Source organism: Drosophila hydei, unplaced genomic scaffold (genome assembly GCF_003285905.1).
Source record: "Drosophila hydei strain 15085-1641.00,03,60 unplaced genomic scaffold, DhydRS2 tig00000063-arrow-pilon, whole genome shotgun sequence".
NCBI classification, from domain to species: Eukaryota; Metazoa; Arthropoda; class Insecta; order Diptera; family Drosophilidae; genus Drosophila; species Drosophila hydei.
This window is the reverse complement of record NW_022045657.1, coordinates 163-285,561: the sequence shown is the minus strand read 5'-3', so window position 1 is coordinate 285,561 and position 285,399 is coordinate 163. Positions and strand designations below refer to the sequence as shown.

Here is a 285,399-nt window from a genome sequence, read left to right as displayed (position 1 = left end):
TTTTCCCCGGCTGGCACATGGCCAGCCCATATGTGTGTGTGTTCGTGTGTGCATGCTGGGCTGACAATAATCCAAAAGTTTTACAAGCAAAACGAGCGACCATTACATGGGCGGACGGGCAGAAACAGAAACCACTTGCAAGTAATTTTCATCAGCGACTTTTCCTCATTTTCATTTTGCCTCTTTTTTTGCATTTTACCAGGCCCTGCCACAGCTGCTGCTGACAGGCAGGACGAGCATTTTGCTTAGTGCCTGACCGCAGCTCACTGCAAATCCTGCACATACAAAGTCTGCAGAGAAATCTCTGGGTAAACGTATTTTGCATTTGGCAGCACTGCGCCCCATGTCCAGTGCCGCATCCGGGGGCGAAAACTTCATTGTCTCTGCCACGCAAAAGGTAAACGATTCGAGACCAGCCCGATAAGAAACCAATGCCAGTGCAACCACAGCCGGCATGCATAGCTCTCTACCTAGCTAAGTCCATTTGCCAGTACTTACCATAAAGCTTAACCAGCTCGAGGGATTGAGCACTACATGAACCGAGACTGGACTGGCTGCAAGCACAGTGGGTCAGGCGTAGGATATAACTGCTTACACATTTACCCAATGCCGACTGAAAAAATAAAACAAACAAATAAACATTCTTATTATTAGCTGAAGTCGACCTGGAGATACCCAGGTCATGAGATAACGTCACACATAACTATTTCAACTGCTGGCAACATTCAATTCAGATATAGAATCAACTTAAGTCTAAGGTGAAACAAACTCCATTTAACATTTCAACCATTGTGGTCTTTAGTATACAAATGATATTCAAAGTCTTGTGTGTCTTATATAGACAGGGACATCGAGACACTATAAAATCCCATATACCCGATTTCCATTTATTAAAAAATAAACACAGAAGAAAGTCAAGAAAAAATATGGTAAGAAGTGAAAAATAGTAGTTTACACTTTACACTTGCCACAATGCAGATGTAAATGGCCACGCCCACATATCACGCCCGCTGGTCAGACGCTTCGGTTACTTTCTCCGGCTGTTAATAAATTCAAAGTTTTGCTGGCAAAAACCAAACTCGGAGCAGAAAAATAAAAATTGAGTAGACAACTGTGGCAGCAGACAATTCACACACACAACCACATGCTGAGGCGTGTGTATATGTATGTGTATAAGTGAGAAAGTTTAAACTTTCTTTAAGCGTTGCATGAATTGTTTCTCTTGTGTTTTTCTTCGAATCGTGCTTGTTGTTGTTGAAGCTGCTGTTGTCCAGCTTTCAGTGTGCTACGTTAAAAAAACGTTTTACACTCTGTGCACAACATATGTGCTCGTATAGCTGTGTGTGTGTGTGTGTGTGTGTGTTTGTCAGTTTGACGGGACATTTATTTGCTTAGTTTTGAAGTTTTTTTGCTTATGATTTTGTAAAGATAATCATATAGATGCATTTATTTGCATGTCGATCGATTGAGCGTGTATCCAGATTCAGCATGTCGCCTATTCAGTAAGGGACCATATTATAGAAATGAGTTAGATTACGGCCTGGGAACTTCTAGGAGAGTATTTGAAAATAAACGAAGTTTATTCATTTTTCAATTTTATTTTTCATTTTATTAAGTACTTTTACAATAGAAGCTCAACATGCCATATATCATAGTTTTCTACATAATATTAACTTGGGTAGAACAATCGTGTATTTTGAAAGGGAATTTACGTCAAACAGGTGCCATATACAACATTTGCCATAGAAGTGCGAGAGTTAAGAGAGTAATACTTAAGCTGTCAATAGACGAAAACTTTTCGGCAACTATTGATGTTAGAGTTTATTGAGTACGCTGTTAAAAAAATGTTAAAAACGTTACCAAATTCTACAAATTCTTGCAATGTTTAGCAAAAGCTAGCTGAACTACGTCCTCTCATTATAAGTGTTCAAAGAGTTTTGTTTTTAACTAAAACACACTAAAGCTTAACTAACTATGTAAACTAGATGTCATTTTTCAAAATTTGGACCAGCTATTCCTGTTCCTGTTGTGATTGCTCAGCTTGTGATTTGTGATGTCTTGAATTTGTCGGTAAGATCTTTAGAAGCTGGGTCTGAAGCCATTGCGTTGCGATAACACTGAGTCGGGGCTCTTGAGCTCCATGGCCAGCTTGTAGCCCAGCTCGGGGCGACGATCGCGACCCTCGGCCATAGCCTTGACCTGTTCAAGTGCAAAAGTTTATCCAGTATATTCAGCTCGGTAACTGTCCAATTCTTTCACTCACCTCATTGGTGTGCACAATGACTCCATCGCTGGTAACCACCTTCTCCTTGGTGTGCTCAATGTCATGGAAATCGGTGCCGCGGCAGCAGTCGTCTATCAAGACGGTGCGATAGCCGGCGGACAGAGCGTCCACAGCCGTTGCTCCAACACAGACATCGTAGGCCAGGCCGCACACATAGATGTCCGTGGCGCCTTTCATCTTGAGCTGGGCATTTAGCGTGGTGTCCGACAACTTTTTGTTGTCCCAGAATACGGAATAGGAGTCCACCTCCGGATTGGTGCCCTTGTAGACCTTGATGCCATGATCGACCACCTTCAGATCCTTGTGCAGCTCAGCACCCCAAGAATCCTGAACACAATGACGCGGCCACAGACGCTGCTTCATAGGCGGCGGCCCGGCAAAGATGACCGTGTCAAAAACCTTGGCCGAATCGGCATCCAGCTGTGAGCATATATAAGTATATATAGGAGAAGGTATTATTAAACGTAATTGACAGTTTGTCTCGTTCACTCAACCTCGCCTGAGTAAAACACTTGGTGACTGAATCAATAAGTCGTCACTTACCGCAGACGACTCGTCCATTGCTCGCATTTTGACATTATCAATAAATGAAACATGATCGCTGGGATGCCAGTCGAGCGAATAGAAGACAGCATCAAAGTCCACCGTGTCCAGCAGCTTGTTAATGGGCTCCAGTATCTGCAAGAAAAGCAGTCATTGGATAAGTTCCCAAGCGATAGGAGATGGCAGGGGGCGAGTCAGGTCTGACAGTTGAGTCCATAAAGCGACAACGGAAGTGTGTGTTATTAATTTTGACAAATTTTCATGTTCGAGCGAGGGCAGTAAGTGCACCACTGAGCCGGGCACATTGTGGCGGGTGGGTGGCTCCGTTCAGGCAATTGCGGCAGATGGCAGCCAAGAGCTGATGTCGATGCTGCCGTCGATGCGGCTCTTGGTTGGCTTTGCCGCTGACGATGGCATCCGGCGTATGTCGCAGCGCGGATGCGACTTAAGTAAAGCATATCCGCTTCCGCCTATGCACACGCACACAGCTACAGCTACAGCTACAGCTATATTTAGAGCAACAGTATCCTTCGACGCGGGCTGACATGCAGAGCGAGCCTCAGCTTCGTCCTTGTCGTCCTTCGCGTTGGCGGCAATGACTTTGGCTCATCCTGCGCTTCGCTTCGCTGCCTCCATTTTCATTTCTTGTTACGTTTTATGTCTTTCCGTCGCCGCATACCTGCCAGCCTGCCCCGCCTCTTCACGCCATTCCAATGCCCAACCAGCCTGGGCTTTATCAGCTGAGCTGCTGCCCTATCTGTGGCCACAGCCCACGACTCGCAACTGCCAGCTTCAATATTATCTTCTTCTTGACTTCGTTTTTTTCTTTCTTTTCGCCAACTCCGGGGCTCACCTCATGTCCTTGCTGCTGTGCAGTGCAATTACTTATATCCAAGGAACCACTTATAAAATCATTTTGTACATCAACAATGAGAAACGCGTTCACCGGTCGCACAATCTGCCAAGAAAGCGAAAAAGAGAACGAGATAAAGTTATATGGAATTAGAGAGAGAACAAAATACACGAATTTCTCAACAAACATAACTTGCTGACTTCGAAATACCTTTACTTAGCTTATAATTATTTGCAGCTTACTTTATTGCTAGAGCGAACTAAAACTAATTTATATAAATTAATTTAATTTCTTGAAAAATATTTAAACATAAAAAAAAATAATTTTTTATTCAGTGAAAACAAAAGTATTCAGGAATCTGTCAGCTATGTGATATAATATCTAATGACTAAAGTAGTCAGCAACAGTTTTGAGTCTTATAGGTACAACGAAATCACAGTTCGCACAGGTAAGCACAGACAGAGAGGATGCCTAATCTTTGACAGCCGTGCGCTAATACCCTATCATGATAGGGTATTAAGAAGGTAACATGAACAGCCACGAAAAATTGTAAGAAAATTGTATGAGCAAAGTAAGTGAAGCAGACGCCACAAAAGACGTCGGGCCAAAGTACATAAGCACAAACATGAAAAGCTACAAAGAAATTTGTATACACGTGCATTAGTGGGAGTGCCGCATACGTGTGTGTGTGTGTTAGTGTGTGCGCTGATGAGTTTCTTCATTTATTCATTTTTTTCTGCTGCTCCTCCTTTTTGTCGCCGCCCATTATAAATGCGTTTTAAATGAAGTAAAAGCCAGTCAAAAAAAATGAAAAAAGAAGCTCTCGAAAAAACTGCTCACATGAGAGCAAAGAGCTCGTTAGGTTTGCTCCATTGCTATCTTGACTGGCAGCCCAGCAGCTGTATAGAGTATAGAATATCATCAGCATCATTGCCAGTAGCAGGAGCTGCTGCAGGGGCACGAGCAGCAGCAGGAGCAGCATACTCGACAGCGTTCGTCGTCTAAGCTGATTATGTTCGAGCATATTTAAAATTAGTGAAGCGCTTTTAATTTGTTATTTATGTGCACGCTGATTATGAATGATTATGATCTATGCGCAAACACACACACACACACACACACGCACACGCAGAGCAATCGAAGCGAGGACTGAATAAAGAAGAGAAATAGACTGAGAGGACAGTTGGGAGTAGCAGCAGCAGCAGTAGCAGTAGCGCAGCACGTTGCAAGCGTCATGCAAATTTAGAGAGGATTACGTGACACGTGAGTCACGAATTAAGCTGAAGTTTGACAATGTAAATTTTATAACTATCTTGATTCTATTAGTTTAAAACGAAATACGAAACTGATTTTTTTATAAATTTTAAATATACATGCAAATTCCAGCTTAACTAGTTTTAAATTGAAATAAATTTGCCATTGACAAATGCTGAAAGTGACTTCAGATGTGCCATCTCTAGATATCTATTATTTACCGCTTGTTGTTGCCAGCTTTGATTTGTGTTGCTGTTGCAACTGTTGGCAGAGCGTTTAAAATATGTCATGCAGCTAAATGCTTTAAAGCGGCCAACGTGAGTTGCAGCCGTAGCCGTTGCCGTAGCCGTAGCCGCAGCCGCAACAGCAGGAGCAGCAGGTGGTACGCAAATGAAGCTGTGCGAAGCGATGAGCGAGCGGGGGAGGTGGGAGGGAGGTGGTCTACGCTGAAAGGTTAGCTTGTTGTTGCTGCTGGTGCGGGCTAGACAGCGCTTAAGCAGTTGATGATTTATCGCCTGTTGCCAGTGGCTGTGGCACTGCCAGTGGTTGGCATTAGTGCCTCTGCAAACATGGCGGTGGTGCAGCGATGCAGCGGTGCAGCGGTGCACTGGAGCCGCATAGTTGCGGAAGTGATTTACATTTCGCATGTTGAGCATGCGACGCATTTTGAGCATAGTTTTCGGTTAGCATACTTAGAGATAATGGCCGGATAAAGGTAGTTAATGTATCAATTTGGTGCTACGTCTCTGTCTCTGTCTCTCCGTCGGTGTCTGCATGAGTTGCTCCTGGACCGAACATATATCATGCTCGGAATTAGATGTGCTCTAAATGGCTTAGCAGCCCATAAGCGGATCAGAGTTGAGCTGCTCTGCAAGGTATTAAGTGGTTTCAACTAGAACTGTCAACGTAATATGCTTCCGTCATATTGATTTCAATTGAAAATCTGTGAAGCTTGATAACAAATGATTTCCTATTTCATATTGCTATTTAATTGAAGCAATAGAAATTTCATAAATGGAAAATAAGATTATGGAAAGCAAATTAAATCTAAATTGAGTATTTTTAAGAACTCTTTAAAATATTTGTTTTCTAATTCTCTGCTGCAAATTAAGGCTCCTTCTATTTAACTCTAACAGCTTTCAATCAATTTTATCAATTAATTTTGCTTCGGTTAGTTGATCAGCTCGCCAAGCTTTCGACAACAGACCTCAAAAGTCTACGTCCATCAATTTTGGTTCACAATTTGGACATGAATTTCGTTCGGTTACCTCAACTGAGGCAGCGCCACAAGAAATCACAGGAGCAGCATCCAATTATGAACCATTTGACGCAGCTGTTGCTGTTGCTATTGCTGATGAGCCTCAATCCGCCTGCCCCACCTCAAAAGCCAAAGTAAAGTTAGCAAATTAACACGCACCTCATCCTGTCCCGTTGCCGAGCTGTGCTCCTTGGCGCTGGCTAATGCAAACAACTGACCCTTGGCTCAAGCACTTATTGTTATAGCAATTCACTCCGCCTTGCACCGCTCTGCGGCCCCTTTTCTCCTGTTGCTACAGTTTAATTTAAAGTTGAAACTATGAATGTTTGATTAAAGTGCCAAAAATTGTTCAGAGCTTGCCGCAGGAGTGAAACGAGGAGCAGGGCAGGCGGCACAAATCCTGTTCATTCATTTGGCTGGCAAATATGTTACGGCTAAATTAATTATTGAGCATTGGAGTGCGGTGCCCACAGACATGTTGTGGATGTGACACCCCACCTATCGAATGCCTTTGCTGTGTGGGAGGGTATTGCGGTATGTGTGTGTGTGTGCGGCCAAGACAAGACAAGGCAAGCCACCTTTTGGTAACCACAGCAAATCTTAAATTCAAATTACACTTCAACCCGATTCTGTCAGAGCTGGCAACAAAAGGAACAAGTTATAGAAATAACTTTGCTACACCTACAACAACCTCTCTCTCTCTCTCTATCCCTCTCTTTCTCTCTCCCTCTCTCTCTCTCTCTCTCTCTCTGGCTGGCATGTGTGGCTGGCGAAAGTTTCAGTCTTTTGGCTGCTGCCATGCAACATTTCGAGTCAATTTCAGTGCTGAATAAATTTCAAAATCCGTAAAACCCAAAGAGCCGAGCTCTTTTTGCCTTTAGTTGAGAGCTGCTGCTGCTGCTGCTCTTCCCGAGCCGCAGACAAAACTGTCAAAGTGTGCATGTGTATCTGTGTGCGGGTGTGTGTGTGTGCCAAAAAAAGTTGCCAAGCTAAACGAATAAGTACGGCAAATGGTGACGGCGACAGACATCCAGGACGAGACGAAGGCGCACGAATCGAATGAAATTCAACGTGATATTGAAGTATGTGCCAAAAGGGAAACGTGCCCACCGTCACCCACACACAGACACACCCTTACTCACACATATGTACAGGTTTGAGGCAGGTGCTAAAGCAATTTCCGTTTTGAAATTGTTGCATAAGTTGGCGGTTCTGGCAGTTCGGGGCTGGGCCTGCCATTTGGCACATACTTCACTCGCGAGCTCTCGCCCTTTCTATATAAAATATATAACTTTTTTTCTATATTTTTTGGCATACTCCTCAACATAGGCTAGACAGCACCCGAAACATTGTCGCTGACAGTTTGTGGGTTTTCGCTTCGTGCATGTGTCTGTGCGTGTTGCAGGCAACAAAATTACATTACACAATTTATGCGGCTGACTGGGACCAGAAATTGTTTGGCCAACTCCCTGACGAGCGTCTAGCGAAAACTAACTAAAAATAAGCTAGACTCTTCTACGAGCAAAACGTCTACGAAACTTTGACACATTTGCTGGCACCCAAAACACAAAAATAAAAAAAAGACCAAATGTTCTCGAGTTTATGTGCCAATAAGCGGCTTACGAGAGTGAAACTTTTGCACAATTTGTTCCAATAATCTGCGCAGCTTTCTTGCTAGTATTGTAATCTGAGATATAGGAATTTTGAAAAGTCATATTCGAAAATCGAAAAAATATTATTGTTTATAGAACAAGAAAAACATATTCAATAATACTTTATGTGCTATATGTAGAGCATAATCTTTGGCTCATTTCATATAGAAATCATCAAAGCTAATTACAGCTGGAATTCCTAGTTCTCTCAGATATCATATTAAATATCTCATAAGAAATCATTAGCAAAAATTATTGAGAGACATATTTATTTATTTTTAAATATCTGAAGAACATAAAAAACATTCCACATCAACACTTTATAGTTTCATCTCTCAGCTCCTTTTACACAAATTATATATAATTTACGGCTTTCTCTTTCCTTTTCTCTCTCTCACTCTCTCCTGCTGTATTATTCTCATTCCCTTTGATTTAATGATGCCCAATACCGTAAAGCTTTTTCTATTGGAAAAGCATTTTTCATGTCAGACAACTGCCCAATCCAATTAAACAAAAACTGCCCAACTGCCAACAGTTTTCTCACTCTCGCGCCTCTAAATCAACTGTCTTACTTCCTCTCGCAGCAGCTATCTCTCTCTCTCTCTCTCTCTCTTTACGACTCTCTTCCTCTCCCGCAGCTGGTGCTTTTTGTATGTTATAAGTCATTAACTTTCTAAATAATCGCCGCAGCGTGTCAACTTTGGTCGTTAAACTTTCATCAGCCGAGGACGCGACGGTAAGCGCTGGGATTCAGGATTGAGGATTGGGAATGCCAAAAAATAAAAAGAGCGAGACCGAGAAGAGAGTAATGAGAGAGAGAGAGAGCGGGAAAGATGAGAAAAAATTAAGCTCTCTGGACACGCGACAACGTCGCAAAAACCGGAGCAAAATTTATAGCAAGATATTATTTTCCGCTCGATGAGCAGACAAGTCGTAGGGCGACTTTTGGCACTCACTGTGCGGCGGTGTTCCTTATGACTGCAAACCCCCGCCTCAAGCCCTCTTCCTTCCATCTAGAACCTCTGGCCGTGTTTTTCGGTGTCGGTGCGTAACTGAGCACAAAAAAACTGCGGCACATTGTGCCATAAATGAAGACATTATAAACGATGCTGCAGCACGACCCACCTCAACCACCCGAGTCCACGCTCAATCTGACTGTGTGTGTGGGTGGTTATATGTGTGGGTATGCGTGTAAGTAAGTGAGCCCAAGATTAACGGTAGACATTGTAAGACACTTAAAGCTGTTGAAGATTTTTGAGTCGCTTTGTGGTTGGGGGTTCAATGAACTATATGATGACGCGCCTTATATGATATATTACGGCTTCCCAAATGTGCCAGCAAGCGCACATAACCTGCAAATATATATATATATATATATGTACATATATATATTTCCGTTGGCAATTTACGATGCTTTTGGCTAAGAGCAGGTGGCTGCCAGGCAATAAATGTATTATATGAAGATAAAACTGTTTGAGGAAATGGCACACCCACATAAAATGAAACTGCCAGCAGCTGCCTTTCTAGGCGATTCTCAGTATTATCAGCTGTGTGTTTTGTTACTCCTATAAACATTTATAGCGCGCAAATGAGTAAACAAAGACTTTAAGGTCTGTTAAATGTTGTTTTCGCATAAAAAGTACGTATACAAAAATATTAACTATAATTTATGCTTAGCTCTAAGAATTTATGATGTTATGTTAGTATTTATAGAATTACTTATATATGATTCTCTTTCTTATACATTATACTAATTATTAAGCTCTTATTTAGACAAACTCTGTTCGATAATTAAGGCTAGAAAGTTGCTTAAATGGTCTTTAAATTTACGCTGCACATTTTAAAGACTTCTTTGCCTTCATGATTGAGTTTTCAAATTTTAAATGGAAGGCAAATTTACAGCAAATTTACAGCCAATTTTGACTTGTCAATTAATAAACCTGTATACCACACTATATATGAAGCAATGCATAAGCCGCCCACTGCTTTCCCTGAGAAACCGCAACCCCTTAGTCCCATGCTGTTGCGTTCAAGTCCAGCACTTAAACTTTCAGTGAAAAAGGTCATTTTCGTGCACTTTGTCCCTCATCAAAAGCGCTGCTTGGTTGCTTCTTGTGGCGAGTGCTTGTCAGAGACCGCAGCATTAAACGCTTCACAGCACAGCCGGACGCATACACTGACAAACAACCGCTCCCACACACACATGCACACTGACTAGGTAGGAATACCTTTTGTGCAGTTGTCTAAAAAACATTTTCTGCGCATTTAAGCACATAAATTACGCACTTCACAATGAAATAATCAAAATGTAAACGCAGTTGCATTGAATTATGCCCATAAAATTTGGTGTACTGCCTGCAGCCTCTGTCCTCTCGTAGCCCTTATCCTGGTTGATTGTTTTTGGTTTGGCGGACATGAATGCCAGTCACATTATTTCCATAAATTTGCGCTCGTTTCCGTTTCCGTCGCACTTCAAACGTTTACAAACTTTATAACCAGCTGGACGCACTCACACATACACACTCAAGCCCACGCACACACAGACAAATACTCTTAAATTTACCTCAAAGCCGCGAAAAATATTTGCGAGTGATTTACGGACGTTAAATGTTCTATTTATAGGTTTTGCCATTAAAATGGGCCGCAGATTTTGGTTCTTCTAAGTTTTCGACGCTCTCGTCCAACATTTGATTTGTTTATTATGCAAATTTAGCGCCTGCCAATTGTTGGTTTTATTTATATTTTGCATTATTTTTATTTTATTATTCTCTGTCTTTTCGCCTGGGCGCAAACATTAAACTGCAAAATTACCATTTATGCAATTCATGCGGAAATACAAACAAAAGTCAATTTTATGGGACGCAATTCTTGTTGCTGTTGCTGTTGCTGCTGCTGTTGTTGTTATTATTATATATTTTTGGCAAGCCAACAATATATTCTTGCCGAAGGAAGGAGGGTGGAGGCTTCCACTTTTTAAATGTTCCCTTTATTATGATATCAGCTGCCGGAACATTTTTTTTATATGCGTTAATAAATTTTTATGCAATATTACACAATTTGGCAGGCGCGAGAGGGTGGTGAAATCATCATCGTTTAAATGGCATATCAAAAATGAAATTATTTTTGTGAAAAAATTTGTCGCGTGACAAACGAGGGCAGCGCTCAACAGGCAGACACGCGGCTAGGCGAGGTAGGCCAACCAGACAATGCGTGCCACCTACCATGCGTATACGTAATATTCTTAGTGCAAGCGGAGCACATAGGTAGGAGAGAGTTTGCTAAGAGAGAACTTTACCTAAAGATGTTGACTTCTCAAATTTGTGAAAAAGTTTGCTGCATAAATTAAAGCAATTTCCAGAAAACTTTCCAAATGTTCTTTATAAAATTAAGCGAAAATTCAACCCAAAATAATCACGGAGAAATTTTATCATTTTATGGCTGATTTCCTTATAGATCACTACAAACTTTGCTTCTTTGTAGAAAGGAAATCGTATACAAAAACTTGACAGATTTGCAAACTTGTGAAATAAGAGAGTGTTTCTGTTGATCTATGGGTATTAATAAATAATGTAAGAATATCTCTTGGCTGCATATATAAAAAATTTTATTTGGCTTAAAGATTGTAGCTATAAGTTGTTTAATAATTTATCATTTACGAAGAGTTGATAAAATTAATTGAATCTAATTAATTTTCTATTTTGTCTTTAAACTAAGCTCGAAGCTTGTCCAAGAAATTAAATACAATATGTTAATTTATAAAGTGCTGCGACACATGACAAAAACCATATTTTATCTGAGTCCAAATCTCAAAGTAGGGAATTCCTTTCAAGCGCCAACCGAACCAAAGCCGCTTCAGTCAGTGTTTCCGCTCTGCACAGAAAAACCGCGAGGCAACTATATATGTACTTAACTTTTTTACGCAACTTAATATATATAAATATAATTTACATACCAGTACATAAAAACTTTGCTTCTCTTTGCATTTCGGTTTAAATTCAAATTAAATTGTCATTTATATTAAAAGTACATTAACCCGGAAAAATCGCCGCCGAAAAGAAAAACTTTTGTTTTCTGAATATTCTAATATACAAAAAAAAGATGTGTATATATTTGTATACAGTCGGTGGCAATTGTTTGTGCCCCAGATTTTTGACTTTATTTCAAGGCTTTGATTTACTTTCATGTTGCGTGAAGTACAGAGCTATGGCAGACTTTTGAGAAGCTTTAAAGAGTGAAACATTTTCACATCACGTACGCAGTTTTATGACAGCCACTGTGGGCAACAATGTAAAAAGCAAATGCTGGAAGAAATATAGAAGAACGCGGGCCGTAAATGAAGTCGCCAAGCCGTAGACAACAATAAAATGATTCCAAATATATTTTTTTTATATTTTAATATGCGGGCAATGCGACTCGAGGAGCCAGAGGCTAACCAAATGAATGCAGCTCCGCTTTACATTTGCTGCGGCATTTTATTTGTCACGCGTTTTTATCACTTTTCGTAAAGAGAGTAAAGGGAGCCAATGTGAGAGAGAGTGTGTGTGTGTGTAACAGTCCCAGCATCAGATTATCACATTTGCATACGCCGCTGTTGCTTCGTGACAGGGCAGTGCCATGATGATGACGATGATGACGGCAAGGGATGTGATATAGGAGTTACAGCTGTAGTGAGGGTGTGGTTGTGTGTCTGTGTGAGTGTGCGCTGAAAGGCATATAACCTCATATGCAGACAGACCCGGACCCGTCCCGGTCTGACGTGTGACATTTGCTGTAAGCGACATTTTACCGTCCAACAAGGTCTGATCAGGATTGAATTACACCCACAATCCGGGACTCGGTCACTTTGATTGCAAACGCTGCGAATGAATGCGAATTTCGGCTGTGTTTGTGCATTTGTGTGCGTGTGTGTGTGTGTTTGAGTTTTTATGACGCAACTTCCGCGCAGCAAAACGTTGACAAATATTTTATTATCACATTTTATGATTTTATGAGTCCCCGGATATGAATCACTGAGTGGTGAGAAGCTTGCCAAACCGACCCCACACACACCCAAACCCACACACACGTAGACGCATAATAGTGGATGATGGGCTTAAGTACACAAACACACACATATAATCAGAGCTTTGCTTACCGTTTTTATCCATTGATTCCAGCAAAATTTAAACTCCTCCCTATCGATGAAGCCATCTCCGTTCTTATCAAAGACAGCGAATATTTGCTCGAGGCGTTCGTGTGGCACATCGTAGATGTGGCCCTTGTCATTGCGGAACAGAGCACGGCAGATTAGCGTAAACTCAGCCAGATTCAGGCGGTCATCGCTGAGTGGGAGTCGCGTCCCAGCCAAGGTGAATCAGGCATGAAAATAAACGAGAGCGCAAGATAGAGACAGGTGGCAGATAGAAAATAAAGTTAGTTTCTAATATCAAAATCAAAATCAAATGAGAGCACCGGAGCAGCAGCTACATTGAGTCGGGCCATGGGAGACTACTGGGCGAATGGGCGTGGAAGAGGGCGTCTGATGTTTCCATAAGCTCGGCTGTAGCTGCCAGTTGGGGTTGTTTGTCATCTTGACTGACTAACAGTTGGTAGTTAAGCTTAAAGTTCCATTGAGATTTCACTTATTTATATCATACTTTTTGGGGCCCGCCCTGAGCAACAGCAGCTGCTTTCAATTTGTTTTGCGTTTAATTAAGGTAAAATTAATGCGATTACGTTTATTGATTTGCGCTTAAAATGAATGGCACCATAAAACTGTTGAAAATGTCAATTAGAATTAATTTATGCAACATTTACATTAATTTTTAATTCAACTTGTGCGTACATAAATTAACTTAGATTTCGCCCACAAACGCGTCGAACGCTTTTATTTATTTACTTTTATTTTTTTAATAATTAATACCGGCCGCAACCTTTGTTGACGCTGGTAATTCACTTAATTTTATTTATTTATTTTAATGATTCATAACTTTTTTCAGCTTAAGCATTTAATACGCAATTTTAACTGGAAATCGAATTAAATGCGAACTCAATACCAATTTGCTGCATCATTTCATAGGGCTCGAGTAGATGGGAGATAAATCAAGAGTTGTCTAGGCTGAGTTATACTTAATAGCTCTTATACTCAATATGCTTTTCAGTTATCTCACCTACCATCATAAATATTAAAATAAAAATTCAAGTTTCTCAAAACTTTTGATATATTTATAACTTATTTTTTTATTTTATTAATTTTAAGAAGTTATAAATAGTTGATTGATTAAAGAATTTTGCTGAAACTTTTGATATACATATATATTTATATATTTTTTTATTTTTGATTTTTTTTTAACTTTAAGAAATTATATATTGTTGATTAATTAAGGAGTTTTGCTGAGCTTAATAAAATATTCCTCTACTGTATGCATTCCACAGGGTATGCAAAAAGAATTATAGTTAAGGAACTTTACGCAACATGATGCAAAAAATGTATTAATTTTTTAAGACAATTAAAAAGCATTCACCAGGCAAAACGTAATGTTTATTAAATCAGTTAAAATAATTATAGACTTAGGCTGTATAACATAGCTCATATTATTAGCGTTATTTTCAATTTTCATTTATATTTTAAGTTAATTATTAATTATTTTATGTATTTTTATTTAGAATATTTTGATTGTTTTTCATATTTATTTTTATTCAATCACTTAATTATTTTATCACATTTAATATTTTTTTTTTAATTTTTTCTTTGTTTTTTTTGTAAATTTTTCGCCTGTTGTCTGTCTGTTTGATACGCACCCATCCTTGTCAAATGCCGTAAAGCAGGCGTCCATTGCTGAACCGTTCGAATCCTCGATGACAATTGGCGGTGTTGGTGAATCCATAACTGTGACAACGTTGCTAACGTGTCCAAGCAACAAACAACTGGAGCGCTCGGTGTGCGGGTTCTCTGAACTTGCCACTTAATGAAGCACGGAGACGAAGCCAACTGCAAGTTAAAGTGAAACCATCAATAATAACGCTAGCACAGACACACATATGCGCGCGCGCGCCACGCCCACTGCCCACTTCCCTTTGCCGGAATTCGTTGAGACTAATGTTTGGTGGATGGGTTAGTCTGGTGGTTTCCCGGCTTACCCGCTCAGTTTGAATGCCCGCTAGTTACTGAGCCACCGGCTGAGGCCCGCTCCGATGCTCGCCTTGCAATAGATTTATCGAATAAACAACGCTCCGCCCGCACCACCTGCACCACTCGCATTGTCATGACGACGACGTCATCTTGTGGTTTATTTTATTTATTTGATTTCACGCCCCACCCATTGCCAGAATCAGCCAAGCGAGAGCGGCTTTTGTGGCTGCGCCCGCAGCTATTACCTGGCGGCCTTTTTCCTAATCAAAAATTGCGCATTGTGTAAGCCTTTTGTGGTTGTTGTTTTCGTTATTGTTGTTCTTGCTGTTGCTTTTGTTGTGGAAACGTGAAAATGTGAAAACGCCTTTGCAGCAGTTGCCACAACAAAATGCCAAAAGCTGCAGCAAAGTTTTCAACTCGTAACCATAAAAAAAAACAGGAGAAAAAAACAAAATCAAGAAATGCGGGCGAATCCGGTGCAATTGCCAACGAACTGTGCGAAACGCGATATATGCGAATGGAGGCGATTTTAAACGCGTCGAAAGTACAGTTGCGCACACACACGTCATGGTTTTGGCCTGGTTTTTGATTGGCATAGGTTTCTTCTGCTTGCTGAAAGGAGCGCTCCACTCGTCGAGTTGAAATCAAGCTCTGACTAACAAGGCCAATTGTTGACATGTTGAGTGGGTTTCAGCTACTTCTTCGTCGACGAATGACAATGAGAATTTTGCCACTGAACAACTTGGTAATGATTAACTGCTTGCATACCTAACTATATGTGGCTACGTATTTACCTTCTCGAAGATTATAGCTAGCATAAGAGAGCTCTACTTGTAATGATTTGAATACCTATGATCATAACATAGTGACAATGATAATGATATGGACATCACTAATAATATTTGCTCTAGCAACTCGCGGCTTTCTTCTCCTTATGTAGGGATTCATAAATATCATAACGAAAGCGAGATATCCGCTCCAAGTTCAAGTGCTGCTCTTGCAAAAATGATTACCTCTTACTACAAAATTCAAATGACAACAATAATATTAATATGAATTTAAAATATAATTTAAAGTGAAAATCTGAGTACAATAAATAGTATAACTTGAAACTACCCACAGCATGCCACATTCAGTTAGCCGCCTTCGCTTCAGCTTCAGCCTAAGCTGTAGGCTGCGTAATCCTTCACTTTGCCGCCCCCGTTAACAATTGCCACTCTTGGGCTGCAGTCGCCAGCAGGTCGGCAACCAGAACAAAAGTATATAAGCCATAAAGCCATAGATTTCCATTTAACTTAAAGTCGTAGCAAAGCAAGCAGGCAGGCAGGCAGGCAGTCAAGCTCTAAGCCGGGCACTGTACATGTTGTGTCGACATATACGAACTAATGCGCAGCGAGCAATAAATTTAAATTTATATGGATGTTTACTTAATATTAAAGATTTATGCACAATATGTGGGCAAAGCAACTGCAGCAGCCCATTCATGCATATATATATAAATATAGGTGGAAAAGGTCTAATAAAATAAAAATATGGCACAGCAAATGTGACCGGCAATGGGGCCTGGTCATGATTTATGCCTGGGCATACAAACCAATTCCTGACCTATGATCCCTTAGCTCCGCCCCCTTCCGTTTTCTAGTCGCATGAATCAGCAGTAAAAATCTGTAAAAGGCCAGCCGCCACATAAAACCCATAAATGATTACTCAGTTAAGAGTCTTCTCTCCATTTTCTGGTTTTTGTACTTTAATATACTGGAAACTTGGCCGCAGATAAGTAAATAACAAATAACAAACAATTTTAAGGACGGCTTGAGTGTGGTCTTTATGCTGTTCGCGTTGTGCTACAATAAAAATGCGCATAATTTGCGCTGAGCTAAACAAAAGTTTCGCCCAAATAAACTTAAGTACAACTCCCCAAGGTGAAGGATGGATGGGATGGAGCGAGATGGCCTGTGGATTGGGTTTCCAGGCGCCACAACACTAATTGAAAACTATTTTTAGGCAACGGCCCCCTTTGCCCAGGCGGGGGGTTAATATGTAAATGGAGGATAACGCGAAATGCGCAAAACTTTTGCTGCCAAAACAATTTACGCGGCATTAAGCAAAACGCAAACGCAAACGCTCACCTTACCAGGCCCTCAACAACGAAGCTGCCTTTGCCAGCATATTTTTTTTTCGTGCGGGGCTTCCAATTGTTTTCGATTAAAGTTGTCGACGTCAAAGTCATTGACTAAATAAAAAGCATCATAAAAGTGAAAGCAGTTAGCCCCGACCCCAATCCCCTCGCCAATTCCCCCCAACCCTAGCCTCACCCGCATCAAACGGCAAAAAACTTTGACAATTTTAGCAAATAATGAAGCCCGCACGTGTCGAAATTGTTTGCTTCAGGTGAGACAGTCGAAAGGTGAGACCCGAGTTGGCACCCAAGAAGAACTTAATCCTGACTGCTTGACTGTGACTGAAGCTCCAAACTTTGACGGAATAAGAAACCTGAAAGACACTTTAAGCTCAACTTTCCACCAATCATTGGGGGCATTCGCATTATGAAAATTAAAAAAAAAAAACAAGAAAATGCGTGAGATTTGAGATAAGCCAAAGGCAAAGAGAATGTTTCTTGTCTTAAATCGAGCTTACAAAAAGTTGAAATTATCTTCTGAATACTGGAACATGAATGTTTTTGTGAAGAGGCTTATTGAAGCTACTGTCAAAGGCTTGAAATATTAGTACCGATGAGTTCTATGTTCTTTCTATAAAAGTATGTATTCAAAGAGTATTAAATATCGAAATCTTAGATGCTTATAAAATCTGCAATACATCACAATTCAAATAGCTTGGGATACAAAAGAAAGCAAGCGCAAACTATTTACATGCCAAAATGAAATGAGCCCAAACGGCCCAACCGTAGTTTCCTTTATATAATCACTGGAGCCAGCGTGTCGTCGAATCAGCCATAAACAAAAATCAGGGCTCCAAATCTTTGAAGAAATTTAGTGCCTACTCATCAAGCCTGTCGCAAAAACTGTTACTCAACGAAGACGAGGCGGAACGTGAACAGCTAAGCGCTGATGGTTGAACGCTGAACGCTGAACGCAGAACGCTGAAAGTCTTGCATAATTTGCCAGTTGGGGCACTGAAAAGTAAATTACCGCCTAAGACTTCCTGCTTTGCTGGATGGGGCCGCGTCAAAAGTGGCTTGTCAAGCCGGTGGGATCAGCTAATAAACCACGCAATGCACGCGGCCTGACTGACGGACTGGGGCACGAGCACGGGCACGGGTACGAACAGGAGCAAGAGCAGGAAACATCCGCTAAGTGGCACGGCGCATTTAAAAGCAAACGCCCCGAGGTCGTGCCACAGTTTTGTTAGGGTGCTTGGCTGTGTGGGCGTTGGGCCCGGTAGCGAAGCCAGCCATCAATTGAATTGCCAAAAAATTTAGCAGCTTCTGCTGAAGCAGAGCCCCAACCCAACGCCTATAAAAGCCTTTCAATTTTTTCGCTTTTTATACCCTCCTTGTGAGCATGCAGAAATGTTCATGAGGCTTGATCTATATAGCTATATATGTATATATATATATATATATATATATATTACTTTTTAATTAGAATAGATCAGTTGGTTCTTAAGGGGGATAGGGAATCGAACAGAAAATCTGCCGACATCTTAGCCGCAATTACAGCCAGCTCCTCTACTATGTTACTCAACCACTCGGAGGGATCGACGTACATTACTCAATCTGGGATAGCGTAATCATATGCAACCTCTTTATGCCACAGAACACTTTAAAGTCTGATGATAGGAAACTGTAGTCTGTAGTCTATGAAGACAACTTTTTGCCATATAATTGCAAGCGTATTCAGTTTTTGGCATACGGAATGTGTGGGCAAACCTTTTCTTCATTTTCGCATACATATTCTTTTTTTTTTTGGGGAGCCGTGTTCTTTGGGGCTTGCTTAATGCAGACACGTCAGCGGCAGGCAGGAGAGCAGCCGCTCAGGACGACATGGGCCAGACATTGATGGATACGCAGCGTGGAATGCCACGTCAGCAGCTCTGCCCGTGCCATAGCATTTGGCTTTTGGCTACATTCCACACACTTGCCATGTGGTCTGGCCATTAACAGTGCATCCCTGCTCCGCCCACACCCTTCACTTGCCCCGCCTGGCAGTAGGTGTCAGAGCTGTACCTTAGTTTGTCAGCCACTCAAGTGTGTGCTGGTGTGTGTGTGTATGTGTGTTTGTTGGCAGCTGCGTGCTGGCCTTTTATCACTTGTTAGTATCTAAAAATACGTGGCGCACATGCCGCCTTTCATTTCATTTCATTTTATTTTATTTGGTTTCATTTCGTTTCGTTTCATTTCTTTACCTGCCGCGCGCTTAAGCACAAAATGATAAATTGCCATTTTGACTGTAGTGCCGCCCAGCCTTTTCCCAAGCCTTTGAGCCAGGACCCTACCCCACCTTCAATCAACTGCGATGCCCCGCCTGCTTGACACGCGCCCTATCCTTTACCAGGCCGCGTGACCTCGGCGTGCTCAGCGCAGCGCTAAAAATGTGCGAAAAATCGAAAACTTCATGAAAATGAACTCGAATGCTGCACGCGCTATGGGCGCGGCTTGGACCAAAGCGGCTGCAAGCGACTAGAGATGGCCCCGTGCCAATCAGAAATCAGATCATAACGTATATGCGTCGTGTCGAAATTTGCTGTTTCGATCATATTAAGTCACGATAATGAGTATTTATGGCGCGCTCAGCAAGCCAATTGGCAATAGTCTCAACTCACGATTAAGTGGTGCTAAGTCAAGTTAATTTAGAATCGTGGTAAAATATGCTGATAAAATATCCTGATTAGTTACAATTTTATAATGTTAAGTCGTCAAGTCATGTCGACATCGTGCTGAAGCTGAAAGTTTTCTTTGTTCTCTCAATATGCATATACCTACGTTCTCACAATGTCATGTCGCATCGTGACACGCACGACACGGACTCAACTCAACTCAAGTGGAGTGCCATAGAAGCTATCGTCCGTGTCCTTTATCTGTATCTGGGCCCTGAGATATTGTTGGTTATTGCTGCGTAGCTTTGAAAAATGTCCGCGTTACGCGCCGCTGATGCTGACGCGCAGATAACACTAAAACAAACACACGCAGACACACACGCGCGCGCTCCCAAAGGCACACACACACATGCACCTAAACAAAATAAACACAGGCATGCACATGCAGCACAAGCTTTGTTTGTTATTTGTTGTTCTTGTTGGTTTATGCTGATCTTTTTTTGCTATTGCTGCTGCGTTGCCGTTTGTTGGGATACCGTGGTACTGACGATGTTGGAGAAATTGCCATAGATAAAGATAAAGGTAAGGCTACGTCAACTGACTGGGGTCAGCTGCTCAAAATAAGAGACGCCTCAGAGTGTCGCCTGCTGTGAAAGGCTTCTTTTTGCCACGAAAAGGTAAATTGAATATCGCCCATTCAGGAGCGACCTTTTTATTTGGCAGTCCATTGGGAGTTGTGCCCGGGCACACGTCAATGTGACATTAAAATGGTGTCACATAAAACCTGTTCTAAAAGGACGAACAACAGAAAGACCTAATGAAATGGTTAACATGCTGGGGTTTTAGAGCCCCATTAAACGTTACGATGTGTTGCATTTCAGATACTTCCCGTTATATGACATGATTGTCTAATAATTCATTAATTTTAAATATTCGCATAAAAAGTGGAAAGCAAATTAACTTTTAGATAGAATCAACACTTTTCATATTATATGTTTATTTTTTATATAGCTTTAATGGATTCTACCAAAAAATACGCAATGAAAATTCAGGCAAAATTGAGCTAAAACTACAGTTTAACTGAGATGTGAAGCAGTGAAAATATTATTACAAATTTAGTTTATTTTTATAAAACTACGTGAATATAAAGAAAACAATTGTAATAATGATTTAAATTATTTCTAAAGAAATTTTCGTTTTTATTTTTTAAAAAGTTAAGAAAAAAATTAATTAAAAATAAATTATAAATAAAATATATATATATATATGGATTATTTAAAATTTCTCAAAAACTAAAATATTTAAAAATAAATTAAAAATTTATTTCTGTCTCTCTCTCTCACACTATCACTCTCTCTCTCTCTCTCTCTCTCTCTCTCTCTCTCTCTCTCTCTCTCTCTCTCTCGGTCACTCTCTCCCTCTTTCTCTCTCTCTTATCTTTTCTTCTTCTAGAGCTCTACAACATTTTATCATTTCACACCAGCTGTCCGGCTATTAAAGACATTTACTTAACAGTCCGACATGTCCTGGCTTTATTCCAGATATGCCCGACGAGCAGCGTCAAAGTGCCAATTCTCATGGAATTACGCCATAAAAATCTTTTAGCATTACAACAGTCAGAAGCAAGATGCTTGCTACTAATCTGCCATTGCAGATTATACCCTCAAGTCAATTTGGGCCGCAACTCGAATGAGTGTGAGTGTGTTTGTTGTGGCCATCAGTGCAAACGGTGCAAAAGAGTCCAAAATAATAATAAAAAGGAAAACTTCAAATGGCAAATGGCAAATGGCGCACAACTTCATTTAAAAGGCATTACGGCAACACATTTGCCCCAATATCAACAACAGCAACAACAACAAGAGCCAACAACAGTTTGCACCTTTTTTTTGGCTTTAGCCAAAAGCAACGCCATAAACGTTGGCTCCATTAGCATTTTTTATGCATTAATGACAAGCCACAAAAATGGACACATCGTCATGCATATGAATGAAGCGACCATGTGTGTGTCTGTGTGTGAGAGTGAGTGTGTAAGTGTGTGTGACAATAGACACTAAGCCTTAACACACTGTGCAGTAAAAGGGGACTCTCACACACACACACACGACAAAAAGAAAATGAGGAGGAGAAACCGAAACTCGAAATGATTTTGACAAACTGCGCCTGACTGTCGCTAGATGGCGCTATTGTTGATAAGCGCTCCCAATTGCGGATGTTTTGAATAATCGATGCTTCCTGTGTGTGGAGGTGTGCATATGAGTGTATGTGTCTGTGTGTGCGAGCAAGTCTATTTACCTTCTCTCTATGAACAGCATACTTTTTGGCGCCGCGTTGATTTTCAATTTGCAGCGCGCTGGGATAATTCATATGCAAACATTTCTCGCTGGCTGCACATTTTTATTTGCCAATTAAAATTTGCCGCAGGCCATGCCATAAACCCCCTGCCTTCCAGCAGTTGCAGCAAATTGCAGCGCATTTAAATATAAATTGTATGCATTTGTTTGCATTTTTTGTTGTAATTTTTGCCATATTTGCTCCGCAATCGTTGCACCTGCCATGGGCCAATTGCACTGTGTTGCATTTAAATTGCACATTGAACTCTGACATTTTGATATCGCGCTCGCACACACACAAACACACATATCGATGCCGTTAGGATAAAGGTAGCTGGCTGCAATAGAGTAAGGCGAACAGGCAGTCGGCACAATTTATTGGCAAAATATGCAGCTGAAACGAATCGTAGCTAAATGTAAACGAAATGCTAGTCAGCATACGGTTAAGAATGGTAACTATACCCAGCTGCTAACTCAATCAGCCCTTAACTCCCTGCCATGCCATGCCTGCCCTGCCCTGCCCTGCGATGTTCTGTCCTGTCCTGTCCTGTTCTGTCGTCTGCTGGCTCGTTGCACGTGTTGTTAGTTTACGTTATTGATTGCATCATGAATTATTGAAAGATTGCAAGCAAATGGCAGCAAACGAGCCGCCACGCCGTTGCATAGATGCAGGTCATGCAATACCAAATGTTTCAGAAATCGTAAACTTCTGAATTTCAACAGCAACCCGCATGGGAGAATCAAATGGGAACGAAACCTGCTACAATAGTTTCAATAGACTATCGACTTTCCACTGGGCAGATATCCAATTAGCAAATCACTATCAAAACCTTTCACAAATATGTCAGATGAACATGGAATTTAATGCCAATTAGTCTTCATATTGTATCCAATGTATGGCTGCACAGATAGAGCGCTGTACTAGAGCATTCCAGGAGCTACTTTTTTCTTAGTTTTACATTTCAAATAAAAAAGTCTGGCTACAATCGATATAAGTGAAAAACATATAAGATAAAAAGATTTTCATTGCGAACAAAAGAAGTAACAAAACTGAACTGAACTGATGCAAGTCATGCAAATACCAGAGTGTTCCAAAAAAGGAAATCTCACAAACTGTATATATTCGCTGAAGGTAAGGTAGTGCGATACATATAAGATTTATTTTCACACATGACTGAGGTTCTTTGCTACATTGCATAACAATGATTTATATGCTGTCATATGTTGAAAATGCACTAAAAATTTAAAGCAGAAATAAATTTATAACAAGTGCACCGGATGCATACAGAATTGCTGAAGAGTTCACAGAAATTCAAGCTTAATGCAAGCACAAGCCAAAAAACTACGAAATGTGAATGGACAAATTCCAGAGAAAGATGGCTCTCAGAAGCTACACACGCACACTTAAAGCACACTTCTGCCAAAAATAGAACGAACAGTAAATGCAGGTCATGCTTTGTTCGGATTCACCTTTTTGGTTAAAAGCCTGCACGCAATTTGTTGGCAATTCAGGATGTGCTTTAAATTTTGCATAGCATAGACACATGAATAGGGTCAAATAAATTAAGTAGCTTAGCCGTAAGACAAAAGGATCCGAAATGCGTAAGCTCCAGCCCTAAACTAAACAGCAACAGCAACAGCAACAACTCTGGGTCAAGGCGTTCCAATCAATTCAAACTAAGCCAGTCCAAAGCAGCTGAATAAAAATGAAAGCTAGATAAGCCGCAGCCCGAAAATGAGAGCGAACCAAAAGTAAACAAAAAGGGAGATAAATACAAGCCTAAAACTAAACTAACAATAAGTTTGGGGATGGCATCAGCAGCAGCAGCAGATTGATTGATTGATTTAAATTAAAGACATTAGGCGGCTGGCCGTCTAATTGAATCGATCAAGAACTCCGGGAGCTGGGCACAATTGTAAATTGCTTTATAGCGATGCCTGCAGCCTGACTACACTTCATCGTAATGTCATTTCAAGCCGGGACACTTCATATAACATCCTGTCGTCGTATTTTATGACACAAACAGGCGGCGCCCTGTGCCCAGGGGAGTGCGGGTTATAGGTAGCTAAATAAACCAACAAATCAATTTGCCAGGTGCCTAGGCCCCAAAGCCCCCGCTTCCACAGTTACTCATCCCACGACTCAACTGAAGCCAGTAGCTCGTATCTGGACGGTACGTTTAGCTTTATTTCACTCTTGGTTGAGATTTATGAGCCAAGGGCGCGTTAGCCGGTAAAATAAAAAGAGGAAGAATAGCAGCAGCAGCAGCAGCAGCAGCAGAAAAAAATGCGGAGGAAAAACAACACAGCAAATTGTTTTTGCTCAGCCGGCGCCGAAAGTTGCGCCTTGGGCCTGGAACTGCGACTGAGCATGAGAACGTACATAAGGAGGAGAGGGGGAGAGTGGGTTAGGGCTACTCCACTCTTTAGACTAGCAGGCTCTCGTCGCTCGGCTCTGGCTTGACCAGTCAGCATTTATTATTTATAATAGTCGCCGGGCTTTGCTTTTTGCTTGCCATTTAGTTTGCTTTGGCAACCTTTTTTAATAGATGACAGGCACACCCATCCAAGCACCCAGCCGCCCACGCACAGCACACAGTGAGACATTGCCGGCCATCCGGCAAGCAGTTTGTGCCACATTCAATTGCTCGACCGGGCTTGCTCTTGTTGTAGTTGTTGCTATTGCTGTTGTTGCCTATCAGTAAACATTTTATTGTCACACACTTGGCACAAATGGGTCGCTGGACGAGCTGCTCGGGCAACAACAGCAGCTCATAGATCTAGACTCCTCTATACGGCAATCACAGCACAAAACAGTCAACAACAGCACGTGTTGTTGTTATGGCCATCGATACCCTTTCGACAGGTTTTATGGCATCTCAATAAAGCTAGTCAAGTATATAGAGTAGAAAGAGATAGCTGAGCATATATGCATATATATAGAGAGAGAGAGAGGGGAGCAACGAATAAAGCTGAAGTCTAGCTCTACTATTGAAGTTTATGTTAAAAGTGTTTAAAAACTAACTTCAAACATAGTTAACAGTCACATAGTTAACAGTCACAAAGATAGTCTATAGACTGTCTACTGTTTAAGCTTCAAAGAAAATCTTCAGAAAACGAAAGTATACAAAAAATATTAAGTATACGTAAATATAAATAGCAAGCTAAACTTGTTATTAGTAATAATAACATAATAATAATATTAAAATATCATAATACCATAACAAGTATGATCATGAACATGCTGGTTATCGTCATTATCATTATCTTCATTATCATATGTGCTCTTCACTTCATCTCTCGATTGGCCAAGTCTCAAACTTGACTCCTATTGAATATGAATTTATTTGTAAAGTGTATTAAAATGTCGACTTTGTGTAGTCCACATTTATGCCAATCTGGTTATTTCTTCGACGCTCTCGGATATTTTTTTCTTACTCTTTTTGCAACCGTTGTAATTTTGTGCTGAGTTTCTTTCGTGTTGCCTTTTGCTTTTTATAGTCCGTTAAGCCTTTTTGGTCTTTTGACTTATTGGTTTTGTGCTGCTGCTGCCATGGAGAGCGCAAAGAGAGAGAGAGAGAGCGAGAAAGAGAAAGGGAGAAAGTAATGGAACGAGTGTGATAGAGGAGGTCGGATTGGCAAAGTACCCCCATTCTGTGCTCATCGCTGGGTCTTGCCCATAACGCAACAACGAATGGCATGCGTTTAAGCGAGCTCAGTTGCAGTCGCCGTTGGTCGTCCTGTTTGTCCAGCTCGAAACACCCATGGGGCGGCGACTGTTTGGCATGTTCACTTGCCCTGGCCTTGTATCCTTCTGTATGCTGTTTGTTTACAAACGGGCTATGCACACACACACACACACACACAGGCAGACATGTACACATACTATGGTCAAAGATAAAGCAGAGTATACAACAGAGGGGCGTCCTATACATCCAAAGTTACACAGCGCCCACGCACAGATGCACGCATCCACGCGTAAAGGTCGCTGCGTAGGCGTTGTAGTCTGTTGCACAAAGCCAAGGCGCCGCCAATTGCAACAAGCTAAAATATCCGGTTACAGTTATATGGCATCAAGAGCAGCTCTTAAGTACCCGTTCGTTCAGCTGGTATCGCGTTTAAATTGATATAAATGCAGAAACATTTTAGTTGAGGGATCTGATTTCTTCAACTCAATTCGCATTGGCTTGAGCAATTGATTTAATGCTCACGCTTCAAGCAGAAACTTAAGCAGGCAAATAAATGAATACTTAAATTGTAAGTTAAATTAAAGCATAATAGAAAAGGGAAAATGGCAATAAAAGAAAAACAGTTTGAGCTTTGTTTTTATCTCATCGGCCCTTCTGGCTTGAAGCATAAGTTCCCAGTGTGGATAGCTCGATTAAATATTTCCTTCTACATTTCTGCTGCGTATTCAGAACTGGTTGCTAAGGCGACTACATTTTCTTCACTTAGTATCAATCGTCCCTTGGATGTTAGCTTAAGATAAAAAGCATTCAACTCTTGCTCAAAGGCACAGTGCCAGCGCCTGTTGGACGAGCGCTTGTAAAATTGTTTTTAATTATTTATACACGCTTGTTAGACTTAATTCATAATCAAATGGCAAATCTTATTGAAAATGTTAATGGCTAAATTTTGCAAAAATCTTTTGCTTTTGAAATACATTTATTGTAAATAGTATCACTTCTGTTTAGTCTCAATGTACATAACACACAAAATGCGAGATTTCCTGACTTCTCTTTCTCTGTCTCACTCATTTTTGCTTTAAAGCATTTCTGCTTTTGCAAATCTAATGTTAGCTCATCTGTATTTTATGCCCGGAACTCAATATAAATGAGCATTTAGGACGTACGAGGCGCAGAGTTCAAAAACTTCTCATGAAGTATACATATTATTAATCAGAACAACTAGCTAAGTCTCCCAGTCTCTGTCTGTCTGCCCATAAACCAGTAACTTTAAGCTTAAAAACTTTTAATTCAATTCATTTATGCCTTCACCCCTTTAGTGAGCCCGATGCACAGGTGGATACTGCATGTATCAAATAACTAATTTAAATGTACACATAACTTTTCCTTAGTAATATTATACGAAGCAATAAAAAATTTAAAAAAGACTTTTCGACCCGTTCTCAAGTTTCTCTTTGTTTTAATGTGCTGTTAATTAAGGGAATTGCTCAATAATTTTGATACGAAGCTCTATAAAGAATTCATTAGCTGCACACTTGAGTTTCGGGTTGAACTTGTGCTGCTGCTGCTGTTGTTGCTGTTGCTTGGGGACGCCCCGCATTTGCGAATTTCAACTTTGCAGCTGGGCAGCCCCAAGTCGATTAAAGCGCCTTCCAAGCAATTATTGTAAGTTTTTCGTTTCCATCTGTTTTCGGTTTCACTTTAAGTGCCGCCGCGTTGTTTTCAATTAAATGAACACCCCGAGTCGACTCGAGTCGGGTGGAGAGAGAGCGAGAGCGAGAGCGAGCTGACCTCTCAGCCACCCCGTGAACCGTAACCCACAATCCGCAATCCGCAAAACCCATGCACAAAGGGCGAGCTGGGAGCAAGAGTGAGCGCGTGGCTGTTACACGCCCCAATCGTTGCTTTCATTATTACACAGCTCGCAAATACAAACAACGATGAAAATTGTTGCCGCAATATTGAAAATGCGGCGGTATTTGGTTTGGATTGGATCCCTTCGGCCGCTCCACCCCTCTGGCCAAGCGCACGCTGCTACCAAAAGTAGCTGCTGCCATGCACGGCCCACAAATTGAGCAACAAACCCTTGGCAACAACAGCAACAGCAGCAACACCAACAGTAACAACAACGACAATCGGCAGCAGATTAAGTTCATGCCATGTTGCAGTTACAGTTACAGATTTTCGCCATTTGCCTGACTTTATTTTTGTTTTCTTTTTTTTTTTCTCATATTCATTTTTGCACATTTGCTGTGCTGTAGCCCAAAACAAATGTTGCCCGCAACCGATTTTCACTATATACACACACACACTCACACACGCACCCCTAGAGCCCCTTGACTTCAAAGCTGCCCCCTAGCTACAAACTACGCCCCATTTGAAACACCCTTTGCGAGTCGCTTTTCCGTTCATTCCTTTTCAGGATCATTGGCAGCGGCTAACGGGGTATTTGCTGTGTGTGTGTCGTTTGGCGAAAATATGTCACAGCATTTGTTACACATTTTCGGGTCAATTTTTTATTGCATCCTACATAAGCCAGGCCAGGCCAGGCCACGCCATGCCAACTCCCACTCGTGATTCTTGCTCCCAGCTGTTGACTACAGCCCCTTGCCACGCTATTCCCCGCTTCTAGCGCTTCACATATGTCGTTGACACTAGCTTGTCTTTTTTTTCAATTAAAACGCGCTCGACTGTAAAATCGTAAACAGTTTTGGCTTGACCCTCTCCCTGACCCTCGCTGTGATTACAACAAACAAAGAAACGTGCAAATTAACTGCAAATTAATTATGCACAACAAACGACGCGCTCGGCCATCCCCTACCCCCTCGCTCACACAAAGCTATGCCAGCTGCCCCTTAATTGTTGCTATAATTGTTCTGACCCCAGCATGAGCCCCCTAGTAGCCGCGCCCAGTCACGATTGTGTGCTTCATCAGCATAGACTCGAGTCGACTGCGACTGGCGCTGCTCAAGGGCGGGGGCAGGGGCAGGAGCCAGGGCTGCTTATAGGCGTTGTCCAAAAGCCGTGCCAAACAATGTGCGGCTGCGGCAACGGCGGCGACGGCGGTGGTCTCGGTCCGCTTTGCAAATGTCGACCGCAAATTAATTTACAACGTAAACTGCAAAATTGAAAATTATGTTGTAATTACTCAATTCTGACATTTTTCCCATTGACCCAAATTTATGGGGCCATGCCAGAGCAGCAGCAACAACAACAACAACAAGTAATCTCTGGATTGCCGAAGATTAAATACCTTTGCATGTTTGCTGTAAGATTCCATTGCTAATCTCCATGCACGAAAATAATTTTTGATTTCAAAATATAATGTTGACAGAATAATCGCATTTTGCAATCTCAACTTAAGATTTATAATTCGATATCGCAATAAGTCACTGATAAAGACTTCATCAACATTTATATTTTTTGATTAAAAAAGTCTTCATATTTATTATACATACAGAATGCAATGTCTCCTGGTTACTGTATAAATCTATACTACTCTCGGTTATTAAGGTATACAGCGATTCAACAGCTAACTCAACATTCACATCCATTGCTAGCATATCCCTGGCCAGGACTCTGTCTCCGTGCTCGTCTCCAGCTCCTTCTCTTCGCTGAACCTTTGTGCCAATTTAAATGCGTAATTATAACGAGTGCGAGCAGTTAGAGAGCGTTCTTGGCCTGCATATTAATTGTGTGCCAGGGGCTGGCGAAAAGTTGGCGAGGGGAATAGCCAAATCTATGCAGGCCAGCACAGACAATAGGAATTTTAATTAAGGATCAGCATGGGCAAATTTATTTAAAGGTGTGCAGTAACGGGGCAGGTTTTGGGGGTGGTGTTGGTAGGGGGACCTTGTACTTGTTGTAACTTGACTTGGTAATCTGTGTGCATGTTTCAGGCATTTCTCAACTTTAGCGAATGCCTTGAATGCTTCATGTGCCCTCGGTGCCAATTGAGCAGCAATTGAATGTAGGGCTGCCTGGCAAGTTGCCAATTAGTTGTGGGAGTGCCAAGAGTTTGGCAAACTCCGCAGTGAGACACAATCTATAGATTGAGCTATGGCCACAGTGATACAGTTATTTGCTTGGCTGCCAAAGTGTCGGCAATACATGAAGTGCATTGAGCCAACGGATCACAAGTTGTTTCCGTAGTGTAGCGGTTATCACGTGTGCTTCACACGCACAAGGTCCCCGGTTCGAACCCGGGCGGGAACAGATCAATACCATTTTTTTTTCTCTCTAGTTTTAACACTAATATAAATATATATAACTTTTGCATATTTTGAATTGTATAGTACTTACATTTTTTTGGAAAGTATTTCTTTTACAAAATTGTGAGTTACTATTAATAATATCATACTACGTCTGTTGTAAAGCTTGAGCTACCCTAATTCGATCGTGTTCATCGGTTTCCGTAGTGTAGCGGTTATCACGTGTGCTTCACACGCACAAGGTCCCCGGTTCGAACCCGGGCGGGAACAAAACTACTTTTTACTTTATTAAGTAAAAAATTTAAAAATTTTTCTAAATAACTATCGGTATTCTATCTTATTATTTTCTTATTAGTAATAATTTAAAAAACTTTTTTGTATAACTTATACTTAGGTATAATCAAATGTCCGACCCGCTACATAAACGCGCACAACTCACTAGGAAATCGCCTCAAAAAGCTTGACTGAAACTTAACAGTAACAAAAAGCTTTAATGTGTGAGAGCTTTTATGTTAACATTAAGCACAAAAGTTTAAATGCTTCTGGCAAAGCAGCTGCAAGTCAAGTTTACATTTCATGATTTACGCTTACTATTGCAACATAGCTTAGAAAATGAATCAACAAAAATAGTTTGTTTTATCAATATTTATAATATGGAAAAGGCTTTTATTGCATTTGATAATTATTATTATTCATGACCTTTACTGACCCACACAAACCAAAATAATGATTGAGAAAAAGAGACCAATAGCTGTTATCTATCTCTCTCTCTCTCTCTCTCTCTCTCTCTCTGGCTCTCTGTATCAGTATCAGCTTTATTAGAGGGGGTTTTTTTAACTGAGAGTTCTTGACTTACCACGCGTTTTATGCACGGAAAGCTTTCTACAAACAAAACGTAAAAGCTTTTTCTTACACACTGCCGGCAATACCAAAAACAAAACACAGCCTGACTTATCAGCGTTATACACAAATTAATTTTGGTATCTGCTGCTTTCCGTTTATCTCATTTCAAGAGTCCAATATTCTTATCAATGGATTTTCGCAAAATTCATTGAGGAATTCACAAGAAAAGCGCGCGCATATTGCCGGCAAACGCACGAAACAAGTCGCTGACGCGTCCGTCAGCTGTGATAACTTTGGGAGAACTGAAAACAAAATCGGGGAGCGATTGAACTTGTTCCAAACATCCCTCCACTACCTACTGCTACCATTAGTCACAGCTGGTATTGTTTATTTACATTGCGAATGAGTTTGACGAAATAATAACAATGATCTTCGAGTCCCCTGATGCAAATAAACAACTTTGTGAAATACTTGAAATAAACTAAAATTTGATATTACATAGGCGATATAGGAATACTTTTCAGAAGTTCCCCTTCTGGTCTCTTCCCGCGATAACAGACTTTGCAAAGTTTTAAAAAATTCATTTTTTATTTTGTCGTTTAACATTAAATAATTTAAGTAACAAATGCTATACACAACAACGCGTAATGTGGTATAAGAATTGTGCCTGTTGAGGAAATTCATAAATATAGTATAAACAGCGACAGGGAGAGAGACTAGCGCGTACATAAACCTAGCTAGAGTTACAACTAAGGCGTCCGCCTAGTCCCGCGTATGATCGCGTATCCAGTCCAGATACTCTGTGACCCGTGTGTAGACACCTGGATAGCCAGGTTCGCCGCACTTGTTGCCAAAGGAGACTACGCCCAGTTGCACCCAGTGCGAGTCGTAACGCATCATCAGTGGACCGCCAGAGTCGCCCTGTGAAAAGATTAGACTTATTAGCTTGGGAAACTCCTCGAAACATTGGCGCAGCCTACTTGACACGCATCAACTCCGCCGTCGGAGTAGCCAGCACATAAAAAGTTCTCATTGATAGGTTGGAAGTAGCTGCGATCGCAGTCCTCGTTCCGCCAGATGGGCAGCTCTGCCTGCCGCTGGCTGGTGGACTCCTTGCCTCCATAGTAGGTGGTGCCCCAGCCCACGACGGTAGCCCGGCGGCCAGGCAAACGTTCCTTGGGCGGCATGCGACCGCCTCGCGGTAGACAAACGGGTATCACATACTTGGACTTACGCACGGGCTTGTCCAGCACAAGTATTGCTATGTCATTGTAGAAGCCAATGCGAGAGAAACTGAGAAGAATCAGGTAAGCAATAAGTGAGCTACCCCTTAAGAGACTTGACGGCACTTACCGTTCGTGTGTGCGCACTTCCTTAACGGCAAAGGTCACCGGATCGGAGGGCTCGGCATCTGTGGACAGATCGATGTCGCCTAAGCGTACGGTAAACTGACGTGCTGCAAATCTGAAAGATAAAAAGAAAGGTCAATCGATTTGGCATGAAAGGTTATCTTAATGCATTGGCAACTCAACTCATTGATGTCATCTTTTCTAATTTAAATTTGTTTTCGACTTGAGAATGCGCTTTCAAAGCTCAATGCGCTAGAACTAAAAAGCTTTTACAAGTGGAAATCCTGTATGTGCTTTTGAAGCCCTATCTCCCAGTAGTCAAAAGCTACATCATATAATACTAAAAGCGCAAAGCTTAATGATCCTTTAAATCAAGCCCCAAAGATCTTCTGAAACGATCACTTACGGCTTTTGTCTGGAGTCCCTGGTACAATGTGCCGCAGTCAAAATATATTTGGAGCCAATGAGCGAGCCTCCGCACCAGAACTCCGTGCGCTTGGGACCGTGCAAGAAGATGGCGGCCATCCAGGGCCACTGTCCATTGGGCGCTTCCACGCCACCTACAATGCGACCCGTCGAGTACTCCTGCTGGCCGCACTCATCCGGATCCACGATGTTGTTGGCTATCTCGTCCAGATCCTCTGGCTCCAGAGGCGGCTCTGTAGTGGTGCTGGTCGTGGTTGTCGGTGGTTTCTTTTGAGGAATGAGAACTAGACCTGAGGTGGGTCGTGCCGTGGGTCGCAGTGTGGTGCGCAGAGTGGTGCGCTTGGTGGGCGCCAATGTGGTGGTGCTTGCGGGCGCTCTGGTAGTCAGCTTCAGGGGACGCTGCGTCGTCAGCACTGTGGAGCTCGCTGCGGCAGTTGCAGATACGGGACAACAAACGCCCGGTACAAAGAGGCTCTTGAAACAGAGCGACTCCCGCAGGCTGCTCAAATTGAGGAGCAGAGCGGGACAGCTGCTCAGATCCTCGCAGCGGCCCGGCCTACCGCTGGGCGTCTTGCAATAGTTCTCCACATCCTTCGCAGTGCCCGCATCCTCACTGGCCAAAGCCAGTTGATCTAGAGGACGTAGCGTGCTGCTGCTGTAGCTGCTTGAGCTCGCGCTCGAGATAGTGGTGGTGGTGCGCGGCGTTGTGGGTATTTTGATCTTCTGTTGTGATTGTGGTGTAGCCTGGTTCGGCTCCTCGTTGGGCTTCTTCAGCTTCTGCTTGTTTTTGTTCTTCTTGCGCTTCTTCTTCTGCTGCTGCTTCGCCTCCTTGTTCTCCACAAACATGGGCTTCGCTGGAGGTTGCTCCGCCTGTCCAATGCGCTTCGTGGCGACTTGTATGGCGCTCAAATTGGCTGGCTTGCCCGCTGGCAGCAAACTGTTGGCGGAGAGCGTAGTGCTTGATGTGTCCAAAATCTTACCGGAGATGCCAGGCATGGACTCAGCTTTGCCTAGGGATAATGCAGTTGTGGAATCACTCAGTTCCGTAGAACTGGTGCTGGTGCTGATGCTGAGGCTAGTGGTGGTGGCAGTGGTGGTGGTGCTGCTGTCTTCATCATTGTTGTTGCTACTGCCGTTCTCCGCTTTGCTCTCCTGGCTACCGCGCGTCATATCCACGAGTATGTGGCCAACGTGATTGAGCGCGCCCAGCGTCTCGGAGATGCGGTGAAAGGTGGACGGGGAAAGCAAACGTGGCAGAGACTCATTGCTGCTGTCGCCGTTGCTGGCCGCACTTTGCTCCTCATCGCTGTCATAGTATTCACTCGAGCCCTCGATATCATCGTCGTCATTCTCACTGGCATTGCTGCTGCTACTGCCGCTGCTAGCTGAATAGGAACTGTACTCCAAGTCCTCGGCCAGCTGGCGGCCCAGCCGCTTGTCGTGCAGATGCGGCTGAAAGAAAGACGCTGCCTTAATGGTTAAAGTTATGAATGTCCGTGGTAACCAAATTGCACAGTAAATCACTTACCATCGTTTGTCAAGTGCTGCGGCTGCTCATCGTCCTCGGCGGGAACTTGTGCCTGCGCCCAGATGCCAGTTCCAAGCGCTGTAAGCATAGCATCAGAAAATATATTAATTAAGTTCACAATAGTCGAATTAGACTTGAACTCAGTCACTAAATATTTATACATATTAAAAATATTTTTTTCCTTTTAAGTTGTTCATTTCTACATTTTCAATTTGAGGGCGTCGTCAATCAATCAAACTATAAATGGTGATCTTTCATAATAAATAAAATACTCAGTTGTTATAAAGTAATATATAAATTCTTTCCGCTCATTCTGCCAGATTTCTGGTATTTATCTTTGATATTCAATCAATCAATCAACACAACAACTTTCAGACCTCAGATAAACTCACGATAAGACTCTGATCCGCAGATGTTCGATATGAAATGCTTTCAAACACTTTCTGACTAACTGACCTAAGGCACAATCCATACTGAAAACTTATGCAAAAGCTCTTTCAAGTTGGGTAATGTCTCAAATTGGCATTACGCATCTGAAGTGCTGCAAAAAATGAGAAAGTATGCCGCTTGTGTCTCTCGCTCGCTGTATAGTCGTATAACCGTTAACCATGCCTGTCCGGCCCTGCTCGCTGTGCTGGCCATGCATATCCGCATGTAGCTCTTCAACTGAAGCGTTTAATGTTTATTTAGTTGTCTGTGACATAATCGCAGTTCGCATTGGTTACGCGCCCGCCAAATGACTTGCAATTTGCTTATTTCTTTGGGCAGAGCTCCCAAGGGTTCCTCTTAAGTAGCTCATTTTGCATATGTGCTGAAGCCGCAGCTCAAGGTCGCTGAAAGATTTCTCCAACTCGAGGTTAATCTCTGGGATCTGGCGAAACACATTGGGCTGTTATAGTTTGGCTCAAAATTGTTTTTGTATTTTTTTTTTTTATTTATTTTTTGTTGTGCGCCTCTCATTAACATTTTTCGAGGTGTGCACTGCAACTTTGTCACTTTCACTTGGGAATAAAATTGCTCATACCAATGCCAAAATGTTTTTTGTAGTCGATTTTGTTTTATTTATTTTTTTAATTTTCTGGCTGAGTCAAAAAAAAAAAAAATTGGCCAATTATACGAAAAGGCTTTTTGGCCCGCATATAGAAATAATTTCTGCTGAAAAGTGAATGCCCCCAGACACAATCGAACTTTTGTTAATACAAAAAAATACTTAAAGTACTTGAGCACTTTGTGTGCTCCACTTGGGGTTTTTCTTACAATGAATATTCAGAGCATGTCAAGTTTTTTTATTCACTAGACTGAACATTGTTTAAGAATTTTTGATTTTTATTTTAATTTTATTTAAGCATGTTAATTAATAATTAAATATATAAATAAATATTTTTGCAAAAAATATATGTGAAAAATTAAATAATTAAAACAAATAAATATTTTTTTGAAGAATATGTGACAAAGTAAAAATTATATAAAATCAACAATAAGATATTTAAATTGCCTTAATATATAATATATATTGCATCTAATCAGACAAAGCTATAAACGGATTTTTTATGCCAAAAATAAATGAAGAAATAAATTTCAGTCATTTTTTAAGGTAAGAAATCAGCTGAATAAGAAATTTATATATTAAATTTCTTTATATATATAGGTGCATTCATATTCTTTTAAGCAAAATAAAAACCTCTGCTCAGCTTAACCAAATCAAATGGCAAAATGTAAGGAAAAATCCAAGCAACAATCAAGCAGCTGTTTCTATTATTATTTTTCTTCAATGCCAATGAAAGTGAAAATCCCGGCTAACCGGCTGGGGAAACTGAAAATAGTTAGCGTAGCGGGGAAAAATTTGCAATTGAGCAACGGCCACAGCGCGATGCGACAATAAAAAAGACACAACGAACACGAACACGAAAAAAAAATTAAAAAGCAGCTGCAATAACTTCCGAAGCGACAGATAAATATAACATTAAATTGTAGACAAGAAACCCGAATTGCTGGAGTTTGGCTTTGTGCAGCGAGCGATGACAGCAACTTTTTACTATTTTTTAGCTTCTTCTGCTTTTTGTCTTTATAAAAATGTAAGTAGTTGCATAATATGTTTGGGTAGGCCGAGCGGTTGTTGCGGTAATACCGAAAAGGCACTAACTGCCAGGCAATGCACAAATCGTTTCTCGCTATCTCTTTCTTTCTCTCCCTCTCCGACTATCTCTGTCACTCACTTTCTGTATCTGGCAAATGTTAATTTGTAACCACGACTTTTTTATGCAGTAGCTGAGTCAATTTGATTGGCCTTGGACACCTGTGTGTGTATGTGTGCAATTTGCATTTGGGCAACTCGTTTTTGTGACGTCACTTGGCGGAAGATTTTGCCAAAGAAAGTTACAGACTTAGTCACGTTTTGTTGTTGTTGTCGTGTCATGTCTTGCTGTAAAATGCGCATTATGTCGTTTTTCCTGGCTCATTAATTTGAAGACAACAAAAAATGAAATAACATAAAACGAGCGACAACAAAGCGATCGACTTGAACTTGAGTTTAGGGTTTCACTTTTACAATACACCCCATGAAGCTTTGCGAGAGATGCATAAAGCTAACTATCAATTTCGATCTCTTTTGGCTGTTGAAATAGGTCTGAGCCGCACTGCCGATTTTTTTAATGGATCTGAACTCAATTCAATTCGCTGGCCGCTTGGCATCCGTTCCACATTCAAGTTCGTTGCCTAAGTCTTTTGTTTTTGGGCTGCACAAATAAACATTTGTGTTATATTTTTGATTTGGGGCAACAAGCACATAAAATAACACTCACGCACGTTCATTAAATATTACAAAATATATATGTGTGAAGGAAAATAGTATTGCGCTGCGCTTTCGTATACCCACCTAGGCACAACAGATATGCACTCAAATGCATTTTGGTTTCGTGGAGTAAACAAGAGTTTCGACTTAGCTTTTATTTCATTTGCAATAATATTTGAGTTTATTTTGGAATTTCGTTGGATTTGTATCGTTATTTAACACGACTTAACGAAACCGCCACCGTTGACGCACTTAACGAAACTACGCTCGCTCCACTGAAAATGAAAGTGTTAAGCGCGGTGTTAAAATGACTTTTTCTATATATAAATATTTATATATATATTTTTTGTTAAGAAATTTGCGCGCTTTTATTATTATTATTAGCCGCTTGCTGCTTATGAGCTGTTAATTGTCTCGTGTTATTGCTTGAATTTTGTAATTTTTGTTGTTACTTATTTCGTTTGTTTATTTTGCGAATTGCATAAATGAATTTCACTTCGAAAAGCACACACAACTTTTCGCTGATTTTTTCACTTAAATTCAGTTGAATTTTTGGCTTTTTATTTATTACAATTGATTTGATTTAGCTAGAGTTGTTGCGCCTGCACCGCGGCTGCTTCCGTGTGCCGTTGCTGCCCGCGTTCGACTGAAACTGAAACTGAAACTGCAAAAGACAAAACGATACAACAGCCACAGCAGCAGCAACAACAGCAGCTTCTACGGCAGGCAACACAATAAAAGCGCCTCAAGTCGCGCTCGCAGACAGCTTTAGCTTTGGCTTTGTCGTTGGAGAGGCCGCGGGGCAGCGGGACAGCGAGACCCGGGTACTGGCCTCTCTCGCCTCTTTCGTTTTGCTTTTATGCATAGAGTGCGGAGTAAGACCACGAAGGTAATGCCGCAATGTACTGGGTTTTTACTTTCTTTCGGTGTCGGCGCGCATTGCATTGATGGATCGCTTCGGCGAGCATGCTGTGCTTTAAATTCTGTAATTAACTGAGGCTTAACAAAAAAAAAAGCCGAAAACAAAACGGAAAAAATAAACAAATACCTGCAGCTGCTGTCACCCCACCTCATTCTGTGCACCTTCAAAGCAAACCCCAATGAACCCGCCTCCAGCATTAGCGCACTTCAGGTAATACCCAACATATTTAGTCAAAAACAATTTTTTGCGCAACCTTCGCTGTTTTTTGTTTTTTTTTTCTTTCTGTTATATTTGTTGTAGTTGCTGGAAATTAGTGTCTGGCCATCGACTATTGAGAGTGCGCGTTCAATGTTGTTTCGGATGATTCACGCATTTTGCTAGTTGGTTTCCCCCGGCAACCGTTTTTGGCCTACTTAAAATGCGAATCGATTATGCAGCTACGTTTTTCTGTCAAACAAATTAAAAAAGGTCGAAATACTAGAGTTTTTTGTTTAGCTCTTGTTCAATACAGTTCGGTGGAGCAGTGAAAAACCCAAATGATTTGCTGTTTCGGTTTTTTTAAAGTGAAATCCTTGACATGTCTATCTTCAAAAGTTGTAAAAGAAGCACAATGATTGATAAGCACTTTTTATGCCCTAATTATGGAATTGGTATGAGTTACTAGCTTTCAATATTAATATTTAATATCAAGCCACACATACAAAACGAGACCCAGTATAGACCAAAGCAAGAGCTTATCTCTTAACGTACTCCAAAATATAACGTCTCATAAAAGTGTATAAGCAGCAATGTCTGAAAAGAAATGTAGATCAACCAACACAAAAGACTTAGGACACAAACGTCCTAATTGCATTCAATTCTTTGAAAGTTAGAGACTGACCAGACCGAAAGCTCTGACATAGTAACACTCGGCCTCCGGCTATATACATTTCTCAAGCCCATCTGTGTCATCTTGTGCGAAGGAGTATGTGTACTGCTGCCGCGTCATTAACGACCGTGAAAACCAAAAGTATGGAGCGTGTGACCAACATAATTAATTTGGTATTCATACTCATTCTGTGCCCCAAGCTGTGCGCCAACTGCAAAAGTTAGAAAACATTTTTTTTATTATTATTTTTACACTATTGTTCGCCAGCTGTTGACACCTTTCAGGGCAAAAGCAACAAAGGCCATAAAACTATAATGGCAGCATGTAACAAAAACGTTGTAGCAACTACATGAAAAGAAAACAGCTAATAAAAGCAAGCGTCTGGCTTAATGGCTGAGAAAATGTGACAATAACTTAATAAGTTTATGTGAGTCTATGGAAACAGAGGCAAGCAAATATAACTAGATTCAAGTAGTCCGAGTTGCCTCAATAGATTCTCCTTTGATTTGCGCGCGTTTGAGGTCGCTTTTAGCATAAAGCACGACAGCGCTTTTTAGGAGTGAATAAAACGTGTGTAAGCTTTTGCATGCGCCACACACATAAGCTTTCGGAAAGCTTACGCGGCGAGCTTTCTTTAAGATTCGTTTGATTCGCTTGATTCGCTTGAACTTTCACTCTGAGCTATTATTTAAACAATATATTTAAAATATGTTGTCGACATATCACATTATCTCTATCTATTTTACTCTGAATAATGCTGTCGATAATACTTCCCTTTCCATATTATTTGTATGATATATTTATTAACTAAATTCATTTTATTTACAATTAAAAGCAGTTTGTAAGATATTAAATTAGCATTAAGAATTAGGCTACAACTACAATGCCATTGAAATGTGTTAACCTTAAGCATTTAGGAATTGAATTCATATGCTTATCATATATATATATATTTATATACATATATATATAGATATATATGTATATAGAGATATTTTGTAGAGTATTAGCAACGATTTGCTACAATAATTCTTATGCTCTTTCAGTTTAAAATTCGTTGACTTAAAGCTTTTGTGTCTATGCTTAAGACTTTTCATACATATTTAAATATTTATATATTTTGTGAACAATTAACATTTAATAAAGTTGTACGACTCGCGCGGAGAGAGGGAGAGGAAGAGCTTTAGCTTGTGGGATCATATCATATTTACAGTAGATATAGTAGTTAGCATCTTAGAGATACTCGTAAAACACAATCCAATAGATGCAATTGAGACTGGCAAAGAGTGCCGGGAAGAGCACACGCGATGATCGATCGATGTAGATGGCGCGCTTTAGGCGCTCCTGCGCGGGCGTTAGCTTCGGCTTTGGCAACTCTGGTTCCGGTGCTGGCGGCGGCGGTGGCGGTGGCCGTATAGTCGGTGTCAATATTATATGCGACTCCTGACGCGGTATCCAAGGGCCATCGGCGTCTAAGGGAGGACGTACCACACGCCGTGTTGTGGTCACAATCTGCAAGAGCAACGTTCGAAGAGTATAGAATAAAACCCCCAATATGTTTCTCATATCCTACTTATGCTGACAGCTAACAGCTTAGCATATAAAATAGAGCGGCTCTAAACCAACTTTAACTTACGCGTTTATTTTTGGTCATCTCGTCGAAAATCTTCTCAATCTTTTCAATTTTCTCATCCGCCAGGGGCAGCATCGTGGACTTTTTATTCGAAGCGGCATTGCTGCCAGCTGCTGGTCCCCCTTCCGCCTCTTTTTTGCCCGGCTCGCCCGCCACGGGCTTGGGCGGATATGCCATCGGCTTAGGTATGGGCGTATCGCTGAGCACAATGTTTATCAGGCAATACTCCATGAGGGCCATAAACACGAATACTGTGCAGACGGACATGAAGGCGTCCACAGCCTTCAAATAGGAGACGGGTGGCAAAGATGACTGCGACTTCGCATGCTGCGTGGAGAGCGTGAGCAGAGAGGTCACGCCCAGCGTGACTCGAGCGGGCGCTGCCTCAGGCTTGATCCAGAAGGACACCCACGACATGATCACAATCATGCAGGTGGGTATATAGGTATTAAAGACATAATAGACCAAGCGACGCTTCAGCGTGAAGACCACCTCCAGGCAGGTGAAGTTTCCTGTCGAATAGACCTGAGTGCAGTCGGCAGTCTCGTTACGTATCAGCGCCACCTGCGGCAACTCGATGTTCTCGTCCACCACTAACGGCGTGGTGGGATCCCATTGGAAGATCAAATCATCTGTTGTGTGAGATACTAAAGAAACCACAATGGGTACTAAGCAATTGAGTTGAAAACTATTTACAATTATCTTTTGGCTTGGATCAGGCTCAAGTATATTCTTTGAAAAAGTGAAAGGGAAAGATAAAAAGTAAAGGTAAACTAAAAGGTAAAGGGTATTTGAAAACAATATTTAAAGAAAACTAAATTTGGGAGGGAAGGCTCCAACTTGATCACATTTACTTCTTGTCAAAAAGTTTTTAATTTTACGAAGAAATTAATTTCTTTACGAATTTCACTATATAGGAACATTTGTGTATCAAAAATTTATAAAAGATATAAGTTCTTTATTTAATCGTATTGAATTGTTGAATTTTACCAAGAACTAAATTTACCTACGAACTTCGCTATGAACGTACTTCAAGGAAAATCATTTTTAAACAAAATCATTCATCAAATCAAAGAAAACTAAATTTGGGAGGGAAGGCTCCAACTTGATCACATTTACTTCTTGTCAAAAAGTTTTTAATTTTACGAAGAAATTAATTTCTTTACGAATTTCACTATATAGGAACATTTGTGTATCAAAAATTTATAAAAGATATAAGTTCTTTATTTAATCGTATTGAATTGTTGAATTTTACCAAGAACTAAATTTACCTACGAACTTCGCTATGAACGTACTTCAAGAAAAGTCATTTTTAAACAAAATCATTCATCAAATCCAACTAATTATTTTAAGTATTTTCATAAAGAGCCAAAATTCATGTTTTTTAAAAATTGTAAACAGAGTCTTCTATTGACGATAAAGTCAAATTCTTCCATGAAAATGGAGTATAACCCAACTTATATTATGTATAAGTAATACGTAATATTACAACTCACAGCTCTCCATTTGCAGCTTGCACTCCTGTGTGTCATGAGGATAGATGGCAAAGTTCATGATGCAGGACAGCTTAAGCGTTAGCTTTACCATGTAGAGGATCGTCTTGTCCTTGTAGAGCCACATGTAGTGATTGGGTATGGTCATTGTTTGGAATGTAACCGATTTGGCATTCTTAAAGAAGGAGTCCGGTCGCCACATATTCTTCAGCCAATCCACCTCGAGCAGGCGATACTCTTGCGTCATGTTCTCGGGCAGCCGTAAGCGATGATCTTTCCAGGTTTGGGCGAAGAACACATCCGCCACATAGGTCATGGAGTTCTCGTCGATGGAGTCCAGTCCCATGACCGTTACATGAAAGTAAACTATGGTGGGCTGTCCCTCCTTCTTGGGCGGACGCATTTTATCGTAGCGCTTGATGTCCTCCGGCAAGATGTCGGTTATAGCCAGACTTTGTCTAGAGGGTTTTTAAAGTTAAGCTAGGGCTTCCAAGCAACGCTGTCATACTCACTGAAATTCACCCTTGGCAAAGTGTTTCAAGCATATGCAGCATATGACGAGCAGTATTATTTGAGCTACCATGTCTACAGATGGGTTCCTTCTGCAACGAGTGAAATATTGTCTTGAGTGCTTAAACAGCTAGCCTTAGATCGATTGATGGCCGTGACACAACCTTTGCTGGGGATCAAAGCAAAACTCTCGAACGGTGTCAATGTCATTGAAAAGACATCGAGTGGCTCAAAAATAGCGACAATTATGCTGCTTAGCGGTGTAAATAAAATATGAACTAAAGGACAATGGCGGGGACAGTTAGCGCACTTCCTGCACAATAGCCTCGGCATTGCCAGCCTAACTACCTGTGCATCTCGCTCGCTGTGTCTCTGTCTTGCTCTGTCTACACGTATAGACCACAATACCGACTTAATTCACAATTAAAGCCACTCGAGGCGGGCGCGTGGGTGTTTTCTGGGCCAGAGGACAGGACGGTGCTGAGGAGGGGCACTCCATAAGGGGCCCATGCGCCTTTTGTGCGCTGCCGATGCCGCACGGAATGTGCCCCATTGAACGCGACACGGCTACAGCTACGACTACGGCTATGGCTTGAAGGCAGCAAATGCAACGGACGCATTAGACAAGGACAATTCACGTGGTAAACGATAAATGTGGGGTAGCTAGTGCCCTAGACTACTAGATGTCATGGGCGACGGGCTGGGTAACTGAAAGTTCGTATTCCTCATGCGTAACTAGGCCAACATGCTTAATTAATTCCACGGCTTAATTAAATCAAGCATCGCGTTAACAAAGATCAGCAGTTTGAAGTTGTGGAATAGATGTGAGCATATTTTAATACAAAATTTACTAATAGCTTAATAATTTTCTATTGAGTTTCATCTTGGGAATTTTGTATGTTCAATTATCCACTTTGCATTCTTAAGCCCACCTTCCGTTCTGAAATTCTCAACTAGTTCGAATCTCAAATGACAAGAAAATACTATACAGCTAGAGCTATGCGAACAACCTTGACTCAAAAAATGTCGTGTTAAATTTTGTTGTATATACTTTGATATATATATATTTGTTTCTATATTTGTCCGATTAATAATTTAATAATTTAGTTAAAGCTTAAAAAGTTGATCATAAACAAATTAGTGGCTTTTAATGGCTTTAATTAATGCAATAAAAAGTATTTATTTTCCTTCTTAAATATTTTTTAGAAGAATTATTTATAAATAAATAAAACCAAGCAAAATTTGACTCGCAATCAAGAAATATTAAAAAAATCTTTACCAAATATATCTTGATTGATTTATTAAGATTTAGCTGACTCAGTTTATATATAAATATTTAAATATCTTAAATTTATTTAAGCCATATTCCTTTAATTTGATAAGGTTCCTTATGGTTTTAATGGAATTATATAACTTTAATTTCTCGAATATATTATTTATGTTAATTACTTTTTGGGTGGCTTAAAACTGAAGCAGTTATAGCAAATGGAGGCGTAGCACAGATTCTTTAATCTTCACAATGATTATATAACATCAGCTCGACGCAGTTGCAGACATTTTGCAGATCATTAAGGAGATTTTAAATTTTATTTATAGACTTTAAAAGTTACTTTATTTAATTGTAAATTTTATATATATATTTATTTTTGTAATTTTCAGCACAGTAATTTTTGATCATATATATTTATATATATTTATATTTAAATATATATATTGTATTTAAGTTTTATATTTATTCCGACTTGAACGTCTTCGCTGTTCGATGTGTCGCTGACAACTGACGTTTGGCAACGAGCGATTTGAATTTAAAACGTTGCCAGGCGAACAGAGCAAAGAAAAAAACCTTATTCACCAACGAACAGGCGCAGGATGCTGGATACAAGCTGTAGATGCAGATGTGTGTGTGCTATTGAGACTGTGGTTGAGTCGCTAAAAAAACCTTTGCACGCTAGCAAAAAAAAGTGAAAGCCCTGTGAGGACAAGGAAAACTCTTTAATACAGACTGTTCTTGAGCAAGTATGCGATATATATGTGCCTATGCATGTATTGTCTATATCTACACATATATATCTTTCAGTGTATGCGTGTGTGTGTGTGTTTGTCTTGTCATAGTCACTTAACATAATTTTGTCAAGTGCTTTGGCATTGCCTTTCCACATAATCTGCTCGTGCCTCTGTCGTCATCGTCATTGTCATTATGAGCCAGGGTCCCCTATCTTAGCCCCTTCGTCCACCATCTACGACTTTCCAAACAGCCACTCTTAGCCAGTATTCAGTACATTTAGCTGCACTGCTGCAGCCTATTGATTGCCTATGGACCCTCAATTGCATGCGATTCGCGTGAAAAACTGTCCCCAGTCTGCATTATGAGAAAATTGTTTCTTTAGTTGTTGCAATCAATTGGCTTGTTAGTTGCCACGAAACAAGCCAACAACTTCTCAAGTGGCTCCCAAGTGCAGTGTTTTTTCGGCCCATTTTTGTCGCAGCATCAGCTACAACAACAGCAGTGGAATAAAAGCAACTTAATTTATTTCTCTTGCAGCTGTCTGCAGTGCTTAAGCATTCCGAATGGCTGTTAATGGCAAGGCATCTTATGGTAATCCAATGAACCCGCTGACGTCAAACTGGGCATGCGAATATTCATGGAAAACATTAGTTGCTCTTGAAGACAATCCTGAAGGATACACAAAAGAGTTATGGGCTGAAAGAGATAAAAGAGATATCTTTAAAGGAAAGAGACTACAAGAAAATAAGTCAATATATGCATATCGAGATATTCAACAGTGCAATGCCCAAAGAGCATCATGAGAATTGCATAGAAAGACTGCGAGTAAGGCGTAAGGAGTTGCTGCAAACCAGAGAGAGAAAGATACGGAAACACAGGGGAAGAAGAAGAGATACAGAAAGAGATACAAAAAGACTGAGCAGGAGAAAGGAACAGTGACAGAGAGCAAAAAATTAAGAGAGAGAGAGAGAGAAAGAGAGAGTGTATTAGAGATTGACAGTACTCACAGTCAGAAAGAAAGACAGAAAAAGAGAAAGAGAGAGAGAGAGGGAGAAAACTGAAGGGATTAGTGAAAACAGCAGAGAGAGAGAAAAAGCGAGAGAAAAAATAAAGTGCCTGAAGCCATTCACAAGTAAAAAAGAAACAGTGAAATGAAGCTCGTGTGGGACTCATAGTATGTAAGAGCAAGGGCCCGAGATATCTTTGAAGAAAAGTCAAATGCAAGCAATAAATGGATAGAGAAAAGAATAAATAAGTAAGAAAAAGCAGAAGGAATGCCATGGTCGAGAATAAAGCAAAGATACATGTTAGGGTTATCCGAGGTACTGAAATCTTTGCCTCTATCACGAGCTGCAGTCAAAGCTGAATTATAGAAATCGTGCATAGAAATCACGTGAACAACAGCACAGCACAACACGCTTCATATGAAACTGAAAATGAATTAGTTCTTGATCAAAAAATCAGCAATTAAATTAAGTGGCCCAAACGCTACACGTAATCTGATGTCTTAGACAGGCTGTAATTAAAAGACAGGCCCGATGCCACCTGTGACAGGGGCAGCGAGTGTATCCAAGCTAACCTTGAAGCATATTACTTGCACACAACTACAGAAACATATCCATGAGAGGCCTAAGCCTAGGCGTGCGGCCTTTTGCCACGCTCATAGCGCCGCAGCACTCAACGCCTTTGCCGCAGACACTTTAGCAACACATCCTTTGGCCTTCCAACAACAAAAGCAGCAACAACTCGTCATCAGCGTCGTTATTAAATTATCTCTGATGCGATAATAACACACACTTAAGTAACTTGCCGTGGATCTAACTAAGGTCCCCTCAGCGCCCTGTGCTGTCCCCCTTCTCATTTCCCCCCTTAGTTATGCTATAAAAAGCTGCTGATTTTTCTATAGTTTATTCGAATGCAGTCGAGCTTGACGCTGCTTTTGGACCTGGACCTAAGTACTTGCCACAAGCTGTGGCTAGATGCAGCGCTTGCTTTTCAACTAAACCAAAAACTACGCCCGGCCCCGGCCCTCGCCCCACTCCTTGAGCCTCCGCCAAACGTTTTAAGTGGTGCTCTTAACTTTCTGCTGATGGCAGCAGGCAGTGCGACGCGCCAAAGATTTCTTCTCTATTTATTTTTATTTTTTGCACGCTTTTAGCTTGAATAGTTTTTATTAGACTTGTGGGGGACCTTTTTATTTTGACAGACTACGTCATTGAAAATTTGTAAAATACATTTTACATTCCATGACTTGCGAGTCTACGAGTGATGTCTTTGCGAAGGCTAGAAACGAAGGTCGTTAAAGGTGAGAACTGCCTCTCAGATTTGACTGGTTCACACTTTATTATTTATGTTAACGAATATATTATTAAGGTACGATTTTTCGCGGATTTTTCAGTTGAGTTTTGAACTGATTCAGTTCTTTGACAATTCTGGAAAATTGCTGAAAAATATTCTATGATTTTTCCAGTTCTCTTTTCTTGTAATCATCAAAGAGACTTGAAAAGAATTCTTTGTTCTTTTGACTTTAATTTGTGCCTCTTCCGAGTCTAAGCTGTTGTGGGTTGGGAATTTATTTTAAGACGTGATTTCCTCACTACATTTTCAGGTGAGTTTGGAAGTGGTTTAATGGTTTGATACTTCTACTAATTCGTTTGACAGCCATTAAAAATGCCTAAAATAATTCTATGAAATTCGATACTAAAGAATTAAAAAATTACTGAAAAGAAGATCCTAATTAATAACAGGAGAATGTTATATTCTCCACTCTATTTCATGTGAGCTGTGTGTTTCCTGTTTGCAACCAATTGCACAACTATTCAAAAATTAATAAGACCTGTCTGTGCGTGCTGAAAAGTGTGACCCACATTGGGCCACCACATGCGGAAGTCCATTGAATGGAATGCAGCCAGCTTAAGGCTCCAGCCACCCCAACTCCCAAAGACGAGCACCATTCATGAAAGCGCCCGAGACGAGGACATTGAACCGCCTTCGAAATGGTTAATAAGGGAGTTGTGTAAGGGGTTGGGCGGGAGGAGGCCGCCCTTAGGGGTTGAAAGCAACAGTTGCCCAGGTGGAGACCAGGCGAGTGCGTCATTGTCGCCATTGTTGATAAACAAACCTGTAGCCGACTTTACGGCAGCACGTGTGGCCTCTGCTCGGTGGTTAGTTAGTTGTTGCATGTTCGGCTAGTTCTCGCGGCGTCAGGGGGTTGTTCCGCGGCGCATGCGTCAGTCTCGAACAGCTGAGCACTGCGCCGTGACGTCGCTATTGATTTTTACACGGCCAGAAGACGCGCATCGCTGCGCACTGCAATTCGTGCTGCCCCTCACAAAAAAAGAAAACGCACACAAGCGCAAACACGCACAGAAAATGCATTAAATATTCAATTGTGAAAGTTAATAATTAAAAGAAAATTGCAAAATAATATAAACATTCGGCAGGCAGGAAAAGGAGCTGCGCGCTGGCAATTCGGAAACGTGGCCCAACATGATTAAATTGCGACCATATGTCCCCTCCAAGCGCATCGCCATACGGGACTCCTCGATTGATGAAGACATTAGCGACGATGTGGACGACGAGGTGTTCATCAAGGATGCCAGATCCGCCAAGGTGAGTCACCCAGCCGCCAAATGAGCTCATCTCGTTTGTTATGCCTATGTAATAAATCAGCAAAAAAAATTGGTGTTTGTGTTCTTAGATTCGCTTTCGCTTGCTTTTCACTTTCGTTGCTAGGGCGCCTTATAAATTTTTTTCTTAGGCATATGTGAAAGTAATTTGACACTTTTCACTGTTTGTTTTCTATATTAATTTTGGCATGTGCCCAAGCTATAATTTCTATTTTATAAACCTTAACAAGCCCTTTAGCCTGCTATATAATACTGCAGCTGGGATGCAAGTATTTTGAAAAACATTATCGATAAGAACAGATATCATTTTAGCCGTCTCCATAATATAGAAAATCGAGAATATGCTGCAAACAAAGCAGGCTTTATAAATAATTCCGAATAGCGCTCTGTCAGTGGTTTCAGTCGTCACAGAGGTGTCGTATCGAATAGATTTCAACTTTCAGTAATTCGCATTTCATATTTAACATATCAATAATAAAACAGTAGATATCTTTAATTTATGTACTACTCGTATGCCTCCATATATATTCAAAAAGCATTCGCGTCTAAATCGTATCAAGGTCTTAAATCCAATAAATTGGGGCGAGACAGTTTGCTGGAACAATAAATATATATAAAAATATATAAAAAAATATAAATGAATTAAGCTTGCAAGGCGAATTCAGAGCGAATGCGCTTACTAAAAGGTATGCAACACAAATTGTTTCCTTATGCTTTGCCCTGATTTACGAGCAAGCTGTTTACACGTCAATTCGCCTAACGACGACTTTCGCCTTACGCTTTAGACGAATTCGCTGTTTCCTACGCAGGCTGAATTCGCCCTTAGTTCGACTTTTGCGAGCAACCAGTGTTACTCTTTTCCTAATTCGCCTCAGTTCACTGTCGAATGTTCGCTTCAATTGCAGCGCAGCGAAGAGCAGGGGCTGAAGCGTCCGCTGATGGCGCCGCGCCGGAAGCACAGCTCTGGGTCGGTCAGCAGCTCGACGCCCATTATGAAGCAACATAAGAGGAGACGCTGCTGCCGCTGCTGTGAGCCCTTCTGCTATGCCTTAGCCGCGCTGACAGTGCTCTGTGCTCTGCTCAGCTTGGCGGCGCTGATGCTGACGTTGTTCCCACTGCCGATGCAGCGCATCCATCACTGGTGGAGCGAGGACGCACAGCTGGCGATGTTGTCTATCAAGGGTGGTGGCAGTAGCAGCAGTGACGGCAGCAGGAGCAGCTATGGCAGCAGTCTGGGCAGCGAATTTGTGCCCTGCACACAGATCAGCGTGCAGCGTCTGTGGACGCGCAGCTTGGCCCGGATGAACAGCGAGAGTCCGTTGCGTGCGGCCGATCTGAATGGTGATGGCATCAAGGACGTAATCTTCGGCTACGGCGTCGATGACAATATACATTACGAGGGCATACCCCTGCCACGCTGTAAGTCCGCCCAGCAGGGCGACGATGTGCCCTGCGAAGGCGGCGTCGTGGCGCTCAATGGACGCGACGGCTCCACGCTGTGGCAGACGTGGAGCGTGGCGAATGTTTTCTCGCTGCACTGCAATGTGGACATAGATCGGGATGGCGGCGTCGACTGCCTGGCGGCGGGCAGATTGGGCGTAAGTTGCACCAATACCGGAGTCTAGGTATCTCAACTTATCCTTTGATCTCCCTTTGCAGATGATCTTTGCCATCAGTGGACGCACTGGCCAAGTCATCTGGACCTTTCGTGAACTGGAAGTGGAGACCAACTCACCCATTGTGATGGATCTCTATACAATCAATGTGCTGCGCGACTTGGATGGCGATGAGGTGCCGGAGCTGATAGCTGCGCATCTCGAGGAGCGTGAGGAATCCAAGGCGGGCCACATCAAGCTCATCTCGGGCAAGACCGGCAAAGTGCTGCGCAGCATACCCACCCCACATCGCGAGGAGATGTTTGTGCCCATCCAGCTGCTGACCCATGCCGATGGCACCGAGCTACTGCTCATGCTCACCGGCGGTCAGAATACTCCGGGTGGCATCTATAGTCTCCGGCTTCTCACACTGATGGCGCACACGAGCGAGAAGCATTTCACTCCATTATACCAGCAGTCCGGGTCCGGCTTGATGGTGCCCGCCCTGCTGACCGATCTCAATGGAGATGGCGTCTCCGATGTGGTCGTCGCTGCCTTCAATAGCAGCGTCTTTGCGTTCGATGGTAAAAACTATAATCAGCTCTGGAACTATACGTTCCCGGCTAGCGAGTGCGTCAGTGCCATTGTGCCGGGCCACTTTGACCGGGATAATGTCACCGATTTTATGGTCAAGTATAATACGGGTCCGGGCTTTCCCGTCTACTACTACTCGCAGACGACGATTCTGGACGGACGTACTGGGCAGCCGCTACTCGACGCCATGATGACGGATGCGGGAGGCTCGAGCAGTCTGCTAGGTGGGGTCTCCATTTCGCAAAGCTTTGGCGGCGACTTCTTTCTGCACTGGCAGCTACAGTGTCGGAACAGGCCCAATGCCCGCGATGCCTACGAGTTCGTGCCGGATAGCGATATCATTTTGCAGGCTCGGGCGGACACCTGCCGGCTGCGCTACAACGAATCGACGGTGCTTAAGCTCTATGCGATTGCTCGGCATATTGAGCCGCCGGGCGCGGTGCTGTTTAGCACAGATGATCTGGAGGTGCAGCTGAATCGGACGCAGAGGCCAGCGCCGGCAGGCAAACAGTCACCGCTAAAGCATCCCAAGCTGCTCAAGAAGCTGCTGGCCAATCGGGAACAGCTGCTCAGACAGGCGGCAGCCACGGATGCGGCCGAGGAGCTGCAGTCGCAGGCACAGTCTGCTCCGGGTCCGGTCAAGTATACGAAGCATCGCAAGCATCCGCTGCCGGAGCTTTCGCCGGACAACGAGCTGCCCGGCTATGGTGGTGGCTATATAAAGGAGCCCTACAAGGAATTTGTGAGTTATTCAAATAAATTTGAGTCAGTAATTCTTATCAGCCGCTTCCCTTATAGAAGGACTACGAGCCGCTGCCACTGCCTGCAGAGAATCCCAATGCCATGCGAGTGCCGGAGGAGTACGAGCTGGTCTACAATGACGAGCTGCCCCCGGTGCCGGAGCAGAACGAGCGGCCCATCCACTTACGCAGCAAATATCCCAGTGGCAGCAATCGGGATGTGCGCAGCGGCAGACTGGATGCAATCACCAGCAGCGGCAGCACGAGCACTAGTACAACCAGCCTGCCGCTGTCGGCGCAGTCGCCGCTCAGTCTGTGGGATCTGGAGCTGGACAACGAGGCCCAGGAGCAAGCAGTAGATGCAGCAGCTGCAATGGCAGCAACAGCAGCAACAGCAGCAACCAGCCCAACCCCACAGTCGCAGTATCGCAGACGGCGACGCAATGACTCAGCTGCAGCCAGCAGCAGTCGAAGCAGCAGCAGCAGTGGTGGTGCTTCCTCCACAGCAGGCGAGGATGCGATAGCAACGGCTGAGACTGCACAGACAGAAGACTGGTATTTGTCATCCATCTCGTCAACTGGCGTGCTGCTCAAGGCGCTGGGCAATGAGAGCTCTGCGCTTGACTTTGCCTTTGTACTCAATATACGTGAGTCGGAGGCGTACCCACCGTTGTTCTCACCGCAGGATCTCAGCTGCGTCGAGGAGAAAATAAGCGCCTATAAAAGTGAGTTCTCTTCCTACTGTTGGCCCTTTTATTGAGTATTCATTTATTTCTTACCTCTTTAGGCTATACCGCCGATAACTTGCGCGTGCTGCGCAAGCAATTCCTTAAGCAGTGCCTGAGCGAACGCCTAGTGGACACGGAGCCCGGCTTGCCGAAATACGAGGCACAGCTAATAATTACACGAATTGGAATAACATGCACCTGCCGCACACTGCAGCCGGGTGAGGTGTGCTCCGAGCTGGATCCAATCGATGCACAACGCTGGACTGAGTTCATGGGCAATGATGGCAATGGTTATTATGCCAATTAAAAGTATAAGTCTATCCTACTAAACTCTCTCTCTCTCTACTCTACAACTATTGTAATTAATCGATTTGTGTCTGTGTGGCTGTTTCTTGTAATTGTAACAATATTTACGTGTGTTTTGTGTATATTTTATGATTTTTTAAACTACAATTACATATTTAAACTTACGATATTCCCGCCAATAAGTCTCAACTGGAAACTGCTTTGAAAGGGTGGCAACTCTACAACGTGCGAGTTAACGTGACAATTGTGGGAACATGTTACCGATTGTCACTAGCATATAATCTGGCTTAATAGTTAAATTAAACGAATATCTTTAGATAAGTAAATATCTGTAGTTAATTTAAATTTTTAAATAAGTAAATGGATTGTTTTAAACTGAAAATGAATGTTCGTAATAGATATCGATAGATTAACTTATCGATACTTATGGCCATGCCTGGTGGTTCAGCCCTAGAAAGTCCCAATTTAGACAACAACAAGAGCGCAGTAGCTGCCTAAATATTATTATTAACTTAATGCTGCCTCCAAGACACACGCAAACAACAGAATGGGCATTCTAGAGAAGATTGCGGAGATCGAGCGTGAAATCGCACGCACGCAAAAGAACAAAGGTATGTTTGCAAATGTGAAAACCGGCGCAGACAACGCGGCGTCGGAATTCGCATTGCTGGCAATGGCGTTGCCAGCTATCGGAATTTAGGGTTAGAATTTATTCTACAATTCTTAAATTTTACAGCAACCGAGTACCATTTGGGCTTGCTCAAGGCAAAGTTAGCCAAGTATCGCTCGCAACTGCTGGAGCCGGCAAAAAAGGGCGAGAAGGGTGAAGGATTCGATGTACTGAAAAGCGGCGATGCGCGTGTCGCGCTCATTGGATTCCCCAGTGTGGGAAAATCCACTATGCTCTCCACACTGACCAAAACCGAATCGGAGGCGGGTGAGTAGGGCGTGGCATACAGCAAGGATATGCCTTATAAATAATGAGTATTTTCTACTGCGCACAGCCAACTATGAATTCACGACGCTGACGTGCATTCCCGGCGTAATTGAGTACCAGGGTGCCAATATACAGCTGCTCGATCTGCCGGGTATCATTGAGGGTGCTGCACAGGGCAAAGGTCGTGGTCGTCAGGTTATTGCCGTGGCACGCACAGCAGACTTGGTGCTGATGATGTTGGATGCCACCAAGCCGAATGTGCATCGCGAACTACTAGAGCGCGAACTGGAGTCCGTGGGCATACGTCTGAACAAGCGCAAACCCAATATATATTTTAAACAAAAAAAAGGCGGCGGTCTGAGCTTTAATTCCACCTGTGCTCTGACCCGCTGCAGCGAAAAACTGGTTCAAATGATTCTGCACTCATTCAAGATCTTTAATGCAGAGGTGCTATTCCGCGAGGATTGTACAGAAGATGAGTTCATTGATGTCGTCACGGCCAATCGCGTATATCTGCCTTGCCTGTATGTGTATAATAAGATAGATCAGATCTCCATAGAGGAGGTGGATCGACTGGCACGACAGCCCAACTCCATTGTGGTCAGCTGTAACATGAAGCTCAATTTGGACTATATGCTGGAGGCGCTCTGGGAGTCACTGCAACTGATCCGGGTGTACACCAAGAAGCCCGGTGCCCCGCCAGACTTTGATGATGGTCTTATTCTGCGAAAGGCAAGTAATTTGAATTTTTGATAAAGGCATCCGTTTTTAATCTAACATTACTGACAGGGCGTCAGCGTGGAGCATGTGTGCCATGCCATTCATCGAACGTTGGCCGCACAATTCAAGTATGCATTGGTCTGGGGCACCTCCACCAAATACTCGCCACAGCGGGTGGGCATAGCCCATGTGATGGCCGACGAGGATGTCATACAGGTGGTCAAGAAGTAGGTCGCATTAATGGAGTTGAGATATATATTCTATTCTACCTATAACAACTTAATGATACAGATTATCAATCTGTTTAGCATTATCTTTCTTCAAAAATATAAAACTGTTTGTGCCGACTGACTGAGAAAGATACAGTTCAGTTCTTAAAAGAGACATGATTTTATTTTCAACGTGGCTGAATATTAATTGACCAATCTATTTGTGGATATTCCTGAGAGCTGAATTTGTTTGGAATGGGATGGATAGCTTCAAACGAAGCTATATTATTGGATAGAGCAGTCCTTGAATTCGATGATTATGTTTTAATAATTTTATTGACTGATCGATTAGAACATAACAACTAAAACCTAATCATCTGTGCATCATTTGGATGAGGTTGCATTGCTGGCCGTAGCCGCTGAGGCAGCTGCGTAGCTCTTGTTCAGCGTGCTCATCGCTGAGATGTTGGTGAAGGGCGTCGGACCGCTGCTGATGCGCTGTGGCTCTATTAGCTGCACGGATGAAGTTTCGATGGCGGCGAACACATTGGTGGCATCGCGCATACGATATCGGCGTAGATTCAAATAGTGCTCCTTTTGCTCCTCGACGCGTTGGTGGAGCTCGTGTAGGCGACCGGCCAGCGAGATAAAGGATTCGTTCAACTGGCGAAAGCCTCGCTTCAGATCGTCTGGCGATATGCTTTGTGGATTGGCTAGCGCCTGCATATGGTTTTCCGTTTGCAAGATTTGCTGTCGAAATGCAATTAGGTCCTCCTCGTACTTAGCAACTAGGCACTGAAAATATTGGAACGGCGCTGCATTCTCGAACTGCAGACCTGCCGGCGTGTCCTGCGTACGCTGAGCCATCTCCAGAGACTGTATGGCCTTTGCTGTTTCGCTACGCAGCTGCTTGATATGGCGATTGTTGGCATCCACCGAATTGGCCACGTTCTGAAGAACCCAGCGCAAATTCGTAATCTCGTGACTCACATTGCTCAGCTTGGAGGTCGAGGTACGTCCAATGTCCGATGATATTGTCTTTTGCTGTTTGATATAACCCTTAAGAGCATCCACGGTCTTGACTATTTCATCCGGCACTTGGGTCTCCTTGATCTGCAATTCAAGGACAGTTAATGCTGATCTCCCGCTGCTGCTTGGGTCTTGGTCGCACTTACCTTAATTCCGTCCTGTTTATTGTCGCCCAGCTTGGGCTGAGAGGCGCTTACGTCGATGCCGCCTAAGCCCACAAATGCAGGAGGCGCAGCTGATGTTGCCGGCTGTGGGCCCGTTGTTAACGGCTTACCAAAGATACCTCCCGTAGCTGCGGGAGCAAACGAACCGCCTAGTCGCATATTCGCATTGAATGGCTGCGCTGTGGCTGTGGTCGTGGTCGTATTGAAGTTTAAACTGGCTGCGGTTGTTGCCAGTGGCTTGTTGAATGAAAACGCGCCGCCACCTGCTCCCAATGTGGCAGGCATGGCTGTTGTTCCGAAGGCAGGCGGCGCTGTGGTAGGCGCGTTTGAAGGGGTGGAAAAATTGAAGGTTGGCGCCACGGACGCGGTTGCTGTGCCGAACGCAGGTGCAGCGGCAGAAGCTCCAAAACCAGTTGCTACGCCTCCAATGCTTCCAAAAGGAGGTGCTGAACCTACAGTGCTGCCAAAAGCAGGAGCTGCAGCAGCGGGCGCACCAAAAGTGGAGCCTGTGGTGCCCGTTCCAAAGGCGGGCGCAGAAGCGAGAGTGCCAAACGATGGCGTCGTAGTCACTGCTCCAAAAGCGGGCGCTGCTGCACTTGCTCCAAAAGCGGGTGCTGCTGCAGTTCCTCCAAATGCAGGCGCTGCGGTAGTCGCACCAAAGGTTGAAGCTGTGGTAGCTGCGCCAAATGCAGGTGCAGCTGCGGTACTGCCAAAGGCAGGCAGGGAGAGCCCGCCACTCATTGGAGCAACTGCAGCTGACGCTGGTGACCCGAAACTGAGCGTTGGCGCCGCACTTGCTGCTGTCGGCGTAAAATTAAAACTGGGTGCCGCTGCGCCCACCACAGCACCCGCTGCTCCGGCAAGACTCGAGGTGGCCGTAGCAGCGCCAAATGCTGGCGGCGGGGCGCTTGTTGCAGGTCGCCCGCCAAAATTGAAGGCGCCTGTTGCTGGTGCAGCAGTGCCGCCGCCCAAGCCAGTATTTGTTGTAGGTGTGCCGAACGAAAAGGACATTGTTTAATGCGGTATATATGTACTTTAGTCGTAACTTTATTGTATGCCGTGGAATTGTAGTAAATTATTGACTCAAACCGAAATTACACAGTAAATTAGAAGCGCACATTAAGAAATTTATCGATAACTGTTACGTTTCGTTAAAAAGAAATAACTAGTTCATTATCCAATTTAAATCAGCTCCGTATCGGCGCTCAAAAAAATACTATCGGCTAACTTTGTATGCTCGAGTTAAAATTTATAACTACTTGTTTATTTATTGATTGTATCCTTCATATTAATGTTCCATGGATACACATCGACAATATATTTCGATTGATATATACAATGCCTAATAATAAAACAGGAAATTTAAATTTTAGTATGCGCATTGGTTATGTTGCTTCGTCAAACAGAATTTAAATGAACTGCTGCTTGTTCAGCTGCTCTTAAGACACTCCACTAGCGAGTGCTGCCACCTCACTTCGATAGTACCAAGAATATACGCTAGTGGCGCTGCGCCGCATTTAGATTTTTACAGTTATTTTCACCTATCATGTGATCTTCAGTTCGCACGCGTGTTCTAAAGCAGTTTGGGAGAAATGTCCGCATTGGAAGAAAAATATACAAAATATCTAAGTGAGCATGGTATATTGCCGCGTCTGCTCGAAATACTAGAGCAATTAGTGAATATTGATCCACTTCCCTCGGATCCGCTAATGGAAATTCTGCACGCACTTGGCTGCCAGCTTATACCGCAGGCTCAAATGAAGGCCCTGGAGAGGAAGGTATCGCGCGCACAGGATGAGCTGCGTTATCTGCGACGTGTGCTAATAGATCTAGGCGGTCAGGACGAACTGTATGACAGCGACACAGACGAGAACGAATATGTGGGTCAAGTTAGCGAGATGCGCTCTACTCCCCTTTACACACCACACTCCGCCAGCGAGGAGGACTACCCGTCGCCTCAATACCTTTTGGAAGCATCGATTGCCATCAGCGAGGAGCATCAGTCACAGCAGCAATACGAGGAGGAGCAACAGCCCTGCTGCAGCCATGACTTGCAGGGAAATGTGAAGCAGTTCTAGAGAATTGCTTATGTATCGATTACATATATATAAATAGATATAGATATATATATACATATGTATATATATATATATATGTACTTTACACCACTGAGAGTAGCTCACAATTTACATTTTTCATATTTTGTTAAATTAATTTTACCATTTGAATAGATCAGACAGCGCCAGATCGTTGCATATTATGTAAACCTATATAAAAATATTACTATATAGGTATTGCCTTTTATAAAATAAGCAATAAGACCATGCTAGAACATGGCGTATTATAGGAGATCGGAGGATCTAAAGTAGCTCATATATTTTGTTTAATGTATTCATTTACATAACAAATATGTCAAGAGTAAAGTTGTGTCAACACCTAATCTTTGAATATCAAGTTATGATACTATATAATTATAACTGTAATATATAAGCTGTCGCTCGCAGAGCTTATGCTCTGTCCTTGATTCTATTCTATGAGAATGGAAAAATATATCTGAGCTATCAATCAAAACCAATCAAAACTAAAAAATAAATTTTAATTCATTTTAAACTTTAATCAAATGATTAAATAATTATTTTTAAATCTAAAAAATGCGTTAAAACATTTAAAAATGAAAACGAATGATTTGTTTATCAATATATCAAATAGCATATATATAAATGTCTACTGTAGACTGCGTATAAGTTTTAGAAATACTTATATTTTTTAACATATATAAATGATGTTTAGACTAGAAAAGCGCTGGTCACAGGTGTATTTTGATTTCGTGAAAGGATGGCAATTATTTTCAAATCAAATTGAGAACTTCGCTTCGTTGATTTGAGATAAGCCACAAGTGAGGCAGGAGAAGGCAAATTTGATGTTGCTACCACTGGGAAATCAATAAGTCAATAGCCCGCATCGCGTGCACAGTTTTAGCTGTTGCATTCGCAAACTGCGCTAAACAAAACAAAACAACAATTCAATTAACTCGAAACATGTCGTCCATGTTGACAACTGCAAACTTTATTTACTAAAGCCCTTCTCCAATTGCAAATAAGATGCGGAATGTGACCGGAATGTGAGCTCCATAACGTAAATGCCACATGACGAAACTGTGAATTTTGCAGCAGCAAAATTAGCTAAGCTCGAATAGACTGCTCTGTGGCTGTTCATCTGAGGAATAATTCAATTAAAAGAGTTTTTATTTTGCAAATTTTATGTTAAATTTAATTAGTTATACATTTCATAAAAATACATTTATGTAACATTTTCATGCTTGCTATGAGCTTAGAGCAAGTTTGCAATAAAATTTAAATTCTAATTGAATTATGATGTAGCTAAAGGTATAAATTAAGGTTCCCACTGAATCTTTACAGAGTATTTCATAGTTCTACTTAGCTCTTTACTTGTTGAAATATGAAATAAATAAAAAAGAGAGCTGAAACTATTAAAACACAATTTAGTTGGCTCTCCACTCACCCATACTTTGTATTATATCGAACACAAACGCTTCACACCTTTCAGCTGTTGCATTTTTTTATCAAATGTTTTTTAGGGTAAAGAGTTAAAAAATGCATTGCAAATATTGAAAAAGTTTAACAAAATATTTGCTATACTTGGCACTTAATAAATGTGGCTTAAAAAACATATATAAATAAAATGTAAAAAATAGTTTGCACAATTTATTTACCCGTTCGGCGATAAATCCATCTAAGCTACATTGAGTAACGTTCTGAGGGCGTTGGGCGTGGCAGCTGACAGCTGCCCGTCGTTTTGATAAATAAACCGCAGCTCCAGTTGACATACATAAATATTAGCAAAAAGAGCACTCCATTCTGAAGTGCTCGACTAGCAGTTACCCTGCAAAGTGTGCTAAGCGTTTGACTCAATAAATTTATAAGCACGAAGAGACCTGGATTATCGAATAGCCTGGTAGTGCACAGGGTATACGAGATTATATATATTAATAAATATAAAAATATAATAAAATAAAACTAATATGCCCAGAATTACCATTTTTAACGGGTATACATATAACAAATATTTCCGCTTTCTCTCTGTCTCTTTCTCTATGTTTGTATGTGAAGAGAACAAACTATATGCGCTGCAGGGGCGTGGCACTGGCTGTCAACTGTAGCGGCTGCTTTTAATTGGGTTCTCTTTTTTCTTATTTTTTTTTAAATTTTTTACAATTTATTTAGTTTTTGTGCTTGTTGTCTTTTTCCTATTTTGACTTTGAATAATTGCTGCGGAAATTGCCTTTTAGCAACAATTTTGTGGCTAAACAGAGAGAAAGAGGACAAAACAAGCGCCGCGCGATAATTGATTGAAACAAAATGCAGTCGCATTGGTTTACAAATTTCTCCATTTTGCTCTTTTTCTCTTTATTTTGTTCTCGTTCTGCCAACTAAGCTCCGCACAAGCTGCATACTTTTGGGCGCTTAATCTGTGCGTCCTGCGCAGCCCAAAATCTGCTTTGCCTTTCTGCCCGACTGCCCGACGCCTGTCCGTCTGTCCGTCTTTCTGTTCGTCTGACTGGCGTAAAACTTTAACCACGTAAAATACGAGCCCGCTGGGCAACAGCCGCAGAACACACGGCCACCGAACACACATGAAAGAAAAAGGCTAAAGAAATCCGCCCCGAAATGAACGAGCTGCAAACGTAGCGCGTTCGAATTGCATATAAAATCAACGGCTGCAATCCACTGGCCCAAAGCAGAGGCCAGCGTTGCCAGACTGGCCCGAATTCCGGATGAGCTATGCAAGCGCAACTGCGGTGCCTAATGATTTGTGCCACAGCATTTGCTCTGGCTTGTTCTACAAATAACTGTTAGTTAAATATAGAAGACAGAGGAATAAACTCATTATCTCATTTCTAACTGTAAACTGAGCCATAGAACTTAAATTTAACTACCGAAATGTTGTAAAATATGTCAAAATAATCGATTTAGCTTTTCGAAATTCCCATTGCGAGATATGAAAGTCTTCAAGTTACTTAACTATACCGTTTTTATCTATCTACTCTAGTATTTGCTAAATATCTGATATGCTCTATAGCACTGTATAGCAAACGAATATGCGCAATGCAGTTCGATATTTTGTGCAGCGCCAGACTCTAGTGCCACGCCTCCATTTAGTCCCCTCTGTTCAGCCGGCTATCTGCCGGAAAAGGCAAAGCAACTGCAACATAAAAAGTAACCAAAAATTGAAAAACAAAAAGAAAATGTGAAAAAGGAAAATGAATGAAAATGTAGCAGCGCCGAGCGGATCTCTGTGTGGGACGCCGCTTCAATTTCATGTCGAGTAAATTTTAATTTACAGCTCTTTTGTGACCGCAGGTTTTGCCGGCATGCGAGCCCCGAAAACTTTTTTACTTTTCATTTTTATTTTTATTTTTAGCTGGGTAATTTGTTTTTCTTTCTGTTTTCCTGTGCGGATATATATGACTTTTGGGCTATTTGGTCAGCTTGGCATGTTGGCCAAATAACATATATATATATATGTATATATATATATAGCCATTTTCTGCAGGGCCACATTTGGCATTAGTGCGAATAGCCGTAGGGGGTGTGGCATGGCGTGGGGCGTTCGGCTTTCACAAAAGGCGCCGCTGGACTAATTGCAGCTGGAAAAAGTCTAAACTATGCTTCATTAGCGCCCGCTGAAAACTCTATTAGCCAAATGAGGCAGCAGCGAGAAAAAAAGGAAAAAAGGCAAACGAGTCGAAAAGTTGTGCGCGTCGGAAAAACGTGCGGCGCCTAAATAATGTACAAAACTTTATTGGCAAAAGCTAAACAAAAACAATTAAAATGCAATTAAAAAACATAAATTACGGGCGGAGTTTTGTTAGCAGGGGGCGTGCTCGATGAAACTATATATGAAAATATAAAACTATTTATATATATATATGGAATCATTTATTTTTCGTGTTGTTTTTTGTCAGCTTGAGCAAATTGCAGCTCAATATGAACCGAAATACATCAATGTCTGGCACACATGCAAAAAGAAAAGAAAAACTTAGCGCGTTTTATCATCTATTGTCATTTTTCATGCTGCCAGCAGCAACAACAAGCAGTGGAACTGAAAGGGTTAACAATTTTTATGTGTCAACAAGAATAATTTGTGTCACGCAACGCAACAACTTGGCTAAGAGTTGACAAAATAGAAACAAAAACAGGCAAAAGTGTCGTAAACAAAAGCAGACAGCATATTAATAATGAAAACAGGACACACACACACACACACACGCACACACACACACGCACACACACACACACACATACACAAGGCAACCAAACAAACGTTCGAGACAACAGAAATGTGGCAAGAAATCAACAAGCAGCTAGAAATTAATACCCGCACATCCACATACACACACACAGCCACACACACACAATGTAGCCAGACACCCTTACAAACGGCCGCCAGCTACGTGCTGTATATATTTGACTCTGTATGTGTGTGTGTCTGTATGTGTATCTGTGTTACGTGCACGTGTCATAATCCTTTTGTTCTGCAACATTTTTCTCCTTTGTGCAATGTTTTTCGTATTTTTTTGCTCTTCCTGAGCTTTGCGCCTTCGGCACGAATTTTCTCCATTTCCCCAATTTTCTCAAATTTCACACAATTGCCAAGTTTTCCTCATAAAGCTATCTTTAGTAATGTGAATCTTTATTTGAAGAATTTCTTCTTGGTAGACGCAGGGAAAGCAATTAGGCTAATAATATCAACGTATTTACGAATAGGTATCGAGTGCGAGCACTCCTAAAATATATTCTATATTTTCTGAAATGGACAACTCCTCTCTCTCTCTTTCTCTCACCTTTAATATTTCCCAAGAAGTAAACCAAATTACAGATTTTGCCACCTATTTAATTTGGTTACTTTTCCATGGCCAGTTGCCTGGCAACAGATTTCTTTGTGCTCCTGCCCGTTGTTCCTTGTTCCCCATTAATCCAAATTAATGAAGCTTAGAGGCTATTTGGAACTTGTACAGCTTCTGATTGGGTGCGCTGTTATTTAGGCACACAGTTATTAATAATACGAATTGTTGGCAAGAAGTAGGAATAAATCCACGAAGTGCTTAGCTGAATAACTAGCTATTATATTTGTTGCCTCTGCAGGAATATACACTCGAAGTCTGTGTGGAGCTGGTAAATTGAGCTAGATACATGTTGAATAAATCTAAAATAAATCTAAAATTAATATGAATATATAAAAATACCTCTAAACATTCTTGGCTCTCTGAGTAATTCTTAAAATATATTGTAGTTATCTCTCACTTCTAAAAATCTCTCTCGCATTCTCTAAAGACACTTTCAGGCTTGTTGCTCCACTAGACTTCTGAAACACTTTCAATTTTGCTAGGTGTAACCCTTATTCAATACCTATAGATACCTGTCGGTAAAAATGTTGATTCATTGTGGGCATATTACGCATACGCCGGGTGTCGCATAACTGTCGAAATTGCTTAATGATGACAACGAGTATTTCCGTAGCAGAAACTTATTTTAATTGCAAAATGGCTACTGTTAATGCAAAGGGGAATACGCGGACAGCGAGTGGGGCATGCTCTTCCCGGGGGCATTATCACAGGCTCAGACACTGGCACAGGCCTCTAATTATTTTGTAAATGCGGCCGCCCGCAACGCTGCGCTTCATTAAAACGCACAAAAAGCAAAGCCAACAAGAAAACACAAAATGCTTGCGACATCTCCAACTCCGTCGCCTGTTTTAGCTCCTGCTCCGGCTGTCTCTGATGGATGACTTAATCACCCAGAAAAGCGCCACACAAATCAACAAGCAAACAACGCGCCGCCCAATGCGCTGCTCGCAGAAGTTTAACGAGCGGCCAAATGGCCGCAGCGGCAGTGACACCGCCCCAGCGGCCCAGCGGCTCGACCTCAAAATTAATGGAGCAAATCAAACGAGCAAAGGTTCCAGTTCCAGTTCCAGTTCCTGTAACAGTTCCAGCTGCAGTTCCACTTCCATTGCTGGGTTTTGGGTTAATAATGACAAGATTTGTGTGTGCCGCATACGAAATTAGCCGCGGCCCAGCGTCCGGCGTTGCCAGACTGTTTTCATTCTATCTTTTCGGGTTTTTTTTTCCTGTTTCCCCATTAATTTTGCAGTAGATGTGTCCCGTCGCGTTGTTATAGAGTTTGTTTTTAATTAAAGTCCAAGCGCGAATAGCAAAAATATTAACTTCCGGTACCGGGATGAAAAAAATGGAATATAAGCTAAGAGTGGGCGTGAGGTAGGTAGCCAGATATCCTGTAATTTACAAAAGTGAGTGATATTGAACTCTGCTCAACTAAGAGGTACTCTGTAGAGTCGCTGTCTGGTGTATATAAATATATAAACTAACCTCGAGTATCTAGTGTGGAATATTAAAAAAATACCGTTAGTACAGTCATTATTCTTATCAAGTTTTTATCTGCTGTCATAAGAATATCAGCTGTTTATTATGTTAATAAGTAAATTATTTATTCACAAAATGTTTATCCATATAAATAAATAATAGAAGTTGATTATCAAATAGAAAATACCCTGTATTTGCACCAAAAGTGCTCTCAATTTGTGTATTGAAATGTCGGGCATTAAATGCTAGCCAGAAAATACCCTGTATTATTTAAGTACTTATTTTATTTATATATTTGTATATTTTTCAGATTAAGTTAATGAATAAAACTTCCATTTGTTTTGTTTAAAATACTAATATAAATTACTAGATATATATAATACTTTAATAATTAAGACTTGCCTGTGTTTGCATTGCTTGATTAATAAATGAATAATATTTTATTTGAAATATTTTAATACAAAGCCTAAACAAGAACTGATTCACTGCATAACATACTTATGCAGTGGTTCAGTATATCCACTTGCCGCGCTTTCACATATGCAGGGTATAAGCAATTCGTTTTGTCTTAAGAGCGCTCACTTTAGTGTTTAAAATTTATTCGCGTTTTTGTGCTCGTTTGGCGGCTTTAATTAAGCAAACGGCACAGCGGAAATTACCTAACCAAGGAGTCGAGGCCAGAGGCGCAGACATGCCCAGCTCGCCTCGCCCACATGCGAGGCATCATGCAAATGTGCATATAGCCACCTACTCGCCCACTACTCCTGTTTTGGCGTCGAACACACACAAGTACACCCACACACACACACTCCCACGCACACACACACACAGAAAACGAGCGAAAACTCGTTGAATTCGCATAAAATGTAATAATAATTTCGCACAACGCGTTTTTAGTGGAGGTTTTTCGGTCAAAAGTTGCTGTAACGGAAACAGCTGTTTCCGCAGCTCGTACAGCCGCACCCCCACGCCACCGCCCACTCATGACCCCTGCAGCTGCAGCTCGGCCCACTCTCGTTCCACAACTTACTATTCATTTGAATTTTGGCTGCCGACTTTTGTGCTGTTTGCCACCGCACAGACCATAAAATGCAAAAGATTATGAAAAGTGCCGCTGCTGTGGCTATGCCGCAGTCACTTCCACTTCCTTAGCAAACACACACACACACACACACATATGTATAGCTGTGCCGCACAATAACAGTAATAATAATAATGCAGGCAGCCGCTGCATAGCATATGGAGCTCATTTTGGCAAGAGTTAAGACCGCTCGAATACAATTTGTGGTTGAAGAAAAACACTTTTCGGTAACTCGTAATATACCAAGAACTTTGAGCGTTAGCTAAGAGTAGAATTGAGGTTACTTCACGTTTACAGTTAGCTACATACAATATTCGTGCTATGTTGTTAAATCAATTTCAATGCATATAAATATTATATGACTTTTTGTGTGATTATTGAGTTTTAGTAATTTCAGGATAAATTGTGAATAAAAGCAGATTTTTACAATTTCAGAGCAATCTGGCAACTCTAAATTGAATTCTGCATTTTTAAGCCGTCTGGCTGCACATATTAGAAAAGTGATTTATATTTCAGCTATATCAAAATAAAATTAATTTATATTTTCTGTACAATTTGTATTTATTAGTAAATAATATTATTATTATTATTGTTATTTTTATTATTAGTTACATTAGCATTAAATTTGTTGATCCTGAGCCTATGAGCAATCTGGCAGCACAGATATTTGGACTTTTGTTGAACGTTCTCGCTCTGCTGCAGTGTCATAGCAGGCAGCTTTAAGTGCCGCTGCAGCTTCAATAGTTTTTGCTTTAAGCAAGCACATGATACTCGTAAAGGCGTCTACATTGTGTTCCTTCTGCTGGCACACAGCTGTGATAAAAGTTGTTGTAGTATATATGTATGCAAATATTTGGTAAGGGCATCCTTTTGGCTTTACTTGAGCATCCTGCAGAGTGAAGAGTGGTTCACTTGCTGCTCGCCTGTGATTGAAACGCATGCAGCAATTTAAGGGCTTATAAAAGTTGTGTGCATATTTTATAAATGCATCATTTGCCAAAGCTTTTTATTGCACATATTGATTTATTGCATATTGATTACAAATTGATGTTTATTGCATGTCAGATAAGTCAGCCAGCTAAATGAGCCTTTGGTTGGCCTAGGGGCTTGCCTCCATTTACATTTGTCACGCTCGTTAGAATTCTCCTAATTCCCATTAGTCGAACTGTAATGCGTAATTCGATATGTTATGGCATTCACGTGACTTCAAACTTCTTCCACTTTGCTTGTATGCCATCTGCAGAAATTTGTAGATGAGACTCAAGAGTAACCCGTGCCACTGCCTCCTTCTCCCCCTGCCTGCCGCCTAGTTGCAAGTTCGAGTTGAAACGGATGCTTACGAGCTTACAACGAGCAAACTTTGCCACTTGGAAAATTGTATATTCTTTAAGCTGAAGCACAGAGACACAAACACAAACACAGTCAAAGCCACAGCTCATAAATAGCACAGAGCTGGCATAGTAGAGGGAACTGTGCCAGCTTTTAGTTTTGCTTGGCAGCCATAAGTACTTTAAAGTGGAGCCTCCTAGATTAGCTACATAAGTAGTTCTGCTATTTAGAACGAGTCAAAATCAGGACTTGAGGGTCAACTAATGTGTGATATATCTGCTTTGGCTTAACCAATTCAATATTACATATATGGCTGCTAGAAAAAGGAAGCGAAGTAATTTGGTTTCTCTTTTCAATTACATATATATATTTAATTATTAAGCACATCATTGTATATACAAAAATGATATTAATTAGTTTGATGTATATAGAAATGATGTATTACTTTTATAAATTGGATCAGTCTTGTAATAGTGTTCTTCCAGTTAAGGAAAGCAGAAGTTTAAATATCTATGATTTGCCAACTAGAGACTGGTCTAATTACTAACTAAGTAGAGCTTGAAAATCTAAAGAAAATGGGCTAAATGGAAAATGGACACTAACCTATATCTATCAATGATTTATACTCACTCCCATTGTTGCACTTTATGTGCTACATGCATTTGTATACATATTTAATCAATTATTTTCCATTCAAATTTATATATAAACTAAAAGAATTTGTCAGAGCTTGAATACGAATGCTGTCTCTGATATCCTTCTGCTGCAGTTGCATATTTTTTGTGCTTTTGCCATTCGCTCATTTAAATTTAATTTTAGTATTTGGTGCAAACTTTGAGTTGACATTTTTTAATTTAGCTTTTGGGGTCGGTTTGCTTCCTGTTAGTTTTTACCTGCAGCCCTGCAGCTATTGAACTTTTGTGCCACAGGCCGCAAATTATTTTTGCAGCTAGGCAAACTCCCGAGGGGGTTTTCGCAATTTTCCACATGCCAATTTTTTGGGGCGCAGCTACAGCAGTTGCCTGAAGTGCCTGAAATTACATTTTCCACATTAATAAAAGGAAGTAAAATAAGGAAATATGTACATATATATATAGAAAAAAGCAAATGCTGAGCTGCCACTGCTGCTGTTGCACGAACTATGCAAATGCGTCGCGTGCAGCACAGCAGATAAAACAGTAGCTGGAGACACACACATGTGTATGTGTGTGTGTATTTTTGCTCTCGTCCCTTTTTTTGGCAGCCCCTCGAGAGCTGGCTGACTTTTGGGTTTGGTCTGAGGGAAATAGTTGTGAGTAGGGTCTACATAGTCGCACATAATGTGCAGCAGCTGTTGCCGCCAGTGCCAAAAGTTACAATAAATTTTTGCATTAGTTCGCAGCGCAGCTGCCTTTCGCAACCGTTTCAAAAATATCCTTAAAGAAAAAAAGTAATCATGAATAAATAAATAACGAGCCGTGCAAATAAAACAATGCCTGAGCGATTGAGGGCAACAAAACAAATTGAGTTGGACCCACAAGCTTGCGAAGGCAGCAAGCAGCCCCGGGTTATTTGCACTCTTTTAATAAGAAAATTAATTAGCTCGTAATTTGTGCTTCCTGCTAAACCACAAAAAAAGTGGCGAAGCTACTGCGAAAACATCAAACAACCGAGCAACTGACTCAATTATGTTAAAGCCTTAACGATTTTTTTCTTAAATTTGATTCAAACCGAACTTCTTATGAATTTTGTTGAGCTCAAAATAAATAGTTAAAGCAAAAGCGCGTTTGCTTTGTCATTAGGAAAATTACATTTGCGTTGAGGTTTGTTTGATGCTGGGTTTGAGACCGTAATAATAATTAAATTTAAATAATTAAATGCTGAAAATACAGTTTAATACAATTTAATTAAAAAAATTCCACTTTTGAAACAAATTTAATTTAATAAACATAATAATAATAAACAATTTTCATAAAATATTGAAAAAAAAATTTTGTAAATATATTTAATGATTTTTTAACGCTTATTCAACTTTCGAAAATTATGAAAAATGCAACCATAAATATGTTCAAAAATATTAGAAAATAGATTTTTTAATTCAGCAATAATAATAATAAAAATATATAATATATTTTAAGTAATATATAGATGATAAAATCAGCTTTATCTAACATTTTATGTACATATATATTTATATTATTATGGTTATGGTTCATACGATAGAAATCCCTATTATATTCGTGAATATTTAGCGTCCTAGTGTGGTTGCTATCCAAATGCGGGCACAGCATAGTTTGGCAGTCCAATGGCAATGACTTCCTATCCCGCAGGGTTTCAAGTTTTATGCCAGCTATGGGAACGGGCAAGTTTTGTTGTTGCTGCTGCTGCTTCTGTTGCCGCTGTAGTTACTCAAGCTTTTTATTGTTGTTTCAAGTGGTTGCCTTTGTTGTTGTTTCTGTTGTATAGATAACTACGTGCTAAGAAATGTGTAACAAACTACACACACTGCGATACAGGCACGAATAAAGATACAGCTACAAATACACATACATACATATGTATATATATATATATATATATATATACATTTATAAATATATATGTATATAGATTTAGCACAGTCTGTGCCCAGAGCCGAATCAGACAATGGCATTGCCGCTCGTCGTCTCTCCATGGACACATTCTAATAAAAGGGAAGCATTGCGAGCGCCATTTTGTGCTGCCTGCCAGTGATGCGAAACGTTTGTGAATTTGTGTGCTGTGTTAGTCACTGGCAAAAGAAACTCCCAGAGGCCGCTTCCAAGTAAGCAGCACTGCCATTTTTTATGGTCGCACGTGCAGCTATGTAAACGTATATATTTATGTAGCCAGCCAGGCTATGGCTAGTTGTGGTTGCAGTTTCTGGCATTGCTCAACACTGATTCTTGGCAAATCCTTTTGCCGTTTCACAGTTGAGCCTTAGCTCTTCCACTTTTTTTAGGCATTTGAGTTATAAATGCCGCACTACTTGAATGAATCTCATGGGCGTAATAGTTTTCAAATGGCTTTTATCTAGCTCCAATTCTCGCACACGAGTTGCTGTCCCAGTGCCTCTCTGGCAGCGCTGCCTCACACTATCTGTGCGTGTGTGTGAGTGTGAGAGGGAAGCAACAAATTGCCATTATATGCAATTTGTGGTACACACCAGAAAACACGCGCATCCCGCATTTAGAGGGAGAGACAGAGAAAAAGCTGAGTATTTGGTAGCTGCTGCAAACATTCATCGCATTGCTCGCATGTCTTCGGTTTCAGTAGCTAAAAGGCATCTCGACTGCAGTCATCCAACCAGGTAGCCAACCAGCTAACCAGCCAGTCAGCCAGTCAGTGTCAATTACACTCTTCAACAAAAACAGAAAATCAAATAAATTGAATACAATTGAAATTGATACATGGATTGATGCCCTGGCGAAAGTACAGTAGAGAAAGTATATATGCTCCCAAAGTATATAGCTATATCGGTATTATAAAAATGTATAGTTTTATAAAGTTTGATACAAATAATTATATTTATCAATAGCTACTTTTAAATGTTGACAAGCTTTATAAGCTATAAATAACAAAACTTTCTCTAAATAGAAAAACTCCCAGATGTTATATATGTATATATAAAAGATATTTGACTGATCAATTCCGCATGCAGCTCGTCCCCAATATCTTGTAGTATAGTGTAATGCTGGTTGTCTTGTTTGACGCACTTTTTAGCTTAGTTTCAGGTGCAGCCGTTTGGATAGTAATTTGTAAATGTTATAAAATGCTCGCAACTTAATTGCAGCAGAAGTAACTAAAGGTAAAATAATTCCCGCAGCCACTGAACAGGAATTCGTTTTTGCCAAGAAACAACCAGGCGGGTGAGAAACTTGTGCTAAATTCTTTTATACACGTGGCGTATACGCAACGTTAATTGCTCATGCGGCAACGTGACGTATGCGCAATCAGAAATTCCACACGAACTGTTCGACTCGCTTCCGCGGTGTACTTTAAGACGTCTGATTAAATTAAGCATATTTAATCTGAATTAATGTGCCACCAAATAGGTTTTGACCTTCGGTTAAATGCTAAGCCCCGAACAATTTTTTATGCCAAATGCCAATCAAGCCGCAAGCCATGGAAATAAATTTATTGCTGTGGCTGCTGAACTGTAGCCATGTCCTTGTATCCCGCCACTACAAATAGCCGGCGCAGCCTTCGACTGCAGAAACTAATCAATTTTATATTTTCACATTTTTTCTTCAATTTTCCCATTTTTGCATTTACGTTTCCGGTCAATTAATGTGATGAAAAATGCATGCGACTTAATCAGCGTAGCAAAGTGCAGGGAGGTGATGAAAAAAACAGTTGATATGTGAGCCAAATGAGCGAAGCCTGATTAAAGCAAACATGGAAACGGAAAATGAAATGAAAGGAAAAAACATGGCAATGGCTCTACAAAGACACGAAGCATTCATCTGAATATCGATTGATAGTAAATTAGATTCACCTTAATTTATAAGCAATTTAATAAAGGCAACAACCTGCATTTGCAACAGACATTCCTTTGTGATTAGCTCAAATGTATCAAAGCTCAATTAAACTAATGTCTGCCGTCCACTGAGTGAAAGTTCTTGTATGAGAAACAGATATGCTTGAATTTGCGTAGCATTAATAAAGTGTTTTAAATTTAATTATTTTGTCGCAACTCCCTTACCTTCTACACATTTCTGCTTAGTTGATATGTCTATATACTGCGGCTATAATATTTCAGTAACTTACTATGTTTACCAAGCTGTTTAATCTTGCTCTTGCAAATGGCTTTGTTCTTTTTCATTACATTAATGCGGCAACCACATTGCTGCCCCAGCCTCTTTCCGTTCCCGTGTCCCTGCCACAACCCCAATTTATTTGCCCGTCATCGCAATTTAATTTGTGTGCTAATGTTTTGCTTTATAAAATCCTATCGTATATATATATATACATATATATATATATATATATATATATATAGATATATATATATACACATATATATATATATATATTAAAAATAAAAAAACCTTGTGATGGCGTATTTTTATATATACATACATACATTTCCTGCGTTGCTATATAAATGAGTGTAACACCGGGCGTATTAGCAATTTTAATGCACTTGGCCTTATGGCACGCTCTCTCGTATTAAATGCTAATTTCGCATACGGCACACAGCACACGGCCAAAAGCTTAAAGCAGAAGCATGCCAAAGCAAAGCGAAGCAAAGAGGACACACACTCGCAAACACACGCATGCACACCCACTCACTCACTCGCACTACATGACATTTTACAAGTTATTATTATGCAAAGGACACGCGGCGACTCTTGTCGTTATCCTGTTGCAAAATCTGCGACGGTGTTGGAAAATTTGCATTTATTCATGGCATAAATAAAGCATAAAACGAAACACGAAACCTAAAAAAAATGTATACGAATATACTAAATATATATATGACTGAAGGCTCGACTACCCAGGGCAAAACCTGTGTCTGCTTAGGCAGCGCCACTGCCTTTCAATTCAGCTGCAATTTGGTGGGCTGCATCCGTTTGGCCCGCTCAACGCCTGCCACAAATGTTGTTTAAACAGAAATTCGAGCGTCAGCAATTACATGATATATTTAACATCTGGTTTGGGCCAATGCATTGACTATCAGCTGTATGCGGTTCTAATGACTCACCCCCACATCAATGACAAGCCTCAGTTGATTCGAATGTTGAGTGGCTTTCGCCAACATTTGCATGAATTGCCCAAACACAAAATTCGAATTGCAAAAATGTTGTAATCAGCGCAACGCATTTTTGATTGCCCCAACAAATAATTTATAATTAAGGTATGCATCGTGTGCAAAATAGACCGCAAATTAGATGGGCAATAGAGATTAAAAAACATTTTAAAGCGAACCCATCAAAGTTAAAAGAGGATGTGAATGCTACTCTACTACTAAAGCTAAACAAAAAAATATCTCAATTGATTTCTAAAATGTATTTAAAGAGAATGAAAATTTAAATTTGAAATAGAAAAGTTTTTCATTTTATTTTGCTGGGTAAAAGTTTTTTAACGAAAAATTTAATTAACATTTCATTTGATTAATTTTGAACATTTATGTAAATCTAATGAAAATGTACAAAACTGAACAAAATACAATTCTGGCATTATTTTTTAAATTGCAAATGCCTAATGATTTAACAAATTACAATGAAACTTCTAATCAGTTATTTCCCGTGACCACAAATAACAAATGAATTAAGTTTCAATGAAAACAAAATTGTGAACTTTTCATTGGGATAATTAATGCCGTGTTTAACCTCAAAAGATGATAAAAACCTAACCTCAAAGTGTTAGCAGGTTAACCTCATAATCACAAATGCCTGATAATTGACAATTTTGAGCTAGCCTCGACCGCAAAATGTTGAAAATCCAAAAAGCAACACTTGACAACCCAGAAGTACTCAAGTTTAAACATATTTCGAAGGGTCTAGGGCAACAGTAGAGCTAACCTAAAGGCAGAAGCCCATAAAGCCAATCCGACCGCAAGGCATAATGACGCATAATATTGAATTAGAAATGCGTAAAATTAGCCGCAAAATATTTGGTCGACGCACGTGTATGAGCTGCTTGCCTCGGGGCTCTGTCATAATTTTATGCACCACGGGGCAGTGTTAACCTTAGTGACAAATAATAAAATAAATTAAAATTAAACAGCGCAAAACAAATATGGAAAATTCCATAAAATTTCCCTCGAGTCGTGTGCCGCGATAAACTGCTCGCCAACTTTAAGCCAAGCGTGTGAGCCAACAAATATGGCCAAGAGCACAATTTTAGGTGTCTGTGCGGGAGCATTTGTGTGGGTGTGTGCGTAGTCGGGTGTGGCGCACACTCAGAGAGACACCTGGCCACACTAAGGTATGCATATGAAGCTCATATGGCATATGGATATGGCGCCATGTGTATGGCATAAGCCACGGCTAACGGTAAACAAGTGCCAAGTAGTTTTCCTTTTATTTTCGTTTTCTTTTCTTTTTTGGGCATTTGCATGCAGCATAAAAAGTAAACAAGCTACTGTTGTTGTTTTGCTAGCTTTTCATTTGACTGTAGTCTCGGCTCCCAGTTTCATATTCCATTTTCCTTTTTTCATTTTAGCAGCGTAAGCAAATTCGTTTGCCCACGTGGTTCTGGATTTCAGTTTCTCAGAATTTGTGCGAAATTTGATTGGCATTTTATTTTAAGAGTTACAGACTTAATATAAACATTTCTATACTGAAGGTTTCAATCTGCTGAAGAAGTGTTTTGAATATGAGCTCAGAATCAACATGAATAAACATTAATATCAGTTGAAAATTGAATCAACATGAAGATTCCAAAAGGAGCATATAATAATAGTGAACTCGTATTGGAACTTGAACTAGCAAATAAAACTGTGTGAATATTTGCTTAGAATCCATATGAATTAATATGAAATGGAACACTGAAATGTCAACTCAAAATCGAATATAAAGAACGAACTCGTATTGAAACTAAAATACTGGAACTGGAACAAGTAAAATATATAAAATTAAACCTGTTTAAAAGAAAAGTGTGTTAGGAGGAAAGATTGCAGCACAGGCCGCTTTTTCTGTTTCTCTCTCTTATCTCCTTCATTTTATCCTTCTCGCTCTCTCTCCATGTTTCTGCCTCTTTTGTATTTAAGCCATTCGTGCGGCACATACACTCAGGCCTTCTTCTCATAATGCAGCCCTGCTCTGTATAGTGTACAGCGAATTCCATTTCCATTAGCACTTTAATATTTAATGACTGCTGTTTATCGCACATAATTGAATTGAGCTTCTTCGCCTTTTTGCTCATTATATGATTATCTTTGTTTTGTAATATCAGCAATATGGTTAAGCTGCCGGTTGGCCTTGATAAATAATGCAGGCATTGGCTTTGGTTTCGTTTTCACGCGCGGCCTCTTTAATGGGAAGAAGCTCGCTTCTTCAGTTGTTCACGCTCCTCATACATAATTCTCAATCAAATGTTGGCCAAATACATACATAAATACACACACATATATATATATATATATATGTATATCTGTTTGTAATGTGCGGGCACGAAACATGATTTTCTTTATGTCGGCCTCATCGGACCTCTTCTTGGGTGCCGTAAATAAGAGTTACGAATTTTTGGTTTGCCTTTTGAAACCGAAATTTAATTAATGCGTTTCCTTCGTGTTTTCGCATATTCATGTTACTAGCACTTTGTTTCGTTCGCTCAGGGTGAGCCAAAAAATCTGAGCCAGCTTCACACGTGCGTGTGTGTGAGTGTGTGTGTGCATGTGTTTGTGTGGCACGTTTTGATCATTAGCCTGGGTGTGTAGGTGTTATAAATATGCGTTAAACTGCGCTAATATGCATGGCAATGACAACCTCACACACTATATGCCAGAAAGGGGATATTATGTAGATGTTGCACACAATTTATGGCGGGCATACGAGACAGCAGGACAATCAACCATGGTCAAATTTGAAGCCCAGCAGAGTTCAAGGATAAGGGCGCAGTAGCCTGTTGGAGTCGCAAATGTAAGCAGACCCGTCTTAAAGTTGGTTTATAGTTGTTATATGGCTGCTTTATTACTCTCTTCTTGCTGCACTTTCAATTACAGACATTCGCTTAACTTCTAGACAGAACCCTTAGCCACTTTTTTCTTTTCAACCTGCATAAATTATGGCACAGAAAGTGCCCACAATTATTTATTGTGTCACAAAACGAGTTTCGTGTTGAAAGCTTGCCAGCCGAAGAAAAAACAAAGGCTGCAAAAAGGTTTAAACACGCAGTCCCTGCTAATATTTCAAATAAATTTATACAAAAAGTCCGAGTGGAGAAGAAGTGAGAGTAAAAACCACAAACGACCCGTTTAACTTCGCCTTCAAGCATCATTTGTCAAGGCGCAAATTTCATGGCCCTTTAAACGAGAGCGTCAGTTGAATTTTGTTAGATCCAACCGCTATATGACAGCCATATGCGTATCAGTCTGAGGTTACTGCTGATTAGCTCACATCCAGCACATATGCAGCGAGCCCAAGCAACATCCATCAACCAGCAACTGAACTGACGACTGACACTGACTGACGGCGACTGACATTGATTGGACCGTGGCAAAGAGCAATCTAAGCCAATCCACGTTCAAGTGTTCGCGTTTTCCGCTTGGTAAATTATTTATATACAAAGGGCAGGGTATTCTTAATGGGTCATGGGCTTAGTCGGCTCATATACATACTTTTCAAGTACCTACTGTGTGCCAACAAGCTATCCATAGATAGAATCAGTCAATTATCATATCAATTGCTATTTTTAAGCCAATTAAAATAATCGGAAACAGAAACTTATCTATCATCTATGTGAACCGGGCATAAATCATTATCAGTCTGACACCCTCCCAAAGTTTGCAGAGAAGAGAACTTCAATAAATTGAATACTTAATAAATGGTTAAATATATTTTTCCTACTCTCAGCCTTTTTATATTTTTCCTATTGGAAATATTTCCATAATTACTTTACGAGGAGGGCATTTAAGTTTCGATTTGGGCTCTTTGTTCTTTCTATTTTATTCTTGCGGTTGACATTTGACCATTCTGTTGGTTTAGCTGTTCTACTTTAGTGCTTTCATTGTCCGAGTCGTTTTGATTTTCATTTGACAGTCGACGTGGCTCAGACGTCGTATACGTAATCTGGCCGCGCTCAAATGTATGCTATGGTTTTTGCTTTCCTTTTTCAAATAGGAGGCGTGTTGACTTAATCAAAATGCCAACTGCCACACGTGGCTGGGATTTTGCTTAGTTTTCCGTTGGCCATAAAGTGCACACGTGCATAGACTAAACGTCGCAGATAAAAATAAAGACAGCAGACCTAGATAGAGAGAGATATATAAAAGCTGAAGCGAGAAATTGAGAAGTTCAATTCAGCTTCAGTGTGTTTAGCATTTTCGAGCAATTTGCATAAATTTCTCGCAATTTTGCTCTCTCAAAAGTTCGTTGCTTGCTCTGGCTACTGGACTATTTGTGCTCTTAGCATGCAGTGCAATTAATGAAAGACCCCTTAAAGCATCTGCTCTAAATACACATGACTTTTAATGAATTTATGCAACTTGTATTTGCCAGCTGACGGCTCAATTTATGGGCTTCGACTGCACTTAAAGGCATTTTCCACAACCAACTTTCCTTTTAGCCCTCCTCTGCCCAGCCCCTTTGACCGCCCGCAGAGCTCACAGCTCACAGCTCGCAGCTCACAGCGCACATCTGACCTCATAAATAAGCAGAGACCATGCAATTATGCGCTTGAGCTGTCATTGCCCGCTGCCCATTGGTGTGAAAATTGCATATTGGCATAAATTAATCAGCTAGCTGCAGCAGCAGCTGGCCCTGATTGGACTCGATTGGCCCAACTATTCAATTGACTGACGGCCTGCAGGCGGTATGTACACACACATTTATATATATGTATATATATATATATATATATATATATATTTATATATGTATATATAAATATATATGAGTGAGCATGTGTGCGTATGGCAGCTCAATCAATTTACCTATGCATAAAAAAAATTGCAAGTCAGCTGCCATCTTGAATCACCTGGCTTTCGTTTGAAACTAATTTCAATAGTTAATTTTGATTGATCTAACAGTTGGTAGCTGAGAGTATTTAGTCGTATTTAATTAAGATTTGATAAAATTGAAAATGTCTTAGCATTCTTCACATATTCAAAAATTTCCCAATTCAATTCTCTACGAAATACTTAAAAGGAATTAACGATGTCAAAATACTTGAATTCCAGTCCAGCCCTATTTATTACTCTCTTTAAATTCTATTTGAAAGAGGCATAAGGGTCTACGCCTTGTTGAATTTTAAGCCTAAGACAAACACTTTGAGTAACACTTTATGCAGCAACTTAGCAAAAAGCCACAACTGAATGAGTTATTGTTGCTGTTGCTGCCCTTTGCTGGGCTGCATTTACTTGTGGGTTCAGTTTAATTGATTTGCCTTGAGGCTCAACTGAACTTGAAGCAAAGGCTAGGCAACAAAAAAACTGTGTAACCCAGCTGAAAAGGAAACTGCAGACAATTAAGCAAACGTAGCGAGCAGAACGCTATGGAAAGATGGCGAGGGATGGGGCAATCACTGTTGCGAGTGGCAAGTGGCAGTGAGAATTGCTCTAAGAACTGTAGCAATTACTTACTTGAAATCTGTTGGCCTGGCCCCGGTTTGGCCCCGGCCTGACTGTGTGGGAGACTTAGCAAAGTCTCGACTCTTGCGGCGTGAAAGTGAAATACTTTTTGCCAAGGACTTTTGTTCTTGCGGTTAGGATTGCAGCCCACTTTTGCAACATCGCTGTTTGCTTCAAAGATTGCAGCGCAAAGGGCGAAAGGAATTGTGTCAAGCGTTGTGTCTGCGCTTTGATTTGATTACAAATTGCCACTACTCCGGCAATATTTATCTTCAGCCCGCGTAAAGCACTTTTCTAATTAAATTATTAGATCAAATCGACCTGCATTTAAGTGGGCTGCAACATTGTGGCATTGCGCCATTCAGTCTGCCCTCGCGTGCAACAACAAAAGTCAGTTGACAATGTGTGAGAAATTAATTGCAATTGCAACCAAATGGGATAACCGCAAATAAATTTCGCGTAATGGTTGACATTTTATTGCTGTCTGAGGCATACAACAGCGGATAAAAGCGCGGGCGTGTGCGTCTCATAGGCGATTTTAAACGCGTCGATTACGTGACATGCACAACAAGTGAGAAGCATGAAGAGAAAGCCAGAGAATGAGTGATGCGAAGAGAAAGAGGAGAAATATAGACAGGCAGATAGAGCGGGAGAGAGAAAGAGTGAGGGTAGAAAGAGAGTAAGGAAGAAGTAGAAGTAAAAGTAAAAGGTGAAAATGAGAGTATTTAAAGCGCAAAGATTTGTGGATGAAAAAGCGAATAAATAAATGTAATAGAGAAGTTAAAGAAAAGCCAATTTAAGCTAAAGTTTTGCTTATAGAAATGAAAAAATGAAAAGTTTAAACTTGAATAAAGCCTTAAGGAATATTTAACTCAAGTGTTGGATAAAAAGAACTCGCATTTCTACATATTTACTTAGGAAAAAGTAGAATAAATTCACGCACAAAACATTTGTACAACAATTCTAGAGATTTAAAAATATCTTTATAAAATATATAAAACTGTCTAGGTACTTTAAAGAGAGCTAAGATAAAAACTCATATGAAAGTCTAAAGAAATTAACAAAATTATTTTAGTTAACAAAATAATTAAGTAGCTTAATCCGAATCATCATAGAAAGCGAGCATTATTTGAATGAATATACTTACAAAATATGTATGTATATATTTAGCTATAACTAAATAAGTGCTGTTGGCCATACTTTCATAAATATCCATTTCTTTTTATGACCATTTTTATTTGTTTGGGCTGCTGCTGCTAAGCGAATCCCTAAAGCGTTTATAAAATGTTTACGTTAACGATTTAGCATTCATTTTCTATCAGATTTCAAGACTGTTGCATGTCGCGCACAGGAGGCGGGCACTGCAGCCGGTGCCACTCAGGTTGGTTCTACAGCAACCATCTTCTGTTCGCTGGAAGCGCTGTCCGCTGTCAAGCAATCACTCAAAGTTGTCCGCATTTGCATAAACACTTCTAATCCTAATGCCCAGCAGATTGCTGCTACAGCTGCAGTAACAACGGCAGCATCAGCATCAGCCGCAGCAGCAGCAGTGTGCTCCAAGCTACTTACAGTCAATTGACCCGCAGCCCCACTCTATAGTATTGAAGTGACAACGCTACAAGACCCAGCAGCACTTGACAGGAGCAGCAGGAGGAGTGGCCGCCAACCAATTGATGTTGCTTGGGTGGGAGGCTTCGGCTTTGGCGGGTTTGCTTTTCCTTTTGCAGCACTCAGCTACGATTACATCAAACAAACTCTGGGCCATTGCCAACTCCTATGTCACTCAAAGCATCGCGCGTTATTGCCGTTTGTCTGGGCCAGAATATGGTCGTAACCACAGGAGTAGAGTTCCACGAGCTGGCAACGGCAGCGGTAGCAACAGTGTTTAGGCCGTCAGTCAATGTGTCAGCTGCGTGGCATCTGCGCTGACGCCTTCCAGCAACGATTTGTATAGCAAGTCGCTGTGAAAATTGCTTGAAAACATAGTAAACGGAGGGTGCGAAATACAAGTAGCATTTCAAAAATTAAGTCAGCAAACAAAATATAATATTTGCGCCGACTTAAAATAGGATTGCAAAAATATGTTTTAGAAAATCTGTCAAAAAGGCATAGAAAATCTTTGACATATTTTTTCCATTAAAAATCCTCAATTTTACCAAAATTTTTTTTTCTATTATTATTGGGTATCTTCAAGTGTATCAAAGCTAAAAACATTTTTAAATTTCATGTATTCGAATTTCATGTTTTATTTTGTCCTCACAAAAAATTGCAGTTTATTCATGAACTAAAAATTCGTTTAGTTGAAAGTTGTTATTATTCGTGTGGTGCATGCATCTCGCTGCTTGCAGTGTCCCTCTCGCAAAGCATCCCCCGGACTATTGTCCTTGTAAAAGTTTATCGCGCCAAAAAAAAAAAAGAAAAAGAAATTGCTTATTAACTTTTTCAAACTGCAAGCGATGTAAATTGCATAGAGAGTACCCTATAGAGAACGGGTCTGCTGCTCTTTCTGCTTTATGGAATAAACACTTATGTTAACTAATTTTTCTTTCTATATTATTTGGTATTACAGCTGAAGGCAGAACTTAAATAGAAATAAAAATAAATTAATTTTAAAAGATAATTTTATTAAAAAAACTTGCAAGTTTATTTAATAGTTCATCTGCAGTTCGTTTCGCATGTTTTCATTTTGGATGTATATACATATTTTTGTTTGTAGACACATACTTATTTTTTAATATTTTCTCTGCTTAAAGTTTCAATATGATTTCAGTTAGTTTTTGAGCGTTTGCGCAGCTCCATTGAAATTATAATTCACTTGGAGTGCTCGGTTAGCTGTTTGCCTCACTAGCTCCACTACCTCCGCCGCTCACACAGTTGTGCGCCGTCACTGGTTCCCCAACTCGTCAGCCGAACTGGCGCACTTCGCATAAATTTAAGCTTGAAGCATTGCACTTGCTTGACACATTTGCTTGGAGTTCAGCTCTCCCTACTTTTAACCCTTTCCCACTTTGTTGTTGTTCATTTGTAAAGCAAAAAAAATAAAAAAGAAAAGAAAGGAAGTAGAAGAAGATGAAGAAAACTTTTGTCTCTGGCGCAACAATTTACCGTTAAGAGCTCAACAGTGTTACACTGGTTTTTCACTTTTCACTAAGTACCAGGTTAGTGTAACACATAAAAAACACAGCCACAGCCGCAGCCCCAAAGGAAAGCAAGATAGCGATAAGGGTAGGGGTTAGGGTGGCTTAGGGGGACGCCGAGCAATCTGCGCAAGTTTTGTTGCCGTCTTCTGTGCAACGTGCGAAGTTTGTCACTCTGTCAAAGAAATGTTAACTCTCTGTCTGTATAATGCATTCGCCCTGTAATCCATAGTCAGCCAGGTGCACCAAGGGTAGTGGCTGGCGCCTAGCTGTCGTGTCAACACAAGTTTTGCATTTTGCAATGTGTTTCTCTTTTGTTATTCTGTGCTTCTCTCTGTCGCTTTTTGTTTACCCTGCACCTCGCACGCTCTTTAAGTACTTAAATTAGTTTTCATAGTTTGGCGCCATTTGGCGAACAAAAACTCTTGTTGCACTTCGCCCTTCCCTCTTCCTCTCGCTCTCCCTCTCCTCCCCATGCATCGCGTAAATTAATTCTTTTTTGCGTTCGCTGTTTATAAAATTGCCGCTGAGGTGCGCGAAAAGTTTTGCCATTTTATGTTGGCTGATTTTATTAAAATTTACAACCAGTCGCAGTTGCAATTTAGCGCATGAAGTTCATATTACTTGAGCCAAATGAGATCTAGAGTCAAGCTCGTTACAGCTTAGTTAAGGTCTAGACACCCAGCTGCGGGTTACTTTCTTGGAATCCCCAACTTGATTCCAAGAAGGCATTATAATTTGGCTACATATAAACAGAATGGCTTAACTTGACTTATCTTAATTTCAGCGAACTTATAAATCAGATAAATTACAATTTTGAAGTCTAATTTGAATTTTATTATTTCTTTTTTTTTATTTCGCACAGCTGGCTTTTTGATGTTTTTACTTTGAATTCATTTGATATCGAATATGCCTACTTGATTGTCCTAGGGGAATTGCGCTATCTAAACATATTTCTACTTAAGTTAATCAAATCTAGTTAGTTTTATTTAATCTTATGTACAGTAAATGTTTATTTTGCTTGAACTAGAATTCCGTATTTTAGGCTAGATTATTCAATTGACAAAATGAGTTTTAAAAATTTAAAATTTTTATTAAATTCCATTTTGTTATTCAATTTAATCCGCTTTAAATTTCTCAGCTTTTTACCTTTCCTTGTAGTTGTTTTTATTTTGATGAGTCCCGAAAATTTACATTGAAATGAAATCGGTTTGATTTCCTTTGCCCAAAAATAAAATAAAATTTGTTAGAAATGTGTCACAGCTTAGTAAGACTTTGGGCACAAAGTATATTTAGATATATGATGTAAATGGTCTTTTTTCGAAGTATTTTATTTATATTTTACATATTTTTGATTCGGTTCCAGTTGGGTTCGCTTTAATGCCAGTTGCGCTGAAATTTCAAACAATTGCTTGATGCAAAACAGTTATTCATATGCGATACACACACAGACAGAGCACACTACTACACACACATGCGCTTATTGTGTGAATGGCGTGCAGTTGCAATTGCATTTGCGCATTTCCGGTCAGCGCACGGATGTTCCGGTGATCAATTTTCAAATACGCTGTGTCAGTTCGCTGGTCGCTGGTCACTTGGTCTGTTGTTCATTTAGAAAACGCCAGCTCAAATCGGGAGTAGCTAAAAGTAGAGGGTGTGTTGTGGTGTGCTGCAGCTGTAATCGACCTGTCGTGCGCTTGGCAACCCATTGCAGAAATTGAATACAAATTCACAGTTTTTGCATATTTGCTTACAGCTTTCACACACACAAACACAGAGAAGGACAGTTGTGGTTTTTCATTTTTTGTTTGCCAATTTTAAGCACAATTTTCGTTTTTTACCTTTCCTTCTTTGCCTGCAATTTGTGTGGCTAACAATTTTTGGCTAGTGCAATTTGTAGTTGCAATTCGTATCCTGTTGCTTATCCCTTTTTCCGCTATAGAACAGCCATCTATATTCATCGAATTGAATTAGAGCAGTGTCAGCTATAAAAACTGCTTGCAGCAGCTAAAATAATTGCACACGGCTCGCAGTTAGTTGTAAACAATGGCAGGATATAGACAGGATGCGGCTGCCTGCTGCCTTTAAGCAGTCAATTCCGCACAATTTCTGACAATTTCCGCACACAGCTGTCGACAGTTTTCGCAAACTAAATTCGGAGCCGTCTCAATTAATGAGATTAATTAGCAGCTAATCAAATTTGCAACTACACAACTTGCCAGTTGCCATTGATGTGTGCCAGCCACACACTTCTTCCTACCTCCCAACAGACAGCTCACAAAAGTTGGCCACGTCGAGCCTGTCTGTCAGTCTTCGTCGATGTCTTGATGCCTGCAAATTGCTTGACGCAATCTAATTAGTTTCATTTGGTTAGCTACTTTTAGTTGCTTTTAGCATGTTTTCAGCCATTTTTTGGCTGGCCAAAATTAATTGAGATTCTTTAGAGCACCCTTTAGGCGATACGCTCACTGCACACGATAAAATTTCGAATACTTTAAACTAGTTATTTATAATTTATTATTATTTTGCAACGTATTCGAACTTTTAGAAAACTTTTTTCATTTACAATCACTTTGAAGTGTTATTCAAAATTGTTTTACAACAGATTGTAAATGTATATGCTTTATCTTAACTCTTTATTTATTGTTAAATGAAGAATCAACGCTGATGAATTTTTGATTGTTTTTTGTTTAGTTAGATTTAACTTTGCGCTGATATTGCAATACGTCGCGATGTCAGTACCGATGTATGCAATCTTTTGCAACAAGCCAGTGCAATTTTCATCCAAACAAACTTAATTGACACCACACACATATAGATAGCACTTAGGTATCTGTCTGGATACGCTCTCCAATTTTCAGCGTACAAATTGCAATTTACCAACGACGCGACGCGTCGCCTTTCGCTGCGGCTGATTAGTTGCGGCGCCTCGAGCTGTGGCCGGACTGCCAGTTGGCCAAGTTAGTCGCAGCTGTGGCTGGCCCTATGCTTGCTTTACTTTTACTTATTTATGGCCAAAGTCCTTGGCAAACAGACAGCTCTGCTCAAGCCCGTGCTGGACTTGGAGCCCACTGCTCAGTCTCTACACAGACACGCATGTGGCTTTATCTTTATAATGGAAAATGATGTCGTCAGCAGCGAGCGAATGCTGCGCTACTTTGGCTTATGTTGTCCTCCTCTTGAATTTATGGTAGCCCACACTCTATCTTCCTTTCATTTCTTTTTGGCTGTCTGATTTGTCAACGCTCTGTTTACTTTTCTATTTTATTTTTAATAGAAAAACGAGCGTTTTCCTTGTCGATTTGAGTTTATATCATTTGACAGCTGAACCCATCAGGGGTATTATCAAAATAGAAATAAGTTTCCATTTTATTTATTTGTTTTCCTTATTTTCTTTTTATAGTTTTTGCTGGGCAATTGCCTTGCAACTGACAGCTGACAGGCGAGAGTAACGCATTATGAAACTGATAATTAATTATTTCAGTTTAAGTGGCCGCATTCAATTGTCAGTCAGACAGCGCAATTAAGCTGTTATCTATTTTAAGGCATCAGTTAATAATGATAATATCCTTTCACATTCCGCATTACGGATGAGCTTCAATTATGCTTCATCAAATCACATTTGTGCACATAATGTGAATTTACATTTTATTTTAAAATGCAAACTTAGTAAAAGAATAAAAAAATTCATAATAAATTCATAAATCATTAATTTGTATTATATTTTAATAAAATTATATATTTTTTAATAATTATCGGAGATTATATACAAAACTATTATTTCAATTAGAAAACAAATTGAGAAAAAATAAAATTATTATAATTATATAATTAAATATATATAATTAAATGTTTATGTAATTTACTTAAATAGCATATTTATTATCCTGACACACTGTAAAAATGGAAATCAAACCATATTATATTTCTTAAGATAGATAGAAACCTCTTTCCTCCTTGTTGACTATAAACAAAGTGCATAAGACTCAGCTCACAGCACTGGAATACATCGGCATTATCACTGATATCCTAACAGGATTCCTGATTAAACTTTTTTTTTGCTGTGGAATTGCACTTTTACTGAATGCGTGACTTCTTAACGAGCCAACATTTTATGACACTTTTTTCGCTGCAAAACGCTGACAATTCAATTGAAATTCAGCAACGAGGCCCGGTAAAAAAATTGTGAGCTGCAATTTTGCTGCGATGTCATCGAAAACCCCATTGCCTGCCTCTTGATTTCAACCAACAAAAAACGCACAGAAAATGTAAAAAAATGAAATTAAAACAAGCTACGGGACTTGAATACGTTGTGGGACGAGGGCCGTTTCAGCAGTTGCCAAAATAAAAAACCGCAGAAAAAATGCAAATACTCGAGTGTATGCCAATGTAAAACAGAAGCTGAGCTACCGTTCAGCATTCAAACCCATCATCGTCCTGTTCCATCTGCCCCGCTGCAGGAAGACAATGAAATGGCAAACAACAAAAAATAAGTGGAATAAGTGCAGACAGAGGTAAAAAGCGCAGGAGGAATGCACTGCACAAACTAAAAAAATGGAATACAGCACAACAAATAGGTGGAGCGAGAGCTGAGCGAAGTGGAAATGCTCTGCAGAAATTTGGCATAAAAAACGATGACAAAAATTTGCCAGAAATGAAAATGGATTGGACAGGATAATATGGATGAGCTAAGAAAACATAACACAATCCTAGACAAAAAGAAGTAGTTGTTAAAAATATTTAAGTATTAAAGGACTATGTGTTAGGAGAGAAATATTAGTAATATTCATATTGCAGTTATTAAATATTGTTGTAGTCGGAGTATATTTATTATAATTTATACAGCTGCTGAATCTTTCTCTCAATAGACTCTTTCGACATATTTGTTTTCGCTGAGTGCTTCATCGAGTCACGTAATTTCCACCAAACAAGTGCGCCAATGTTGTACATATTTATTTACCCTTTAACCAACGCTATATTCAGAAATAAAAAAATATTTTTTTTCTGCTTAATTCAATTTTGTTGTCGAATATCTTTTGGTCTAGTAATGTTCCTGAAATAAGTATACTCCCTTTTTTTATAGGGTTGGCATAAATTAAATTTAAATTTCGTAGAATTTCACTTCTCTCCGTTTGAACCTGAAGGTATATGCATACATAGCGGTCTGCTCACAACATGACAAGCAAGTGAGGCGAATAAAATATTGACGGACAGCAACTGGCGCATGCTGTGCAAGCAAGGCCCAAGTGGCCGCAAACACGCTGCGTATGAGTGATATTTTGTGTGTCGGCCGAATGGAGGGTCAAGCGACTAGGTACTTACTCTGCACTCTGTAAAACAGTTAACGGTAGCTGCAACTGAAGACTCATTAGTAAAATAAATGCAACATGGTAAGGCTTGTGCATAAATGATAATTTCTGTTCGAATATTCTGTAGCATGAAGTCAGCTTTATGTAACGCTGTAGACGAGCATTATTCACGGCATCACAGTACTGACAGACAGCTTGAGCTTGGCAGTGGCGTGTTGTTGCATCAACATTTTCCTGCTAATTGACAACCCGACGGGCAGTTGAAATTTGATAAACCTGTTTTTAAATTAGTTTTGGTATGATGAAATGCAGCAAAGTTTCTGTTTAGTAAATTTAAGAAACAAATCAGGCGAAAAGTCCGAGTCGCACTTCTCTCTCACCAGAATGCCATTTTCTCTGATGCGGGCCGATAGCCTCACACCTGGGGCGCAATTTTCTACACTTTGGCGCATTTCTTTGTATTTTTTGTTGCGTTTTCTGCCGGCTTGGTCCAAGCCCCTTATCATTTATCAGAGCTCAGCAAAGATCAAAAGCAGTAAATGGCAAGTATGAGAAAACTGAATAGAAGAGGAGCAACCAGAGGTTGAAAAAAAGATAGCGAGACTGAGAGGGAGGTTGAGAGACAAAGTGAGGAGCAGGCAGTTGAGCTTTAAGCGCAGTTTGTTATGTGGGTTGACCGGGTGATTGCGATTGTGGCTTGACTGGTTTTTGGAAGGTCTCTTCTGCCATGCCATTTGTTGGAAATGAAACTAATTTCGTTGATTGTGACGGCAAAGCATTGCACAAGCATCGACAGTTGATATATGGGCTCAGCGGACAGCATTACATCCTGGACAATTGCCTCACTTGGATGACTTAAAAAGACTTGATAAATTACACTGAGAAAAATTACAACTACTGTTTGGAAATGCTGCATGCCATAAAATGACCGAGATGCAAGAACAATGTTAAAAAACTACTAAAAAAAATAAAAGTATAAATAAAGCTTGAAGGAATAGAAGAGCTATGGATGCAGGTCGAAGTACAGCGTGAGGAAAGTGATGAAAGCGGAACTGGTTGTAACATATCGGTCTGCTTATTGCAACTATGGCAAAAGCCCAACAGCTTGAAGCTACGGCTAAAGGTACAGTTTGAGGAGCAGCTTTAGATAAATCCGGATTTAAATAGAGAGGGAAAAGAGAGTTATTGACAGTCAAGTCTGTATACAAAGAAGTAAACAAAAGCTAGATTCACACATAGAACTAGTTGCTCAAGTTTCACATATTGCAATTATTCAAAAATATCACTTCTTTACTATCTCGAAAATGTTGCTGTAACTTAAATTAGTTCCAAAGTCAGTTCATCTATTATATGCCCTACTCATTGTCTTATTCAAAGAAATTTTATCAATTTTCCCTCACGTTTCTTAATACCATTTCTATACCTTTTCAGTGCAGCTCTGTCACAAGCCACGCGTTGATTCCAAGTGAACAATTTATCTATCGCCACCATACTTGAAGCTTTAAGTCCTTGCAAAACTTTTAGCCAGTCGCCTTGCCCCGAGCGCACCTGAAACCAATCGGCCAACACTTTCACCTGCCTTCTCCTGAAGCTGCCGCCTCAGCTACCGCTGTCACATTTCCCGCATAGCTTAACTGGCCAGATCCAATGCTCTTTCTCTTTATGACATTTTATTATACCAATTAGACTGAGCCGCCATCGCCTTGGGCTTGGCCATTGTTCTCATTCGCATTGTTCGCTTTGGGTTATTTCTTTTTCATTTTTGCTTCTAGTTTTTTTTTACATTTTGTTTTTTTATTTTCACACCTTTTTCACCTGCTGACTGCTCGGAATTTATGGCCCTCGATTGTGTTTTAACATTTATTCATGCGCAGAGGAAGCAGCTGCACCAGCAATAGCAACCTTTGTCCCGTTCCAGCGGGTTCTCTGTTCCTGTTTTTTGCTGCAAACACTTCACTTGCAGCACAGTTTTCAAATGTGCAACACTTGCCACCAGCAGCTGTTCTTGTAATTGTTGTACTTGTTGACACCTTGTTGCCACTGCTCGGCGCCCAAATGACATTTACATTTTGAGCACATAATGTTGTTGTTGTTGAGCGCTATGTGATAATTGCGAACACTTCAATTGCAACAGCATGTTGTTGCCAACTAACAACTTCCTGCACTTCTAGGCAACAAATTGCATTTCATGACTTTAATTGTCCAAAGCTGAAATTAAAGCCCAAGAACTTCAAGATATATACAAATATATGTATATATTCACTTGGCTAAACCATTTGTCAATGACCGCACGGAGAGGAAATAAATACAAAGCCAACAATACAAACTTGGTAGATCTGGGCGAAACCTACTTAGGTAAAGCCAGCAGCACAACTGCCCAGAAAGATTCAAGCAGAGCTAAAGCCCAAACGCAACAAAGCCAACGTTCAAAGTGAAACACAAAACCAAAATAAAATCGATAACTCTGATTAGTATGTTAGAATAGCTTTGATTAGCACTTAGCAATAAGTTAATAGCCACATTCAAAATAAAAATGATTTCAGAAAATGTGAAAATACAAATTTTATAGTTAACCAAACTATTCTACTAAAGCTTCCTTTTGTCGCCAATTCAGAAAGTTTATCTACATTGTCATTCGATCTTAAAAACTTTGGCAGCGTCTGGCTGCTCCCTTGCCATGACGTTTCGACATTTCTATTGCAGCTGCAATCTATAAAAGGATGGGATTTTAGAAATAACGTATACATTTTATTGAGCAGCGCTGGAATTACCTGCTGCCACCTGGTAATAGGCCCACAGCGCTAACAGTAGAAATGTAGGCAATAAAATGCGACGCATAACGTTTTGCTGTTCTAACTATTTGCTGATGTTTCAATACAATGTATTATATATTGGCAATTTGGCAACGCTGCTTTAGCTATGCTTCAATTCGGTTCCACTATAACTATTACTCGAGGCACTGCTGTAGTATTTCATTTCGAACAGTGCCTCAAAGCTGTATTGTTAATTGCTTTGTCTTGGCCAAGTATCATTGTGCTTGCTCGCAGGAAATCAAAGTTAACTACAGTTTGCTTTGTTGCTGTTGTAACTCATTGTTGTGTTGGCTTTTGTGTTGATTTTCCAGTCAGTCGCACTTTTTGCCTTTTGCAATTTAAGTTATGAAAAAGCGTTTCGTTTCGAACCATTCCCCGTTTTGCTTTGCTCAACACTGGATAAAGCGGGTAAAGCGGAACGAATGCTAACTTTACAACGGTTGGCATCACTGGCTAATAACGGAAGCTTGAAAGATTAAATAAAATCTCTAAAATAAATGTTTAAAATAAAATAAAAAATAAATTAAAAAATACAAATTTAATTATATTCAAAATTTACAAATAAAAATAAATACAAAATGTTTTTTAAGTAATAAAAAAATAATAAAATTATAAATTATGAATAAAAATATGTAAAAAATTAGATTTAAAATTTAAAAAATGAGCAAAATGAAAGAAATTAAAAATTAAAATTATATTAAGACATAAATAGATCATAAAAATAAATAAATAAAACTTTTATTTTTTTAAGTTTAGTAAATTAAATTTTATAAAATCCGAAGCATATCAAAATCAATCAAAAATAATTCATAAGGAAAGCTTATTTAGAGTACTTAAACCGCTTTTACAGGGTATAAACGGAGAGTATCGACATCTTTGTGTGCCTCCTAAAATGTTAGCTTTGTTCTTATTGTTGTTTTGTGTGTGTGTGTGTTTTTTTTTTTTGGCATTGTATGCATTTCACATGAGCCAGCAGCAATTCCTCATTTGCATTTCTGGCGGCGTTTTCCATTTGGTTTATTGCGAATTTTATTGTTTTGCGGTGCTTTATGGCACGACGTAGTATGTAAATATTTTTACAGAGCAGCTGCCGCCACCCATTTCTACAGCTTCTTCTACTCGACTGCCGCTTAAACATGCAGAAAAGTGCAATATTTGCTTGGCTATTTCAATCAGCGCCTGGACTCATGATGTTGTTGCTTTTGGCCTGTTGGCGAATTCAATTAAAATGCCTGGCTGCACACTTTTGGCTGGCATTGTCTGACGAACTTTGCGCCATTTGCTAAATAGCACGCTTAAATTTTATTAATTTAGAACAAAGCTCATTTACACAGCACGAGCTGCGACTGGCCTATTAAGCAAAAACTTTCCTTAACGCACAGCCTGTAAAAATAATGTGCTAAATGAGCAACGCTGCACGCTGGGGGCCTGCTTAGGGCAGCGTGGGCGTTTCTAGCAAATACAAATAAAATTAACTGAACTCAAAACAAATACCCAACTCTGGTGTCCAGTTTGTAAAGTGTTCAGCGTTGACTGTTGGCAAAAAAAAAAAAAAGAATGTATATATAATTAAAAACTAATTAAATGGGCTTGGCGCAACGCTTGTCGAGCTGATGCTGCTGCTGCTGCTGATGCTGTAAAACTTAATTAACTAAATGCTGGGCGGCAACAAAAACTAAAACAATAATAATAACTCCCAGTAAACTTTGGCCATTCAGCATCGCCAGTGTGCGCGGGCACACAGCTCATGGGGCGTATGAGTAATTTAATCATCTTGTTGGCATGACCGAAGCTTTTGTTGTCTTCCACAAATGCAATTTGTGTCATAAGCAAACGAGAAACTTACAGACCCGAAACGACCAAAACACAAAGTCAACAAAAGTTCGAAATGTGTGCCTGTGTGCGCCTCTGTGCGTCCGTGTGTGTGTCTTGGTTTTAAGAATTAACGCAGCCACAGAACAAGCGATCTAACTAATAAGGATGTTTACCAATGCGAACAAGCTTATATAAATAAATATATATATAGCCTTTATTTATTTTTAAATAGATTTAATAATCGATTTATATATAACAAGTATCAGTAATAGTCGAGACGGCTCGACTAGGAGCTACTCTGAATGGCAGAATTTGCTAATAGCCCTTTCTCTGCTGTTCTTCATTGTACTATTTTATGTTTACTTATTTGAAATTTATAGTTTAAATAGATTCGTTCCATTTCATACTCAAATTAAACTATAAATATGTATACGCTGAAGTATAAATGGATATAACACAGCTCGATTCGTTGCTTTTAAATTTTAAATATGGGAAGAGAAACATTTTCATTGACTTTGATTTGTCTATTATTGCTCAGGACAGAGCTAATTTCGGCGGGTAAGTTTAGCTATTTACTGGGCTTTCCATCGCTTTATACTCTTCGAATTTTACCTTATAGAAAACTCCATCATGAAAGTGCTAAGCTATTGGACAAAGAAAGCAAATGAATATGATAGTCGTCTGAATAGGTTTCGGAACATATTTGCAATAAATAAATTGTCAACAACAAAAAAGGGGAAATTTACAAACACCCTCGAATTGCATAGTCGTTAAAACTAAATATTTAATAAATGAACGAGTCACTTGGCAGTTGAATCTGTCGCTCTTTTTCTCAGACTTAAGTGCAACAGCTTGCTCACATTTTGTTGTTGTGGTTGAGCTTAGTCTGTAGTCCGAGTTCAGGTTTATCCGCTGCTATTGACTACATATTTGCTTTGGCATTTCTGGCTAGCTTGTGTATCCTGGCACTGTTCCACTTCCAAACGCCTGGCAAAGAGTTGAAAGCCATTGAGATTGAGTTGCATTGTTGTTGTTCGTGGCGGGATTTTGCCATTTCCTTTGCTTTGCCTTGGTCTTGAAGTGTGCTGGAAGCCATTTTGAATGTTTGATCGGGGGCTGGGTTAACACTTTGTCGACGAGTGTGTGTGCCTATGTGTGCTGTGCACACAGACAAACTGCAAAAAGAAAAGCCAAAGAAAGTAAAGCTACTTCTTGCCTCGCTGCCTTTAATGAAAATCGGCAGTTGCTGGTTCAGCAGCAAAAGGCAGATTAACAAACCAAATATGGCAACAGCTTGGCCAAAAGAATGTGCAACCGCCGTCAGGAAGAAGCATTCGCAAGCCTTAACAACAGCAACAATACTTGCCACATACAAACACACAGAATCACACTTAAAATGAGGCACAAAAACGCATATTGAAAACGCTTTGGCACCCAGTTGCTGGCTCCTCCATCTCCTCCTCAGGCATTACTTTGCCGACCCACTGACAATGACTGACCCGACATGATAGCAGCCAATGGGCAGCTCTGTGGCCATGCCCACTCAATTGTTGCCGAGTGCCACATTGTGTGGCCAAAAGCTGCTTTCATATGCTTAATTGAAATCGGCACTGAATGCAATCGAGCCATGCGGCAGGAGTGCGAGGGCAACGAAGAGTGAAAATGGGATGGGTTATAAGCAAAAATAGATAGCCGCAGAAACCACTTTGGAAACTGAACAGAAATTCAATTTGTCAATAATGAACAGCCAATGCGAATTATTCTATTCATACCTAAGTAGTTAGCGCTACTGTGCATCGCCGGGATAATGAAGGTCCTTACGGGACCTCCTGTGTTATGTGTGCTTGGAAATTTAACCTGATGAAATCAAATTTTGCAATAATTAAGATTGTCTTCAACGAAGTTTTTTTAAATAATGAAAAACTTGAAGCTAATTTCGTCATCTTAAAGTATGAGAAATTGCAAGAAAAGAAAGAGAAAAACATTTATCGTGTTTATGTAGAGATAATATGGATGAAAATCGTTCGAAATGCTTAAAGCTCACCTGGAGTAGCAAAGCCGAATCAGCAGTCAAGTGATAGAACCGAGAGGTTCTCTAGGCATGAAGAAAACTGCTTTTGTGTATTCAATTTACTAAACAACTAATCAACTCAATCTTTTGAGTGCTATGTGGGAGCTCGCATTGACTTGGTCATGGATAATTCACTCACTCAATCAAAACGAAGAATATCGAACTGCAGCTCATCACATAGCGTGTTGCAAAAAGAGGCAATCCTCTTATATCATTTATTTAAATATTATATTTAAGTTTTTATAATGCCTATGTTTAAGGCTTTACTTCTGTTGCTGCTCGCATTCTATCGTCTGGAGTTTTGGCAACATTTTTTCATTTGTGTTTGCTCGAGGAACGATGCCTGGTTCAGCTGACTGCTTTCCTAATTGCAATTTTAATTAAAAATGTTTGTCGATTTTTGGACAGGTATTTGCTTGCTGCCCCATTACGTGCCCTCTTTTGTGGCATGTAATGGTATTTTTTTTAGTGGTCTTCCAGCTTTTGCTATTGGGCTTAATGGGTAAGATCCAAATTGCACAATTTACATAATTTCAGGCTGCAAATGACTTTGGGTTCGTCTTGCCCGCACTGCAACTAGAATGCGGACTGCAGGCACAACAATCCAAAATTGAAACTGTTGCTAATGAGAAGTCACCTGTACTTGCGTTCCCATCCTCAGTTACACGAAGGCCATCGTCAAAATTTGTGTGCATAGCTTATAAATGAGCTTTGGTCTCTGTGCCGGCATCCAGCAGTCAGCCCCAGAGTCGAGAGATGTGTGACCACACAGTTTGCAAGTGTTAAGGGCAACAGCTCAACGAGGCCCTCGCCTGTCCATAATCGGAACATAATCAGCCAAAACAACCAACAACAACAACAACGTCAACTCAGCTTAACAACACGTCACAAACAACAACAAACAACTGTGATGCGATTTCGTGGTTTAATTTGCATATGTTTTTCGGAGTGCAGAGGTAAACGATTATAATTGAAGTTCTGCATGCTCAACTGGACAAATATATGTGCACTGGCTGTGACTGGCTGAATAGTTGGCATATAACTGTCTTTATGTGTACCTGACCCAGATCTCTGCGCTGCACACAATTTTAAGCTTTGTTCATAATTGTTGTTGAATCCTGCTTTATATCCATCCAAGAGGAAGCTCTTTTCCCCCCTTTCTCCCTGCTCTTTCTTTCTTTCTCTTTCAAGTAGGCAAAGACTTGTAAATGACTTTTTTTAAAATCATTTTAGTAATTTTAAAGTTACAACGGAACACTCAATTTATTCACAATTTAATTTCAGCCAAATTTCCAAACATTGCTTATATTAAAACCCTTTCGACGTTCAGTACAAGATGGATATGGACTTTGATTATGCCACACCACCGCCCGAGGAGCGCATCATACGTACGCACAACTTGAACCAAGAACAGGAAGCCGATCTAAAGCTTGCGTTCTCACTGTTTGATACCAATGACACTGGCATTATACCCATGAAGCAACTGAAGGACATTTTACATGCCGTGGCCCACAACCCACCCGAGCATGAGCTGCAGGACTATTACAGTGAATACGATCCTAATGGCTCGGATGAGCTATACCTCAGCGATTTTCTGCACATCATGTCCACACGTTACGCCGGACAAATGCCGGAGGACGAGGTCATACTGGCATTCAAGGTCTTCGACAAAGATGACAACGGCTGGATACACGAAACCGTGTTCAAGCAAATGATGAGTGCTTATGGCGACGATATGAATGAAGATGACCTTGATCAAATCCTATTGGATGCCAATTCAAATACCGAGGGCAACATCATTTACAGAGATTTTGTTGCCATGATGACTCAGCGTTAGAGCTGAGCAGGCTACGAAAAACAAATTGTAACTTTAAAACAACAAGCATGCTAAATAGTCAATAAACATCATTACATTTGGATACAACGAGCTCTGTTTACAATTACGAAATTGTTAGTCCTTACGATAAGATCCAACGATGAATCCAGATCTGACTGAGGAACAGATTGCTGAGTACAGGGAGGCATTTGCCCTCTTTGATAAGAGCAATACCGGCATGATCAGCATTCGGGAGTTGGGCAACTTAATGCGATCACTCGGACAGAATCCAACAGATGCAGAACTTAGGGATCTTGTCAATGAGGTCGACACTACAGGCAATGGCTCGATTGAATTTGTCGAGTTCTGTAATCTGATGTCCAAGCAGACGGCAGACAACGATGCCGACGAGGAACTTCGCGAGGCATTTAAGATCTTTGACAAGGACGAAGACGGTTTCATATCTCCAGCTGAGCTGCGTTTTGTAATGGTCAATTTAGGCGAAAAGTTGACAGACGAGGAGATCGATGATATGATACGTGAGGCGGACTTCGACGGCGATGGCAAAATCAATTACGAAGAGTTTGTCTATATGATAACTCAAAAGTAAAATTTCGCAAAGAAATACTTTTTCACCGCTTTTCTAACCATAATTATGAAAATTTATGAAATTAAAATTGTTATGAGAAATGTAGCTCTACGTATGTCTTTCGTGGTAGTATGTTTCTTATAGCCTCAAGCTCATGATAAGCCAAGCTTACTAAGTAAAACTGCGATTGCGAATAGAATTTTCCTATGCAATGTGGTCATCAAATGATCTACTGCGCTTAGGTTTATTATACATATATATACACATATGAGCACATATGTAGATACACCTGTGCTTGTGTATGTATGCATCTATGAATGACAGTAAGTTCGACTGTAAATATGTATGTATAAAAATGTACTTTACTAATTTGCCTCACAAACATTCACAGGACTAAGTTGGCGACGAGAGGAGACGTATCTGATGTAGAGCTACGAATTTAGTCAGTCTGTAATTACTTAAACATTTGGATAGAATAAGCTCTAGTGCTGTACGAAATTGATAGTCCTTCCGTATATATTCAAAAATGAATCCGGTCGAACTAACTGAAGAACAAATTTCAGACTTTAAGGAAGCCTTTCTTCTCTTTGATAAGGAGAATACTGGTTTGATCAACACTCGTCAATTGGGGAATTTAATGCGGTCTTTGGGCCAGAGTCCCACCGATGTTGAGCTTAAAGAAATGTGTAATGAAATTGATCCCCTTGCCTCTGGGCAAATTGATTTTAATCAGTTTTGCAACGTCATGGCGAAGCAGACACAGGAAAACGATTCAGACGAGGAGCTCCAGGAGGCGTTCATGATCTTTGACAGGGACGAGGACGGCTTCATATCTCCAGCTGAGCTGCGCTTTGTGATGGTTAGCTTGGGCGAAAAGTTAACCGATGAAGAGATCGACGATATGATACGTGAGGCGGACTTCGACGGCGATGGCAAAATCAACTACGAAGAGTTTGTCTATATGATAGCACAGAAGTAACAGTTTCCCTTCAGAATTGTTTATTTTTCAGACTATTTATTTGCTCACAATTAGGCACTAAAACAAATTAAAGCTCTTTGTAACAGGAAACGTGGTTCAGAGTGTTGCTTTGATGGTTCGTGGTCCGTGGTCCGAAGTTCAGTCTAACCACAAGTTCATCATCATCATCATCGTTGTCATAGTGAACCAGGTTGTCTTTGGGGTTGATTTCACTGTAGTGTTAACTCGCTTTTGCGTAAATTTCATGTTTCAGTTCCTTTGGTCGACTATTTTAAGAGACTTTTTAGGCTAGCCCAACAACTCGATGCCATGTGATGTGAGCGGCTGGGCGTGCCTTCCAGCAGAGCACCTTTGTGGCTTGAGAGCAATTTGCCTGTTGCTTAAACTCAATTTACTTATGCATCAGAATTAAATTCTACCCTGGTCTCGACTCCATCTGAAATGGGCTGTAGTCTGAAATTTTTTCAATTTTGTGCCATATCTGGACTGCTGTTATTTTTGCATATTGCTTAACAAAATGCCAGCTTAGCTTAATTGCAAGTTCAAAAAACATTGAAACTGAAATCGATGCACCTCACGTGTAAGCGATTCAAAAGACCAAAAAAAAAAAAAAGCAAAATGAATGAAAACTCCAGATTTCAATTTCAGATTCAACATCAATAAGCACTTTTGCAAGAGCATAAATATAATATGCACTGGGAGACCGAAAGAGGGAGACAGAGAGAGGAGCGTATAGACAGTGAGAGTTGTACGGAGAGAACGGTATACAGACTGCAGTTAGTACATATATCCCGGCAGACACAGGCTCTGGGGCTCGGCATGGCGACAGATGTCATTTGTGGGTCCAACGACTGCGAAAGGAAATTGAATCTCTATGTGTCTGAGTTAGTGTGTGTTCGTGTATATGTGTAGATGTTTATGTGTTGTTGTTGGCTTTGGTAGTGCTTTGCTATGAGTAGGGCTGACAGCTCCAGCATGAGGTCATTATATTTTGACATTAATGAGATGCAAGGAAAATTGAGCGAACATTTAAAATTAAAGTCCAGGATATTAGTTTAAAGTCCATCCCATTGCGGTTTCAACTAGAGTGAAGAATGCACAAGATTATTATTATTTGTTCAATTTCTCTAATGGCCATTATTTTTTTATCAATTTATTTATTAAATTAAAATAGAAATAAAATCAACAAATTTAAACGAAAATTATTTTTTAAAAATATAAATATTTTAATTTTTATATATATTCTTAGGATCGACCATTTTTATAGAGTATTCCGTGTTCGGCTATGCCAATTTCATTTTTTCAATGCATTTCCCAAAAACGTGCATTCACCATCGATTTCATGTAGAATTTTTTGCGGTTTTTTGCCACACCCACTGCACACACATACACCTACGCCCACTCGGAGTGTCATTTGGGACACTTTTGCACATGTACTTGGCCACGCAAAAAGGCGCATGCAAGTGCCACGGACGAACACGAGGACGAGGACGCGCACAAGGACGAGTCGAAGTACTCTGTAAATGTGCAAACGCCACATGGCAGCAACAAGAGATGCAAGCAAATGAGTTTTTGGCAGTATGGCCAGTGGGTGTGGCGGAGGGGGCAGAGGCCAGTGGTGAGTTCTGGCAGCTGCGGTTGTCAAGAGTCCGTTTGCTGTAACTCAACTTCACTTAAATATTTTGGACTATGCAACAATTCCCTGTTAATTGGTGGTAAAAACAGACAGAGCCTGAAATCCCAATCAAGTTGAGTAACCTTCAAAGATGCTCTCCAAGGTAAGCGTAGCGCATCAACTAAAACCCCGAGCTCTTTTACGACTACTAAAAGCACGAAGCGCTGTCGTTCAATCATATGCCTAAGCCCTCTGTTTGGACGGCGGTTACCCTTTTCGGATTAACAGATCAACGCACAAATGGAGGCCCAAATCATCGTCTGGGGACTTGGCCAGTTAACAAACAAGCTGACCCTTTCGATAAGGCTGATAGCTTATCGAGACCAAAGGGCGCACACAACAGTTGCAGATAGGCAAAGCCGCTGCGGCTTTGATGACCCAATTAAATTTACAGCCCAAAAAAAGACAGCAAACTATCTGAGCCAAACACATTTGTGCGCAGTAAACACGCCCAAACTTAAGTGTTGTAAAGCGTGAAATAACTTGAGATGAGCTGGACACACAGGCAATAATGAGATTAGAAAATAAAATGTTACGACGATAGCCAAGTGCTTCAATATGCCAAAACAAATATTTGTATACTTTGAAAACAAAAACAAATGAAAAAAAAACAATTTGATGTGCCTTTCTTAAAAGCAATTATATAATTGGATTACTGCTGTAGTTTTATAAATAAATATTAAACAAATCGTTTATATAGACATATCAAAGAAAGCGATAAAAAAATGTTATTATATTTTATTAAAGTCATTTCGAATATCAATAAATCGATGACTTTAAATTTTTTCTTGTTTCCTGCACGGCTAGTAGCAGAGGATGTCTGGCATACACTTTTTTTACACATTTTTTGCAAACCTGTCAGTTGACTTCAAGTTGCAAGGAAAAGCCCAAGTGGCTTCGCTGCTCTTAGGAAACATTGCGTTAAATTGCGTGGAAAAGTTATGCAATGTGGCTGATTTTCAATTTCCCGCCGCAACGTTTGTGGCTTTTTGCTTCCGCCTACTTTGCGGTGTGTTTCATTTTTATTTTCCATTCGGAAAGTTGACTTGGCAAACTACTTGAAATGTGAAAATGCTCGAGCGGCAAAAGGAATGGAAAACTTGCAGCAACTTTGAAGGCTCACGTAATTATGAGCATTATACAGCTGACTCAACCTGGTAAGCCCGGTGGCTCCAACTGCAACCGGCTGTCCACCAACGGCGACCACAATCGCTGCGCAGTCGCAGCCACGCGCATCAGCAAAGGCTCAGCAACGGCATGTATCAAATAGGAAAAATAGGAAAAATGCGGCTAACAACGATACTGACAATAACTTTAAGAGCTGCAAAGGGGGTTCTAAAAGCAACGTCGAAGACCGCCCACAACGCGGAGCAAGCCTCTGTCACCAAACTGGTCAAGCAGCAGTTGGCAGATAGGGCGCATGCCGCTGCCTAGGCAGCGGAAGCAGCGCAGTCCGGCAAGCAGCAGGTCATGGCACAGATCAAGGAGAAAAAGTGGTGGCGGAAGTCGCGCTGCGCCTCATTGCATTGCCAGGGCGCAATCCACGTTAAAGTCGGCCAACCAGGCAGAGCAGGTTCTATCGTCTCTATCTATCTCAATGACGCCAGGGTAACTGCCAACGGTGCTTAGAAGAAAAGACCCAACTGTTTGATGTGGATCATAAAAGCATCGATGAACTTGAAAAACGCCAACTCTAATTGTGCAGTGAGCGAAATATCAAAAAACTGCCTACAAAGCATACTGTGCCTTGGTCCAGGGTAGCGAAAAGGCTAGAGAGCGATGAACGCCAAGGCATCATCAGGCACAGCAACAACTGCAGCAATAGCTACAAATTGTGCCCAGCGACAGTAATTGAATTTCTTAAAATTTTATTTCCTAAGCCTGTAAATTAATATGTAACGTATTTATGTTTTACTGATGGCACACATTTATATTTATCAAGTATCTACTAGTAGCACAATCAGACTTTCGAATCGAACATTGAAGTTTACCATGTGCAAGCTAAGCAATATTTGTTATACTATGTATCCTAAGTAGACTCTGTTTCTTTAGTAACTCTTGCTGCATGTAGGACTGCAAATGTGGATTATATAATCATGTATTCCTGCCTCAAATAGAGTGTCCCTTAGAGTTTAGAGTGAGCTCACCCATAATGGATAAGTTCTTAGGCTGCACGCAGCAAGTTGCATCTATGCTCACATGAACTCAATAAGCTATTCATATAGCTATACATTCTAGGACTTTCGAGTAGTATACTCCATTCTTCCATCCAGTGTGTCACAGACTCTATTCTAAGCTTGTTTAGGTATGATGACAGCGTTAAACAATCTTTTTAATCAATCAATCGTATACATTATTGTTAGATATATATTTTTATTGGATTGCGCCCATATGCCACGCAATCAACTTTCGTTTATGTGGCATCCATGGTCACGTTATTGTTAAGCATGTATAGAGATGTCTGGCAACATTCCAGCCCACAACATGGTAATTTAATGCGAAATGCGACTTCTATAATACGGAATGTTGCTATGGCCGGACGGAAATCCTTTGAGAGTTTTTAGCGCCAAACGATGTGGGCGAAGCCCGAAGGATGTTTTGAAGGTGGTGCCACAAAGGACCCAAAAGGACAATAAAACAATTTGACCAAAGCCATTTCGTTATAAGTTTTGACAGACTTTTTGTCAGCTTAGGGCCCCCTTGTTTGCGGGTAATGCGATTGCGACAGGGCGTGGCACCCAAAAGTTTCCCTTTTTTGCGCACGTTTTCAATAATTTTTAGTTTTTCAATGGGTGTGGCCGAAGAGTCGGCTGGACAGGTCAAGTATTTGTTATTTATAATGAGGGAAAATAAATCAAATATATATGTATTTTAAAAAGAACATTTGGGTTTTTTTGGTGTAAGATTTCAGCAAAAAAGTTGTGAACAAATACATATTTGGAGTGTCATTAATTGGGCCATCAAGTGCAAAGTCCTGAATAAGTTGTTTGGGGACTTCCAAAAAAGTTGCGGACAAGCACTTAGAGAGCAAGCATTTCCGTAAGCCCGTGGGACGCTTGAGCTGCTGATCGGTTAATCCCCCAAGCAGAACGATGGACATGCCAAAGGGGTTTTGCTTTTGCGGATTTTGGCCAGTTGATTGAGTGGCAAGAGTTTTGTTTTTCGGTTCGTTTTGGCTACCGCTTTGGTGTCTTAACACTTGGCATATTAAGCCGCATGCGGCCTAAATCACTGACTGCTTTTCGACCGAAAAATGTGGGTAGTGTATATATATATATATATATATATATATATATATATATATATATATATATATATGATGACACTTTAGTGCCAACACAAGCTGCCAAGTGTTGATCGCTCAATTGCCAACAGCAACAGCAGCAGCAGCAGCAAAAAATACTAAAAGTCAGACCAACATGAAAAGCTCTCTCTCTCGCTCACTCTCTCTCTCCCTTCCTCTCTTTTTGCATCGAGGCACTGCTTTGGGGTTGACTGCCTTTCTATTCAGACAACATAAACCGCAACGCCCCCCTGTCAACGCCCCTAACTCAACGACAATGAGAATGTCGAATCTCAACCATTTGACCAAAATGTATTCATTTCAGTCATGGCAGCCACTCACTATGTGTGTGTGTGTGCGTGTGTGTCTGTGTGTGTGGGTGTGTGTTTCGTATCCAATTTGCGTATTTTCAGAAACAAATCAAAACAAATGAAATCAATTCGATGAAGCAAATCTAATTTCATGCGTATTTCCTCGCTTTTTGCTGGACAATAAAAATTTCGGGACGTTACCCCGTAACCCAAAACCGTAACTGAGAATCTATTATTGTTGTCGTTGCTGCTGCTATTTGAGTCAACAAATTGCGGCAAAAAGCAAAATACATACTTATTTACGAGTGCTAGCTGGCGCCAATTGTTTGGGCCATGTGGGCGTGACAGTCAGCTCATAAAAATTGAGCAAAAGAATCACATTTTGTTGCCAGCACGCAAATAACATAACTCGCATGTGCGAGTGTGAGTGTGGACATTTAGATTGAAGACAGAGCAACGTCTTGCTGAGTCGTGCTTGTTTGTCGCTATAAAAATAAAACAGTTGAAAACAACTTTTCTTGCATATCTAGCATGTCGAAGAGCAAAGACCTTGAAAATATAATAATTAGGATAACATCTATAAAGTGTTCACATAACAGCTACTGACTTTGTAGCACTACCTGACATGTTGGGAGAGTAGGAAACACTGGTGTCTTCTAGATATCTTGATAACAAGCAAAACTTTTTAGACTTTAAGTTGTTTTATAACTAACTCTTTGCATCTTTACATCATTCTGTAGTTCATGCTTAATTAGCTGCGAAAAACTTAAAAAATTTCTATGTACTTAGACTCAGCATATACCTTTCTGTCGCACTTTTTGCTATGACCAAAGCAGAGACAGATTTAAAACTAGGAGATTTCTTAGCATAGAGATGGTCACACGTAACTGTCTTCAATTAGCTTGTGCTTGATATTAATCGAGAATAAATATACTATATAAAACACACCAATTGCCAAGTAACAGCTGACTACCTATATTAAGGAACTTCTGGCAAAACACTGGTTTAGCTATTCGTTTATCGATATTAAGTATACGCAGCGAAATTCATAAATGAAGTCGCCCTGGGGCCACTGTCATTAACATTTCAGGTGAGCTCCTGGCGGCGTCGTACACGCCTCCACTTGACCACATTGTCGCTGACGTTTGCGCATTAATTTCATATCATTAAACATTTGGCCCGGCTGGCTGTATTATTTACAAAACACAATTCCCCGGGCAGCTGCAACACATTTCGCTAAAGGGCAGCCATTTAATTGGCAATAGGCGCTGAGGTAGCACACGGTTGGGGTTAGCTTGAGGGGGTGGCAAAAGGCTGGTAAGCTATATCAGGTGTTTTGGTGTAAGCCTGCTCCTGTTCAGCTCGTCAAATTGAAATTTATGCACAGCAGCAACTGGGAAATGTCCAAATTTTGTTTGTTTAGCTTAATGGCGGTTATTACACAGCTAGATTAATTATAGCACTTGTTCTTGTTGGTATTGTGGTTGATATTGTTAATGATAGTCAAGCTGTGTGCCCATTGTGTGCTATTAGCCTGATTAAATGGCGAGACGGAGCCAAAGACACGTCGCTAAATTGCGCAAATTCAATTAAGCGCAAGCCAAACAATTTATAGATATTTAGCTTCGATTGTTAAAGATATTTGTTGTAAAACAAACACAAAATCCAAGAAAATTATAAGTAAATAAATGAATTTATAACTGATTGCTTCGAATAAAGCACGCAAAATATATTCTGTATATTTATATATATAGTACATCACAGACTTCATATAAAAATATATTTAAATATATTTTTATTATTTATTTTTTTAATTATTACATATAACAAAAAAAAAAACAAAAAAAAGTGTTTGTCAGAAGTGGGGTTCGAACCCACGCCCTCAGAGAGGACCAGAAGGCTTAAGAACAGTAGCCTGCTTAAGTCTGGCGCCTTAGACCGCTCGGCCATCCTGACAAGTTGAAATACGAGTAAAAAATGAGCTTTAAGTATTTAGTTAATATTCAATTTTCAAATAATCTTTTCTCTCTGTTCAGATCAGCCTAAAATCTACTTTCTTGCATAGCATATGCGAATCTGTTTACACATATAAATCAGGATGTATTTATCACTTTGTCACTTGACAGATGTGTTTGCATTTGAGGCCACGCTGAGGCGCTGTCAAAGTTGCAACACAATTTTCCAGACAATTGTTTAATTATGCAGCACAAACATTGAGCAACTGTTTGTAGAGAATTCCCATTGTAATAGAGAGTAAGAAGGAGAGAGCGAGAGAGAGAGAGAGGGAGAGCGAGAGAGAAGTAAACTTGAAGTGAACTTTTCATGGTGCATGTCCCAAGGCACTGACTCTGGCACTAGTGTAGTCAAAGTAACAAAGAGAAAAGGTAAATAACACTTGGGCCAGTCGCCAGACGCATGCCTCATGCCGCATGCCACATGCCAGCGACTGCAGACGCCAGGCAAAGTTTTTCCGCCTCAGATTTATTTCAGCAGCTGCCGCAGGTGTTGCAACAGCCAAGACTTTGAGCCAAGATATAAACGCTAAGCGGGCAGGTTCAAGCAACCATAACAACAATGACAACAACAATGGCGGCAGCGCAGAATGGTGTCAGTCAGTTGCAGTTGCACTTGCTCCATCAGGAGAAGAGCTGGAATTATCTGCCAAGTATTTTGCCAAAGTGCTTGCAAATATTTTACAAAGTAATATGAGGAGAAAAAAACTTGATTTACTTAGTCCAAGAATTAGCTTAAGATTCTTTACTGTTATTACAGACAGCTGCAGCTGGCTGCCACTTGACATGCAAGCACCAACTTGAGACACGCTGAAAGCCACAAGAACTTTGCACCTTATGCCTTTGTCTTATTAAAGGGAAAACTGTTTAAGAGCTATTTAAAGAATTTCTGCAAGAAACGCTAATAAGCATATGTATATACATATGTATCTTTTACGGATTATCATCTCTGCTCATTGCTTGCTTCTGTTATGCGCATTCAGTGTTCTTTCAATTTCTTTCAGTGCACATAACAAGTTGACTTTGGGCCTTCATTTGCATGCAATTCGAAAGTAACACTTTGTAGCTGCGTCATAAATTATGCTCTTTGTCAACTGACTGACATTTGCACACTACTCATCACTCTTTCTGCCTCTCTCTCTCACATTCAATCTCCTCCTCTCTTTCTATCGTGTGCCTTTTGGCAAATTGGATGCGCTGATTTGCAAATGCAAAAGAATCCACTTATAATCAGGCAGCTGTTAACAATTTTTTTCCTTCTCTCTTCCTCTTTCATCCGTTTCTATCAAAATCTCATTAGTTGCACCTATTGTCTGGCATGCTCTGTTTGTGTTTATGTGTGTGGGTGTGAGATGCTGTGACATCATTTTGCATTCAGCTGTGTATTTGTGCAAGCGAAAGGCGCAGCCAAACAGCTGTCTAACAAAGCGCATTTTTGTAATTACTTCACCTGCTCTGTTATTGCTTCCACACACACACACACTCACTCACACATATATACACCTAATTTCGCGTTTAATTACAGCCTCTAAAGTAGGGGCTTGCTTTCTGCTCCTGTTCCGTTGCCCATGAAATTGAATTTTACGTGTTGTGTGTACTGGAAACAATTTTGCCTTTAGCTGTTGTTTGGTTTTCATACAATATATTTACTGTTTAACGCAAGCAGATATAAATGTTAATAAAACGTACACAATTTGAATACAAAACTTATTCTTACTTAAGCTTACTTAACAAAAAAAAAATTTTTCCTTAAGCCTTTCCAGCAGTAACACCCTAATTGCAATGTTTTCGGTGTTTGTTATTGCCTATAGCCCTGCGACGGTATATTTATTAATTTCTGGTTAGATTAACTTGCTTAAAGATAGCAGTACACTAAGCTGTCAAAAATAAATCAAGAAAGAAAGAAAATTATACTTTGCCTTCTGGCACAATTAAAAAATGGCATAACATTAATATGCTTAAAAACTATAGCATACTTTTTGGGGCATTATAATTTCATGTGAATTGAAATTAAATATAGATTTAGAAATTAAATTAAGATTCAAAAACAAATAAAATACAATTTTTTTTAGTTTATATCTTCTTTTTAATATAATTTAAGGTGATCAATAGAAAGCGCTTTTCATTAGCCGTATCTCATTTTTATTAAACAACAATTTTGGTTGATTTCATTATTTGATTTGAACGCTTTAGCCCAGAATAAGCTATTAGCTGCAACAAAATTTACATGCAAATGTCTGTTAAGTGTCCAAAGGCCGTTAATGCTGCTGTTGTTGCTGCTGCTGCTGCTGCTTCTGCCACTCAGCTATTTGCAGGACGCAAAGCACGTGCTGCGGCGGCTCCCATGCTACGTGTGTATCTTAACGGTATTTTTATTATGCGCAACGAAATTAAAAATTAAAATTTGCTGTCGGCCTATGGGAAATGCTGAAGCTGATGCTGATGCTGATGGTGATGCTGATGTTGATCTGCTGCGCGAGCCTGACGCTTAACTACAGCAAACAACAAGAACAACAACGACAGGCCGAGCAACAATGGCTGGCTAAGAGGCTGTGGTATACCCTTGAGCTCAGCGCAATTTGCGAGCCGCAAAATGCCTAAGGTAATCACTTGCCACAAATTGTTGTAGCTGCTGTGTTTGTTGGCTCCCCATCTAAATTCAAGTTCAACTCGAGTTGCTTCTTTAACTTTCTGGTATTATTATTGTGCATTATACGGGAAATTGACAAAGAAACTTTTTGGCTGGAAAATAGCAAAGAAAACAAATGGGAAAAGGGCAGCGCACTGAGGAAATTCACCAGCGAATGCCACTTGAGAATTTAATAAAAATACAAAAACCCAGAGTAAGTGTGTGTGAAGGAGAGAGAGAGAGAAAGAGGGAATACAGAGCAGGCATAGTCAGAGGATATGAGGGAGATGGAGACTGCAGAACGAATGCCAACTGGAATTGTTTTGCACAAGTGCCGGTTAAATATTTTAGGCAAATGCCTGGGCCTTTGCATTCGCGCCCACACCCACTTTTCATCGGCCCCTCCCATTTCAGGAACGAACGACTTGGCAGAGCAAAAATAAATCAGCTGGGGCGTAGGCACTTGAGTTGATTTATGGAGCAAGGGAAATGGCAAAGGCAGCGACTACGTTAGGCAGGTAAGGACATTTCCAGTGACAGTATTTCCGTATTGCATAATACAAAACCAAAATGCTCGAGCTACTCCAGAGAGACGGCTCGGGGCGACAGCAATTGACAGCAGCCAACCAGGCAGCAGGCAACAGGCAAAAGGAAACCAGGCAACAGGAGCGACTTGGAAGGTTTTAATTTGTTTTGAAGTTTGAAACTTGGAAAGCAAAGCCGAAAAAATGTTCCTATCTCACGCCCACTTCTGGCACTGTCTCTCTGACAATTGCAGTTCATCAGTCAGCTTTTCAGTCAGTTCGCGTAACACTTTGTCAATTAAAGCTCGTGTAAATGGTTCAACTCAAATTGCGACTAAATCTTCAAAAAGTATAAGATATAGTCTTGCCGCCCACAAAAACCTGGCCGCATTTGGCTCCATCTCGCTGCCTCTCGCCTGATACCTTTGCCCTTATTCGGTGTCCGCATTTTAATTACAAAAGCCATTCAAAAGCAAAATTAATTCTCAGCCGAGTGCCTTAGGTGGCTTAGCTAAACTCACAAGCTGCTATCGGCACGTGGCTGACAACTGAAACTCCACAGGAAAAAAACACAAAAATAAATTCTATAGAATACATAATACTCTACAATATATACATATATATATATATATATAAATGAAGAAAATATTAACCCTGTTTTTTGTAAAAACCACTTGAGGTATATTAAAATATTTGTTAAAATAAAACTAAGAATTAAATGTATATATATATATGTATATAAACTTTCGTGAAACTGTTTTTAATAGATGCATTTAAAATAATGAAAAATAAACAAACTTTTATTTGCCAAGTTTAGTAACTATTAACTGCCTCCTTTTATTCCATATACACTCAACCTTAGTTAGAGTATTAAAAATATTTATGGCTGCAATTAAAGTTGAATGTTTGTTCGGGCCGCCAAGAAGCAGCCAACACATTTTCGCGAGCAGACAAAACAAATATAATTAAAACAGGTGAGATAATGGCTAGGATCATAAAAAGTCTATTAAATTGATAAAAATTAGAGCAGCTGTTTGCCAGAGTCGACAGTTCGAGCCACAGTGATTGGCAGGACGCCAAAGAAGCTGAGCAGAAACAGAAGCAGAATAAAAAAATTTCATTAGACTAATGTGTTGCATGTCACATCAACGTCGAGCGCACTGTAACAAGCGCATGTGAAAATCCCAAACAAGCTGCAGCTCCAGCTGCAGCTGTCCAGGATGCAAGGATTCGAGGACACAACAGCAACCAGCAATAAGGATGAGCTGTGCGAACGTCTGTGTGTGGTTGTGGCTGTCTCATAGCTGCAGCTTCTGTTGGTTTGTTGTCACTGCAACATGCGCCCTCTCCATCTACTGCTTCCTTCAGTGTTGCCAGCCATGCATCTTCGTCATTTCACAACACTTGTCAACTTGCCAGTGCAATGCAAAATGGCTGCCCAGCTCCCAGCTCAGTCCCAACAGAACCTGAGTGCTTGCTGAGTTGCCTGCTTCATTTGTTAACGCATGCAGAATTTGCACTCTATCAGGCTAATTATATAGCTATTTACTCTTCAACAGAGTAAAATGTTGGAAATCGAGAGTCATAAAATATTTTCACTGCAGTTAATGGAAATTTTTTTGATTAACTAAATTTATGCTTTACACATTTAATAAATAATAAAAAATATAAATAAATGAAAAATAATTAATTTATATCATTTTCTAAAATATGATGAAATTAATATTTAAATTTCACTTATATAAAGAACCAACTACAAAAAGTTTGTTCAGTCTTTAATTATTTATTGCTTTACACTCGAGTGAAATTCGTATCGTGTCTGTTTCCTATGCAGCGCTTCTATCTAGCTAACAAATATGAAATCGAATCTAAGAGCTCGTAGCTTTCACACGCACTTGAATCAATTTAAAGTTTATATATAGATATATGAGATATTCTAACTAAAGCAATTTGTAATACATGCTCACTGGGCATGTGGTGTGTGAACTGAAATTGAACCTGTATTTCAGTGCTAACTTGCAGGTGGTAGCCAAAACCAACCAATTGAAAATCCAAAGCAAAAAACTGACCGCATCAACCATCACCGCCAGCACCAGTAGCACCACCAACGCTACCTCAACAACTGCAGCAACAACAATTCAGCCTCTTGTGGCACGTGCACATATTTCTGGCAGCAGCCTGTATGATGCCCCCTGGCCCGAGGTTCAATTGGAGCTGCTCGCTCGCTGGCTTTTCGCCTGGCTGGCGAGTTCATGGGCACTTAAATACTATAAAATAGACCAAGCGCTCGGCTCTGAAATCCAAAAGTTGCGCCAAAACTTTGCCCTAGCTCTCGTTGCTCCTCTCGCTATCTTTTACATACCTGTCTCTAGCACCTTGTGCGCTTTTATGGTTCATCATTTTTTTGGGTCGGTAATAAAAAGCATCAAAGTTAAAAGTTGCACCTTTTTCTTAAATTTTTTCTTCATTTTTCTGTGTAGCGAGCGGTAAATCAGTTTTTATTATGCATAAATTAAAAATGTTCAATTAAAAGGGTTGCAGTTGAGCCCTTTGCAGCACAAGGCACCTGGCTCACCTTTTGTTGTTCGTCATGTAAAAAAGTTTTTAATTAACTATATCGAATTTGCCAAGCAGAAAGGTAAAAAATATCAACATATATCGATCGTATACAAATATATTCAACAGCCAAACACATGACGTATGCGCAATATAATGAAAACTAATTTTAGTTTCTCTGCATATTTGGCTAGTTTTCTAAATGAATATTTCAAAAGAGGATGTTTTAAAAATACATCCAAATAATTCAAGGCTTAAAATTGCGTATTAATTAAGTATACGCAATATTGGAAATGCAATTGCAAAAAAAGTTGCAATTGCATAGCAAATTTTAAAAGCATTTATATCACATTATTGTGCTATAATTGTTAATAGTTAATGCGCTGAAAATGAATTAAAATTAAAAGCTATCGAAGCGTTTACTGTGCTATGGGCACACGAGCTTGATGGCTTGACGGCGGATCAAATATCAATATAGCTCGACTATTTTAATTAATAATATGAAATATTTATAAGAAACTATTTCTCAACTTTTTTTAAAATAAATAATGGAATTATTAATAAATATTTTACAGTAACTAATTAGTAATTTATGTATTCAGCTCAAGCTTATTAAAGTCGTGTATACAGGGAATCCCTTGTTCAAGCATGCTCTCTTTTGCTATTTTATTTATTTATTTGATTTTTGTTTTTAATTGCCCATGAACAACAATTGAACGCAACAATTGAAACACGCATGCAAAATATTTATTATTAATTTGTGGCTGTCGACCAGCTGCAGAAAATTATTGGCAAAATTTCTTTCTTTCATTTGCTTTTTGTTTTCTGTTTTGTATTTAATTGTATTATTTTCCATTTGCTATTTATGCACTTTTGTGTTCTGTTTATTAAATGGCGAAATGTGTGAAGTATAAATATTTATGTTGTTTATTTATTAACCTGCGCGTTTACTGCAACGGCGAACAGGATACGCGCTTTATTAATTTGCAATGCCATAAAAGCTGACAGATGCACAAAATGCTCATGAATTGTTAACAGATTGTAGTAAATGAGGGAATAAAAACTACAACAAATACGACACAATATATGCATACAAATATATATGAAGAACTATGCTGGCAAATTGCACTTAATGTTGCAGAAGAATTCACTCAAATTGCGGCTCAATAACTATGCAAATTGGTTAATAATTGCGGCCAGAAAAGAAAAACACAAATAGTTTATATGAAATGTTTGCTTTAAACGCTATTCACTTATCTGTATGTTTAATTATTGAAAAATATATTTATTACAAAGCATTTTTAATATTAAACCAACTAAGAAATCTAAGTTTCGTTGAGATAAAAGCTTTTGGCGAGTTCAGTAACTTAAAGATAAGTCTCTTTTCAAAACTATTTGGGAAAGTAAACAAAACATTCATACAATCTTCGATCTTAATATATCTAAATGAGTTAAGGTGATATACACACATAAATTTGAAACATTCGAAAGCATAATTTTAGGGGCGTCTACTTAAAGCTTTGCATTGGATTTGGTAAGTAGTTTCAGGCGACCGGGACTGCACTTACGATACTTTGAGCTTAGGAGTACAAAAAGATTATTAAAACTTTTTGAAGTTTGCTCCTAGAACACGCCTGAACACGCCTTATTAAAAATGACATGCCCCAAATTAAGTTTTAAAATGACAATTTTTAAGAATTTCTTAACATCCTGCAAGTGTGTTTGAGACAGTTTTTAGATTCTTTATGCATTTGTAAAGTGAATACCAAAATTCAAGTAGCTTCCAATAGTTGTGACACTTTTATGACAGCAGAAATCTACAAACTAAAAACTGAAAAGCAAAGCGCGTCCCAAGGCGATAAAAATCAATTTTCCCATCCAGACATGCAAACAGCAGCAGTGACAACACCGACAGGGAATCTGAAATAGGGAATGGTTGAGAGTGGGGAATTGGAAGAGGTATGGAAAATTAAGAGACGCATGCAGCACGGCAAAAGCTACGACAGAGACCCGACTGCAAGGGTAGACGGAAAAAGAGACAGGGTGAGAGAGTGAGGGGGGGTAAGCAAAGACGAGAAGCTGCAGTACAGGAGACGGAATGCAATGCAAATAGCTTTAAATGCATTTGACGATGCTGTGATTTGATTTCAATATCTCAGCGTCGCGCCTCGACTCCCGCAACGTTGTGTTGACTTTCAATTTCTGTTTGCGCGCAGTTTTCTGATTATAATTCCAGTGTCGACAGAGTTTTCGATATTGTTGTTGCTGGTGCAAGCGAACATTTGCCGCTGCATTTTTATTTTTGGTTTTACTCCTTTTATAGTTGTTTGTTGAATTTCAATTTGAAGCTGCCTGGAATTGAGGTATTGGCGCTGCGAGGCTTTGCGTGTGTCCTTGAGAGCACTGAAAACGTCTTCAGCGTGATTGCTATCTGCGCAAGGCGTTTAGCTGATTGCAAAGCAGACCAATGAGGCGTATGCGTAATGTTGAGTTAACTAGAAATCAGTGCACAAATAACTAAACAATGGAATAGCAGTTGGCAAAGAGTGGGCGAGCGAGAGAGACTGAAGTATTTGTAATTATAAATTATTTAGAAATCAAGGACTTTAAAGATTTTATGGAGAAATGCAATCGAGTTGCAGCTTATCAGATTGCAGCAACGTCGTACGTCAGTCAGATGGAAATCTTATTCTAAAAAGCAGCTCAGTGTATATTTTTCAGCCGAGAAATGTGCCAGAGCAAACGCTGTCTGACAACTCGAAATAGGAAAGAAAGAAAGGTAAGAACACCTAGTTAATTTTCGCCAGTGCAGGCAATAAAGCAGCACAGGCAGCGTCACGTGCGCATTTAAGTTGCAAGTTACAATGACAACGTGCTACACACACACAGTTTGTTAGCGCATGTCAGCGTAAATTTAACACACAACGAAACCTGACGCCGCATACAAACTAAGCCGAGTTGTAGTAGAGAGAGACAGAGACAGAGGAAAAACAGTTCACACTCGATCTCTCTCTCGCACCTGCTCAAGCAATCTCCCTTCCGCGCACGTCTAGCTCATTTTGTGGTATATTTCTGAGCGCGAGTGCAATAAAAAGATGTACCTGGGCGAATTTAGAGGAAGTCGGGGCTAGTTTTTTTTTGGCACACGCGGCATAACTGACTCTAACGCTGGCAGCGACTGCGCTGCATAATCAGGAACGCGACTACGGCAAAGGCGACAACTACAACAACAACACCAGCTACTAGAACAGCATCAAAAGCAACTGTGACCACAAAAACAACAGCAGCAACAACAGCAACAATATCAGCGACTACATTTATCATATGAAATGCACGTGCCAAGCGTTTGCCAGCGTTGTTTCCGTGCAGGCACGAGCTGCTTGCTCGATAAGTCAGCCCAGTGACGAGCTATATATAAGGCGAGGGTAGGCCAAAAATATATATATATATACATATATATATATATATATATATATATATATATATATATATATATATATATATATATCAATAGTCTGCACTCTATGAAACCTTAGAAGCTAACAAAGCTGTCTCAGCTCTCTCTCGCTCGCATACAGCTTAGAGCTTCATCGCATTAGCTGCTAGTGTATTCATAGGCAGCCCAGTATTATATTTGCAGATGCTGTTGCATTTGCTGCTGCTGCATAATTAGATCGAGTAACGTTAGTGTGTGACAAGAGCTGTGTTTGGCTTGGGTCATGAATAGCGCTTAGATGGAAGCATAATACAAATATGTTCAAGCACTTCTTAAGCTGCTTGCCAGAGTGCCGAGTCTAATCTTGTTGAATCTAGTCTTGCCGGCTATTGACTGATTGCGCAAATAGTCCCCTCCCCTTATACAAACACATTCACAGACACACACGCACATATAATTGGTGGCAAGAACAGACGGTGGAAAGTAAACGCTGCATAAACTTTGACGCAGACACAAATTGCATTCTGCTGTCAGGAAAGTTTCTGCACCTTACAACCAAATGCCAGCCAAGTGCTACATTGTTGTTGTTGTTGCTTGAGCTGCTTAAGTGCCATGCATTGAGTTGTTTTCCCAGCACCCAGAACCCTTTTCCACAGTCACCGTTCTCTTGAATGCACTTGAGAAAATCGATGCCTTGAGCGCATTGTTTTTGCAGCCGCACTTCAACTTGAAAATGTTTTGATAAACTAGCTGGCTATGCAAAGCAGCAAAACAGCAAACTAAAAAGACGAAAAAAGATAAACGAGCTGAAAATCAACTAAGAATAAACCCAAGGCGAACTTTAAGCCAAATGCCAGTCAGCTGCAACAGCAACAAAGAGCAACATTTGCAGCGAACAGTTGTCAAAATGCTTGAGTAACAAAAATACCAAAAAAAAAAGGAAACTTAAGAAAATAAAGGAAAGGACAAGGAAGGGGAAAACAAATAAGATCGAATACTAACTACACTCACTTCTAAAGCTTATTGACAGCAACTTATAGAAAAATATAAAGTTAAAAGATTTGCATATTTTAGACTTTTCGCTTTTGGTAAATGAAGATTTACTTAATATAAATATGTTTAAAATCGAACCAAGCTGAAGAGTTCTATAGATTAATAAAAACATTATTGAAAAATATCATAGTTTTAAAACTTCCCATTTATTTTCCGACTAATTGTGAGGATAACCTGATTTGAATAACAAGAAATCCACAATATTTTGCCCCTTTCATGTTTTTTCCATCCTAAGAACTGGAGCATAACCAAAAATTGCAGTGTAAAATCAACAAAGAAACTGAATTGGAAAAACTTGTGGCACTTGAATAACAACAACAGCAGTAGCAGCGGCAGCGGCAGCAACAAACAAGCGCAATAAAATTGGTAAAACAATTGTCAATGCGTCAATTTAAATGGATTTAGTTTCGAAAGGGACAACAAGCACGAATCAACAAACAAAAAAGCAAAAGAAGCTTGGAAAAACTTGCCAAGAACAAGTATTCCAGTTTGCTCCAAAAAAAAAAGAGAGCTAATCAAGCAGGAACTCAAAAAGTGAGTCCCAAGCTTGGCAAGGGAAAAAACTGTTTACGGAAATTTGACTCACGATGAAGCTGCTTTTGCTGTGCACTTGGTGGCTGAGCCACGCTTTGGGTAAGTGGTGCGAAGGTGGTGACGAAATCAGCTCAATGTGTTGTTCGCAGTGGTGCAAATATATGGGCATTGCCTCAGGCAGCCGTTGCCAACTGAGAAAACTGCTGATGCTGCCACACGCCACATGTGGAGAGCCACGGGATGGCCAGCGGACACGGGCAGTTGCGCTGGGCCAACAACTTTGCGGTCAGCCACTGACAGCGTTGTGGCTGTAGCTGCAGGCAATGCTACAGCAAATGCCTCAGCCAATGCCACAGCCCATGCCACATCAGTTCAAGTAGTGAGCCTAGCCAATTATGTCTATCAGTGTGCCGCCAAGCGTGCGCCAAATCTCTCGCCCGATTTGCGCTCAACTCAGAGCCTTCATCGTCCATTGCAGCTGCATCTGCAACAGAGGCAGCTTCAACAGTTGACGGTGCCTGCGATTGCGCTAAAGCTGGTCAACATCTGTCGTGGCAAGGACGAAGAAATGTATTTGGCATCAGGCTGAAGTCTACACATGCAACTATATTTTTTAGCTTGTGTTTTGTTGCAAGTTCAATGTTAAATATAGCAATAATTTAGCCGCAAAAAGGCTAAATGGCTTTTGTCAAGAATTATTTAGTTCTCCCGTCTTTTTTTAAGTATGACAGACCCATAAAGTATATATATATATATATTCTTAATCAGTACGAAGCGCGGAGCCGATTTATTTCCGTCCGTCCGTTCGTCCATGTAAACGCAGCGATCTCGTAGACCACACAAGCCAGATACTGAAGCTTTAAATTTATATTTCCGTATACCATACGCAGTCAAATTTTATTTATTTTTTTTTCGATCTCAACTTATTAAGCTTATATACTATAAATGTAGTGTGTAGGTTGCAGTAAGGAATACAGAGATTTGGCTTCTGTTTGGGATTTTAGGTGCCTAAATGAGCAGTCTTAACAAAAGCACAAATATATAATTTAACATGGGAATATAGTAGGAATATTTTAACATAATTGATTAAAGTCGGTCGTCGTCATGGCTTCAGTTGAAAAGTTGACCACAAGCAAACGCTGTGGAATCTTGAGTCAACGTAAGTTAAGAGAACAAAGTTGCCGTAGCAACCAGCATCAAGAAGACCTAGACAAGTTGATTGGCGCAGATGAAGCTACAACTATTGTTATTTATGTTGAATGCAGTAAGTTTAGTTCTAAGATATTGGTTATTTGTATATTTCATTCAATACAAGAGCTATTCACGCACACGCAGCTGTATTATATTAAATACGCTAGAAATAGTTGGCTGAGCAAGGCAAATCTGATGCGTGTAGAGCATGAATGCAATGGCTGCAATATCTCTACCTCAACTTAAATCTGATGTTAGTAAAGTTGCCAAATAAACTGGCTGGCTGCAATTTCATCTGCAATAACTAATACAAGGCGTCACATTGTAGTGCGCAAGCACATAAAAATGGTATACTGATAAGAGTATAATAGAGAGGAATTCCATCTGCCAGCTTCACATGCTTCGCCTGATTTGAAAACAACCCATACACACACATAAATCGAGACTGGCATTGGCACAGCTGATAGATTGTACAATGTTCAGCTGCCAGGTGCTGCCTTTGACGCGACGTGTTTTTGTCACATTCGCAGAGCATTAGGCCATTGGAGATTGAGCTGGACACAGAGAGATAGACAGACAACACGCAACACGCCATTGAGTGCCGTGCATTAAGCTTAGTTGAAATTTTCGCTAAATTTCATGGCTGTTGCCTACCTGCCTACCTTTCTCACTTGGCGCCTCGCTAAATAGCCACCTGTGCAGGTGCAGCGTGCTATCTGCGAGGTAATTGGCAAATAGCTGCGTAGCTTAGCTCTTAGCTGCAATTTCAATGGCTCGCTGGTGCAGCGGCAGCCATGCCTACCTCCCATTCCCCCCTTCAGCAATTTTGTTAATTTTCCAACTGCTTTGCGTGCATTTCGTGCACGCCTAAAGTTTTAATTAAGCTAAAGCCAAAGTGCACTTGGAGCATGTGTATACACACACCCACATACACCCATTCACGCTCAGCAGAAGTGTATGCTATTCATAGGAATGAGCTTCCCAGTTGCCTTTTCATTTATACAAAATACCAAAGCACAATCCGAAAAATATGTTACAATATGGCTTGCTCATCTCTCTCTCTCTTTCTTTCCTCTCTCTATTCGTCTCTTTTGGACTCTGTTAACCATTTGAAAAACCCAAATGTGTTTGGTCTCCCGTTGCGGTATTATTTTGTAGCCACGCTCCCGCTTCACATAATTTGAAAAAGAGCAACTGCCAGTTGCTGCTAACGCTAACGGTAATGCGCCTTGCTGCGGCTTGGTGTGTATTTCAAATGCCTGTGGCCCGACAGACAAGCAGACGGATGAGTGTACGGACAGACGGCGCTTCTTTTATGTTTTATTAGCCACGTCTAATTGAAATATGCACGTTGCGTGTGTGTGTGACTACCCTGAAAAAGCTCACTCTATTAGCGGCGCCTTCTTCAGTGCCTATTTATGCACATAATTAAGTCTGTGAGTGTTCATCTTTATGTCCATTAGCAGCAACTCTTAACGGGCTCTAACACACACTGCTTAGCTGAGACATGAATGCTCTTTCTTGAATTTCGTATCCATGGCAGACAAGCTGTGCCTTTAGATATATATATGATATGCATAAGTCTATATAAATATATGCTTATTTCTATTTTTCACAGTCAACGTATTTTGTGTTTGTATTTTTTACTTTTTGGCACATCTACTTTACCACTTTATCCCTTTCATTTTTTCACATGCATTTTGCACTGCAATTGCTGTAAATTCATAAAATGAGGTTATGAATGGCTATAAAACGTCAAATAAGACTAGTGCCTAAGTATTAAATATATTTTAGAAATTAAACTAAATTAAAGCTTAAAATAAATAAACAGAATAAAAACATGACCTAATCATATTACGGCTTGATCGATTTGGATGTAAAGTTTAAGCAATATTTTATAAGAATATTTCTCATCCCATTTCAAAGACTCCCAACATGAAAAAGACTATAAAAAATATGTAAAATATTCTGCATGCAGCAAAAATATATGTATGTTATGAAAACGTATGCAAATAATCAGTTGCAAGACCGCATTGAGCATCCTTTTAATAACGGAGCAAAAACTTGTAAATTGCTTATTTTTCAAAAGTTTATTTTGATTATTTTCATATCTCTGCGTTCTTTGTTTGTTGGACAAATGTCGTTTGTTGGTTTTCAATTAAACTTGCAGATGACTGAAACTCGGAAATATTTGGGAGATGCAAATCGAAATAATAAACGGCAAAGGCAGAGCAAAGGTAAATCGCAGTGAATAATATTTTTTGTTGCTATTTTCAGGTTCTGTGATGGCATAAGGAAAATATTAAAAAAGTTTGGCCATGAGAAAGATTTATTTGCTTAATCCAAATAATGTCAAAAAGCCACAAAACGAGCGACAGGCACATAAAACAACTTAGCAAATGAGCCCAGCATACACACACACAGATACACACACATATACACACATAGAAAGAAAAATGTTATTTATTGTTATTACGAAAATAAATAAGCAGTCAGGTCAGGGCGATTGCCACGCCTCTAAGACTGCAGCCCACAAAAATGTGGCAAAATAAAAGCGAAGAAATTAAACAACTGGACACACACACATAAGCACACAAATGTATATACACACACACTCGCATTCACACACAAAGCAAATGGCAGCCATTTTATATGCCATTACAGTGTAAATAAAGTATTGTTTATGTGTGCAGTCGCCTGTGAGTGTGTGTGCGCCAGTTACATTTACTTAATAACCTGTATCAGACTTGTACTTTTTATAGGTCAGCCAACAGCTGCGGGTGTGGTCAGACAGGCAAGCAGAAGCCAATGACATTACGACTATTGTGCCCAGTTCGAACTGTGCTGGAGTTGGAGTCGGAGTCGCAGTAAGCCCAGAGGCCAACACTTTATCAACAGACGCTCAATACTCGTAAAACTGTCCTCAAATTATTTATAGACTTGATTTGGACATAGAAAGAGAGAGACTATTATAGGAAAGTAACAAAAACTAATTAGGACTTTCACTGAGCACCATCTCAGCAGCTCGAAGCAATTGTGGGTAACTGGATTTATATATATATATATATATATATATATATATATATATATATATATATATATATATATATATATATATATATATATGATATTGTTCATTTGAAATAAGGAGAGTTATCTTATGGCTTGGAATCCGAATTTATGTATATAAATGTACATGAAGTTCTTCATCAATATATTTTTATATATAAAAGAAGACCCTTACATGTCTTAATTAACTTTCTGATAAAATATCAATTGTGGAAGAAATTATATACTCTTAAATATATATTTCATATATCGAATGCCCACTGTACTTTCTCGCAAAGCGATGTGCAAATTTGCAAATCCTTGGCTTTTAATGAAATTGCTCTTAAGTTTGAAATAAATCTGTAGACAAAAAGAGAACGGAATGAAATGCATTAAATAACTAAATGAAAGCAAATCAATTTGTTTACACTTTTAATTAAAGCTCTTTATTTATATTGCTTAAATAAATACATTTCGATCGGATTTATTGAACTTCGTGCAGTTATTTTTGGCTCACAATTGTTATGCTGTGATTGGCATTGGATTGCAACTAATTGTGGCAACTAAGGTAAGCTCGATTTCAATTTATTATTAGGTTGATAGATTGATACACACAAACTTTTTAAATGGCAAATCAACGCTCGAAATTGTATAATAAATATGCTTTTTTATCTATTGTTCACATTAGGACAGGACGCTGCCCTCCGTGTGCGTCATGTCTGTTGGCCTTTGCCTCGATTCCCAGCTCGTTGCCTCTTCCCTAGCTCTTTCAGTGTCTCCCTTTCGTTCCTAGTTTAATCCGTTTCAATTTTGTCCCGCGTTCTTTGAACTTTGCAGCTGTTGCATGTATGTTCTCCCGCTCCCTTTCCCCCGCGCTCTCTCTCTCACATGCAGACACCCAAGTTTCGTTGTCAGCGGCTTATCAGACGCACACACATATAAACACACTCCAGCGGGCATACACACTCACGCCGACCGCCTAAAAGTAAGCTATGTTTGTTTTTCATTAGTTGCCGACTCGCCGAAGTCTTGATCTCTCAACAGCCGAGTGCCCTCTACTTCTCCTCGACTTCTCGTCTCAACCTATCGTTTGTTCATTTGCTTTGCTTGCTTTGTCTGCAGCTGTATACACCCTGCTGGCAAGTAGATTAGTTAATGCTGGAATTACAGGGTGTGCAAAAATTCAGCCAATTCTATATTCTATATATACTTATATAATGCTAAGAATTAAGATTAAATTCAAATTCAATTGTTTAATAAAATATTTGAAGCATTAAGCAGTACTGGAAGATCTTCAGTATGAGTAAAATATATTACAGTATATAATCAATGCAAAGTCTCTACAATATATTTAAGTCACGCTCGATACACAATTATGAATAGACCAATATATTTTGATAGCATTTCTCTTACGCTCTGAGTTCATCTGAGTATATCGTAACCAGCTGCTTGAGTTCTGATACAGCCTGTGGCATTAATTAAAATGCAAATATCTGTTTTCATTTAGATTATAATGCGTTCCTTATGGCCGGCCAATGGCTAATTATGTGCGTGGGCGTGGCATGATTGAAAAGCTGTTCGATAAGTTTATCGATTGTTGTGCTTAGCTAATGAAATCATTGAACAAACGGCGCGTCGTCCGAGGCGAGCACGCAATGTGCTCAGCCAATATCAAGTATATGCCATGTGGCAAAACTCATTGACTTCTGGCCACACGCACACACAGGCGCTCACTCACTCACTCACACCGACACATATACAGTCACTCACGCACACACTTAACCAAAATGAAAATGTTTAGTCAACTGTAGCTGACCTCAGCCAGCGCCAGCGGCAGTTACTGCTGCCCCTCCCCCTTCCACTCCACCAACATCAACAACAAAAACAACTACGACAACTGAAGCAACAATAAAAATGAAAAACTCTTATGACTGCTATTTTCAGAACGCTGCCATGGCATCTGGCTAGAGTAACGGACAACTGTGCTCATGGAAATTTCATGGACATGTAGAGACCTCATGCTCCAGCTCAGGTTTCCAGTTCTCTAACCGTCCGCAATTACTCACACTTGACCGAGGCCTCGACTGGATAACCTGCCGGAGCAGTTGGTACGGCTGCAGCTCTTTCTAGCTGAGATTGGCCTGGTCAGTGAAAATTGTGCTCTTAGCCGTTGGCAAGTTGGCTAATCAGATTTGCCCACAAAAGTATGCCATGAACATTTAAATAATAATTTAATTAAAGTAAAAATGTGTGTGTAAACATATTACAATTATTGACTCAAGAAGTTCTTAAATCAACATCAGCCCTACAAATTGAGTTATAATAACAGAACAGAGTTCGACTCTGGTTCGACGAAGCCCAAATACTCAGCAGCACTTAACATATGTACAAGCTGTCCAGAGTTAAGCATCTGTATTGGGAGTATAGTTTCCGAGACTAGCTTGAAAAGAAAATTTACATAACAAACAATATTTATTTATAAAATAAAATACAATAGTTTTCCATTTTTCCAACTTAATTTATCTTCACCTGACAACCTCATAGAATCATAAATTATCCTATGCAAGTATAACTAATAGAGGAGATTTTGTGACAGCTTGCGCTTGTCTTGTATCTTCCAACGTCATTGATTATCTATGATATTACACTACATATTCGATATACCCACATAAAAATTATACCCTATAAAAATCGGCTTGTTTATGTTCAATTTTTTGTAAATTAACAAAAAACAAGAGCAATTAAATATTTGATTACAAACGATTCACATGCAATGGCAACAATTAAGAGCAGACTTAAAGAGAGAATGTCAAACTGTATTTTTCCTTCGCTCTCGCTCTCTCTCTCTTTCTCTAGTTTCATGCTCTCTCTGCAGCAGCCTCAGAGACTTACTCTGCACAGAAAGCTCTCATTTGAGCTTTTGAGTTTTGAGCTCAATAAAAGGGATGCTGCGAGTGAGTTTTTCTCTCTTTGAGTAATACTCACACTCTCTTTCTCTCGCTCTCTTGCTTGGTGCTCTCAGCTGTTACGAGTGTAGCAAAGTTTGTCGCATTGAGTGGCCATCGAGTCAAGTGTTCACACTTGATTTTGCCTTTGCCTTTGCCTTTGGCAGTGCTTAAAGCAGCTCCTTCTGTATTTTTGACTCGTTCTTGTGTTTGATTCCTGTGCCCCTGTGTCCATTATATTAGCTCGCACATTTTCTTTTCTATTCTTTTTCTTCTTTTTTTATTGCGTCTCACACTTTCAGTTTTTGCTTTGTTTTTATCATTTGGGCACTCGCAATTCGTTTGCTTATCTGCGCCTTTTCCTCCTTTTTTCATTGAACAGCATTTTCATTGTTTGATTTTTGTCAACGCTTCTTTCGTTGATTTTACGTCTTCCACTATTCCTCTTCTTTTTTCTACAAGTATGTATGTGTATGGGTGTGTGTGTCTGTCTGTGCTTTCCCCTTTGTTGTTCTTTTTTTAGCTGGTCCCTTCATCTTTTACTTACATAAGTGGCTTAAGGGGGTTCCCGATTCCTTGAATGGCGGCCAAAGATTCGCCATTTGTTTTTCCATTTTGCGTGTTTGATTTTTATTTGGCATTGTTCATTTTTCGGTTAGCTGGTCTTTTAATCGTCTTCTTTGCTTATTTGTCTCCACATTCTCATGATATTCTTGATTTCAGATTGCTTTGCTGTTGTTTTGGCTTTTCAGCTTTCGCTCGGCGCTCGCTTTCAATTAGTTTGAGCATTGTTTAAGTGGTACTTAAGCGCTTTGCAGTCACTGATCTATTGGATACCCAATTCAATTGACATTTGGCCATTGCCAGCAAGTGGAGCGAAACTGTTCTCTAGAATATTGTTACTTTGTAAAAGCTGTTAATTAGATTCCTGCAACTACTTCTTATCGACGAGCAATAGTCTGCAAGTAACTAAACACACGGCAACGGCTTAACCAATTTTCCACCTTTCTCTACACTTCCCATTATCTAGAACACTTCTATGCACTTCCCAAGTAAACTTTTCCTCTCCACTTCTACTCCCATCGAGCTTTTAACATAGTTGCCAACTAATCCTTATAATTTATGGGCAATTAATTTAATCGACAGCTTACTATATATAGCCTGCTACTTAAAATATTTCTCAGCAACTGTTAATAAACAGATTTGCCATTTTCCAAATATTTATTCTACTAATCTAAATAATTCATCAAGTCAACCGCCTCATCCTACCCCGTTGTTTGCCTTCGAGCGCAGCTGTGTGTGCTTTTGTTGAAGCGCTATTGATACGCTAATTAGTTGCGATAATTTATCAAATGCGCACACACTCACACCCACACACACTGTCATTCATGAGTCGCCAGCTTCTAAAAATTCTGCTGCAGTAGCAAAAATTGCTACTTAATTACACGGCGTTGGCTCTGCGTCTATCCCTCCATCCTCTCTTTTCTTATCTATCTTTCACGTTTGCCCCATTGGCATTCTCATCCGTGCGGCATCGTCAATGTCACAAGTGCTGCAGTGTAGCAAGCTCCATTTCCTGGCACCGCCTCGGGTAACTTCACAATTAACTACTAATTGCTCATACGCGACGTTGGCTGCGCAACACTAGAACAAAGTCAGGTAAGCACCTGCCGCCGCTTCCTACCCCTCATCGACACCTACTCTTGCTCTATCTCTCCCGCTCTCTATGTTCCACCTTCTCCAAAGTCTTCTTGGCTTTTGTTTCTCCTCTTGCTCTAATTATCCGCGTTGTCAGCCATGTCCTCCACCCGCCCACCTGCCTGCCTGCCTGTTGTCCACATCAGGTATTTACAGAATTAAGTTTTAAATTTGTATTAAATGCTTGTCGCATTTTCGCCCACCTTTGCTTATGTGTGAGGAGTCTACAGTAATTAGTTTTTAATTGCTTTTCAGTTGGCAACTATGCGACTCGCGTCCCGTAAATAGTTCGGTCGCCTTTGTGCGCCAGTTGCGAACTTTTTGGCTTTTCTATTTATTTCATTTTTTATTTTGCTCGTTTTTTTTTTTGGTTTACTGCCGCAGCTGTGCCGCTGTGTGGCCGACTCAATCAGCAACGGGGTCCTCGCAACGCAGGCGGCATTTTAAATATGCTCGCGCCCAATGCCACAAAAAGTAATCAGAAAACTTTAGCAATAAATCTATAAATATATATATATATATATATATATATATATATATATATATATATATATATATAAATATATATATATATTATATATATAGACTATTATTATTTCAATATTTGAATAAAAGAAACTTAAGGGTCCACATAGAGAAATATGAATAAGGCTCGTAACAGAGAGCGGAGAGGAGAAAAGGAACAAATGAAAGAGCAAACAGTTCTTTGATAATTAAATACTCTAGTTGTCTTAGAATTTTAAAGCTGTAAAAAAGACAAGACGTCATGACAAGTGTATATAAAAGAATTTATTGTATATTATATATGTGATTATCTAAAACGTAAAAACAATACATTCAAACATATCAGAAAGATACTTTATATAAATATAAATTGAATTTTATACACATTAAATTTGAGTCTTATTTTATTTGTTGAGATTCTCGCTTTTATCACTTTATCAAAATTTCATAATACATACGCCATAGTTAATACGCCCACCTATAAGCCTTAAATACTCTACCTATTTACGGGTATCAATCAATTGTAGCCGCCATACGAGCAGAGCCTGCAGCCCATCCGCAAACATTTCCGTCGGCCTGTGCGAATGTCAAACTCATGTCGAAAGGCGCAAAACATTGGCAAACAAAATGAAAAAAATGTTTACGTGAAAAACAAAAATGAAAATGAAGCAGGAAATGTGCTGCGCTACAAGGAAAATATGTCACCTGCCCAACGAGAGACGAAGAGAGCGAGAGCCAGAACGAGTAGAAGATGGGAAGAAAGCAAAAGGTGAGCAGACAGGCAAAGTTCCAACTCATTTTGCCCAAATGCCGATTCACTTTGGGCGCCAAGTGCCAAATATTCAGCATGCCCCACATATTTGCCAGGCCGAGCAGCAGAAGCTGTTTATTTACTTTTTTCTTTTGTTAAGCTGCAGCTGGTGCCAGCACCACTGTGCGAGTTGGAAAATCACTCATACGCAACGTTGACGCTGACTCCGATTGCCTTTTTGATGGTTCATTAAAAATTGCTCGTCTATTGCACAATCGGACCGGCCCGACCTTCATAATAAATTGTGTTCAGGTGTCGATGTCTGCAAATAAATGTTGCTTCCAGACGCTGCATGGCCCCTTTCATATGGGTGTGGTTTCGACCAAAATTAATGTCTGCCGCAGGCTTAAATAAATTGCAACATAAATTTTAGCCACAATAATATTTGAGCTGTACTCTAATTGCAAACATTTTAAATGAATTTAAACTGAAATATTTTTAACAATAACAGAGCATGCACGATAATCAGAGACACATGTTTCAAGCATCCTGACAAGCCATGTCCACATACTCTGTTTGAGTACAAAGCGGCCTATAAGGTAGTTTAGAATAGAGCCCTGATTTGATACTTTATGTCATTTGAGGTTGCTCATATTAAACCTTTTTCTCAAAAACCTTTAATTGTTTGCAACTAAAGCATTTCAATACCAACTTTATGTTAAAAATCAAACAATGCTCGATCAGAATGGGATATACTTACCATACATGATCAGGGTATCATCTATTCAGTTGCCTAACTGTTGTACTCAACTTGGTTTAAATTCATTTATATGCCGCTCACGCAGAAAAGGTGCTTACGCCCAATTTTTATTTTTGTTGTGTTTCATATCTAATTTTACAAAAATTATTTTTCCTCGAAACTCAATTACATGGAGACCAGTTGTTGCCATGGGGGCGGCACACGCCAGGTAATTGCTTGAAAATTGAAGAGCGAGCGAGTATGAAACAGACAGATAGAGAGAGAGAGTGAGAGAGAGAGAGAGTGTAAGACGAAGTGAGAGGACGGTCGGACGGAGTTTCGTAGAACTTCGTAAAAAGTAAAAACTTTCCGCTTTGGCATACTTGCGTCTCACATTACGACAGCATAATGAAAATCAAGAAGAATAAAAAGGAGGGACGCAGCGGAGTCACCTAAAATTAGCAGCGAATGCTGCAATTACGCCAAAAACTTTGCCAACAAATGTCGAAGGGAATGTTAATGACTCGAAGTCAGTTTGAAGAATGCCACAGGTTGACAAACATGCCACCCAGTTGCCACTGAAGTGCCTGCCCTTACACCAGGCCAGAACTCCAGCAATCCCAGGCCCTTCAACGACCGGAAATGGCGTAACAGCGCGAGAGGCGCCAGCTAAAATGGCTGTTTGTTTGCTTCCGGTGTGTGCAAACAACGCAAACACATTACACTTCAAGTGGGCAACGCCAGCCACGCCTCCTTTACCTTCACCTCAACCCCTCGCCAAATGTTTACTTTATGCAGAAACGCAGTTGCTTTGACAGAGGTTGAGCTTGGGGTCGGGCATACAACCGCAAAGTCAAATGGCGAACCGCGCAGTACGCATTTCAAATACCCGCTTCAACTTAATAATTCATAGAAATTTATGCGAAATAGACAACATTTGTGCTGGCTCGTGTCTGTTTTTCGGTGTCAGTTTGAAAGCTTCGACGTCTCCAGCCGCTTGCCCCGCATTGTTTGCAACACAGCAGCTGTTGCTGTTTTGTGTTTGAAAGCGAGCGTCAAGTTACACATTTTAAAATACCCTGTAAATATAATCATGGAAAGAGTTGGAACAAGATGAAAGAAACTTATTTAATTTCTTTATTATTTGGCAATAATAATAATTCTGTTGACATAAATATGAATATCATTGGCATTATCAAAATGAAAAGCTGCCGCACTACAAGATATCTTCCCGTCGAGCACTCTCAACGAGTGCACTTCGTATTTCATTTCACTCTATTGCGTATATTCTCTCTTTTTTATGAAATGAAATATAGTTCGGTTGCACTAAAACTTAGAATAAACGCAACACACAGCTGTCATATCCATTTAGAAATTTTAAATATGCATATATATTTAAAAAATATATATATATATATACACATATATATATATATATATATATACATATATATATATGAACTGTTACGCTTATGTATATCTTTATTAAATTCATAAGCTGCTTTTGAGCATTTTTATTAATAAAAAATTTAAGGTGAGCAAAGCTTTAGTGAGAAATGCATTTTGGTTGTGGATTAGGAACTTTCCCCGCTGCAGTTGTGAATCAAAAAAGATAAATAGGGAAACATGTATATAGATAACTATATATGTATATAGATATACATTACATGGTACGGAACATGTCGTAAATATCTTCATTAATATTAGGTGTAAATACTTTCTGTGTAGAAGAAACTGTTTACACAAAATGTTGACCTTAGCTATTGCAGTGAGTAGTGTAGAGCTTATTAGAAAAGGGAAATATTTATAATAATTCCATTCATATATATTAAATTTTGCTTGGCAGGAGCTACCCTTAACATACGCCATCTCTTTGCTAGCCAAGTCACATAATTGCAAATGGTTAAGCGGCTTATCATTTCCAACAGAAAGAACACAGATTCCATTTGCATTATTTTGAAATTTTGAATCCCTGATGCGATTATCGAATGTATCGAAACCTTTCAAAATGACAGGGAAACCCAGCAAACCGAATACTACTTTCAATAATTCACTAGTCCAGTTCGAGAAGGAAGTTTCTTATATATACAATAATGGCCAAAATTTTCGTTCGATTGCTGTGGAAGATGCTGCGGGTCGTCGTCTGGGTGGAGCAGCTAGTCTGGCGATGCATTAGCGCACATCGTGTGCGAATTGTTCAAATAGTTCACCCGCTATCGGTTATTCTTATGCTACTAGCCATTGGATTCTTTGTTATTTACGAATTGTTTTATATATTGCCCGAGTGCAGCGATGTATCGGGCGTTTACTATAAGTTTCACTGCCTGTTTATGATGTTCCTGCTGCACAATATCATTGGCAATATGGTGATGTGCTGGCGCACGGACACCAGTTTTGTGGGCCTGCCACTGGATCGCTTGAATCCTACGCCAGCGGAGGCGCATCTGTGGCACTTGTGCACTCACTGCCAGATGCTGGTGCCGCCAAGGGCCTGGCACTGCCGGCTCTGCAACTGTTGTATGCTGAAACGGGATCATCATTGCAACGTGACAGGCAATTGTATAGGGCATGCTAATCAACGCTATTTTGTCGGCCTACTCCTGCACTTGTCGCTGGGCTGCTGCACCGCTTTGACCTATAATGTATATCATTTGTTCAGCCAGCATAGCCAAATGTTTTCCGATCCCATTCAAATTTCTATGGACTTGGATACCTCTAATCTAATGAACATGTTATTCACACATAAGCCTCTTTCTCCGCAACTCTCCTGGATGCTCATCACGGGTGGCATACTCAAGCTAAATATCTTTGCCCTCGTACTGGCCTGCGCGCATCTAATCATCCAGCTGTACATGGCCAGTCGTGGCAGCTGTCTGTACTGTGTATATGATCGCAGTTACGATTTGGGCTTTTGGAACAATATGCAAACGGTTTTAGGCAAGCGAATGTTCTGGATTGCGCTGTCGCCGTTTGTGTCCAGTCCCCTGCCACACGATGGCACCCAGTGGCTGGCGGATCCCCACAAGCCGAGTGGTAAGAAGCCTGTATAAACGTTTGTAGCGACCCACCTTACCCTATGTGTATGCACATAATATATGCGCAATTACGTTATGCATTGGCCAAAATCGGGTTTCATGCCTCATTTAATCAGACATTTTGTGCTCGTATTGCCTTAGCTAATTACCGGTCAAACCTGGGGTTGCGGTTGTGCTATGCCGATAAGGCACGTGGTGCAGCCACGCGACAACACTTTATCTGGAAGCTGGCCATAGCAGACAGTTCTCTATATTATTCTCCCAAATCAAGTCTCTTCGATACTTAGCTATGTGGTGTCGTCGAGTGAAAAATAAATATATATTTTTATTTCTGTCCGCATCGGTGTTGTCATTAGTATTATTATCATTATTTATTATTATTAAAGTCGTAATCCTTTGGGTATTGGCATTGGCAAGGAACATTGTTTCATTTCCATTTTTATTCTTATTTTAATTATATATGACTAATATTATTAATGACATTTTAATTATCATTATCATTATTATTATCATTATCCTTAGCCTTAACTTTATCCTCATTATCGTTATTATATATCTATATTATATTTATATTGATTACTATGGTTAGAGAGAAAGGGCATGCGAACTTCGACGCAGCTTTGATCATTTTAATGCTTTTATCTGTATAAAATTTGGTCTTAGTTGAGGCGGAAAGAAAAAGACAGATTGTTAAAGGAGATTGTAGGAGATATTGGTATGGCTTTGCTCCCATGGACCGACTGCACCTTTTGCCACCTTTCTAATGCAGTCGGAAACACTTGTCAAACGTCAAAAAATCCCAAAAACTTGAAAAATGACAGTCAGTTGAGTGTTGGCCGGGGACATTGAGCGTGGCAGGGGCAACGGGGACTCGGATAGAATTAATGATGCTGCATGTCACTGACAAGCCTCGAAACATGAAATCAAAGTCCACACTTTTAAAAGTGCTTTCAGCAGCGTTGCCGTTGCATGAAAAATGTTCGAGGTGTGAAAAACGTGGCAAAGCTCTAAACAACATAATTGCCGAAATAAAAAAGTCGACGGCGCCTCTAAGCTTGACCATTAATCAAAATTGCGGCCTGCAGACAGCGGAAAATGTGGCCGGAAAAATGGGAAAACAAACAGCAGCGACGGACTTCCACTGAACTCCAACCAACTGCCCAACAAACTGCACAGTATGAAATATGTGGCTTGAACACTTTTAGCCAATCAGCAAATCACTGCAGAGATTGGCCATGCCCCAACATGCCCCTCTCCAAGGATTGGCTATAGCTTATTTAAACAGGATTTAGCTTTCATTGTTAACTTCAGCTCTAGCTCCTAATCCGTCTACCAATCATGAAAGCTGAACTCCCGAAATGACTTGCGCTGATTGCAGCCATCTCAATTGGTGATTGTCAGTTCACGATTGTCAACTTCCGGTCGCTGTTCAATAGCGACACTTCCGCTTGTCTCCTGCTACGTGTTCCTGGACAGCATAACTTTAAAGTGGAATTAAACTAAAAAAAACGGTTCTACTAACCTCAAACTGAACAAGAACTGCCCTTACATTATCAGCCAAATAATCATATGCCGCATTGTTACAGGCCAAGCAGAATGCAGGAAGGGGGTGCTATAGAGAGAGAGAGAGAGAGTGAAAGAGAGTGGGAGGTATCTGTTGTGCATATTTGAATGTGTCGTCAACATTGTCCAACTGGCAAAAGGGAAAACCTTGCTTCAGAAATACGAGGCGAACTTTAAACTGCGGGTATTTTGCTGCTAGCCCACAGAGAGGACACATTCCAAAAGAGGCAAAGAGAGCAGGAACAGCAGTAAGAGCAGATAGCTGGCCTGGCTGGATGCCTGCCGGCCTGGTTGGTTGGTTGGCCTCAACTTTGGCCTTTTGTTGCGTTTGCAGTGCTAAATTTACCGCTAAGCGACGACTGCACAAAGGACATGACAAACGGACGAAATGAAGCAGATGTAAGGGAAGGCGGAGAGACAGCTATGATGGTCGAGATCATGGGGGTCATTGTAATCGTAACCGGAATGTTGATGTTACCTCACGCTCTGTGTGCAGCATTTGAAAAATGAAAACCAAATACAAAAAGTACATTGCAATGCCAAATTAGTCAAATCGTGTTCGTGCTATGGATATACAGGAGTCTCTACAGGGTGCCTCTGCTGCGCTTGCATAATTTATCTCAGGAGACTATTGCGTTTATGAAGTCCAGCGCTTTGTGTCTTGTCCCAATCGTAACCAGCAATTTTGGCAGCCAAACAAAAGCAATTGACTGAATTCGTTCATTTGTTGCCTTTAGATGCTGCCTATTTCTGCTGCTACTGCTGCAGCTGCGACGCCAACTGCGCTGTACGCGTCGCTGCCTGCTGCTACTGATGAACAAATAGAAAACCAGCCGCAAAAAGTAAGCAACAGAGCGCAGCTCTTGACAGTTTTTCTGATGTTTCGTTTGCTTTTTGCAATTATTTCCCCTGTGGACTGTAACAGTGAATCGTCAGTCTTTCAGCTGTTGTTTTCAGGGTTGCTGTTAAGTTTGGCACCTACCTACTCGCTCTTCTTTCAGCCCTCCTTTTCCCACATCGCACGCTTGGCTGGGCCGCATTACTCTTGAGCATTATCATCCACATGCCGAACGGCTTCCACAGCGCGTGGAGCGTGCGCATCGTTAGAGCTGCTGAAATAGCCATACTCCACCCACTAGACCTCACCTCCGCCTCCTCTAACAACTAATCCCGTATGGGTTGTGACAGTCGCAAGTTAGACAAACAACTGACAGTTCCAGGCGTCAACTTATCACTTTCCACCTAATTGATATCAGCTTCAGTTTCGGTTTCGGTTTCAGTTTCAGTTTCAGTTGCAAAAAGTTTTCCTCCACCTCTGACTGGCTGCTGCTGCCTCTGCTGAAGTGCACGCCATGTAAATCCGCTTAAAGCAAAGTGAACTCATAAATTATTGATTTGATTATGTCACCCCATCTGACCAGCAGCAGCAGCAGCTGCTGGCCAAAAGTATTTGTGCCTTTGCCTTTCGCTCTTAAGCATTTATAAAGGACCAACAAGCGATTACGTCCTTCTGGCACTCAAGAGCCTGCGTCGGGAATGGGAAAGGTACTGGGAACAACGAACTGCTGACGGATTAACAGCCTCTGACAGGGCATAGCTAACAGATACGTACTTCTGTATATAGATACCAATGAGCTGTATCTATAGCTGTGCCTGTATTTTTTTTTATGTTCCTGCGGCTTTTGAATGCATTATAAATGATGACCAGCAAAAACTGGTCGCCATTTGCGTCATTGGCCATTTGCCGACATTGGAGAGCCGAGATACTATTTATTAACCTGTTCAACATACACTTCAAAAATTGTGTAACACACACAAATAAAAGTAAATAAATTAAATTCACATTCAGATATAAAACCTTAATAAATAAACGTAAGGAAAAAGAAAGAGGCAGAAAAAAGAGAGAAAAATATATTGACAGGGAAAAAAGCTAATAGTAGAGAAAGAGAGAGAGGGGGATAGATAGTTATAGGGAAATAAAAAAGAGAGAGAGAGAGAGAGATTGAGCTATATAGAGTGACAGAAAATGGCAGAGTAAGAGAGAGTAAAGGAGAGAAAGGGAGACTTACAGAATGTGTAAGCGAAAAAGAGTAAGAAGAAGTGATCTATCTCACATACACACATAGCGAGAGAATGAGTGAGTGATAGAGAGAAAAAGTGTGAGAGCGAAAGGCACAGAGTAAATAAGATAAAGAGAGACAGAGAGAGGGACAAAGAAAAATAAGATGAGAAAGATATATAATATATATACATATATAATGGTTTGACAGGAACAGTAAGATATTGAGCGGTACATACAGGTTAATTAAAACAACAGTGAATATCTTTGGCATCTATTTCAATCCATGAGAATTGCATAGAAGATTAGAAGAGATGAAAAAATGTCTATGTATACATACAGACAAAAGAATTGGCATCTTTATATCTATATATATATATATATTTTTATTTTTTCACATAGCTTTATATGCCTTGTCGCATTCTAATCCTAACTAACCAATACCTTTTGTTTGAGTGTTCAGAATGTTAACTGGTTACCTGTTTTGCCAATTTCATGTTTTTCGTGTGGTACCCCTTTGCCAGTTTTATTTCGTTGCGCTTCATTTTCGTTATTTTCGGGGCGGGATTTTCTTGAGCCCATTGTGTGGCATTTGTGTGTATGCCACGTCAACATCAACGTCAACGTCAACGTCAACGTGTGGCGCGTGCCTTCACTTGAGGATTTCTATCTGATTTGGCCAGGTCCTTCAATTCCTCCATATTCCCTATGATAATTAAAGCGCCTGCTCCTCCATGCTGTGCATATTTTCGAGCTACCTTGGGTTACGTTTTATAGCAGCAGCTCCCTGGGAACGTGTTAATCATTTGGTCCTGGCGCACGTTTCGCTCTGGTTGCCATGGGTCATTTGATGGCCGAAACTTCTACACCCTTACGAACCCCTGCTTCGCTGCGAATGCTTTTGGCTTTTATTTATTTGTTTGCCTTTTTGTTGACAGCAATTTAAACGCTTCAATGGACTCGAAGCCTGACGGAGCGCAAAAGGGTTCCAGGCACAGCGCAAACAAGTTTCACCTCGTAAATTAATTTCCCCCAAAAACACAACACAAGATACAAATTACATGCGGGGGAAGAGTCGAGGAGTTCGTCTGCCCAAGAACACACAGCTGCAAAAACCAAAGGTCAGGTTTTGGCTTTACAAATTTTCTTTGCACGGTTTTTCATTAATTACGACAATTGCGCCATTACAAAAGCTCTGGAAGCAGCACCCAGCAAATGTCCTGGCCACAGAATACAAATTAAATTAAATTTTATACACAATTTTTTTTTAAATCTACGTTTAAATTTGCATTAAAAATGGGTTTTGTTTACAAAAATACGAATGAAATTGCCATAAATATTGGACTTAAATATTTTATTGTTCAATATTGCTTAATTGTGCAATGGTAATCCATATGATTTATCATTATTTAACCATATATTCATATATCTCTTCGTTTATGCCACCTGCTAAAACTCGCTTAACTACACTTCAGCACATAATAAATCGCTTTAAATATAAAAAATTTACATGCAAAAGAAAAATAGTATATTTCATTGCAAAAAAGGAATGTTTAAATTAAAGATGAAGCGAAAAAAAAAGCAAACAATTTTAAAAAATTTAAGCAGATCGTGAACTATTTAAAAAGCAGAATAGTAAAGAAAGGAAATATTTATAAATTTTTATATCAATTTGTATATATGCGTATTCCGGGGTTGTGTCAGTTCCCTACGTTGTCGTTTTTCCAGAATGACTATTTCTAGTCACTTATCTTTCATAACGATCCCCTTCGAATGGCCAGCAAGAGCTATCCCTGCCTCTCTCTCTCTCTCTCTCTCTCTCTCACGCAGTTAATATTTAATAATTTAAGCTCGAATAGACGTAAATCGAATATCATAATTCGAGAAACTTTTTGAACAGATCTCGCATATATTCTTCTATATTGATAAGGAGTATCAATATTTGCCAACTTACATAGAAACCCATCTCTGCTTTGAAGACAATCTCACAAAAATAACTTGGTACCTCTGGCAGATAAATTACTCTAAAGCTAAAATAATTTCTTATATTAACAACATTTCTATATAGAATATTTATCAAACTATAGGTCTAACAACTTTTAAAATCAACTATGCAAAGTTAAGTACAAAATTGTGAGCTTACGAGGGAAAGTCATGAAAGCGTTTTCGTATAGCTCATTTATTGTATTTAGATATATATACACAATATCTCAACATATATATTTACATTTTTTATTTGTCTGTTTGGGTACGGAAATCGTTTATCTTTGCCATTTGCTCCGTCATTCAGACAAGTTGAGGCTTGAGTCCTTTTAGGCAGCCACTTTGCCAAAAGTTGATTTATGCCTCGCTGGCTGCCCGATTTTCCATATGCTGCGTTGCCACGCACAGCCCAAGCTTTTCCGGCTGATATCGTGCTTGTGCAGGAGTCGCTGCGACTCCTGCTGCTGTTGTCATTGTTTGTTTGGCAACCGTTGCGCCGCGTCGCGTCAAAAGGACATGTGATTCAATTTGCTTCGATTAGAAATTCCAATTGCAAGCGTGCCCAGGGGAGGCAAGAGCATTTGCGTTCATGCTCGTCAGATTTATAGAAGTCCACATTGGAGCAGATCGAGAAATTAAAATGCTTGCCGCTCATCAAGTTCCGTCCCAGACGCTGACGGCAGCTGCTCTGTGGCATGTGGCATGTGGCAATCACACTTTTGGTTATTTGTATATTAGGAGCTCGGCTATAGCTTGATATCCGGTGTGACGCCGGTGCCAACTTTGTCGACTAGACTGGAAGCTAACAAACAAAAAACAGATGAATATACAGTCCTTTGCTGACACGCAACTGTCACGTTCGCCTGTTGCGAATGCTGTCAACTTTATTGGCCCAGCTGCCGTCAATCTTGGCCACGTTCGCACTGCCCAAAAAGTTTTCGGGCCAACATATTTTTTTTCACAATTTCCCTTTCTTTTTTTGTCAGCTGCTCGCCATATGGAGTACGTGCATGCATTTCCCAATCCGCTGTCCATCAGATTTTTGGCGTGTGACCGTGGCTCACAGCGCAATGGCCATGCCCGATGGCCACCCGCGACCCGGCATGCCGCTGCACGTAGGCTGCCTGCCCCATGGGCATGCGGCAAGGCCGTTAAACGCTCACCGGACAATTGAAAAATTAACAGTATTTATTTATGATGAACAATGGGCCACACACACCCACCCACACACAGGCACAGACACAGAGCCCCACCCACCCCTTACACCGCTCGAGGGCGATGTGTGCGTGACAAGCATGCAAAATACTATCAATCGAGAAAATTTTTTAATTGGCGCGGAAATTGCGAATGGCATTGACGTCACGGGCGCCAGCAGGCAAATTGAAGTGGTCCTGCAGGAATTGGAATAACAGAAAGGTAGCTCGAAAAACACATAACAAAAATCAATGCAGAAATTATTGCACATTAAAAGCGTAAAAATCAGAGAATGGCAAAGGAAAATCAGGTTTAAAATATAACAGAAGAGCAAAAATGAAATGCAAGAAAAATCAAATGAAAAACGTTGCCAGTGCAGCCATTGAGTCGGTCATTTATTTAATTTTTCGCACGATTTCAGCATTTGCCGTTGGCGGGCGAGGAGCAGCAGTCGGGGACACAGGCAGGACCTGGACACAGGCAAAAGGACCTCGCATATATAGAAACATCAGTTAAATGACCGCAAAGAGCAGAGAGAGGTGAAGGGCGACGAAGCTGGCAGGGCTGGCTAAGTGCGGCGGGGTGTGAAGTGTCAAGCAAATAAAAGTTGCTGCAGACGGGCACTTAAGGGGTGTGCTACACACACACACACTTACACACCATCACACACACTCACACACAAAGACATGCGTACATAAATAAATGCAAATGAAAAGATGACAAAATTCAGTTTGCCACTTTGATGCCACTCAAAGGTGCACCAAATGGACTTATGCCACATCAACTGCTGTGTAAAGGGCTAAGTAACTCATAGCTAGCACATCTATACACCACCCATACACACACACACGTACCTACACCCACCTCAAGATGCATGCAAATGTGCGAAAAATGTATTGAATATCCAAAGAGAATTTCTAATGAATGGCGCAAAAAAAACCAATTCTGACAACTGAGCGATTGCCGAATGCTTTAGCTACTTACTTACTTACGCTTAACATCCGTTGAGCAGCAGCTTAACAGCCGCTCAACAGCAGCTGCTGCTGCTGTTAACAATGCAATCCACACACATACAGCAGGGGAAATAATTGCAAAGCAAACAGAGGCCAACTGAAATATCATAAGAACTGTCGCGAGCTGCTCTGTTGTTCATTTTTTGCGGCTGGTTTTCCATTTGTCCATCACAAGCAGCAGGCAGCGACGCAACACAACGCGACGCGACAGCGCAGTTGACGTCGCAGCTGCTTAGCCAAAACAGTCGAAGTGGAAGGCAGCAGCAGGCAGCGACTGAAGGAAACTTCAGTCAATTGCTTTTGTTCGGTTGCCAAAACTGCTGGAGTGGATTGAGGCAAGAGGCGAAGCAAAGGAGTTCATAAGCGAAACTGTTTCTTTAGATAACTTAAACAGGAACAGCAGAGCCACCATGTAGACACATCCCATGTGGATGCATAGCGCGAACCCGATTTTGACTAATTCAGTTAGGTCGCTTCGCACTTTTTGTACTTGGTTTTCGTGTTTTGCACACACACGCACACAGCCAGATAAAATGTTGCACACAGAGCATGAGGCAACATCAACATTACCGTTATGATTACAATGACCCCCATGATCCCGGCCAGCATAGCTGTCTCTCCGCCTTCCCCTGCATCTCCTTCTTCATTTCGTCCGTTTGTCATGTCCTTTGTGCAGTCGTCGCTTAGCGGTAAATTTAGCACTGCAAACGAAACGAAAGGCCAAAGTTGATGCCAACCAGGCAGGCATCCAGCCAGGCCTCGACTCCTGCCGCTACCCCTGCTCCCGCTCCTGCTCCATTGGAATGCGTCCCCTATTTTTGGCCAGCAGTAAAAGGCCCGCAGTTTAAAGTTCGCCTCGCATTTCTGATGCAAGGTTTTCCCTTTTGCCAGTTGGACAATGTTGACGACACATTCAAATATGCACAACAGTTACCTCCCACTCTCTCTCGCTCTCACTCTCCCTTCCCGCCCTGCAGCCTGCTTGGCCTGTAACAATGCGGCGTATGATTATTTGACTGCTAATGTGAGGGCAGTTCTCGTCGGCTTGTGGTTAGCGCAACCCTTCTTCTTCTTCTTCTTCGTTTGATTCGGATTGCCTGTGCTAGATCAGATTGTTTCCACATTAAAGAAGTGCTGTCCATGCACACGTAGCAGAGCAGCGCAAGCGGAAGCGCCACCATCGAACAGCGACTGGAAGTTGACAATTGTGAACTGACAATCGACAATTGAGAAGTCAGCAATCAGCGCTGGCAATTTCGGGAGTTCATCTATCACGAGTCGAAGCAGGATAAGGTTTCAGAGCTGTAGCTGATAATGAAAGTTAAATGCTGCTTAGACAAGCTATGGCCAATCCGAGGCGTTGGGGTGGTGTTGCGACATGGCCAATCCCCACAGCGTTTTGTTGATTGGCCCAAAAGTGTTGAAGTAGCAATTTTTTCTTCGCGAGGCGGCAAAGCGAAACGCGACAGACACTTAGGAGTTGGCAGCTGTTCCAAGTTTCAATGATTCATCTTACGGCCCGAGGCGCTGGCACAGTTCTTTGATTAATGGACCAGGCCTAAGCCCTTGGCGTATTTGTTTATTGTGTGATGACAAAAGCTAATTTACCATTTATTATTTACTTCATTGTAAAAGCGGCAAAGTCAATGGCAGTGCAGGACTAGCAAATGCCCTGTAGATAAATAATAATACAATTACACTGTTTCAATTGTCGAATTTGTATTTCTATTTATATTATCAAAATGATTTGTTAATTAAATTATATATAATCAATTAAAATAAATAAAATAATAATAAAAATAAAATAAATTAAAATAAAATACTGACAAGGTCTTCTAAGTCAGTGAAAACATACAGTTTAATCGAGTACAGGGTATATAAATATTGTTCTTACTACTAAATTTATATGCTATAAATATATATATATATATATATATATATATATTTATACTAAAAAATGTTAGGGCTTGAAAATATGCTGTGTATGAAATGTTATGGAAGAGTATTTTTTCAAACTTTTTTTATTAATAGAAAACAAAAAACAAAAGAAATATAGAAGAAATTAAAATTAAAATTAAAAACGATTCTAAAATGCATTTTACAATTAAATATCTTTTCAATTTACACACAGCAGTAAAATCTAAGCAAAATCAACTCACTGGACTGGACTCAACTGAATTAATTTGCTCACACACATGCACAAGTTAACACACACTCACATATACACACACATACCTGCACATACATGCAGTGCCTGCAGTAAATCTGTGAACATTTGAACTAGGCAAAAACCTTAACGAAAAATTCATCATACGCCGCATTGGCCGCTGTTGGCGTCGCTGCCCAATGGCGTTGGCGCCGCATGCGTGGCATGCGGCTGCGGTATGTGTGGCTCCCGATGGGCAGCAGTAAGTGGAGAATGCTAAGGGCAACACACACGACGACAGTTGAATTACAGCCATTGTTGTTGTTGTTGCTGCTGCTGCTGTGGCTGCCTTTTTTGTGCACAATTGGCGTTACATTTCGAGGCGATTTATTGTTGGAAATATTTTGTATGCTGCTTATTGAAATGCAGGCAAGGCCCAGCAAGTAAGCCCCTTTGGCTAGACCCCCCACCTCTACCGAAATATAACAGTTAGAGCAAACAAAGCGGCAGTTGCTGCCGGGCAAAGCAAATAGCAGCACTTGAAGCAGCCACATCTTGCAGCACGAAGTAGAAGCCCACCCTCCTCTAACTACATTCAGCCCTGCAGCAAGGGGCCACAGCGACGCCTCCTGCTGCCGCTCTTGGCCGCCACACTATAAATATAACATTAATTTTTATGTTTTCATATTTAGCAACGCTTCAGTAAGCACACACACACACACACAGTCACATGCACACAAAGGCAGTCGCCTTATTGCCGTAGTTTTAGATAGAGCTCATTGAATGACGTTTATGAGCGATATCGCTGACGCTGACTGCGCAGTCAGAAGTCAGCGCTAACGTCGCTGTGTGCGCAACGTGCGCTGTTATGGCCTGTTAACAGCGCTGTTAATGGGCAGCATCCACTGATGTTAAAGCGCTGCTGTCGGCGTCGACGCTGACGTCGCGACGTCTGGTTGGGCTGCGCGGTCTTCTATTGTCATTTTGGCACATGTGAAAATTTACCGTTACTTCTTGGCCGGCGCTTCATTCATTCATTCGCTGTTTACATTCCGATTTGCGCTCGTGCACATTTTTCGTTGAGTCTAACGGTTTTTGGTTGCAATTTTAATTGCATTAGTCGAAAGTACGCGTTAGTAGTGTTAGAAGAAGAAGCAGTTAATGCTGTAAAAATGAAAATTAAATTAAATATATAAAAAGACACATTACATATTTAAAAATAATAAAAAAATTCAAACAAAAATTTATTTTGATACATAAAATCAAGTTTCTAATAATAATAATTATATCATAAAGTTGCTGTTTTTAACTTAATATCTAGTGATTATATAATAATTAGTTCAATAAATAAATATTTAACAAAATACAAATACAAAATTAATTAAAACAAAAAAAATATTTTGATATTTAAGATCAACTTTGAAATAATAATAAATATCATAAAATGTTTTTTTTTTTCACTTAAGATCAAGTGATTTATCTTAACATTTTATAACATGAGTTAAAGTTAATAAAAGTTGATCAAAGTTAAAATACAAACTATTATATTTATAGTATTATAAAAACTATTGCGACTCTAAAACTAAGTCAAAGCCTTCGCAATTGAAGGATAAGCGGATTAGCTTATTTCAAAGATCTACAACTTTTTTTCAATGCATAGCATATTGTCCTATCAATAAAACACTTGAGTTCCTTTATATGATGATTAATTGAAATAGAGAGTTTAATCAAGAAAAAAAAAAACAAAAGAACAAAAACTTGAAAACTCAAGCAGCAAATGTTTGAAGATGTCATTGAGCACCTTTCTATCAAGACACTCAGCTAACGTTGTCGATAAGCGTAAAGTCCCTAACAAACAGATTTTCGTTTGACTTACATATAGTTCATGAAGTATATTCGTGATTTTATAGAATATATATAATTCTATATACATATATATATATATATATATATATATACATATATATATAAATCCCCTCTATCTCTAATTCGAACTATATTTCGTTCTATCTCTATCTGTTGATTAATGGTTGAGCCCAAACAAAACTTCAGAAAAACCCAAACTAGTAATACCTCGGGCCGACGGCAAGGGGCGTGGTCAACTTGAACACACGTCCGGCGCGATAAACTGCAGTTAAATGCAGAATGGAAGCGAGGCCCCGGGGGGGGTTAAGGCTCATTAATATTGTTGAATGCGATTTGCCAGCGATTTTTAACGCCTGCAATTAGAAACGCCGGCAAATTGAAAACTAAACAGTGACGGCTGTGAGTTAGAAAGACAAAGGGGAAAGATGAGGGCTGGTAGGGCCTCTGTCAGCGGCAAACAGAGAGAGCGCCACTTGAAAAATGATTTACACACGCAAATCATAAATTACGCACTTGAAGTGGATGACAAATGCAGATGTTAGATGATGTTAGATGGAGAGTAGAGGCGAGAGTGTTTCGACTATATCAACTGCAATATTCGTAGAGGACAGGGCCTTCTTCCTGCTGCCAGTTGAAATTCTATCCAGGTGGCCAACTGAAGCACTTATCGAAGAGCCTCTTATCGAATGTGACGTCAGATTTGAACTTTTCAGCTCGATTCTATTCTATTCGAAGGCAACAAATGCTAATAATTTCCGAAAACGATTTCAGTTCGCGTCGGTTATTGCTGGGCATCGCATCGCATCGCAGCGCATCGTCAAGTATCTGGTCGGGAATTCACAGTTATAGTTGGCTATAGTATCTCAAATCTTTAATTAACGAACGCTGACGTCTTTCCGTTTCGCACTTAATTAAAGATTCCATTTGCAAATTCGATAAAACGTGGATAAACACTTCAATATATATTGATATATACAACCTATAGAACTTATCTCTAACAATGCATTTAAGTGATTTGCTCAAATTAATTTTTCTACTGCTCAATTCCGTTCAAGGTTTGTATTCTAAAGCTATAGATCATAAGATCATACGATCAGGTTATTGACTTCCGTGTACTTCAGAAAGCCTAGCAAGGATTGTGCGCAGTTTAAATTATGAGCTGATAATTCATATACTTATAGATACCATATATCATAATTATCTCAAGTAATCCACTTAAGATAGAAACTTACTAAAACTTAATTTACGTAGTTCTAAAATATATTTCTAAATTCGATTCTAGAAGTTCGAAAATTGCAAACGATTCTTGAACTTTAATCTTAAGACTTAATCTGATTGAGCTATACGGAAAAATACGCATAAATAGATCAAAAAAGTTTTGCTTTGTTAGTTTAATCACGATTATGAATATCTTTATCTATGTATGTAAATAGATTAGAATATTAACAATTGATAAATAAAATATAAAGATAGAATTATTACAGTGGATATTTTAATTCTTTCCATTCCACAGCAGCCAATTAAAATTCACAATTGGGCAGTAGCTGCTAAAAAACAATTAGTATTATTCGTGGAATCTCTGCTCTCCCAGTCACATCATTCACAATTTACCAATCAGCACTTCATTCACAAACAGATAAGCACGTAGGGCTGTTGCTAGTGCTGCTTTAAATTGAATTTGTCTTGAAATTTATTTTTAAATCGACTCAAGTGATTTTTTTAATTATGTGAAAACTTGTTGACAGCATCAATAATTTGCTAATTATGATTTTTTCCCACGCATTTATTACCTAACATGCGCTTATCAGATCAACAACGATCCTCCCGCGCTGCAGCCTCGCTAACTACTAAATCAATTGAGTTCGAGTGCAAACCCACCACACCACGGCACACGCCCCAAACTCACCACATCTAAGAGGTGCACACGAATTGATCTGTGCAAGAGCTGAGGAGAGCATCACCAAAGAGCGAGAGAGAGTGAGAGCGTGGAATAGTTAGAGTTTGCAAGTTAGTTACTGTCGTGCCTTTTCTTCGGCTCAGGTTGGATTCTAGGCAATGTGATAAGCCGCTTTGTAGGTACAACAACATAACATACCGAGCGGCAGATACCCTGGCTGGCATAATATAAGCCATGGCATATACAGCTAAGTGATCTGATCTGATGTGCTATGAATCGATAACAAGTAGTGAGAGTACTTTGCGATTGTTACATATGTCGCCAAAAAATCAAAACACCCCACACTGTCAGGGTATACAAATTGAGCAACTGTTTAACAGCATGCGCAGCTCGATCACAAACAGGTGGGTTGTAGGGGCGGGCGGGGCAGCACGGGACGGGCGTGTTTTTGTGTTCGATGACAATTTGCTTAAATGTGCTGGCGAATTCTCAAAACGAATTCAGTTGAGAAATGCGCGTTGTACGAGGCGGCAGCGTCTTAAACTGATATACAAACCACTGCAATATAGCCGCAGAACTGTGTGTAAATATAGTACCAACTACAACTATAATAATAACATTAACAACAACAACAACAACTACAAAAAGCACAGCACGTGCCAAAGAAAATTCGCGCCTTGAAAATCTATTGGCAACTGATAAGCGATATTTTTTTTAACTATTTAACTTCGGGCTGTTTTATCAGCATTGGAGCACGCGTGCCATAAATAAACAACAACAACATCACATTGTTAGCAATTTTTAATTAATGAAAATGCGATAAATATATAAAAATTTGCCAAAGTTCTTAAGGCAATCGCCTCATCCCTCTCTCTCTCTCTCTCTCTGGCTCGCTCGTTGGCTCTTTCAGTCTTATATTTTGAATAATTTTGCTACGTCAACAGAAATGTTGTTGTTGTTGTTTGTTTTCACCTTCTTTTTGTCTGTTTGGCGACCTGTTGTGCGTGCGTATCGTATGATATTTTGCTTTTGATTTTGTTGTTGTTGTTGCTGTTGTCTTATTTTAACCTGTTTTTTTTGTTGCTGCATTTTCGGTTAACTTTTTGGGCAGCTATCGACGCGTCTGCTGCGCGATTTTAGACGCGCGCTCTATTGCCGCTGTTTGTGTGTTTATCTGTGTATTTATTTTGGCAACCGTTTTCAATGTTGTGCGATTTATTTCGGCTATTAAAAATCGGCACAGACATCGCCTGCTTGATTAGATAATAATCTGTGTTTGCTTCCTGCTAGCGTTATTAAAGGCCGAACTTTCTATTCCATGTAGGTCTTAAAAATCAAATTAAATCGATTCAAAGTGCATATAATTACAAGGCTATAGCAACAACAATTGACAATTGGAGAAACTGAGAAACTGAGAAACTGCTTTGTCAAGCAATTCAAAAACTAAGCGAGAAACCGCAAGTTGTGTGCATTAAATAGACAAAGTTCATACCATGGCCATAGAGTTACGCTCTACGACCACTCTAAGTGATATCATTACAACAACAAAGGCAACAGCAACTAGCGGCAACAACACCAACACCAACAGCAACTATAACCACTTGCAACAGCTGCTCGCGTGCATCTGCGCCAATGCGAATCTCGTGCTCTTCACACTGATGTTAGCATTGGGCAAATGCTGCACTGCCACGCCCATCAATACGCCCAGCCTAACGCATATGGAACAACAAGTGCTGCCGCCGACAGATGGCGCCACTCTGATCAAGCATATCGATGGCAAGAGCATCCTAAGCATGGGCTTCAAGTTCCTCAACGTATCCGGAAAAATCGGCACGCCGCTGGGCATAGGTGAGAGAAACAGGCTACCAGTTGGGGGAGCATGCTCCTAGGTGGAGAAGGGGCGGGCAGCACAGTTTGTTTTTAGCCAGACTGTGCTAATTTTAGAGCTGCATTCAAGTCGATGTACGAGATGCTGAAAGCTACTTCACGTTCGGCTAAATGAACTAATAAATGCGTTGCAAATGCAAAAATGTTAAAATTATAAAATGTAATATATTACTGACTGTCTGATACTCTGTTGCAAAGGAATACATTCAGTTTCATTTAAAGAGAACTTTTTAGTCAGTCAAAAAAAATATAAATATATATATATATATATACATATATATATATATATAATTGGAATAATTAGCGGGGAAAGAAGACCCTTTTGAGCTTGACTCAAATATATATATATATATATATATAACTATATATAACTAAAAAAGTACAAAAAAATCCTGTAACTTTAATCATAATTTCTGCATAATTATTATATTATTTTTATTATTTATATATAATTTTTTTCATATTGGCTTATCAATGAACCTATATGTAAATACCAAATCTAATATTATAGAAAGAATCCCATTCAAATTTGAATATTATTTATTTAAATCTTTAAAACACTTTGCCATGAAAACAATTTAAACTTTTATAATTCAATATTCGAACAGGTTTCTTCTATAAATTCATTGAGAAATTCCGTTTAGCGAAACTTTTGATTGAAACTTCCGGCGGGGCGGACTACTGTATAGGCAGCCAATATGCATTTGTTTTTGATAAGGAAACTTCTTCATAGCCTTGGCTATTGCCTTGGGGTATTCCGGGTCGTAAATTTCTTTAAATCAAACCACCTGCTCGTGAAAGGATTTGTTGCCGCATTAAGATTGTCTTATCGACGTTGCCAATTTTATGATTTCTTTTTATTGCTATGACGTTGTTTTTCGCATGGATTAAGCAATTGAATATTTTCATTTTGATTTGATATTGTTGAAGGTAATGGAACACGCTATTTGATAACAAATTGATTTGATTTTAAATCTAGGCCTTGGATATAAAAACATATATACTTGTGGAAAGGAAGTGTGAATATCAAAAGAACTTATATGATTAAGAAATTTGCAATGGAATATTATAATAGAACAGCTGCGAAATTTAGTGAATCTTTTGATCAGCTCAAGAGCATTTCAGATTCGACTTTCAATACTCTTAAGATTTTTATTCCCACAAATTTTTTTAAATTTAATTTTCATCTAGGTATAATTAAATTTGAAAAAATCAAACTGAATTTTATTTTTAACTTTTAAAAAAACATTTCTATATATTTTGTTGGCTTTGCCAGCTGCATTTTTGGACTTTGTTCGAACACTTTGAAGATCGTAAATAAAATTCTTGACATATATCCAAATGGCGCATTTTGTCGTTGTTTACTTAGTCTAGGCGCCAATCCTACGTAGGTTAGCCAAAAAAAGAGGCCATTATTGACGCATTGAAAGTGTATATAAATGTGTCAAGCTATATATCCGAACTGAATGTCCAGTGATTGCAGAGTATCTAAAATATAGAACACGTATAACTAACTAAATATACCCGTTAGACGAGCCCCCAAAAGGTGTTTATTTTAAGCAATTCAAGTTCGCTCTTAAGAATTAATTTACAATCAATTTTATATATATTCTATTACACACTCTATGCGATTATTTACTGCTCTGTCCATTATGTGTGCTGCCGTTTTTTATTTGTTTCTCTAGATTCATGTCACAAAGAGTTTAGACGAATACCGCTGCAAGGTCGCAATGGGAAACTGTTTTTATTTTTATTTAAATACCGTGTATTTACTTTCGACAGGGTATATTTTTATTGAATATAATTAGCACAGGCACAGCTCTAGTAAGCCCGAGTACAACTTTTAACAATGTTAATTAAATCGATAGTTATCGAGAACAAACTCTTGTTATGTTTTGGCAGACTAGATCATTAGTTTGAAAAGATGTCAAAATTTAAATTTTATTAAATAATATGAACTGATCCAGAATGCATAACTAAAACTTGTCGTTGATCGCATTTGACTTATATATATATATATATATATATATATATATATATATATATATATATATATATATATATATATATATATATATGAGTATTCAGGGTATCTATAAGCTTTGCGCTGATAGCTGCAAGCACTTCTACTTGCCTTTTTCATTATAATGTTATATTTTAGAATGTATAGTGTATATATACATATATATACACATATATTCTTTGTTTTTTTAATTTTTTGCCTCATTTGTTGTTCATGCTATTTCATTTTGGCATTAATTTATGCACGATATATACTAGAGGAGTCTAGTATATTCAACTAGTTTTATGTCAACAACAACAACAAATATGTTAAATAGTGGGCGTGTTCGTTTCGGCTTCTCTCTTCGTTTCGACTTATATAAATCAAGAACCTGATGCACTTGCCTCTAATTGTTTTGTTTTGCCAACTAAAACAGCACCAGCAACAACAACAACAAAGTGAACAGTCACAATTAATCTGCCTTGATTGGTGTGCGCCTAAGGGGCGTGATTTCAGCCCACTTCACATAACCTTCTCTATCTCTCTCCCTCTTTTCAAACACTATGCGCCTCAATCAAAAAAACGCTATAATTTAATTGACATTGAACTTGAGTTTAGCTAGCGGCGTGGCGATAAGCAGCCCATTAGAAATAAATTAATATTAATTAGCACCTCGAGCGACGCACTGATTAAACCATAAAATTTTCCCAGCCTATCTCGACATTTATCGCCCGTAGACATGCAAATGCTATCGATATCGATATACGCGTGCTTATCCCATGGCAACAATCTAATAATACAAAGCATTTTATGCTACGCACCAGAGATTTATATATAGTTCGACTAGTTCGAGCATGGGCTAGGCTTATCTACAGCCGTCTGGCATACTCGTATGACTCTTATCAGTCTGTTGTCTGGGCATTGCAAAATCTGACACGATAAAGCTTATCGAAATATTCATTTATACATATTGTAATATATGATGTTGCCATATATATATATATATATATATATATATATATATATATATATATATATATATATATATATATATATATATATATATATATATATATATATATATATATATATATATAAATGTATTTTTAATATCAAGTCAAGTCAAGTTTTTTGACAAACCTGTTTTAGCTTTAAAAGTTCAGACTTTTCGATAACATTCGATTTGTTTAATTTATGTTAAATAGTTCAATTTATTTGTTGGCCCTCTTAACCAGATTTTGGTTAAAGCTGTTGTTTTGTTCATATTTTATATTACTCTCACAGTTAATACAAAAATAATCTAACAAAAAACAACTTTTATTAAGTTTTCAACATGCTGAATCTAAATCAGAAATTTATTTAACATAATATTTTAATAATAATATAAATGTTCGAGATGGGACATCAAAAATACCGTTTTGATACCTAAAGATACTCCTGCCGATCAAGAAAATCTTATATATTAGATATTTATAAAATATAATAGATACCTTTTTGGTATCAACAAATTTTTTTACATATTTTAGTTATTTTCTTATATATATTAGATATTTCTAGTATCCAAAAAAATACTTTTTATATCAGGTAGTTATAGTAAATCCTGTTATCCATTGCATTTTACATGTCAATAAAAGTAAATTTTGTTGCACAAGCAGCTCTTCGCTCAGTGGTTTCAGTTCTCTAGTGTAGTGAGCGTAGTGGCAACAAATTTTCATAAACTTTCAAATAATTATTTCATTCACAATTTAATTAGCTCAAACTTTCAAAAGCATATCTAAATTATTGACGTTTATTGTATATTTTTATCTATATCATTTTATCAAATTTCAACAATTGTTCTAATGAACCTTGTGCATATATTTCATATGAAACCATATTTAGGACAAACTGTGCATTGGGTAACTTTAGAGTTCACTTAAATAACGTTGCATGGACCCATAACAGTTATTGTTATTCAGTTAAATATTTATTTGAATACACATACAAATATACTATTTGTATAAAGCAATTTGAATATATATTTATATACATATATAATTATGACATTTGCTTTGTTTATTTTGCTTCATTCATAATTGAAAACAATTTGCAGTTCTCTGCGCTGCAATTGATTTGACCTTATTGATTGATGGCATTTGGTGAAATGCACTCGATGTTGTTGTTGAAATGATAAACAACAAGAACAATAACGTAAACAATACTTGTTAAATTATTTATGCATAAGTTTTGATTAAACGAATAATTATGATTGGTTTTGGCAAGCAGAGGAAAAAAATAGCTGTCAATGACAGGCGCTGGACAGGAAAAAACCCTTATCAACACGAATGGGCAGCCTCTCAAGTGTGAGTGTGTGTGTGAGTCCTTGTTGATACAGGACATTGGCAATCCATAACTTTTTTGTGCTTGTCACATATTTCTACTATGCATCCAAGAGCTGTTGACATTTTCCTAACCTCTGTTTTATTTCTATTATTATATATGTGTGAAATTTATATATATATATATATATGTGTGTGTATGAATGCATAGGTATGGGTGTGGTACCTCGACCGCAACTTGTTACCAAAGATGAAAAATTGTCAAGCTGCAAAGTTTTGTAGCATTTTGTGGCTGTCATTGTTGTTGATTAAAACTCCACAAATGTGAGAAAATACGAATACTTGAGTGTGTGTCTGTACGTCTGTACGCAAATGATTTGAACAAGCTTGTGTGAATATGTATGTGCTGGCGTCTGCTCTTGATTGTTTTGAAGTTTTAAGCCCTAATCAATTTGGGCTTTTTTGAGCCACCTCCAAAGGGCAGTTTCGTCTGGGCTTTGTTCTATACTCTTTGCGAAAGCATATTGTGATTTTGCCTTAAGCTACGTAAAGCGAGAAGGAAAATTGAATGAGCCCTTAAAAATGTTAAATATTGCATATCATCAATAAATTGCTTTTAACAGTTTAACGTAATCTAAACTATGAGAGATAGATATATGGAAAGATAGGCCAACTGAAAGATAGATAGATAGGTATATGATGGCGTTAAATATATGAATTGATATGAAGAACAGAAGGCAGAGTAGCAAAAGTATTCAGAGATCAGATCTAAGATAATTGACAGATTTATGCTTGTCTTGATATTAGTACAGAACAATTAACGTTTTCTTTATAATTTAACTTATAAAAATATAAAATCCTATATATTATATATTCTATATAAGACTTACAAATATTACTACATATCACTAATATAACATATAAATATTCATAGAAGAGCGAGAGTATATGACTCTCTACTATACGAACCTTATTTTCATACTCATTTTTATCGTTTCCATTGTTTACGCAATGTTTTTTTTTAATGAGAAAACTTTTAGTGGCTTAAGCTTAAAATACAATGAAGAAGAAAAACATAATTAGCTTAAATCAGCTGTTTGCACTACTTATCGTTAACTCGCACTCGGTCTTTCTCTTTGCAGCCCAATCGCTGTATACCAAATGCGATGAGAAGCAATTTGAGTGCAAGAACGGCGCCTGTATACCCATTCGATTCGTGTGCGATGGCGATGCGGACTGCACGGACCACAGTGACGAGAAGGTGAACGAATGCAAATTTCGCGGTAAGTTGGACTAAACACAAATGCCAGTGCATACTTTCGGGCGCCGCTGGCAACACTCGCGTCCATTAAAGTGAGCTCGGCGCAACGAGAAATCAATCAAAATGCGAAACGAGTTTCAGATTGGGACAGCTCAAAAAGGAGAAGGGGCTGGCGGGGTGTTTGCCGGACAGCTGACCCAAACTGTGCCAGGGCAGTGCGCTCATTAAGTCGCTAAACATTGGCGCTTAACTGTAATTGCAACGCAATTTTTGCTGACTGTCGCATGCAACGTTGTTGCATCAGCAATGAAATTTTATCAACGCTGCAAATTTGTCGCACGAGACATTTTATGCGCCGCAAGTTTAACATAAAAGGAAACAATGTGAGGTCGTCTGCTTTATTTTATCTCACAATATTTGTGTCAGCCACCAAAAAAAAAAGCAATATATATATGTATATATACATATAAATAGAGAGTAAGCGTAATATGCTGGAGGGTTTAAAGGGAAGCCCTGCGTAAAAATGCGCACAATGCAGTTGTTGCTGTTTCTGCTGTCTCTGCTGCTACTGCGCATAACTTAATTTTTATGCAATCTTTGCTGAAGGGCACAATTTTCATGCAGTGAAATTGATAATGTGCCTCAAAGGCAACAGCAAGAAACAACAACAATGAAAAGTGTTGCAACATAATGAGCGTTAAGGGCTAATGTAAAAGCAAAAAGAAAAGGATTGCAAGCGCGCAGCAAAATCAAAAAAAAAAAAAATAGTAGCAAAAGAACAACTTTATAATAGCTTTAATTTGAATGACTTTCCCATAAGCTCTACTGAGAGGTGATAAATATCTTAAGGTTAAAAAAGCGTTATTTACTTTGAAGTTTTACCTCCAACGACATCATCTAAATGCTGCCCCCAAATATTTTTCAAATCAATCATACTTCATTATTTATTTGCATATATTTGTTATTGTTATTTAAAAATTAAAAAAAATTAAAATAAAACCATATACTTATATACATGTTAAATTTTTAAAATTTCTGATGAAAACATTTCTCTGCTAAAACTATTGAAAAATAATAAAACTAAATTTTCTTTACATATAAAAAATAAAGTTCATTTAATATTAAATCAATGATTAATATTGTCTATGAATTTACTTAAAATAAAATTTATACTTAATTTCGTTTCCAATTATTTGAAATACCAAAATAATTGTATTTGGAAGATCTTAAGTATTTGAAGTCAACTTTAGTTGAGCAGCAAAATTCTCATCTTTATAATGAGCATAAGTACTTAAGCTCATTTGACTCAATAGCTTATGTATCATTACCAAATCAGTACGCAGCTAAATAGAAGTGTTTCGCAGTATTCACATAGCTGCTCAAGCGACCGCCTACACTGCCAACTTTTGTACTCACAACAAAACTCAGTTGATCTGAGATAAAAAGTGGAATTACTCACTCAACATTTTGCGCTCGACTCGCCACGCAGCGTGTTAGATTGGGAGTGAAAGCTTGCGCTGAGATTTGAGTCTTGCGTTGTGAGAGATGCTGCAAAGCAACGCTTGGCACTTGTTTTTAAGGACTGCCAGCACGCAGCTGTTCACTCAGTTGGCGGCGAACTTCTCAAGCAAACGGACGGTGCGAGCTAAGGGAAAATCCCAAAAACAGATTCTCCGTCGTGTGAAAATCCTATAAATACTAAATAAAATTAAAGCAGAGCTAAGCTCAAAACAGTGCGAAAAAGTAAGCGCAAAATTGCAAAGAAAATATAAAATTTGTGCGCGCAAAAGAAAAGAAGAAAAATCTATAAATATATTATTTAAATGTCCTCGAAATGCGGTGCTTTAGCAAACAATTGAATCAGTCCTGCCAGATCCTCTTTGAAGTTATGCAAAGTGTTTTTCTGACAAAATGTCAGAGCACCAAAAAGCTTGTTAGAAATTTTGGGTGTGCGAACTGCTGCTTATTTTCAGTTCTTTCTTATGAATCATTTTTTTGTGAGGTCCTTTTTGTGGGCAGGTCCTGTGTAAAGTCCTTTGCCGCTGTCAGGCTAATCGGCAATGTCCATCTGTGTGTCATTTTGCGGGCCGAAGCTATTTAGAATGCAGACTGTCTGTCCGATTTGACCGTTTTCATTTATCATTTATAATTTTGCTGTGGTCCACATTAAATGTTTTTCCTCAATTTCCCTCAGTATTCGCCCGATTGCCATTTATCTAGGCGGTGTGAAATTCATTGCGCTGACTTTTGACAGTTGTTTTGTCAAAAATGAACTTGAAAATGATGGGGCACAGAAATTATGCAATCAATTTGTGCAACTCGACTGACTGCCCTCGAATATGGCACAATATGTGGCACAATTGCTGGCAAATTAGCAACACAAGCATTTCGAGGACTCAAGTGAACAATGTAAATAAAATTTAATTTTTTGTTTACCTTTTAAAAAAAAGCAATTCAAGAACTTCTCTCGACATGGGGCACATTTGGTGTTTGTTATTTGTGTCCAGTTTGCTGTACACTCATAGCCACAGCCTGGGCGCAATGGTGAATGAGCACGGTATGAAAATTGTTTAAAAACATTTCTATTCTATATTTAATTGAAATATTTTAAAATATTTAATAACATTAATACCCACAGTGCGTATTCGTACTTTTTAGATTAAATTATGCTTAAATGAGCTTGAGGCAAGTTGGATACAGTTTCATGCTCCCTTAATTTTATTTATTTAGAGAAGCCTTTAGCTTATTTAATTATTATAATGGGATTAGAAATTATGTGAAAGTCAAATAGTTATTGTGCTAAGTTCACCTAAGTACTAGTCACTAGCTAGTCCTGTTTAGCATTAACTTAATTTATAACTTCGTTATCAGCATCCAGACATGAGTCATTTGGGTACGTCGATAAATATGAGTACTTTACTTTAACATATAGCTGCCTTAAAAAAACTTGCTTACTTAGATGATGTTATACTTACATTACACATAAATTAAATTTTATATTTACTTTTTATCATATACATATTTTATTTTTTATTTATTTTGTTAAAACTTTAAGGAATAATTGAATTGAATTCAATCTCTATTCTTCACTAAGTTAATCGAATTGACGTGCTAATTTCAAGCAACTCAGACAAGTGCACTTGTTTAAATCCACTTTCCACTTGCAACAAGTTGCAAACAATTCTTACGTCAGCTTGCAACACCTTTAAACTTAAATACCAAATCCCAATCATAATATAACTATATGACACATACACACACACGCACACATACTCCTTCAGTCGCTCAATACAGTCTAAGCCCATTTGCATTGCAGTTGACTGCTATCTGCCCCTTCTCTGGGCGCCGCGTTGCATGCAACAGAATATTTCGCACACACTGCCTCACATTTGCATACAAATTGCTGCTGCTGTTGCTGGTGCTGCTGCTGCTGCCATTGCCAAAGGCCAAAGTTTTTTAATCAACTGAAAGGCCGTTTAAACTTAGTTAAAAAACACAAGCGAAAAAAATATAGTTGAAAAAAGAAGACGAAATTATGCTGAAAGTCAACTTGCAATTTGCCGCACACTTTTATCAATTGCAACATGCGTTGAACCAATCAAAGCTCCCCTTCTTTCTTCAATCAAAAAGAAGGACAATAAATTTAATTTGATTTTTAATTGCGAACCAACGTGACATCAAATTTAATTTAAGCTCGTTGCGTAAATAAAGAAAAACAAAATAGATTCGGAAATGCGCAGCAATTTGTCCGCAGGGCACAATTTACCTACACATGTAGAAATATATATGTATGTATGTATATATATTTGTATGTATATTTGCATGAAATCCTACATTTTAGCAACAGCAACAACAAAATGTCAAATACTCATCTGTGCTTACAAGCTACATAAAAAGAAATTGAATCGAGCTGAATGGAACTGCGGGCTTTCACAACCATTCGCTACATATATACGTGCAACAAAATAAAAAAATATATACATAAAAACGATTTAAATATAAATATATATATACACGTTTATATAGCTAAAAAGCCAGTAGAGAAAAATTGGCATATGTTTGTCCAGAATTAAATACCCTATGAAACAAATTGTGCAGAGGCCAAGCATACAAATAAAAATTGCAAAAAATATAAATTAAAATAATAAATATGTAATAAAATAAAAAACAACATAGAAATAAATATAGAATAAATAACAGTATAAATAAATAGTATAAGCTAAAAATGTGTAAATTGGTTTGAAATATAGTAAAGTTAACGAAGTAAAGAAAAATTCTAAAATAAAATAGGATATATATTTCAATATAACAATTTGTATATTATTTATTTAATATGTTAATATAAAAATTAATATATTCAAATATTAATTCTATTATATATATATTTATATATATATTATATTTATAAATATACATAAAGAAAGAGTCAGCCATTTATAGAGTTAACTTCAGATCAAGACATGGTTTCCCTTTCACTTGACAGAGTAACATGATATACAATCCGACTCTCTAATATCTGCTTGACTCAAAAAAACAAAATACTTATTTCAAGCTAGAATGGAAATACCCCTAATATCTTTATATAAAGAAAAGAGAGCATTTTGAAAGTGTTGTGTGCTAGCTTGCACATGTGACCATTTTTTATTGTTCAACGGTTTGTGGGCTTCTATTTATGTTTGCTTTTTATTTTTTAACAAATATTGGCGCATATTGGTTTATATTTTGTTTTCTTTCGTGTCCTTTATTTTCTCGAATAGATACATGTTCAATACAAGTTGTTGTGCTCCTTTTTCTGTTCTATTGTCACGCCACATTTCATTTGACTGCGCACAGCGTAGTGAGAAGTGGGAACTCTGAGGCATCGGACCAGAGAGTTGTGCCCATAAAAAGTTTAGAAAAGTAATCGTATAAAATGTTATTGATATGGCAACTTCTGACTGTGCCGCATAATATGCCGACTTTCCTTCTCTTTCGCTTCTTATCAATTGTAATTCTCATACCAAATTGATTAAAAATGATTTAATATTTTTCCTTAGGGACTGACATTTGCATGGGCTTAGATGAGAATTCTACTAGTAGGTAAAAAGTTCTTTTGCTAGCACCTTTGAAGGCGCTTAACAAGTGGCAAACGAAAGATAATCATAAAAATGAAGTTCTTTAGGTGAACACATGAGAAATTTTCATCAAAACAAATGGGAAATAAAGACTGAATAAAAAAATTTACTAAAAAAATTTAAGAGATTGTTGCTAATATTTGTAAATATTAATTATTTTATTTATTGTTAAAGAAATTATTAGGTTTTTTAATTTTTATAGTATATTAAAATTATGATTTAGTATTATTTATTATATTATTTTGTTTCAAATTAAAATAGTTTTGGATAATCTAAACCTACATCTTAAAAGAATTTTAAAAGGGACATCGAAACCCATGAAGTTTCATCATTTTACTCCGAGCTATTTACACATGTGTTTAAATCGAATATTTAATGCGCATAATAAACATAGAAAAACAAGAGCTTAAAACACAACTTTCCCTTTCCCCAACCCCTTTGCGTAGGGGCATTGAAAATCCATTGAAAATTCAGTGGCTGCCGCGTATGCAACGATTTATTTATGTTTGCTTTTGTTTTTTTATGTATTCTCGTTTTGTTGGTGTTGTGTGTGCGGTAAAGTATGTTCTTTGCACAGCACGTGCTTAAGTGCGTGTAAATAAATACATGCCCTCACACACAGACACACACACATAGCCACTCAGACACTTGCTTTTAAGTACAACTGAGCAGAAAAGAAAAACAAAATGTGCTGCTGGCAGATTTTGTTTTTGATCCGGGTCAACTTCAAAGTTCAAAGGCACTGCCAAGCACAAGCCCAGTCATAGCTGATACCCTGCTTAATATATTTGTGGTTTTTTGTCTTTGCAGAGGCCACCTGCTCCTCGGACCATTTCCGCTGCACCAATGGCAACTGCATACCCAACAAATGGCGCTGTGATCAGGAGAACGATTGCAGCGATGGCTCTGACGAGGACAGCGCTCTGTGCAGTAAGTCATTTGAATGCCTCCCATATATACTATGCACTATTTATGACATGTGTACAACTGAAATATAGTGAATGCCTGTCCCAACAATGAGTTCAAATGCAAGACCGTTGACCAGTGCATACCCCGCAGTTGGCTCTGCGATGGCAGCAACGACTGCCGTGACAAGTCCGATGAGGCGCAATGCAGTAAGCGAATCCGAACTATGTACACTCAACAACTGGCTAACATTCCCATCCACTGTTCGCATAACTCGCTCTCGCTTAACGTTTAATAAAGTGTTGCGCATAATTTCAAAGCTATGTTGGCAGCCATCCCACCAACGCTCTAACCACCGTTTAATCAAGTCGTTGCATTCGAGTATATCCATAAACACATGACCCTCACACACTAACACACACGCACACACGCGCGCATCCACACAATGGCTACAATGCGTATATACACATATCGCGCATACGCCACGTTGACTGTGTGTCGGCAACGCCTGGCAACAGCGCATAAAGTGCTTAACCCATAACACACACATCACAAACTCGCAGACACACACAACAACCCTTGGCCTTGGCTGTGCATTATATAATAGCATTCTGGCCACAAATAAAATGGGGTTCAGCTGCTCTTTCAGCTTATTTGGCAGCTGGCGCGTATAAAAGTAGTTAATAAGCCCCAAGCCGAACAAGCTAAACATTTATTAGCAGCTAGTTACGAAGGCTCATAGCTCAACAACTCTTCTTCTTATCTCGCTATCTCTCTCTCTCTCTCTCTCTCTCTTACACTTTCTTTGCACCTGGCACAATCAAATTCATAGAGGCTCGCACCTGCTCGCCGGATGAATACAGCTGCAAGAGCGGCGACGGCGAGTGCGTTCCTCTTGCCTGGATGTGCGATCAGAGTAAGGATTGTAGCGATGGCTCCGATGAGCATAACTGCAGTAAGCTATCCTTCGATTATCGATCAATTTTTGAGTTGTAGTAAAAGTTTTAAGTGGAAAACTTTGCATGAGAAAAGTTTTTTTGATATAAGAAAATTATTTTGTAGATTTTTTTTTAATTTGTGAGGGAAAATTAAAGCAAAATCTTGGTTATTATTAAATTTATATCAACACCTGAAAAAATGTATTTTTCCTGCACTTCTTACTAAATTCTTAACATTATAGAAAAAGTTATTCAGTTTTAGCAAATGCTTAATGATATAGTTTATAAAAGATTAAACGTTTTTTTAATTTTTTATGTATTTTAGTAGTATTATTTCAGCCATCTTTTCACTTATTTTATAATATAAATTGATCCCATTCATTTGAAGGAAATTTGCATTAACTTTTTAATTTCCACTTCCATTTATATATTGCAGTTATATATAAATATTGAAGATATTTTGATAAACACTACTTTTTTCATTGATTTTTTTTAGGATTGGTTTTGTGCAACAAACAAAAAACAAAATAAGCTTACTTATTTGATTTAGTATATGGTTTTCACTACAAGCTTTTTGCATATTATTATATTAATTATTTTAAATGCACTCAATAAATACTCTATGGCCATGGCTATTGAAAGTAATATAAATTTAATTCGGAATCCAATTAGGTTGACTTATTTAAGCGCTATAATAATTGTAGTTATTACCTTTTAACACTACACAACCGAGATAAATATTTGCCTTAGGGACTTTGCTAAATTTATTTTCGAAATAAATCTAAACCGCAACGAACAAAATAAATAACAAATAATCGAAGCAAGCAATCGAGTTGTTTAAAAGCATTTTATTTGTGAAATTTTTGCAGAACTTTAAAATAGATAATTTAAATAAATAATTAAAGAATTAAAATAAAATACAATCAAAAAATCTTTTAAAATTATAAAGAATTTCTTGAAAAATTTTATTACTAAATTATCATATTTTAAATATTTTAGATACATAAATTTTGTTTAAAAATATAAAAAGTTTGAATATATATTTAACAATAAGAATATAATTTAATTATTAAATATGAATTGAATTATTTATCAATTATATTCTTGTGATTCAGGCAAAGTTTTTCTTCTTTCTAAGTATTCCTTTTATAACTTCGTTTTAATTTTCTAATCATCGTTTTCTGAATTCTCTGTTGATTGTCTGCAATTCTTTCCGCCCATATCCCCACACAGTTCACCTGCATTTTATCGGTCTATCGCAGTGCTATTATACCCATTATATTCTTTTGCTAACTCACTGGCCACATCATTCATCAAGTGAGCCGCTTTCTGCTTTCATTTCCTTTTTGGTGTTGCATATCTGCCCCTTTTTGGGAGGCCTGTGCCATTCAGTTCAGTGTTTTTTTTAAGAGTAGCTAATCCTTTGTCCTGCATTTCGTACCATAGACCAGACGTGCCGTTCCGACGAGTTTACCTGCGGCAACGGACGTTGCATCCAGAGACGTTGGGTCTGTGATCACGACAACGACTGCGGCGATGGCACCGATGAGCGCGACTGCCCCGTCGTTCCCTGTGACAGCATCGCGGAGCACACCTGCCCCAATGGCGCGTGCATTGCCAAGCGCTGGGTTTGCGATGGCGATCCGGATTGTCCGGATGCATCCGACGAGCGGGTAAGTAGGCAGCCAGTCACAGCAGCATCAGCTGAACGCCTGTCCCATAAATTCAAATTTTGTGTGCGAAAATATTTGTAGTAGCTGTTGGCAGCCCACGACAACTCTTACTACCCTGTAGCCATTAAAACTGGTCAAGAAATAGGGTATATATCAAGAATCATCAAGAATCGCAGAAGCCATATGTGTATGCCTGAGTAAGCTGCTACCATGGCTTGGCAGTGTGAGATTAGTCAGCTTAGTCTATGGAAAGCAAATGGGAGGCAAATCAGTCACTTCCATAAGTACAGCATGTCTCATAGTCGAGCTCACTCCCACCTCGAGGTCTTCTACTTATTCGGTATATGTATGCGAGTTTGTTAGTTGGACAAAGAGGAAAGCGCTTGGCATATAAATTACAGCCAAGTTGGGCATAACTCAGCGCTGCCAGCTTTGGCAGCTTTTGTTGTCAACGCATAGTACGCATAAAATTGCATTGTGGCCCTGGCTAAGAACGGCAAGGGTGCGGGCGTTGCACATAATTTCGTGTGTAAGCAACTAAAAGTATGCAACGAAAACTTCCAGTCAAAAAACTTCTAACAAGCAACCTCGACAAACTTTTGATACCCTCTCTGTCTCTCTCTCTCTTTCTCGTTTTGTGCTTCCACCCAACTCGTTCTCCCTGTCGCAGGAATGTGCAAATGCCACTAAGCTAGTTACACCCTGCTTGCCGCATGAGTATCAGTGCAAGGATCGCATCACCTGCCTGCACCATAGCTGGCTCTGCGATGGCGATCGCGACTGTCCCGATGGCGATGACGAACATGCATCTAGCTGCAAGAATGTGACTTGCCGACCGGATCAATTTCAGTGCGGAGATCGCAGCTGTGTTGCCGGACACCTCACCTGCAACGGACAGACTGACTGTGCGGATGGCAGCGACGAACGGGACTGCAAGCTGGCAGCTCCAGTCAAAACCTGCAACGCAACCAGCCAATTCAATTGCGGAGGCGGTCAGTGTATTCCCCTCTCGAAAGTATGCGACAAACGCAAAGATTGCCCCGATGGCGAGGACGAGCCGGCCAATAAGTGTGGCCAAAACGAATGCGCGGTGAAGAACGGCGGTTGCATGCACCGCTGTGTGGATCACCAGGTGGGCTACAAATGCGATTGCCATGAGGGCTACAAACTGTCAGCAGATGCCCACAACTGTGTGGATGTGAATGAGTGCGAACAGCCAGGTGTGTGTTCCCAGGTCTGTGTCAATGAAATCGGAGGCTTCAAGTGCGAATGCGAAGCGGGCTACATGAGAGATCCACGCAATCACACCCGCTGCAAGGCCAGCGAGGGACACGCCTCCCTTCTGCTGGCACGTCGTCATGATATACGCAAGATAGCCCTGGACCATATGGAAATGACTTCCATTGTAAACAATACGAAGTCGGCGACTGCCCTGGACTTTGTATTCCGTACGGGCATGATCTTCTGGAGTGATGTGACTACGCAGAGCATCTACAAGGCGCCCATCGATGAGGGCAACGAGAAGACTGTCGTGCTGAAGAAATCATCAGTGACCTCGGATGGCCTAGCTGTCGATTGGATCTATAACCATGTCTACTATACGGACACTCATAAGTGCACCATCGAGTTGACCAATTTTGATGGCAACATGGGCAAAGTTCTGATTGAGGACGCGCTCGATATTCCCCGCTCCATAGCTCTCGATCCCATTGAGGGTTGGATGTACTGGTCCGACTGGGGTGCCTCGCCGCGCATCGAACGCGCCGGCATGGATGGCTCCCATCGCACGACGATCATCAACTATGACGTCAAGTGGCCTAATGGCATCACCTTGGATCTGGTGAGGAAGCGCATCTACTGGGTGGATGGCAAGCTGAATATAATTTCCTCGGCCAACTACGATGGCTCGCAGCGCAGACAGATCTTGTACTCGACTGAGTATCTGCGACATCCCTTCTCCATCAGCACCTTCGAGGATTACATCTATTGGACCGACTGGGACAAGCAGACGGTCTTCAAGGCTAACAAATTTACTGGACAAGACGTAGAGCCTATCACAGCTGTTCACATGGTAAGCCACAGCCAATGACTGAGCCTCTTCTCTACTCATCGATCTCTCTCTTCCTCACAGTTGCAGCACCCCATGGTCATCCATGTGTATCATCCTTATCGCCAGCCCGATGGCATTAATCACTGCCAATCAGTAAATGGACACTGCTCGCATCTGTGTCTGCCTGCACCCCGCATCAACGAGCGCAGTCCGCGCATCTCCTGCGCCTGTCCCACGGGTCTCAAGCTTATGTCCGATGGTCTCATGTGCGTCGAAGACCGTGAGTACCGTTCAGTTTTTAACAAATTCTCTTCTTCTTATATTTTCTGCATGATTTCTTTATTAACGCTTTTTATTTTTTCCCCTATTAACCCGATGCACGTACAGCCCGCTATCGAGCTGTAACCATACCTCCTCGTACCCACAGACTTAAGACAAAAACGAAATCCCATCAGCGTCTAGTCAAATTGAATAATACCAATACACTAACCGAAACTAACCAGGCAAAGCCTCTTAGCAACAAAGTGCCCCAAACGCATGGTATGCCTGATAAACATGTTTTCTGACTGTTGATATATCTATGTGTTTTTATTCGCCTGTCTATATACGTATTTATGTGTTTCTTCATAAGTAGTTCAATCCGAAGATCCATCTGGAAATTTAGTTAGGTCTGTCATCCACCTCATTGTAAAGTTCCTGCAGTACCACATTGAATAAACATAAGTAATATGAATATGAATCTGAATATGAATATGAATATGAATGTGACTATGAATATGAATATGAATATGACTATGAATATGAATATGAATATGAATATGAATATGAATATGAATATGAATATGAATATGAATATGAATATGAATATGAATATGAATATGAATATGAATATGAATATGAATATGAATATGAATATGATTGTGAATATGAATATGAATATGAATATTAATATGAATATGAATATGAATATGATTGTGAATATGAATATGAATACGAATATGAATATAAATATGAATATAAATATGAATATGAATATGAATATGATTGTGAATATGAATATGAATACGAATATGAATATGAATGTGAATATGATGATGAATATGAAAATGCATTTAATAACTATAAGTGTAGTAAATATATCTATGTTTCTCTCGAGGTAACTCCATTTTGGGGAAGATATATATAATACATTTACTCTCCTTCAAGTCCCGTTTACTCAGTGCTCTGTCTACCATCATTTGGTTTTGAAATTTAAAGCTTAGACTGAAGACTGAAGCTTAACCCAATTACTCACTAACATTTTTAGTAAATGCACCGAGCTGTTGTCTTGCTCGATGGCTCTGCGTCGCATTTCCTTTTCCATTTGTGGGTGGTGCATTGGCTACTTGGCATTTCGGAGCCAAACACTTCATTTGCTCGGACATAACATTTGCTTTGTCACGGCTCACATTAATCATCATCAAAAAAGGCAACCACTCAGCCCACCACAGACATGACAGTTTCATAAACGCCGTCGAGAGCCACTTGCAACACATACAGGCAGAGAAAGGGAAAAAGAGGGAGAGAGAGAGAGCCAACCGCAAGTAGGCAGCACATTGCAACTGATACGAGCGGCAAAGCAGCCAGCCCAGTAAGCCACCCACAACCAAACCATACCGCAAAGTATGAGGTTAATATTAGTGCCGTGTTGACTGGCTACTTCGCCTCTTTAAAGTGAAATTCTAGAAAAAGCTGATAGCTTTCGCTGTTCGACTTGATTTAAGATCCAACTTGAATCCAGATTATTCGGCAGTTCGTATCAGAAGCCGAATCCATTAAACGGCGCGCGCGTTAACGATGTCATTACGCATCCTACGGCATTTAGGTTGCCCGCTGTGTCACTTCAGCTATCCCTCTAACAACCACCACCCCCTATTTTAATACCCACACAGTCAGTACTGCCTTTCAGATCTGCAGTCGTGGCTGTAGCCATGGCCGGGGCATAAAAGTTTAGCCATCAAAGGCGCGAGCGCGTTTAAGTGTTTATTTGCGCCTAAATGCGCTCTTTGAACGATTTGATTGAAAATTCTTTTGCATTGGTAGGGGCTCGAATTGTGTGGCATGGCGGGCTAGAGAGACGGAGCTGCGACTGCTGGTAACAATCGCCCAAATGGCCCACAAGCTTGGGCTTCGCCTCGTATATTACACAATATTTTTTATTTTCATTTGCTTTTCTTTTCTTTTTTGCTTTCATTCCCTTTGCTCATTTCATTTGGCGCCTTTTATTATTGTGCTTCCTTCGCTTTTATGTCTGTGTCACATCTTGTGCTCCGACTTCTTTTCTTCTGTGATTTACATTCTGCTTTTTGCCATCCACAGTTGCCGAGCGGAGTCCCGTGAAGAACCAAACGCACATCGATCAAACCACAGCGCCCAGTCCTCAGCCGGACTCGGGCTTCATAGCGCTCGTGGTTATTGCCAGTCTCAGTGGTTGTGCGGTGCTGCTATCGGTGGTAAGTCCTAAGATCTAACTGAAGAGCAGTATACTCTGAATATACCAGAAAGCAAAGCAAACTGGATAATTAAGAAAATATCAAAAGATTTTATTGTATAAAAATATATTTGGTATTTTTAGCATTCAGTGCTTCAAAATTTTTTTTTAATGTATTTTTGAATATTTGGTATTTTCCATCCGCCTAAATTTCCTATTAGTATTCAATCAATAATATGAAATTATATGCATATTTTTCGGTTACACATATCATTCTCTTTTATGTTGTCTTACTTATTTATTAAACGTATTAATATGTTTGCTCCATAGGTCCTGCTACTTGGCTATCGCTACTGCAGCAAGCGACGCATCAACTCCATGAACTTTGAGAATCCCATCTATCGCAAGACCACAACTGAGGATCATTTCAGTTTGCGCAAGAATCTGCCCGCCCGTATCTACGATCACACCAGCGTTATGGACGAGGAGGTAATAAGCCCTGAACAAAACTACCTCAAGCAATGCTAACTGCCTTTCTCTATCTAGTACTCACCCGTCATAGGCATCTCGTCGTATTAGAGCTTTCGGGTCTATTCTATCTAATCTATGTTTAGAAGCAAATTATAAACCCGCTGCAGACACGCCTAAAGACTGAGCAACTCGTATGTGTAGATTATTTTAAACTTATTTTACCAGCAGTTAAGAGCGGAGGAAGAAGATGAAGCAGAGAGAATCCTTAAAGGATGCTGTACAAAATATGTCGTCGAGTTCTAACCTAAACCTAAAACTAAACTAAACTAAAAACCAAACTCTAACGATAATTCACGTAGTTCCAAACTGTATATAGCTGTAAGTGTGCATTACTTAATTGAGAAGCAAAAAGTAATTGAAATTATAATATTATCTAATTAATTACACAATAAATTAATAATTAGAAGAAAGCTTTGTTCTGCTCAAAGTGCAGATCGTTTATTATTATTATTATCAATATTATTATATACTATTGTTAAGTGTAAATATGTTTCCGAATCACAACGATTGAATAAATGCCGATATGTGTAGTAGCTAATTTGTTTCATTATATCGTATAAGGCTTTGGCTTGCAGGTTCTTGATGACTGATGAAATTAATATACAAATCGAAAGGTTAGGCATGGCAATATTCCAGCCTAGACTTCAAATCCATTTGAATTGCCATAACTAATGAAAGTCAATCAGTAAGACCGAAGGTAATTGAATTATTCAAACTATTTTAGCATAACGATGTGCACGAATAGATAACACAGACATATGAGAACTCTCTCTTTCTCTCTAACTCACTCTCTGTTTATTATCTGCTCTAATATCTATAAATTTGCCCTTTTCCAATTATATCAGTAGATATTACAACACTTATCTGTCATATATTATAGAATTGTGTATGTATGTTAATGCTTACACAAATTTATTCATACTATGTAGACCTCATTGTCTGACATTTTCGAAATTTTATGCAATATGCAAATCGCCCGTAGAGCCTAGTCTGGCTATTGCCTAGAGTAAAAAATAGTTGCGTGTGTAAATGTTGATTTTTTGGAAAAGGAATGGACTTAAAGAAATTTATAATTAGCAAAATAAAATATGTTGAAACGCTACTATATCGAAATATACAAGGTATAATATAGTGCAAATACTTGACAGATTGTATAATCAAGCCTAACAGTACTTAATATTCTACAGTATTCGTTTAACATAGTCTGATTACAACTTTGATCGTTCTATGCAATTAACATATGCATGTCATGGTCTCTGACCTATGCCAAGAATCAATTTATGCGAATAGTATTATAGCAACTAAATTGGTTGGCCATTGTGCTCAGACCCAACAACTGGTCGAGCAATTGGCGAAGAGCATTTTGTTTCTAATAGACTTACAACCACCTGCAAGCTCTTAACTTTGACTCTTTCGAACACTTGCTCTTATCAACACAGCATTACTCTCGCAGGGCTCTCTCTCGCTCTCTCGCTCTTTTTTTAACTTTCGGTACAACTGTCAAAATTTTGTGTACGCGTGGCGATCGTTCGTCGGTGTTCGGCTGAACTGAAACACGAATGAATTCGGAATGGCTCGTTGGGTAACTGCTCCGCATTGGTAGATCAGTCGTTGAACGTTGTGCGTTGCGCGCAGTCGTATCGTTGTTGCTGATATTATAACGGTCAAACAGCTGCTTAGCTGACAGAAAATACAAATAATAATAATTCGTGTGGACGACATATGCTTCAGTAGTAAATGTTCCCCCAAACCAAAAGCAAATAATATAAATATATTGTAATCCAAACGATAAAAGAAGAGAGAGAAACAAGAAAAGGTAGCGAGCGGTGCTCAAAAGTTAATATTAAAAAGCAAGTGCTAATTGCTAACGTATGAGACTATTTAGCTGACTTGCGTGAATCTCAGATGCTATTTCGCTCTATAACTGTACGGCATATCCGATACGGAACACGTGTATTTCGAGGTCGCATTTTCTGCATTGCCAAAAAAAAATCCAACAACAAAATGTATATTAAGAAAATCTTTGTTTTTTTTTTTGTCAACTGAACGATTTTTAGCATACACTAAAATTAGAATAGCCAACGTCGAAAAGTTTCACTTTAGCTTCGACCAATTGGGCAATATCAAAAGGTACTTCAGTTGGAGTGTAGGCGCCAGAAAGCTTCGATTACCATTCATAGATAAAGTATTCTAACTGTGATTCACATTCGTAGTGTGCTTATGAGTGCGATCTATTCATTCCAGCCATAAGCCATTCAGCGTGACAAGTAGAAACTCGTATGCTTCATGTTTAGGGTTTACCTTGTAAAACCTGCACTAACCGCGCTGAATACGTTTGGCCGCATGAATAAGTCGTCGCCCTTATACATTTTGCAACCTTTATATGGGTTTCATTTTGAAATACCCTGCAGTACCAAGCCCCAAATGGGCCTGAACAAATTAACACTCCATATTTAAAAATACCACAAAACTATTATTTCACTCACACTGCTTACACTATATGCACTACATTTATTTACTTCCACTCTTTTTCCGATCGTTTTCAACAGATCATTTTATAGGGTATTCCAAGCACAGCATAGTTCGCTGTTCAACTCGTGCATGTATACTTTTTTCGATTTTTTGCAACATCGTATGATATTTCTTTTTTTACTTTTGCTGTTCCGCAAGTTTCTTTTGCTCTTGCACGCTCTTCACATTCGATACAATCCCCAAAAATTTTATCATGGCGTTTCGCTCTCTGTATAATTCTTCTTCTATTAGTTTTCGGTTGGCAAGATTATTTTTCTTTCCGTCGATGCTTGAACAGCTGACGTAGACATCGCGCTATTATTTAATAATGAATAGTATATAAAATACTCAAGAAAATTGCGTGAATAAAAGTGAATAAAAAGAGTTTGTGACTTTTTCATCCCCATTTCAGAGTGTGAAATCAATTTAAAATCAATTTATCAATCACAAAGCTTAAGCATAAAATGGATGAACTCCCAGCCACAGCAGGCGAAGCAACAATTACAATAAACATAAGTAACAACAGCAACAACAGCAACAGCAACAACGTTGTGGATACACCTCCAAAGGTCAGCGCATTCTTCAGCAGCAGCTCCAACTATCAGAGCCGGGTGCAGCAGCTGATCAGCTTCAGTTTCACGTCGTCGTTCCATTTAATCTTTATCACATCCATATTGAGCATAAGTAAATTTTGCAATGCCGCCGCCGTAAATGCTGCTCAGGTGACTGCATCGGCGCCCAGTCCCAGTTTAATCATATCAAATCTGAGCGGATCGGCGCTGCTCGAGAAAATTATGAAGACGACGACGCTGAGCCCACAGCTTGATAAGCTCAAGAGTTCTGCGCCCGCCGCAGCTAACAGCATCAGTGGGAGCAGTCCTGGCAACAGCTTCGGCTCATCCTTCTTCAACAGCAAAGGCATCAATCTGAGCATGGACTTTATGTTCCAGAATGTTTCGGGCAAGATAAATACGCCGTTGGATATATGTAAGTATACTTTAATTTAGAATTTCCAATCTTAAGAAACTATGAGCGTTCCATGTATTTGGATCGAACTTAAATGAAAACTTTGATTAGCTTCGCTGTGTGTGCGAGAGACGTGCCCACATTTGTTGACTTAGTTTCGCATTACTTGTCGATCAGGCCACCAAGCCTCCAATTTCAAAACGTTTATTTAGTTATATGACTTGGTTTATTTGGAATAACATTCGTCTTACGTCTGACGCAGCATATCGTGTGTGTTTCCATGATAAAAGCTATGCCTCAACCACATTCCATTTTGTCTACCTTTTACTTTCCTAAGTCGCTTTTCATACCCATCTTCTCTCTCTCTCCCTCTGTCTCTCTCCTTCTCCCTGCTGGGATCCTCTCCAATTCATGTTTCTTCATTTTCTGCTGCCGGCCGGCATCTGGCTTCCGAGAGCATAGACCTCGGCGGCTGTGGAGAGCAACAAGTGTTTCTTGGTTTCTTTTTTTCTTCTCTCTTCACTGAGTTTGACTTCATTTTGAAGTTGTTGCTCTGCGGTCGACACAGTGATGTGAGAGAGCCCCAGTACGAATTTAAGTTGGGGACGCACGTGTTGAGAATTGAAGCAAATGTTTGGTCTGCCACAAGACGGGCCCACGATAACCGAACCAGTTTCAATGTATAAATATTTATGTAAAGCCAAGCATCAGTTAAAACATTTGAAACTTCATGCATAAAAAGTATTTAAAGTAGTCTCTAGAAATCCATGACTCTGATCTACAAATAAATAAAATTCTTATAATATGATGAGTAACGTAAATTAGTGCATTTTTTAAGGCTATATATATTATAAATAATTCCAAAATCATCAATCAGCAAAATAAGCTCTCGAAACTTCCCTGTCGGAGCGAAGCATAGCGAGACAAGAGACTATTTATCTACTAAGAAGAGTATTTAATCTTCGGTATTTTTTAGTAATTAGAAATATTAGGTAAAATAAAAAAAAACTGTTAGGAAACCAATCAGTTCGCAAAAAAAACCCCAAAAATAAGTGTTAAAAAGTCGAGAGTTGTTATTGAAAACCGTTAAAACTAATGAACAACTTAACCTCAATGCAGTCAAACATCCATTTTCTGCGTTTCCGTTTCAATATTAATATTCGCAAAAACCCCCACTAAAAAAAAATATTTATATATATATATATATTGATTTATATATATATTGATTTAAAAAAAGTGAGCAAGCCTTCATTTGTCAAAAACCAACCTTAAACCAAATGATCTCAAGCACAGCGAATTTTGAGTTCAAAACCAAAGCTTGAAGAGGTTAAAACTCGAAGCTATAACAAAGACGGCAATCAATAGGTTCAAACCGGTCACTGGGTCAAACTGGGGGTCTAATAGTCTAATAGTCTCCTAATACGCAGCGGTTTTGACATGGCCCTTGGCGTGTGTCTGAGTCCTATTAATAATTTACATGCCTTATTTGCAATCGAAATGCTTTTGAGCTGTAACTGTGACAGTTGCCAACAGTAAAATGACTTATCAGAACCAAAATAAACCTAAAGGCCAAATGTATTTAAGGCCAGGCAAAATGTCACTTAAGAAACTTGGCAGCTCGTGAAACAGGTAATAGGTCAAAGAGTTAGCTCTATTAGTCCACTAGCCTTGCTGGCATAAAATGTGTCAAGCATCATAGTTGATCCCATAAAGTACTTATGTGGTCTTGGCCGAGGCTATGTTTTATAGCCATGTTGGTGCTTCTGATCCCAATCAAAATATAAAACTTACAACTCGTAGCAGTAGATCTGTTGGAGTGTGCAGATTGTAGCATCAACATAATATATATATATATATAAAGCCAGTCGATCTAATGATATGATATATACTATGCTATTTTCAAAATATTTTGAACAGGGTATTTAGCTCTGAATTTCATATCAAGATGTTAATTATTTCCAAAATAGTGCCAGCTCGAGGCAGATTATTTAGTAATTTCTTCGAGATATTTTTAGCATCCAGCCACCAGTAATTGGCAAATGAAAATTGTCAACTGTTATTTGGTTAGCTCTCAAATTGGTAGCCGCAAAAGCAATCGAAGTTCTCGGCACGTTTCCGAACAGCCTAATGAATGCCAGCTACAGATTCAGATGCACAAGCGAGCCAAAAGCCAAAAACAGCACTTCAGTTGGACAGTGTATGGGAGGGGCGGACAGCGTTGATTTATTTTAAAATCGAAATTAAACAAGTTTCGAGCCGACATCATCATACAAAGTAAGGAAAAAGCAGAAGCAGGAGAACTTGCAGCGAGAACTTGTCGTCCTCGTCCAGACTTTCGTAATTAACTTGGCTAATTATGCTCAAAAATGTGCACGTGCTGTGAGCCACTAAGTTCAGACTGTACTCTGCACTCAGCTACTAGCTGACACTTTATGCATTTCCGTTTCAGGCTAATTACAAAACGCATTTTACCTTATGCATAATTACGAGCACATAAACTGGTTGCAAACGAAACAACTTTCGGCTGATGAAGCCTAAAAAGTGTAACAACATGCTGCAATTGTTTGTATATTACAAGTCACACTCATTCACACACACTCTCAAAACACGCATCACACTTAACTACATGTGTCTGTCTTTCATAACAGACACCACATGTAAAACAACAACAAACACAACAACAGCCACAATGGCAGTCATCTTATTGTAAAGATTTCAATGTTAAACATCTCGTTGCTAAAGTTTTTCGTACTTAAATTGCAGTCCCATATTAGCTTTAATTATGCATAAGATGAAAATGTATACAGAGAAGTGGGAGAGTGAGAAAAAGGGCTCTGTTTGACAACTGTGTGAAAAGCGCTTAAAGCACTTGGCTTACAGTTTGCCAAGTAAATTATTTGGCTAAGAAGTTCACAGTAGACCCAGCTGGCTACATAGTATTCTAATATTTTAAGTACATATAGTCTTAAATATGTAAAATTAATATCCACTATATTTATAACTGCAAAGCTGAAAAGCCTTGCTCAATGAGGCAGCTTATTTAGTACACTCTGCTGGCTCAAATGAAGAAGACTATAAATATATGAAAGAGCTGAAAATCGTTGCATTTGATAAATATTCATATTATTATTTCTATCCTCTTTTATAACTTTCAATTATTCCCTAAAAATACCCCATATACTTCCTAACCTTCTAGTTAACATCTTTATGGAAACTGTGAACTCTATGCTAGTCTCTTATAAGCACGGCGCACAATAAAATTATATAATTTACTACAAAATTTTCCATTTTTAATCAACAATCATAGCAGAAGAATTGCTTCATCATATAACGAAGAAAATAGTAAATTCTCATTCGATTTCAAGTATTTGTAAGTCGATTATCATTTCTTACTTATCACGCAATATCAATAGGTATTCAGGCTACTTGAATATTACCCAGAAAACAATTCAGGATTGTATGAGTCAGTTGGAGAGGCGTTTTCAGCTTTCTGACTAATTCGTAACTAAAACAACGTAATAGTTAGCCAGTACTATAACGAAAACAAGCTAATCTCAAGCGCATTGGAATCTCATCTATATAAAAAAGCCACCCTTTGAAATTTTCCCATCGACTCGAGCGCAAGTTTAGCTCTAATATGATACTCTATTAATGATTTTTCTCACATTCTATATTGTGTGGCACTCATCAAACAAGTCTAATACGTATACGCATTAAATACACGTATGCCATAAAAATGGGTTAGAAACAAATAGGGAAAATGGCGTGATTTTCGCTATTTCACATTTTGTTTTGGCAAGTGTATTTAAAGATATGCGCATGAATCGACGACGTTGTTTACAAATGCACACTGTATAAATACTAATTGTATTTTTAATTAGAAAACGTAGTCCTCTATGGTTGGAGGCGCTTGCTTGTGACGTAGCCGTGTTTTTATATTTCGATTCAAACCAATAAACACGATTTGATCATCATTCGAATCGGGTAAAGATGAATAATGGGTGTATTCAAGCTGATTCATACATTGTGTTCAGGCCAAACAACTGTTTAACATGCCAATTGTTGCGTATGACGTCATCAAAGATCAGGCCACTTTCTGTCGACGCTAAATATCTCATATGTTTCGTGAGCCAGAGCGAGAATGCAGTTAAGAGCGACTCTAAACATCAAACACGAACTGTATATATAAAGAAATACAGCTAAGAAACTCTCTTAAAACGTTGAAGCCAACCATATAATTAACTTTTCCATAATGGCCGGTAGCCAAGTCGCAAACCTTTGGCTATAATATCTCACAATTCACATGATTGTGGTTTGGCTCACGACAAACCAAAAACAACAAATACTAATGTTATTTATCGTAATTGCAGGCAAATTGTTTATCAGCAAAATATGACAAAATTAAACAAATTAACTGATAAATGATAACAACGATAACAGCAAAAATATTTCAAAACTCTACTAAATATGCGCACCATATGATGCAATGGGTAAACGCTGCTTGTGTTATCATTAATCTAATTTGTATATTCATTAGCCTAATATATGGATTATTGGCTGCTCTTTAAGATACTAAAAGTCGCCAGATATCATTATGGTTAAGCAATGAAAATGCCTTAAGTGCTTTAGAATAACAAATTTAACTGCTTTTATAACTTAAAAACATTTGAATATCACTTTCGCAAAGCTGAAATCAAGTTTTAAAAGAAATATGACTGCCCAGAGGCCTTCTTAATAAAAACTGTATGCTACAATTTTTTAAATTATAATTTCTTTTATTTTTTATTATAATTACATAATTCAAATAATAATATCGTAATCACCTGATGAGTTACCTGTTTAGCTAACACGCTTGTGCTAGTCACTCATCAAAAGGCTTATTTGCGCAAAAATTGATAAGAATTATCTGTTTAACCTTCATTTCGCTATGTATACTGATAATGGCCAACTTCTTCACTCAGTTCCACAACATATTGGCCAATATCTATAACAATAAGATCTTGTATAAAAACTACAGCTAAAAATTATACAATCGAATAATCGAAATTCGATTGAAAATCGATTATTTCGCCTGTTCAAATCTATTTTAATCAAACAAGTGTTTTTTTGAGAATTGTCAGCACTTGAAACTGCATTGACTAAGTCCAATATACTCCGTTTACCGTTGGGAACGATACGAAAACACGATAAAGTCTAAAAAGGCTAACTTAAGTCAACAAATATTTTTGGTTAACTTATCAACATTGTTAACGTGTGATTAGGACAAAGTTCGCTTTAATTATGCGTAATATCAGAATGACGAAATTCGAGCTAGATAATTATAACTTGAACTGTGACCTGAACTGATATATATATATATATATGTATATGTGTGCCTGTTAATAAAGAATTTTTATTGATTTAACCATTTAATTGACTTTTGCGCTGATTTTTTCTGTTTGTTGTAAGTCCCTTTTCTGCGAGTGACCTAACAGCTTTATTGAGTTAATGGTGCGAATTTTCATGAGAATCGACCGGGAGGGGGCCAGCTCAACGGTTGATTGATTTTTGGTCTCTGATGGCTGGCAAAACTGTGCAATGAGCCTGGACCAAGACACGCATTTAATTGCCGCCTCAATCAGATACGAAGTGCCAGACAGCGTTTGTCAATCAAATCGGTTACCGCCTCTCTTTCACAGCTGGGTATTTTTGTGGTTTGCTGTAAGTTGCGTTAAGTTGTCGAAAAGTAATTTAATTTATTCAATTTGCAAGTGCGAAGGGCAAAGACAGAGACAAACGTAAACTTAACGCTTGCTCTACAAAAACTATTTGGATTTCAAGGCCAGGAAATTGGCAATTAAATCAATATTTACAATCTGCTGTCATCAATCTTCATTTATATCAATTTGTTGTCTCTAGAGAAAACAAACACTGTTACCGTTAAGTAAGCTCAATTGTAGGGCTTTAAAATCTTAGGTAACAATGCAAAGGACTGCAACTTGTGAGCTTGTAGATCTCGAATATATGCTAAGAAAGAAAACTTCAGAATGCTATTTCTGTATGTCCTAAAACACTGTGTGTAGGATGTCGACTTCATATAAACATAGATAGAGAATATATTAGTATATATTATATATATATATATATATATATATATTATATTATATGGCATATATATATTATATATTATATATATATATATATTATTTATATATATATTATATATTATATATATATATATTATTAGAGAATATATTAGTCTTAAAGGTCTCTCTTAGACTTCAAGCTATATTCAAGCTCTCATTCAATAGGGTATCCTATAAATGTATATAAAATTAAATTAAAATTAAAATTAAAATTAAAATTAAAATTAAAACTAAAATTAAAATTAAAATTAAAATTAAAATTAAAATTAAAATTAAAATTAAAATTAAAATTAAAATTAAAATTAAAATTAAAATTAAAATTAAAATTAAAATTAAAATTAAAATTAAAATTAAAATTAAAATTAAAATTAAAATTAAAATTAAAATTAAAATTAAAATTAAAATTAAAATTAAATTAAAATTAAAATTAAAATTAAAATTAAAATTAAAATTAAAATTAAAATTAAAATTAAAATTAAAATTAAAATTAAAATTAAAATTAAAATTAAAATTAAAATTAAAATTAAAATTAAAATTAAAATTAAATTTAAAATTAAAATTAAAATTAAAATTAAAATTAAAATTAAAATTCATATAAATTTAAATAATAAGTTATAAGTTAAGTAACTCAAATTCAAATTCAAATAAACTGCATATTTATGCTTGATGTTGCTTGATTGAGGCTAATAAAGAGTCGAATATCTTTGTAGATAACCATTCTGAATAGTTCAAATTCATATCTATCTATATGAAGCAGATATGATGCAGCTTCAAACAGTTATACATTTAAATAAATCTTTTACATTGCCCATTGTGTTTAGATGTGACACAAATTTGTATATTCGAATTGTTCATCTCGATATTGTGGAGCAATTTCAATTAAGCAACTAAACGACTCACTTAAAATGCAAATTGCGTGGCACACACAGAGAGGCGCACATAAAAAAATTGTGAGAGAGACAGAGAGAGGGCGAGAGAAAGCTGCAAAATTTTCCCATTCACACAATAAAACGAACGAAAACTCTTTTCATTTCATATTAAAGCGCATTCGACATGCAGCAAAAAATCAAATAATAAAAAATATTTCGATTTTTCTATTTTATTGGACATTTTTCATGCGCGCATCTCTTTAATAATTGAGAAGGTCCTAACGCGACTTTTACGCAGTGAATCATGTAGAATATAAAAACAAGTAAGAAAGCTCTAGTCGGGGAGCCCGACTTGGAGATACATTGAACCCAGTCCTATCTAAATAAAAAACGACATTACGAGACCAGGATTCGAACCCTGATTATTTGCGCAATGTGCGTTAACTCTACCGCCACTTCACAATTAAAAAAAAATAAAAAAACAATAAAAAGTTTCCCATCGCCGCAAGGCTTTAACCTGAGACCAACCGCTAACGGACGCCGTCTCTACCAACGCAGTCACTGCACTGCTTACTCAAGCAGTGTCAAATTTGCAGTTAAGCAGCAGCTAAGAATTCAGCACAATTCAATCGCAATTTCGATTCTTCGAATAGAAAAGAATACACGCATTTGAATGTATGCGTGCACACGCATAGGAAAAATGAGTGCGCGTGGCGCTGCTGACATGTGCTTTTGCAAATTAGCCACACGTTTTGTTTAATGACTTCTGTTTTACTTAATGGATTTTAATGAAATTTTCAGCCTATGATCTACATATTCTATTGGCTTGGTAGAGATGCATACGCCGTCACATAATGGCCCTATTTCCAACTAAACTTATATTTTAAGAATTTGGGAAAATTTGGGGAAATCTAACAAAAATCAAAAATGCATAAATATACATAAAACTAAATATAAATATGGCTCTAGCTCTTCAGACGTCCGAGATATAATTTAATAACTTCATTTCAATCCTGTTTTTATTCGAAAACAATTAAATGCGAATAGTTATCGAATATTCGAAACAAACTCGATATGCGACTGCTATACACGGACCTACAAAAAAGTCTCTAGCTCTTATAGATGCTGAGATCCACGCGTTCGCACATACGGACAGACCTCAATCGACTCGGCTTGTCGCCCTGATCAAGAATATATATACTTTATGGAGTCTGCCACGCCTTCTTCTGCCTGTTACATACATTTGCACAAAACCATTATACCCTGATTTGCCATTTTCATATAGATCTGGGTTTCATAAATTACAAATATATACATATTTAAAGCTAGTTTTTAATTAAATTTAACTAGTTTAACTAGTTAACTAGTTCAAGTTTTCTACACAAATTCTGATATATTTTGGTTTTATGATTAGTTTAAAAATTTCTGTGAAAAATTAAACACACAGTTAGAACACGCACTCACAAGCATACACTTAATTTAACGTAAAGTAGTTCAAACAGAAGCCAAAAAATTTAAATAAAAATAAAATTTCTTTCAATCGCGATCAGTCGTTCGACCTGTAAAGACGTGAATTCGAACAGCCTTCGCTTAAGCTCTACTGCTGCAGAGTTCTAAAAATAGAACTTTGCGGTGCATTCTTCAACGCAACAGCAACAAAAACCGCACACGCAGCGTTTTCTTATCGCTTGCTTCCGCGTAACTCAATTGCTTTAATTGCAATTTACGAAATTTCGTCGCTTGGCGCGAGTGCGCCTGCACTCAAAAGCACAATCCGCGATGACATCTAATGTCAATAACCTCGCTACAGCTGTAAAGGTAAATGCAGAAATGCAAGCCCAGCTTAACGTTGTGATGGCAAATAGGCAAGCCTCCATCATGCCAATAAACTCAAAAATAGATATCGCCTCCGTGCAAGGCATCACTAACAACAAAAACACGAAACGTAAACAGCCAAATTCACCAAAAACCATCAAGAAAAGGCTCATCTTCGACGAACCAAGCACCAGCAATGCAGCATTAATATCAGAAAATCGATTTTCACTGCTCGTAGAAGAAGATGAAGACTACAGCGAATCACCTGTAGCTCCAGAAGCCCCAGTATTGACCGACCAGCAAACTACACCGAAACCTCGTCCGCCCCCCATATGGTGTCCAAACATCAAGTCTGTGGCCCTACTTCAACAGATAATAGATAAAGTAATTGATGCTAAATCATACGTAATTAAGCCAAAGAAGAATAACATAGGTGTATTAACCCAATGCAGTGAGGACTATCGCAGAGTTATAGACCACTTTACTAAGCTGGAATTGGAGTTCCACTGCTACCAGCTTAAGGAGGACAAACCATATAGAGTCGTGTTCAAAGGGCTTCACTCCAGCACTGATACAACACTAATTAAAAAGGAATTGGAAACCAAAGGCCACACAATTACAAATGTGCACAACCCACTGAGCCGTATGGACAAAACACCGCTAAATATATTTTTTGTTGACGTGGCTCAGGCCCCCAACAACAAAGAAATTTTGGACATTCGAGTTGTCTGCAGGCAACGCTGCACAGTGGAACTGCCAAGAAGATACAACGACCTGACACAATGCCATCGCTGTCAAGAATTTGGACACACACAACGCTACTGCCACAAAGCTCCCAGATGTGTGCGTTGCGCCGGGAAACACGCATCCAAAGACTGCACCCGCGAAAAGGACCAGGCACCAACTTGTGTGCACTGTGAGTTACAGCACCCAGCCAACTATAAGGGCTGCCAAGTATACAAGCGGTTGCGCAAATTGCAATCCCCAGCACAAAAAAGGAGTCCCACACAAACACCGTCTACGGGTCCGAGTACTGCTTCCGAAATTACAAGGCCCCGGAGCATTACCCAAGCCACGAGCTTTGCAACGCCTATTAGTGGTGTTTCTTACGCACAGGCCGCTAGAGGTGGACCGTCAAATAAGAATACCACAAGTGACACTTTGTTCACTGAAATGCTTCAGCAACAACAACGTCAGTTTGACGCAATTAATGCCGAGCTCAAAGCGATGCGAGAAGTACAATCCCAACAAGCAACCATGCTAAACAGTTTAATGGCCATCATAACCAAGCTTGCCTACAAATAATGGCTTTACGTGTGGGTATCTGGAACGCCAATGGCCTGAGAAACAAGACTCAGGAACTGGCTGCGTTTCTCTCACAAGAAAACATAGATATAATGTTAATAACAGAAACTCATTAGTGCCCCACTACACAAATTTTCGGATACGAACACTATCAGGCTCATGGTGAAGGAGCAAACTGCTTTGGTGGATCCTCAATCCTCATACGAGCAACAATACCGCATACACCTTTACTGCCAATTTGCAACGCAACAATGCAGGTCTCAGCCATCACCCTGCCTACGTCTATTGGAGCGATCGAAGTTGCGTCAATTTATCTTCCGCCAAACACTGGTCTGTGTGATCATCACATGGAACAGGTTCTAGGCCAAAGGTTGAATAAGACCCTCATCGGCGGCGACTGGAATGGATGGCACCCATTTTGGGGAAGCAATAGTGCGAATCGTCGCGGAGAAGTCATATTTGAGGCGATTCAAAACTTACAATTCAGCATATTGGCGACTGGAGCCCCCACCCGTTACCCAATTAATGGACACAGGCCCTCGGCAATCGACTTCGCTGTCTACAAAGGCATCTGTGACCGGCAATTGACCATTGAAGAATCCTTGGACCTATCCTCTGACCACCTGCCACTAATAGTCACAATCCACGCGCAGCCACAGCCCTTGCCCATTAGGAAACAACTACTGCCAGCAGGATCAGATTTAGGAGTCTTTAGGCGCGAGCTCCATTACTCTTTGCACATAGAAATGGAACTTAACACTCCTGAAGACGTGGACTACGCAGCAAACAAACTGCAGGAAGAAATAGTCAAAGCTGCGCACCAAGCCGCCCCACCATCTTGCCAAACAAGACAACAGTCTCCGTACAACATCCCCCTCACCTTGGAGGCCCAACACCTACTAATACACAAAAGATGGGCCAGGAGACGCTGGTTAAGATTACGCACGCCTGATGCCAAATCCATGTACAACGAAGCCACGAGGCATCTTAAAGCTGCTCTCGCCCTGCTTCAAAAGAGGTGTATCAGCGATGCGCTGGTACGAGCTGAATCGCCCACTGACGCAGAGTTTCAATTATGGAAATTTACAAGAAAGCTCAAACGGCAGCCAATACGACGTCATCCCATTCGGAGCATTTCTGGTTCCTGGCACATTGGAGACGAAGCTCAAGCTGAGGCTTTTGCAAACCACCTTCAAGACCAATTCACGCCGGTGATTACCGCAGAGGCCTCAGAAATCGAAGCAACAGAAGACATCGTTCTCTCGCCCCTCCCAGCTGAAGACCAGATAACTGGATGTACAAAAGAAGAGGTTCTTGAACACATCAGAAGAGTGAAGGCAAAAAAATCCCCTGGATATGATCTAATAAACGGCAGAGTCCTTAGAGCACTGCCTGACTCCACCATAGACTACATAACTATGGTGTACAACGCCATGCTCCGCATCCGGCACTTTCCAGCCTGCTGGAAGCGCGCCGTGATTGTGATGATTCCTAAGCCTGGCAAACCCGTGGGAGAAATTGAGTCGTACAGACCAATTAGCCTGTTGCCAGTACTCTCCAAAATATTCGAAAGAATATTTCTGGAACGAGTACTGACACATCTGGGACGCCAGGAGGCCATTCCAAACCATCAGTTTGGCTTCAGGAGACAGCATGGAACACCGGAACAGGTTCACAGAGTTGTGCACCATATCCTTGGAGCCTTTGAAGAAAAGATGTACTGCTCTGCCGTCTTTTTAGACATCAAACAGGCGTTTGATCGAGTTTGGCACCTGGGACTGCTGCAGAAAGTGAGGACCACCCTTCCAGCCCCATTTTTCGCGTTGCTATCCTCATACCTTATTGGAAGAACCTTCCAAGTGTCAAGGGGGCAAACAGTATCCTTGACTAGACCAATTATGGCTGGAGTACCACAGGGTAGTGTTCTAGGCCCAACACTTTATACTTTATTCACAGGAGATATGCCAACTCCCGAGCCAAATATAGGAAGTACAGATGCAGTACTCATAGCGACCTATGCAGATGACACCGCCATCTTATCACGTCACGTATCTGCGCAAGAAGCTTCAGACTCACTACAAAAATATCTGGACTCTTTCGGACGCTGGGCAAAACGGTGGTGTATCACCATTAATGCACAAAAGTCTGTACATACTACCTTCGCCACTAGAAGAGGAGATTGCCCAAGCGTTGCATTGGGGCCCACTATTCCCAAAGCCTCAAAAGTAAAGTACCTTGGTATCACTCTTGACAGAAGGCTGACTTTTAAAGCGCACATAAGTCAAGTAACCTCAAAATGCAAAAGCAAGCTAAAAACCCTCGACTGGATGCTGAGAGCTTCAAGCAAGTTGTCTTACAGCAGCAAGGCCGCCATCTACAAGGCAATAGTTGTCCCAACCTTCGTATATGGTATCTCTCTATGGGGCTCCTCGGCGAAGACTACAAGGAACAAAATTCAGACCCTGCAGAATAAAGCACTACGCAGATGGACTGGAGCCAGCTGGTTTGTAAGAAACTCAGTCTTACATAGGGATTTAGCAATTCCCACAGTTGCTGAACTCATTGGGCGACACAGTTCAAGATACGCGGACAGACTTGCAGCGCATCCTAACCATCTCGCAAGCAACCTGGCTATAAACAACAATAGGCGAAGACTGAAGAGATTGCATCCTCTAGACAATATTAGAACTAATTAAGATAGTAGCTACAAGTGCAGAATAATTGGCATATCTGCCCTCCCATTAGTTAAGGTTTAGAGCTAAATGCGCTATAGAGTCTAAGACAATAAGCTGCAACAAAATAAAGAAATAAAAACGAAAAAAAAAAAAAAAAAAAAAAAAAAAAAAAAAAAAAAAAAAAAAAATTTCTTTGCTCTAAATTTCTGAACTTCTCACGATAATGAAGTGTGTTGCTGTGTGCAGACAATGTCGAGTCCCTCACACACACACACACAGAGACATTGTCTGCAATTATAATTAAACGTGCATCTCTCTGTGTATGGGTGTGTGTGTGTGTGCTCAGCTCGTGCATGTCTTGTGCCGTGCTTAAGCAATTGTCAATTTGAGTTAAGTACGCACAATTAAATGTCGAATAACACATGGTTTTGCTAACTTGAAACACTTTTGGATTAAGCAGCTGCTATACCCACACCCACACACGCGCACAGCTAATTTCGCAATCAGCTCAGACGCAAGCAGCTATACCTACGCTGAAACCGCTGAATCTTTAGCTATTTAATGGCTAAACGGAACTGCGACTGTCGCCATTTTGCTTACAAACGAATTTGTCACTAAGCCCACAGCCAAAAGCCATAAACGATTGATGAGTCCCAGTTGAGGGCTTACGCACATACATAGACATACCCACACAGACATACACACACACACACACATATACGCATAACCTACACATTGCCTGTCATCCTGTAAGCTCGCCTTGTATTTGCGCTTATTAATTTCAAAAATTTGTGTCCTTTTGTTTATGGCGGCGTATTTTGCGGTTTACCCCTTTACAGACACACACACACACACTTTGACACACGGACAAGGCCTGCCACACTTTATTATTTACAAGTTTTTTGTTTATTGTCAGCTTTTTGGCCCCGACCTTAGAAAGGTCTTAAAGCTTGTCAACGCTCTAGAGCCACAAAAGCCTCCTCTGACCCAGTCCCGCCAAACCCATCCCTGCCACGCCCCACTATTTTAATGGGCGCCATTGTGCGGTTCGCAACGTTGTTAACGAGCCAAAGTTTTCAACTTAAATGTTAGTTATGAATTTGATTAGGCCACGAAGAAACTGAACTTAATGAATTAATATGTATTTGATTTCGCATAGATCTGCTCTCTTACTCACACTCCCTCTCACTCTCTCTCTCTCTTTCATGCTGCAGCTCAAAGCCTGACACATTTTTGCGATGAGAAGCAGTTCCGCTGCAAGGAAAGCGGGGAATGCATACCCATTCGATTTGTCTGCGATGGCGACACCGACTGCAAGGATCACAGCGATGAGCTGATCGAGCAATGTAAATTTCAAGGTAAGTCTCAGTCGTTAACATTATGTCACTTTTATGGGGGTCATTCTCGAATGGCTGTGCCTCTAGACAATTGAGTTTCATTCAAGTTTAGGTGCAAGTTCTGTTGGCCCAAAGCAAAGTACAAACAATATTTTAAGTTAAGCTTCGCCTAGGCCAAAGTCAAGACACATGGCTCTGGACTTGAATGAATGGTCACAGCTGTTGTCATTGTGCTGCAATCACCGCCCCACATCCCTCTCAACCCCCTCTAAAGCCACCTCAATCTGTCCTCTCGCACACTATAATCTGATGTCAGTCATTTTGTAGTTTTTCAATTTAGAAAATGTCACAGAACTAACCATTTACTTAGCTGTGTGTATGTGTGAGTGTGCATGTTTACTTTTGTATTGGTTTTTAGTGTTTCACTATTTATTTGGCTTCGTTGTTGAGTAAGTAACAACTGCCTGTTTATTTAGTGTCATGTTAGGTGGGCACTCAACTGCCCCAAACTAAATTTGTTTTCGTTTCATTTTTACTCCGATATACATAGTAGGTATATATTTGGATTTATCTAGAGATATACTCCTCTCTCTCTCTGTCTCTATGTGTGTGTGTATTTCTTTTTATTAGCTCTTTGTGTTTAATTTACAGTTTCTGATTTACTCGTGCTTACATTTGGCAACACTTTTGTAATTTTGTGTTGCATACTTTTGGGGCTGGCACTTAAATTAGACCAAACAGTGAAAGCTGAAATATTGGGCATACCTTGAGAAGCAAGCACAGTATTGTACTACAAATACAATAACAACAACAAATAAAATTCTTTTTATATATAATATAAAGTTAAAAAGAAGGGAAACCATTTTATTGATATTTTGTTATGAAAATATAAAAAGTATAGAATATTAAATAAATAGCTGAATTGCTTTAATTTAAATTTCTGATTAGATATTTATATATATATATGATTCATTTTATAATATTAAAAACATTTTAATAGTTTTTATTTTTTAAATAAAATCTTTTATAGTTTTCTAACCATTTTCCCATTAAAACAATAATTTCAATTGGTTCAAGCTGTTGGCCAAGCTCAACAAACTGAACTGTAATTATAAAATGTTGCACATAAACAACAACCTTGAGCCAGACTGTGCTGTGAGCGAGTACCAGAGCGTAGTAAACTAGAGTGTGGCAAGTGCGGAGGGTAGCACTTGGGACGCGTACAGCAGCTAAGCACAAGTTGAGTCTTATTTGGCGAGCATTTAAAGCAAGTCAAGTGCAATCTAACTAAGCCATTGCATCATGCTCCCAGCAAGCTAGAGCTTCAAACAAGTTAAACCAAGAGCTGAGCAGAACTAAGCAGAACAGCTGGCAAAAAAAGCTTAACTTGTTTGATTGTGGCTCAACTCGAAAATGATAACATTAATATATTTAATATAAATACGCAGACGCTACAGTCTTAGCTGCTGTGAACTACTTAAACGCAGAAAAATATTTTACACCGAAATTTTAGTTTCTGTGACTTGAAATTTTGCAACTGAAGTTTTAAGTTCTAATAGATAAGCATTTATGACATGTTTACAGCACGAAATAAGAACTAATTGTTTTATTATTAAAAATCTAAAGAAAAGGAACAACAATTCCGGCAAAAAAAAGAATTTACAATATTCAAATGTACTTTGATCAATTTGTCTTAGTTAATTGAACAACAAAGATAAGGCTAATGCATTACGCGCTGATTAAAGAATATATTTATTATATAATGTTGGAAAGAAATCTACTGAAATATAAGAGTAAACAGTGAACACGCTAACAGCTTAACTATTCGTATTAGTTACAATTCGTATTAGATTACAACTATATATATTTTTAATAATTATAATTATATATATATAATTATAATTACTACAATTATAATATAATTATAATCACTGCAGTTGCTATTCTTATTAAAAATATATATTTATTTACTTTCAAGGTTACTTTCTACTTATTAGCACAAATATTTGCAAATCCAACTGATTAGAAGCAATAAGCAGCAGATTCTTAATTGAAATATTGTCTGTGACTTATGCATAAGGAAGTCGTGAGGTCATTTGGTATTATTTTCGCTGATATAGCGCATATAATCCTATCTACTCTCCGACTTATCGCGCACTTTACAATTGCGACTTAACAATTAGCATTTGAGCTTTTAACAAAAGCAGAGAGAGAGAGAGAGAAAGTCAGAGATAGAGAGAGAAAGAGATAAATTGTGTAAAGGCGAGGTAATGAGATGCTTTTCTCTAAAAAATCGTTATGCAAAGCAAATAGAAAGCGGTCCGAACTTGACCCAATTCACCAGAAGCTGGTTAATATGTAATATAAATATATACCTTTATTTATATCTGGAATATTCTTTATATATATATAATTATATATATATATATAAATATATATATATATATGTGTATCTGGTATTCCCCACTCAGCAAACACTACTAGGTCAAGCGTCTGACTGCGTCAGAAGATGAATTCTTATCGCTATTCTTATCTTTAAATATTAATGCGTCTCAGGCTAATTGGACAGCAAGAAACAAACTAAACTAGTACGACTACTAGATGTGCAACCTAGTTATCTCAATTAGTGCATACCCTGCGTAAGTATTTATGAATTTAAGTAAAACTAGAAGCTACGCAGCTCTGATGAACTCTCGTTTATTATAGTTCTTCTTTAAGCTCAGCATCAGTATTATTTATAATTATATATATAATATGTATATATTATATATTTATATATATATAATTCAAAACTTCAACTTAGTCATTAACTCAGGTACCAAATAGCTACGTTCGCCTTTACCTCACAGCCCAAACCTAATTATACCTAATCAGAAATATATTTATGAATTATTTGTTTCTGTTTGGGTTTACGTACGATTCTTATTAAGAATCGTATTTATTTTATTACTTTGTTTTGTTGACAAATAACAGCTGATTAGGTATAGACAGCGTCCTGAAGCGTAAACTACCGCTTGATAAGCGAAGTAAACATTTCCTGACTCACAACGAGAGAATACACTCAGTCATAGACACTCACTCATACACTCACTCACTCATACACTCACTCACTCATACACTCTGAAACTCACTCACTGACTATGCGACTCCGCATTGAGTGTCTGTCGCTTGGCTCTTATCAAAATTTGTTGAGCGCAAGCTCGAGAAGCGCTCGCCGAACAGCCTGTTTCTGCTTTTTGGATGCTGCTGGGCGGGCAGATTAATATTTTTAAGATACGCCGCGTTGTGCTTAAAACTCAGTTGGCAACGAACTTTCCATTAAAACGGACGTGTGTGTGCAACAGGACGAACCACAGAGACAGTTGAAAAGGAGCGCAACAAATACTGAGCAGACCCCAAAAAGGCGAAGCTTAAGTAAATGAAATAAAGTAGCCGAAAACTAATTAAAAACAAGTGACAAAAATCAAAATATACATGAAATTAAAAATACTAAAAAAAAATTATTAAAAATTTTAAACAAAAATTTATAAATGCTTTGGTGTGCGTGTGTGTTTGTTGTGTTTGACTTCGCAGTGGCGCCAACTCTAAGCGGAAACATTTTTGGCTTGGGCCTTGCCGTAGCTTTGCCATATTTTGTGCCCATAGTTTTCCCGTTGGTTTTTCACGCTTCTGCGCGTCGTTTTGTTGTTTTACTTTTCGCTTTCTCTTAGCCGCTGCTCTTAGCGGACGAACTTCACATTTCGAATTTTGATTTTGGCTTCTGTTTGGCATTTCATGAACTTGACACAAATATCCTGGCATGTCCTCAACAATTGTCATAGATGCTTATGCTGCCAGTGCGTCTGTTAAGTGGCATAAGGTGCATCATTAATGCCACATTATCATTATTAATATTTTAAAACAACAGCAACAGCAACAACAACAATGACAATGACAAACAATTCAAATTGAAATAATTGCAATTAAAATTAAGCACGCACACACAAAGAGCCTTAAAAATAATTCACAATGAAAATAAAGATAATTATTACACAAATACAGAACTGAGCTGCAGCTTAATTAAAACATTTGCAACAGCAACAACGAGAGTACGATTATAATATAAATTAAACAAACACAAATGATATTTTCATACAAAAAGTTAAATAAATCAAACTATATGTGGAATTAAAATTAAAAAAAGGGTGACAGGTGAAAGGTGAAAGATGTGCATTAAAATAAACAACAAATATGTTAAACTAATTATTAATTTAAATAAACATAGCGCGAAATCAAACATTCATGGTCAAAGCAAAGCTCAAACATTCTAAAACGTCAATCAATCAATTATTCATAACGTCGTCAAATGATTTTGCTAAATCGCAATTTACTAGAGGACAAAGGCAAATTAATTTTGATTTGTTTTTCTCAAATAAATAATAAAATAAATAATTAAATAAATATAGTTTTGCATTATTTTAAAATCGATTCAATAATAAAAAATAACGAAAATAACAAAGCAAAAGAAAATTATTGAATAATATAATTATTTTATAAATAAAAAAATTTTTATTTATTTATAAATTATATATCTAAGCAAAACACTACTCAATTAGTTAAATTTATTGAAAAAATTATTGAATCAATACAATTTACAATTTATATTATATATATTCTTTAAGAAAATGAAAACTTGCATAGATTAAATTTTTCTCCAAGTCTATTAACTTATATATAAATATTTTTCAGATATTTAAGTAATATTAAAATTTTAAATTTTACATCATAAAAATTAAAAAAAAATGTAAGAAAATAACAAAAACTAAACTTAAAAAAAGAATTCGTAAGCATAAAAAAATAAAAGTAATTACATACAAAATATGCAGTATAAAATCCGTCTTATAAAAGCAGTCTATGACCACTTGTCACTCAAAATTTTAATGCTAAATAAAAAGTATTGCCTACTTTTCAGCGCCGATTAACATAAACATTTTTGACGGCCAGCACGATATAAAAAAGAAACGCATTTAAAATAATTACGAAAAGCAAAGGCAAGAAGCAGAACAGCAATAACCAGGAGAAACAAAAATTTTATTGAATAATTCAAGCACGCACTTAGGCCACATTATAATCTAATACAATTTAACGTTTGAGGCCTTGTGAACAAGCTGGCAAAGTTGGCAACATGGGACTAATACGCAGATATACGCTCCCGATTTGCCGACTGCTGCTCCTCAGCGGATTATTACAGCATGTACAACAGCGCACATATGCCATCTCCATTGATACCGGTATGAGTTTATAATTTAAGCAAAATATAATGCAGAATAAAACATGATCGCATGCTAAACACCTGAAGGGCTACAGCTTCTTCAGCTCAAATAATATGGAAACTTTAGCATATACTTAAAGTTTACTTATTTTTCGCTAGAGTAGACAGCTCAACTTCTTATATTAAAAATAAATATTATAGTAGACCTTCACTTGCTTTAGATATTAGCTCGTCTGTTCGTTTCCTTAAGCTGATAGCCATTAGGATAAGATATCAATAGTTGAGCTCAGTTAAACTTCAACTGGTTCGAGTGTAGCTCAATTTACTGTTATTGTCTTGGGTTTGACTGTCATTTACTGTGTGTGGGCGTGTCTGAAGCAACAAAACTAATGTCGGGCATCAGTTTTTTTCTTATGTGTACAAATGAGATGTGAACAAACGACCATTAAGAGCAGCGACAGTAACTTAGTCGATTGCCACGTTGCGCATACGCCGCGTAAACAGCTAGGAACAACAAGAACAACGAGCAACGTTGCGACACAGCATTGTGGCACGACTTTCAAGCAGCTCTTAGACAAGTGGTATAAGTAGCCAATATATATATGCATATATATAGGGCGTTCAATATCGTTAGCATAAATATTCATGCAGTTGGAAGCAAAAAAACACATATCTAAAGAAATGTAAAAGACAGCTGATAAGCCACACAGCGCTGCTCAAAACTAGCTTCATTTTGTATAACATATATATGTCTGTATGTATATACTCGTATATATATTCATGTATGTCTGTGCGTTGGCTGCCAGTGTTAGATAAATTCAGTCACATATCCTTGGTGATGCCAGCTCCTGCTGGCCTTATAAGCCATAAATTATGCATGGCTCACTTTTAAGCAGCAGCAGTAGCAGCCGCCGCCACCGCTGCCGTTGCCATCCCATTTTATCAGCAAATGTGGCAAATTTAAGGCCGCTTCGCTTTTATTTCATCAAATCGCCCGCTTTACCAAACTCTCTCGTATATATTTATAGAAATATCAGCATATTTCAAAGGATTTTTGTACGCTTGATTGTTGTTTTTGTTTTCGCTAGATAAACATAAAGGTCTAAAAAATACAAAGCACAAATTTTTTTAACTTTTTGATATTAATATTTAATAAAATCATTATGAAATGTTAACATTTTATAGCTTGGCAAATTTGTCATATTTAATGGCATTTATATGCATACAAATAATATATATAAAAAAATCAGTAATATATGCTAAATTTGTTACAAGTCAAGTGTATATATTTGTATATACCCATGTCAAAATATTTTTAACGATTTTATTTTGTGGAGCAGAGCAAATAATCTGCTAGTCTTACCAAACACTTATTTCTAAGCACCTTAAAAGCGCTTGAGCTGCGGCTTATGCTTATGTTTCATCCCGGCGAAATTATAGCGTAAGCAGATTTTGGAATATGCCAAAAGACAGTTATTATTTCCGAGCATTAAATAGCTAAGCAGCTCCCAGCAGGAGCAGCAGCAGCAGCAGCACCAGCAGCAACAGCAACGAAATTTGCCAAAACTCAATTCAATTTGCTTAAGCTTTCCACTTCCGGGTCGCAGCTTTTATTTAACATATAAATTGTCCAGGCATTTAAATGCAATTTTAACGGACTTGCGCTGCCAATGGCTCGCTATCTGTTATGGTCATTCAACAGTTAAAACAGCAACAACAACAACAAACAGATTCGAGCATATGTAAAAAAGTTTGTCTCATTAGGGAGTAAGGTCTGCGCTCAAAGCTCACGCCAAGCGCCTCTTCAAATGATTTATGATGCACCCCTTAACCCGCAAAAAAAAAAAAACAAAAAAACTCTTGTTTTGCGTTTTTTTATATTGAAATACTTGAAGCTGAAGACAAAGCACAGAACACAACTCCAATAAAGTGAAAAAGGTGCCATAAACAACAAGCGGGAATGTCAGGACGAGCCTTTTTTAGTATACTTTGGCTATATAGGAAACACCCTGCTGTGCGTAGCAACAACAAACGGCAACAATTGTAAACAATGGCAGAAAGGAAAAATCGTCCCTACAAAGATTTTTCATTTATTTATTGAGGCGCGAAGGCAAAGCGCAAAGCAAAAGTTGATAAAGTGCGAACAACAAGGACGAACATGAAATTTGTGCACGTTTGCTTTCTTTTTCCGCCTTTTAAATGAAACAGACAATTCAATTTATGTTTGTCCGGTGCCCCAACAACAACAATAATAATCTCAAGAAAAAGTCAGAGAAACTTCATTAATGGAGCGGCCCGGCTCAAATTCAGTGGATAAACATTTCTCAATTAGACAAGCCAAAGGCAAGGGATCCAAAGGAAAATAATTCCAGCTTTAGATCAAGTCTAAAGTACGATGAAAATAAAATTTATTTGCGTTAAACAGAACTTCTAAAAAACGAATTTAATTAGATTTTGTAATATCAAAAATAAATTTAAAATATCTCAACTTAAAACAGTTAAATAAGCAATTATTATACAATCTTTTTATTTTTATTATATATTATATTAATTTAGTCTCCATTATTTAGTCAAGCAGCGTTAAATTTTATTAGCTTTTTTCTAAAATTATTTCGTAGAATATCAATAATATAGCAAATTTGAAAATTCAATCAGCTTAAAGTGGCTCAGATATTGTAAAAGCCAAATATTGAAAGGCAAATGGAAAATGGGAAGTGGGAAATTTCGGGCAAAGTTTTAATGCGCTAAATCGATGGATGACCGCAAAAGACAAGAAGTTTTTTTTTTATTTTTTATTATTTCTCTGCCTTGTGAACACTTTTTGTGCGACAAGATAACTTTTTTATGGCTTTCAGCCGGGCGCTGTAAATGAGCGTCCAGAGAGTCGCTGAAAGGGGGCGTGGGGGTGTGGCAGTTAAGTTGCAGTGTGCCAAAAGTTTTGCATGACTTTTGGCCATGCATGTGTGTCTGAGCGTGTGTGTGGGCTAGTGTATGTGTTAGTGTCTGTGTGTGGTAACTTTTTCATGTTTAACTTATTTGACTTGGGTACGTTGTTGGCAACCTTGAGGCTACTGTGGCCGTTGCATTGATAACCCCCGCCGTGCAATGCACTCAAATCAAAGCCAGGTGATAAGCCGGCGCACACATACGCGGTAGTTAATAGGTGTACCAAAGTGCAATTCATTATCATGCAAAAAGACGAGCAGCGAAATGCCAGAGCGTAAACGAATTGCATAAAATGCATGATAATGCAAATCACTGGCAGCTGCCGCAGCTGTTACTTTTACTGTTGTTGTTGGTAGTGGTGCAGGTGTTGTTGTCAGCTCCCATCTGTATTAGAATTAAAAGGTTGCCGCCCCAATGCTGCCACGCCCCCGTCCTTTCTGCCTCGCCAAGTGGCACATAATCCACGTTGTCGTCGCCGCGACGCGTCAGACTGTAAATAATGAAGTTTGCACCTGGACGGCGCAGTGATTCGCGTGGGGTGTGGCATGCGACGAAAATATCTGTATATATGTGAGTGGGCGTGTGTATGCACGGCATGCTTTTAGCTGAGAGCGCGCGAGCGACATAATAAATATGCGTAACAAAAACGAGCGTAAATTTATGAGCTTTGTTTAAAAGCAAAACGAAACGCAAGAAATATAAACAGAATGTGCGAAAAGTGGGCGTACATTGGACATGGCAGGTAGAATGGGAATGGGAAATATGCGGCATGCGGCATGCTGCATGCGACGTAGGCCAATGTCTGTTTGCTTATGCATTGAATGACACACACTGAATGTCAGCTTGGCTAGATGTATGTGACATTTAGAGGCCTCAGCTGTCAGTCTATTAAGTCATAAATAAATAATTACGCATAAAGAAAAAATTGAGCTTGAAAAAATGTAAACACAAATCTCGGAAATTGAGCGTCAGAGACTTTGCCATTGGCAAACACAATTTTATAGCTAGCTTAGAACAGAGTACAGAAAGAGAGTGAGAGAGAGAAAGCGAGAGAGAGAGAAGCGGATAGCTTTGCGAATTGCCTAGAAGTCTAGCCTCTCGTTAATATACAATGTCTCATGTCTCCACCATCACACTACATTTATATTCAACGACACTAGACAACAAAATCTTAATGGAATTCTTAAGAGAGAGTTATATAAGAAATTTAAGGAAACGTAGTTAAGGTGTTTCTGAAAGCTCAATTAAAATAAAAAAATTACAATTAAAATTAAACTTTTTTATAATTGTTCAAATTTTTAAATTATTTTATATTATAAAATATATATTTTTATAAAATATATAAAATGATTTAAATAATTCAAAAAATTTTAATTAATTTTACAAATAATAATAAATTCAAATTCAAATTTAACACAAAAGTATTAAAACAATTCATTCTAAAATTCATTTTAAATGCAATTAAAAACAAAGTTTTCAATAAATTTAAAATATTTTCAACAATGTCTAGAATTCATAGAACCAAAGGAAAAAAACATGTTTTCGCAACTTTTAGCTTTTCTTATAAATAATTAATCATTAGCAAAGACTGATAATTAAATATTGATAACGCTCGCAAATCAAGTGCATTTCATGACTTACAGCTCAATTCCGTAGTCTAGTCCTAAAGGAGTGTTTGTTTTTCAGCCAAAAAATTTGATTATGAAAATTTGATTAATTTCGAAAATATTTAACTACATGTCCCCATGCCTATGCTGGGTCTGGTCATTAAAGGCTAGACGTGGCGCTATCCAGCTACTGACTGTGGCTGATTTCTGAGTCGATCCTTGTTTAATGTTGGCGCTAAATGCCGCTGCTAGGTAAATACGTTAGGAACGTTGCAAAGTCCCCAAACGCAGAACGTGATGCGCATTTTTCGCAATGCGGAAAGGGTCGATGAGGGGGACTCCATGAGAAACACACACAAAAGTTGCGCAAAAGTTTATGGCTGCCAGCCGGAGACTGGTCCGAAGGGAATGGCTTTCGCCCACCACCTCCCAGTTATAGTTGGCATCATTGGACTTAAAGCTCAACCAAATTTCAAACGTCTGTCGAGGGCGCATTCATTTGCGCTACAGCGTTAAATTGAGTGCAGTCACTGCTAAAAGGTGCAACATTTTAGCCAACAATATGCAGATGAGATGCAGCACGCTCCGCTCTTAAGTTGTTAAAAAAAATAAAACTAAATTAAATGGAATGGAAAAGAGGACTTAAAAATATTTTGTGGAAATAGTTGTCAAGCAAGTTGTTTGCTGCACTCAGTCACCGATGGCAAGTTGACTAAATTGTAGAGCTGAGCTCAGCTGAGCGGAGCTTTTAAGAAAATTTGTTGCTTTGCATAAGTTGCTTATGAGAACTTTGTTGCAGTTTTGGCAAAGTTTTCGGTTCCATTTGTCGTTATGTTAATGGATTTAGATCACTTTAATTGCAAACGCAACTCAAACACTCTATATTTATAAGGCACTCTCGCATAGCATTTAGTCTTCAATCTGAAAATCTGGAACACAACCCATGAGGACATGCATGCCGAATCCAATTTGCTTTAATTAAATTATAGAAGCTGGCTTGGCTCCTGAGTCTAAGTCGAAACTGAACTGAAATTTTCTAAGTTCCTTTAATTTTTTCATTTTTATTTTTAAAGCCTTTCCTTTGACGTTGCAAATAATCTTTGATAAAAGGGTATCGATCTCAGCACATTTATGGCTCATTTCTTTAATTTCCACTATGCACAAATGCTCAAAATCCAATTTAATTTTTGCATTGTCTTTAAGCTCTGCTGAAAATTTCGTTTGCAAGTCGTAAAATAAAATGACCATAAAATGGCAAAACTAAACTATAAAAAAAAAGTTCACCCAAGGAACACTCGGCAGTAGTAAAGACAGCAACCACACACCCACATATACCCACATATACACTATACAGAGAATCACAGCAAGTGGCAAGTTTTTGTTGCCCGTGGCATCAACACAGCCCGCAACATAAAAATCACATTTATTTTTGACACAGAAACTTATTGATGCATAAAAAAGTTGATTTTCCATGCTCATATTCTTCATATTTTTAGTGGCAAGCCATTATCAGTATTTTGTATACCCTGTGACTATTCAAAGTTGATAACAAAGGGCATGTACAGGCGGAACTTGTCACTTAGATATGCAATATATATATATACATTTTAATATATAAATTTTGATATAAATTTGATATATATATATATATAAATTATTATATATATTCTAATATTTTCTATATATATATATATGTTCCGAATACAAAATAGTTTTGTGCAGAAACAGCTCTAAATTATGTGGAATTATATAAAAATATAATTATTGAGGAGTATCTCTAGGTGGACTATGCTGGTGCGCTATGGTCGCAGTTTTTTGCCCCCTTTTACATAAATTGTATGGCCCTGCCGGCGATGCAAAATTGGCTGCCATATTGAAAGCAAAGATTTTCAATATATTTTTATTTTTGTACATTTGCAGAATCCACTTGCGGCGTTAAACAGTTCCGCTGCAACAACGGCATGTGCATACCCAACAAATGGCGTTGTGATCGTGAGAGCGACTGTGCCGACGGCTCCGATGAGGCACCAGGCCTTTGCAGTAAGTATTATGCCTTTATGTAGTCTCTTGGGATTGGGTTGCTCAAATTTCAGCTCGAATTGTGCAGTGAACGCGTGCAACCATTTCACCTTCAGATGCCACAATGGGGAGCAGTGCCTGCCGCGCAGTTGGATTTGCGATGGGAGCCCCGACTGTCGCGATGGCTCCGACGAATTAGAGTGTAGTAAGCAAAAAAGTTATAGCCAAATTTGCATACATACCTACTAACCCGGAGGATTTACGCTGCCCTACTAAAACAACAAAAACAGCATCAGAGGAATGAAAATAAGAAACACTCTCACTCGCTAAGCAAATGGGTTTCATAACTTAAAGGCTCATAAAGTCGCATTTAAAGCATGATATTTATTTCAATGCATGCCATGTATATCCCCTATCCTCCACGCCCTAAGCCGTCATGTATCTCATACTTTATGAGTAGAGGGTGGGCGGGCGTACGATCCTACAACTTGGGCCGACTTGTCCATAAATTAACGTCAAAGGACTACGCAAAAAAACATCACGACGTGCGCATCAAAAATGCTGCCAACAGCGGAAATAATTTGTATTTATGCATTAACAAGCCCACCGAAATGTTAAACCCTGCTAACTCGCATACCCTGCAATACTAAGTAGGCTATCAACTAGGCTCAGCCACAGGAAAAACAGCGTCATCCGGCGACAAATTTCATAACAGTTTGTCAGTCGTCCAACACAATTATATGAAGTTTGTTCATGATTTTGTTATATAATAATTTTTGATCTGAGAACATTATAGTGTATGATGAAATCTGTCTGAAATTAGAATTCTGTTCACTAAGTTGAAGAGCAAAAGAAACTCATTTCCTTCACAATTCTTTCCATCTAAAAACATGAATACACTTTATATGCTATATATATGACAGGGCATTTGTCAGTTGAGCAACTCGCTCAACTGGAAACCTTTCTATCATAGCATGCCTTTGGGCGTTATCAGCGCAATTTTCGAGGCAACTTATTTCGCAGTTTGTAGTCCGTGTCGCATTCAACTAACTATTAATGCCACATCAAATTTCGCATTTTTTATTATACGCGTTTTATTTCTTTTGTTCATTCGCGCTGTAATTGAAAAAAAATGATGAGATTTTTATGATGTTATCCACTCGTAACTCATCAGCGAAGCTTGTTGAAATAAAAACTGGTAATCAAAACATACATGTATACATATATATATATATATATATATATATATATATATATATATATTTTTATATATATATTTGTGTGCGTATATATTTATATGTGTATAAAGGGAAATGGCGCGAAAATTCTGCCTGTGGTTTATATGCTACCAAACTGACTGGCAGAGCAAGGCTCAACAGAAATTGAACATGCACAGGATTCACAGGATACTCACTCTCATACTCCCATACTGCTCTACTCGCCATTGAACACGTGTGACATTTTATGGCTTTTATACGCCTCGAAAAAAAAAGTATTTTTCAACGATACTTGTTTTTTTTTTTTAACTTTTTATATCGTTGGCAACGTTGTGAATGTTAATTGAAGTTTAACGTGCCCCCACAAAAAAAAAAAAAAAAAAAAAAATGTAGATACGGGAGACAGGATTTTTTGATAGACTATCGTGACATTTTCCTGAGGAACACGCGCTGCTGTTTAACATATACAAAAGATAAAAATATTTTGAACAGGATTTCAAGAATGCAGCTTCTGCTGAAAATTTGACAAAATATAATTGAGATACAAAAAACGATAACAAAAATGTATTTTATTGTTGGCTCCGTTTCTAATATTACTGTTTTATTTGATGAACATTTTGACTTGGAGCTACCTATTTAAGCATCATTATATATAGCTGAAATATGATATTTCATGAATTGAAGAAACTATATTTATTTAAAGTACATACGTTTGCGATTTTTTGTGGCTTCGTGTAATATTAACGAACACTTCTCGGTAAGGAACTAAAAAAAATAACAAAGAAAACTTTTTGTTATTAGATTGCCGCTAAATAGAGGCAAAGAATAACTGCCATGTGACGCGTGCAACTATAGTTTATTGTGAGAGTAAAATGAGAAAAGAAAAGAAAAAGAAAGAAAAAAGCAAACTGCAGCTGAGCAAAGCTATTAAACTTCATTGGCTGTGATGTCTTTTCTTTGATGTGGAGTGCCTGAATGGAGGCTTGCAATGACAATGGGAACACAGCGGGGGCTTCAACTGTACGGCTCGAGCATAAACTAAAAGCATTTTAAATAAAATTAAAATCAAATTGCTCGCATAGTGGCTCTGGAGCCAGGGCTTGACTTGCTCAAAGCAGGCGGCAGATAACTGCAAAATGCTATTGAATACAATACAAAAGTTCTGTGTGATTGGGAGTGCGTGTGCGTGTGTGTATGCATACACTATTCAAGCTGCTATGAGCTATTTATTGTAGCCAACAAATTGATTTTGCTATGGCGTATGGCAGGCGAAGCCAAACCAAGACTCAAGTGGGCGGCATTTTCTAGCCCTGCTCCAGCTACTGGACCACATTTAGTGCGCAGCAAAATAGTTGCTGAAAATGGACAGAGTTCAAGCTGCCACTAGCAAGCGTTATAATCAGTTTAATGAAAATATAATAACGTTGCGCATACGCAATATATACATATATATATACGCAAATTTGCGCATAATTAACATTTCTTTGTGCACACATAAATTCCAGACTAGCAAATGCGTTAGTTAAAGTATTTCTATCATTTTTCGCGAAATAGTTGCTCACATTCAGTTTTTGCCACTTTCCGCTTCAAATTGGCTTTATTGAAGTTTTTGTATATTGTTAGCATTTCTGATTCGTTCAGCTTTTCAGTTTCAATTTTAATCCTAAATATGCTGAAGACAATGCATTGAACAGACTGCACACATGCTACGGCTTTCATTTAAATACGAGTCATGTCAATCTGTGTTAACTTTTTTACATTTTACAAACAATTTTCAACACACTCCAGCTTCACGTTTAGCGTGCGATTCAAGCTGAGCTCCTGTGCGAAAACAACAAAAATATATAAGCACGCTCGTGCGCGCTCTCTAGCTGCAATAAATACCAATTTAAGTCATATCACGCATACGACACGTTGCGCATGCAAAAATAATATCAAGCAACAAAGCGTAAAATAATAATAAATTAATTTATTTGCAACGACGTTGAAGCCCAAAAAACAAAAACCAAAAAAGTAAAGGGGAAAAATTGCAAAAAATATTTTTTCTTGGCGCTGCTTACAGCGCAGCTAAAGCATATTTATATGTATATATAGCTGTGTGTGCATGTGTGTGATATGGTGTTATGAGCCTTTATAGCCTGTGGCACACGCACACACAGCAGGAATTACATAATCTTATCAAGAAAAATCAAGCGTAGCCGCACCAAAACAAAGGACATTCAGTTCACGCGCCTAGCGGGAGGAAACAAGAACAAAAACCAAGAAAAAATAATACGTATTTAGGGTTAAACACAAACGTTTTTATGTGTGGATGTGTCGATTGGGCGCGAAGGGGGGTGTGTGTATGTGTGTGTGTCTCTGTGTGATGTCTGTTAAATGTACGCCTGGCAAAACTTCAATGAAAGTTTCTCACTGAAGCTGGCTGCCTCTATCAGCATGCAAGTGTGTGTCTGTGTGTGTGTGCGTGGGTGTGTACGTTTGTGTTGTGTGTGATAATTGCTTTAATGCGTGCGCATGTGTGCGTTTTAACTTTATGGAGTGTTGGCTGATAATGTCTTAATTACTGCCTAGATAAAATGCCGCTCGCTTAACTTCAGTTCCAGTTGCCCCATATCTCCTAATGCGCAAGTGTGTGTGCATGTGTGTATGTGTTGGCATGACAACTATGTTTATTACTTGGCTGGCATGTGCCAGCCACAATTGGACTTCTACTTCAATTTCTGCTGCCGTCTTATAAACTTAATTACAGTGCCAGGCAACAGGAAGACGCCTTTTAAGTCTGTTGCATACTTTACGGCGTCGCCCCTTAAAGTGCCATGGCTACAGTAATCAAAGATTCAACTGAGCAGCGCCATTAGACAGACAGTTAGAAGCCACTCGACACAAAGACAAGAGGCCTGTAACGCAGTTTATCAGCCACTTGATATTTACCACCCATTCAACCATGGTTTGAGTCGGCAAAAATTTTACCGAGCTTATCTTTAGGCAATTTTTACAGCTATTTTGTTGCTCGTAAGTGGATGTGAATGTGTGTGTGTGTGTGTGTGTGTGGAATACATGCTTCCATCGAGCATGCCCACTGCACAGGATTCGAGCTTTCATTGATTTTTGATATACAAACAAGATTTTATTTTTTTTAATCAACGCAGATTAAAGTTATTTTTCTAAATCAATGTTCAATATTAAAAATATGCATTTTAAAGAAACAAATTCTCAATGTTATCTATGTATATCTATAAAAATCGATCCATTTGCACTGAATCGTATTTTTGATATCAAATATAGCGCAAAAGTCAAATTGACAGGCAACAAATTATATGTAGAAGCTACATCTGTCTTGTTGCATCCCATCATCATATCCAGTACTAACTCCATGCTTCTTCCAACATCTATTTGTATATTGCAGAGAGCAAAACGTGCTCCCCCGACGAGTTCGCTTGCAAGAGCGGCGAGGGCGAGTGTATACCACTCGCCTGGATGTGCGATCAGAGCAAAGATTGCAGCGATGGCAGTGACGAAGCCACGTGCAGTAAGCCATACCTAAAAAATTGTTCCAAACCTAACTGTACCTTGCTTGTAGACTGTAACTAAAGTTTTAGCTGTAATAGTGTGTGCTTAGTTTGCGTGTGTGTGTGTGTGTGTGTGTGTGTCTGTGTTTGTGTTTGTGTTTGTGCTTGTACATACTTCATCATGCTGCCCATAAGTATGCTACACATTGTTGCAAGTATTGTGTAATGCTTACCAAAACAATACAGATGCAACAGAGCACAAATATTTACACACACACACACACACACACGCACACAGATAGCTACATACTTTAGTCATGTAATGCTTTTGTTGTAGTTGTTGTTGTAGCAACAAATCTCTTTAGTTTTTATCCCTTGACGCGTTGCGTTGGCAATTTTTATAATGGTGTTGGTTTTGTTGAGTTATGTCTCGCATATTTCAGTTGCTGCTGCTTTTTTGTATTGTTTATCTAACTCTCGACAGTAGTTAACCATAGCGTTCATGTTAACAGAAGCACTCATCCCCATAAGTACACTCGGCCGAATCCTCCTCTCTCTCACACCCGCACACAAACCCCAAAGCTCGCACTAAGTGTCTCTAATATATATTTCGATTGAATCGTAGATACAACTTGCCGTTCGGATGAGTTCACGTGCAAGAATAGCCGGTGCATCCAGAAGCGCTGGGTCTGCGATCAGGACAACGATTGTGGCGATGGCAGCGATGAGGTCGCTTGTCCCAAAATCGAATGCCCCAAAGATACCTCGTTCACCTGCAGCAATGGCGGCTGCATCAGCAAGACTTGGGTCTGCGACGGCGAACCGGATTGCGAGGATGGTGGCGATGAGCGCGTAAGTTTTGACAGTTTATAAAACTAGTTTAAAGTAAATCTCAACACGTGTGCGAGGGTTGCTCAACAACTTAACAACTTTAAGTCCGAAACTTACAAAAAACTTGTTTTACAACACATACAAAACTAGTGGAAAATCAGTTTTATTTTGTCTGGTAAACTTTCGAAGCAGCCCTTGCTGCATATGCTAGCATAAATTATGCAACACACGCGTATTACTCAACACTGGCGACGTCGACGTCAACTGGCAACTGCTGCCATCAACATTTATGTGAGCAGTAAGGAGCCAAGCGATGTCTAAAAATGCTTTGCAGTTGAGACTGCCCGACTGGATGATACCTTGTCCCAAGTAAAATAGAAAACCTATAGTCTGCCTTAGCCACTCAAATAAAGTACAGGGCATAGCGGGATGAAAAACTATGCGTAAAAAATGTGAACAATTTTGTGTGTCATCACCCGCCCCTGCGGAGTATGCAACAAAAGATATAAAAGCCATGGCGCCAGGGCAAGCAACTGTCCTTATGCAAAGAGTACATAAAATCATATATATGGACGGATGTGGGTTTGTGTGTGTGTGTTTGAGTATGCCTTATAGTAGCTGATTTTTATGGCATACTTCAAGAAAAGTTCCCTTTGTAAAATGCGTTTAAAACCAGATACGCACAGCAGATAAACTACTTCATTGACTACTCCGCACTCACTCAATCTTTCTATCTCACTCTTCCTTTCCCTCTGTCTCCCCCATAGAATTGCGGCACTGTATCACAGATTTTAACGCCCTGCCAACCGCTCGAGTTTCAGTGCAAAGATCGCATCACCTGCCTGCCGCACAGCTGGGTTTGCGATGGCGACCGCGACTGTCCCGACGGCGACGACGAGCAGATGTCCAACTGCAGAAATATCACCTGCCGGCCGGATCAATTTCAGTGCGGCGATCGCAGCTGCATTGCCGGACACCTCACTTGCAATGGACTGAAGGATTGTGCCGATGGCAGCGATGAACGCGACTGCCGGATCACAGCTGAACTCAAGAGCTGCAATGCCAGCAGCCAATTCGACTGTGGAGGCGGACAGTGTATTGCCCTGTCGCAGGTCTGTGACAGGCGCAAGGATTGTCCCGATGGTGAGGATGAGCCGGCGAACAAATGTGGCATAAACGAGTGCGACTCCAAAAACGGCGGCTGCATGCATCGCTGTGTGGATCAGCCGTTGGGCTACCGATGCGAGTGCAACGATGGCTACAAGCTAACAAGCGATGGCCATCATTGCGCCGATATCAATGAATGCGAAGAGCCGGGCGTCTGCTCCCAGATCTGCGTCAATGAAGTCGGAGGCTTCAAGTGCGAATGCGAAGCGGGCTACATGAGAGACTCGCATGATCGCACGCGCTGCAAGGCAACAGAGGGACATGCTTCACTCCTGCTCGCACGTCGTCACGACATACGAAAGATTGCCTTAGATCACATGGAAATCACATCCATTGTGAACAACACCAAGGCGGCCACTGCTTTGGACTTTGTGTTCCGTACGGGCATGATCTTCTGGAGTGATGTAAACACCCAGAGCATCTACAAGGCGCCCATCGATGAGGGCAACGAGAAGACTGTCGTGCTGAAGAAATCATCAGTGACCTCGGATGGCCTAGCTGTCGATTGGATCTATAACCATGTCTACTATACGGACACTCATAAGTGCACCATCGAGTTGACCAATTTTGATGGCAACATGGGCAAAGTTCTGATTGAGGACGCGCTCGATATTCCCCGCTCCATAGCTCTCGATCCCATTGAGGGTTGGATGTACTGGTCCGACTGGGGTGCCTCGCCGCGCATCGAACGCGCCGGCATGGATGGCTCCCATCGCACGACGATCATCAACTATGACGTCAAGTGGCCTAATGGCATCACCTTGGATCTGGTGAGGAAGCGCATCTACTGGGTGGATGGCAAGCTGAATATAATTTCCTCGGCCAACTACGATGGCTCGCAGCGCAGACAGATCTTGTACTCGACTGAGTATCTGCGACATCCCTTCTCCATCAGCACCTTCGAGGATTACATCTATTGGACCGACTGGGACAAGCAGACGGTCTTCAAGGCTAACAAATTTACTGGACAAGACGTAGAGCCTATCACAGCTGTTCACATGGTAAGCCACAGCCAATGACTGAGCCTCTTCTCTACTCATCGATCTCTCTCTTCCTCACAGTTGCAGCACCCCATGGTCATCCATGTGTATCATCCTTATCGCCAGCCCGATGGCATTAATCATTGCCAATCAGTAAATGGACACTGCTCGCATCTGTGTCTGCCTGCACCCCGCATCAACGAGCGCAGTCCGCGCATCTCCTGCGCCTGTCCCACGGGTCTCAAGCTCATGCCGGATGGTCTTATGTGCGTCGAAGATCGTAAGTAGCTTTCCCAATTATCCTTTTTGTTTGTGGACGAGTGTGGGGCTTAGTGTTCTTTCGAAAATCCATTCGATGGATATAGCTGCAGTAGCAGCTGCAGCAGCAGCTGTAATTGCCAGCACGGCCCGTTGCATTCGCGGTTGCCTGCCGACATGTCTCTGTTGTGGTTGCGCCCATCACAGGACAATGTAGCTGAGCCTTATTAAGGCCTTTAACATCTGCTCTTTTGCATTTTAATTTTATGTTCATCATTTTCATTTTACTTTACATTTATTGAAATGATATTTTGCTCTACTTTAAACCTGATTCCATAGTACGTATACGCACCGTAAAGCCCTCCAAGCGCTTCAATACAACGACGACACAAGTGAAACTTGCGAAGCCAAACCAAACATTCGCCAAACTACCTCAAGATGCGCCCAGCTTATCGACTGGTATGAGTTTCCCTTTCAATTCTGAGGTGTTGGACTGTTGTTTAAGTGCATAGCTTAAGAATGTGTGTCTGTGTGCGTTGGTCAGATGACCAAAAAGCTGTCTAGTTTTTATGTGTAGAGTATCTACTAGTCAATCCTATCACTTCCTCTGGTAACGCACACTTCTCAGGTGTTGGCTAATATTTCCATAGACCAGCTGCTAGCTACCAATATATTAATTATAATCCATCATTGCTGCTCTCTCTTTTGCTTCGCTTACAAATTATGCTAATTATTATAATCCATTACTTCAGATTTGCTTACTCTTCGCACCAAGTATATCTAATTGTCTATCATTATTAATGTATTTGTTAAATGCTCGATTGCTTTTGCAATCTCATAACTTAATGTCATACTTTGATGTCCACGAATTATTTACACAACGTTTATGCGTATGTAAATGCTTCTTCTTCCATTCAGATTTTTCTATTTTCAGCTACCTTTCTGTCCCTCTCTGTCTGTCTTTTTCTCTCTTTCTCTCTTTTAATTTTGTATGCTATTTGTCACGCCAATTCCATACAGCGCCAACACTCACATGTCATCATCATAAATCAACATCAATGATATCGACATAATCACTCAAAATGCACACACACACACACACATACATAGACAGACGGACACACACACTACCATGGTGTGGGCTTTCACGTAAAACGTACATAAATATTGCGGTTGGATGGGGCATAAACCACCAAAAAGGAAACGCTAGTGACATGTTTAATGGCAACAATGGTTGCCACCCACAACATGATCCCTACCTCCACACACACACACACACGCTCACCCAAAGCTCAAAGGCTGTTTAAGCTTAAGCGACAACCCTATGACACTGACACCCAGCGAATTTCTGCATGCAATTTGTGCGCCAGCTCTCTGTCACAAGCGTTGACATTGCGGATGCGAATGCGAATGCGAATGCGAATGCGAATGCGAATGCGAATGCGAATGCGAATGCGAATGCGAATGCGAATGCGAATGTGAATGCGAATGCGGATGTGAATGCGAGTGATATATGAGTGACAGTTGGCTGACGGGCTGCCTGACTTGTACTCATCGTGTCCTCGCTCAACAAATCGCCATGAAATTAAATTGTACACAAAACGACATGGACAACAGCAGCTCAGCTAGCCAAAGGGGGTAGCGATGGGATGAAAGGGGGCCTTGGTGGAGCAAATAGTTTAACCAGAAATTCATCATCCGCATCAGCCGCACACTCCGCCACATCCATCAGCGCGAATATTGGCACTGTCAACACCTACAGCTGTGCCTATGAAGACTGAGATAAATGGGTGGGTGGCTGCATACATTTACACAGTGCCTATCAAAAATATGCAACGCAAGCGTGCCAAATATGCAGTCATTGATTTATCACGCAATTTCAGTCGATTGTCTCGGTAGCAGCGCGGTAATCAGCGCAATTAGAAATTAGTTCTGCTTCATATTTAACACGAGCACAAAGTCGTTTTCAGCCATTGATGAAATGGCATGAAAGCCTTTGTCAGCCCACAACATTGGAGACAAAAAGAACAATTTGTATTTGCATGACATTTCCGGAAAACAGAAATAAGCACAGAAACACGTACAAATGTTTACTTTTGATGTATGCAAATAAAATGTGGAGTATTTTCTGTGTTTTCTGTGAGCAAACATTTTTAATAAAGCAAAATCAATTTGTCTCCAAGTCGCAATTGTGTTTGCGTTGCTTTATATGGCTAAAAGTATAATCGTGTTGAGTAAAAATGTATTTATAGCCTCTTAGCTTGTAGTCTGGCTGATATCACTAAAATATGTTTATTAAGAGTAGAGGCTTAACGAAATAATCAAGCACCTGACGTAGAGTTGCCAACTTGCCTAACGAAATTGTCAAATTGTCATTACTATGACTATGACTGCATTTAGTCTAGTCTATAAATTGATTGAATTAGTAATCTTAATTAGATAAATTGATGAGTATTAATATTAAAAATAACTCAAATTATATTATGTTAATTGGCAACTCTAAGGCTTCTTTTCCTCATCAAATTGTTTTTTTCCACTTAGTCTTAAGTACTTAAGATTCACGACATAAACTGTCAGATGACCATCTTAAATCTCTTGAAGCTCATATCCTGACTATCTTGTTTAGTCCTTTGCAGAAATCAATTGTAGTTCCATTTTAAATATTCTTTTCATTGGCATACTTAATGTTGCTTGCTCATAATCTTCAGTGCAACTTTGACCATTGTTGATACATAAGCATGGCCAGCATTGTTGGTCAAGCAGTTGCTGGCTTCTCTTTGCCTGCACAGATCAACTGCTTAGCAGTGGGCGACCATACAAAATGCGCCTAATTACGTCAATTTTAAAAGTAAGAGCAGAAAAAGAGCTGCGGGAGGAGATGATGAAAAAGCAGAAATCGTTAAGCGGCTCAAGCAAATACAGCTACAATGCCCGATGGGCCAGGTCTGAGGGTGACTGCAATACAATTCCAAGAAAATGACGAGAGCAGTTAAGGACCACACAGCGAATCGTGGCCAGACGGACGCACAGCAAGTGCTGAGTACTTAGAAAAGTTTGTAGCACATCGAAGGGTAGCTAGAGGCAGGGGGTCGTGCTTCAAGTAAATAACTATAAACTAGTTATGGACTATTTCAATTAGATGACCAAGCCAAGGCAACGGGCATGTCGGCCATAACTGCAATTTCAATTAGCGGTTTGTGCTACTTTTTCTATGGTTACACCCACCGCTAGCGCCACCCAACCCCAGTCCCAGCCCCTACCTACATTTCAGAAAAATCCGCCTCACCACGCCTTTGCCGCACTTCAAATTGCTTAATTAAGCACAGGCAAAGTTCCGCAAATACGCGGCGGACAGCTTGACAGACAGACAGACAGAGAGACAGAGAGAGAGCCACAGAAACGTCATAAACTTGGCAGCCGTCGAATGTAACGACTGGCTTTTTAATAGCCAGCACATAAAGTGGGTGTGGTGCGAAAGAGGAGGGTGGTGGAGGTGGTGTTGCAACGGCCGATGTGCCTACTGTGTGGGTCAACAGCTGTTTGCAAATTTTATGACTGCAATTGGTCAGCATTGTTCAACATTTCTGCTGTAGACGGCCTAGCAGATATTAAATATTTAATATATATATACATATATATATCATATATGTATATATGCTGTCTTTATTTAAGCAATCTGGTCACACTTTGAACAAATAAAAACATTGCATAGAGGAGCGGGCAGTTGATGCGATTTTATTTCATTTATTCACAGGCAACTTTTTGTCGCGAATTTTTATGGCATTAGGCCTTGTAAGCCCCCAACACGATACACGAACAGCGGCACACCTGCTGGCAACCATTGTCTGACGAGCTCTTTAAAAAACATCTAAAACACATGTGGCGAATTATAAAAAAAGAAACGTCGAGGGTTGGCAAGAAAAATTGGGGGAACATTACTTTGTTTTGTGCTGCGAAGCAGGCAAATTCCATTTGCTATATATTAGGGTAGAAGCAATAATATATGACATTTATGGCAGTACATAAAATATGGCAAAGTGGAGCAGCTAAACAATAGGCAGCTAACAAGATGTTCCCCAAAAAAGTTTATTTTATGAAATTTTAAAGAGACAGAAAAAATTATTTACTGATATAGACAAAGACAAAGAAAGAAAGGGGGCGAGAGAGTGGAAGAGGGAGAGAGAGGGATAGAAAGGGATAGAGAGGGATGGAGATATAGAGGTATAGAGAGGGATAGAGAGGGATAGAGAAAGAGGAAGAAAGAGAGAGAAGTAGAGAGAAAGAGGGAGAAGGAGAAAGAGGAGAGATAGAACGAAAAAGTCATAAAGATACAGAAACAGGGACAGAGAAAGAGAGAGAGGGATGGTAGATCGGTGAACAATTATTAACGACAGAGAAAGATTAAGCAAAAGAGAGGAGAAAGAGATTCATACTTTGTTTAAAAATTTAAACAAATTATTCTTAAAGTATCTCACATTGAGCTCATAAAATTAGCTTGCATTACTATATTTACTTTTGTTTTACTTTTAATCAATTCTTTTCCTATCTTGTTAAGGCCTCAAAATTTTTTGATTCACAAGACAAAGGTTCACAAGTAGCGAAATGGCTTTTCGGAACATCTTTGCTTAGACAACAGCAGCTGCTCAGCCTTTTTAACTGCGTTGAAAGGTGAATTTAAATTATAGTAAAAGATGAGTTTGGCCCTATTTCTAAGACCATTTGAAAGAAGCTTATATTGTAGCAAAGGCAACGTGCAATTAATGCGCCAAATATGCGTAGAGCTTTTCAACTGCTTCTTCTTTTGCCACTTGAATGTCTGTTAATGCCCCAAATAAATTGATAAAGCCCTCGTAGCTGCGCAACCTCAACAATTTCTTCCCCCAAGAAAGCGTTCGACTGTGCGTGCGTGTGTGTGTGTGTGTCCGCTTTGGCGCTCACAATCGATGCTGTGCAGCTGTTGCCACTGCCAACTTTTAATGATAATTTCTGCTGCTGCTGCTGGCGTTGCCATATGCGTCACATTCTCCTTCATTATGATCCGCAGCAGCGGGCGGCCAGCTTTGAGTTCATGGAAATTGTGGACCAAAAATTAAAAAAAGAGAATTATTAAAAGCAACGAGAGGAATAAGAACAATAAGATGACGCGACAGCTCGTGCAATGCTGTGTTAAATGCGGCACATCCTTTGCCAGGCGAACGCGTTTGGTGTTCTACGTCCTCTGTCCTGCGTCCTGTGTGCTTAACTTTTGAACAAATTCTAAACGGAAAATATGAAAACGAATTATGTCGACAGCGGAAAAATCCTACAACTTCCTTTACCGCACAGACAACAACAACAACAAGAACAGCGACGCTCACAAAAGGCGAAAAGCGTGACACAAAAAGTATGGAAGTCCGACAGAAGAGTGGGCGTGGCTGTTGAGGAAGAGACAAAGGAAATATACGCCACGGGTTGTCGTCGACTCTGTTGCTGCTGCTCACCAAAAAAAAAACCGAGATATTTTAATTATATTTCGGTTGGATAAACAACACAAAAAAAAAGCAAATAGCTCTGAATTTATGAAAATTCCAAAGGCTATTGTCTGGCAAAACTAAACTAAAATTCCGATAGTAGTTGAATTGCTCAATTAGTTATTTTAGTATTGTCAAAATATAAAATATAAATGCTATTTCAATAGCTTTGATATGTGATAACAATGGTAAAATCTTGTTAAAGGTATTTTAATTTAAGTTCATTTTTCATGCATTCATTCTTCGTTGATATATATATGAATTGATTAGTAATATTATATATGTATTTAATTATTGGTTGTGGCTGGGGTTCTGGTACTTGAGAACGTCTATTATTGACTGAATTTCTAACTTCATTTCTATTTATTCTATTTGCTTTGCTCAGACGCTGGAAACTTTGTAAATGCGACACATGCGGACGGAGACAGCGCTGAGACAGCGCCACCGCCGGAGGGCAATTCCAAAACAATAGCTTTTGCTATCATCGGAACGGTTGCAGCTGTAACCTTAGTTATAGCCGTAAGTACAAATGGGCTTTTATTTCATATCAATTGGGAAACTAATATCTTGCTCTTGTTTAGGCCTCCTATTGGCTATTAAGGCAGTATCCAAAGCGCGGAAACACAATGAACTTTTCGAATCCCACGTACAATAAGACCACAGAGGATACATTTAGCTTGGAGAAGAACGCGTCTATCAATAGATGCTCCTCAGCCATGGAGGAAGAGGTAAGCGGGTCGTTGGTGACATCAGTGCCAAATCCAAATGATTTTAGCTATGTGAGATTTTAAGCAGAGCGGATAGTAAAGAGTTAAGCCCAAGATAGAGCTAAATGTTGTACATAGATGGATAAGTTAGATTAAGGTCTTAAGACCAGCCAGGCGCACAGACAGAGCCGAGAGCAGAGAAAGCGAGAGCATATCTAAGTTAATTGTTTAGATCTAAGCATAAACTAAGCATAGTTAATTCATGTACAATTCGGTAGAGAACTTTAACTGGATTAGTTCACACAATATGTACATTGTTTATTACCAATATCTGAATGTTTACGTCTATTGTCTAAAAGAAATATCATATCAGTGTGTTATAAATAATAGTTATATGTGTCTGCTCTATGTGTGCAATGAGCTAAAGAGTTAAGAGCTGAAATGAAATCTTATTCATGAGAAGTCTTCTGACTGAGAACTTCAAAAAACCCAATTTTCTTTAGTTTAACAGTTTATAAATAATTGACAAGTTAAAAATAATTCAAATTCAATTAATTCAAATATTATTACATCACATCAGCGATTTTATTAACTTTTCTAGTTTCACCGTATCCAATGTAAACTTTCGTATACCAACTGATAACAAGTCCGTGGCCATGGCATCTTCGTTCATTAACCATCTGAACTGCTTCTCATTAACACAGACTTTCTTAAAATTTCCTACTTTGGCAGCCGCTTTACATAGTTGGACGGGCAACTTGCATTGATCATTTTCCAATTCATTGAGCAATGCTGGACTAATGGTCAGCAGATCACAGCCAGCTAAAGCTTTGATTTCGCCCGCATTTCGAAACGAAGCGCCCATAATCAGAGTCTTGTAATCAAATTTCTTATAATAGTTATAAATATTACGTACGGATATAACTCCCGGATCATCATTGGGCTCGTATTTCTTAGTTTTAGTATTCGCAATGTGCCAATCTAAAATACGGCCCACAAATGGAGAGATCAACGTTACGCCAGCCTCGGCACAGGCTACAGCCTGGGCTATGCAGAAAATAAGCGTTAGATTACAGCCAACGGAATGTTCCTTCTCCAAGATTTCGGCTGCCCTGATGCCCTCCCACGTGGCGGCTAGTTTGATGAGAATACGTTCCTTGCATACGTCAAAAGTTTTATATAAGGAAATCAGTTTCAATGCCCTATCCACACTCTGTGCCGTATCGAACGACAGACGGGCATCAATTTCCGTGGACACCTTACCAGGCACTATTTTCAAAATTTCGCATCCAAATAAGACAGACAAATAATCCATAGCCTCCGCCAAACGACGTTCCTGATCTCCATCAACACATTTACCATATTCGACCGCTTTCAGCACTAGAGGCTTATACCGATCCATTTTTGAGGCATTTAGTACTAAAGATGGGTTCGTTGTCGCATCTGTGGGCTTATAAACATTTATGGCCCCAAAGTCGCCTGTATCGGCGACAATAGTTGTCACCTCTTTCAGCTGTTGGAGCGCTGATAATTTAGACGGCTTGTTGCTCAAATTTTTACCGAGCTTACATACTAAAACTAAGGGTGAATTCAAGAATAATTTATGTGCCAAAACTTTTGATTTCATAATTTTAGAATAACATTCCTAACTAGCTTGTCATGTTGGATGTTCAATAACATAATACTGACAGTATTTGTGACATTAATGACATTAGTAAATATGTTTAGCATAGGTTTGATGAGAGTGAGATCTGTGGACCAGTCCTATTAATAATTCCAAATTGCCAAAAAGCCGTTATCAAATTAATTGATTTAATAAAAGTTAATACATTTTCAGTTTCATAACGTCAGCTTACTTAAAATAAGTATAGAAACATATAAACATAATCAGCTTATCCAATTGTATAATACTCATTTACGTTTCAGAAACACAAAATCTGTATACCCTGTTCACTTACTGACCGAGTATTAATCGCCAAAAATTAGCTTATTTCATTTGAGTACTTCATTTGAAATAGGCTCAGTTGACTATTTCTATTGCCATATCGTATAGAGTAAGAGTATTCACTTTTCGGCTAGCCAGTCCTTGCCACTTTTACATAACATAATAGAATTACACACACGTGTGCATATGTGTGAGTGCGTTTGTGCTTAATTCCGTAATCCTACAAAGTTGCACGCGATTTATCCACAATTATTTATAATTTTTTACACGCGGCGTGCGAGAAAAAAATGCTAAAGCCAAAAAAAACAGCCCAGAGGCAAATTTATTCATTTAGCAAATAGTCGGTAAGTCTTGTGGCCAATATAAATAATTGGCCACATTTGTTTTTATGCTATTAGCACATTTATTTCATTTAATTGCAAATTTATAGTTTTCTAATTTAATTTATTACACAATTATAATTCGAAACCAAAAGCGCGTTAAGTTTTTTTGTTAGCCAACTAACTGACACAGCATTTTGGGCAGGCTAATTGGGTGAATGTGGCCGTATCAATTGGCCAATTAACCAATTCCTAAAAGGGCCAATTAAAATGCATGAATGAAGCGTCACAGCTTGACTTTGATGCCAGTTTGTGGGCCAGCAGACAACACCTAAACGTAATTCAGTTAATTTACAAAAATAATTCAAAATTAAATTGAATTTCGCATTTGGCTCCCTGCTGGTCTTTTTAATCAGCGTACTTAATTTTACAATAACAACAACCACAACGAGCGCATAATAATGCCAAATTAAACAAAATGCCATTAAATGAGATTTCCCATTGCGCTCAAAATTTGCATAATCAAAAAATCATATCAAATTAATGCAAATGTAGAGTAGAAAATCTATGTTTATTTATTTTTTCTTTTGTTGAATATTCTATAATTATTTAATCTATTCTCTGTCGCATTCATAAATCGTGGAATTTGCAATTTAAAATTACTTTATCATGTTTTCAATTTAATTTTGTATAATCCCCTTAATGCTTGCAATATTTATGGCATTTAACCTAATTATTATTTAAACATTAATCTATACTAAGTAATTATTATAAAATTTATATACCATAAAAACCTTTACAAAAATATAAATAAATTTAAAAAAATACATAATTTTATAAATTTAAATTTCTTATTTAAATATATTTTTATTTTATCAAAAGCTTTTATACCTAAATTAATATTTTAAATAGCTATTAAAAATATATATATTGACTATTTTTTTCTAAATTTTTATTTACCTTAAGTATTTTACTTTATTATATATTTTTTATTTAGTATATTTAGTAAACATTTTATTTAGTTAAAAAGTTATGAATGTTAAATTTACTGCTTAAACGTTTCTATTTTTCTAAATATTTTAGTCTTATAATAATATTTATTTGAACAACTTGTAGCACTTCTAAATGACTTTTAACATCCTCTGCTTTTCTCTACTTTTCACAGGCTCCACTTCAGGGCACACAGTTTGTCTAGAAAAACATCATAAGTAAGCCATATTTATATATATATATATATATATATATATTTTTATATATATATATAATGAGACATATCCAAAAAGTCTGCGTCTATCAACAGCAGCAGGCTCTCAGCTACAACAACAAAGAACTCCTATTATCAAGTCCTTTAAGTTTAAGGCACCTCACTCAAAGAAACAAAGAGCAAAACTTTTGCTTAGCAAGTAGAAAAAAGCATGCCAAAAAGACAACAAGAACAGCAACAATAACAAAAGCAACAAACAACCAACAACAACAATAACAACCCCCAGAACATCCACAAGAAATTTCAATTACATAAACTACAAATAGAGCCTCAACAACAAAACTATTACTATGGGGGAATAAATACTCAACAAATTCAATTTGTTGCTTAGTTTAAAACTTAATTTTATATTTTAAGATAAAACCACATAAAACACGCCTACATTCACACGCCCATAACTAATACGAACAACTTTGTTCTAGGCGCAACGTTTAGAGATCAACTAAAGAGCGTCAACAGACAGCCACACACAGTCACCCACACACACAGCACTCCCCCACACAACTCACACACACACACACATTTGTATGTACCTTCACGTCACGCACTCACACATACACTCAAAGAAGCGAGGCAAACACATCCTGTAATTCAACGTTTCGTCTTAAGTACATGAAATAAATTGTAAAAAGTTGAAAGTGAAAATAAAAACCATATTGAAGTCAGAAAATTACATAAAATATTTGTAAAAATAAGAATGAATTAAATTTAGATAAGTATGTTTTGTTAAATAATAAAATTATAAGAGTTAAAGATAAATGCAACTCAAACTTTATTTAGCACAAGAGTTGGTTCAAATTTAGCAAAATATAAACAAGTTTTTGATGTAAATAAATTTTTGGAACAAAAACAAAAGAATACAAAATTACTTCGAAATATTCTCAATAACTTTATTAAACAAATATTTTATAATCTGCTCGTTCTGTTTACTTTTTTTTATTATTTGGGTATTCAAGACAATTTGCTGTGATCCGTTTTAAAACTTAAAAATATTATTTCTCAATTAATTTGTAATGATTTGGAACTTTTTGGAAAATGTTTCTCATTTGTTAAGTATAACATTTATTTATTGAAAACGTATAGTAGTGTGAGGTGTTTTAGGTTCCTATTTTAAACCCGATACAGCGGAAATTGGTAATTGAGAAATACTTTAAAACTATTTTAAAAATGTGTAATAAATTTTTGAAATAATTATCTAAAAAATGAATAAAATGGTACATGTCTAAAGAAAACTAAATAAAATTTAATATTAATATAAACAAAAATGAAAATGAAAACAAAAAATATTATAAAAAAGGTTTATTCAAAAATAAAGTGAACTCATAAAAATGATTGCAAAGTGTTTACTGAGAATTTGGATATTATAAATATTGCTTAAAGATCTTAAAGATCTTATTACATCAGATCTAAACATTAAATGGAATACATAATTATCACATTTGCGGCTTAAATGTATATGTCATTCAAATATTATTGTGTCTTCATCAAAGTAATAAACTTATCGAAATTTTCATTAGCGTTGCTTGGGTATATTAAAGCGAATGTCCTTTAAGCTACGATTCAGGCCATAGTCAGCAAGCTAAGCCGTCTGACAATAGAGTTCACAAGTTAATAGCTTTGACAGCAACACCAGCATGACTCTTGACTTACGCACACACATACATAGACAATTATTAAACGCCATCGGACAACAGCGCCAATTATTTCACATGAGGGCGCATCAATACACAATGAAGACGCAGAGCTCAAATGACCAGCAGTGCGAAGGGGAGCAAAGGGATATTAGGACGATTGTGGAACGGTAACAGATATCAGTAGCAGGCACACAGCATAGCTGGCCAAAATTAACAGATTGCATACCAGCTGAAACGGCGAGCCTGCACTCACTAATGGCCATAACACAGAAAGCAATTTTGGCCTGGCCGAAAAGTATTCAGCAGTATTTTTAATTTTACCCATGTGGCCCAGACGGCAGCCAATAGTCAAAGCTCAGCTAATGTGCGATTGTCTCTCTGTGTGGGTGGGTGTGTGTGTGCGTGTGGGTCAGTAGTGCGGCCAAAAACTTTGGTTAATTTATGTGCGCAAATTATCTGCGAAACGTCCGGCAAAGTGAAACGCAGCGATTTTTGTGCCCAAATGCGTTTGCTGTTTATGCCCTGTAGTCATTACGGTTGGGTATGATGAGTCAATGTGAAAGCTTTTTACAGGCAGACATATTAGTTATATCTATTCTAATGTCAATTAAACTAATGAGTGAAGGTTTGTAATGTAATCAATAATTAATATATAATAATATATTTACAGAAAAATGAAAAAAGTTATTTTAATATTTTATATATATATATATATATATATATATTTTATATATATCACTATATATTTTATAAATAGATATATCATTTAAAATCAAAATTGATTTAAGTTAATAACAAGTCTCATATAGAGAGTATTTTCAAGTCGGGCGTTACCGACTTGCACAACTCGAGCCTTTCATTATTATTATTATATCTTTCGATGCTTTAATAGTTTGTAATTTATGTGCGGGTGCCATTATTTTTGTTTATTTGTTTTTTGCTGGACGATGAAATCCTGGACGACAGGCGATTGTCAACGGATAGGCGCAGGGAATAAGCCGCTTACTGCCATTTGATTTGCCATTAAATCGACTTCCCATAAAGCTGTCATAATTTCATCGGACTTTTAACGGGCTTTTAAAGTGTGTGCATACGACGCTGCAGTCCAGTAACATACATGTACACATGTGTATGTGGAAAACGTGCGCTGGCCAAATCTACAATTCAGCCGGAACAGCATACATTTTCGGTCGGCTTCTACCCGCAAGCGCTACACAGCAGCAATTGCTAAAGCAAAATACACAGTATATATAAACCTATCTCTCCTCCCCAATGCCAGAGCAACCTCAGCTTTGGTACCCAATGAGGCGCAACAACTGCTGCTGTGACTGTGGCAAAGAATGTGGCAAAACAGCACATGTGGTCGAGTGTGTGTAGAGCTCTGTGTGACTTATGATGCAAGCAACATGTCTGGCCCCGGGGCAACTGTACTGCACTCTGTTTAGTGATGGGCAGTCAACGATAACAAGTTGACTGCCAACTGAAAAGCGGATCGCGTATTGCGGAACAGAGCATTTATCAAGCGTCCAACTTTGACAGTCGAAATTCGCTGTAAAATGTTAGCAATATTTGTAAGAGGCTCTGTACCTACGAAAGTTATCGAGCTGCTATCTTTGGTCATAGGGGGCTAAAGTTATCGTTAACAGTATAAGTAAAAGGCTTCACAGGGGCAAGAGTTATCGAAAAGGTCGTTCAAGTGGATATCGTTGATCACAGGCAGTCGTAAGATACTCGAAAAACAACAATTTGACTTATAACTTGTATTAGCTGTGCTAATATTTGGACTCAAGTACAATTATAGAATTTTTAAGACATCAGTAGATATGGGAAATGGCATAAATTCTGTTTTGTTAACTATCTGATTCATCTCCAGTCAAAGAAACATTGAACAAGAACTAGAATACATGCTGACATTGTCAGCGTAATTAACTTGATTACACAACCGCATTCGCAACAAGCTTTGGCAATAGATCCCATATCGCGCACTGCACTGTTTGCATTGTTATCGCAGCTTTTGTTAGACTGTATCCCGTTCGACGCACAGAATTTTAATTACAGAACTGAGTGCTACCCCGCTTTTGCCTATTGGTGTCCCGCTATACTGCATAAGTGCCCAGCTTCACTGACCAAACCTGGCTATAGAATAGTCGCATATTATCAGCTGCCTGCTACTGCATGCTGCATGCTGCATGCGGGCATGTTTGTGCAGCTTTTCATTGCGCTGCTGTTTTGTGTAGAAAGTGGTTGTTGTTATTGTTATGGCCAGCATTGCCCCGAGGCTAGTTGCATGCCACTGGCACACAAGGTTAACCAGCAAGTTCATACGCCAAATATGCTGAGAAGAGAGTGTAGAAATGGGAAGCCTATGGGTGCGGCCCGATACAGTGGCTGGCCAGCCTGCTGCATCTTAAACTTGACACAGGTTGTTTTGCTTGTTTGCACCACGTTCTGAATAATGGATATGCAACGTGTGTGAGACACATTGAATGCCCCAGCGGTGAGTGACATTACATGAGGTGAAACCCGGCCGAGCCAAGCTGAACCGAACCTCGCAAATGTTTTCGGAATTGTTAATGTAATTACGGATGAGAGCCATCTCAGCAAGGAGCAGAACCACAGTTCCAAGCCGCCAACTTAGGGGCTAACCAAGTTAATCAAGTCAACTCGATAAGCGGATGTGTGTATATGTGCGTTGAGTTTAAAACGAATTTGCACAGTCATTGGAGAACTGGGCTCTGGCAGCAATTTGCCTAATTGCTGTTTGGACCCAACGAGAGAATGAGCAGAACAACAAAAATACTGCAACAGAGCCAACAACGAATGAGAGTTATCTGTATGAAAATTTTCTAATCAAGCGATGAGTTTTTCTTCATTTTGACGCAGTATAAAATAACTTTGCAGACAGCAGCAGAGCGTGCGGAAAATTCATCAGCCCAAAGGCAACAGAATGAAGTCAAATGGGTGCGGCGTAAGAGAATGGGAAGAAACCGGTGATGGCAGAGGAGCAGGGGTCGGGCAAGGGGAGCGCTGTGAGCACTTTGTGCGTTTTGTGTGACATGGAAAAATGGTTACAAAATGGCGGCAGCTGACTCAACAAACAAACACGCATATGTGTGTAAGTGTGCGAGCATGTGTGGGTGTCTGTGTGTATGTGTGATACGCAACATCTCGGCCTTGATGCAAACTGTCGCCTGTCTCTCGCGCCTTTCTCTCAATCCCATTCCCATCCGCTCACTTTTTCTCTGTGTGTGACTTAAACTCAACTTTTTAACATGTTGCGCTAAAATGTTTGCAATTTCTTATACCCTTCCGAAGATTCTTATAAATTAATATAAATATCCATTTTTGATTAGCTTGTCAAGTGAGCAAATGAAGGAGAATGAAAAAGCTCTTAAGTCTGAAATTATCTACAATTTTATACAATAATAAATATAAGTTTGTGCTTATTTATTTATTTAAAAGTGCAATATTTGATATTTAAGGATATTCAAGGTATGTATGGTAATATATTGAAAACTGTAGACTAATGAATTAATATAAAATATATAATATATAATATTATAACACATATACATCAAGCTTCTTTCTAATTTAATGTCAAACTTAGCTAAAGTTGGCTCTCATCTAAGTATATATAAAAAAAAGAGTATTCAAATAATTTGATAAATTTCATTTTGCTTTCTTCTTATTTGCTACACGATGGTCTCAACTTAACCTCACTTACATTTACACATGCGTACGCATGTGTGTGTGCGCGCATATGTATAGTACATATAATTTCGTTGCGTCTTTGGCTTGTTTGCAAATTTTCAACTTGAAACGCCAACACCAGACCAAGAGCCAAGCGCAGCGGGTGAGCAATTCTTCTTCTTTTTTCTGTAGACTAAAAAAAAACTAAGGGAAAAAGGCAAAAAGTTCTCTGCGTTTGGCAGCTGCTTGCAGTTTGTGACTGCTGTGCGCATATGTGTGTGTGTGGGAGTGGGCGAGTGTATGTGTCACCATTTTGTTAACATATTAACATGTGTGCGTGACACGATTTACAGTAGCTAGGGCCAGCAGCCATAACAACAACAACAACAACGTGGAGAGAATTTGTGCCATTTGCAGCCACTTGGCAAAATAACGTTGCATATTTCGAGGAGAACGTAAAGTGCGCCAAAAAACTAATTAAGTGCTCTAAAGCAAACAACTTAACATATGAATAAACACAAAATACATCTTAATCAAGACGCGTGTGCAAAGAAAGAGAGTTAGAGAGAGAGAAATTAATTACATTTAATCAAGTGCCAGTGGTCAGTGTCAAAATTAATTTGCAAAAGTTATTTGAATTAAATAAGACAACAAATCCAAAAACAACCATGGATTGAAGTGGACATGTGTGTGTGCATGTGTGTATGCTTGTGGCAGCTGAACAATCTACTTCTAGTGATAGACGGAACAGCAGGTGAATTGCCCGGACAGCACGTTTAATACCAAAATTGACATTAAATTGCTTGTGACCTGCGCCCAGCAGCGATTTAGCTACAGCTCCTACTACAGTTGCTCCTACTTCAGCTGCTGCTACTACTGCTGCTGCTGCTACTGATGTTATCGACTTTTACGACAATTCCAATAAAGTTACTGCCCAGACGATATGCCACGCCTGCCACTGACATTGCTTGGGTGGGTTTTTAGTAGGGGTCGAGAGCGTGCCCTAAAAATGACAAAACGGTTTTTGTGCAAATTATTGAAAGATTTCTCTATTGTTGCAACTTGTACGTGGAAATAGCGTGGCCGCAGAGCGTAAGCCAATAAAATGTCTAAACTTAAAATAAGATCTTAGAAATTGCTTTAATGCATTATGAAATTAAATATATTTTTACTTTCAATGAAAAAAGTAGCTTTAAACTTATAGATGTAAAGCAAACACAATTGCATTTTATATTCTTCAGCGATCAATAAACTTGATTAAGCACAAGATATATATATATATATATATATATATATATATATATATATATATATATAACTCGACATGTCATAAGCCAATGACGCTCATTAAGAGTAAAAGTGATGAAACAATATCGAACGTAAAATCAAGAACACACATACCTTCTACGAAAGCTTCAATTTTCACTCGCTCTTGGTCACTCTCTATATATAAAATGCGGGCCAGTTCATGGATTTAAAAAAGCTCGGCGCTGACGAAATCACGCTTTTTCACTTACTGTTAAGCATTATGTACAAGAACCACGAGTAAACCCAAAACAAATTGCTTTCATTAAATATCATTCAACACAATTTATTTATTAATGTAAAATGTTAGTAATTATCATTTCTATATATGGAAACACACACAGGCGCTCGCACACGCGCATAAAACACGACCGATCCAGTGCGAAGAGGCGCACAGACTGAGTAGCCTTTTTAAAGTTACCTACGCATGCACAACAACAGCAACAACAACAAACTAAGAGAGCAATGTGGATAACGGCGTTAAAAGCTTCTCGGCCAATCGTGTGTAAGCAGTGAACATCTGACAAAAACTTCCGTCGCCCTCACACAAGCTCGATCGTTCGCTCGCCCACTCACTGGTGTCGCTGCAGTGAAAAGTCAAGCACCTAATGCAGAACATCAACGCCGAAGTATCGAAAGCGTAATCTGAAAAGTGAACGTGATTTTTATCTCGTAAATGACGTAGAGCGTGCAGTAAACGCAGTGAGCTTTGTTAAAGAAATATTTACTGGAGAGTTAAGTAGTAATCGATTGCAAAAAACTTATTCTAACCGAAGTATATTCAACAAAAATCCCCAAGCTCATATTAATTTGAAGAACCCGGTCACTCTGTTAGAGATACACAAAATGACAGGTGACGGAGTGTGTGACGCACTTGACTAATGTTATTTTCTTATTACTTTTTCTGACATGGCACAACAATTGTCAACAATTGGATGAGACGCAGCTCAACTACCATTAATTTTGCCATTGACTGTGCTTTTAGGCCAACCGAAAATGAAGCTGTTGGCTTCTGTCGGGCACTCGAACACGTGCCCTTTCAAGATGCCCAATACCCAACTAACGCCTAACCAAATATTCTGGCATATTGGCATGTCATTGCCTGTGGTCTTGGCCAAATCGAAGTATTGGCATGAGTAAGCGTAAAGCCTTAAGTGTGACCAGTTGAGAGCCGCATGAGTTGAGTTTCCTCTTCACTTACGTCTTGCAAATGCGTTACGTAATTGTCATAAAGGCAACACCCGACGTATAAGCAATTCCCTGAACAAACATAGCTAACAACTTACCCAACTAAAGCCCAAAGCGACAAAAGTCCGCAAAAAAATACAAGAAATATGGCCAAAAAACAAAACGAAAACTGCAAAAGTGAGATTTCTTTCTCAAGAAAAAAAGAAAAAACAAGAAAAGTAAAAACTAATTTAAAATGACCTTATAGTCTGCACAATAGACAATCCGCATTACATGTGCGCCTGTGGGCGTGTTCGTCGGCCACACATACTTAACTTAATTTCGGAAATGCGAGGGTAGTTCGAAAAGGCTGGAATAAATGCTTTGATGGTTATAAATTGTAAGGAATTAATTTTGAATTGTAAGGAATTAATTTAGCTATATATGTATATTATTTCGAATTATCATTAGTAAAGTTATTTTAAATGTGTATAAATAAATTTTTTTATATATTATATATTATATTTAGAATATATTTATTACTCAGAATTATCATAAGGTAAGTTATTTGAAATGCACATAAAAAAATTATTTTTTAAAAATATATAAGCAAACAAACATTCCAAAGTTAAGTTTTTCTAATGAATATTATAAGAAATTTCAATTTTTATCACTATTTTCAATGTTCAAGCTTGAATCATTTTTAAAAATATTTGTGGCAATTTATTTGCGAAACCCCATAAACTTCCCCTAGCCTTATTTTCGTTGCCTACTTTTGGGCCGCATTTCCAACGCTGCAGTTGTTTTCATTCATAGTTTAGACAGGAAACTTACCCTCTCGCGCTCTCCCTCTCTGTCTCACACACACCTCATTCTGCTATTCCCAAAATACGTTGATCTTAGCTTTAGCTCTTCTCTTTCTGCTGACCTCCACGGCCAGCCTTGGCGGGTCCAAGCCCACATTTAATGCTGCTTTGCCATTGCTATAATTTTTCCGTTTTTCGCCATGCTAACGCTTTTGGCCCGCTGTGCTTGACTTTGGCCTGCCTTGCTTTGCTTTGCTGGCTTTATACTTCCATATACTTTTTGCTATTTTAGTTTTCTAACCAACAAAACAAATTGAATCACGTTCGCCTGGGAGAGAAACGTGAGTATTTTATTTTTTCCCGTTAAACATTTTCATTTTTCTTACCGCATGGCGTGGAGTGGGAGAACCAACTGCAAGTTGTTTTGTCTGATAATGATGCCATGGGGTCAGCTATGTTGTTGTTGCTGTGCCTGCTCCCAGTGGCTGTTGAGTGTTAGCCACTGGACCATAGCCAACACCATCATTCGCCTCATATCATATAGATATCAGACTTGTCTGTGTGTGTGTGTGTGTGCGTGTTTGTACTTTTGTTTATTAAAAAGAGATTGGCGTGCGCAACAGAAGGAAAGCAAATAAAGATTTTGTCATGCCCAAACAGAGTTCGTTCAAATGTACCATTCATCATCATTTCTGGCCTGATGATTTTATTTTGATTTCGGTTTTGCAAAACGTTTGGGGATTACCAGCCTAATGATTTTATTATAGTTTTGATACCCCACAGCTATCAACAATTGATTGATGGTCGTCTGCCTCGCAGTGCCGGGTTCATTGTCTCATTCACTTCATTCATTTTGCCTCCTTTGTAGTCGAAGCCTCATTTAAGTGCTGCATTATTATATTAAAAACATATTAATGCCATTCCAGCTTCTTATATATATATATATATACATATATATATATATATATATATGGAAATTCTTATAAAAATATGTAATAAACTGAACCTAGTTGGGCCATAGACCAAAAGCCGAAACGTCAAACAAGGGCCAAACAATTTGAGACCAGAAATCAGCACAGCCTGCACAAAGTTTTGTTCGTCCGACACTTTGCCATTGTCTCGACTGGGTCCAACATAAAACAGCACTGTGTACTTTGCAGACTGTTGAATACGCTGCAGTTGACATTTTTTAATATAAAAAAATTAAATATGATTGAATTATTTTATAACTAATAAATAGAATATGAACAAAATGTAAGTTTTAATAATACATATATGCTAATATACGAAGTCTAAACCTGAGATAAATTAAGGTAAATGCTATAAAAAATGAATACATTACGTATATGCACACATAATATACAGATTTCATTGTCTCCATGCTTACAATTCTACGGAATTTTTGCTGCTTGGGGCAATTCAAAACCCAAAACGATAATTTTGCAAGCCATGTAAACAAAAACTTTATAAAATTAACAATGCATAAGTTAAAGAAAATTTGCATAAACAAAAAATATATATCAAGAGGAAGCAGAAATCTACATATATTAAAAAACAGAATCGGATACTCAACAAAATTGAATTTATCCAAAATGCATTTCGTTTAAACAGTTTGGCAGTATATTTATATCATATATTTTACAATTTACAATGTAAATTTCTTGTAAACCAATTTTATTAGGAATATTTGTTCTTTTATTTATTATTTTATTTAAAAAAAGTTTGCTTTAGATGTTTTCAAATCTCAAATATAAAATATATTTAAGTATTTGTGTTCAAATGCCTTTAATATTAATATGCCAACTTCTGTGTAAAGTAGGGTAGCTAACATAAACTAAACCAAGGCCCGCAGCATGGTGCCACTTTGACTGACTGCCACGCCCCTAGCGCCCTGTAACTATCTGCCTCTCTCTCTCGCTCTCTCTGATTTTGTCGTAATTACGCGTAACTTTCGACAAGTGTCGCCAGAGAAATCGCCAACGTCCCGCCAGCTATAGTGGGTGCCCTACGTGTCCCTGGTGTGGCTGCAAAGTTTTTGGGTCTATGGCGTCTTTTGATGTTGCCCAAGGAGGCGCCACAGTGAATGGCCCACATGGCGACCGAGGCAGCTGTGGTTTAATCTTCTTTTAAATTGTGTACAGCCTCCGCCCTCATGCACGCCTTTTACACAAGAATATGGACCAAAACTTTGCCGGCACTTGCGCTTGATAAGTTAGAACAAAAGCGGGCAGCAGTGGCAAAATAGTTGAGAATTCTTTGTGGGGGAAAAGTCATTGTTACACTTTTGTGGCACTGGTGCTGCTACTGCCGCTGCTGCTGTTATTTTTCACTCTAATTAGCCGTCATTGGTTTGTGATTTGTGTGGGCGTTCGCAAAAACACCTGACGAAAGCTTTAGTTTGGTCAGCAGAATTCCGAGCTAAATTTAGAGGAGATTTTTGATTTAGTTGTTCAGCCACATAAATCTAAAAGGCCACTTGACCAATTTTCCAGTTTACGCCACATATAAATTACAGCAAATGTGGCTTGGCCACAATTTATACTGAGCTAAGACCGCATTAACCATGCAGTCGGAAGCCGAGACCAGAGTAAAGTATATTTAATTAAATTAAATACACACAAATGCAGTGCAGTGTAGATAGAGACTTTGCTTTTATGGCCAGCCTTAAAAGCGTTAAAGTAAATCATTGAGGATACAAAACAGCAGCCAGGCTAATGGCCAATGGACAATGCCTAATGCTCATTGCTCATTGCTCATTGCTCATTCTACAAGCCGATCACGCCTGCCATTTGTGGGACCACATTAAAATGGACTAAAATGCCCGGTGACCTCTGCCTTTATGGCCACTTAATGTAAAACAGTTAATTAGTAGCACACACATACACATTCCTTGTCGTTGGCTATGCAAAATGGCGGCCATTTTTACTGTCGCTGACATTTTCGCCATCTTGGCTGGCAGGTGGCATCCGTTGGGAACATGCCCGGCAAATTGCTTTTGATTAATGAAGCGGGCAAAAATTGTAAAAGTAAAAATTAAATGAAGTCAATCAACGGTCAAAGTTGTGCGCTCAAAGTAAACAGGAAATTACCCTTACAAAGTAAAAGCTAAAAAAAGTTGATAGACCTTTGAAAATAATACTTGTTTTATGAATCTGTATATGCATACATACATCACAAATATTTAATAACTATTGAACAAGCCTCCGGAATTACAATAGTTTCAAAAGATGCATTTTAATATATGCTAATTAAATTTTAATGCAACAATTCTGTCAATTGCAATAACATATTCCTCACGCTCTTTCTCTCACTCACTGATAATAGCCGATTTCAAGCTACTCAGTGGCAGTAACTGAAATTACGGGATGTCAAAAATTAACATGCTTTTGTCCATACAATATAATGGCTGACATGCCCGGACATTGTTGTTGCTGATGCTGTAGTTGTTGTTATTACTGTTGCTGTTGCACTTTATTTTTAATGCTGTCGGCGAGGGCATTAGAGGGGGTCAGCTAGAGTGAGAGAGCTACTCAACTGTCTGGCAAGGCCTCAAGCCATGCAATTTCTTTTGGCATTCTACTTTTGTCGCCTTGTCCTTGTAATTATGAACTTAAAAAGCAGCCAGAAGCGTGTCATCAGTGGAAGCAGCGCCAACGGTGATGCCATACTGTGTTAATATTTAATGGATGTCATTTCAGCGATGCTGTCTGATTTTTAATTGAGCAAAATGTACAAGGATGCAGTTGCATTTTTAATATTTAACGTACTGTATTTGCTTTGCTGTAACACATTTCAAGTGTATGAGCATTGGGGGTAAAAATAACGCTTGATTATATTTAAATAAATGAGCATCTGTTCCAGCCTTACCCTTATTGTCACTCATTAACGGCCGCACAGATTCTTTGCGCTACTTTCACTTAATTCATTAGCTGTGGTCGCGTAGATAAAGCTGAGGAGAAGTCCATAACCTTGGCCGTGGCAGCTATTTAAGTTTATATAATGTAATAAACATTTACAGTGAATTCATTTGCATATCCAAAGAGCTTGCTTCTTCTCAGTGCCTCTTTTGGTAACTGAGAGCATAATTAAATGTAATCCAATTAAATGACTGCGAAGGAGAGTTAACTTGCGGCAAGGCGTGTAGTTCACTGTTTGAGTAAAAATGAAAAAAGTCTCTTTTAATATGTATGTATCTCATCTTCATTTTACCTGACCTTTATGTCTTCCTTATTATACAAAATAAGCATAATAAAACAAAATTTAAGCGCAAAATGCGTCAAGATAAAAATAAATGTTTTCGATCACTTAAAATGTGCGCGCCAAACGACTGCCGATGTTATCGCAGTGCTGCCACTGTAAGACACAAGCAGATGGCACCACTTGCAAATAACGTGGCAACCTTCCGCTTGTGTAATAAAAACATTTGGTTGAATAAATTATTGTTAAAAATTTTAATTAATGTAATTTTTGACCAAAAATACCTACACACAAGCTGTGTTTGTACTTTCCACCATTCTCTTAGGTTGCCCTTTGAAAACAAATGGTATGAATTAAAATTGGAAGTGTCAATCGGTTGCCCCGTTCAAGGCCGTACAAATATAAACTCGATTTTGTTCTTTATTTTTGCAGTGCATTCATATATATCATAATCCCGTTCAATTTGTTGAATTAATAGCTGACAACCCAGCAAGATGCTGCCCGCCATTGTGTTCCGTCAAGTGCACCGTCCGCTCAGCGCCGGTGGCTTGCATCATGGAGCCGCAACAACATTGAAGCATGTGCTCGGCGTTGGAGGCAGCAGTTTTGTGAACTGTCTAAACCGCTATGCCGCTGCTACAGGTTTCATACGCATATCTTTTTTAGATATCAATCAGCATCGCAATTGGGATGTGGCTAGACTTCGTCTCTATGCGGATGCCAAAAAGAAATCACTACATCTGCGCACACTACAAGGCAGAGATTTGCTCCAGGGCGTCATCGATAAGCAACGTGCAGAGTTTATTGAGCGCAAGAACTTCCTGGTAGATGATATACGCGAGGCCCGCTATAAGGTGCAGGAACGTGTGCGGGAAAAAATTGTCGAGATACGCGAAGAGCGTGAAAATATCATGACTATACCTAATATGCTGACCATAAGCCGTGCCATACTATCGCCCTATATTGGATACGTTATTGTGCAGGGTAACTACACGCTAGGCATGAGCCTGCTAGTCGTTGCCGGCATAACAGATCTGGTGAGTATTCAATTCGATATGTTGTAAATGCCATGCTTATCGATTCACATTCTTTTCCAGCTCGATGGTCAGATTGCGCGTCGCTGGCCCTCGCAGGCCAGTAAGGCAGGATCTTTTCTGGATCCCATGGCCGACAAACTTCTAATGGGATCCTTAGTTATTTCGTTATGCTACAGCGAGCTGATGCCTATGTGGCTAACTGGTGTTGTTGTATTCCGTGACTTATTCCTTATTGCCGCTGGCTTTGTTATACGCTACATTAGTCTTCCGCCCCCAGTAAGCATATACATATATTATTATAGCGTTATTTATAAAAACGAGACCATATATTTCTCATTTGCAGAAAACGTTTTCACGTTATTTTGATGCAACCCATGTGACCGCCCAATTGGAACCAACATTAATCAGCAAGATAAACACAGGTGTGCAGCTGGCTACAATTGGTATTAGCCTCGGCGCACCGATATGGAATTATATAGGTACATTGATATATAAAATTGGAGTTCATTTAATTAATAAGCCCATATTTCAGATCATCCAGCTTTGCATGGACTTTGGTATTTAACAGGCGTCACAACAATCGCCGCCGCCCTCAGCTATGTCATTAATCGACGCAATACTTTTAAGATTATAAAAAAGAAGACGTAACTGAGCATTTCATCTATTATTAAAACTAAAAACAAAAAACGTAAATAGTAATAGAACATTAACTGCAATGATTAGTATAGTCTTTTTGTAAACAAAATAGCTATTAGTAAAATTAAAAATTTTGTTATCGAATGTTCTATTTGAAAACACTGAGCTGATGTTCAACTGTTGCGTTATGCGAACGCATGGCCTTCGGTGTGGTGCTGCCGTATTATTTACTACTGCATACAATCGGCACTCTCTCTTTCAAATATGAGTGTAAATTTAGTTTCAATTATATGAAGCATTGATCATTTTTGGTTCATACAGAAACTAGGAAAGCGTAGATATGCGGACAACAGCCCTGTTATCGAAATATTGAATATTCTGACAGCATTATATCGAATTAAAATATTTTCAATCGTTTCCAGTGTTGCACAACGGCATTTCTGAACTGCGCGCATCATTTTGTTGTAGTCACTTCAACTTTTTGAAACGCAAGAAAAATAAACTAAAACTAATATTAATATAAAATACAGTCAACAAAATGTAAGAATTTATTTTTGTACTTAAAAACAAAAGCAAATGTAATATTCTAATTTGCTTTCAGGCCAAAAGTGAGTAATAATACAATGCGTGAGCTGGAGGACATTTTGAATGAGAGCGAAACCTACGCGGATCGGTTGACGGCTTTTCTTAAGCTGAAGACAGCACCAAAGCCTACAAGCAACGCACCTTTGCTAATATGCGATATGGACATGTCTTTTGATTTTGATGTTGATTTGATAAAACTGCCACCAAAGCTGCAACCAGCAGCTGCAAAAGATGCGATAGCAGCTGTTCCTAAGGAGCAGCCACTACGTGAGGTAACTAACCAGGCCACAGCTCCACATGATCCAGAAACCAAAACAGAAAGTCCAACTGTTTCCAACACACAAGAGAATAAAGAGCATACAGCACCCACATCGCCTGCATCACCAGCTCATGTCTCTGGATCTGGTCTTAGCTTGACCTCGCCTCGAAGATCCATATCGCGACGCAGCGGGATTAATGTGCCAGGCTCAGATCGGTTACGTCGAGCCGCTTTACACAGACGTTCACGCAGCTGTGGACGTCGTGATTTGCTAAAAGAGTTCATTAATGTGTCGAGGCTCAGTTCAAATTTTGTAAGTTTTGTTACTGCTTATAGAGAAGAATCCAACTAATTAATGTGCCTTGACAGGAGCCCCCCGTGAGCAGCACGCCAGCCGCAGAAAATAAGGATTCAGTCGAGCCCCAACAGTCAAAACCAAAAACTCCACATACTGAGTTCCACCAAGAACAACAAGAGGATCGACTATCACAAGTATGCAACTCTCAGCACGCTGGGCTGCTGACTTCGCAGCGCTCAGTATCACAAGATAGCAACAATAAGCGACGCACCTATACGATTGAAATGGGCCCAGAGCCTGGGCAGCTACTGCTGTCCCCGTCCAGAAAACACAGTCAGAACATGTCCAAAGCTAACGAATCGTTGAGACAGACACGAAGTCGTCTTGCACAATATAGAGAGCAGGCTGAACTATCAGCCACCCGGTTGAAGATATTAGCAACTGATACGCCTACGCGTACTTTATCGCACACACAACCAAATCCGGAATATATTGTACCCGAAACACAAGCGCAGCCAATGCTACAAAATTTGTCCAACAACGCTTTGATGGCACCTTTTGTGGTTGTACCAATTAACTCGATGCTCTCGGTTAATACTCAGCAAGCCACTACAACACCAGCTGCTGCACCAGTGGATGCAGCAGTTCAAGTAAAGCCGGCACCTACTGCAACGATGGCCAGTCGGAGCATACAAACCTCCTGCTGCCCGATTGCCGCGCAGAATTTGAATGAAATTATGACGGACGACGACAGCGAAGAAGAAAGGCAGTCAAGTCAGGCAGCTTTAAATCTGGCAGCCACTGCTCGCAATAGCAACCGACAGCATAATTTACGCAGTCGTGCGCAACAATTTGACAACTCCATGCAGCTGCTCGACTTACATCGGTCACGTTCAAGGGATTCGCGCAAACGCGATAAATATAAACCACGCCAAACAGTTCTTAATAAGCCCTCTCAACCGGCTATTAATGGCGAACAGTTTGCATACGAGCTGGCACGCATGAGCAATTACGAGATCTTAGATTTACGTAAACGGAACTCTTTGAGCAGACATCGCCCACTGAATGGTCATAGACAGCAGTCCACAGAGCAGCAACAGCTACTGCTGGATCAACACATCGAATGGGAAATATTGCGGCGCAATCTGGAAGAACCAAGCAAGCCGGACGCAGTCTCGTCAATGTCAACAACTGTAACTATGTCCGAGTATGATATGCGTGCAACTTCGCCAGCGGCACCACCGATGGATTTTAGGGATAACACCTTGTTGGAGCGTCAACAGAATAGCTTCATGTCGCAGGCGAAATGCTCGCACATCAGTCGCCGTGAAACCCTTAAGGTAATGCTTTGATTTCTTTATATAATTTGTGTTTTAAGCGCGTACTTTTCACTCGTAGAAAACGTTTGAGTCGCCTTCTATGGTGCCAGCAACACCTCCAGCTGACTTCAGGGACAATTTAATGCTGCCGCAGCAGAAAACGCGACGGTTGCGCTCCAGACATCGTGAACCGCCAATGGTAGTTGTTGAATCAAATAAAAATACAAATTGTGTAATAATTATTTTTCCCTCAACAGAGTGAGGATGAACTCCTGGCGGTCTGCACGCCACCCGCCCAATTCCGTAGATCCAAGTCCAGGCAGCGGGAAAAGCGGCACCAGCCACAGGTAGCGCCCGTACCACCTCCGTACCATTTTAATGACATGCCAGAAACGGATCTAGAGGAGGAAAATCAACAGCAATACAGGCAACAGCTCTTGCCCGAAACGGATCTAGAGGAGGAAAATCAACAGCAATACAGGCAACAGCTCTTGCCCGAAACGGATCTAGAGGAGGAAAATCAAAAGCAATACAGGCAACAGCTCTTGCCCGAAACGGATCTAGAGGAGGAAAATCAACAGCAATACAGGCAACAGCTCTTGCCACCGGCCCATTTCAACAATGAAGCACAGGAGATCAGTTCGTTTGAGGAAGATGTACGTATTGAAGAGATTATGCCTGATGAGCAGCCAAGCACCAGCACATTTGCTCAAGAGTCCATGAGACTAAGAACAAGAAGGCAGCTGAAAAGACAAGAGAAGCAGCAGCAGATAGAGAATAAAACTCCGCAAACGAATCTCCAGGATAAGCAAGAAACTAAATTACAAGGGAATCAACAAAGGGAAAAAGAAAATCAGAAGAAAGAATTGCCGGAAAGAGTGCTGCAGGAGAAACTTCAAATGGAAAAAGGAAATCAGAAGAAGCAAGAAAAGGTGATGGCTATACAGGAAAATGAGAATGAAAAAGAACTGCTGGAGAACCAACGAAGGGAAGAGCAGGAAGAGAGACAAAAGCAACTGGATGACAAATACAAGCAAGACAAGGCGCAGGCAAAGAAGATGGAACAACAGCAAAAGGAGAATCTTTTGCTAGAGCAACAGCAGCGAATGGAGAACGAGGGGCTAGAAAAAGAAAATCTTAGACAGGAAAATGAGCAATCGAAGCAGCTAAAACATAAAAGTAAAGAAGAAAAGCATAAGGAGAAACAACAGCTGGAGCAGGAGAAGATATGTCAGCAAGAGGAACCTATGCTATTACCAGAACAAGCGCCGCCAGAAGTCTTCAAGAAACCGAAAGCTCCAGCTCCACGAAGCAAAGCTAGTAAAAACCGTCAATTGAAGAGAGAGCTAAGTATGCTGCGCATAACGGTAGGCAACGATACACTGCCACCAGGTGAGCATGAATCCGATGCCAACATAAGTAAGTAATAAACTATCAAATGAATAAACCCAGTCATTAACGCATACTTAACTACTTCAGCTGGAGTTCGTCGGTCCAAGCGTGGTCAAGTGCCGCTGTGTAACACCTGGGTGCACAGCGTAAGCGACCCCTTCCAGTTTATGCGCAAATTGATAGACCCACCTAAGAAGCCATCGGCCAAAAACTCCAAAAAAAGAGCAGCTTCAACTGCTGTTGGAGGCAGTTCCATGATAAACAAAACACCACTGTCTAGCAGCACGCCTACTTATACGCCGGCTCCCCGGTCCAACAGTACAACAAGCAAACGCTCGAAGCAGCTTCAGCCGCATCAAGAGAAACATCAGAACGCAGTATTAAACGACTTCGATGCCATTTCAGACATCAGCATACTTAGCTACAGAACAGACGAAGAGCAGCCCGATGAGGAGGCGGTGATGAATGTTGTTGAGCCAACAGCTATGCCCATAAAACGGGGACACAGTAAAAAGACGCCGGCCGACTGCAGTGAGGCATCTAAAGAAACAAATAAAAACGATAAGGATAAGAAGAATAAGAAGCCAGCTACAATTGCAGTTGAACAAATACCGCAGGAGAAGGAGGTTATGCCTCCACCTGACTTGGAGTGCATGCCTGAATTTCCAAGCACTTCCTCATTTCCTAATCAGTCGCACGAACCTTCATCGGAAACGCTAATGTCCTGGCTATGCGGTGCACGCGAGTTGCCATTAGATAATACCGATGTTAGCGAAATAAATACTGATTCCATAACTATCTGTAGGTTTTCCATATAACAAACTATATACTTAGAATTACTTATATATTATTATTAATTTATATTTCCTGCTTATAGCTCGAGCAGCTAATTTGCACTTCTCGAAAATTGATGGCGTTGAATATGCCTTCTATCACACTGAGGATCGGTATTCTATGGGCTATATGCGCTTTCAGCCGCTGCAGCAGCGGGGAATGAAACGCGCGAAGACCAACACATTGGTTAGTAATAAATATTTTAATAATTCATAAACAAATACTAAGTTTTTAACCTTAGCGTTTTGTGGCTCTTCATGGAAATTTTGAGTTTGAGATACTCAGCCCGGAGTCGAAAGAAAGCTACCATGATATATTGTACACGGGAGACACTATAGAAATTAAGAAGGGTAAGAATTCAAGATGTTTTATTTTAATTTGATATCATTATACATTTAGCTTTGTTGAGGTCGACCGTTAACCATCCAAAATGTAATTTACTTAATTTTCTTAAACACATGTTTTTCAGGCAGCCGCTATAACATTAAAAACCGCTCGGATAAAGTTAGCGTAATAATGGTCTATCGTAGATGATTGTGTGCAAACATCTCTTTTTATATGTATAGATAATAAATATAAGTTGTTAATTATAAAAAAATGTTTTGGCTAAGTTTTTATTTATCTTTAGTTTTAAATTTTTATTATTTATATGTTTTGTTTTTGAGAAAATATAATAAAAAATAAGCGACACCTTAGCTATCAATTTTAAATTATGCAGAAACGATTTTAGTTTTTTAAAATAAGTCAACTGTTCAGCAACTGTTGAGCATGAATACAGGCCTGTTTTTTTAGAGCTACCAGATCGTCGTCAATGATACTTAAATCTAATATGGCAACGCCAAATGTGCTACCAGCTGTCAAAGTAGCTGTCACTCTTTTCTTTCTTTTCCGGTCAGCGAACAGACCTGTAAGTTCGCGTAAAATTTACGTCTAAAATAAAATCGTATATATTAAGTGTATTTACAAAACAACTGCAAATATAAAAAGCGCAAATTGACTGATAATTGTGTAACCCATGCCAACATATCAATATTGTTATACTGTCGAACGTTATTTAACAAAAAAAAGAATTTGCAAAGCGACCAATCAAAACAAAATAGTCACTGATAGAATTTTTATTATAAAAAACTTGTGCAAATAATTAGCGGGCAACATTTAGTTTAAAGTGTAACTAAAAACGAATAAGTGATTTTGTGCTAATTCTTTGCATCTCTTTTACATTTATTTTGCATGCACGCCCGCTGCTGCCGTCGATGTCGCTGCTGACTACCAACAACAACAAAACAAAAATGGATTGGGTCTGATTTGGAAACGGACAGCCGCCAAGATGAGGAAAATTATGAAACAGGGCAAGATCGTAATCGTCCTTAGTGGACGTTACGCCGGCCGCAAGGCTATCATTGTGAAGACCTCCGATGATGGTACGCCGGAGAAGCCCTTCGGTCATGCACTCGTTGCCGGCATCGACAGATACCCGCGCAAGGTAACCAAGAAGATGGGCAAGAACAAGTTGAAGAAGAAGTCCAAGATCAAGCCTTTCCTGAGGAGCCTGAACTACAATCATCTGATGCCCACCCGCTACACAGCGCACGACATCAGCTTCGAGAAATTGTCGCCCAAGGATCTGAAGGATCCCGTCAAGCGCAAGACGCATCGTTTCCAGACTCGTGTCAAATTCGAATCGGTGTACAAGGAGGGCAAGAACAAGTGGTTCTTCCAGAAGCTGCGCTTCTAAGCGAGGCAACTGTCTCTGTGGAGGTCTCTTGATTTATTTGTCGACGTTTTTTTTTAAGGTTAAATAAAAACACAAAATTCTGATATAAAGTGACCGAAACTAGCAATTGTTTTTGTGTTTGTATTAATATAAATATATAAACGATTGTTAACCTATTGTTGCCGTCGAATTGGCACAGCAAAACAAATGTTAACCCATGTTTGGCAAGCATCTATATAGTATAGAGATTTAAGTAAATCGTTCATTAGGGCTAGCTGATAGCTGCTAATCCTTTAGTTTTAACTTAACGCCAAGGGAATCGACACAGCTTTTGTTTGCTAGACCCTCCATTCATGTACGGACAAGGTTAGATGCCTGGAACATTTAACTTCAGTAGCATTGCCTTTTCCTTATACACACTTTAAACTCCATTTTACATCAGCTCGTTTATTTTTATAGTTTATTGAGGCAGAGGGAAAGAAAATATTTGTTTTGTTTACAAGTAAAAGGCACATAAATTGATTTTTTTCAATTATTTAATAAATATTCGAACAGAATAATACATTTTGTTTGAATTTAATTTTATATTCTTATAATCGTGTCTATAATATACAATTGTATGGCCTCACTGTACACTTTTGAAACTTGACAATATTGCAGAAAGGGCATTTTGTTTAATTATTCTTTTCGCTTAAGGATTGTGCTGTCGCCTAATGGGTTAACAAATTAGGTTGAACGAGTCAAAGTAGTTCAAAGCATTGCTGGGTCGAAAGAAGCTCTGTGAAAGAGAAAAAACAAAATGAATAAGAGAATTACAGATAAAAGAGGATTACAATATTTAAGATTGTCTTGCAATTCAAATTCATATTACCTGCAGTATAACACTTTGAGCGTCGGAGGTGCACAGAACACATAACACATAGCCGGGGCGGGGAGATTTTTTTAGTTGGTAAAGCAGCGCAGGTTTTTTGACCACATTGAATAAATAAATGGATTGCTTCTAACAATATTTATTGACATCACAATAAACGCTTTATGCATTGACTGAAGGTGACATAATTCTTAACAATTGTTGGCTCTGATTGGCTTAGTTGTGGGTTAATACGAAATTCATTATATTCTTTTATTGCATTTGTTGTTCTATTATTATTATTGCGGTTTAGTAGGGCTTTGGCTTTCATATGCGGATAGGGTGCCTAATTTTGGATGAAATAGTTTCCATGTGGCCTGTGGAACGGTTAAGCATGGATATTTTTTTTGTGTTTGGAGAGGAAAAAAATAGATGTAAATATGTCGGTTAGATTTGTACATATAATACTTCAGAGGGGTATACATTCAGAGAGGAACACAATGTTGTTGACGCAGAGCTACATACGTGAGGGTGTTTCAGTGTAGGTGTATGTGTGTTTATGTGTTGTGGGCACTACGGGAATTACTACTTACAATAGGTAAACAATTTAAACAAAATAAAAAACAGCTTTAAGCAAATCAAAGTTGGTTATAAAATTAGTACATTTGTGTTGGTTTGTGTTTTGGGGTTAGGCACAATTTGGGAGTATAACAGTTTTAACAGTAACGTGTAGCAAAGTTATTTATAACACTTACAGTTCTGTTCAATTTGAAGTAGGCAAAATAATACAAAAGAGCGCGAAATACTTATATAATACAAAGTAAAATATCGACAGACTATGTAACAGTGAAGTAAGAAGGACAAGCGAATAGATGGTAAACATATGTATAAACGCTATAAAACTAAATAGAGCAGTAAAAGAACGCCAACGGAAACGAGCATCACTCGCACTTTCAAAAACAAATATGCTTAAATATTAAATGCAAGTTAATTATTTTACCAATTCACACGCTTGGCACTCAAAATCTTGAGTATGTTTGCAACTACATCGGTGCTGCTGTGATTGCCGCCGAGATCTATAAAGAAATAAAGGTATGCTTATTAAAGGTAAATTCTTTAAGACTACACCAACTCTTGGCTTAATAGAAACTTCGGTTCACACAAATTTGTTTTTAGCTTAACAGACCTGGCGTGCGAATGGCATCATTGACAATCGTATGGTAGGTGGCATCATAGATAACCTTCGCATGTTCCTTGTGGCCCAAATGATTCAACATATCAATGCTCGCATTGATCATAGCCACGGGATTGGCTATATTCTTGCCGGCAATGGCAGTGCCTGTGTTACGAGTACCAGGCTCAAAGATAGCAAACTAAAAACAAAATCAATTTACAAAATTAATAACTAAATCTACAGATGTATATATATATATAGAACGCACGTGATCGCCATAGTTGCGTCCAGAGATCAGACCAGCGCCGCCAATAAGTCCACAAATCACGTTCGACACAATTGTGCCATACAAATTTGTCATATTCATGACATCGAACTGATGGGGATTCGATACGGCTTGCATGCAAGTGTTGTCAATAATCATGTTGTTATGCTCCAACTCCGGATAATCCTTGTGTACACGATTGGCCACCTCCAGGAAGAGGCCGTCCGACAGCTTCATGATGTTTGCCTTGTGGATGGTCGTCACTCGCTTGCGATTGTTTTGACGGGCATATTCGAAAGCGTAGCGTGCCACACGCTCGGCATTATCCACGGTAACCACCTTCATGCTCTCCACTACGCCTCGTACAGACTCGTGCTCCAACATGGCATACTCACCGTCGGTGTTCTGGCGAATGAGCACAATGTCGATGTCCTTATGGCGCGCGGGAATGCCTGGATATGACTTGCAGTGCACTACATTCACGTAGAGATCAAGCTCATTTCGTATGGCCACATTGCGGGACATTTCGGTTAAGCTTTGCGACTTCGTCTCAATATTACCCTTGAGCGCAACGCCATTACGTTTTATGGATGTAATTGCATACTCCAGATCATCGTTTCCCTCGGTGGAAGGATCAATGTCGATTACCTCAAAATCAATGGGAGCACCGCAATATCTAAAGATCTCACGAACATAGCCCATCAATTCGGGTCCAATGCCTCCACCAGGCAGCATGGTGACACCATGACGGCCACCATATTGCGCCGATGGTATATCAGTTCCCTATTAGAGAAGCAACACCAGATACGTTTACGAATACATATCCACAATTTGTATAACCTCAAAAACATACCGTTACTTTCTTTTGCAAAGAAGATTTAGTGTGAGCCACGTCTTCAGTTTTCTCCTTGGTCACGAGTAATGGATATCCCTGCAAATATCATATTAAATTAAATTTGTAGATCACTTTTTATCCATGCTCGAGCTCCAACGCATTATGTAATTTTCATTTGCCAACCGCTCCGTTGGCCAATTGTGCGTCTAGACTTCTCTTCTTACTTACGCGTGTTAGGAAGGGCACCTGGGATTGTATCAGTTTTTGCGTTAATCGGATAGCCATGTTTCGTTTTTATATTTTCCAAGTGCCCCTTGCTTAACTGATCAGCCCTTTTTTAATTTACTTTGAGTAGCCACGGCCAAAACTCAAAATCATATGTTTACGAAGCGATATTCGCGTCGATAAGACAAAATGCACAACTATCGATTTGTAAACAAATAAGCTATCGACTGGCAGCACTGGCACCATTCCGTGACGTCATTAATACTCTTAGTTTCGGTTTGCAACTTTCGGTTTCGTTATGTATTTATTTATGTTCGAGTTTGTAACCAGAAAATATAAACTTCTACTTTTTAGCTTAAGCTAACAGTCATTCTTTATTTGCTACAATGAAATTTATAAATTTGGTCACCATGTCTTTCGTAGTGTATAAACTCTTCGGTGTGTTGCCATATTATTTCCTCAAATTGCTGTTACGTTAACAACCACACGCATTTAGAGTTTGTTTTTGAATTAAAACAACTGTGGTGCAGCATGTGGTCATAGGAAAAACAGTTTATAGACATTAGACTGAGAAATGGCAGCGGAATTAGGGCCCGCCGCATTTCCTGCACAAATCGATATGCAGGAGCCGGTCTCAAAGATCAAATTTCTACACGCACTCGCAGTAAGTTTTTTATTAAAAAATTAAAAGCAATCTGTTATTTTGCATATTGTTGTCCGCATGTATTGTATTGTTGTCTAGGCTGGCGGTGTGGCTGGTTTCGTGGTGGACATAGCATTGTTTCCCATTGACACAGTTAAGACGCGTCTGCAAAGTGAGTTGGGCTTCTGGCGCGCGGGTGGCTTTCGAGGCATTTATAAAGGGTTAGCCCCAGCTGCAGCTGGCAGCGCACCTACTGCTGCCTTATTCTTTTGCGCCTACGAGTGTGGCAAACATCTGCTAAGCTATGCGAGTAACACCAAAGATTCGCCATATGTGCATATGACAGCTGCCTCCAGTGCCGAAGTTGTGAGTAGCTAACAGTTCAGGCCAGGGGAGCTTCGTTAATCTCATAAATTGCTTTTGGCATAGCTGGCCTGCCTTATACGTGTACCTGTTGAAATTGCCAAGCAACGTTCCCAAACACTCTTGGGCCACAAACAGCATCAGACAGCACTGCAGATATTAATGCGCGCTTATCGCAGCGAGGGACTGCGACGTGGTCTCTATCGCGGATTTGGTTCAACGATTATGCGCGAAATTCCTTTCAGCTTAATACAGTTTCCACTGTGGGAATATTTTAAACTGCAATGGACGCCAATGACTGGCTTTGATTCGTCACCCCTAACAGTGGCTCTCTGTGGTGCCATTGCTGGCGGCATTGCGGCTGGGCTGACAACGCCGTTGGATGTGGTCAAAACGCGAATAATGCTTGCAGACCGAGAAAGCCTGTCGCGGCGTCGTAGCATACCAGCTGTACTGCATGGCATTTATATAGAACGTGGCATAAGCGGGTAAATAAAATAGGTTTACATATGCTGACTTAATATAAATATTTATTCTTATATATATTCCAGTTTGTTTGCCGGTGTTGTGCCTCGCGTTCTCTGGATAACATTAGGCGGGGCATTTTTCTTTGGTTTTTATGATCTAACAACGCGTTTATTGAGCGCTGCAAATGCTGCTGATTAACAGCTTAAATAGGCACATATTTTTAGTAAATGTACAAAAGTTTGTGGAACATTTAGGCATAACTTTAAGCTGATATCAACAGCAAACAGATAACATAGACAATAAAATAAAAGTTTATACAATACAATATAAGCTAGTGTTTAGTCTTCCTTCTACATTTTGAAATGTTGTATTTAATTAGACACGCAATGCAATATCATTGGCATCCAGATGCACTTGATTTGACTGTGGATAGTTTGCTGCACGCTGCACCTAAGTATGTGTATATAGTTAATATAGAATTTAAATACAATTAATTAATGAAGAAGGCACTCACAGTTGATATATGCAAGCGTGCATCGAGCAGACTGGTAATGGCATTTGGTTCGTCTGCACCAGCCATTGATACATCTGAATCGTCATCGTCAACGTTTGTGTAGCCATTACGCGTGGCATTACGACGCTTGAAGCATATAAAATTGAATGGACGGCGGCTACGTGACATTACATATACCTTAAAGTAGTTAGTTGAAACGCATATGCAAATAGAAATAACGCAGTTGTACAAATATCAAGACAGATAAGAAAATTAAAATGAAGTTTACCAAGCCAGCGAGCAGAACAACTCCTAGCAGCACCAAAATTGGTAACCATATGTATTGGGCATCATCTGGGTGCTCCAAATCAGGGTTTACAGTTGTAACAGTCTCGATATCCATAATGGTTCTTGGGAGGCTGAACGAGGATTTAAATCGTCGATTGAATGTCAAAACATAAGCCGGTGCCAGTGTGACCACAAAAAATCTTCTTTATAATATAAATATATCGTTGGAGAACAAACACAGTGATGGAAGTATAAATCAGTTACAGATGGCAGTGACTAAAATAATTAGTATCTTTTTATTTAACATCTTACGTACTTTCCAAATAATTATTTGGTGTGCTTGAGTTCATGCATTGAGTTACGGCTGACATTATTCGATATTAGCCTATCGATATTTATTTTTCAATATATCACATCGCTAGCTATGCTGTGTTTGGTCTCCTTTACCGCAAAGTTTGTTTATAATCCCAATTTAAGACCCGGGCGTTGTTTTTATTTAAAAATCCGAATGACTGTCTCTATTGCTGATATTGTAATTGAAGACTTACGCAACTGCTGTCGTATTTGCCTTGAGCAGCCGCATCGTGCCCAGATGCTAGACATGAATCTGATATATGATGAGGAAGCTCGGCTAACATATTACGATTGCTATGAAATATGCACAAAGGACAATCTGCGAGAACGCGGGGAACATGAGCCCCACACACTATGCAAGCACTGCGGTGTAGAGCTACAGTGGGCTTATGATTTCTATAAAAAGGCTGCACTGGCCAAAAAAAAGCTACAAAATATGCAATCCATTGTGCAAGGCGAAGGTGAAGATGAGGAACAGATCGAACAAGATAACAAAGATGAAGTGTTACATGTAGTGACTGTAGAAGATGAGGCTTTAAGTGATGTGGAGGACGCGGTGGCAGAGCAAACAGCCAGTGAACCGGATACCCTCAACTCTGCCCCAACAATAGTTTACTCGAATGTCACTGATGTCCTGCCCCGTCTGCGTCATTCGGGTCCATTTAACTGTCAGTTCTGCCAGAAAGTCTTCCGCAATCATTCCCATATGTTGAAGCATCAGCTTATACATCTTTCGGATCGTCCGCATTTCCAATGCAATGCCTGCGATCGCTTTTATCTCACCAAGCAGGCGCTTAAGGTGCACGTGGACACGCAGCACAAGAAGTCCGGCAGGGTGTGTGGCATTTGTGGCAAAGTGTTTGCCATTGCCAAAGGTCTTGAAATACATATGCGCTATCACAATGGGTTCTTTCCATTCGATTGTGATCAGTGCGATCGTAAATTTGCGCAACGCTCCCACCTGAACGTCCATCAGCAGGTGCAGCACAGCAGCGCACGTTTCCACTGTGAATATGCTAGTTGTGGCAAGCTGTTCACCTCGTCATCAGCGCTGCGTAATCATGAGTGCACCCACACCGAAATGCCCTTCGAGTGCAATGTCTGTCGGCAAGGATTTCCGGCTCGTTATAAGTTAGTGCAAGTCTATTTAACCAAGTGCAAGTGCAAGTCTATTTAATCTCTCCTCCTTTCATGCAGATTGCGACTGCACGCACAGCGCAAACATAACATGCAACTGACACTGGAGCAATTAGAGACCATGCGCAAGTTTCATATAATGCGCTCAAAGCGTGTTCTGGCCAAGCTTGATGCAACACAACAGCAGCAGGAACCGCAGGACGAAGAGGAGGAACACAAGCAGCTTCATGCCTCAACTAATGACAGCTAAGAGCAATTTAAATGATGATTCAAGGCTTTAACTGGCTGGCATTTAAAAACCAATTTAGACATTACATTAGTGGATTCTTACAAATATCACATTGAATGTATTTCACGTTTTGTTGAGTTGGTTAACAATGACTTGGTTGCACATATAGACATATAGATACATATATATCATATATATGATTACAGTATAGACATCATAAATATGGAGCTATCAAAGTATAGGCTCAGTGGCTCAGCGTCAAAGCAAGCGGCATAGCCTTTGTGCCTGTGGTGGTTGTATATTCTTCTGGATTCTGTGAGGAGCCCGTCGCAGTGCCCGTTGTGGTATTGGCCACATTACCATGTCCCGTCTCCGCTCGCTTACGTGACGTTATCTTCTTCCAGCCGCGCAGTAGGATTTGATTACGATACTTGGGCGTAGTGAAGGTATAGAGCAACGGATTGACAGCCGAATTAAGGGGCAATATGAAGACGACCAGCCAAGCATAGATATCATCGGAAATGTTGTACTTGAAGAACACCCAGATCTTCATCGCTATTATCGGCGCCCAGCACAGAACATCGGTTAGCACAATGAAAAAGAAACGCACCGCGAATTCACAGTCCAGCAGCGAAAGGGGCGTGGCACTGCGCGTACGCCAAATAGAGATCAACAGGGCCGTATACAGTAAAGCTATCATCAGCAGCAGCAGCAAATTAACACCGAGAAAGACAAATGCCGAGTACTGCCAGCCCAGTGGATATGCCTCGTGTATGAACAATGGAAAGCAGGTGCCAGAGTGAGTGCCGTAGAACTGACTGCTGGAGTACCAGATGACTAGGGGCGTCACAGCCAGACCCACACCAGTTACCCAAATGCACAGCAGCGAAAAGTAAATGATGCGCACACTGATCGCGCGATGCCCACGAAAAGGATCCGCTATGAGCAGGAAGCGTTCCAACGACATGAATGCCAATATCAGCATGGATACCTCCGAGGAGCTTACAGCCAGCGTACCAATTGCCTTGCATTGCCACGACTTCAGCCAATCGCGAGCCACCCTAAAAAGAGATCTTTCTAGCTATAATTTATGTACATATAGAAAACCCTGTTACATACATATGATATTCATCCCTGTAGCGATAGTCCTGAACGCCTAGCATGAGCAGATAGAAACCCATTAGCATATCGGCTAGCGCTAGATTCCTGATGACCATGGTCACCGCCACGTTCTCATCGCGATAGATGAAGCGACCCCAAAGTACCATCAGATTGCCCACTATGGAGAGCGTTGCCATGAACCAGGTGGAGTGACGCAACAAGGGCTTGCTCAGCAGATCCTTAAACGAGCTAACGCCATCCGTCTTGGGCTTACACATCAGCACATGCGGCGTCATGGAGCAGAAGTAGAAGCGATCAAACACTATGTACTTCAGATTGGTCATCCTGTTGAGTGCATCAAAGTCAATGCGCTCAAACTCGATGCCCGTCAGATTCAAGAAGGAAACATTCAGCGAATCCATCAAATTGCGATCGATGTGCAGCGGCATGTAAGCCAGGGAGCTGTTTAAGGCAGAAGACATGAAAGCAAAAAGATTTTGAAATAATAAAAGTGTTATTTAAAAATATATTAGTTATCATATAAAATTATTAAATATTATTGTTTATTAATTTTTATAACTTTCTTCCTTTTGTTATACGAAAATTAATCCCAATGCTCTTATGTTAAAATGGGATATATATTTTTTTAAACATCAATAGTTTTACTTAAGTTTTAGTGACCCTATAAAAATATATTAATTATTTTTAAATATATTAAGAATTTGTAAATTTTTTTAAATTGAATGAAAATTTTGGAATTTATAGCTTGAACTCAGTAAATAATTTTTTTTATTATTCTAACATTGTTTATGTGTAAAAATGTTTAATTTGTATTTTTGTTAAAATTTTTATTTGTGTTACTTTAACATTAATTTTCTGCTGTCTCTAACGTTAAATGGACCCCACACAGTTCCCTAAGAATTTAAGCTCTAAAGCAGCGTTTCAATTTCCTGATAAATACGTAAGGCTCCATCTATATAACGTATTCACAACATAAATCCAAGTTAATTCTTAACCCCAAATGGCCCACGTCTGGCCCCCAAATAGAGCCCAAAGCATTTCTTTCTACTTACAGTGCCTCCAGGTGGGTATTGTACATAAATGTTTCGCCAGATAATTCCTTAATGGGATTGCCAATGAGGCGGCTGTAAAACAGAGAAACAGACGAATGCATGAAATGGCGCGTCTCATAGACAAACTGCTAGATTGCGCATACGCCGCATAAGCCAAATAATAGGCACACACGCACAAATATCTTAAGCTGATAAAAGCAAAAAGAGGACAACATTTGATGATGCTCTCAACTCTGGCTTACATATGTGTTGTTAGTTATAGCCTGAGCAGTAGATGTTTAAAAAATCGTTTGCAGCGAACTTTAAAAGTCGCAAAGAAATAAAAGAAACGAAAGTAACAAAAGTGCGACATAATAACGAAAATTCTTATTTAATAGCTGTGAATCCCACTTGCATTTTTTCTCTCTCTCCCTCAGTCCCTCTATCGCTTTCACTATGTCTGCTTGTGCTATAAATTACCGCACACAGTTATAGTTTATCTTGGGGCTTTGTTTTGGGGTTTGGGGCCTGTTGCTCAGTCACAGGAAAAAGCGCATCATTCATGACAGCCAGCAGACGTTGTCTGCATCCTTGCTGGCTCCAGTTGCAGCTTCTTAGCTGCCATTCCGCTCCCGCCCCACACGACCCTTGCGTCTGTGAAGTGCAGCAGCTGATGTTGATGCTATTTAGCTCCATTCGTTGCACTTGTCTGGTCAATCAATGCCGGCGTCAACTGAAAACAGTTTGTTTTTATAGCTTGCCGCGCATAGACAATACCATGCGAATGTCCGCCTCTTCAGTCTCCGCTCAAGCAACTCTCTAGCTGGTAATTGCTCGCCAGCTATAAAGTTGCATTGCGAGCTGGGAGAAGGAGTGGGAGGCGATGTTGTTGGCACTAGCTTAACCATAAAGTAAATGTTTTACTTGTAGCATAAATTGCTTTTTGATAATGCGGCCATCCTTGGGCGACTTAGCCCTCTCGATGGATAACTGTCCAGCAATTTTATGTAAATTGTCAGACATTTAATGCCAGGCTTTGTGCCTTGGCTGTCCGAGCATTAAATACGCTACTTAATAACTGACAACAAAATGTTTTTCTTTTTTTTGGGACAGCTGTTTTGGGGTCTTTCGGCAATTGCAGACGACAATTAACATATTTCGCAAGAGCGGCCAACAAGTTGTTAAAGCATAAGTATGCCCTAGCCCTATTCGACCAACAAATAAGTAGCTCAAGTAATGCCTTTTGCTCTTGCACAGGCACACACACAAACACATCCGTGTGTGTGGGTGTGTGTCGCTCTGCGGTTGCCTGCGCACGAAAGTAGGCAACATAATGCGTCAATAGAGTGCCCACACGCGCACTTACACCCGCACCCACATACCCACACACGCACAGCTGGTCGGTCAATGCCCAACTTACAACATGTCAAATAGATGCGCATAGTTGTATTACTGCAATGACAGTACACGAATTGAGGCTTAACATTTGAGTCGAGTGGTAAACAACGACTAAGCAAATACTCTGATTTACATGCATCCCTTGAACAAGCGTCTGAAGAGACATGAAGAGTATGGAAAGTATTTGAAAATATTTCAATATTTTTGTACATTGTTGAATAGAAATATATTTGTATATTTATGTTTTTTTTTTTGCAGAAGATCTTATAATTTGTATGTTTCAGTCTTGATATTTCAAGTTAGGTATATAATTAGTGATTTTTTCAGAATTTAAAGTCTTTATACATTTTTTTTTATTAAAATTACTTTTAATATTAAAATTATTCTTATATAGACATTCCTAATGCGTTTGAATAAAAAGCAAACAAACTTCGCCTTCTTTTAATTTTTGGGAAATTATTTAATAAGATAGTATAGATAATACCGTTATACTATGCCAATTATATTCCTGAGTTAGCAAAATAAATATTTTTAGCTGAATTTAATGAGATTTCAATAGAAAGCATTTAAAACAATATTTAAATTCATGTATTATATTAAAAAACGTTGCATACAATGATCAAAGGAAATGAAAAATATTTTATTGAAATTCGATTTACAAGTAAAAAATATTTTAAATAAGTCACTTTGTTAAAATTGGTAAAATCCTGTAGTTTTTTCTTAAAATTCGTATGAGAAAATAAATGTGTCTGGGTTCAAATCATATTAGGAAGATTTGAATAAAAATATGAAATTATTTTTTACTTAAATAAAAAATATTTCGATGTGCTTAAAATAAATAAATATTCTGGAAACATTTTAGGTTTAGGTCCTATATTTCTTTTAGGCTATATTCAAAAAGTCTTCGAAGGAAACCTCTTCATTATATTGACATGATTCGTATAATATTTAAGAAGCGCATCAGTTGACTCAATTATAAAGCAATTAATATCAACTGCGTGGGGTTGTAAGCCCTTTGCTGGCATTTGCGAGCCCTCAAATAAAGGTATTAGGCCAATCAGTGGAAATGGCACGTACTGTGACGAATCCGTTTGAGCAATGGGTCCGCGTTCGAGGTTTTATTGTTTGCTGTAGCATTACCATCATGTTGGCCGCAATTAACGTCATTAAATATCTAAAGGACGACCAGAAAGGACACCCTGTGCGCACACACACAAAATTGCCAGAAGACAAGTAGCTTAGGCTAAAAATGAGCTGTTCGTGCGAATTTTGCTGGGAATAGCAAAAATCAAATTAGTGCAGCGATTTTTTATGTCCAGCTGGACAGGAAACAAGCAGTCAGCAGAAATGTGAGCAGCATTTTGAGAGAGACGCTGATACAGAGCCAGTTGCAGATACAGATACAGATACAGATACTCACATATGTATCTGTGAGATACAAAACGCTGTGTGCCATAAAAGTCGCATTTGTTTTATGAACTTGACGCCGAGCAACTGTTCAAAAATTCACAGCACGCTTACAGGCGCATCATATGCATGCAAATAAACAGACACAGACGGGCACACGCCCTTGGGGGCGTGGCCACATCAACAGGCAAGCAAAGGATTTCACTGACTTTGGGGATAATAATGGCCACACACAGCGACAATTTCAATAAACTCCTTCATTATGGCCGCACAGCGCAGCTAGAACAGCTAGGGGGCAGGACTTGAAGCTCATGTAGTTCATGTTCTTCATGTTCGCATCAGGCGCTCTGCTGCTTTGTTGAAATTGTTTTCGCATAAAATACAAATTTATTTGCATTTTTATTTGGTCATAATACAGTTTGTTTATTTGCCGTCCCAAAAGTCCAAGATACAAAAGCTACACATATATTTTGTTAAAATGTACACAATTTTGGTCAAGTGACAGCCACAACACATACTACAAATGTGTGTGTGTATTGGCATTGATATGCTGATGCTGATGTATATGTTAGTTGAGTTGGTAAATTTATTAACGCCACTGTCTCATGCCAGACTTGCCCAAATCTAAGACCACATTTATTAAATATGATATTGATATATTTATGTTTCACAATATGAAAATATACACACATACATATATTTGGGATTAAAATATGCGTAAGTAACAGCAATAGCTAAAGCAGTCGAACTGAGTTTAACTGGCGACATAAAGATACAAATGTATCTCAAAGAAATGCTAGAGAGAAATGAAGTTTAAGCTTATGCAAATCTTGCGTATAAAATATTAATAAATTAAAAGAGAAATATTTCATGTGTGATTTAAATGTGATATATTAGGTGTATTGAAAAGTTGAAGAAACTTGAAAAGTTTAATTAAATAAAGTCTCTTAAGGTAAAGGTAGAAAAAGAGTTGATTTAGTCGATGAGTATTTTGATAAGCAATAAAAAAAATAAGCAAAAAAATAAATTAAAAGTTAGTAATGCCCATTATACATTATGCAAGTCAACTCGCCACCAAGGAACTAGGCTAAAGTTAAGTTTTCCAATATCTTTCAGAAACTGAATCTTTACAGTATTAAGCATACGCCATGTGGTGCCTGCTTAGGAGCTTGAATTCTCATCACAGCTATTAACATTTTTATGAGCCACTGCTACATTTTGGCTTCTAGATTGTATGTTTTGTTTCGAGTTACCACACGCACACATATACAACTTTTATACGAGTTGGCCATAAAGCCTCGGCTATGTTTATGCAATAAGTAGTCAAATTAGAAGGCGTGGCGTGGTCTCATAAAAATACCAAAGGGAAAGAGTGATCGATGTGGTCATGGATATAACTATAAATAGATCTATTAACGATTACAATAGCGCATAAATTGCCTAAATAAATAAAAACAAAGTCAATATATTTGCCAGCCGAAGGATTAAGCAGAAAACAATTTTGATTTTCCTTTGTGAGTAGATTTTTTATCTCTTTTCAGTTTTTTAAATCTTTTTTGTGTGTTTACCAACTCATTTCAACTTATGCAGAGCTCAGCGATTGTCCAGCTTTGGCTTTGTTTGCTACCAGACGAGTTTATTTACCCTGTCCAAAGGGACATTATAATTATTTATATTTTAATGCAAATTAAAGCTTTTGCACATAATTCATGCTTAGCGAGCGCGTTCCTTCTTTTTAAAATTGTTTACTAATATTACTTTATACTCACATATCCAGAATTGCTTTCAGCTTCGCAAAGGCTTCCAAGTGTATGTGTGTGATAAGATTATACTGCAGATCTCTGTGAAATATAGTTAGGAATTAAGTCATTAGTAACAGTAAGAGCAGCTAAAGAGTTTATTCAATCGTTTTTCAGCGAAATAATTTAAAGTAATTCGGAAATCTCAATTATCAATTATCAAAATCACAATTATTACGAAAATGAAATCATCAAGTTTAATCAATTCAATTCTATAGAATTACTCGATCTATATATATTTAAAAATTAAGTTGTAAAAGGGCTATTTCGTGTTCTTATAGTTGGAATATCATATACTGATTACATAAAGAATTTTATTAATCATATCACTAAGAATTCATTACCTCTCTGAACTATAAATATGAATTAACTTGACAATAAGCTAAGCAATTTATGTCATTAATTGTAAATATATATTTTAGTTGAACGACCATCCTATCACTCACTTAAATATTCACTCAAATTGTCGCTGCTGTAATTTGTCTAGGTTATTTTTCAAATCATCCTCAGGCGTTTCGTGATGAGCCGCAAAAAATATTGCGTATACGCAGCGTGCGTCAGCTTAAGCCAGTTTTAGCTAATGCTGAGAACGGGCAAGTAGTGTGGGCAGACAGCGCTTGGGTAACTCAAACACACATTTATTTACGTGCGGCAATTTGTGATGCTGATTTATTTTCACTTACCAACACGCCGGGTACCCAGACGACCCATTGACTTATATTGTCAGCTATTGATGCATAAATTAATGATTATGTGTAGCCGACGCTCCGACGAAAATGCCTGATAAATGTTTTTGAATTGTCGCACAGCTAGAGATATGAGTGAAACACACACACACAGACACACACACACACACAGACACACACGCACACACACACACACACACACACACACACACACACACACACACTCAATTTGCATGACTCGACTTGCGTTTAAATATTTGCTTTGTCGCATATGCTCTGTGTAAACAATTGAAAGTGAAATTTATGCTTATTGGCGCATAAATTCAAGCGTCTGAGGTGTCGAATTCAATAACATAGACCAAATATCAACTGCGTCAACTATGCGTATGCGTAATTTGCTTGAACATCTCTGCTGATTCAATTTTGCTGGCTGTTTTCCTAGGGATAGGGATATAGGAGTGAGCGATGCTGCTCGGCCTTGCCAGGCAAATGTAACCCATATAAATCTTGTAGCAGCCCCGATGATAGCGATGCCGAAAACGAAATGAAAGCAAAATGCAGTCAAGAGTAAAAATTACGCATACGCACCATAAAACCTAAGTACAACATATTTCAATAGAGTTTTCGACACTTTATGTGAAGAGTTCAGGGCGAACAACATTTAAAACATTAAATAAAAAACAAAAAGTAAGCAAAACGAACGAAAAATGTAATGATGCCGCCTCTAACTGTGCGTCCTTGACGCATAAGCGCATAGCTCTGTTCCCTTTCACTTACAGCAGCTCCAAATTATCCAATTGCGCAAACGTTTTCGCGCCAATGTATTCGATGCGATTGTTATCCAAGAAGCTGCAAGAAAACCAAATGTAAATGCAATTAAAATAAATGTTAAATGAATTGAAGCGAATTTTCATTGTCAGCGAGAGCTTGAATACGCTTTTAATAAGATGTAAAAAAGTTTGAATATTTTTATTGATAATAAAACTATGTAGAATTGTTGTGGCTCGAATATTACTTTATCTGTCTGTCTATCAATTTATAAATATATATTATATTTATATACTCGCTTTATATAAGTAAATAAAATATTTAATAAAAACCTTAATAAATAGTTAAATCTCAAGCTTAAAATTTTAGTTTTCAACAAAAATTTAAGTGCAAAATCTAGTTGTAAAATATATCCTCAATATATATCTTAACTGGACTAAGATATATACTCAATGTACATCTTTACTAGGACTTGGATTTAAAATATAACATATAAATAAAAATATAATATAAATTAAATAAATAGTTAAAGCTCTGGCTTTATATACTTTTTCAAATAAAACATCTAAGTCCAAAGTTTAGTTAAGTAAGTTAATATATATTGAAAATCTAGCGCTCCTTGGGCTCAGCATCTGTGGCTGCTTCTTCGCTTAAGCCTTTGCTAACGCTCACAGTGCGCAAGCACTTTGATTTATTTAAAGATGCCTTTGTTAGTGTATTTCGACTAAAGAACAAGGCAAATGCTCGCTAGCTAAATGTTTGCGAGTATTTAACTGTTGGTGGCCGTATCTAAGCCAAGGTCTGTTTGTATCTTTTTACGGTCGCCTGACCAAATGATATATGAAGGTTTCTTAGTTAGTTGAGCCTGGTTTTTTGACCAGCGCCATAAATTGCGCTCGCTTAATGGTGTTTAAAGGCCTTCTAAAGTGATGCGCACAATTGTTTAAGAACAATTTATGTTAGCTATTAGCACACTTATTGATAAACATAATACATATGTTAGTTTGTTTTTCTCTATAAAGTTCGCAAACTTTCTCTTTGACAGCTTTAAATGTTGAATGTTTAGCTCGCTGCGAACTGTTATTATGGCCATCCATGGCACATCCTAATGGCATATAACTGTAACACCCATTGCCAAATACACTCTGTGTAGGAGCCCAGCACATGCCCTACTGCACTTGATGGCCCTCAGGCTCCGGCCCGGCCTCAGCCAAAAAGTTCTGTCACAGACTGTGACGCAGACACTGTAAAGCATTTCACGCTTGAATACATCAACTGAACGCGAGTGTATGAGACCATAAAATCTTGTGGGCGTGGCAATGGCCAGCATACTCGATACCCAATTCCATGCCCTTTTTTTTAATCTAACAAATAGCTGCAACATTAAGTCGCTGTGCCATTCCCAGCCCAGAGCTTCAGCTTTTCACTTACATTTCGACGAGTTTGGGACTTTTGGCCAGCTGCTCGTTCCGCAGAGTCAGACGATTGTGACTCAAGACGAGCCACTCCAGCTTGTGCATTTCAGCCAGCTGGTCCATGGGAAAGTGGCGCAACTGATTGTTCACCAGAAAGAGCCACTGCAGCGCCGGCAAATCCCTGAATATGCCATGTGGCAATTGGCTAAAATTGTTGTGGCCCACCTCGAGTCGTTCCAGATGTGGCAGACCGCTGAAGCTGCCCACTGGCAGGCGTGATATGTTGTTATACTTGAGTGTACTGCAGATAGATATCACCTGCATGTAGTAGAGACAAAGATCGGGCTGCCTAGATCACTTACAGTTTCTGTAGACGCGTTAAGTTGGCAAACAAATTCTCTCTCAGTGTCAGATTGTTGCGTATGATGAACAGATTTGTCACCTCATCGCTGATGCGCGGCCAGCGTCGCAGCTTGGCGAATTTGCCACAGTAAAGCATCGTGCCACCGCCGCATCGGCACACACGTGGATATGTTGTTATAGCTGTAGGATTGTAGTTATGAGAAATATGGTACGCCATTAATAAAATAGCTCCTAAAGTCTATAATTCAAATGAACAAAATTTAAATTTATAAAAAAAATAATAAATAAAATAAAAATTAATAAAATACACGAGTAAACATTTAACATCTCATTTTAAGTGGACAGACGTATAAGCAGAAGGATATGGCTAGAGCGACTCAGCTCATCGTCCTGATCAACAAATATAATTATGGGTTCAGTCTAGACTGCTGTACGCAGGTCAATTAAACAATATTTTTCACATTTAATGCACATATTATTTATTTTGATTGATGGCATGACTGAGTGTGTGATTGCTTGATGATAAGCCCATGGCTTAAGCTGTAAGCACTAGCAAGCAAAATGCGCTTCATTTTATATTCAATAAATTTTGAACTTATAAATAAATGAATTAAATAATAAAGCTAAAAGCAGATATTCAAGAGCACAATTAAGTATTTAAGACAAAGACGTCACTCAAATAGTTTCCATCGCTTTTAGCTGGCCTTTACGTTGGCATAGACAGGCTTATGCTAGATTTACATTTGTGGCTGAATGAACTTTAAGCGGATTTCTCTCAGTGCTGTCAAATACGTACCGCAGGGCATGAGCAGGCTTTGATTTCTGCTGTTCGCCAGCGACGACAAATCCCAGGCGCTGGAGTTTGAACTAACTATAGCCAGACGCTGTTGTTGCTGTAGCTGCTGCTGCTTCTTCTTTTCAATAGCATTACGCACGATTTTATCGGCCAGCTCCTTGCTGCCGTAAAGATTGCCACACTCGACCGGATTCTCATCGCTGCCATCCGCACAGTCGAGATGCTTGTCGCACATTTGGCGCTGCGGCACGCACTGTATGCCATTGTTGCACGCAAAGCTGCCCGTGGGGCAGGGTCCTTGATAACAAAACCAAAAAAAAAAGGAAGGGAAAGAAAGAGAAAAATAATTAATAACGCCCAACGCAGCATTGCAGATTCATATTGACCTGAATTGACACGATTTGCGTCTTGCAATTTATTTGTAAAGCGCTTCATATTTTTGTATTACTCATACGTCACGTTGGCCACACTAAAGTTTCCTTATGACTAATCGCACAACTGGATGCGGAACTTGTTTTGTCTACACTCGTTCTTCCTCTTCTTTACGAGTTCACAAAAGTCACATAAAACAGCAAATCAATTAAAATTAATGAGCGCAAAACTTTCAATTGCTTTTATTTCCATTTTGTTCTCAGCTTTGTTGTCTTCTTGCCTGCATTAACATTTCATGTACTTCAATGCTAGAGTAAGTGTTTTAATTAGCATTTCTATAGATGCTTTAAAAAAACTTCACACGTATTTGTCATCGGAATCGGCCATTTCTGCAACGCCTTATATCTATGCTCTGTGTGTCTTTTTTAGAGAAAGTTAACCGAAGTCATCCACAGTTTGATGAGCTCGCTAAGCACCTAATGCTAGTTTGTGCCGAGCACTCAAACTTAATTGTATTGAATTATGTTCTTTGATAATATTTGGGAATTTCAAGTGAAAATTATTTTGTTAGAAATTAGACTCTTGCTTCGATATTTCTTTATTCCATAAAAATTTGGCATAGGTGGATCGACTCATTTCTATTTCATACCTAGGCCATAGAAGTAATAATTTACGTAACAATTTCTGACCTTAATTTGCAAACGTTTTATAAGAAATACTCTGTGACTGGTTTTAAAAAGGTTTATTCTCGTACCTTAATAATTCCTTTGACTATAGATTATAAAAAATAGATAAATAAATTAATTCATATGCCTTTCAATAAGTTAATAGTGCGTATAGTTGGTATAATTCGCCATGCATATCGTAGCCTGTTCATATATCTTTTCATGCCTGTTGTGCTCTTTTCTGCTCAATCATTCAGGGAAGTCCTTCTTTAATTAATGACAACTTTTTGCACGACAATCAAATCAAATTGCGTCACTGTGAACAGCTTTAGTTGAGCATAACAGCTGTCATATCCTTGAACCTGATCCTGTGTGTGTGTGTGTGTGTTAGGCACGCGCTATGCATTAGTTGCAAACACTTTTCATTTCATTTTCATTTTCAGTTAGCGTCAGTAGCGCATAAATACAAATCTAGGCGGCATTTTGGCTATTTGTCTGACTCGGGCTTAAGTCGTAACTCCCAGTCGCTGGGATCAGCTTATTTAATATAATAATTCGTATATCCCTGACGATGGCCCTTAATAAAATACACAGACGCCACGTTAAGCCAAAATATGACATTCATCAAATATTTCTGCTCTGGCTATGGCAAATCAATAGGCAAATCGGCAGTGGGCATATGAAAATCTTCCAACGCGATGCAAAAATTGTGAAAATGTGAAAATCTATTTCCCCATAAAACAAAATAAGGCAGCAGCAGACGCATGTAAAATAAATACGAACATTGTTTTTGCTCGCTGGCAAAGTTTGTATTTTCGTTTTTTTTTCTTTTTTTATTGAACGCTTTTCATTTTTTTATACCCTATAAGTTCACAAATTACTTTAAAATACTTTCGAGCGCTTCAATTTATGTGCGATATTCGAGAGTTGAGCCAAATTTTTGCCATTTGATTTAGGTTTATGTGGAAATAGAATAGAGATCGGAATTTATAAAGTTTGGGGCCACAAGCATTCTGCTTGAAACTTTTTACAGTTTTTTCTTTTATTAATAGATTTAAATTATAAAATAAAGATTTTACAAGAAAATTAAAGTCTAAAATCTTGAGCTAGGGCAAGAGACACTTTTGAAAATTATTCAGATTAAATAAAAAAAAAATTTGTCGAACTAATATGGATCCAAAGATTTAAGTTTTCTTATTCAATTATTTATTTTAATAAATTATATAAATTATGTTTAGTTACAAATTAAGCTAATTTGATTGCTATTATTATGAATTATAAATTAATTGCTCTAAGCCCGCATAAAACCTCAAGATGTAATATGATATATAGCATATAATATGAAGAATAGATCGAATCGAATTAAATAGTTTCGTCTACAAATTTAATTAAATTTTTTTAATTGATGAAAATTTAAATCATATTTTATATTAATATACTATAAAAATTTCTACCAATTCAGATTTTAATTTAATAATTCATATTAGCATTTATATGTAGAGCCTGCAAACTCTTCCCTTTGATATACCTATTATATATCCTTGTATACTTACCCAAGCTGAGATAGAAGACCAGACCTGATAGAAGCAAAACAATTGTCATGAAGCAAATGCCAGCTGCTATGCTCCGTCCATAAACCATTTTGAAGACTATATTTTATGCTAAACGGTGGGTTTTTATCTATTTTTTTTTTTTGTCTAGTTAATTATTTGACTGGCATTGTTTTGGCTGGGTCTGGGCGGAGTTCACATTTTGTACAATTCGTAGGGGTTCGGCCAGGGCCCACTCTGTGCGGTTTCACGCGGGTTTTACTGCAGTCTTTGACACTTCATTTAGCTAATGGAAATTTGCATAGATGTTGCCTGTAAATTTTATATAGGAACTTCAATATTTTCCGCTTGAGCGTAGTAGTAGTTGGTAAATATATTAAGAATTTGACGGGGTGCCGTCTACCAAGCTGATTTCTTAATCTTCTTTAATCTCATCTTAATGAAAGAGCCTTTGTTACTTGCGATTTTCTAATTGAAGCTTAATACTTCTTTCCAATCAATTGAATTTAATGAAAATTTTATTTAGCTGGCGAAATTTGTTAATCCGATTGGTCTTTGCGAAATAATTGTGTCATTTACCAACGATATTTGTTCACATTTTATAGCAATTTATTTGCTGTGTGCTTGAATAAAAAACGAAAAGAAAAGGAAAAGTGTGCGGAAGGCAGCGATACTTAAACATAAAGAAAAGCATATATCATCAAATAAAAACATGTCAACAGGCAGTTAAAATATTTACAATTCAGAGAAAACTCTTAAGAAAAAGAACAATTTATGGCTTTGCCAAGCAGATTGAGACTTGTGAGGAACATAAAAAAGTTGAGCATATGAGAAAAATGTAAAGTAGCTGAAAAAAATTCCTTTAGGTTGTTCATTAATTTATACTTAAATTAATATTTTTTTTTAAATATTGTATCCCAATTTTCTAGGCTTTATTTATCTTCTTTAGTATCACTTGGTTCGTTTCATTAAATTATTTTAAGAAAAAATAAGTAAAGAGAAATGTTGTCCGCTTTATCAATAGGCGCAAGGCGCCTATATAGACAGGTCATAATTTCCGCAAAAGGTCGACATTCGGCCCAAATGTATGCCAAAATGTTGCCTCATTATCTCAATCATCGCAATTGAACAGCATTTGGTGTAGAAAGTGTCGTAAAAACGTAAGATTTTTCTTTATTTGAATGCGTGTGTGTCTCTGCCTCTCGTTGTGCTTTTCCTTAGCTTATTATATGTATGTTGGGCTTGTCTTCTTTTTTATATATATTTTTTTTGTTGCCTGTGGCCACTTAATGCTCTTGACCAACCCAAAACGCACATTTCAAGATGGTGTCAATGCGATAGAAGCCCGAAAAAAAGAAAACGCGAGACACCCTGCCGGGCAACAATTCAATTGAGCGGCAAAGCACGCAATGCAAGCTGTCGGCGCGTTTTAAAACGCGTGCGAAACGCGCGAGCGATTGTTGACGCGTGTCAACTTACAAATAGACAAGACAAGGATAAGACAGGACTAAACAAGTCCGCGCACAGCGGGCAACTGAAACAGACAACAGCAATTGTTGCTGATTTTGTTTAGCCGCGGCTGCGGCTGCTGCTGCTGCTACTGTTGCTGCTGCAACGAAGTCCATGCTTCGTGGCCTGTTCGGTCTATGCTGACCGTCGCGGCACATTCGTATTCTGTATTGTGCAAACAATTGGTGGCAGGAGTTGGTCGTTAGACCAAGATGTGCCAGCAGCATGGGACAAAATACAGCTACATTTAATAATAGAAGAAATTTACTTGTCAGTTTATGCAGAGAGTCCTTCAATATTTGACAGACGCCCCTTTTAACCACTTAACATTAAAAACGAATTCAGCATATTTTTTTTGTTTTCTAGTGTTTAAAGAGCAAACAAAAAAAATATAAAAAAATGTTTTATTTATTAGCTAATAGTTATAATGCAATTAGAATTTGTTCTAAACTTTTGTGTCTTTAGTTTAATTAATAGTTATGTACTTATATATAATAATCATATAGTATGTATATTGCTGTGACATAGCCCTAAGCAACAAAAATGCTTTTGCTATAAAAGTTTTAATTATTGAATATTTCTATAATTATATAAAAGTTGAATGCATTTTGCAAAAAAGCTACAAAATATGCATTAAGTACTAATTGTTTAACACATTTCGCAATTTTCGACTATAGTTAAGCGTTTTCTAAACACTTTCCATGCGGAAATAGTTGACAACAAAGCAATTGCTAATTCGTTCTTTTACTAAAGCTGCGCTAACTGCTAAGTACATATTTAATATTATAATTAGAATTATATTTAGAATGGAATGGGTTATAAATCACTAACAGCACAACTTAAGTGTTGAATCAAGGCGTGTTTTATAGTTGTGTTTAGATACAATTATTGCAACAATTTTCGATTTCTAATGGCGCATGGTGAATGATTGAAATACATTTTATAGACTAGCAACAAGATATGTTCTATTAATTAGGCATATTTCAAAGATTAAAGTTAAACGAATCATTAGTTATAGCACAAAAGATTAAGTACATATAAATTATAAACATAAATTTGTGGGCGGGTGATTATCTTAAAATTCAACTAGTTGAATGAACATTGTAAAAATTTAGCGAAACTTGTTTGTGCACTAATAAATTATTATTGTGGCGATTGTGTCTAAATATCTGTAACAATTAACATTGCTTGAAGAGATCCATAACGTATTTTTGTTTTGATTTAATTATTTTTTTATAAGAAGAAAATATATGCACGTTATCGTTGTAAATTTGTGTCTTTTGCAAATATTGTGATATAGAGTTCTTGCTCTATGCATACTAGATATGTAAAGCATTTCCTCATCTTTTGTTCCCCCAAGTTGCTTGAGTGTAAAAAAATATTTCGTTGCATTTAAATATTACGCTGTTTCTTAGACCCAAACGCCGTGAGGGTTCTTGCTTGTGGGCACAGCCGTCTCCAACTGTCGTGGTGATCCTATTATGCGACGACTACTGCCTTGTTTGTTGGGCCCTTCAAGCAGATGCTTGATCTCCTCGGTGGTGGTTACAGTCAGACTTTGCAGATTCACTTCTTTCATTTCGTTTACAAGTTGCTCTACCTGCCGCTTCTTCTCGGCAATGGCGTGCTCAATCATGAGCAGCTCTTTTTTGAGATTATCAGCCGTTTTATTCGATGTGTCTGTGTTGTGAAGTGCCTGATCAATATCACTTTGTATTCGCTTCATTTCCATAAGAAAGTCACGTTCCACAGTTTGTCTATTTTAATATTAAAAAATGTCACTGAGTTTTCAATTGATCTATTAAATAAGCTTACCTGTTGCTCTGTTGTTGCTGCTCCAGCTCAATGTCGTCCATAAGCAAACGCATTTTGTTCTTGCACTGCAGCAGTTCCGTCTCACAATTGGCCAGCTTGGAGCGTAACAAAGCGATTTCTGACTTTAGTGTCTTCTCCTGCTGTTTGACCAGCTCGTTCTCTTCCTCAACGTACTGTAGTGTTTGCAACTGTTCGCTACCTTGACGAAATATTTGATCCGCCTTGGATATTTCTCTTGAAATAACTTCTAATTCAATCGCATGATCTCGCTCTCTGCTCTCCAGAAAAACTATTTCCGTATCAAACTGTAATTAAAATTATAAATTAATAATCTATGTTTATAGTGAGTTATATTGTCTAGAACCTTTTGCAGCTCTAATTGCTGTGCGGTAATTTTCTCGCGCTGAAACTTGATTAACTGCAATAGATCATTATATTGCGTGGCCTGGAACATGCTCTCGCCATCATCCATGCACTGATTGTTCCCATTGTTATTATTATTGGTGTTGTTGTTGTTATTGTTATTGTGCGGCTCGTAGTCGCTGAGGAATGGATTTGTTGTAGAGGATGTATTTGATATGGTCTCAGCAGCACTGCTGCTGGGTGGCAAGCGTGGCATCTGGCACATGGGACTGTTACGAGGTGGCGGAGGATCACGGTAAGGCGGCGGCACTAGAGCACCATTTGACGAAATTGTGGGCGTTTGCTTGTACAGCTCTGGAGAGTTGTTATTGTTGTTGTTGCTAATGTTGCTATTGACATAAATATCGCATAGATGCTCGTTGCTATTGTTGTTGTTATATTCATTCGGACTAGCGCGTCGCAGTTCATTGCTGGATTTGCTCAGCTGACTGTAAATGTTTTGATTATTATTGTTGTTGCCATTACTATTGTTGTTGTTATTATTATTAAAGAAATCGCTGTAATCATTTGAAGCGTTCGCATTGCTACTACTACTACTCATCTCTAATGGATTCGACAACGATTTCTCATGCTTAGGCAGTAATGGCACCGCTTTGCTTGATGGCAGTAGCAGTGGTTGCTGTTGCTGCGTAAGTTGCTGCTGTAGTTGGTGCTGCTGCTGTGGTATGCCTTTAACTATGCCAATGTTGTCGAATTGTTTGGCATCATAGCCGCTGTAAAAAATAAACACGCGTTAATATTATAGTTGAAAGCTATTAAAAATGCGAGCAAAACTAGTTGAAAATAGCTGAGATTATCAAAGCTTAAGTGGCTATGTGCTAAGTTGTTTTTCTATACGTCGTAGCAAGTTTTAGACACAATTTGGTAAGTGTAGCAACAAGTAGTATTTTTAAAATAATGGATAGTTATCTTTATGATACATTAGTACCACTTTTAAAATACAATTTATATGATGTGGACACCCTGGCATGTAAGATAAAATCAGATCAGTGAACTACCAACTACCAACGATAAAGTTTGAAGCTGATGTCCGAAAAACATTGGTATAATCTCTCTTATTAGGCTCGCTTTAACCTTTTGTTGCTACGCACCCAAAACTTTTTTTCAGCTCTTTTGTTCGATAGCCCAGCTCTACACTTGACTTTTGTTTTTGCAATGTGGGCGGCGGCGGCAATTTGCTCTCAATACAATTGTTGTTGTTATTGCTGGGGCCAAGCGGCTTTTTAGTAGTCATGACTGCATAATTGCTATTAGGCTGCTGCTGCTGCTGAAGTTGTTGCTGCTGTTGTGGTTGCTGCTGTTGTTGTTGCTGCTGTGGTGTGGGCAGTTGCTGCTGCTGTTGCTTGTTCTCGGATCGCTGCAATATAAATTGCACATCATTTGCATACTCGCCCCATTTTAACAACAGCTTCATCGGATTCTCATTTGGTGCCAGATGTCGCTCATTATTACGCCAGCGTTCGATTAGCGTAAAGCGACCCACTTTGCCTGTGGCATGAGCCAAGGCAAAAACGACATCCTGCAAAAAGATATATATATTAGATAAAGTAGCTGACGTATATGTAATATACAAGGAAACTCAATTGTCACCGATCTAATACCCTTGCATTTCAATACGTTAATAAAGAATTTGTCAACATGGACTATAAGCTGAGCGACTAGCTTTTCAATAAGCAGACAGGCTGTCAAGCCATATTTGTGTAGTAAATAAATTTTCACATTGCTTGATCCTAATAAATTGCGCTTTTGCAAGGGTATTAAAATCAATATCAATTCATACGCACCTGACAGGTAGTATTTACCGTTACACCACAAACAATACGCTGTATGCCCTCAACCCAAACTTTCAGCTCCATTTTGTATGTACGGAATTAATTAATTTTTGTTTTCGATTTTTTGTTGTTCTTGTTGCTGCTGCCAGAAAATTGCTACTAAAGTGGAGTCTAATTATTTCCAAACGCAACGCAGCGCCGACGAAGCTTGAAATGCTGTCGCGAGGGCAGCGAAGCGTGCGCTTCGTTGTTGTTGTTGTTGTTGTTGTTGTTGTTGCTGTTGTTTTATTGTTGATAGAGCTTCGCCATGGCTCGAATGTGGCTGTTGTTGCTGCTGCTGCTGCTGCAGTACCAAATTGGGGGTGGAGCTGCACTTCCACTTTTGCTTCTCGTTGTCACGTTTGTTCCCTTTCTTTCTGCTTTGCTGCAGCTATTTTTCCCCAATTGCTTCTGCTGTCTGTTTGTGGCCGTCTCTGCTGCTTCACTTGCACTTATTTCTGGTTTCAGAGCGAGCGGGTGTTACGGGTTGCAGGTGTATGTATGTGTGTGCTAGTATACGCTTTGCTTTGTGTATGTGTGCGAGTGTTCTGATTCACTTTTTGTTTGCTTTTCGCTGATTAATACTGTTGTCTTGTAGCACACATTATTACTCCCTTTTATATGCACTTTACAGCCACTTTGCATATAGTGTACACGCACGATTTATATAATTTCTATAGTTATTTTAAAGCGAAAAACAAATGCACAATGCGCGCATTGTTGTTGGCATGCACTTGTACTCGATGCCCGTAACAGGGCTACACTGGCAGTAAAACCAGGGCGGACAAGTATGCTTATTGTGATATATACGATATCTGCTTGGCGCGCATTCAAATTATATATGATAATTATATACGTATTCAAAATATTAGAAAATTATATAAGCTTTTCAGTAAACACTTAAATAAATGTCATGTTCATGAGATTTATTGCTAAATAAATAAATAAATAATTGGTACGTCACATAATAAAAAGCGATTGCGCTGCACGGCCAGTGTATGCATACCATTTATAATTTCTAACTGCTTATCGATAGCTATCGATATTTATTTGATTGGATACTGTATATCGATAGAATATCAACAATCCACTTCGCGAGTTGAACGAAAACAATTGCAACTAGCGCAGTAACAGCCCAGCACTTGTAAAAGAAGATAGTTTTCACCCAATTTATATTGATTTAGTGTGTGTCACAATTAATACAAAAAATACTCAGTGCAGTTCTTTCTGTGGGAACAACGACAACAATTGTTGCTCCCTCTGGGGCCAAGTGTTTCCACATCGTCTACCACCTTGTGCGTGTGTTCGTGTGTGTATTGTGTGCTAGTGTGGATCAGCAAAAAATGGCCAGTGAATGTTACACAGCTGCACAAACATGAACTCGAGTTAGACCAACCAGATATAGCATCTGTTTTTGGGAGCAGACGTATATACTAAGTATAACGCGTTTAATTTCGGGGCGCAGCGGCCACAGCTGCTGCTCAGTTACGCTGCGTGTAAACAAAACAAAAGTCAAGAAGTGAAGCAGCGTGATCCAAATTAACAACAGCAACAGCACTAACAACAACAACACTTATCACAATGACCAGTCGCAGTCGAGCTATATTAAATGTTAATCTCGATACGGTCATGGCCAACGATCCGTTGCGTGAGCTTTTCGAGGCCTGTAAAACAGGTGAAATAGCCAAAGTGAAGAAGCTGATAACGCCACAAACGGTTAATGCACGCGACACAGCGGGGCGTAAATCGACGCCATTGCACTTTGCAGCGGGTGAGTAGCAGAAATCCTTTGGAGACACTGGGTGTGTGCTCCCAGTCAGACGCTCTAAGTGCTCCCAAGGACTACTTGACTAACAGTTGCCGAAACAGTGTTGCGCAGTTGCGCTTTTTCCGCCTCCCGTCAAATTTGGCCATTTTCTTGTTGCATGTCTTCGCTTTCAGCGGGAATTTTAGCCATTTTAACATAATCATTGTAGACTTCCTAAACTTTTAGCGTTATATCGGTTGAAAATGAGTTTATTATCTGGTTTAAATTAGGCTTAGGTTTATTTATGGATACGCTGTGCCAACCCCCATCCTCATTGATTCACATTTATGCGCTTGCTGCTGCTGCAATTCTGGCCTTGATCTAGTTTTGGTTGCTGTGACGAGCGTCATTGTTGCCTGGCTAAAAGTTAGTTCGCCGCCCGACACCTACACCCCCGCCTACAAACGTCCTCTTCGCCTACAAATGCGCCGTGGCCCTGCGCACGCTCAGCTCGCAGAGTTGACCTACTTTTCGGTTGGTTTGAGTTCGTTTCCGGAACCCTCGACGACCGTCCAGCATTGGCTATGTGTTGCATTTGGCATTTGTCCCAGGCAACATGTTTTGCTATTTTTCGTCTGGTCAACATCCTGCTGACGTCGTTTGCATCTGCTTTCATATTGGCCTTGTCTACGCACTCTTTTGAAGCTCAGTGGCTCAAATCGCATGAAACTTAAATAACGAATTTCACTTTTTGCTCTGTTGACTCGCATGTCACGCCCAAACGCACGCAGTTCAACCGCCGCCCCAACTCCTTAACTAATTAAAAAATACCTTTGGTCGCTTTTGGAAAGGGGCGTGGGCGGCAGACGTAGGTGGGGGAGCGGTACTTGTGAGTTTCACGCCCTTTGCATATCAATTTTTGCGGTGGCTCTTTTCTTTTTAATACCCTGCCAATGGCTATGTCAACGTGACCATTGCTGATGGTATTTTTTTTATAAGAAAATATTTTTTTAAAATAAAATAATATTTATAAATTAGCCATTGACTAGTTCCGAGCCTAATCTATCACAATTTATGCATTTAAAAATAATATATAAAATAGTTTTCTTTGATCTTAGCAAACTAGAAAAAGTAAAAGACAAATTTTTATTATAATTTTTTTAAAGGTACTTTTTAGAGTATTTTGAACTTCGTATCGAAACATTTTCCGACTTTTGCTGTCTATGATTCATACTTCGTTTTTTTTTTGTCTTGTTTTATTTTTTAATGCTTAACTGTTTACTGTTTTGACTGTCTCTCTAAACTGGTTTTCCAACCAATTTTTAGCTGGTATTGTTGTTGTCATGTCTTTTGTCACGTTCTGAAGACAGACAAAAAAAGTGAGATCTACAAAAACTGCTATTGACTGAGTTTTCACCTTGTTGCTGGCAGTGCTTAAAGTCTGAGTTAACTAGCAAAAGTAGCTACGCCTCACCCCGCCCCGGCCGCCCAACCCACAACCTGTTGCAAATTGTAACACGTTTTTATACAAATATCAGAGCACACCTTCGCTCAGCCAAGAATTTCATTAATTTAATTTTCTATCCGATTCACTGTTATCTACTATTTATTCGCACAGCTTTCTTGTTTGCAAAGACGATAAGAAACTCGATAATTGTTGCTGACACGTATCCGTTGATAAAGACTCGGGAAGTCTATTTAGACTCGACCTTCTTGGCTAAAGCTAAAAACATGCAAGATTTATAACATTTGCTTTTATTAGTCAGTTAACAATTGTTGCATTAACCTTCACACTTTTTGTTTGGGTTTTTGTTTAATGATAAATTTAGCCAAGCTTTTGCCGCTCAAGGAGCTTCTTTATGACTAAAAGCAGTTCAAACAATACATAACAATCATAATAATAATAGTAACAATAACAATTACAGTAACAGCTGTTGCGTATTGCATTGCCCAACACACATGCAGCAAATAATATTTTCCATTCTATTAATTTTTCATGCAACATTCGAAATTGTTTTGACCAAAATAATAAAGTGAATGGTTAACACCAAGCAAATTTTGCAAAAAGTCTTCAAGGAAGAGTTCGCTTATAAAGTCACTTTTCGCCACGGTTCTCAGTGAGCTCTAAACAATCGATTTATAAATTGACTTCCTGTGTGGCTACCTAATGTTACAAGCGTAGCAGGGAATGCCCCTACTGATCCTCCTATTCCTATTCTTATCTATAATCAGTATTCCTTATCGCAGCTCAACATTTAAATTGCTGTAAAATATTACGATTTATATTCCTTATGATTTTTAAACTCTTTATACATACATAACATTCGAAGTATTCATTTATTTTATATTATATCCCAATCTTATCTCTATACTATATATTGATCTATATATAACTATCTTTCTTGGTGGATGACTAATGTTCTAGGCACACGTATTAGGGGGTGAATAGAATAATTCGAAAAAACCTTGATAAGATTGATGTTTACAAAACAAACAATAAAACAATTTTATTGAAAGTTCAAATTATGGCCAATCTTAACTATGATATCGAAACAGAACTGTTGTATAGAATACTAACTTCAAGTGTAGTACATACTACGATAACACACTTGATATGCCTTATATCTAGTCTTATATATCGAAAATATCTATTATGATTTCTCAATTCTTTCTTTAAACAGACAACAACTAAACTTCATTATATTTAATGTTGCCGCAGTTTTATTAGCTTTTTAAGCTAACCTTTACCTTTGCACTGCCTAAGGTTCTTGGCTAGATCAAAGAGAACGTGTTTATACAGATGTGGCGCGGGGGGTGGCTTTATTTGTTGACAGCTTTCTTTGGCTCTGCGCTGGATTCTCATTTTGTCTTTTTGTTATCCAAACAATAACCTAGACTAAGATTTATGACGGCCCCAAGGTTGCGGACTGCGTTGAGCTCAACGGGCATGTTGTGGCGGGGGTAGAAACAGTTGGGAATCTGTTAGACGCGAAGGTCTCAACCCTCCAGCAAGTGCAGAGACAAAACAAATGACAGTTAGTTAACCATGCCAGCCACTTTTAGGGCTTTCTGCCAGCTCAGGCTTAGCATTGGTTCTTATATGATACACTGACTTTCCCTTCTCCTCTTCTTCTTCTTCCTCTTCTATTGCAGGTTATGGCCGACGCGAGGTAGTTGAGTTTCTGCTGAACAGCGGCGCTTCCATACAGGCCTGCGATGAGGGTGGACTGCATCCGCTGCACAATTGCTGCTCCTTCGGACATGCGGAGGTGGTGCGCCTGCTGCTGAAGGCCGGCGCCAGCCCGAACACCACCGACAACTGGAACTATACGCCGCTGCACGAGGCGGCCAGCAAGGGCAAAGTGGATGTGTGCTTGGCACTGCTGCAGCATGGCGCCAATCATACCATACGCAATTCGGAGCAAAAGACTCCGCTGGAACTGGCCGACGATGCCACACGGCCAGTGCTAACGGGCGAGTATCGCAAGGATGAGCTACTCGAGGCGGCACGCTCAGGTGCTGAGGATCGTCTGCTCGCACTGCTGACACCGCTCAATGTCAATTGTCATGCGAGCGATGGACGTCGCTCGACGCCGCTGCATCTGGCCGCGGGCTACAATCGCATTGGCATTGTCGAGATACTCCTGGCCAATGGTGCCGATGTGCATGCCAAGGATAAGGGCGGACTGGTGCCGCTACACAATGCCTGCTCCTACGGCCACTTCGATGTTACCAAGCTACTCATCCAGGCGGGCGCCAATGTCAATGCCAACGATCTGTGGGCATTCACACCGCTGCACGAGGCCGCTTCCAAGAGCCGCGTGGAGGTGTGCAGCCTGCTGCTAAGTCGCGGTGCCGATCCAACGCTCCTCAACTGCCACAACAAATCGGCCATTGATGCGGCCCCAACGCGCGAGTTACGCGATCGTATTGCCTGTAAGTGTTCCTTGTGCATATAAGAGAAAGAATTTGAGCTTCATATCAATCATGGCAGAGCTAGCATATGACTAAAGCTTTCTTTTGGTATTAAAAATAATTTAAGATTATTCACGCTCTTATTAATGTGATCAATTTAGTAATTTCTACTTTATGGTTCTGTTGCAGTTGAATATAAAGGACACTGTCTGCTTGACGCATGCCGCAAATGCGATTTGTCGCGTGTAAAGAAGCTGGTGTGTGCCGAAATTATTAACTTTGTGCATCCGTACACAGGAGACACGCCGCTGCATCTGGCTGCCGTTTGTCAGGATGCGAAACGCAAACAGCTGGTGGAGCTGCTGACACGCAAGGGATCGCTGCTCAATGAGAAAAACAAGGCATTCCTCACGCCTTTGCATCTGGCCTCGGAGCTGATGCACTACGATGCGATGGAGGCGCTGCTAAAGCAGGGCGCCAAGGTGAACGCTCTGGACAGCCTGGGCCAGACGGCGCTGCACCGTTGTGCACGCGATGAGCAGGCAGTGCGTTTGCTTCTTTCCTATGCGGTGGACACAAACATTGTGTCGCTGGAAGGTCTGACAGCGTCACAGCTGGCCTCGGACAGCGTGCTGAAGCTGCTCAAGAATCCGCCAGACAGCGAGTCCCATCTGCTAGAGGCAGCCAAGGCAGGCGACTTGGATGCAGTGCGTCGCATTGTGTTGAACAATCCTCATACGGTCAACTGCAGAGATCTGGATGGACGCCACTCAACGCCGTTGCATTTTGCCGCTGGGTTTAATCGCGTTCCAGTCGTGCAATTCCTGCTGGAGCATGGCGCTGAGGTCTATGCTGCAGACAAAGGTGGACTTGTTCCACTGCACAATGCCTGCTCGTACGGCCACTACGAAGTCACCGAGCTGCTCGTCAAGCACGGCGCCAATGTCAATGTCTCCGATTTGTGGAAGTTCACGCCGCTGCACGAGGCAGCCGCCAAGGGCAAATATGATATATGCAAGCTGCTGCTAAAACATGGTGCAGATCCTATGAAAAAAAATCGTGACGGTGCCACGCCCGCTGATCTCGTCAAGGACTCAGATCACGATGTGGCGGAGCTCCTGCGCGGACCTTCAGCCCTGCTAGATGCGGCCAAAAAGGGGAATTTGGCACGAGTGCAGCGACTCGTTACAACGGAGACGATCAATTGCCGGGATTTGAATGGTCGAAACTCCACGCCGCTGCATCTGGCCGCGGGCTACAACAATTTTGAGTGCGCCGAATATCTGCTGGAGCATGGCGCAGATGTCAATGCCCAGGATAAGGGCGGACTCATACCCCTACACAATGCCAGCTCCTATGGCCATTTGGATATTGCTGCTCTACTCATCAAGCACAAAACGGTGGTCAATGCCACAGATAAATGGGGTTTTACGCCGCTGCACGAGGCCGCGCAGAAGGGACGCACGCAGCTATGTTCGTTGCTCTTGGCCCATGGCGCCGATGCCTACATGAAGAACCAGGAAGGGCAAACACCCATAGAACTGGCCACAGCCGATGACGTCAAATGTCTGCTGCAGGATGCCATGGCCACTTCACTCAGTCAGCAAGCGCTCAATGCTTCTACGCAATCCCTGGGAAGCACTTCACCGGCACCAGATGCAGCATTAGCTGCCAACTCAGCTGCAGCTGCATCGTCTGCAATACCATGTGCTGCATCTTCATCGGCAGCTGCTTTGCTCTCACCCACCACGGAGATAGTTTTACTGCCCTCGGGCGCTTCCATGACGCTCAGTGTGCCAGTGCCATTGCCTCTGAATAGCTGTGCGACACGACTCAGTCCGGCTCAAGGCGCTGAAGCGAATGGCGCGGAGAACTCGGGCAGTGAAGAACTCTTGTCCGATCCGGAGTCAATAACAAATGTATCCGGTTTCTTGAGCAGCCAGCAGCTGCATCATCTGATCGAGCTGTTTGAACGCGAACAAATCACGCTGGATATACTGGCCGAAATGGGTCATGATGATCTCAAGCAAGTGGGCGTGTCTGCCTACGGTTTCCGACACAAGATACTCAAGGGCATTGCCCAACTGCGAGCAACAACGGGTAAGTGGCTAATGTCTTTACCACCTCCTATTTGCTCAAATGTAATCTCTTGACAGGCATTGGCAACAATGTTAATCTGTGCACGCTGCTGGTGGATCTTTTGCCGGATGACAAGGAGTTCATCGCTGTCGAGGAGGAGATGCAAGCCACCATTCGCGAGCATCGGGACAATGGACAAGCTGGCGGTTATTTCATACGCTATCACATAGTTAGGGTATGCTTTCAATAACAAACGCCTCGCTAGGTTTTATTAACCATTTCAAATTGTAGGTCCAAAAGGTACAGAATCGTAAGTTGTGGGAACGTTATGCGCATCGACGTCAGGAGATTGCCGAGGAAAACTTTTTACAGTCAAATGAGCGCATGCTCTTCCATGGCAGCCCCTTCATAAATGCCATTGTGCAGCGCGGCTTTGATGAGCGACACGCCTACATAGGCGGCATGTTTGGTGCGGGCATTTATTTTGCCGAGCATAGCTCGAAGAGCAATCAATACGTCTATGGCATAGGCGGCGGCATCGGCTGTCCATCGCACAAGGACAAGTCGTGCTATGCATGTCCCAGGTAATGTTTAAGCAATAGTCGTTTGGGGATCTCTTACTGAGAAATTGTTGTTTCTTTTAGACAATTGCTGCTGTGTCGTGTTGCCTTGGGCAAATCCTTTTTGCAATACAGCGCCATGAAGATGGCACACGCACCGCCCGGCCATCACTCGGTGGTTGGGCGTCCGTCGGCAGGCGGCCTACACTTTGCTGAATACGTTGTCTATCGTGGCGAACAAGTGAGCTTTAGATGAGTTATACTTCCTCATAACAGTTTCACTAACTACTCTTACTTTGCAGTCTTATCCAGAGTACTTGATAACCTATCAAATTGTGAAGCCCGATGATAGCGGCGTGGAGGAAACAAGATGATGGATGCCCTCGGTTGGCTCGACGCCCACAACAACATTGCCAACATTGGCAACAGCGCAACAGCAACCACAACAGACCTCAGCCACAGTCAAAGCCACCGCCACAGCCACAGTAACACTTACAGCACCAGCTCCAGCTCCAGTTGCCAAACGGCGCCAAAAGCTCGTCCAAAAATATCAACAGCCCGTGCCGCGCTTACCGTTGTCATTGCAGTTACAGTATCAGCATTATCAGCCGCAGCAGATGCAGCCGCTGCCCTTGCCGCCACCGCAGCCGATGGTGACCACCACGCAGCCGGCACCTGCAGGCGTTTTTAGCACGCACAACAACAACGTAAACCATAGTTATAGCAATAATAACGATAACAACAACAGCGGCAGCGCCAGCGGCGGTGGGGGCAGCAACAGTAATAACAACAACAATGATATGTCCCCCATATCGAATAGCAATAGCTACTCCTCGGTTGATACAAATCAAACACTATTGAACTCCATTGCCAATCAGCGAAGTGGCGGCACCACTCAGAGTCACAGTCAACATCGTCCGGCGACGAGCCACAACCGTAAATATAGTCAATTCATGATCATCACGCCCGCCGTTTCCATTGATCGCGATTTTGAGTACGAATCGCACTTGGATTTCGAGGACTTTGCCAATGCAGCGCACAACAACGGCAATCTGTTCCGTTTGGGTCTGCGGCGTAGCGACAGCAGCAGCGGCGATGACAGCGGCAACAGCAGCGACAACAGCTTTCGTTCCAACTATAATCCATATGTGCATCACAGTCGTCAGCCCTTGCTGGCCAAAAAGGCCCACAACAGTAGTGGGTCACATCAGTTTTATGCGTTCTCCAGCTGGCGCTGGTGCACACTGTTGTGCGCGGCAATGCGCTGTTTTGGCGCTGGCCATGGCAACCAGGCGCCCTACAGCAGCTCCTTTGTGCCGCACCATCGTTTACGACGCTGCAGCTCCTACAATGCGGATATCGCCTATGATTACGAGCATTTTGCGGCGCCGTTTAAAGCGCGTAAAACTCGCGATCATATGAATAATATTACGTATGAGTTGTGACGTTGGCCGCTGCCAATAATCGTTATTATGCATTTTGATCTCTGTGTCGTCGTTGTATTTGTTGATCTTATCCTACAATTTCAGCTCCTTAGACTTTTTATTACAAATTATCATTATTAGCTATAAATGTCGTGTACTGTGTGTCGTCGTTTATTCTAGCTACAATTCTGATTATCAAATGAAAACAACATCAGCAACTAAAAGAGCAGCACATTTTTGAGTGATTTTAATTCGAACTTACGAGTAATTAATAATACTATATAAAAATAACGATTATGCGAAAGAAAACAATTACGAAAATGAAAATGAGTATGCATAAAGCACGCGCGTTTACTTAAGTATTTAAATTTAGCTAATTAATTAAAAAAATAATGACAACAATTCAAACTCCAATTACATTTAAATATACAATATATATATACAAAATAAAACCTACAGTACTTTAATCTCAATTTTAAATGTTGCGCCAATTAAATGCGTAGCAGCGAGCTTCGAGTTGGCCAGTAAAGTTGACGGCACTCTTGCTGGAAAAAGAAAATGATTTTTTTTTAGATACTTTTAATTCAGGTTTAAAGTTACCTCAGTAGCGTAAACAAATGACAGAATTCAAAGTAGTAAAATGTGTATATATAATATCTATACATTTATAATTTTTAAATTCTCGTCTTATAAATGTGTAGCAGTGAATTTAAAATTATCACATGACGTTGGCAACTCGGACAGTATGGCTTCCAAAGCTGATTACTATAACACTCAATGCTGCGCTGCCTGCGTTGCAGGCAGTTGGCGTAATTTGCAACTGTCAAACCGCTGTCAAGTTTAAGTGCGCCCACAAAAATGTTTCAAGTTGGCGAGCGAAGTTTCTTAAGAATAATGATGATGAATGCTAAAATACGCAAATATCTTTCTTTTGGCCACGCACACATAATAACATTTCACTGTCAAAATGCGGCACTTAATGTTGTGGTCTTCGTTTTTCACTCTTCTTTCTTATTCGTTTTTGGCTTTTATTTTTGGTAACATATGCAAGTAATTTGATTAAATTATATAATTACAGGGCAGCAGGCAGCAGAGAGGCGGCTTGCTGGTCAGATGAGACACACACAGACGTTGTTTGCGACACTCACTGCAGGCCGGGACTTGTGCAATTTGTATTTTCGCATAACAACAAATAAGCACCAGGCACGACCTACATCAGGTGACGTTTTAATGTTGCACAGCACTTAACACACACACATACACTCGCACACAGGTGGCAGCTGTGCACATTCCCATAATATCAATAAGCCCGGCCGAATCGTCAGCTTGCCCAGCTACTACAACGTTCCATTGCATGGCTGTAATTTAATTAAAATATAGACACATTAATAATCAAATGCGGGTAAATGATGCGCCTGCGGGGTTGGCCACAAATTGGCGTCACATTTACGTTAACTCCAGCATAGCCACACACACACACACGCACTAAAAAAGGTTTATCGTTGGTTTTATTCAATTTGGCATGTATAATATATATGTATATCTATATATATACATAATATAGGATAGGCCCAGTCTAGTTTTAAAATTAGTTAAAATTACATTTGTATTATTTTTGGTTTGCCTTAATCGTCATTAGGTCTCTCTGCTAATCTTCCTCTTCGTCCGTGCTGCTGATTTCCAGGGATTTGAGCTTCTGCAGCTGACATTGCTCGTTCGCAATGGACGCTTGGACTAGTTCGCGCGTGAATTTTTCTATCAGCCGCATGGACATTGCATGAGGCAGCTCGTTTAGCGAATGCGAAACAAATTCACCGAAAGCTCGAAACTTTGCATATGTGGTTGAAGCAGCTGTCGTCGCTGTGGCAACTGATGCTGCCACAGTTGTAGTTGCTGCTGCTGTCGCTGTAGTTGCTGCTGCACATGTTTGACCTTCTTCTAAACGTCGTTTAGCTGGTGGCGCGTCCTCTTCCAACGCCAGCGGCGAACGCTTCGGCTTAGCCACGCGCAACAACTGCTCCGGCTGGCGACAATTGGATGCTTGCTGCTGCGCTGCTTTGTCACTTAGTATGTTGCTATTGTTGTTGCAGCTGTTGCTGCTGATGCCATTTATGGGCGTGCTGCTGTTCGGTATGCTGCAATAGATATACCATAAATATTAATATCATACAGAAAGCTAGCTGCTGCACTCACCTGAGCATCGTGGTCACCGGCAGCTGTCCATCGCAGTCAAAATCCTCCATATCTTCATAGTCAGCATCCAGTTCATGTTTGATGCATTTGGGTGGCTCATTGCTTTCGCTGTTCACATCATCCACATCGAAGGGTTCCTCATCGTCCTCATCTTCGGGCTGCCCGTCCAGCGATTTGCATTGCGTCTTATACGAGCGTCTGGTACGTATGTGGTCCGAGAGGAAACTCAGATTATCATACAAAGGCCACTGGCTAGCTGAATTGGGCAGCGCATTGTTTTCCACGCGTCGCTTCTCAATATTATACCGATTACGCAGCGTAATCATACGATCGCGTAATATGGAAACTATACAAAGTTACTCAGAATTATTTACAATTCCACATTTTCTATATATTTACAAATACGTACCATCATAGCCCAGTTTGTGAGAGATTTGCATCCATAGCTGGGCAACGTGTATCTTATCCTTGAATCGCTTATTCGATCGATCGTAAAGCGCTGGGCGCGAACGATATTCACGTATCAGACCCAAATCGAATTCACCGGTCTGTGCGTAGGAGGCGCGTGGACGACCTCGACCCTTGGGCTGATGGACAGGCAGCGATGTGATCTGCGCCTGCAGCAGCGGGGACAAGGTACTCTCCATTTTCACGTTCAATTCCACCTGTGTTTTCATTTCCGTTCAAATTAAAAATAAAAAATGTTGGCTTTTTTATATTAAAAAAAATATTTATAATTGGTTTTAACACTCTCTTCGCTAGCAAGAGACAGTGCATAAATAAAACTCAAACGCAGAGTGAAATAACAAAAAAAGAAAAAAAAATATGAAAAAAAAATTTATAAATAAAAAATATTTAGATGGTGTATAGCGCACTATTTGTATTAGTGTGTGTATATACAGATATATGTTTGTGTATTAAATATGTTTACAAATATGCGTTTGCTCTCTCGCGTTAAACTTACTTTTGATTTGTTCACGAAATATATTTTTCTTTTAACTCAATTTGTTTTTATATTTAACACACAGCAACAGCGAAAACAACAACAACAATAAAAAAAATAACGAACGCACACACAACAGGCGGGCGAGCGCGATTGCTCGTCTTGTTGTTGTTTTTTATTTTATTTTATTTTTTTATTTCACTAGAAACGACGACGACGCCGACGCCGACGCTAGTCACAAAAATACACTAAATGCGCATCATAAAACAAATGGCGCAAAAATACCAAAAATAAATACTCATAACAGCTGATCGATGGCGCGCTGTATTTAAATTATATGAGCGCTACTATTCAAAAGTTAACAGCTATTTAAAATGTCCCGTATTAAAGACTAAGAATTGATTACATTTAACATTATTTCGTTAAGCTAATTAATATATTTTCAAATCCTTGAATTCTGATCGTTTTAAATATATATTGTACGTGAACTTAATTTATTTTTTAATTTTATAATTTAATAATTGGGGCAGTTGAATATAAGTAATTGAACTTCTAATGAAAACTTGGCATTTCATAACCAGTTTAAAATAAGCGTCAATTACTTATATTATAATTGTTTTATTAAGTTCGATATCCTTTAATAATACTGTTTAAAAAACTCACCGGATTTTCCATGCTTATAGGACACAACTGTACCCAGTTTGTTCACAATTTTCAGAGCTGCAATGGTACGAAAAATTGATATTGTGAAATTCGAATCTTGAATTATTAACAACAAAAAAATTAGATTTTTTAAAATTGTAAATATTTCTCACGATTAATATAACTTAACATACTAGGTTATATATATTTTTTTATATTTAAACTTAAGACAGCTGCCTAGTTACGAAATATATACGTACATATGTATATAAATTATAAAATATTAGATCATTTTGATGTGGAATAAACCGCTCATAGGCCGGGACAAGTGCAATGTTTGAATCAAAAGGCAAAACGTTGACACCTTCCCGTCCTGCAAGCAATTTATGATAAAGGTATTGCAGATCTGATTTTTTTATTTTTTGTAATATACATATATAGTTTTCTGGTGTAGAATTTCACAAGTGCCCCTAAATTTGAGAACAGAATTACAATATAATTATGTTTGCTCTGAGAAATAAAATTAAAAACAGGTAGACAAAGGCAGATCAGTGCCTAAAAATCTCATATTTCAAAAATAAACAAGAAAATAAAAAAATAATTTCATATTAAATTTCCGCCCCTACTTGAACAGAAGAACTTTATTCCCCCGCCCTCTTCTCGTTTTCGGATTGGTTTTGGAACATCTTTGTGCGGGCGCGAGAACAATGGATCCGAGCGAATCGGCTAAGGATCAGAGAGCTGAGCTCTGCTCATGAGAGCGAAACTAAAGTACCTTTTGCCTAGCAGGTAAAATTAAACGCTGCAAATCAAGCGTTAAATGCCATTTACTTACGCCTCAAGGCATTTAAGCTATATACGCTATTTTATGGCATATATAGATGTTATGGCATATGTAGATGTATGTATATGCTCTATATACTAGAGTTTTATGCGATGCTGTTGGGTCCATTAACAGTTGGCTAACATCGACAAATTTTGAAATCCAAAGCGTGACAAAATTCGTAGAAAAACGATGGAGGCTTCAAAGAGCGGGCAATTATGAATTATGTGAGCTCCTCTGCGCTGAACGGAATTGCCAGCAGAACAAAAATCAAAGTTCTCTGAGCACTTCATACACCACACATACAGATGTACTTCAGTTGATGTGTGTGGAACTTGAGACGTAGCAGCGACAATTTTTTTCTCTCCTGTTTTTTGTGGCTCTCAGCGTATTTCTATGTTGCTTATCTGTGGCGTAAAAAAGGGGGGAGCTCAGAGCTGGCTTGCGCATATTTGTTTATATGATCGCAGTCGAGTATTAGCTTTAAGTTTAATGACACACACACTCACACGCACACACTTTGAAAATTTATCCCCTCTCAAGACGAAGAAGAAAAAAATAAACGAACGCTGCAATAAATTTATATTTATTTATTTTTCTTAGGCAAATACGCCCCCTACAAGCCAGCAACAATATCAACAACAACAGCTCCAAGTGGAGCTGCCCGAATTCGTGCTCAAGACTTCGGCTGCCCCATTGAGGAATTGTAAGGCAGCCGGCCCAGAACGACCAATAATAACGGAAAGCGGAAACGCAAATAGTCGCGCGAAAAAAAAAGAATAAGAGAAAGAAAGATAGAGTGGGAAGGGGAAACCCAGAACGCCACATAAATTTGAAATAACTAATAATTCATTGAAAAGGCTAGCAATGCGGATCATGTAATAATATTTGCTTAAGCAAACAGCTGACAAGACTTTAACAACGAACCAAAGACTGCGGCCGGCGTGATGAGCCAGGCCAACATGTAGCATACAACAAACCACTAGAGATGGCAGCTGTAGCTTTTTTCTTAAGTTTAAATGGGGATTTAGCAAATATTTGAGTAAAGACAGGGAATTTCTTAAGTTCTGCTTATATATAAATAAATAAAAAATATGTTAGTAATATAGTAAATATTAATAGTAAAAAGTCTCAAAATTACTTAAACGCATAAATAACCTTATAATTTGCTAGCCAAAACTAGCTTTTTTAGCTGTTCAACGCTGCCAAGTCAACCCACCACTAGCTAAGGCAATGAACGCGCTAATGCAGCAAACACTTCGCCTACAATCAATGGTGAGTGGCAATAGTGTAAGAGAGGAAGAGGAAGAGGAAAAGCGTAAGCATTATGTGAATGAGTTGCCAACAGCATCATAAAGTAACCAGTGTTGCCAACTAGTTTCGATGTTATGCGAAGAGCAGCAGAAACAGATGGAACTTGATTTCAAAGATGCATGAACAATTGTTATAGTTTGGGCCATATATAGGTGAAAAATAAGTGCTTAAGAAAGCAAGTTAAATATACGTAGATAGAAATAAAGGGCTTCTATAGATAGCTATTAATAAGACTAAATATAACTATAAAATGTTATAGTAGACTATTAAAATTATATAAAAAATTAAAAACAAGTAACGTTTCTAATAACCTTCAAATGAGCTTTGAAAATAATATATTTTACACGTATTTCTATATTACTTTCCAGATTTTAAATCGAGTTCATTCACTGCATAATTTTTTTCTTATCAACTTTCGTGCGAAAAATTTAAAAAGAAAATTAAAGATATTGTTATGTTTCCCCAGGGTTTTCTGCATATAAAAATTAATATAAAATTTTTTTGATAAAGAAAACTATCTGCACTCATGGGGTAACGAGAATAAATAACTGGACAATGAGTCAGTATATGATATATATAAGCACTACTGAACAGCAAAGATTTGGGTTGAAATAGCTGGTTTATATATGTTAAAACTAGTTAAAGTTGATCATTTTTATAGGTCTATCTGAGACATATGATAGGATAGCATAACACAACCCCTAGATTATGCTATAAAATTTTAATTCTCACTTGTCGCATCTATGTGCTATTTCTTTTTTATGGCTTTTAAGCATTTTCAGCGTTTAGTGTACGGGTTGTAAAGTTGGGAGCTTCTTTGGGCCTGGTAGAGGGGGATTAATTAAGAGGAATGCAATCATAGAGTGAGCCATGCCATAAAAAGCAAATGCAACAAACGCAGCGATAAATACGAGCAATTCTGTGCATTTGTTAGGGTATATAAAGTGCGTTGCAACTGAACACTTGTAGGCATATACATACATGCATCCATGTTGAGCTCCTTTCACGACGTTTATGATTGCGAACGGCCTTTTGTGTGTTGCCTGTTTAGCCTGCTGCCTGCTCGACCTGTTCTAGTTTGAGCGGGAATCATATTTAATGACTGCCAGCCAAGAGAGCTGCCAATGCCTCGACAGGGGGATAGACCAAGGGAGACACTTGGAGGGGAGGCACGTTAATGGCTGCTAGCCAAAAAGAGTTGGCTCTCTTGCTGGCTGTTGCGTCTGCGCTGGCAAAGATAACTGTATTAAATGGCCAATACCAATGGCAATGCCAATGCCAATGCCTAGGACAGCCTCAACGTTGGCTTAGAAAGGTTCTTCACAGCGGCCTGTTACAATTTTTGTTGTTCGTTCTGTTTAAGCCATGGCCAACTAGAAACCCGTTTTTGTCGTCTGCAAAAGCCGTTTGGCCTGGGCCTGGCCCTGGGCTGTGCCTGTCTCATCTGTTGTCTATTTGGCGTGGCAGTGCCACAGCCTCCCATCTGCTTGTTGCTGCCTCCTCCTGTTGCTGGGGGCCTGTTCCCAGTGCAACATTTACTTTGTTGCCGAGATGCTTTCTCTGCAAGCGTGTTGCCAGTCTGCAACTGCAACTGCTGCGACGCTGCTGCTGCTGCAAAAGCGAGCTCGCACTTTGATTTGCTTGCAAATTTGGTTCTAAGCCAACGTAATCGAAATGCAATTAAGAACTCGGTTTTTTGCGCTCTTTTTAATACCCTGTACCGCTTGCACCAAAAGGTGCGAGTTGCACCTGTGTATAGCATCAGATGGAGCTGACAGCATCAACAGGTTAATCGAAATTAAGATACGATTTTGTTCTATTCCATAAATTTAAATTAGTTTTGAGAAACATCTTAGTTTAATGACTGCTACAGCTTATACCAAAACTGAACGAATTACAGAGTGCAGAGTAACTGTTAGTCGGGCACACTCAACCGGAGCACTATTGTTTTACTATTTTGATATGGCTTTTAGAAAGTCCAGTTCTAGTCCAACTTTGGGCGAGTGCCATTTGGAAAGGCGTTGACGTTGGCCGCAGCACTCGTTGCCGTAGATGCTGCTGCTGCTGCGTCTGTTGCCATAATTAAAGGGTTACGGCCATGGCCAAGACATGCCAATCGCTCGAGAGCCCGCCAGTTGTGGCCAGTTCTATAATATATATATATATACATATATATATCTGCTGCCATGTGAATTGTGCTGCTGATATGCATAACGGTGTTTTAATATTAGTTGGCGCAAATAAGTGGGCACGTCTCCTTCTGCTGTTGCAAGCATAACAGCAACAACAACAGCCACTGCCTACATTCCCATATATACAACTATATACTTGGATCTGCAGATAGTTGCCTAGTCATTTGCTTGATATTGTTATGGCATAATATACGTTCAGCGTCTGCTTACATACACACACACAGTGTGCATTACAGTTTGAGTTACACTTGTTGCTGGAAAATCTACAGTTTGGCCAGCAGTGCAATTGGCCAGCAATCAATTGGCTTGCAGTGCACTTCGAAAACGTTTAAACAACTCAAATTGTGGCCGTAAATTGGCATGCTTAAGACTAGTGTCTGGTTTTTCGCCGTGTAGGCTGTGGGAAATTGGCTGAAATAACATGTGATCTAAGACAAACCAAAGTTAAATTAAAACTTTTTTAAATTTTTACAACTTTTTTTACAGTTGCCTAATTTCTTATTGAACATTTCATTCTAGGAAGTTCTCATATTTTCTCTTCCCACTGTTCTTTCAATTCAGTGAAAATTTAATTTTAATTTATTTCTGGAAATTGTTGTCGTTATCCAAACTCAAACAATAAACGAAAGAGAAAAAATATTTTATGTTTTATCGACAACATGAGTAGGCAAAATGAATGCTTAAATGCGGACCCCATTGTTCGACTATGACCATGTCCAGATATTAAAATAAACAATTTTAATGTGTCATTAAAGATTGAATTTTTTTGTTAAGATTTAAAATTAATAATGTACAATATTTCCCAGAAAATTGTTTGAAAATGTCAATATTCATATAAAGTTATATATATATGTATATATATATATGGATAACATTCACTTTAAGAGCATAGTTAAAAGTTAATTTAAAAATCTAGTCAGAAGCAGGGTTTTGGAAGCCATCTCATTTAAAATTTGCATCCAATGCGACTTCAAGTGAGTCCAGCTCGTTAGCAATAAAACTAACATTCCCCACATAGCTCAACTCCAGTAAGAGAGAACTATTTGGGTGTCTGGAGAGGGGCATATAAGCGAATGCCTAACAACTCAATTACTAGAGCCTGATGCGATAGTCTGAACAGTTAGAAGTCAAGCAGCTTAAAATGCAATTAATAGGCCCGAACAGACGCAGGCGCGGACACACACTCACACACACAGCTGGATCTGGCCAACCTGCCTGTTGCCAAGTCAGTAAGCAAATCATTAGCGGCAAAATTTGCGCCCAGTTATAATCCGCAAGACATAGAAACCCAAGTCGCGAGCTCACATTTCACAAAGTTCTCACACAAATTTTAGATGCGAGATTTAAAGATGCTCTGGGATGCTGCGCAACGTGGCATTAAATGTGTACCAATTATGCTCTATGTCTGTGTGTGTGTGTGTGCAAAACTCGTCCAACCAAAGTTTTGGCAAAGATGCTCAAGAATTTAAACTTCAAATTTCGCACAGGCGAACCACAAATTTTCAAAGAGCTAAGCAGAAATTTTAGTGAAACGCTTATTAAGAAAAGGCTGCCCCATAGTTATATGGGGCATTCCACTGTGCGCGCCTGTGTATGTATCTATGTGTGTGTGTAGCTATTCGATAGCGCCAATTTGATATGGGGCCAAGGAGCAAGCACACAAATTAAGTTTCATAGGAAGCGCACAGCAGAATATAATAAGAAATAAAGAGAAAAAAATATACCTGGATAGCATATGCCATCGCTTTCGCACTTGTGTTGTCCCTCTCTAATTTCGGATGTGTTTTCTGTTTTTTTTTCTTTGTTTTGTTTTATGTGAGGATCGTAAAACTCAAGCAGTTAAGGAAAGACAGAAAGAAAGTTCGCTACGCCAATAAAATGATGCCTCATTTAAGGAATGAACAAAGATGTTGAGAGAAATTGAGGAAACACTTAAATTTAAGTTTAGCTTTACAGTTACGCTTAATGAGCAGTGGAAAGTCAGGGAGTTTTGTCTTAATCTTGCGTTCAAAAGATGCAAACTCTTCGGATCATGGTGTTTAAATAGCTTTTCGAAAAGCTTCATATTCCTAACCTGAGTCAAATGCATACATTTATGTATATATATTGTTCAAGCATAGCCATATTGCTTCTTGAGAGAGAACACAAACCGAAATCAATATCCAATCATTAATCGTTAACTAATTCCATGAATTTTGGCAGACGGCCGGCACTCGGCGATCGCCTTTAACTCCAGCTCCAGCTCCAGCCAAGTTCCAAGTTCCGAAAACGCAACCAGACATGCCACACTAAAGACATATATTCATGCCCGCTTGGCGTATTTAGAACGGAGTTCAGGCAAAAAAAAATATAAAAACAACAAAGAATATCAAGATAAAAATATTTTTCGGCTGCCCTTTTTTAAATTTGCGGCAACAGCAGCTGCCCGACTGGGCACAGGACAGTGGCTCCTAAACCATCCTATTTGTTGTTGTTGTTGTTGTTGTTATCGTCGCGTCGTCCGCCCAGCTACCAAGTTGCAGTCTTCTGTGAACCTGAGATCTGTTGGAGTTTTGCGTTTTCAATTCGGTTCCAAGTTTTGGTGTTTTGTTTTCGATTTCGATTTCGTCGACAACGACGACCATGAAACAATTTTATATTTTTGCCCAGAAGATCAATAAAATTTTACCGACCAACTGTATTTGGGCATGCGGCCCCAACAAAATTAGTGGCCAAATTGTCGTGCAGAACGAGTTTTGGGTCACATTTTTGGTTACACGGTACAAAAAAAAAAGCACGCACACAAAAAATATATAATTTGAACTTCAAAAATTCTTTGCTCTTCGCACGGCTAACAGAGTGTTGAAGTTGTGCTTAATTTATGTGAGAGACAGAGAAAGGGGGATCAATCCATAAGCAGTGATCTGGATCGTGTAGGGTGCTCAATAGAGATAAAGATTGATATGCGATAAGAAACATTTGTTTGCTTTATTTTCAAACTCAAAAATTTGACCTTTTTTAATAGTTTAACAAATTTTTAAGTTCTTTAAAATTGTGATAAATCCCTATTCATTAGTTATATTTATTTTACTGTTGACGATTATACTTATTACGTAATTAAAGGCATTTCCCATGAAATAAGAAAAACGCATGGCAACGCCGTGTGGGTTCCTGCTAGGCCGACCGATCCGCAAGAAAGGTGCGCAGCATAATTCTCAGAAAATGCAAGCTCCAAAACAGAAAAAATGTGCCTCGGCTGCTGGGTGTCTGCATGTATGTGCCCGTGTGTGTGGGAGGCAGGGAAGTTGGCAACACTGGCAGCAAAGCAGTCGATGTCTGCGAGCGCTGCAATCAACATTCGCAGGCCGGCACTAATGAATTTGTATGCAAACCGCAGACATTTCATGTTTCATGTTGTATGCCAATGATTTGGCATAAAAACAAAGAACAGTGGAGAGTGGAAAGCAGAAAGAAAAAAACAGTAACGGAAATGCGCGCAACACATAAAAAAAAAAGGATCAGCCGCAACATTTTGTGAAATTAGTGCAGGCGGCCAGAAAGGTGTTTTTTTTCGTCTTTCTTCCAGAAATTAAGTATGCATACATACATATACACGCACAAACAAACATACATATGTACATATTTTGATTTATGCATAAGTAATAAAAATTATAATAATGAAGGCGCTGACATGGGATGCAGAAGACCGACGCAAAGCAAATGTGCAAAAAAACATATACATGTATGTGTGTTACTCTGGTATCACACGTGATGTCGCTCTCTCGCGCTCATGGTCTGCCCTTTTTGCTGCTCTGCTTCTTTGCGTGTCCGTTACTTGGCGCGCGAATTTTGTAAAGCTACATTTTAAATCCTGTGGGGGTGTCTGCATTGAAGCATTGAAAAGGATGAGTCACAATGCGCAAAAATACTTGAGCACAATGAACTACTTTTTGTATCCCCTTTTTTCTCAAACGACAAGGGCAAGCTTGTAAATAAATGAAAAGGCAACTGAAAGTAGCGACAAGCTTTTGCGTCGTTAAGGTTTCGTCAATATGTGTATACCTTTCTCTCTTGCTCTAACGTAGTTGTCGTTTAATTTATTGCGTCATAGCGTGCACTCGCAAGCGCTCTCTGTACATATATATGTGTGTATGACTGTCAAACTGCAAGCTTCAGTTATTTGATGGTCGGACATAAATACGGGATTTGGACTTTGTACAGGCTGTAAAAGTTGAGAGAGCCTCTCTGCTGGTGCTTCTGCGCTGCTGCTGCACCCAAACGCCAAACTGTTAAACATAAAAACTAACGGCAGTTTTATAACTCTAGCATAAGATTACCTTTTGAGTGCATAGACTACGTCTGCCATCTTAGTCCTCACCGCCGAAAAAAATTGCGTTAAGCGCAAAAGAAAACCATTTCGGCGACGAAAATTTTAACGGACGAGTGGGCGCAGGCGCAGGCGGTTTCCAAGATCCCCAAAGATGATACACAAGCAATCAAAAGAAATGCAATGGCTGTTGCGCTGACTCTTTCCTTGTCGTGCTGCTGCACTTGCTGCACCGTTAGGTCCACGTTGTGAAGTTTGGCCTCGGCCTCGGCCTCAGCGCGACTTCAAGATCAGCGGCTGCCGCACCCACCAAAACGGCATCTGCGTAGCATTTCGGCTTTTAAGTTTACAACGGCGACAGCAACAGCACTCGAAATGCTTTTTCTGGTATATTTTCTGCATGTCTCTTTGCAGTTAAAACACACAATTAGTTTTTGTTCGTTACGTTCAGCACTTTGTCTATCGTCTCTACATTGCAAGCAATGGTTTTGCAGTTAACAAATAAAAAACACATAGCACAGAGACACAAGAAGCACCAACAAACTTTACCGAACCAAAACTCTACTACGAGATATCAGTTTAACAACACAGCTCGCGTCGTCTGAGAAGAGTTCTTATTTCACAACCGTCCTCGCTGATGGTGCGCGTGCAATTGATTCCTGCTTCAGCGACAACGTCGCTCGTAAGCGTCAGCCACACAAAACCAAGAAGAAGAACTTCTGTTGTTGCTTTGCCGCTGCCTTGGAGTGAGCAGCACCGACGCGGCCAGCCTGCCAGGCAAAGATGAGAACATAAAGGCAGAGTTGTGCGCCGATATTTGCAGACCCGATTTCGTACGAGCACGTTTAAAGTGTTGTTGAGAAGTGGTGTTTTCCAATCACGAGCTGCGTCGTGTTGCTGCCCGTGAGCATCTCTTTTACATAACGGACGTTTTTATATTTCGCCCTTGCAGCAGCGACAAAAGGCAGCAACGGCAGCAAAGAGGAGCTCATCGATCTTGCGTTAGGGGTTTTTGTTTGTACATGCGCCGACATGCATATGCCCTGCTTGTTGGGTTTCTTAGGTTTGTTATTCTCGTTTTGTATAGAATATTATGGAAGTCCTTAAGGTAACAAAACTACTGTGGGTGCTCTTATATAACAATGGTTTTTATAAAATATAGCTTTTTTTCAAATTTATTTTATTATAATATTTATATATTTTGTTATAATATATAATATAATAATATATAATATAATATGTATATATATATACATATAATAACAAGAAAGTGATAGTAGATGGAAATTTCTAGGTGTGAATATTGAATGCAGGAAATTAAAGGCAAGCTGTATAAATAAATGTAAGTAGATAACATCCTTTAGACAGTCTATTAATATGTTATATTATTTCTAATCGTATTTTGGTTGAAATAACAGTATGTTTATATATACTCTATATGTATATTTTAAGACAATAGTTATTAACGTGTTTGTTCACCCTAAAGAGCTTTTACTGTACAGTTGGATAGTGTACATTTATTATAATAACTCTCAGAGCCATGCCTAATGAACACTTAAGATCTGCCCCTTCTTGGGATGCCTTTAAGGCTTTGTCATTTAGCATATTCAGAAACCAAAACATATATATTATTTTATTTTAGACTTTAAATAAAATATGAAAATAATTAGCTAAAAAATGCACGTAATTAATGTGCCGAGCCCTGCAGCAGCAGCAGCAGCAGCAACAGCAAAGACTCGCAATTTAAGAGTCCCAAAAAACTTGTATATCCAAAATCTTGCAGAGACAACTCCATTAGGGCGGCCCACATTCTCCTGGCAGGTGCAGCGTGTTGCAGCTTGATGTGGCAGTTGGTAAACAAAAAGTAAAAATCATGAGGAAAGTTTTTTTTTTGCATGGGCGCGTGGCTAGAGAGCACAGATCGGAGACCCGCATGTGGCAGGACATTGCTCGATGACGCGTCGCCTGTGCCACTGACTCACAGAGGAGTAGGCAGCAAACAGAGAGGAAGAGGAAGAGTAGCAGCAGCAGCAATTTAGCATAACTGCGCGAATGGCACAGGCATCATTAAACACATTAACAGACACACACTCGCGCGCACACACGCACTCACAGTTGCAGACTTGGCTAAGAGCTGGCAGGTGATGGCCAAGAGGCCGACAAACAGTTGCTGTTGCTGCTTGGAATTGAATGACGGACAAATTGACAAACGGACGAAGCGAATGACGCTTGGCAAAACTGTACTGCGCAGCCGGCGTTCACTTTAATGAGTTTAACCCGTGCCTGCGGCCAAGCTGCTGCTGACTGACCCCCCTGTTACTCTGTTTCCCCGCTCAGCTCCATTCCTGCTGCTAGTTAATTACAAAAGGATGCGCCGCCTGCCAGGATAACAGCTGCCTCGCTCGCAGGCCGCAACACGTAATGCCAATTGATTTGTGCAAAGCTCAGCATTGCCAGCGGCAGCTGTACAACTGGATCCTGTGCAGATCCTTAGCAGATCGCTCAGACACTCAGAGAAATAACTGACAAACAACTGAAGAGCTAGCGCTTTAAAAAATTTATTTTTAAGAATTTTATTGACCTCTTAAGTTTTTATAATTTTTTTTCAGTTGTTTTTGAGATGTACACATCTATATCCTAAGATTGTAGTTGAACGATGCTTTTTAAATGTTAAGAAATTTTTTTCTTAATTGATTGAAAATATAATATAATATATATAATTTTTATGAATAATTCAGTTTTAGTTTCTTAAATATGAAAAGTTTCTTAAACGAGGAAAGTTCAAGTTCTTTTGAGCCTGTGAGAATATTTTATTACAATACTCTTGGTTCTTATTGTGTGTGTGCATTTCTAATGAACCACATTGTCTCGCTCAAAGAAAGCATAACACACACATACGCACACACACATGGTAACACTCGCACACCCAAAGATCTCCTGAAACTAGTTTGCGAGGTCTTTGAAAGAAACCGGTAACATTTATGAACCCAATGCCCAAGGTTTCCCTTGAATCTTGCAAAAAAAAAAAAAAAAAAAAAAAAAAAACAAAAAGGAAGAGAGGAAAAAATTCATTGAAGCGTTGGAAATTATGTTTTGATTTTCCATATGGCATAGCCTCGACAGAATTCCTAACGAACCATGGCAAATTGTCTAATCTGCCAACTGTCTTCACACCTTTGACGCAGCGGCATTTGGATGATGGCTTACGCTTCGGCTCTCAGTTTGCCTTTAGCTCGGGCTGCGTGTCTGGCGTTGGGTCTGGGTCTGAATTACATATTACATTGTCGCTTACAAGCCACCCCATAGCACCCTATAGGCTGCACCCGATACTGCCCTCTAACCCAACAAATGGGCCATTACATGTCGCCTGACGAGCAGTGCAAAAAAGAAGAGGCAAAGTACACACAACCCAAATGCTTAATTAATTGTTTGTAATTTGTTTATGTTTTCGAAGCAATTTATTTCGTACTCCGGGTTCACTCAGCCCCATCATTCAATATGTGAGCTCGAATGTTCTAGTTAGCTGCCTGGATGGGCAAGGGACATGATGAATTGCAGACAAGTCTTTGGTATTTGTCGATCATTGATCCTCGAATATGATATTCTGTGTGTAGCTCCACACACTTCCGGAAAATCACTGATAAATTCTCATTTATGGTCAACCTCAGAGCTGACTTCAAGGCGTGATATTCTGAACTTCAAGGCAGTGATATTTCTTGATCTTAGCTTTAAATTAATATTTCTTTTTATGGTGATGCTCCTTAGAAGTGATCCTCGAAGTATATATGAGTAACAAGAGCTATGTAGCTCCTCAAGGACCACTTATGGTAGGTATACAAAATATTCTAGTAGCTATACATTGCGAACGATCCTCAAAATTTATTTTCATAAGTAATAATTTCTTACTCTTTCATCCTTTCTCTCTAGATCTGCCTCTTCTATTTTCTGGTTTCGTTATTTTCTCATGATACTCAGACTACAAATTTCTCTAGCTTCCCATTAAACTGCTTTGTGATCCTCGATGCGTGCATTTCAAGTGTTATGCTTTTGTTGAGCTTTTTAAACATTCTGCCTGATTATGTGCTTAACCCTTTTTTGTCAAGCGAATCAAGTATTTTACATAACAATAAAATTGTTAATTATTTTGAACGATCTTGCTACATTTAAAGCCTGAAGCACCCCATTTGATTTAACCCGTACATATAAAATTAACATAATAATACAATTTGACTATCATTTTTTAGCGATCTTGCGTCCATTGATATTTTTAATCAGCCCGAACTTCGATCCCTCGTTGATCAATGTGAATATGAGACGATCGCAGGCTGCGCGTAACTCAGCGGGTTGACATCTTATATGTATGTATGTGTGTGTGCATGTCTGCCTGTATGTATAGGCAAACATATATTTAATAAAGTTATAAATTTGATCAAAACATAAACGTGACATTGATCTACAGCCGTTGGGTGAATCACAAACGATCTTGCTGATCTTTTTGTTTCTCACAGTCCGAGAACAGAAGGAAGTATTCTTTCAGTACTTTGAGACAGTTTGCGTAAATTTCGGCGATTTTATAAAAGCAAGAGCTACTTAAAGTGATCGCAGGGCAACTTTATGATCATCAAAAAACAAAAAAAGAGAAGCATATCAAAGCAAATAAAATCAGACAAGAACAACATGTGAACGATTGCAAATTACAAGCGAAGATCCGCACTGAAAGCCCAAACTCTGTGTCTGCTGCTTCGTCTGTATCTGTGTCTGTTCATGTGCCTGGGCGTCTGTCTGCGGGCCTGTTAATATCTGGACCAGGTTACTTGAACTTTATGTCATGCCCTCATGGTAAGTATTCTCATTTTGTGATGTCATGTGACATGTGCTCAATAAGCTAATCAATTGATATAGTCAAGCTCTGACTGTATATATATATATATTATCAACTGTTCTCTTCTAAGCTATATCTAAGCAGCTATCTGGATAAAATTTGGTACAGTTGCCACTGGGCTTGTAAGACCAATGTCGGAATCTGCACAGATGGGCTTACCTTTAAGCTAATCTGATTGCCTTGACAATGGAGTACGCCATACTAGGAAAGCTGTCTTAGAAAGTGTTGTGTTTTACCTACGTAATACTTTGATATCTCTGAAGAGCATTCGGGTTTCTGTATCGTTAAGATAGTTGATCTTGTTTTTGTTTTCAGTTCCTTTTTTTGGGCAGTTGGCTGGCAGCTGCTTCTTTTTGGTTTGTCGTCATTACGAAAAGGAAGCTAAAGACAAACGGATATGCGTTGCACATCAAGCAACTGTTTTTTGTTTTCTGCTCTTTGGGGCTTTTCACTTCTTGGCGTAAAATAAATTGTGCGACAGGTGCGACGATGTCGACAACTGGACCCAAAAGTCCAAAAAGCCAAAAACAAAAAAGTAAGCCCAAATATAAACCGAAAGAGCAACCTTAACCGCAGAATCTGCTGCAAAGCTTTGGCCCTTGCCTTACGTATGTGTGGGAGCGAAGCTTTCGATCCTTTGTCGATCTTCGATCTTACAGCTGCGCATAATTGCCAAGTCTCGACTGCAACTGCGACTGCGACTGCGTTTACAAGACGCAGCTGTTACTTCCGCTTGAATGAGTTTTTAGGGTTTACTTAAGGTATCGGGGCACAATCGTTGCTCTGGCTCTGTCTAAGGCTCTGGCTTACAATAAGCTGGCTACTTAGACGCATGGCTCGTTGTCTTGATCCTTTCCTTTTCGCTCCAGCTCTTTCTAATGCTAATCCTGAACAGAGGTAGCTCGCTACCTGCCAGCTTGCTCTGCTCTCGATCTCATATTGTTGCTTGCGGGTGATCAGACAGCCTATTGAATTAATGTGCGGCATTAGCAGCCAACAGGTTTGCGTCTACTGTGCCAGCAGACATCCTTTGCTTATTTTGTTTTTGGTCTTTTACTAGGAAAATCCCGCAACGATCGTGGCACGCATGGATCATGCTACGTTTTGGGGTTATACACTTTTTGGGCACGTAAACCAACGAATATTAGTTCAAAATAACAGGTGTTGACTGATTAGTTTCAATGGACCTTCGCGGGTGCGATTCACAGATCGGAGGATCGGCTATGTAAGGCCTTGCGGCACGTATCAAATTGATGACTGATGATCGAGTTTATGGACTATGTAGCGATCGCCACCTGTAAGCCAATACAACTTTGGGTACAGTTGCGATCGCTTCGACCGTTGCTCGAGGCAGATGTTTGCATATCGCATTGAAGATCACCGAACACACACACACACAGAGACGAGCGCGCGCTGGCAATTCTTTTCAAAAGCAAATACTCGTTGTGTTGTCCATGGACCTGCAGCTGGTCGAGGCTTCATATTTTGCATTTCGAAAATGCAAACAACAAGCGAAACGAAACGCAACGAAAACAACAATTTTTGGCAAATACAAAAGGATCAGTCGCACACAGACAAAAGGCATCCTGCTGCAGCCAGGACATGCCACGTTAGCCGAAAGTCCTGCATTTCCGTGGATTTATTATTATGTTCCATTGATTGATCTACAGCGAAATTTGTTTGTGGCTTAAACCAAAAGACAATAGAACCGCCCAAGAAAGAGATAGTCCAAATTTGTATCTATGCCTCGCATTATCTGCTGCCTGGAAT

General features: G+C 39.3%; 26 protein-coding genes, 1 long non-coding RNA gene and 3 other non-coding genes across 47 annotated transcripts; 19 read left to right on the top strand and 11 right to left on the bottom strand.

Annotated features, from left to right (window-relative positions):
• Positions 1-1,661: 1,661 nt before the first annotated feature.
• On the bottom strand, positions 1,662-30,990 carry LOC111604978 (nicotinamidase). 3 transcript variants are annotated; one of them, XM_023323264.2, is made up of 7 exons: positions 30,815-30,990; positions 14,625-14,814; positions 12,979-13,165; positions 3,681-3,785; positions 2,828-2,962; positions 2,264-2,704; positions 2,080-2,199 (listed from the first exon to the last, which is right to left on the bottom strand). In XM_023323264.2, exons 2-7 carry the CDS (start codon positions 14,708-14,710, stop codon positions 2,080-2,082), a joined length of 1,074 nt encoding a protein of 357 aa, XP_023179032.2. In that variant the 5' UTR covers positions 14,711-14,814; positions 30,815-30,990. The 3 variants fall into 3 exon arrangements, with proteins under 3 accessions (XP_023179031.2, XP_023179032.2, XP_023179033.2); XM_023323265.2 differs by lacking the exon at positions 30,815-30,990 and adding an exon at positions 14,964-15,043; XM_023323263.2 differs by lacking the exon at positions 30,815-30,990 and having other exon boundaries at positions 1,662-2,199; positions 14,625-14,710.
• Positions 29,890-29,962, top strand: Trnav-cac. Its single transcript has one exon. It is a non-coding gene; the product is annotated as a tRNA-Val (tRNA).
• Trnav-cac lies at positions 30,156-30,228 on the top strand. The gene has a single exon. It is a non-coding gene; the product is annotated as a tRNA-Val (tRNA).
• Positions 30,991-31,472: 482 nt separating the features above from the next.
• Positions 31,473-37,034, bottom strand: LOC111604981 (mucin-5AC). Its single transcript, XM_023323278.2, has 6 exons — positions 36,980-37,034; positions 34,105-34,182; positions 32,557-34,042; positions 32,155-32,265; positions 31,782-32,094; positions 31,473-31,722 (listed from the first exon to the last, which is right to left on the bottom strand). The coding sequence occupies exons 1-6, from the start codon at positions 37,008-37,010 to the stop codon at positions 31,564-31,566; spliced, it is 2,178 nt and encodes a 725-aa protein (XP_023179046.2). The 5' UTR covers positions 37,011-37,034; the 3' UTR covers positions 31,473-31,563.
• A 2,698-nt stretch (positions 37,035-39,732) lies between these two features.
• On the bottom strand, positions 39,733-43,862 carry LOC111604982 (glycine receptor subunit alpha-4). Its single transcript, XM_023323279.2, has 5 exons — positions 43,771-43,862; positions 42,324-42,413; positions 41,815-42,269; positions 40,322-40,965; positions 39,733-40,197 (listed from the first exon to the last, which is right to left on the bottom strand). Exons 2-5 carry the CDS (start codon positions 42,392-42,394, stop codon positions 39,919-39,921), a joined length of 1,449 nt encoding a protein of 482 aa, XP_023179047.1. The 5' UTR covers positions 42,395-42,413; positions 43,771-43,862; the 3' UTR covers positions 39,733-39,918.
• A 3,639-nt stretch (positions 43,863-47,501) lies between these two features.
• On the top strand, positions 47,502-51,984 carry LOC111604996. Of its 2 annotated transcripts, none has more exons than XM_023323316.2 (5): positions 47,502-47,938; positions 48,861-49,553; positions 49,615-50,886; positions 50,943-51,609; positions 51,672-51,984. In XM_023323316.2, the coding sequence occupies exons 1-5, from the start codon at positions 47,816-47,818 to the stop codon at positions 51,917-51,919; spliced, it is 3,003 nt and encodes a 1,000-aa protein (XP_023179084.2). In that variant the 5' UTR covers positions 47,502-47,815; the 3' UTR covers positions 51,920-51,984. The 2 variants fall into 2 exon arrangements, with proteins under 2 accessions (XP_023179084.2, XP_030078764.1); XM_030222904.1 differs by lacking the exon at positions 47,502-47,938 and adding an exon at positions 48,363-48,641.
• Positions 51,985-52,346: 362 nt separating this feature from the next.
• On the top strand, positions 52,347-53,955 carry LOC111604991 (developmentally-regulated GTP-binding protein 2). The gene is made up of 4 exons (XM_023323309.2): positions 52,347-52,529; positions 52,655-52,855; positions 52,923-53,587; positions 53,645-53,955. The coding sequence occupies exons 1-4, from the start codon at positions 52,466-52,468 to the stop codon at positions 53,804-53,806; spliced, it is 1,092 nt and encodes a 363-aa protein (XP_023179077.1). The 5' UTR covers positions 52,347-52,465; the 3' UTR covers positions 53,807-53,955.
• A 138-nt stretch (positions 53,956-54,093) lies between these two features.
• LOC111604990 (nuclear pore complex protein Nup58) lies at positions 54,094-56,174 on the bottom strand. The gene is made up of 2 exons (XM_023323307.1): positions 54,960-56,174; positions 54,094-54,897 (listed from the first exon to the last, which is right to left on the bottom strand). The coding sequence occupies exons 1-2, from the start codon at positions 55,986-55,988 to the stop codon at positions 54,169-54,171; spliced, it is 1,758 nt and encodes a 585-aa protein (XP_023179075.1). The 5' UTR covers positions 55,989-56,174; the 3' UTR covers positions 54,094-54,168.
• Positions 56,175-56,524: 350 nt separating this feature from the next.
• On the top strand, positions 56,525-57,070 carry LOC111604997. The gene has a single exon (XM_023323319.1). The coding sequence runs from the start codon at positions 56,570-56,572 to the stop codon at positions 57,053-57,055; it is 486 nt and encodes a 161-aa protein (XP_023179087.1). The 5' UTR covers positions 56,525-56,569; the 3' UTR covers positions 57,056-57,070.
• A 33,489-nt stretch (positions 57,071-90,559) lies between these two features.
• LOC111604998 lies at positions 90,560-90,914 on the top strand. Its single transcript, XR_002751783.2, has 2 exons — positions 90,560-90,656; positions 90,718-90,914. It is a non-coding gene; the product is annotated as an uncharacterized LOC111604998 (long non-coding RNA).
• A 2,463-nt stretch (positions 90,915-93,377) lies between these two features.
• Positions 93,378-94,087, top strand: LOC111604999 (calmodulin, striated muscle). The gene has a single exon (XM_023323320.1). The coding sequence runs from the start codon at positions 93,506-93,508 to the stop codon at positions 94,004-94,006; it is 501 nt and encodes a 166-aa protein (XP_023179088.1). The 5' UTR covers positions 93,378-93,505; the 3' UTR covers positions 94,007-94,087.
• Positions 94,068-95,664, top strand: LOC111605000 (caltractin-like). Its single transcript, XM_023323321.2, is given in 2 exon segments — positions 94,068-94,567; positions 95,055-95,664. Coding segments are annotated over 2 exon segments (921 nt in total). The 5' UTR covers positions 94,068-94,145; the 3' UTR covers positions 95,554-95,664.
• A 7,011-nt stretch (positions 95,665-102,675) lies between these two features.
• Positions 102,676-102,778, bottom strand: Trnal-uaa. The gene is made up of 2 exons: positions 102,741-102,778; positions 102,676-102,720 (listed from the first exon to the last, which is right to left on the bottom strand). It is a non-coding gene; the product is annotated as a tRNA-Leu (tRNA).
• A 10,768-nt stretch (positions 102,779-113,546) lies between these two features.
• On the top strand, positions 113,547-114,230 carry LOC111604993. The gene is made up of 2 exons (XM_023323311.2): positions 113,547-113,665; positions 113,716-114,230. The coding sequence occupies exons 1-2, from the start codon at positions 113,620-113,622 to the stop codon at positions 114,153-114,155; spliced, it is 486 nt and encodes a 161-aa protein (XP_023179079.2). The 5' UTR covers positions 113,547-113,619; the 3' UTR covers positions 114,156-114,230.
• A 12,232-nt stretch (positions 114,231-126,462) lies between these two features.
• On the top strand, positions 126,463-127,811 carry LOC111604986 (probable palmitoyltransferase ZDHHC24). Its single transcript, XM_023323282.2, has one exon. It carries the CDS (start codon positions 126,536-126,538, stop codon positions 127,490-127,492), a length of 957 nt encoding a protein of 318 aa, XP_023179050.2. The 5' UTR covers positions 126,463-126,535; the 3' UTR covers positions 127,493-127,811.
• Positions 127,812-140,073: 12,262 nt separating this feature from the next.
• LOC111604979 (low-density lipoprotein receptor-like) lies at positions 140,074-162,746 on the top strand. 8 transcript variants are annotated; one of them, XM_023323267.2, is made up of 12 exons: positions 141,731-141,781; positions 142,523-143,046; positions 148,548-148,688; positions 154,591-154,710; positions 155,519-155,641; positions 157,071-157,297; positions 157,968-159,368; positions 159,429-159,627; positions 159,735-159,887; positions 161,706-161,839; positions 162,148-162,306; positions 162,364-162,746. In XM_023323267.2, the coding sequence occupies exons 2-12, from the start codon at positions 142,692-142,694 to the stop codon at positions 162,394-162,396; spliced, it is 3,045 nt and encodes a 1,014-aa protein (XP_023179035.2). In that variant the 5' UTR covers positions 141,731-141,781; positions 142,523-142,691; the 3' UTR covers positions 162,397-162,746. The 8 variants fall into 8 exon arrangements, with proteins under 8 accessions (XP_023179041.2, XP_023179035.2, XP_023179045.2 ...); XM_023323277.2 differs by lacking the exon at positions 141,731-141,781 and adding an exon at positions 154,779-154,895 and having other exon boundaries at positions 142,064-143,046; XM_023323273.2 differs by lacking the exons at positions 141,731-141,781; positions 142,523-143,046 and adding an exon at positions 140,074-140,356 and having other exon boundaries at positions 162,364-162,745.
• Positions 162,747-163,959: 1,213 nt separating this feature from the next.
• Positions 163,960-209,924, top strand: LOC111604983 (low-density lipoprotein receptor). Of its 5 annotated transcripts, XM_030222774.1 has the most exons (13): positions 163,960-164,164; positions 165,272-165,846; positions 179,829-179,972; positions 191,676-191,795; positions 196,398-196,520; positions 197,126-197,352; positions 198,099-199,499; positions 199,560-199,758; positions 200,076-200,195; positions 205,632-205,765; positions 205,828-205,974; positions 209,384-209,426; positions 209,905-209,924. In XM_030222774.1, exons 2-12 carry the CDS (start codon positions 165,324-165,326, stop codon positions 209,411-209,413), a joined length of 3,168 nt encoding a protein of 1,055 aa, XP_030078634.1. In that variant the 5' UTR covers positions 163,960-164,164; positions 165,272-165,323; the 3' UTR covers positions 209,414-209,426; positions 209,905-209,924. The 5 variants fall into 5 exon arrangements, with proteins under 5 accessions (XP_030078634.1, XP_030078632.1, XP_030078633.1 ...); XM_030222772.1 differs by lacking the exons at positions 209,384-209,426; positions 209,905-209,924 and having other exon boundaries at positions 205,828-206,052; XM_030222773.1 differs by lacking the exons at positions 196,398-196,520; positions 209,384-209,426; positions 209,905-209,924 and adding an exon at positions 191,863-191,979 and having other exon boundaries at positions 205,828-206,052.
• LOC111596673 (probable transaldolase) lies at positions 206,510-207,648 on the bottom strand. The gene has a single exon (XM_023310977.2). The coding sequence runs from the start codon at positions 207,578-207,580 to the stop codon at positions 206,525-206,527; it is 1,056 nt and encodes a 351-aa protein (XP_023166745.2). The 5' UTR covers positions 207,581-207,648; the 3' UTR covers positions 206,510-206,524.
• A 12,532-nt stretch (positions 209,925-222,456) lies between the features above and the next one.
• LOC111596680 (probable cardiolipin synthase (CMP-forming)) lies at positions 222,457-224,034 on the top strand. Its single transcript, XM_023310984.2, has 5 exons — positions 222,457-222,627; positions 222,714-223,318; positions 223,379-223,594; positions 223,662-223,797; positions 223,851-224,034. Exons 2-5 carry the CDS (start codon positions 222,776-222,778, stop codon positions 223,964-223,966), a joined length of 1,011 nt encoding a protein of 336 aa, XP_023166752.1. The 5' UTR covers positions 222,457-222,627; positions 222,714-222,775; the 3' UTR covers positions 223,967-224,034.
• Positions 224,035-224,222: 188 nt separating this feature from the next.
• LOC111596685 (mediator of RNA polymerase II transcription subunit 12-like) lies at positions 224,223-229,210 on the top strand. Its single transcript, XM_023310991.2, has 9 exons — positions 224,223-224,494; positions 224,556-225,111; positions 225,168-226,436; positions 226,495-226,614; positions 226,673-227,834; positions 227,895-228,608; positions 228,685-228,827; positions 228,883-228,991; positions 229,111-229,210. Coding segments are annotated over exons 1-9 (4,140 nt in total). The 5' UTR covers positions 224,223-224,492; the 3' UTR covers positions 229,176-229,210.
• Positions 229,211-229,483: 273 nt separating this feature from the next.
• On the top strand, positions 229,484-230,475 carry LOC111596677 (60S ribosomal protein L27). The gene is made up of 2 exons (XM_023310981.2): positions 229,484-229,548; positions 229,961-230,475. Exon 2 carries the CDS (start codon positions 229,969-229,971, stop codon positions 230,374-230,376), a length of 408 nt encoding a protein of 135 aa, XP_023166749.1. The 5' UTR covers positions 229,484-229,548; positions 229,961-229,968; the 3' UTR covers positions 230,377-230,475.
• A 451-nt stretch (positions 230,476-230,926) lies between these two features.
• On the bottom strand, positions 230,927-233,909 carry LOC111596681 (isocitrate dehydrogenase [NAD] subunit gamma, mitochondrial). 2 transcript variants are annotated; one of them, XM_023310985.2, is made up of 7 exons: positions 233,708-233,909; positions 233,498-233,575; positions 232,648-233,427; positions 232,392-232,578; positions 232,206-232,281; positions 231,227-231,582; positions 230,927-231,133 (listed from the first exon to the last, which is right to left on the bottom strand). In XM_023310985.2, the coding sequence occupies exons 1-6, from the start codon at positions 233,762-233,764 to the stop codon at positions 231,552-231,554; spliced, it is 1,209 nt and encodes a 402-aa protein (XP_023166753.2). In that variant the 5' UTR covers positions 233,765-233,909; the 3' UTR covers positions 230,927-231,133; positions 231,227-231,551. The 2 variants fall into 2 exon arrangements, with proteins under 2 accessions (XP_023166753.2, XP_023166754.2); XM_023310986.2 differs by lacking the exon at positions 231,227-231,582 and having other exon boundaries at positions 231,090-231,133; positions 233,708-233,900.
• A 204-nt stretch (positions 233,910-234,113) lies between these two features.
• Positions 234,114-235,408, top strand: LOC111596683 (S-adenosylmethionine mitochondrial carrier protein homolog). The gene is made up of 4 exons (XM_023310987.2): positions 234,114-234,368; positions 234,447-234,713; positions 234,777-235,198; positions 235,262-235,408. The coding sequence occupies exons 1-4, from the start codon at positions 234,279-234,281 to the stop codon at positions 235,374-235,376; spliced, it is 894 nt and encodes a 297-aa protein (XP_023166755.2). The 5' UTR covers positions 234,114-234,278; the 3' UTR covers positions 235,377-235,408.
• An 85-nt stretch (positions 235,409-235,493) lies between these two features.
• Positions 235,494-236,274, bottom strand: LOC111596684. 2 transcript variants are annotated; one of them, XM_023310989.1, is made up of 3 exons: positions 235,961-236,274; positions 235,693-235,869; positions 235,494-235,622 (listed from the first exon to the last, which is right to left on the bottom strand). In XM_023310989.1, the coding sequence occupies exons 1-3, from the start codon at positions 236,072-236,074 to the stop codon at positions 235,554-235,556; spliced, it is 360 nt and encodes a 119-aa protein (XP_023166757.1). In that variant the 5' UTR covers positions 236,075-236,274; the 3' UTR covers positions 235,494-235,553. The 2 variants fall into 2 exon arrangements, with proteins under 2 accessions (XP_023166757.1, XP_023166756.1); XM_023310988.1 differs by having other exon boundaries at positions 235,494-235,628; positions 235,961-236,270.
• A 99-nt stretch (positions 236,275-236,373) lies between these two features.
• On the top strand, positions 236,374-237,718 carry LOC111596675 (RB-associated KRAB zinc finger protein). The gene is made up of 2 exons (XM_023310979.2): positions 236,374-237,444; positions 237,511-237,718. The coding sequence occupies exons 1-2, from the start codon at positions 236,384-236,386 to the stop codon at positions 237,698-237,700; spliced, it is 1,251 nt and encodes a 416-aa protein (XP_023166747.2). The 5' UTR covers positions 236,374-236,383; the 3' UTR covers positions 237,701-237,718.
• A 181-nt stretch (positions 237,719-237,899) lies between these two features.
• On the bottom strand, positions 237,900-251,142 carry LOC111596674 (relaxin receptor 2). The gene is made up of 9 exons (XM_023310978.2): positions 251,055-251,142; positions 248,465-248,761; positions 247,668-247,848; positions 247,322-247,606; positions 245,900-245,971; positions 244,407-244,478; positions 239,854-239,925; positions 238,799-239,242; positions 237,900-238,740 (listed from the first exon to the last, which is right to left on the bottom strand). Exons 1-9 carry the CDS (start codon positions 251,140-251,142, stop codon positions 237,924-237,926), a joined length of 2,328 nt encoding a protein of 775 aa, XP_023166746.1. The 3' UTR covers positions 237,900-237,923.
• Positions 251,143-253,690: 2,548 nt separating this feature from the next.
• On the bottom strand, positions 253,691-257,382 carry LOC111596671 (putative uncharacterized protein DDB_G0271606). The gene is made up of 5 exons (XM_023310976.2): positions 256,583-257,382; positions 255,890-256,317; positions 254,740-255,511; positions 254,376-254,680; positions 253,691-254,317 (listed from the first exon to the last, which is right to left on the bottom strand). The coding sequence occupies exons 1-5, from the start codon at positions 256,652-256,654 to the stop codon at positions 253,972-253,974; spliced, it is 1,923 nt and encodes a 640-aa protein (XP_023166744.2). The 5' UTR covers positions 256,655-257,382; the 3' UTR covers positions 253,691-253,971.
• A 313-nt stretch (positions 257,383-257,695) lies between these two features.
• LOC111596678 (poly [ADP-ribose] polymerase tankyrase) lies at positions 257,696-265,303 on the top strand. Its single transcript, XM_023310982.2, has 7 exons — positions 257,696-258,380; positions 261,510-262,292; positions 262,461-264,371; positions 264,428-264,585; positions 264,642-264,934; positions 264,995-265,151; positions 265,213-265,303. Exons 1-7 carry the CDS (start codon positions 258,191-258,193, stop codon positions 265,282-265,284), a joined length of 3,564 nt encoding a protein of 1,187 aa, XP_023166750.2. The 5' UTR covers positions 257,696-258,190; the 3' UTR covers positions 265,285-265,303.
• LOC111596679 (probable serine/threonine-protein kinase dyrk1) lies at positions 265,269-266,737 on the top strand. Its single transcript, XM_023310983.2, has one exon. It carries the CDS (start codon positions 265,288-265,290, stop codon positions 266,353-266,355), a length of 1,068 nt encoding a protein of 355 aa, XP_023166751.1. The 5' UTR covers positions 265,269-265,287; the 3' UTR covers positions 266,356-266,737.
• Positions 266,738-267,909: 1,172 nt separating this feature from the next.
• On the bottom strand, positions 267,910-279,440 carry LOC111596676. Of its 2 annotated transcripts, XM_023310980.2 has the most exons (5): positions 278,758-279,440; positions 270,134-270,190; positions 268,937-269,192; positions 268,528-268,873; positions 267,910-268,469 (listed from the first exon to the last, which is right to left on the bottom strand). In XM_023310980.2, exons 2-5 carry the CDS (start codon positions 270,143-270,145, stop codon positions 267,983-267,985), a joined length of 1,101 nt encoding a protein of 366 aa, XP_023166748.2. In that variant the 5' UTR covers positions 270,146-270,190; positions 278,758-279,440; the 3' UTR covers positions 267,910-267,982. The 2 variants fall into 2 exon arrangements, with proteins under 2 accessions (XP_023166748.2, XP_030078702.1); XM_030222842.1 differs by lacking the exons at positions 270,134-270,190; positions 278,758-279,440 and adding an exon at positions 269,492-269,518.
• Positions 279,441-285,399: the final 5,959 nt, after the last annotated feature.

Excerpts from the sequence above, each read along its gene's own strand:
- LOC111604978 (XM_023323264.2), bottom strand. The coding sequence starts at position 14,710 with ATGGATTCACCAACACCGCCAATTGTCATCGAGGATTCGAACGGTTCA. Across the intron at positions 2,963-3,680 it reads CACAGCAGCAAGGACATGAG|ATACTGGAGCCCATTAACAA; the intron begins GTGAGCCCCGGA and ends CTTTTCTTGCAG. Across the intron at positions 2,200-2,263 it reads TCATTGTGCACACCAATGAG|GTCAAGGCTATGGCCGAGGG; the intron begins GTGAGTGAAAGA and ends GCACTTGAACAG.
- LOC111604981 (XM_023323278.2), bottom strand. The coding sequence starts at position 37,010 with ATGCATTTGAGTGCATATCTGTTGTGCCTAG. Across the intron at positions 34,043-34,104 it reads GCAGCACTTGACAAACGATG|CGTCTTTCTTTCAGCCGCAT; the intron begins GTAAGTGATTTA and ends CCATTAAGGCAG. Across the intron at positions 31,723-31,781 it reads GCGGAGTTGATGCGTGTCAA|GGCGACTCTGGCGGTCCACT; the intron begins GTAGGCTGCGCC and ends ATCTTTTCACAG.
- LOC111604982 (XM_023323279.2), bottom strand. The coding sequence starts at position 42,394 with ATGGTAGCTCAAATAATACTGCTCGTCATATGCTGCATATGCTTGAAA. Across the intron at positions 40,966-41,814 it reads CAAGCTGCAAATGGAGAGCT|TATCTCACACAACAGATGAT; the intron begins GTGAGTTGTAAT and ends TGGTTTCTTTAG. Across the intron at positions 40,198-40,321 it reads AGATGACCAAAAATAAACGC|ATTGTGACCACAACACGGCG; the intron begins GTAAGTTAAAGT and ends TTGCTCTTGCAG.
- LOC111604996 (XM_023323316.2), top strand. The coding sequence starts at position 47,816 with ATGATTAAATTGCGACCATATGTCCCCTCCAAGCGCATCGCCATACGG. Across the intron at positions 49,554-49,614 it reads TGGCGGCGGGCAGATTGGGC|ATGATCTTTGCCATCAGTGG; the intron begins GTAAGTTGCACC and ends CTCCCTTTGCAG. Across the intron at positions 50,887-50,942 it reads AGGAGCCCTACAAGGAATTT|AAGGACTACGAGCCGCTGCC; the intron begins GTGAGTTATTCA and ends CTTCCCTTATAG.
- LOC111604991 (XM_023323309.2), top strand. The coding sequence starts at position 52,466 with ATGGGCATTCTAGAGAAGATTGCGGAGATCGAGCGTGAAATCGCACGC. Across the intron at positions 52,530-52,654 it reads ACGCACGCAAAAGAACAAAG|CAACCGAGTACCATTTGGGC; the intron begins GTATGTTTGCAA and ends TAAATTTTACAG. Across the intron at positions 52,856-52,922 it reads CAAAACCGAATCGGAGGCGG|CCAACTATGAATTCACGACG; the intron begins GTGAGTAGGGCG and ends TACTGCGCACAG.
- LOC111604990 (XM_023323307.1), bottom strand. The coding sequence starts at position 55,988 with ATGTCCTTTTCGTTCGGCACACCTACAACAAATACTGGCTTGGGCGGC. Across the intron at positions 54,898-54,959 it reads ATAAACAGGACGGAATTAAG|ATCAAGGAGACCCAAGTGCC; the intron begins GTAAGTGCGACC and ends CTTGAATTGCAG.
- LOC111604997 (XM_023323319.1), top strand. The coding sequence starts at position 56,570 with ATGTCCGCATTGGAAGAAAAATATACAAAATATCTAAGTGAGCATGGT.
- LOC111604999 (XM_023323320.1), top strand. The coding sequence starts at position 93,506 with ATGGATATGGACTTTGATTATGCCACACCACCGCCCGAGGAGCGCATC.
- LOC111604993 (XM_023323311.2), top strand. The coding sequence starts at position 113,620 with ATGAAGCTGCTTTTGCTGTGCACTTGGTGGCTGAGCCACGCTTTGG. Across the intron at positions 113,666-113,715 it reads GTGGCTGAGCCACGCTTTGG|TGGTGCAAATATATGGGCAT; the intron begins GTAAGTGGTGCG and ends TGTTGTTCGCAG.
- LOC111604986 (XM_023323282.2), top strand. The coding sequence starts at position 126,536 with ATGGCCAAAATTTTCGTTCGATTGCTGTGGAAGATGCTGCGGGTCGTC.
- LOC111604979 (XM_023323277.2), top strand. The coding sequence starts at position 142,692 with ATGGCCATAGAGTTACGCTCTACGACCACTCTAAGTGATATCATTACA. Across the intron at positions 143,047-148,547 it reads CGGCACGCCGCTGGGCATAG|CCCAATCGCTGTATACCAAA; the intron begins GTGAGAGAAACA and ends TTCTCTTTGCAG. Across the intron at positions 154,711-154,778 it reads CGAGGACAGCGCTCTGTGCA|TGAATGCCTGTCCCAACAAT; the intron begins GTAAGTCATTTG and ends ACTGAAATATAG.
- LOC111604983 (XM_030222772.1), top strand. The coding sequence starts at position 165,324 with ATGGATGAACTCCCAGCCACAGCAGGCGAAGCAACAATTACAATAAAC. Across the intron at positions 196,521-197,125 it reads CAGTGACGAAGCCACGTGCA|ATACAACTTGCCGTTCGGAT; the intron begins GTAAGCCATACC and ends ATTGAATCGTAG. Across the intron at positions 200,196-205,631 it reads TGCGCCCAGCTTATCGACTG|ACGCTGGAAACTTTGTAAAT; the intron begins GTATGAGTTTCC and ends TGCTTTGCTCAG.
- LOC111596673 (XM_023310977.2), bottom strand. The coding sequence starts at position 207,580 with ATGAAATCAAAAGTTTTGGCACATAAATTATTCTTGAATTCACCCTTA.
- LOC111596680 (XM_023310984.2), top strand. The coding sequence starts at position 222,776 with ATGCTGCCCGCCATTGTGTTCCGTCAAGTGCACCGTCCGCTCAGCGCC. Across the intron at positions 223,319-223,378 it reads TTGCCGGCATAACAGATCTG|CTCGATGGTCAGATTGCGCG; the intron begins GTGAGTATTCAA and ends ATTCTTTTCCAG. Across the intron at positions 223,798-223,850 it reads ACCGATATGGAATTATATAG|ATCATCCAGCTTTGCATGGA; the intron begins GTACATTGATAT and ends CCCATATTTCAG.
- LOC111596685 (XM_023310991.2), top strand. Across the intron at positions 226,615-226,672 it reads GACATCGTGAACCGCCAATG|AGTGAGGATGAACTCCTGGC; the intron begins GTAGTTGTTGAA and ends TTCCCTCAACAG. Across the intron at positions 228,992-229,110 it reads CACTATAGAAATTAAGAAGG|GCAGCCGCTATAACATTAAA; the intron begins GTAAGAATTCAA and ends CATGTTTTTCAG.
- LOC111596677 (XM_023310981.2), top strand. The coding sequence starts at position 229,969 with ATGAGGAAAATTATGAAACAGGGCAAGATCGTAATCGTCCTTAGTGGA.
- LOC111596681 (XM_023310985.2), bottom strand. The coding sequence starts at position 233,764 with ATGGCTATCCGATTAACGCAAAAACTGATACAATCCCAGGTGCCCTTC. Across the intron at positions 232,282-232,391 it reads TGATGCCATTCGCACGCCAG|ATCTCGGCGGCAATCACAGC; the intron begins GTCTGTTAAGCT and ends ATTTCTTTATAG. Across the intron at positions 231,583-232,205 it reads AGTGCCAAGCGTGTGAATTG|GCCACATGGAAACTATTTCA; the intron begins GTAAAATAATTA and ends ACCGTTCCACAG.
- LOC111596683 (XM_023310987.2), top strand. The coding sequence starts at position 234,279 with ATGGCAGCGGAATTAGGGCCCGCCGCATTTCCTGCACAAATCGATATG. Across the intron at positions 234,369-234,446 it reads AATTTCTACACGCACTCGCA|GCTGGCGGTGTGGCTGGTTT; the intron begins GTAAGTTTTTTA and ends ATTGTTGTCTAG. Across the intron at positions 235,199-235,261 it reads ATAGAACGTGGCATAAGCGG|TTTGTTTGCCGGTGTTGTGC; the intron begins GTAAATAAAATA and ends TATATATTCCAG.
- LOC111596684 (XM_023310988.1), bottom strand. The coding sequence starts at position 236,074 with ATGGATATCGAGACTGTTACAACTGTAAACCCTGATTTGGAGCACCCA. Across the intron at positions 235,870-235,960 it reads TTGTTCTGCTCGCTGGCTTG|GTATATGTAATGTCACGTAG; the intron begins GTAAACTTCATT and ends AACTACTTTAAG. Across the intron at positions 235,629-235,692 it reads CACGCTTGCATATATCAACT|GTGCAGCGTGCAGCAAACTA; the intron begins GTGAGTGCCTTC and ends ACACATACTTAG.
- LOC111596675 (XM_023310979.2), top strand. The coding sequence starts at position 236,384 with ATGCTGTGTTTGGTCTCCTTTACCGCAAAGTTTGTTTATAATCCCAAT. Across the intron at positions 237,445-237,510 it reads GGATTTCCGGCTCGTTATAA|ATTGCGACTGCACGCACAGC; the intron begins GTTAGTGCAAGT and ends CCTTTCATGCAG.
- LOC111596674 (XM_023310978.2), bottom strand. The coding sequence starts at position 251,142 with ATGGTTTATGGACGGAGCATAGCAGCTGGCATTTGCTTCATGACAATT. Across the intron at positions 244,479-245,899 it reads TTGGATAATTTGGAGCTGCT|AGATCTGCAGTATAATCTTA; the intron begins GTAAGTGAAAGG and ends TATATTTCACAG. Across the intron at positions 239,926-244,406 it reads CTGAAAGCAATTCTGGATAT|CCGCCTCATTGGCAATCCCA; the intron begins GTGAGTATAAAG and ends TCTGTTTTACAG.
- LOC111596671 (XM_023310976.2), bottom strand. The coding sequence starts at position 256,654 with ATGGAGCTGAAAGTTTGGGTTGAGGGCATACAGCGTATTGTTTGTGGT. Across the intron at positions 255,512-255,889 it reads GAGCTGAAAAAAAGTTTTGG|CGGCTATGATGCCAAACAAT; the intron begins GTGCGTAGCAAC and ends TATTTTTTACAG. Across the intron at positions 254,681-254,739 it reads AGCAATTAGAGCTGCAAAAG|TTTGATACGGAAATAGTTTT; the intron begins GTTCTAGACAAT and ends TTTTAATTACAG.
- LOC111596678 (XM_023310982.2), top strand. The coding sequence starts at position 258,191 with ATGACCAGTCGCAGTCGAGCTATATTAAATGTTAATCTCGATACGGTC. Across the intron at positions 258,381-261,509 it reads GCCATTGCACTTTGCAGCGG|GTTATGGCCGACGCGAGGTA; the intron begins GTGAGTAGCAGA and ends CTTCTATTGCAG. Across the intron at positions 264,586-264,641 it reads TACGCTATCACATAGTTAGG|GTCCAAAAGGTACAGAATCG; the intron begins GTATGCTTTCAA and ends TTCAAATTGTAG.
- LOC111596679 (XM_023310983.2), top strand. The coding sequence starts at position 265,288 with ATGCCCTCGGTTGGCTCGACGCCCACAACAACATTGCCAACATTGGCA.
- LOC111596676 (XM_023310980.2), bottom strand. Across the intron at positions 268,874-268,936 it reads TCACAAACTGGGCTATGATG|TTTCCATATTACGCGATCGT; the intron begins GTACGTATTTGT and ends AACTTTGTATAG. Across the intron at positions 268,470-268,527 it reads CCGGTGACCACGATGCTCAG|CATACCGAACAGCAGCACGC; the intron begins GTGAGTGCAGCA and ends TATCTATTGCAG.